General features: G+C 45.3%; 1 protein-coding gene across 3 annotated transcripts in view; it reads left to right on the top strand.

The window, feature by feature from the left end:
- PDE3A (phosphodiesterase 3A) overlaps positions 1 to 123 on the top strand; it is a 1,456,379-nt gene extending 1,456,256 nt beyond the window's left edge. For all 3 annotated transcript variants that reach the window (XM_078674052.1, XM_078674054.1, XM_078674053.1), the window contains one exon: positions 1 to 123. This exon is cut by the window's left edge and continues 2,819 nt beyond it. The gene's annotated coding sequence lies outside the window, so the exon portion shown is untranslated.
- Positions 124 to 288,358: the final 288,235 nt, after the last annotated feature.

Below are 288,358 nucleotides of genomic sequence, written 5' to 3' on the forward strand. Positions count from 1 at the left end.
ACTACCCCATTTATGCTTGCACTATTTTGAGACCTATTGTGGCACCCGGGTGGGTCATACACGTTTGCACATGTTGTATCAGGAAGACTAATAAAAACGTATTCCGGTTTATGAGAAATCTCATACGATCTATTAGTATTACTTCTTAAAGTTAATTTAAAAGTGATACTCTTGCCTAACCCTCTTGCCTACAGATGATGGCTTCATCTTCCAACTCACAGATGTGTAAGAGCGATTTAAGGGAAATACAGTAAGACCAGACAGCTGCCTCTTTTTTATCGTCATTGAACGTGAAAGCAACAATGTGCCTGAAGGTGAAATCTGAAAGATGGTCCTTGTGTTCGGTTCTGCTGCACTTCAAATCAATATTACTTTCTGATGAGGATTTGTCATTTTCTGTCCTGTAACTGTCGGGAATATCATTACACTTCTACACAATCTAAAGCATTTGTAGGTGAAGTAACGCAAACTCAGGTCTGTTGAAATGAAGATGCACTAAGTGACTCCGCAAAGAATTCTGAATATTTTTGTTGTCAATTTTAGGCTATTGAAGCAGCCCGTCTTCTTTTAAATTGTAACACAGTATGAATGATGTGCAGAATCATGTGTAAATCATTAAACAAAACCAGCTTCCGGCATTAAACCAGCTATTACTGTTGCATTCCAAAGTTGCTATCATAACACCATAAACCACTCCTGTTATACTGACGCATGACTACTATACTGCTTGAGTTTAACTTGCGTCCTATTTGTTGTTTTATTGTATTCTACGACATGATAAATACACCCTCATGCTCTGTTTTACTATGGAACAATGCAGAAATATTTAATGAAAAATTAGGATATATATCTGTTCTAGTTAATGTGTAGTAGAAGATGCAGCATGTAACTATCTTACATTCCAGACTGTCATCTATTTGTTTTTAAAAATTTTTTATTGAAGCTTGAAAAAGAAACATCAACATATTGGTAAATCAAAAACTGTGGCTATAAATTATACATACATCGAAAAAAGAAAAGGGGGAAGAAAAGCCAATTTTAAGAAAGGCAAAGAGGGAAACATAAGGAAAGCAATCTTTAAACTATAAACTACAGAAAAACAAGAGAATTGCATAGCCCATCAAGAGCCATTCTGCTAAGCACCAAGCCACTCCTCCAACAGGGCCCAGATTTTCCTGCCCTGTTACCCGCCTCCTTTTGCCCCACATCTGGAAAACTGCTGACTCTAAATTATGAAGAGCCATAATCCTTGCTCTCCAATTTACAAAAGTGGGGGCCTCCGGACTAATCCATTCCGATGTTATACAGAGTTGTACTAGGGACATAGAGATACAGAGAAGGGCAGATGCATTTCTTGATCTCTCCAATGCACAATTGCTTTCACACCAAAAAATAACAAGCTCGGGGGAGAGAACAGCTGGAATTTTCAATCTAGAATTGATAAACAGTTCTACCTCCTGAAGAAATGTGGTAAGAGTAGGGCATTCAAAAAACATGTGTACATCGTTAGCCGCTACCAAGCCACACCTTGGACAACAATGACCCCCGCTCCCTCCCCATTTAAAGATTTTGGCCGGTGTGTAGTAGGGATCAAACAGTGCCATATAACATTGAGAACGTAAGCTCCCTGATATTAAAACACTGCTTGATAGTTCCAAAGCCTGGGAAATATCCAGCCCTACCTTACCCAGCTTTATCTCCCATTTAGCATTCTGAGTAGAAAGGTCATCCGGAAGGCCTTAGAGTGAATGCTGATACAATATACCTATTCTTGATTGCTTCAAAATCAATTCCATAAATAAATTCTTGCAAAATAAACTAGATTTTTGCACCTTCAACTTATCCACAAAGCTTCGAATTTGTAGATATTAAATAATTCGTGAGTATTAAAAAAAAACGTATCCTTTAGAAATGCAAAAGTAGCCAGAGACCCATCCGACCCTAAGTCCCCCAAAGACATTACTCCCTTCGTCATCCACTTGAATGTGACATGATCCTGAAATATCTGAGGTAAGAGTCTAGCTGCGTCCAAAGGGGTGTAGTAATTAAGATTAGGAATCGATCATTTGCGCCGGACCTTACGCCAAACTGTAAACATTGCTATAACCACCTTGAACTTCGTTTTCTTGTAGTAACTAGGTTCCAAAACCCGTAATAAAATCCCCTTGGCATCCTCCCCCAGCCCAATTTCAAAAATGGAAGGACTACAGTGAGCTGGCAGCAATGCTCCAGCCCCAAATAGTGGTGTAGAGAGATGCTGAAGAAAATCTGACCACCAGTACTGATCCAAATTAGGAACGGACCAACCTCCTCGATCACGCGATAAATTCATCCATTTGGCCGCTCTACGGGGTTGATGATATCCCCAAAGGAATCTCTTACAGCATCTCTCAGCGTAGGCAAGACTAGCTTGGGAGAACTCCAGCGGAATGGTTCTGAATAGATACAAGAACTTCGGCAAAACCAACATTTTCAAAACATTCCCCCTGCCATATAAAGATAGATGCAAATTGTCTAGTCTAGTCAGAGTAGAATTAACAGATTTGATAACGGGTAAGATATTCAAATCAGGGATCTTTTCAATTTCAGCTGTAATTTTAACCCTAAGATACAATGCACTCTGAACAACTGGAGCATCAGAGGGGCCCATAGCTGCTGATTGAATAACCTGGGTTTTAGTAACGTTAAGCTTATATCCGGACACCCGGCCATATTGCTCTGCTAGATTCCTAATAGCTATGAAAGCTGATGCTACATTACTAGTCAGAACTATAATATCATCGGCCTAAGCCAGTGCCTTATATTCTGACATACTAACCCTAACTGAAGTATATCCAATGATTTCTGGGCAGTTGGAGCAAGGAGCGAAGCACGAGGAGGAAGGCGCGGCGGCAGGCAGAGGCAGAGAACCCCCCTAGGCTGCCACAAAGAATAACGGTGCCGAGTATGGTATCGAGCATCGAGCTATTGGTCCCTGTATGACAGGCAACAAGGCTGGAGTTGAAAGCCTGTGATTTAGCAGGCATGCAGCGCGGGGGGCAAGCTAAAAGACTTGTACCTGAGATAGCTTGTGCCTAAGACAGTTGAAGGAATTCTTTGGCACAGGTGTTATTACTAACTGATAAACGTGGAGATGGAAGTATTGAAAGCGGATTGAACAATACCGGTCAGTTCAGCCTGTCCACGCACAGCAGAGGTAAGTGAACCTATAATTGTGTCATTTTTGGAAATAACTAATCTATCTTAAAAATCTTAACCAAAACCTGGTACTATTTTATGAGAAATAAAAATTAGATACCGCAATTACGCTTACAAGTAGTGTGGGGTTGGAGCAAACAGACGGTAGTAATTTACCCCGGTGGAAAGGGAACTATATACAATACAGGCTAAGTAAACAAGCATTTCTACCCAAAGTTGGAAGCTAAAGACACGGTATGATGGCACCAAAAAAGCTTAAGAACCTTAAAGGTCAGTAAGAGCCGGATAGTACTACTAAGAAAATTGTGCCTGAAAACGAGTCCCGGGGAGAGAGTATGGAATCACCTACAGGCGTGACAAAAAGGTCTTCTAAAAGAAATAAAGACACAAGTGAAGGCACCCAAGGTGGACTAAAGGGAGGCGCACAAGTATCCAAATCAATCAAAGACTTTGTTGGAAAACATTTTAAAAAACTGCAAACCCCAGTGAAAACCCCAGAATTGAATAAAGACCTGAACAAAGAGCTATCGCTTGAACAAATGGATCAGGAGGACTGTGTAATCAGCTCAGATGTATCCTTTAGTAACCAACTGAATCAAAGCCCTATTGAGGTCACCCCAGAACCAAGACTATCCTCCTCACCCCGGATCTTCTCCCTGACAGGCGGCATTGATATGACCTGTGAAGAGATGAACGTAACCAACTCAAGAAGAGAACAGAGAAGTGACCCGGAGCAGTTTAGAATGTCCATGACCGTAAAGAGCACGAAGCAACATGAAACTCAAGGAGCAATATTTATAGAAAATTCGGCACCTAACAATACCTTGGGTATAGACATATCTGCGACTGCTTCAGCATCAATGCTAGATATAATGCTAATGCTACAAAAAACCTTGCAAGGGTTGTTGGAAGTGACGATGTTAAACAATAGTATATTAAAAACCCATGAAACCCAATGTCAGAAGATTGTAGGGGAATTGCAAGGAATCAGGGGGCTGATGCTTACGATAGTGAGGCCGGCTCAGACCCAGGACCCCCCACAGCAGGTAGAGGAGAGGGGTTGTGAGCAGTTGATTGACCATCAGGAAGTCTATATATCAAGATGCCCGATGCTGGTAAATAGATGGAAGGACCTATTGTGTTATAGGCGATATAATGTACGAAGAGTAAAGAAAAGATCAGCACGCTTAAAAAAGAAGTCAAGGGCAACGGGGAAAAGGCTGGAAGGAATCTCAGATACTGTGAAGAAAGGGAGTAAAGAATCAGTATCCCCCCAAGAAGAGAGAATTCTAGTGGGAAATAGGAGGTCAATGAGGATCCCCAAAAATAGTACAAGGGTGGGGGAGGTAGCAACGGCTAAAAAAAAGGAGGAAATAAAACTAGCACCAATAAATAAAGGAGAGGTCAAGATGATTAATTCATGGAAATTACCACACTGGCAAATTAATATGAATAGAATAGCAGATAGGGGAGAGGCTTCAGTAAAAAGAGGGAGGGAATGGAATGGGAAGGAGGGGAAACAGCCTGGTATTATTCCTATAAAGGACGTGGATAATCTGTGGCTATATTTTGAACCTGTCAAAATAGAGAAAGGGAGAAAAAAAGGCTGGAAGGTTACACCCCTAACCGTTCCCAACTTGTATATTCCTTCTCTAAATGCCCTACTCTGAGGGGGTTGGGAACAAAGGATATAAAACAAGTAGGTTTTTGTAATAATAATGATGGGAGAGAACTTACTTTGGTACTATTGTACTCAAGTCTGGTAAAAACAGCAATTGTGAGGGCGGAAAATGAGATAGCAAAGGTAGGGATAAGGTTGGTACTGACTACTGAATTAGAGGCGAGGAACCAGCAGGACAGAGCCTTTCTAGCTTGTCACTCAGGCCTGGGAAGAAAACAGATAAGTCTAATCCTAGGCGAGGGAAGGGTAGGTGAAAATATGAGAATGGTAGTTGAGAACCATGAGGCAGGTAAACCGTGGGGTGAGTGGTCTTTTAATGATAGCTGGTCAGGTGCCCAATATGGGCACAATTCCGTTGATGACCGTACCAGTGATGTCGATTAGGGAGGAGGGGTGTCGCATAGCATGAACCTGTTATCTTGGAATGTAAATGGGCTAGGAGGGGAGGCAAAAGTAGAAAGTATAAAAACCCTAGCCCGAAGTGCCAAAATAGTAGGTTTGCAGGAAACGTGGCTATGCGAGAATACCCCCCGTATTTGAAGGCTTTGTACAACTACATAGGCCAGCAAGAAGGAAAAGGTTTGGCTGTCCAGCTGGGGGCATTATGACTCTTGTCTCGACCAAGAAAGCAAAAAGGGCAATGATTGTTTATACGACTTGTAAATGGTTATTGGTCATTGATGTATCCATGCTGGGCTCGGTAGGGGCGTATGATCATATGATAATAATAAATGTTTACATTCAATGGGGATCAAATAAAGAATATGAGATAGAAATGAGACGTTTTGAAAATGACCTAGATACATTGTGTGAAAAGTTTGAAAATTATATGATAATTGAAATGGGTGATTTTAACCATAGATTGAACCCCTCGAGATATGACCATTGGGTTGAAGACCTCTTGAGCTCAAATAATATACCCCCTGCTGTGTTTCCAAATTGTACTACCTCTAAACTAGACGCAATGTTGGGCAAAATTTTGGGGCTAAAAGGATTGTTTTGCTTAAATGGCAGATGGGAAACAGACTGCCCTGCAAGGCAGACCTTTAAGATAGGTTCCCAACTTTGCCCGATTGATTATATATCATCCATGCGTGGAACTTTGATCCTATCAATGGGTTTCAGATAATTGCTTGTGATGGTAGTGATCACAACATTTTGCAATTTGCATTAGCAAGGGGACTTCAAAGCTCTAGAGAATTGGTTCTCCCTCAACAAGTAGAGTACCCTAAATGGCTGACAACAAGATTAACTGAGCAATATATTGGAAAGCTAGCTAGATTCCAACAGAAAGTGGATCTGGAAGATGCTAGGGCTAAAAAAGTGCCTTGGTTCGAGGGAAAGATAAAAGAAATGGCGCAGTGCCTCAAAGTAGATATAAAAAGTAAGGACCCATGCATAACTGCTAAACAATCAATACAAGCCAAACAGCGAGTTGGTTTAATGGGGAGTGTTTAACCAGGAAAAGAGAAATAAGAAGGGAAGAAAATAGCCTGAGGAAAAAATATGATCCAATAAGACAGCAAAATGTAAGTAATATGAGGAAGGAGTATAAAATGGTAGTTAGAAATCTGAAGAGAGAATTTAAAGAGAAATGCTGGGTTAACTTGCTGGAAATTATTGAATCTAAAAACTTGCGAAAGGTTTGGAATTTGATAAAGGTAGCAGCAGGTCAGGCTAACGGGGCTATGCCCTGTGTAGTAGAGGAAGCAGCATGGGAAGAATACCTAGGTGAGTTATACGGAACATATGCTGAAGAAGCATGTGAGGAGATCTGTCCCTGGATGGAGGTGGTGGTAGACCTAAAACCCTTATTTACTACAGAAAAGGTCAATAAAATCATAAGAAGTCTAAACCTAACCTGTGCTGCAGGTCCAGATAACCTACCAGCAATTATCATAAAATCCCAGCAAGATTGGTGGGCGGACTTTTTTTACTGTATGTTTTTGGCAATATTGGAGTCAGGTAAGATCCCCAAAAAGTGGAGAGGAGCAGTAATCAGACCAATCCACAAGAAGGGAGACAGAAAAGCACCAAAAAACTATAGACTTATTAACTTGCTGGATATTGGGGAAAAGGTATTTTCCAAAATAATCCTGGGCAGTCTAAAAGACTGGGTGGAACAGTGGACGATTGTGCCAGTAGAACAAGGAGGGTTTAAGAAGGGGCATTCCACGATCGATCACTGCTCCGCACTGTGGGCCGTGGCGCGGAAGTCGGTGGAAAAGCAGGGGAAGTTATGCTGCTGCTTCGTAGACTTCCGCGCGGCATTCGACCTAGTAGATAGGAGATGCCTGTGGGAGGCCTTAAGAAAACTTAATGTCCCAGAGGGGCGCCTGAAAATTATCCAGGAGCTACACAAACAAAATTGGGCGCAAGTTATTAAAGACACAGATGGAGCCCTGACACCAAAAATATTGATTAAGAATGGTTTAAGGCAGGGATGCGTATTAGCCCCCTTACTGTTTGCAATATATATAGCTGATCTCCCAGCCACCTTAGAAGTGAATAGAAGCGCCAGCCCTAAAATGCATGGGAAACAATTGTCCTGTTTGCTGTACGCCGACGATTTGGTAATCTTTGACCAAACGGAGATTGGATTGCAAAGGAAGTTATCTGTCTTCAATGAATACCGCTTATCTAAACTCCTGACTGTAAATATGGAGAAAACTAAAATCCTATGTTTTGGGAAGAAAACTCAGAATTTTAACTGGTATCTGGGTTCCAGTAAATTAGAAATTGTGAATGAATACAGATACCTCGGTATCTGGTTCGAAAAGTCTTTGAAATGGGATATCCATCTGGCAGCCCAGAGTGCCAAAGCCCATACATCAGGATGCGGGCTAAGGATATTTAGCCAAATCTATGGGGATAGGTCACATAGGGGCATATTATCAAGGGGGTTTATCTCTGCTTTTTTGGCTTTAAAAGCCAAGAAAGCGGAGATAAAATTATCTCCCTATTACCAAGCTGTCGCTAACACCAGTTAGCGACAGCTAATAGGAGATAGCGACCATCTTGGGCCCCGCTTTGCATGCCAGTGATATTTATCACTAATGACATGCAAAGTGGGCGTGCCAAGATGTTAGCGACTGGAAACAGTCGCTAACATCGCTATCTCCTATTACCAACTTTTGGAGATATTCGCGCTAAGCGCAAATATCTCCAAAAGCTAACACCTGCCCTGAGCAGTTCTTAGCCATGTTATCCAATCGGGGGTGGATAACATGGCTAAGAGCATTTGCTCGATAATGCATGAATATCGCTGACTTTTCAGCGATATTCATGCATTGCGGCCGTTTTTTATCGCATTTGCGATAAACCTTGCTAATAGCAAGGTTTATCTGCGATAAAAATCGCCGATTTGCGGCGATAATATTTGTCTCTAAACAAGTTAGAGACAAAAATTATCTCTATTGGTTGGTAATATGCCCCATAGTCCTTTACTGAACGCCTATAAGGCAATGATACCCCCACAAGTGCAGTATGGGGCCGAAGTCTTGTATTTGAGTGGGAAGAACAATTGGGACATTGAGGAGGGGAAATGTCTCAAACCATTGATGTCACTGCCTAGCTCCTCTATGATCCAGGCAATCCGATTGGAGTTGGGAGTGACATCATGGAACATACAGATACAAGTGGCTCTTTTAAGATTTTGGAAAAGATTGGGATCGGAGGAAGTTACAAAAGTATCACAATGGTGCAAAGAGGAGATTTTGCACAGCGATTTAAAATGGGCCAAGGTGATTAGAATGAAATTGTGCGCAATGTGTAAAAGCCTAAAAGTAAAATTTGACCAGGTGACACTGTCGGTTGAAGCCTCAAATGGGGAGCTTAAAACAGCAGGAAGAGAAGTATCCAGGCAAAATGACATGATATACCTGAGAAAGAAAGTATCAGTCACTTATATGATGAATAGTTGGGAGAATGATATGTGGTACCCCTATTTGGATACACTACCTAATGCTGGACTAAGAGCTGAAGTGCTCAGATGGAGCATAGGGGTTAACCATTGGGCATCTCATGGAAATAGAAAAGCAGAATTGGTACAACCTGACGGTAAATGTTGCTGTGGATTAGGTATTAAGTGTGACAATTTACATATTTTACTAGACTGCCAAAAATTTGTGTCACAGCGGAAATTGTTTTTATGACCTATGTTTTTAAAATATGGTATATTAGAGCGCCCGCTAGCAATTAATCTACTTACTGACATGCCAAATCTTGACATCGCAATCGCCATGGCAAAATATATGAAGGTGGTTAAAAGGTCTCTGCTGGAACCAAATATGATTGGATAGAAATTGGCATGGAAATATAGTGGGACACGCTCAAAGTAAATTGTGTTTAGGTGGAAATACTTTCCTTACGTTAGTGTGACTGTTGCTCGTTGCAATTTTAGGAGTATTGTTATATGACATTTTTAAGCTGTGGGAGGGAGGTAGTAACTGTCTGTGAAGGTAACGCCTTTTTAAAGTATCAGCGAAATTGTTTTGTATATGTCTTATACTATTTATTGTAATATGTAGCATGTTGTTTAGAGACCAATGGTCTAATACACATACTTTTACTACTGCTATTAAAATGATCATAGTTTGATGCCAGGTAGCTCGTATATGGCCAAGCTGAGCCCTTCTAAAAGTAGCCAGCATATCATCCCGAATCTCTGAACGAAACAGGCTATAAAATTCCAGAGGAAGGGAGTCAGGGCCAGATGCTTTCCCATTAGCTAATGAGTTAATTGCCAACTCGATCTCATCCCAGTCTATAGAGCAGAAAGAACTTTGCTCTGCTGAGCAGTGACTTGCAGCGTGTTGAGGTCCTGTAGGAAAGCCTCAGCCTCATATTCTAAACTGGAGTCTCTGAATTCCTCTGTATATAAAGTACTGTAAAACTGCCGGGAAAACCTCCATAATTCCCTCCGATGTATCCTGAATGTTCCCCTGAGATACCTGAATTCTAGTAACACGATTAGCCAATCCTTTCTGCTGGAGTCTCTTAGCCAAGACCCTCCCCGACTTTTCCCCAAACTCAAACACCATAGAGCGAAATTGCAGATACTTAGTGGCTAGGTCTTGCCCAAAGAACTCCAACAAAGAGGCCCTAACCCTGGCCACCTGTAACTGCCCTTGATTTGTATCTTGACCCTCCTTGATTGCACACGTAAGTTCAGCCTCTACCACCCCCAATTCCAAAATCCTCCTATCTATCTCACCCTGTATGGCCCTTTGCCGAGAGTACGAAAAGCTCTTTGTTTCCCCCTGAACTGCTGCTTTTAACGTATCCCACACAGTGACACAGGAGGCAGTCCCTCTGTTAATATTTAGGAATTCTTCAATCCAATTACTCATATGGTCTATATATGATTGTTCTAAAAGGAGTTTTCTCTCAAATGTCCAAGTTCTTGGGACTCTTGCTGTATGGGAGAAAGTACATTCTATAATCAAAGGCTTGTGATCCGATAAGATCCTAGGAAGGACTGAGATAGTTGTAGAGTCTACCAGTTGTTCAGACATAAGACAATAGTCTAACCGAACCATCTTATTGTGAGGGGCCGAGAAGTAAGTGTAACCATCCAGATGTTTGTTATGGTGAAACCAAAGATCTGTAAGGTAATGTTCTTGGGCCAAGGCTTAAAGAGATCTGAAGACTCTGGGCTTTTTACCAACATAATTCTGCCCCCCCACTAAGTCGAAATCTGCAGACAGATTGATGTTAAAATCACCACATACACAGACAGGCCGAGGCCAGAGAGCCAATTCAACATTCAAATAATGCAGCACTGCCGGATCATCCAGATTTGAAGAATAAACTGTGCACATAATTAGGGTTTTGCCATATATCTGCAGTTCACTAATTGCCCATATCCCCGCGAAGCCCTGATCCATGTTTTAATAGAACTGCTACCCCTCTAATCCTAGAGGTCTGACGAGAACAACCGATTAGATCGTACCCCGGAATTTTCAGGTAATCCCAGTCGTTCCAGGATACATGCTTTTCCTGCAAACAGAGTACCTCTAAGCGTAATGTCTGAATAACTCTTGAAAACAATGCCCTTTTTTACCATCGTTCAATCCACAAATATTCCAAGAACCTATGCGTATTCTACCTTGGGCCATCGATTCTGAAAGAAAAACCCCCCAACCATAGAAGACCTAGTCTAACTCGTGCAGACTGAGCAAAAACCATCAGAGCAACATTAAGCCTTCCAAAAATTGACAGTATATTGCTATTAGCATTGTTCACCAATATCTCATAATTAAAATATGTGTTCAAGCTATTTTTGATCTTTTCCCCCAACCCGCAACGCACCCAACCCCCTCCCACCACCAACCCCCAAACCACCCTCCTGAACTATAGCCACCCTGAACCTACCCCCTGACGTTCACCACCCACCCACCACCCCCTACATTGGGCATCAAGACCTAGGTCCCTGTGATGGAAAAGTTGTCCCAAAAAATATACTCCCTGGTGACCTCACCATCATATTCATTCGGGAGGGTATGATCCGAAAGCAAAGAGGAAAAATCATAAGAAAAGAACCGGCAAAAAAAACCATAAATCACAGACCTCTAAACTCCCCCAAGCCGTAACCCTACCTCCTAGTACTTGAATCTCCTGAAAAAAAACTGAAATCCCCAAAAGGAGAGAGAAAGAAGAGGGAAAACCAAACTTAATCACGGTCATAGTGCCTATTATGACTTTAGAGAGTTCAAAAATTACTTGGCCTGAATTTCAGAAGTAAAAAAATTTGGTCTGGCCATGAGCAATGATTTTCAGTTTAGATGGAAAAAGTAAATAAGCTTGAGCCCCTTTTGATTGAAACAGTGCTATTAGCTGACGGAGCTTCCACCTCCGCTCGACAGTAGCTGGGCACATATCAGGTATAACAAAAAACTGACAACCCTTTCCAGTCCGTTTCTTGTCCGGCCGTGCCAAGTCATAAATCCTCTTTCTGGCCAAAAAGTTATTAAAACATATAAGAATAGCACGTGGCTTGTTATCTGTTTTGCCTGACCCTTTTCCTAAGTTGAATGGGAAACGATGGGCCCGCTGGACCTCCAGCTCCCAGTCCCACTGTTTGACCTCTGGGAATGCTTCCGTAAATAGATCAACAATGAACTTTCTGGCATCCGACACCTCAAGTTCCTCCGGGAATCCTAAAAGTCTTAGGTTATTGCGACGTGCTCTATTTTCAAGGTCCGTGAGCTTCCATATAATGTCCTCCCTTTGGGGTTTTAATTGACTCAGTAGAAACCCTCTCTTCCACCACCCCTATTCTTGAGGCGATGTCTGAACAGGTCTTGGCCACTCTCCGGATAGAATTCTGTACCCGACGGCATGCCCCTTGCGTGCGAACACTTTCTTGCCAGGTCTTCTTGCGATGGGCCATGATGGTCTGATAAATTTCTGCAAGAGTCATTTCCCCTGAAGGAGAAGGAATTGTGCCATACTCATCCCCTACACTAGGCACAGTAGCAATGTTACTCTCCAGCCCAGGTTGATGAGAAAATAAATAGTCCCAAGTCAGTGATCCAGCATCATGACCAGAATACATAGCTCCTTGATCTTTAACTGCTTTTCGAACTATACGGGGGCCAGAGTATGGAGTCAGTGCATCACTAGTACGCCCGTCCCCCTTTTCACTATTGTCATCAATCCAATCATTATCCTCGCCAAAGTCCTCCTCAGAAGAACCTGTGTGGTCCGAAAGGGAGTAGTACCTATCACTCCCTGCCACATCCTCATTAGAGTCTGACTCCGGCTTCTGTACATTTTCAAAGTTAGATATATCCAAACTCGCAGCCGAGATTAGCCCCTTCCATGCTCATGACGAGCTCAGCTCGTCATGCACCACAGTGCTCCTGTGCTCATGACGAGCTGAGCTCGTCATGACCACACCTGTTTTTATTGCTGTCCAGCACAGCAGGAGAATCTCCCTAGCAGCGATGCGGTTAACTCCTTTGGCGGTGGTGGCATTGACGGCAGTAATACGGGACCTGAATCAATAGGTATTGATGGGATCACTGCGGTACCCCCTGCGATCTGAGATTGGACTACAGATCCCAGAATCCCATTGGTTTGTATCGTGTTAACCATATTTTCATTAGAGATTATATTTGGCCCTCCTGAATATGGCACTGCAATACTATCAGACAAAGCCTCCCCCTCAATTGCTGGAAATGTCATAGTACAAATAGATAGAACCCCCAAGTCCATTGTTCCTGTAACTAGTGCAGATTTTGGTGCCACTACTGGTACTGAGGTACTTACAGATTTGGGGGATGCGTCTGCTGGAGCCACTTGAGTTTTCTTAGTTTTAACGATCTGCTTGGCCTTATCCGGTGGTTTATTAAACATAGTTGGCACAGTTCTTTTAGATCGTACCACCGCCGCATCCGCTGGGGTCGTATCAGGAGATGCAGATCCTGTGAGAGAGCACTGATCCATCGTGGTTGCTCTCGCGTTTACCTTCGCATTCTGCGATGTTACAGGTGCTGACGCTGCCCTCGCCTGCTCCATCTCAGCAACCGCGGGTTTCACCGGGCCTCCCGCACGGACAAGCGAGGCACGGCCACTGGACGCGGGTTCAACGGCTTTCCCCTTTGGCGGCATCTTGTTGACCAGTGAGACGTGCGGGCGAAGCGAGGATATGCTGTAGCACAAGCAAAAGCCGGGCGATGAAGGCAACCCAGCCCGCCGCGACAGGATCCAGGGGACAACTCGCCCCGAACTGCAGAAGAACGCCAGAGCATCCCAAATCTCAGGGGTAAGTAAATGGAGGTTAAAGTCACAGGGATGATTCAGGGGGTCATAGGAAAAAGCAAAGATTCACTGCATGATGGTGTGCCAAACTGGGAGAGAGTGCCTTAGGCTGCTTGCTCGGCCGAGAGTCCAGCCTCCATCTTGCCCCAGAGTCCAGCCGCCATCTTGCCCCCCCAGACTGTCATCTAAATCGAAATATGGCGTAGGACACCCTTTTTCCATATTAAAGAAAGGCCATGGAAATGCTAGGCAACCTATGGAATTTGAACTCAGCATATATATGTACATACACAGTATGTCTTCAGTTTAGACAAGGAATATATTTGAAATCCTGTCTCTGAACAGAGTGCCTAGCCCAGGGGTCTCCAACCTTTTGGGTAATAAGAGCTACATATTATAAGTGTTGTAATAGTGACCACATCAGACAAGATACCATAGTGCCACCATATGCATGGTTACTAGACAAGGCTGTCAGCAGTAAGGTAAGAACAGGCTTTGTCAATTTGAAATGCCTCTAAAAAATCCACAGCTGCAATGGCCTTGGCACAAAAATAAGTCTTCCTACATGATTTATCTATCGAAAATTCACATTAAATACATATTTGAAATGTAGCCCTTTATCTCAAAACATCAGCTTATGAGTTCTGAGAATACACACATTTTTTATTTGAATACACAATTCTGGCATACGTATAATAATTCAACCAACCAAAAGCTTCTAATTTAATAGGCTGGATGCACACAGGCATGCTACTTACAGGTAGTGGAGAGTTACCAGTAGCTCACAAGCTACTAGTTGGAGAAGCCTGGTCTAGTGGCAGTACTATTATGTTGCATTTTCCACTATTTCAGCCCAATGCATCTGGAAAGGCATATAGATACGGACCAGCTTTCTCCCAATGATATCAGAATAATATCATGTTTACTTTCACAACTATGCCAAATAATCACCAGTGAGCAGTCTGTGAAGTGGATGGGGCTGCATTTAAAGGTTAGTTATAGGGGAAGCTGTAGTAAAGTCTTGTTTGTACCTTTCACTCCAAGACACAAACGGTGCTTGAATCTGGGGGGCAAAGATGGCTCCACACTGCTGACTCCCGGTGTTATTTCCTTACTATGAATTACAGCTTCTGATCCCTGCAGGAAGGGACATGTCATGTTGGAGATTCAACTCTTTCTGCTCAGGTGATCCGCAGCATAGAGATTTGAAAACATGCTATCCAATACTCTAAGACTTAGCAGCAACCAGTCCTGTAGAGAGTTTGTAGCTGCTAATACCTTTGATTTTATGGCATGACACGGAGGCCAATATTATGTAAATCTCCTTTATTGCGTAGCTCACAGCAGCAACAATGAACTATCTAGAACTTGAATAAACATTAAAAATATAGAGGATATAGTCCATGAACACACAGTAGACTTCCTTCTTTGTTGCTGCTGCTCACAAGATAAGTACTCTGTTGGACTCTCTGCATTGTGCTTCCCTGTGCCCTTGTGTGTGGGTTATTTTGGACTTGGGGAGGTTACTTATCGAGTGCGTGTCCACCCTCTTCCTCCCCACCCTTTAGCAGCAGTGTTATTATTATTGAACATCTCTAACTATTTACGAGTTATTGTCTTTTAATATCTGTGTTGGACTTTATAGCCTCAAGGGCCCCTTTCGTTGTGTCCTTTGCTTGCTTATACCCTGTCCTTTAGCCGGATCGATTCAGGTGCCTCTCGCGTGCTTACATGCTGTCCTTTAGCCTCTCGCCCCTCCCTCAAGCTTTTTTTTTCTCTTTTCCCTTCTGGAGCGGTTCACGTTCGGTTTTATTTCCAGATGCGGCTTCCGCCCGCATCTAAACTTACTCGCATGTCCCCCTCGGCCATTTCAGGCAGATTGCAATCCTATGCGAGATCGCATGGGACCGGCGTCTTTTCAACACCGGCCCCGTGCTTCAGGATCACACGCGTCTCCATGGCAGCACTGCGGCGGCCTCTCTCCCACCCAGGGCTACATTGCCATGGGGACCGGGGCTCACTCGAGGACGAGGAACTGAGCTTCCCTGTACGTGCGAGGTCTTTCCTGTTAAAAAATTGCAGTTTTGAGCTGACTTACCCCCCTTTTCTTCCGCTGCCAACCTCTCACGCTGCCAGGCCTCTTCTAACCTCTCACGACCTTCGATACCGGCAAGCAAATAAATTAAAAACAAACAAAAAAAGGAGGAGAACGCAAACAATGAGGAAGGACTATATTAACAGGATACACCAAACAAAATCGAAAAAAGACTACACAAGGATAATTCAACTGGTTAAAGGACAACATGAATTAGAGGAAAGATGCTTGCTAACCCACTTGTTGTCATGACTACATAGCATCCATTTTGTTGTCAACATTCCTACACTGTCAGTTTGTTGCCATTACTAAGTATCCCTTTAGACCTCAACTTGTCGCTATGTCCTCTAACCCTTCTCCCTCTTCTATTGAGTATAAATTGGAGGGCATTATCAACAAAACTATAGATAAGGTAATGGGATCACAGGATGACACCATTAACAAAAAATTGGAAACCCTGGCAAAATCAGGCTGGCCACCTATGAGGACCCAAGGGGATCCTACTGAGGCTTCGACGAGCCAGAGAAAAAGACAAACTACCCCCAATCCTTCCAAAAATCCTAAAAAGTGCAGAAGCTCTAAGCCCATGTTTTTGGATTCACGCTCTGGCGGTGACAATGCTGGTGCCTCGGGCACACTGGATGGGCAGCTAAGAGGCCCTAGCCTTCCTATCCCCATTGATAGCGACGATGAGGTCGAAGACGAAATTGACCTGTCTTGCTCCTCAGAGTTTAACTCCGATGAAGAGGAAGGCGGAATTAAAGAATTATCTGGTGAGGCATCAGGGGCCTCAGGGTCAAAGATGGGAATACTTGACCCCTTCGGGGAACATATGTTTGACCCGCTCCTCATCAAACATCCGCTCACCCCTGAGTTGACCCCGTCCCAACATATTGGCGAGTATTATTCCTTTCGGCTCCGTAAAGAAATGCCAAAGGAGGTCAGGGCCCGCCTCAGGTCTGAATGCCCCCGCCCCTCCCTCCCCGACAAAATAGCCATGACCCCTGAATTGGACAGCAAGATAGTGGCTTTTATTGCCAAGACGGGGAAAGACCCGAGGAGGGGGCTTGACAAAGGACTCAAGTCCTGCCAGGACAGACTCCTGGATATGACAGGCCCGTTGACAAAAATGTTTGAGTTGGCTGAAGGAGCTTATGTATCTGATTCTCCCATCGACCCGAAGGAACTGCGACAGTGGGCTCAAAGGGCTATATGCCTCCTGGGCAACGCAAACACTGCTCTTTCCAACGAAAGACGCAAGAGCGTGCTTCTCAAGATTGACCCCAAACTAGCTGAACTATCCAATAAAGAAGGCGGTGCATCCTCACAGGGCCTCCTCTTCGGAGATGAATTTATCAGGGATATGGCCAAATATGTGGGAGTTTTTAACTCTATCCTGAAATCACAGAAGGATATAAAGAGGGTTTTCAACAACAGACTTTTTTCGCGGGCCGGGAGGATGCGGGGTCGATTCCCCGGCCGTGGAAATGGCTCAACAAGACCCTTTGGAGGACTGGGAGGAAGGTCCTTTCAGTCCGGTTATGGCTTTCAGTTCTTTCCCCAAAGACAACGATCCAGAGGAAGAGGTTCCAGAGGTGAAAGGAAGACAAGAGCCTTCTCTTCCGGTAAGAACTCCCAAAGACCCTTGAGATACCCCTATAAAGGTGGGCGGGAGACTAGCCCTTTTCTCTGGGAATTGGACCATGGTGAGTCAGGACCCTTGGGTGCTAGACACCGTGAGGGGATACAAAATAGAGTTTGTGGACTTCCCTGTCCAGGAGAGATTCCCCAAAGAAATACGCTTCTCCCAAAAAGACTCAGCTTTAGTATCCCAAGAAGTAAAATACCTCTTTTCCAAGGGTGCAATCCGGGAGGGAGATTAGATTGGGTTCGTGAGCAACGTCTTTCTGGTAGAGAAGAAAGACAAAAAAATGAGACCGGTCATAAATCTCAAAGACCTGAACCAGTGGGTGGTCTTCCACCATTTCAAAATGGAGAGAATCCATCTACTCCGAGATGTATTGAGAAAAGGCGACTGGCTTACTCGCCTAGATCTCAAAGACGCATATTTGACAATCCCGATCTGGCCCACTCACCAGAAATTTCTCCAAGTCTTCTGGGAGGGCAAACTTTGGCAGTTTTGCAGCCTTCCCTTCGGTCTTTCTTCGGCCCCTTGGTGAATCTTCGTCCCATAGCAGGATGGCTGAGGAACAAAGGGGTCAGACTGTTTCTTTATCTCAACGACATCTTGATAATGGCCGAATCCAAAGAGATTGCTTCTCAACACACTGCTCTTGCGATAAATCTTCTGGAACACCTAGGGTTTGTAATAAACACGAAGAAATCCTCTACGTCTCCAACCCAGGTCACTCAGTTCTTGGGCTTTTCGGTGGATACACTCCAAGCGGGACTGAAACTTCCAGGGGACGAGGTCAGAAAACTCAGGAAAGAGTTGAGGAAAGCGCTGAAGATCCGCTTCTTTCTTCTGAGGGCCTTGGCAAGGATACTGGGTCTACTGTCCTCAACTATCCAGGCAATTTATTCGGGTCCCCTACACTATCGGGCGCTTCAGAGGCTCAAGGCCAAAGCCCTCAGAATAAATCCTTCTTATTCTCAAATGGTTTGCTTGGACGCGGACTCCAGGAAAGAGATAATATGGTGGTTGAAGAATGCAGAAGCCTGGAATGGCAGGGCAATCTTCGGGGAAGAACCAGACCTGGTCATACATTCGGATGCGAGCCTGGAGGGATGGGGCGCGATCTACGGCAATTCCTCAACCGGGGGACTCTTGACCCCACAGGAGTAGGACCTGCATATCAACTGCCTGGAACTTCTGGCGGGATCCTTTGCTATCCAGAGTTTTACCAAAGATCTGATGAAATGCTCAGTCATGCTTCGCATGGACAACGTTTCAGCTGTCAGATACGTGAACAAAATGGGCGGGCCTCACTCCAAGGGCCTCTCGGACCTGGCCAAGAACTTTTGGGCCTACTGCCTCAACAAGGGCATCTCAGTCGTTGCCGAACATATTCTGGGTTTGAGCAATGGGGTAGCAGGTTGGTTCTCCAGGAACTTTGTAGATTCGAGCAACTGGAGACTACACAGGAATATTTTTCTTGCGATCCAATCTCACTGGGGCCCCTTCGGAATAGACCTTTTTGCGGACCGTCTCAATACTCAACTATCCAAGTTTTTCAGCTGGAGGCCGGACCCTCTGGCCTTGGGAATAGACGCCTTTTTGCAGAACTGGCTTGGTCTGAAGCCTTATGGATTCCCACCCTTTGCAATGCTTCCACGCCTCCTCGTTCAAGTCCGGAAGAACAAAGAATCCGTAGTGGTTCCCCATCCTGCTGGAAATGAGTGTGGATTTTCCAATCCCCATCCCCACTTACGAGGAGTTACTGACAGGACCTCACGGAGAGTGCCACCCTCTTCTTCATCAGGGCTTCCTGTGTCTGATGGCCTGGAAGATTTCAGGAGACAGTGGCAGATCCCAGGACTTTCGGAAAGCGCTTTCAGGCTCATGTCAGAATCATGGGCCCCTGGAACCAGAAAAGCCTATAGATTGGCTTGGCGTAAATGGGTTTGCTGGTGCCTTCAACGGGGTTACGATCCCGTTTCAGCTGATATAGTTCAAGTTCTGGATTTTTTAACAGAAATCTTTGCATCGGGTCTGGCTTATCGGACCGTTAACGTTTATAGATCAGCTATTGCTGCAGGTCACTGTCTGCTAGATGGTTCCTCGGTAGGCCAGAATCTTTTGACCAAAGAACTTATGAGAAGTATGCGCGTTTTGAATCCTCCTCTACCAAAATACTCTGCTCTCTGGGACGTGAGAGATGTCCTCAGACTACTTTCCTCTTGGGGCGAGAACTCTTCTCTCTCTTTAAAGAAGTTATCTTTTAACCCCTTCAACGCTCATGACGAGCCCAGCTCGTCATGGAGTTTCCATTGATTTCAATGGAAATTACATGGAAGCAGCGCAAGTAGCTTAGCATCCAAGTGGTTAAATTAACTGTTTTACTGTGCCTTGTTTCCTTCAGACGTACTTCAGACGTTAAGGCCTTAGACGTCTCTAATAGAGCTTTTCAACCTGAGGGAGTTTGCTTTTTTATTAAAAGACGGACTAAAACTATATCAACCTCTGTTTTCTATCCCTTTTTCGCTCAAAATGAGATCTTGTGTGTGGTACGGTGCCTGTTGGAATACGAGAGAAGGACCTTAGGTCTGAGGGGTTCTGTAGATCAATTAATCATCTCCCACAGGTTCCCTCATAAAGCGGTTTCCTCTCCCACCTTGGCTAGATGGGTTAAAGATGTCATGAAGGAAGCTGGGATTGATATTTCAATTTTCGGGGCTCACTCCCTTAGAGGTGCTTCAGCTTCAAAAGCTTTTATTTTGGGTGGCGGCCTTCAGGATATCCTTAGGCTGCAGATTGGTCGAATGAATGTATCTTCAAAAGATGTTATTTTAAACCTGTGTCAAATGTTATGTTATGTTATGTTACTTTGGTTTATATAGCGCCAGCTCACCAACAGGTCTCAAGGCGCTCCAGACCAAAGAAAACACACTTTATTCTTACTCACAGAATACTCAAGAACAGATTATAGGTTAGCCTGTGTGTCCAAAAGCCTCCCTAAACAGGATCGTTTTCAGCTGTTTTCTGAAGCAAAGGAGATTCGACTCCTTGCGTAAGGACACTGGTAGCTTGTTCCATAACAGTGGGGTAAGTATGGAGAAGGATCTACCGCCTTTTGTGGCTAAGTTAAAGCGGGGACAAGTCATGAGTAAGGCATCAGATGATCTTAAGGTTCATTTCGGGTTGTAGGGCATTAGACAATCCTTAATATAGCCAGGGGCTTGCCCATGAATTGCCTTGTGTGCGATACACAGGCTCTTGAATTCTACCCTCTGCGTCACAGGAAGCCAGTGGAGCTTGGACAATAAGGGGGAAGCATGTGATCTTCTCGGAAGTTTAAAAATTAGGCGTGCAGCGTCATTCAAAACGACCTGCAGTCTATGGATCAAGTTCTTTGGTAGACCTAAATACAGGACATTGCCATAGTCCAGTCTTGATAGTATGGTGGCCGAAACCACTGTCCGAAGCATAGATTCAGGTAAAAGAGGGACTAGTCTACGCAATTGCCTAATTAGGCCAGTGCAGGTACCCACAACAGCAGAAATCTGGGTAACCATCGATAAGTCCTTATCAATCTTTATACCCAGACTTTTCACATTTGGCTTTGGCGTTGGGGTAGGCCCAAGTTCCTTTGGCCAAAACAGATCTCCCCAGGGTGAAGTGCCGGTTGACACCACCAAAACCTCCGTTTTCTCGGGGTTGATTTTCAGCAGATTGTCACTCATCCAGCTGACTGTATACCTAAGTACCTCCTGTATATGTAGTTGAGCTGCTTTAGAGTTCTCAATGCTAAAGAGTAGTTGGGTGTCATCTGCGTAGTTAAACACCCGACAACCCATCTGTACCAAGGATTCAATAAGGGGTTGCAGGTAAAGATTAAAAAGTAACGGGGATAATGCGGATCCCTGCGGAACCCCACAGTTCATACTGCCCAACTCAGAAGTCGCCTCTCCCAATTGAATCCTCTGCTGCCTCCCTGTCAAAAAGGACTCTAGCCATTTATAGGCTGTGTCCTTTATTCCAAAATTCGCCAGTCTATCCAGGAGCAGATCATGGCTGACAGTGTCGAATGCCGCTGATAGATCTAAAAGTATCAGGGCACTCGGTTTCCTACTGTCAGCCATGTCCCTGAGCTCATCCAACACCGAGAGCATCACCAACTCGTTGCTGTGGTGTGCCCGAAAGCCTGCTTGGCGTTCCTGGAGAAGATTGTGTGATTCTAGGAAGGCGGACATTGATTGTAACACATGCTGCTCAAGAATTTTGGACATAAACGGCAGCTGAGAGATTGGTCGATAATTTTTCAAATTTGTTTTTTTCAGCTCCAGGTTTTTTCAGCAAGGGTCGTACCCGGGCTTCTTTAAGCTTCATTGGGAGATAGCCCGTTTGTAATGAGCTATTTAAAAAGGAGACAGTATGGTCTGACATCAAGGCTAGTGCTCCTCGGAAAATAGTCGGAGGACATGGATCTGCCGGTGAGCCTGATTTTATAGAGGACATAAGATGTTCAAGCCTCGTGACGTCCAACTCTGGAAAAGTTGAAATAGTACAATCCTGCGGTACTTCGATCAACTGCGGTGCGTAAAGGCCACTCACCGTGTTGCTCTTGATCTCAGAGAGGATAGTCTCAACTTTTTCTAAAAAGTAATGTTGGAACGTATTACACTCAATCTTTGTAACCGCATTCATTGGTTTCTTTGTCAAATCTGACAAAATACTAAAGGTTTCTTTCTGCACATTATGTGCCCGCTTAATGCGGATATCAAAGTATTCAGCTTTTGCCCCCAATAGACTTTTCTTATATTCTTTTGAGAGGGTTTTATATTGTTCCCCATCAGGTTCCTCCTTGGATTTCCTCCATCTCCTTTCCAAACTACGAAGCTTTTTTTTAACTTCTCTCAGAGGGGGGGTATACCAAGGTGCCCCCTTCCCCAGACCCTTTGCTCGTTGTAGTTTCTCTGGGGCTATCTGATCAATTGCCTGGGAGATGGTCTGAGTTAAACCCATATAGTCCTCATCTAAGTTTCCACTGAGCGGAACAAGGTGTTGTGGGATAGTGTCCAACAATGCTTGTGAGTTAACATTCCTCCATTGGCGTGCTCGCTTCAGTTTTGGAGCTTGACAAGGGGGTTTCCCACTAATGGGGATAGTACAGTAAATGAAGAAATGATCTGACCAAACACACGCTAAAACGCTGTCTATGGTAACCTCAGGGTCTGAGGTCCAGATCAGGTCGAGCGTATGTCCTTTAATATGGGTAGGACATTCCACCAACTGTGTCAGGCCAATTGAGGACATAACTTCATCCAATTGTCGAGATACTGATACTTTAGGGGATTTTTCCCAATGAAGGTTAAAATCACCTGTAACTACCACTTTTTGGTATCTTGAGCAGATGTCGGATATTATGGGACAAAAGAGATCATTAAAGGCAGGCGAGGAGTTAGGGGGACGATAGATGGTAAGGATCACCCAGCAAGAGTTTTCAAAAGTAAACTTGACAAATGTCAAATGTCATTGATAATGTTTTGAACACACTTTGAACTTGCATAATATTGGCCTCTGTGTCATGCCATAAAATGTAGATTTTTCACAGCCTGCTGGGCAGAAAATCTGGATTTTATTAAAGACACGGAGGCTAAGATTATCCCAACACTTTTGCTCCCACCCTGGGAATGTATATTACCTTTTGCTCTTCTTCTTTTTCAGATTAATTTCTTCAAAGAAGTTTCGTTTGAATTCACTATGGTTTTGCGTTGGATTCAGAGTCCTCTAAGTTATTTCTGAAGTTATCTTGTTCGCTTATAAAGAAGGAAGTCTACTGTGTGTTCATGGACTATATCCTCTATATTGGAATGTTTATTCAAGTTCTAGATCTTTCATGGTTGCTGCTGTGAGCTACGCAATAAAGGAGATTTGCATAATCTTAGCCTTTGTGTCTTTAATAAAATCCAGATTTTCTGCCCAGCAGGCTGTGAAAAATCAAAATTTGTGTTGTTACATCATTTCTGACGACTCAACTTGAGTGGTGCAGATACCTTCAAACCCTGTGATAATAGAACCCTATAGTCTGGAGGTATAGAATTCTCATTCCTGTCCAATGATTCCTGTTGTTCAGCAGACTAAGTGAATGTCAGTACCCCAATGCCAAACATTCACAGGACAGGGCTCATCTTATTGCTCCCGCAATGATGGAGTGATTTGTACTACATGTTTTCATCACTGATTAAACTACTTACACTATAGATATTCCATTGATTTGGTTGAGAAGTTAGAAAAGGCTGTCGGGCTACATGGAGGTACTGTCATTGGTTGTATGATAGAGGCATGCATGGCTAAACCACGTGTGCCTCTACCACGCAGCTTCTTACCACGCATTCCTATTCTATGCTTTCTGTTACCACTTAATTTTGTGGTAAAGACATAAATGGTAAAGGGGTATGCCTGGCTAAGGTTGTGACGCCCCTCCCCTGCACTAAGCTACAAATTTCCCACCTGCCCTGTCTTGAGGTCCAAATACCCAACCCCTTCCCAACCCCCACATTGTCCATAACCCTTAACAAACACTACCCGGCCCCCTCCCACCCCTTACATTTTTCCTAAAACGATCCCAACCCCTTTCACTGCCCCTGAGCCTAAAACCCAAACCCATATTTAAAAAAACTACCCCTACCCTCTCCAGCCCTGAAAACTACCCGGACTACCCATTCCCGTCTCCCTGCCCTGAGGTTTAAACAAACACTACCCCAACCCCCTCCCATCCCACACTGTCCCTAAAACTACCCCAACCCCTTCCACTGCCTTTAGGCCTAATAATCTAACCCATAATTAAAACAAGCATTAGAAATGCAATAGGTCTCGGATTTATTTGAGTTAGAGCTAATGGCATTGTAAATGGCAATGTCTTTTAGCCATGTGTTATGGAGTGTATGCATGTGGTGTGTAGTGGAATTATGTGGGTTGGATTGGAATTGTTAGTTGTGGAATTGTGTGGCGTGAAATTGTGTGGTGTGGATTGTATTTGTGTAGTGAAATGATGTGGCATGGTGGAATGTTGTGGGTAGTAATTATGTGGTATTGAGTTTACTGGAATTGTGTGGAGTGGGATTGTGTGTTATTGAGTATAATTATGTGTAATGGTATTTTGTGTTGTGGAATGGTATGTGGTGGAGTTTAATTATGTGGTGTGCTGTAGAATTTTGTGGCATGATGTGGAGTTCTGTAGTGTGGATTAGATGTATGTGGTGTGTTGTGTTATTTAGTTGAATTATGTGGATTGATGTCAAATTATGTGGAGTGTTTGTGCGTGTGGTTGTGTGTATGTGTGTGATTGTGCGGTTGTGTGTGTGTGGTTCTGTGTGTGGTTGTGTGGTTGTGTGTGTGGTTGTGTGGTTGTGCATGTGGCTGTGCGTGTGGTTGTGTGTGTTTGGTTAGGTGTGGTTGTGGGTATTTATGTGTGTGTGGTAAACAGTTGTTTATTATTGAATGTGCATTGAAAAAGACTACACCTCACTCAAGCCATTCTTATAGCTTCAGGGGCTGGGAACAGTCTGAATTGTCACACTTGGCAGCGCTGGCAGAGGCCATGGGTGGTGCAAGCTGCAGTGGCCTCATAACTAGGTCTCTGGCACTTATTTATTTACAAATTAAGCACTGAGCTAAGTATTATCTATCCTGTAATATGATTATCAGGAGAACTGCCTCCAGCCTGAAATTAATACTCCAGTACCAAAAGCGAGCCCCCTGTTGCACACTATAGAAATATTAAATCCCGTGCAGCGATAGCTGGGCCAGCAGGTTTGAAAAGTAAACACTGGTATCTATTCTCTGCAAGACCCCCATGTGGAAGATGGCTCTTGGTTCTAAGAAGTGTAAACCTACCAGAGTGCGTGGCAGCCAGATGGGGCTATCTGCCCTGCAGGATCTGCATTTTGCAAGAGATGGAAAAAAGAACAGGCACGCACGGGCCAGGCAGGAGACAGATATCACCCTGACCTACTCGTTTATTATTGATTGACTCGGGAGATGACTGAGGCCACTTCAGAGCGCACACATGGGTCTTCCAAATCTGGGACACAGTTTTAGGGAAAGAGACTTGTTGGCGAAACAATGCAAGAGGAAATCAAAAAAGAGAAGGGGGTGAGAGAAAGAAGAGAGAATGAGCGTACAGTAGCCACTAGATAAGGGCATTTGTCCAGCTACTAAGAAATAACTCCAATTTCTTATTTAACCGGAAAGTAAACCGACTGGAGACTCTTCCTTTACATGCACTGTCTCAACAAAGCAAAAAATAGCTATAACAATGGTCCAGGGTGGCCCTAAAGGGTGCTGTGATTACAGACACTAGGGACCTGACCACGTGAAAGTGTATCCTTAAAAATATATTTTTACATCAGCCCGATAGCTGCCCTTTTATCCTTATTTTCTTAATTGTATGTCAGGTGATGCAAAAAGCGACTCACAATCCACTGTTATGCAGTCTCTGCTCCATCCACACAGGAGCTTGGTACAAAACGCCCACTTTACATTACTCCCTACGTTTGTTTTCATTCGATGTATAGGGAGATACAATTACTTAACTAGAATCACACATGGCTGCGGTTCAAGTGGCGGCGCCGGAATTGCAGCTTGGTCGCCGAGCTCCGAAGACAGTTATTCAGCCACAAAACCACACCTCCCCTGCACTCCTTGTTCTAGAGTGTTAATTCAGTGGATAAAAAAACCTTAGATGGAGGGGGGGGGGATCTGAGAGTGTCACTTCTTAAACTTTCGGCTTCAACTGGACATACATTTAACCGACTGCCGGGCAAACAGTGCAAAATTGCTACTATAACAGATGCTTTTCCCATTATGTTTTTTCTCATTGTCTAAAATCATTTGTCTCCCCCCACCACCTAAATTTGAAGATTAAAATACAGTCTGTGCCACAAGGACAAAGAAAGTGGAAATTAAAAACTTTTGAAAAACTTTTCTGCTTACCTCGCATTGCTGCGGGAGGTCGAGTCCACGTGGAGCGCGCGAGGAGGGAGGTGCGGCCGGGGTTGCTGCTGTGCTCTGAAACCTCTGAAACCGGAATACACGGAGGCCGCCCCGGAAGTCAGGCACGGTCGCCTGTGACGGGGGCGGGGCCACGTCCAGACCGGAAGAGGAGGCAGGCGGAGTCGATGCGTCTCGCGGCCCGGGGCTCCTGTGAGCGGTGTGGAGACCCGGGGCCGCGCTAGCAGGAGGTTGGGCGCCGCGTGCTGAGAGAAGAGTCCCCGACATTGCCCAGGTAAGTTTCAGAAGGCTGGGGGGGCTTGGTGCACTTGTGTGTGTGTGTGTGCGTGTATGCTCGTGTGTGTATGCGACGGCGACGGTGACGGCGGGGGATGGGGGAGGGGGGGCCTCGGTGCACTTGTGTGTGTGCGCGCGTATGTGTCAGGGGGGGTGTGTCTCTGTATGTATGTATGTATGTGCGTGCGTGCATGAGTGCTTGTGTGTGTATGCGCATGCGTGTGTGGTGCTTGCGCTTCCCAGGAGACAGCGCCTGGCCACAGCGCGCGTTCCCGTTTCAAATCGGCTCCAGGGATGCGCGCGCCCCAAACTGTCTCCTGGGGAGCACACTCCCTAACATAAGATCTCGGCGGAGACGCGCTTCCGCGCGTCTTTAGCCGAGACTTAAAAACTACCCCTACCCTCCCCAGTTCTGAAAACTACCCTAACCGTCCCATATCCCTTAAAACCACCTTAGACCCCCAGCCCTAAAAACTACCCCAAACCTCCTCCAGCTCTGAAAACTATCCCGAAAACCACCTACCCTGAAGTGTACCCTGGCCCTCCAGCCCAGAAAATGACCCAAACCTCAAGCCCGGAAAACCACCCATGACTCCCCAGCCCAGAAAACCACCCTGACCCCCCAGCCCAGACAATTACCCCCGACCCCCCAGCCCACAAAACTACCCGATCCCCGTCCCCAGAAAACTACCATGACCCTACACAGTCCAGCCCCACTTACCTCATCGCAGCTCTCTTCCTGGTGAGACCTTCCTGCTTTTGTCCCTGCAGCAGCCAGAAGCTAGAACTAGGTGCACTTGTAGATGTCTCAAGAAGAATTGGCGAAACAGCAAAACACTGAAAAACCGGACCAACTAAAAGTAAATATGGGCGAAATTTGCGAATTCGCGTTCTGCGAATTTGCGCGAAATCAAATTCGCAATCCGCAAAATCCGCGAATTCATGCGAATTTGCGGATTTTTGTTTTTTTGCGTGTTCGCGGGGCTTTTTGCGTGTTCGCGGGCTGCTTGTATGGCGAAGTTATCCATGCGGTCGTGTATGGGCACAGCACCCTCTGGTTCACCACTGCTACCCTCTGGTTCATCACTGCCACCCTCTGGTTCACCACTGCCACCCTCTGGTTCACCCGTGCCACCCTCTGGTTCACCCCTGCCACCCTCTGGTTCACCACTGCCACCCTCTGGTTCAGCACTGCCACTCTCCGGTTCACCCCTGCCACCCTCTGGTTCAGCACTGTCACCCTCTGGTTCACCACTGCCACCCTCTGGTTCACGACTGCCACCCTCTGGTTCATCACAGCACCTCTGGCTCACCACTGCCACCCTCTGGTTAACCACTGTCACCCTCGGGTTCACCACTTCCACCCTCTGGTTCACCACTGCCACACTCTGGTTCACCCCTGCCACCCTCTGGTTCACCACTGCCACCCTCTGGTTCATCACAGCACCCTCTGGTTCACCCCTGCCACCCTCTGGTTCACCACTGCCACCCTCTGGTTCACGACTGCCAGCCTCTGGTTCATCACAGCACCTCTGGTTCACCACTGCCACCCTCTGGTTCACCACTGCCACCCTCTGGTTAACCACTGTCACCCTCTGGTTCAGCACTGCCACCCTCTGGTTCACCACTGCTACTCTCTGGTTCACCACTGCCACCCTCTGGTTCACCCATGCCACCCTCTGGTTCACCACTGCCACCCTCTGGTTCACCCCTGCCACCCTCTGGTTCAGCACTGCCACCCTCTGGTTCAGCACTGTCACCCTCTGGTTCACCACTGCCACCCTCTACCAAGACCTTTTGTGACGCAGCGGCAGCACAAAAGACGCGCCATGGTGCTGGGTATTAACAACGTGACTCATCTGAGAGATGCGTCACGTTGTAAAGCCCTGCGCCATCAGGAGGCGTTCCGGCGCAGGGGAGGGCGTTCTTCCGCAGGAACGCCTCCTAAAAGGGGCTGAGTGAAATCTACAAGATTTCACTCAGTCACTTTTAGGCCAATGCTGCATCAAAACCCTGCGCCTGCTTGAAGCAGGTGCAAGGCTTGATGCAGCATTGGGGAAATAGGGCCCCCCAGAGCATTGCTGGAGCTGCGTCGCAAGTGTGACGCAGCTCCAGCAATGCGCTGCTTTTTCGGTACAGATGCGTGACGCAACTGTGCCGTTTTTGCCACATGGTGCGCCGCATTGTAAATGTAAATCCCTGGGGATGCGCCAGCTATTGTAAATCTGCCCCTATACATTTAGCCAACGAGGGAGCACTTACTGATTAGACAGTAGAAAGTTCTCCAGTTGAGTAGAGGTATTGCACAAAAAGGTGGCATCTTCGTGGACAAACACGCAGGGCGGGATTCATTCTGCCCCCTGTTAGACTCGTTTTGTGCCCTTCTGCCCTCTGTTAGATTCGTTTTTCCCATGTTTTTCTGCCCTTCTGCCCCTGTTAGGCTCGTTTTTTGTGCCCTTCTGCCCTCTGTTAGACTCATTTCTCCCTTGTTTTTCTGCCCTTCTGCCCTCTGTTAGACTCGTTTTTTGTGCCCTTCTGCCCTCTGTTATTCCCTTGTTTTTGTACCCTTCTGCCCTCTGTTAGACTCGTTTTTTGTGCCCTTCTGCCCTCTGTTAGACTCATTTTTCCCTTGTTTTTCTGCCCTTCTGTCCTCTGTTAGACTGGTTTTTTGTGCCCTTCTGCCCTCTGTTAGACTCGTTTTTCCCTTGTTTTTCTGCCCTTCTGCCCTTTGTTAGACTGCTTTTTGTGCCTTTCTGCACTCTGCATCACCACATCATCGCTCAGCGCTACCCCAGCATCACTCAGCACCACCACATTATCACTTAGCACCACCACAGCACCACTCAGCACCACCACAGTGTCACTCAGCACCACCACAGCATCACTCAGCACCACCACAGCACCACTCAGCACCACCACAGCATCACTCAGCACTACCACAGCACCACTCAGCACCACCACAGCACCACTCAGCGCCACCACAGCATCACTCAGCGCCACCACAGCATCACTCAGCGCCAGCACATTATCACTCAGCACCACCACAGCACCACCACAGCATCACTCACCACCACCTGCAGCATCACCACAGCACCAATCAGCACCACCACAGCATCACTCAGCACCACCACAGCATCACTCAGCACCACCACATTATCACTCAGCACCACGACAGCACCACTCAGCACCACCACAGCATCACTCAGCACCACCACAGCATCACTCAGCACCACCACAGCACCTCTCAGCACCACCCCAGCATCACTCAGAACCATCCCAGTATCACTCAGCACCACCACAGCACCACTCAGCATCATCACAGCACCACTCAGGACCACCACAGCACCACTCAGCGCCACTCCAGCATCAATCTGCGCAACCATTCAACAACAACTGGTTCAAATATGTTCTCTCAGTGTTTCAAACTTTATTACAAATGTCACAAAAAGATGTTAATATTTCACTTCTGTTCTTGGATTTTCGTCACAATAAAATACACTGAACATAATCTTCACAAAAGTTATTTACAAGGTTTAAGCTATTGCCATTATAAATTAAAATCACTTTTATTTAAGTATTAATTATTTAAACAAATTAAAAGCCATTGTAATTTGTAATATCAATTAACCCTGGGCGTAGTACGCGTAGTCGCGCTACGCGAAGACGTTCTCGCACTACGCGAGCTTCGCGAGCGTGCGTAGTAGCTTGCTGGACCCGTTCGTTTTTCTTGCTCGGGAGCGCGTTGTGCGTGTTCGGGGCGCTGTCTGCGTGTACGGGGGATTGTAGCGTATGACCTTACCCATGTGGTGGGCTATGGGCACGGGCATCTTGTTTTTTCAATTGTCCCGCCCGCTCGCGTCCCCTATTTCCTCTTCCGGGTCGCGTATAACGTGTTCGCGCGGTGCACGTCTTATTCGGGAACACAACTACTTGTTCACGCTGACAAAGTGCATGTTCGCGTGAAATCGCGCGCGAACTTACCCACATGGTCGCGATGGGCGCGGCCATCTTGTTTTTCACACTCTATGCTATGGTTCTGGGCCTAGTTTTCTATCCACCTTATATCTGTGCAATCTTTACCTATTTTCACGGTTTTTCTTACTTTTTTTTTTACTTATCATCTATCTCTCTCTGTCCCTAAGTTTATATTTTGCATTTTATTTCTACTTTTCCACCTTTTTTTAAACTTTTCTACTGTTTTATTTTACTTCTTTATTTAAGCACCTACTTCTTCCCCCTAACTTTTTTTCCTTTTGTTCTAACTTTTCTTTTCCACCTCCACCTCCACCCCAGTACCATGGCAAAGGGGAGCAGCAGAACCGGCTCGAAGGGCAAGGCGCCTGCGCCCAAGAGCCGGCTGCCTTGCGGCAGAATGAGACCTGCAGGGGTGCATGCCCGGAATCTTTTCGGGGAGGCGGAGGTGGCCGCCCTGGTTTTTTTCATCCAGCGCCACCTCCCCTTGACCTTGGCAGCAGGCGGCAGGCCAGGCTCCGGTTACCTCCCAGAGGAGTGCACCGCCAGTGGGCGAAGCTGCGCCGGGCAGTCTACCGTCGCTCGGATATCCGGCGCACCCACCAGCAGCTGGCCCACCGGTGGGCAGACATTCTGGACAGGGAGCAGGACCTGTTGGACCTGATAGGTGTCGAGGTCGTGGGGCTTGGTGAGTAGCTAGTAATATTAATATTTTAATATATAATATAGTACTATAAGTATTGTGTATATTTCTTGGACGAATAAGTAACACGATTACTGGTGCGCTTAGTTACATTGCAGATCAATTCCGTCTCAAAATCTGTTATTGTATGACACAGGTGCTGCTCGCCACTTCTCTTACTGGTTTGTAACTTTGCGCTAGCTTGGGCTGGTGATTATTGATGTTAGAGTTTTTAGAGAACTGAAGTTAGTTAATGCTATTGCTGGAGTCTAGTCCTTCCTTACATTGTCCTTTAGTGAAATAGTGGTGGATGGATAGTATTAGTTCATATTTTTTTAACGGTCTGCATGACGCCTCCTCTGTCACTGAATGCTTAGTTCTTATTTACCCCACCCCTCCATAGAACCGGTTTGAAGTTTGTTTACTGAGTGGTAGGCTTAGCAGCAATAGCATGGTCAGGTGAGTCAGTAGCAGTTCATATGACGCAAGCAACCAACAATTCCGTGTATGCACAAATGTATGCATGTGTCCTCCGTCTCATCTATGCATGTTTGCGGGCAAAAATAAAATGGAAATGCCGACTTACTGAACAATTGGCCCGTCTGGATTCTGGAATAGGTGTTGTAGGTCAGGTGGTACTGGCTTCGTTAGTATATTCTGCAATCAGAATGTATATGGAACATTTGATTAGTGTTCTATAAGTAGATGGTCTGTGAATCCTGCAAGCCAGTAGTCATTTATACTTCGAAGTCAATTTTATTGGAATTGTTGTTTCCTAAAATGTTTGAGAGGATTTTTGAATGATGTCTTTGTTTCACAGCACATAATGTTTCTCTTTCTTTATTATTTCTTACATGATCAGCACCACCTAGGGGCAAGAAGACGGGGTCTGAGTTGGCAGGACAACCACAAGAAGAGCGCTCCTCTACCGAGGATCCTGCTGCTGGCCCCAGTAAGTCCTACAGTGCTTATATTATTAACAATTATATTTCCCTACCTTTTTAACGCACCTCATTTTTTCCAACCTATTAAGCCTCCTTCCTAATTCAATGTTAGCAAAACCTTCTTTGGTCTTACATTTGTTTTCCAAATTTTGGGTATCCAATGCCATCCCTGACTTTCAGTTCCTTCAAACTGCCTCTGCCCTATGACTCTCTGTGCTACTACTATTAGACTGTGTGTAGCTAAGCTTGCCCTGTTGGCCACTCTTCAGTTAAGGTATTCTTTTGAATAAAGCTGTGATAGAATAGCTGTAGCCACTGGGTCCACTCCTGTCTTTTGTGTTGTCCTCTGTAATCTCCAGTCTTTGTCAATTCCCACCAACAAAATGCACAACCAGATGTTTGCCTACTAATTTTTGTTCAGTTAGTATACTACTACTACTGTTGTGGTTATTATTCTCTGCACATACACATACAGAACTATGCACAATAAAATAGGATGTTGATGTTGGAGATAGGGAGGTTGGACCTTACACCTTACACCCTAGTCACAGAACTCAGTCAGAAGAACCCACAATCCAATGACCATCTACCTACCTAAGTGTCTCGGTCATAGTCATTTGTCCCACTCCCGACCCCCACACGAAGATAGTTAGATACATATACCCAATGATTTTATTACACAACCCAGAACAGAAGAACACCCTTTTGCTCACTCACTCGTTTCAGTCCACAACACCCCAGACACTCAAAATATACCACAGAGTCTATGTGCAAGTTCAAAAACTTTATTTTTTTAATAACAAGCTTTGTATTGTTGTAACTTGTAAGTATTTCCATGAAAAGCATCCTGCTCCACCATGCAAAATGAAGAAGATTAAATACTATACATTTTGTACATCTAGTGCACGATAGAGAAATGTGTGAATTGTGGGAGACCCCTCACCGTTGAAAGTATACTGGTTACACATGCATCTTTCGAAAGCTCTGCAAATCCCTTGTTTCGTAGAAGGCAATCTTCTCATCTGCCTATGAGAAAAATGTTGCACGTTAGACAGTGAATACACCTATGCCCGTTTTTAGCAGTCATGGCAAAAAGTGCAACATTATGGATAAGCAAAAGGAACTAACAACAATACTGGTTTGTCAACCTCTTTAGTTGTATGCAACACTCATGTGGCCTCAAAGTGGTCTTTCTTACTGTGCAACAAGCAGCGAGGTAACATGGGCAAAGCAGTAGACCCGGATCTAAAATGGTTATATGGCTCAGGCTAACTTTCTAAAGACTAGAGTAGGAGTAGAGATTAGATGACCCTAGGGACCATCGAATAAATTAAAACTAAACTCTGTCTAATGTGACTATTGTACACTAGGGCGTAATTTTGACTAGTTACAACAACGATTTATGTTGTACGTAACTGTTTTTTCAATCTTCCTTCCTGGTGAAAAAAGTACAACTAGTAAAATAGGGGGAGGTGCGCAGGCATCTAAAAAGGTGTACTTGCTTTTATAGGTGCACAATCACTACCAACCACCAGTGCCGAAGGGGCCACCGGCGATGCGATTGCCATCCAGGAGGGGACAGGGGCTGCGGCACCTGCAGGAGCATCAGTGGAGGAGGAAACTTCAGCAGTGGGCGGTGGTAAGTTATATTCATTACTTATTTGCATTACTAGGTGGAAGGGGAACATTTCCCTCACTGTGCTATGAGACTTATCAAGAAAGTATGAATTTAAAGTTGTACTCGACAATATACAATGGTTGAAGAAGACACCCTTTGTAGCATTACCAGTGTGAGTTGAGTAAACAAGGCCTCTTCCATCAGACTCCAACTCAGCTGTGAAAGTTATGGAGAAGACTAAAAGTCAGATCAGATGACCTTGAGGGATGTGTTGAACAAAAAGGGAAAGAAGTGAACTAGGGTGGAAGGAGGAAGGACTAAAGAGATGTAATATTAAGACTAACTACCATAGAAGGATACTTTGGAAGGTTCATGCACGTGGCTGATATGAATCCGATGCATGGGTTGTTGAAGGATGGGTAGAACTGGAAGGTGAAAGAAAATGCAGGCTTGGTTGGGCAAAACAATATGGGTGCATGGATGTAGTGGATAGCAAGAATCATGAACGGAGTTTGTGTCAATGAAACCCAAGGCAAGGAAGGAGTGGACGCATGGGTGGTTGCTGGTGAAAGTGAAACCAGCTAAGCCGATAATAAAGGATGATAGACATTTACTTTTAATGGGTGGATGCCCCCTAAATGTATTGTATTCATCATAGGTGGAGACTGTCACTGGAAGCAGAGTCTTACTTTGAAAATATAAAAGGAGATACAAAAAAGACTGGTGTTCTTCAGTGTACTCAAGGCCACCCAATACTAGGGCAAGTATAATGCCGGAAAAAACTTCAACAAATGCTACAGGCAGGGGAAGCAGGAGGATAGATTAGATAGATACTAAAAGTTGACACCAATTGTATGTACTGCGCTTGGTAGTGCTACTATGCCACAATGTACTGTTGAATTAATTTTGAAGAGTTTCAGTTACAATTCTGTTTCTTTTTATATAGATACTCATACTCCTTCCAAAAAACCATCACGGAAGGAGTTGGCAGCCAGGGCCCGGCAAAGGAAACTGCAGGCCATTGTGGAGGAGTACCGCAAGCTGGTGGCTGAGGCCGAGGAGGAGGAGGAAGAGGCGGCGGCAGCAGCTGCTGCCTCTTCCAATGCGTCTAGCCCCAGCACGGCCCCACCTGCAGGAGTACGGCGCCGCGGCCAGGCAGCCGCTCACCGCCGGCAATTAACATCTGCCACCCCCACACAGCATGGATGTAAATGTAGGTGCTGTGCATTTCGGCAACAACTTCTCCTCCAGGTGGCCAAGCTGGAGGACCAATTAGAGGAGCGCGTCAAGATTATAGGGACAAACACCTCAAAGCCCGCCAATTGTAATGGACCGTTGATTTGCCCCTTTTTTAATACTTTTGTTGGTGGGGGGAATTGGGTGTTGGGGTTATTTTTGTGGGACATTCTTTGGACTTGTACATTGGTTGGGGTTAGGGGGGGATAGGGGTGGGATAGGAGGACTAGGAGGATATTTTTTTACATCAATAAATGTTATTTATTTTCAAATTACACATATGATGTTGTTTTGTGGTGGTGTTACTGTTGTACGTCACAAGGTTTACTCTAGATGCAGGGCAGCGGCCAGTGTTTGATTGAAATACTTTATTATTGACCACATGTGTAACATGCAAACAGATAGATGCGGTACCCCTCACTCAGTTATATTTGTCCTATTAGTACTACCAGCCTCTCCTCCATTATACCTCCCAGCAAACTTCTCTTCTTACCTGTGATTGATGATGATTAAGTTTGGCACCGCAAGGGCTGCATGGTTTCCCAAGACAACGGAGAATATGCCGTGGTTGTGTGATGGTATTAGTAGACTAGACACTGGCACTAGCATTGGCAAACAAAAACAAAGAGACAGTCATTTGCCTGAGAGAGAATGTGGGAGAAGTAGAAAATTACAGTACATAATACTGACAAAAAAATACAAACAATATTGCAACTGCTAAACAAACTCAAAGAAATCAATGGTGTCGGGGACTGTGCCAAGTACAAGAAGATAACTGTAGTTGCGTTGGAGTCATTAAAACACAATACCAATCGTAAATTTAAATGCTCTAAAATTAAATTCAAACAATGCCAGCAATGATTTACATGTATTCGTTGGGTCACTTTGGGAAATTAATTGCCTTGTACACTAGTACATAAAGTGAACTTGGGTAGGCAAGCAGAAGAAGATCCTCACCCTGCCTCATTGACATTTGATTTCATTAGTGTTGCTTTCACCACATCTGCCCCAGCAAGCGTGTGATCAATTGTTGGTGTAGATTTAATGTAGTAACATCACACCTCAATATAAAACCACACAGCCCGGGGGAAGAGGGTTAGGGTTTGATGAATGGATGGGAACAGGGGTTTGGGGAAAGGTTTGACACAGAAAAACAGTACGCATGGAGACAACAAAAGCAAAACAATGAAGACGATGATTGCTGATCCACTACTACCCAATAAATGTAAAGTCAAGTAAGAAAAACGAAATGGATGCATGATGAAGGTTTATTATTAACTTGATGGTTAATAATAAGTGGTAATTACTTAACTACTAATACACAATTCAAAGGAAGTATTTCTTATATATGATATTATGAATATTACTTTTGCCTAGGCTGTATGCCCTCTGAGAAACCGTAATACCTGATGTAGCGGGCTGAAAGTTAGCAAAGAAAATTAAGAGATAGTTTAAGTGAACAATCAATTACCAAACACAAGCGTAAAATAAATGAAGAGGAAAAAGGAATCAAAGAAAAATATGAAAATGATACTAAAGTTAATGTATTATCCAGGGCCAAATGTGTAGTTGTATCTCGTCATTCATTTTTGTCCTCCCTTCCATGGACACTGTGACTGAATATCATTCTTGGGCGCCTCTGGCTGGATGATGAGGAGGATTGGTAAGGTAAGTGTGAGTTGTTGCTCCACGTATAATAGCGCTGGGTAAAAGGCCGGCCTGTAAGTGTTGATGAAAGAAGAAATGGGGTATTACAAAATAAGTTAACTGAATTAAAACATAAAAATCAATTACAGTATAGTGCAAAAAAGACAAGACTCGTGAGCGAGAAGATTTTCAGACTGAGGCTGCTTGGATTCATTGATTAACTCTACTCTTCTAGTTGCACAGCAGTCATCGAAAAGAACAACAAGATAGGAGCCAGCACAGAACAGTTACAGGGCCACACCACAACACTGGGCCGTGAGTCTGTGGCCCAAACTCCATTTACCTACATTTTTCACAGTTTCAGACAAAAGGCATATACATCAACCTAGCATTTTCCAAAACAAGTGATTAACTCAATGCGCCAATGTCAGTCAATCTTACCACTATTCTATTCCACCACTGCACACACATGTAGTCTAGGTCTGCTGTGGTTCTTGTTGATTGGTTGTGTGTTTACCTTGTATTCCACTTCCTGAACATATTCCGTCAATCATCTCAGATCAAACTGACTGACAGCGTGCAAAGATGGTATGGTGGTCATCATCATCATCCGGTGTGGCACGTGTACGTGTTCTCCAACAGACCACCAACAGCAACTCAGTCTGTAGTGAGTGACTACGATTAAGTCCAGACTGCACCTGCAGTAGTAGGAGTACAATTGGATACATATTATTAAACAACATGAAAACATTGACCATCACTTGAGACACAAGTACTTTGTTATTATATGAAACTACTAGTATAGTTCTACTTCATGCACATTTGCTCTGAGTCAGTAAGCATCCAATGCAATGTATGGCATCATTCATTTCATATACCTGTCTTTCTCTTCTTTGTGGCTGTCAGATCACAGATGCAGCAGAACCTTCTGAAAGTGATGACAAGTTTACTTTAATTTTGGAGCCCTGCTCAAGTTCTGACATTGAAGAGTTGTGTATGCCTGCAGACAGAGGTGTAGCCTTAAGACAGTGATGCATTTCAGATTGGAAACAAAAAAGAAGATGGCTATAGTCACGTACTTTTCACTTGTTATGGAGGGACTGTTAGAGGCTACATTATTGCACTATTGTCGATCTCCATCCAATGTATGGCAAGATGGAAATGTATTTAGGGTGAGTCAGGAAGATGGAGCAGGACTCTGATGAGTGGAGTGCACAGTAAATGCTCAGATGTGCAACTCCAATAGGTAATTAAAATAGAAAGGAAGATGGTGCTGGTTTTGAAGTTTGAGCCAGAAAGACAGATACACACAAATAAGGAAGGGAGAAATAAAGGAAGGGAGAATGTAACAATTTAAAAGCCTAGTTGTCAGGGAAGAGGAGCTCGTCCTCAAACCCTGGTGGTTCTTCTGACAGAAGTAGGTCATGTAACCCACTAGTTATGTCTTCCGACTCACTCTCCTCTTCCAGCTCTGATTCACGTATTTTGTAGTCTGGTGGTATGAAGTGCTGATTCATTTTGATCATGGTTAACCTCTCCACGCTTTTGGGCGAGAGACTGGTCCTTTTCACAGTCACAATGGCACCAGCAGCACTGAAAACACGCTCAGAAGAGACGCTTGCAACAGGCAAGCTAGATACTTTATCGGCAGCCTGCTGAGCACTGGCCATTTCTTTCTTGTCCTATACCAATACACCAATGGGCTTTGCTCCATGAACACCTACGTTGTGTCATCCAGATAGGACTGGACCAACCGCTCAATGTTCATTGGTGCTTGGGTTTGCTCGTCCTCTTTTTGCTTTGGGACAGCAACGGACTTACCCATCCCTTTCTGTAGAAACCAAGCAGCTATTTTTTTGCTTGTGTCTGATTAATCAGATCCAGTTGGTGCGGTTGTTGTTATTGGTTGTGTTGGTGACTGCTGGGAAGCAAACGCACTGCTCGCATGCTGTGAAGAAGAACTTGACTCTGTAGGATGCTCAGTAGTACTTGCACTGTCCTGGGCTGGCACTGGCAGGCCTCTAATTGAGAGCCGTTCGTTTTCTAAATCAGTGGCTTCCTCGGCTATTACAGTTTTGTACTTGGCAACATCCCCTTCTGAAAAAGGAATTACTGTATTACTGTTCACAAATAATTTGTACCGTGGATCCAAAATTGTGGCAGTAATGTAATGTTGATGTGACACAATCTTATTTTTAATCCTTGTATTCTCAGATAAGCGGCCGGCTAAGGACTTCGCCAAATTACATGCTTCAAGTTTTCCTTCAACACCTTCGTATGTTTCAGACAACTCCTTCAGCTCTTGCTCAAGCATGTACAACAATGGGATAGCTTGGCCCATAGTACAGTCCTCCCTGCTGACTGCACGTGTGAAGACCTCAAAAGGAAGTCGCATCTCTGTCAGGCATTTAATGAGATCCCATTGCGACATCTCAACTGTCATGGCTTTAATAACAGTTGGATCCCCTGATCTTTTTGACATTGTCATGACATAAGCATTAAGTGGTATGTACTACTCAAACAGCCGATCAAGCATGTAATAAGTAGAGTTCCCACGTGTTGGTACCTCCTGGATGAGTGCTTTGACTGGCATTTTATACTCACGTTGAATGACCCATAGCTGCTTCCGGGCTTTAAAAGAATGATTGAAATGCGTGCAGATTCTTCTGCAAATGGTCAATAAGTTGCTGATTTTGCTTTCATTTTTCAGAAAGTCTTGAACCACAATGTTAAAGCAGTGTGCCAAACACGGAACCCTGAAATAGCGAACATCTTCCATGGCCTTAACTACATTACTGCCATTGTCGGTGGCAACAAAACCAATGTTAAGGCCTCTTGGTCGCAGCCATTCAAAGACCTTGCTGTTGAACTCATCCAAAATGTTTGCAGCAGTATGCGATTTCTCCATAGCAAACATGGCTACAGTAGCATGTCTGCGAGTATCATTAAAAATCTCAGTAGTGTCAATGCCTGCAGATATCTTGTCTCTAACACCTGAAAAAGAGATCCAGTGTGCAGTGATGCACATGTAATCAGTGGCTTGGCAACTGGTCCACATGTCTGTTGTCAGGTGGATACTATGCACAGCACTCTGCTGCAAGGCTTTTCCAAGCAATTCCAGTACGTCGTGGTGCAGTGCTGGAACAGCAACTCTGGCAAAATAGTAGCGGCTGGGAACATTTCATTTTGGGCAAAGGGTTGTCACAAATTCCAGGAAACCCACCCCTTCAACAAAAGAAAAAGGGAGAAGGTCCATAGCTAACATTTTAGCAAGCTTAGCATTGTACAAACGTGCTATTGGGTGGTTGCGCTCATACTTTCCCTCCTGCCTAAACATGCTAACAATGGTACGCTGCTTGGTATTTCTTTCAGTTATGCCCGATGCAGTACTTCGCGTCGCAGACTTCGCACCCGTACTCCTTGGCGTCTCCGGGTTACTCTTACTCTGGTGCCACTGAGATGTTACTGATCCAGAGGATGTGGAATCTACCACGGCAGTGCTGGGGAGTCGGACAGGGGTACTTAGTGTACCACTACCAGATAGAATGTCTCCCTCTTCTTCCTGTTCGACCCGTGGACCTTCTACTGCTTCCCCACCAACATTAATGGTTCCTGCTTTTATGAGACGTAGGTGGTCCTCCCACTTGATTGCGTGGTGTTTTTTCATATGAGTCATTTGGCCTCCGGTACCATAGTTTGTACCAAGCTTACCACGACTAACAGAGGAATGACAAATGGAGCATATAGCAATGTTCTCCTCATTTGCGCTAACTGTAAAGAAGTCCCACACTGGGGAGCTTAACTTTTGTCTCCTGCTAGAGGTGCCACTTCCAATGCCGGATGAACTAGAGGTTATGTGTTGAATTTCACTATGTGGCTGCGCAGTAGTACCACTACCTACTTCTGCTGAGGTGGAACTTGTGCTGGATGTAGGACGCTGCCGGCTCTGTGCAAATGTAAAAATGGAAGCTGGAGGTAGTTTTGGTGTGGCCTGTGTTTCTGGTATGCGTGCTACATCCCTAGTCGCAGCCATTCTCGCTAGGGTTAAAATGTTGGTCTCCATGTCCTCAGGGCCAGGAGTAATGCTTGTGATGACTGGGTCTGACTCGTCATCACCATCATTATCCGGCTGTTCAACATCGCACTCCATAAGTGGTAGGCTTCCTGGAACCTTCCTTTTCTCTAGCCTGGTCTTCTTGGGATGTCTCTCCCTCTCATGCTCAGATTGTTGTGGCTCCCAATTGAGATCAAGATCATCAGAAGGGATGCTTGGCGAAGAACTCGATGGACTAACCCTCCTTTTCCTTGGTGGGGATTTGGAAAACAATAGATCTCCTGCATGAGGTGCCTCTTCTTGCTCTGCATCAAGCTCAATTTCCTGAACTGCCCCGACTTCGGGATGAACAACAACTACTATTGCCGGTGGTGGTTCTTGAACAACAACTATTGGAGGCGGTGGTTGTGGTTGTTGTTTTCGTTGAACATCTACTATTGCGGGCGGTGGTTGTGGAACAACTACTATTGCAGGCGGTGGTTGTGGTTGTTCTTTTCGTTGAGCATCTACTATTACGGGCGGTGGTTGTTGAACAACTACTATTGCGGGCGGTGGTTCAGGTTGAACATCTACTATTGCTGGCGGTGGTTGTTGTTCACCACTTTTCTGCTGTGTTCCCTCTTGCGTGGAATGTGTACTACTTTGAGATAGCAATAAGTTCAGGTCAGGCTCAGTATCACTGCTTGCCACCATTAGGCTGGCTAACTCTTCCCCACTCATCTGCTTGGGCCTGGGTTGGTGGCTTGGGCCCACTGATGCGGAGGTGCTGGCCCCAGCTTGGACCCCAGTCACTGCTGCTGCAGGCGTACTTTTTTTTCCCAAAAAAGTTTTTCGGGTCAACACCAGACTTAAGTGTCACTTCCTTCTTCTGTTCTTCCTTCTTCTTCTCAGCAACTTTCTTGGTCTTTGGAGGACCTGGTACCTGCTTTCTTTGGGCCCATCTTCTTCAGATGTCAGCAGCAGGTTAGTCACACCACACGTGACGTAGTACAGAAGGACGTCTGTCTGGCAGTAGAACAGGCGATGAATGATGACAGACACCTCCTCTTCAGTCTTTTGTGCACCTACAAGCAAAGAAGGCAGAACAACATCAGTCGAATGTGGATTTTTGTTAGCTTTAATTTTAATTACTACTAGAAGTATTAGTACACTCAGTAAGAGTAAGAATAGCAAAGAACTAAAATGCAAATGTAGTGGAAGTGGAACTTATTTATCCATAATTTGTGCATCATTTCGGATGGATGCAGCATCAGTGACCTGCAGCAGATAGCAATGGGGATGTGAACAGTAGTAAGCCAACAGGAACAATGACAAGACACAGGCCAATTTGTCAAAAACAAAACAGCACACTACTACTACCACCACAGCTCCACGTGGGCACTCTCATCACAGGTACATGAGTAAAGGCCAGAAAACAATAAACTCAAGCAGGCCTATATCCCTCCCTATATGGCCAGAAAAAGGAGGATGCCTGTTACACATCACAGCTTAATGCAAAAAAGAAAATCTCCATGGCTAAAAGGTTTGAAAGTTACACAACAACACAAACAACAAAGGCATTTAGAGTTTACACCCAAACAGTTAACTACACCCCAAACACCACATTTGAAAATTCAATGCATTGCCACCCATGCCCTAAATGATGTTAAATTCAACAGACAAAATGGGAACCGCTACATCAAGCAACCCCGCTGACTACCTCTGGGACTCTAGGCCTACTAGCAGAAAAAATCACAAGTTTGTAGGCCTGCGGCAAAAAAACTAAAGCACGATGGAAGGTCACACAAAATGGCCGCCCCACATGGCCTGGCCACCCCCAAAAACATGAAAAGAAAGGGAAGACAGACAATACATGCCTATGGCAAAAGGACAATGCTTGGCTTGACAAAATGGCCGCCAAGCCGCCCACATGGTCAGGCCACCCTCAAACAACAAAGTACATAGAGGACAGAAACAGTAAGTGGTCCATGCTCCAAAAACTACAAGCAAATGACAACCTGAGGAGTTTCTTTTAGCAAAATGAACAGCATCTACATTTTCGGGAAGGTTTTAGGCAACTCAAGAGATATTGCTCGCGAGAATGCAAATTCGGCGTGTTCGGCAGCGCGAACTGTACAAAACATCGTTATCGCGTTCCCGAGCACGCACATTGAGCGTGCGAAGAAGACAAAAACTGTAAGGTCGCGTTGTAGCACTGTGCAAAGTTCAGTAAAAGGTTAAAAAAATTAGCTTCAACTTTTGCACCTGCTGTTTGTAACCCTGTAAGTGCTTGGCTGAAAATTCGTCCCCGCTGATTCACGGATTTTACAGCGATTTCGCGAGATTCGCGAATCGCGTAATCGCGAAAAATCCTCAAATTCCGTGAGCGGAACGAATTTTCAGCCCATGCTTAACTAAAAGAACGCCATGACTGAATACCACCAACTCATCAGGTCAATCAAACAAACCTTCATCCAGAACAAGATCTCAACCAATGCTGGCACCTCGAAGGAACTCTTCAGCATCATCCAAGAATTCACCAAACCCCCTAGCGAGGCCTCAGACATCAACTCTTTCCAGGACCTCTGCAACAAGCTCAGCTCGTACTTCCACGTGAAAATCGAGGCCCGCTACAACAACTTCAACAAGCGAACTCCAGACTATGAAGCCACTCCCCCCTCCAACACCACCAACTGAGCTGCCATCTCTACCTGGACCCTAGCCACCACCAAAGACACCGAATCGACCATGAAGGGCATCCACCCAGGAGCACCCACAGACACCTGCCCTCCACACATCTTCCACAAAGCCGCAGCGGCCATCGCACCAGAACTGTGAGATACCATCAACACCGCCTTCATAACTGGCACCTTCCCCAATGAATGGAAATGTGCGGAAGTCAAGACCCTGCTCAAGAAACCCTCGGCAGACCACTCAGACCTCAACAACTCCTGACCCATCTCCCTACTGCCTTTCATCGCCAAAGTCACCGAGAAGACCGTCAACGCCCAACTAATGAAATTCATCTAAGAGAACGCTATCCTCAACCCCTCCCAATCTGGTTTCCGAAGCAACCACAGTACTGAGACCGCCCTCCTTGCACCCTCAAACGACATCCGATCCCTCCCCGACCAAGGCCACACTGCTGCCTTGATCCTACTTAATCTCTTTGCTGCCTTCAACACCATTTCCCATCGCACACTCGCCGCCAGACTCTCCCACGCCGGCATATGGGGAACCACCCTCGAATGGCTCCACTCCTTCATCACTGTCAGGACCTAAAGAATCAGACTGCCCCCCCTTCCTCTTTGAACTCACAGAAATCAACTGCTGAGTGCCTCAGGGATCATCACTCAGCCCTACGCTCCTCAACATCTACATGGCCCGCTAATCACCATCGTCAGACAGCACAGACTCAACATTGTCTCCTACGTCCATGACACCCAACTCATCCTTTTCCTCACCAAGGTCCCCGTCACCACCAGGCTCAGCTTTCAGGAAGGAATGAAGGACGTCGGAACCTGGATGAGCAACAGCTGCCTGAAACTCAACTGGGAGAAGACAGAGGTCCTCTTCCTCTGACCTGCCCCCACCGCCTGGGACACTACCTGGTGGCCCACTGCCCTTGGGAGCGCATCCAGCCCCACCGACCATGCCCAGAACCTCGGCATCGTACTCAACTCCTCCCTCTCCATGACACGACAAGTCAACGCCATCGCCTCCATAATGCTTCAACACCCTCCGCATCCTTCACAAGACTTTCAAATGGATCTCCCCGAATCAAGAAAAACCATCACACACGCACTCATAACCAGCAGACTAGACTCAACAAGTCGCTTCTCCGCAAACTTCAGAACATTCAGAACACCGCAGTCAGACTCGCTTCCGGCGTCCCTTGACAGGAACTCATCACCCAACACATGCCAGACCTCCACTGGCTCCCCATTGAGAAGAGACTAACCTTCAAGGTACTTACCCATGCCTACAAATGCCTCCACAACATTGGACTCCAATACCTCAGTGAAAGAATCTCCTTCCGCACACTAAAAAGAAACCTCCGATCCGCCAACCTCGTCCTCGCTGAAACCCCGCACATCCTCAGAGCCAGAACGGGCAGAAGGGCCTACATAGCGGCCAAGACCTGGAATGAGTTCCTGATCGACATCAGATGCGCCCCCTCTCTGAACATCTTCAGGAAGATGCTCAAAACTTGGCTTTTCAACTGAACAGATCTGCTCACCCCACTGTGCCTTGAGACCTCACAGGTGAGTAGCGCGCTTACAATTCCCTGATTGATTGATTGATTGGCCGCGCATTGTCTTAAGGCATGCATGGTTATGCTTGCAATGTCCAAACACGCGTGGCTGAGGCGGCAGTGTTCCGACTGGTTCCCACTGCCATTACCCCAGGAGTAACACCTTAGGATTATTGGTTCTCAAGAGTTAACCTCGGGGCGTTGACCCTGTAGGTCACAAACTGGTCTTGCTTTGTACATGTGTGGGATTGTACAACAAAATGTCTGTTGACCACCATTCTGGATTGCCTCAAGACTGCAGTCTTGCAATTCTTGTTAGAGGTTGCCTTGGAAACATTTGCAAGGCACCAATCTCCTACTAACATTAAGAACAAGGACATAGCCAGATTAAATAAGGCTAAGTCCAGATTTTAAACAATCAAATCTGCTATACGTATAAAACAGGAACAAAATTAATAGTAATGGCAAAGATTGTGACAAAAATAAGCAAGCTAAATACTTTACAATACAGCTTCCTCTCAGTACGTCTCATTAATATGTGATGAACACAGCAATTGAGAATAGAGGAAAGGACTCTACAACATCTTGGATTGGGTACCTCGGACATCATCTAGTGTTAGATCACCATCTTGCAAATTGCTGTTTATAAGGATTGTTCCTGCCCCTTTTCAAGAACACACGGTGTTTGTTCGATAAATGAAGAAGACAAGTTTAGCATCTTGTACACCATGTGGAATTTTGAACTCCCGCAATCACTTTTCTCGCTATGAATAAAATCCACCAGAGTCACCAAGCACAAAAGTGTCAGAACAGATGACCCATGTGTCAGAGATGCTATGTCACCTCTGACGATACAGTTTTTTTTGTTTAATTTTTATTACAGATTGCACATCTTACATAGCTTGTTTATGCCTACAACCCTGGGGCCGGCAGCATCCAACATTTAAAAGACAAAGAAAAAATACCCAGCTTATATGCCGACAGCCTGGGGGATCGGCAGCAATACTTTAAAACAACTGCATAGGAACATGTGCAGCCTTGGTAAGAACGCATTCCTGTTCTCGTGCATTAGATTTGGAAATAAACAGTAGCAACTTATAAACTCCCCCCACCTGCCATAACAACACATCAGTAGAACTCGTTGCGAATTCCACATGACCCATGCACCACCCTCCATCAGAAATTTTCAACAGCTTACAGCCTAAAGCAGCTCTGCACATAACTTTTAACAGTGAGAAAAATTGAGAGAAGACCCCACAGGTTCCAGGGAACAGGGTACTAGTAGCACTGTAAGTCAAAAGGGCAATCCCTGGACACTATTGTCAAAAAGGCAAACTTTTGCCACAATTATTACAGCATTCACTCACCCCAAGCATTCAAAGTGTCAGCTAAATCACCGGTCACAAACTAGATCATAACGTTTACAGTCTATTTTATTAAAAATATATATGTTAAAAATTCAGTAAGAATTCTAATTGAATCTACTGAACACATCAATCAAAACACATCTCATGAGAAAATTTAAAAAAAACTTTAAAAAAACAGAAGAAAAACATGATACATTTTCATATGTAAAATATAAAGAAGAGACAATGCATATATATATCATATTAAAAAAGAAAAACACAATACATTTTTCAAGTCCACAAGAGTAGTTCTACAGTATATCGCAAATCAGACAAAACAAACAACATAACCCCTTTGAATTCAATAAAGCTCTTAATATTGCTACGGATTGATCGGTTCAAAAAAACCTTATAGGGATATTCGGGGTGCTCCTAGTATAGTACAATAAAAATATCTCAGGGGCCCCCTAGGTAAATTTGAATTCTATGCAAACAAGTGCGTCGATGCGTTTCGGTGTTGTAGCCCGTTGATATGATCACACCTTCCTCAGGACTGTTTTTTTATTGGGGTCTTCAAGAGCAAACGACCGTATCCTCTCTGTGTAGTAAAAGAGAATCAATAAGTGCATGTATGTAATTCCATGTCAGTACCCTGAATGGTACACCATTCTCTGGTCTCACATACGTTATCAATTTTTACAAGGACGTTTCTCAAATTACGACATCATATCTCTCTTGTTTCTTTCTAGTACGTGCCTGTATGTCGTTGCATATCAGGACTATAAACTGATATACTATCAATTTTCACAGAGACAAATATTAATTTACAACATATTTCTCATGTTTCTTTCTAGTAAGTGCCTGTATGCCGTTCCATATCAGCACTGTGTGTTAATATACTGTTCCCTGATGTCATGGGAATTACCTCTTTTCACCAGTGTGATTCTTAGTTTGCATACACATCTTTATCACATATCCATCATGATTCTCTTGTATATGTATTGTGATACATTTTATAAAATCACAGTGCTCACAAATTGTATCATCTCTCGTCCCTCCATTATGGTATAGTAAGTGACTAGTTTTACTACATAAAAAGATCCTGAAGTATATCTATGTCTACTGACCTCTAGAGTGTATTATATGGATTCCTTGCATTCACCCGATCTTTCACTGCTTCATACGTCGTATGCAAAAAATCCTGGTGTGTGGGAGGTTTAAAATTAGGTCTAAACAATAGCTCCAGTTTCATATTTAAAGATTGGGGTATAAGCAGGTAGATAAATATAACCTCTGTTTATCGGCCAAAAAAGACTGAATATTCAGTTCTTTTGTTGCTTAGCTTTTAATAGCTATTGATTTGATACTCCAGTTGGTACAATTCAAAGTTGTTTCATGTGGGTTCCTATTTGAGATAAAAGAGGAGTGGATTTTATTTCTTATTTCTGTTGTTACTACTATCTCTTTGAAGTCTGTCCCATTCTTCCACCCTTACCTTAAAATATTAAATAATCCTCGTTCCCCGTGGTTGGACTGTCTTTCCGGACCGCCTCTCGCGTCCTGGTACAGACTTACTAAACACGATGGTTTCTGCAGTGGGAAAACAATATATGTGCCACCATTTGTAATATATATATTATGTTCACTGTTGAACTGTAACTCTCTATTTGCCCTTCTATATTGTCTTTAACTTGTTATGATTTCCCGTGTCTGGTCCGTGGCATTTAATTACGAAGCGAGAATAACTCTTCTTCGCCGTAACAGAGAGCTTATCTGTGCCTCTGGCGGGTTCTGTTCACCGCCCTGTTTCCGCCGCTTTTTTAAAAAAAAAAGAACCCGAACCTGGCATAAGGCGGAGATACTAGCATTGGTTCACCCTTCCATTCTTTTAAGCCGTAACCTTCCGCTCGGGTGTCCCAATCTGTGTATTGCGGAGGTGTATAATTAACCTCTCTCTGTCAAAGTGTGGCAGAGACCCTCCCGGGGGACAGAGTAACCCCCTAACTAGATCAATTGCCGTTCTCCCGCTTACCTCTTTTACATCGGTTCTTTACTTCCACGGGTACGTCTCGTCTATCTTCATCTATTTAGTGAGGGCATGTCCTTCATCTATTTATATTGCTCTTGCCTAATTCCTTACAGCTGAAGTGTTCGACTGTGGCTATCCGCTCGCGCGTGCGCAGAGGGCACTGTTTTTCCTCTGTAACGCGGTGGCCATTTAACACTATGTTTCCCCTCATTACCCCTCACTTTTGAGGAGGATAGTAGTCATATTAAGGCTTGATAATTATGCCGCAGGCCATGCTGCGACCGCGGCTTGTCCCCGGCACCTATCCCTGCTTATTCAGATATTAAAGTTTATAAAAATATTTAAAGGAACATGATCAGTTCCAGTGGCATCAAAGTGGATATGATAATTTACCTCCTGAATCGTACTTCCCCACTCATCTATAGTTTGGTTATCTAATATTATTGATAGCGGTTCTCCAACCACCTCCATTAACTTTAGGAACTCCTTCCTCTATTTTGGCTGTTTTCGGATAAGGTCGGAGTAATGGTAGCTAATATGTGGCTTTATCATTACAAAATTCTTGGGCAGTGCCTCTGCGGTTTACAATGTTGTATAGTGTACGGGGCCCCATCTGCTCATGTACATACATGGACAGGGTATCAGTAGGTATATTGACACTTGCCTCGGGCCTCTCATATGTATCTATATACCGTTACATTATCCCTTATTGGAGATTTTTTTATGGATGCTGAAACCCTCTTTTCCATAGAAGATTATGGGGACTACTCTTTGTTTACATGTAAATCAGCGAATCATGGGCTTCCTTAAATGAGGGCATCCCAGTCTTCCCTTGTGTTAAGCCCATTTTTGATTGTATTGAATTTTACCATAAACCATTGTTCTTGCTGTTTACGTCTCTTTACACTATTACCCATTCTCGTCTGTTCCTTAATCTTTTCTAGAATTACCCACTTTATGTCTGACTCACTGTGTTGTTTCTCTTGCCAATGATTTACTAGAGGTGCATTTTCTTTCTTCAGTCTGATAGCAGATTTATGCGCGCCTATTCTCACCCTAAGTTCCCTACCTGTTTCCCCTATGTACCCTAGGCCACAGGGGCACAGGATCGGGTACACCAGGTTTTTACACCTACAATTATTGAGGGTGGTAATCCTGTGTGTTGCTGAATTGAGACAGACCTCTTTTGTGGCTAGGCATAGATTACAGACGCTGCATGATCCACATTTGTGGTTCCCTATTGCTTTATCTCCTGTTAGGGTCATTTGCGTTTCCACTACATCTTCTCTATATGTGTGGACTAAAGTGGAGCGCAAGTTCTTATTTTTTCTGTATGCATATAGGGGTCGGGGGAGCTTACTTTCTGTTCCTTCATTTAGGATTTTCCAATTGTGGTTTATCACGTTCTTAACCTGATTCAACAGTAGAGCTGGAAAGGGCGTGCGTGGCTCGTATTGGTAACTAGTCAAGTTTGTATAGGGCTATGCAGGACCAGCTAACAAGAGGAGTGAACATAGAAATCTTGGCCTTCTAAGTTCAGTGGCAGAGACATGAATCAGGCACTTGGAATGCATATTTGGCTGATTTGCGTGAGGTTACTCGGTGGGAATGAAGAACCTTAATTGTCCAATTAGAAGCAGCGTCCCTTATGCAACACTTGCACCAACACTTGAGCACCCTGACTCGAAATCACGTTTGCCCCTCTTTCATGTTTGCAGTTTATTTTTATTTTATCGTCTTCGTTTTATCGTGTATAGGTTTTCACCTCAGTAATAGTGTGAAGGTGTTCAGGCAAGCTTGTGCAAGAGTCAGACAGATTTGAAAACATGGCATGCATTTAAAAAAGGTTTTAAATTAGAAATCTCCGGAGTGCCAGAACAGGCTGCAGCCATCCTCAGAGACCCGGCAGCCTGTGGAGGCTTAACAGACTGTTAAGCTTGTACCCCTGCTTTATGTGCTGTCTTTTTCATGTGTGAGTGTGTGGGAAGTCTGCAGGACTGTTATCTCGTGTGGCGCATATTATGAAATCACCGGCCAACTTCTCTAACATTCTAATAGCCTCTGGTCTTTGTTCCTGTATGGACTTTTCTCCACCGTCAATTTTACGCCCCGTCTATTTCAAATGTCACCAGCCGCCACTGGCTGTCGCGCGATCCCGCTTCACCCCGCTCCAGTATTGCAACGGGGCTGGACAATTATTCACCTTCTTGAAATCACCGGGGTAAGGTTGATTTAAATCCCCAGTGCCATCCTGCCTCTTCATTCTGGTGCGGGGCACTTCGACACCCTGCTCAATGGCCTCCGCCGAGGTTCACCCCTCGTCCTCCCCACAGTTAACTGCACTGCCGTCCTCACTACAGCCGTCTAGGAGACCCACTCTCCGCTGGAGCCATACACCTAGCGCTTGGGACATCCATGCGTGCAGCTCTGTCTCACCTCACCAGCCGTCCGCATTCCGACTTTGGTGTATGGCGTCCCGGTGGTGATGTTCACGCGAGGTCGTGGCTTCACCCAGCGGCCTCGTGGGCAGGCCATAGTCTTTCGCCGGTCGTCTTCCCGATGTTCGGTCTGCCTCAGTTGCAAAAAGCCCACATACTGTGTCGCCGGCTTGCTGATTAGTTATTCTTCTTAGGGTGGAACACCGTCCCGCGTGGTATGAACGGATTACAAACGGATTAATTTACTCGGCCGGTGGAGCCGCTCTAAAGTGCGGCCATCTCGCTGCACAGCGAAGCCACGCCCCCTTCTGATGATACACAGTTGAGAGAATGTGCAAAGCTTGTTTTTGCTCTGAGCCCAGTGGATCCCAGGTAAGCACCTGGTATTGGCCTACATTCAGATTTCAGTATGGATGTAACACTATAAATCCTTCCGGATGTTCCAGGTACATCATGTGTACTTTTGAAAGCAACAGCAAACTAGTAAAGTGGCCTGAATTTAATATTTGCAAATGTGCTCATTAGAAAGATTACCCTCCCACTGGATCAAGAGTTAAGACCAACCTCAAAATTTCAAGGACGCACACATTTCTTGAACCTCATGTTCAGGTTGTCCTTGTTACATAACTGGTAGAGTTTCCGCTGGAAGTCAATGAAAAGGATTGAAAACACATGGTTTCAGGTCAGGTGAATCTAAACCGAAGTGCATCTTCCAGTTTTAAGACTATATTTTGAAGCCCACTGGATTAATCTGGTGAACTACCAGGAAGGGTCATAAAATAATGTCAGAATTTAACAGGCAATGTATGAACTGGGAGAAAATGAGAACATGAGAAGAAAGTCAAACAGTCTATGTAAAAAAGGAAACAGGATTTTCTTTTTGATATATCAACAAATTACTTCAACTTCATTTTAAAATGATGTCAGCGTTCTGAAACAAGGTGTCTCTGCTTCTAAAGTAATGTAAAGGATCAATAGCTTCTGGAACCAAACAATTAATACCATGGAAAAACTCTTGAATGAAACCCTTCTATACAAAAAGAAAAGTAAATCTTTAGTAGCATTAGGAGTTGAACTATTGCAAGACCATCTTGAAATTGGTAGATTGGGCCAGTTGCTTTTAATGGCATCGCAGTAGCATTGTAAATGTTGCCCAATTCTTTGCTCATTCTCTGTGTTTGCCCATTGGACCGGTGGTGATAACTGAAGATAAAGCTTGTTCAGCTCTGTCTAACAGAGATGAGAGAATGAGGAGAATGATGATGTTAGAAAAAATTCAGTGAGAAATCATTGAATCATTTCTTGAGCAGTTAGTGATTTAAACAAAAGAGAACAACAGGCCATCTTTAACCCCTTCCACGCTCATGACGAGTTGGGCTCGTCATGAGGTAGCCTCCTCGCACGCTCATGACGAGCCCAGCTCGTCATATAACATGCGTTTTTAAAAAACTCAGCGTGGGAGCGGAATACCGCCCGCACGCATGCGGTTAAAAAAGTGTGTCCTGTGACCAATATTACATAGTACCCTTCTGAAGGTAGATGATCTGGAATGTATGACATTACAACGCATGCTTTTACATCGCATGCCTTTACAACGCGGTTTTTACAACGCTTAGTGCTTTTGGGCGCTGGACAGTGAATTGTTTAATTTACTATTCCAACTCCAGTCCCCGTGGATAGTAGGGAAGGTGTTGGATAGTACATTAAACCTATTCCCTATCCTAGAGCGCCCCCCAGTGCAATGCGTTGTGATGGTTTGCGTTGTAAAAGTTGCGTCGTAAAGGCACTGCGTGGTAAAAGTTGCGTTGTAAAGGATGTTTACCGATGATCTGCTATAAAATCTGTAGAAATGATATGCGAAAATTCAGGAGCTACTGTTAAATGCTGCAAATATCCAAAAGGCTTAGAGTGCAAAGCTTTATGCTCAACACAAATATAGCAAGAAAGAATATATCTCTGGATCTAAATCTAAAGGGCCTTATTTATGAAGGCCTTGCGCCGCCGATGCGTCACTTTTAACATGGGAAAAAGTGACGCACCGGTGGCGCAAGGCTTTCATAAATGAGGCCCAAAGTGTCTAATCTTCTTTTTGACCAATATTAGCTGAATCATGGCACATCCCCCATAACATCGAATTTTAAATCCTGAAAAGCAGCTCTCTGAAGTGCACAAGTATCCCTTTCAACCGAGTCCTGACAGCCATGCTATCTGTAGGAGTAATCAGTTCTTTTTGTGGGGCACATCACAGCCTATTCAAGTGAAAGTCTATCCCCTCCCTTCCATCCTGCACATGCAAGGCCATCAGAATATAGATGTATGTCGATGGGTACTCAGACACCTATCCTTTTTGTGTTGTGACTGTCTAGCGGAATGCACAAAGTATAGCTGTTACCCACCCCAGTCATGTTTTGGAGACAGGCACACAGAGCAGTAAGTGCAAAAAAGTGTCCACTTTCTAAAAGTCGCATTTCTAAAACAGTAATGTTAAATCCAACTTCACCAGTAATGAGAATTTATCATTACTATTCCAAACATATGAAACATGCAAAAGCTACTCCTCCCTGATCAGGAATTACAGCTTAAAGTGTATTAAGGAATTCCCAATTCTAGCCTATGAGAGGAGTAGGCCTCACAGTAGTGAATAATGAAATAGGCAGTTTGTCACTACCAGGACATGTAAACCATACATTTAATGTCCTATCTTTTACTTACATAGCACCCTGCCCCTAGCATTAATTAGGGTCTACCTTAGGGATGGCTTATGTTTAGTAAAAGGGGAATCTGATACTTGGCATGTAGGTTTAAAATGGCAAGTTTAAGTGGCAGTAATTTGCACACACAAGCACTTTAGTAGCCGGCCTGAGACAGGTTTGAAATGCTACTTATGTGAGTGGCACATTTAGTGCTGGGTGCCCATTAGTAGCATTTGAAGTACAGGCCATTGGTGTATGGTATATAACTTTATAAGAGACTTACCAGTACATCAGATATGCCAATCAGGTATGCACCAATGTCAGCATGTTTACGGGAGAAGCACACGCACTTTAGCACTGGTTAGCAGTGGTTAAGAGCTCAGAATCCAATGGCCAACAAAAAGAATCAGTAAAACGTGGAAGCAAAAGGTAAAACATTTTGGGAAAGACCCCCCTAAGGATGACAGGTCTATAAACAATGCATTAAAAATCATGAAGACAGGGTTAAACAAAGCACACTATCCTGCTGCAAAACAATCACTAAAATATTGTTGTGCCGTCAATCGTGATCCGAGACAGACAGGGGACCACATAATCATTTTGTCCTCCTTGGTTTTTAAGTCAGCTTTCATTATGAGGAGAGGTTTGAGTCCTTATTCTTTTCTTTCTTTTGTATGCAGCAAGATGATACGTGCCTTGGAATTCAAGATTGGAAAAAAAGACTCATGCTTCATGGACTAACTTCAAGGTGCCCTTTAGAAAAGACAAAGGATATCAATCTTTGTGATGTCAATCAAGTACCTATAATAAATACAAGATATATACAATCATAATCTTTCTTGAAGCACAAAAAGCAAAAGTGCTAAAGGCACAGTTAACCCTTTTTAAAATAAATTCTCATGTAAATTTGCATTTAGATTCTTCTTTTCTTTCCAAGTTAGGGAATAAATATGCATCAAAGGAACAATAGCATCTGTTTCTGTGGATATGGTATTATCATATTCCCTCTAAAGACCAAGGGGCAGATTTAATACTTCTGGCGCATCTCTGCTAATCAGCAGGGATGCGCCAGAAGAGTTACGATGCATCTGCCCACTAGAGCGCCACCACTGATACGCCACATTTACAATGTGGCGCACCGTGGCGCACGGATAGGCAGATGCGTGTCGCATCCCCGTCGGAAAGGCGGTGTACAGCTCCAGCAAGGCTCGGGGGTGCTCTATCCCTAACATGCTGCATAAATCCTTACGCCTGCTTCAAGCAGACGCAGGGTTTTGATGCAGCAAGGCCTTAAAAGTGACTGAGTGAAATCTTGTAGATTTCACTCAGCCACTTTTAGGAGGCGTTCCTGCCCCGGAACGCCCTCCCCTGGCTGTGCACCGCCGCTGCGTCACAAAAGTGACGCAACGGCGGCGTAAAAGACGCGCAAGCTTCTTGTAAATCTGCCCCCAAATGAACAAACAACAGGCTTAACAAAAAAATGATACTAGGAAAGGTTAGACATTATTAAATTCAAGGTACACTCTCTAACCTCAGGAGTCTGTGATTAATAACTTTTAGAAGAATAACAATGGTTATGACAAAATCTTGAAGTCTGTGTTATTGTTCAAATGGGCATGTTGCTATATGGCTTATTATTATGAATTCTTAGATCAACCAGATGAAAGAACTCCGCCAGTCAGAATAAATACCTCTTGACTTTCTCCTTCCTCTTTACCTCTCTTGTAATCTATTTCAATCAATTATGCTCAATCAGTACATTCACAAAAAAATAGGAGACTCTAATCAAATCAATTCATCCTTTTTTTTAAAAAAAGTTTGAGTTTATTGAAAACAGCAAGATAAAAACAAGTTATCAATAATAAACATAAGTCACCATATGAAACAAAATAAGAAGAATAAAGTTCCTTATATTCAAGAAAATGTGACAATAGAAAACTAAATACAAAATACAGTAAAATATAAATTCTACGCTGTAAGTAATTCTACAATGAAATAATGAGAAAAGGAAGGAGAGCAGGGGAAAGAAAAAAACAATAACCAACTTGCTATAATAAATAGAGAAACTGTTAACAACTTCTAAGTAAAACGGTAGACGTTTATAGAAAGAGAAGATATACATCATATGCATATTACAAAGATTGCATAATAATATTAAGGTAAATTAGGTGTAATGCAAGGCTGTTTCTTTACCTTATCCAAGACAATACTAATTTTTATTAATAAATATAGCACAATATGATAAGTATGAAGTTAATGTAAGCCATAAAAGGTCTCTTTTTTATAGCTAAGGATATAGGTCAGACATAGTTAGTGTCTAGTTTATGGTGAAAGCATATGGCATTCCACTAAACCCTAAAGGTAACATTTTTCGCTTGTTTCCCATTTGACATAATTAAATGAAATGCAATAGCCAACAGTACATCTATTATCTTATAACCTAGGTTTAAGTGAGCCCATTGTGGAGATAACCTATCCGAAAATATGTTAAGTAAGGAAAAAGAATATCAGTTTTAAAATCTTATTAATTTGATTCCAGACCAGTTTCCAAAAATGTTGAATAGCAGGACATTCAAATAGCGTATGCTTTAAATCTGCTGAGAAGCAAGCATAGGACCAGCAGGATGAGTTTATGTCCAAAGAAAAGGATTTTAAGCTTAAAGGAGACAATAACAAAGGATTATAAACAAAATAAAGGGTCTCCGCAGTTGTCACAGCTCATGTAGTTTTACAAAGTTTAAGCCAAATTTGATCCCATAATGTAGTAGGCCCATTTTCCCATTTCAGTTTAGTCATTGATTTAACTCTATCTGAAATCTTTTGAAGAGATTTATAAATAGAATAAGCTGTAAGAGTATTATTAAGTAATAGATTGGGAGGGAGAGAACATGGGGAGGGCAGAGGGATGTGTACTGATTGAGGGAGGTACATAAATGGTCATATTGTGACCTGAAAGTAGATAGGAGAAAGAACTTTGGGGTCGATAAGGATGGCGGTCGGAAAACCATTCCGACCGCTGTGGTAGCGGAAATTAACGGTACGCATGTACCACGGGAATACCGACAGTCAGATTAGGATGAATCGCCAGAAAAATCCAACGCAGCGGACGGATTCCACAACAGTCTGCCGGGACCGTCCGGAGCAGGTGAAAATCTGTCCGCGGCAGTCGGATTTGATGCGGAATGACCCAAAACCACCGCACGGCCAGCGGATTGACCGCACGTGAAATTAGGATACGATTGCGGTGACAGCGGAACAAACAGTTGTTTCCAACCGCCGCGATCGCAACCATTGATGAATTGGAGAGCCGGCCGAAGGGCTGTTGTATTCCGACTGCCGCCGTCTTTCCAGTAGAGTAATGGCGGTCGAAAGCAACCACACAACAAGGCTACCAAGTGTTGCCATTAATTTGTCTCAGCCTCAAAAAACACCTAACACACCCCAATGACACATCTCAATGGCAACTAAAAATCCAAATCCCAGCTCAACCCACACAACACACCTGACATGAATGCTCCATTATGACCCACCCACATAGCTAAGTATAAAACCAGGCCCTTCCCTGACCAGACTCCTTTGCACAACTCCACAATTGAAGGGCCCAACCCCACAACACAAATGAGAGGCACATCGGTATATATCACAACATCACAATCACACACCATACACATCACCACCACCACCATAAGCAGCTGCACTTTTCCCACATTTGCACATCACACAGAATGTCACAGAAGAAAATGCTCAAATTCACTGACAACTTGTCAGTGATGGTAGATGAGGTAATCAGAGTAGAACCACATTTGTTGGGAAGCATGGTCCAACAGACACCACTAGCCACTAAAATTAAAATGTGGGGAAGGATAGTCAACAAAGTCAATGCAGTAGGGACCACCCCACGCACCCAGAAGGAGATCAGGTGGAGGTGGCATGATATCAAGACCAGGGTGAAAGAGCGTGCCAACAAGAACTATGAGCTATGAGAACTACAAGCGCCCTGAGACCTCTTTTGGTGAATTGCTGCGCTATACAAAAGCTTTTGACATTGACATTGACATTGAGCTGACTAACATTCACCGAATGGGATGAGAAGGTGCTTTCCATACTGCATCAAGAGAGTCTCACAGGACTAGTCGGGGGAGTGGAGGCTGGTAAATAACAGCAAATGTCTCTCATTACACTACCATGCACTGTCTTGCACAACTACAAAGCTACACTTCCTAGACATAAATACACTTACGTACTATACACTCTTCCCAACACATGTCTCACATATCTACCATTTCCTTCCTCTGATTTATCTCAAAGGTAGCTAGCAATATTTCCATTAGGGTATGTGTACAGGTAGCCAGCACTACAATTCCCATCAGGCCCTCTTGTCCCACAGCTGAGCAGGATGGAGCACTCCCCCATCCAAGAGCTATGTGGCAGCCATTTCATTGATCTCCTTCACCTTACAGGTATATAGCCTTCTCATGTTCACTTGCATCACGGCTGAGCAGGATTGAACACTCCCCCACCCAAGAGCCATATTCACAGGGAGGGAGCCTTCTCAACAGGGAGGGGTGTGTGTGTACAGGCAGCCAGCACTCTAACTCCCACCAGGCACCCTTGCCCCACTGCTGAGCAGTATGGAACATTTCCCCACCCAAAAGCCATGTGTAACCTATTGCCTTCCTCTGCTCCACTTCCCAGTGAGGTAGCCTTCTCAACAGTGAGTGGTGGGTGTGTGTACAGGCAGCGAGTGCTACAACTCCCACCAGGCCCCCTTGCCCCACAGCTGAGCAGGATGGAACACTCCCCACAACCATGTGACATACATTGCATTGCTCTCTCCAAACTTACAGGTAGGTAGCCATCTTAACAGGGAGGGGTGTTTGTGGGTGGGAAGCCAGCACTACAACTCCCACCGGTCTCTCTTGTCCCACAGCTGAGCAGGAAAAAGTACTCCCCCAACCATGTGGCAGCCATTTTGTGCACTCCTCAAACTAACCGGTAGGTAGTCATCTTAACAGGGAGGGGTGTTTGTGGGTAGGAAGCCAGCAGTACAACTCCCACCAGGCCCTCGTGTCCCAAAGCTGAGCAGGATGGAACATTCCCCCCACCCAAGAGCCATGTGTAACCTATTGCCTTGCTCTGCTCCACTTCACAGTGAGATAGCCTTCTCAACAGGACGGGGTGTGTGTGTACAGGCAGCCAGCACTACAACTCCCACCAGGCCCACGTGTCCCACATCTGAGCAGAATGGAACATTCTCCACACCCACAGCCATGTGACATACATTGCATTGCTCTCTTCAAACTTACAGGTAGGTAGCCACAGGGAGGGGTGTTTGTGGGTGGGAAGCCAGCACTACAACTCCCACCAAGCCCTCTAGTCGCACAGCTGAGCAGGAAGGAACACTCCCCCACCCACAACCATGTGGCAGCCATTTCATTGCACTCCTCAAACTAACAGGTAGGTAGCCATCTTACCAGGGAGGGGTGTTTGTGGGTGGGAAGCCAGCACTACAACTTCCACCAGGCCCTCTTGTCCCACAGCTGAGCAGGATGGAACACTCCCCCACCCACAACCATGTGGCAGCCATAGCATTGCTGTCTTCAAATTTACAGGTAGGTAGCCATCTTAACAGGGAGGGGTGTTTGTAGCTAGGAAACCAGCACTACAACTCATACCAGGCCCTCTTCTCCCTCAGCTGAGCAGGCTGGAGCACTCCCTCCACCCATGAGCCATGTGACAGTGATTTAATTGATCTCCTTCACCTCACCTTACAGGAAGGTATCCTTCTCATGCTCACTTGCATCACCTCTGAACAGGATGGAATACTCCACCTACCCAAGAGCCATGTGTAACCTGTTCTCTCTCACTGCTCCACTTCACAAGCAGGTAGCCTTCTCAATAGGGAGGGGTGTGTGTGTGTGTGTGTGTGTGTGTGTGTACAGGCACCAGCACTCCAACTCCCACCAGGCACCCTTGCCCCACAGCTGAGCAGGATGGAACAATCTCCCCACCCAAGAGCCATGTGTAACCTATTGCTTTCCTCTGCTCTACTTCACAGGGAGGTAACCTTCTCAACAGGGAGGGGGGAGTGTGTGTACAGGCAGCCAGCACTTCTTCTCCCACCAGGCACCCTTGCCCCACAGCTGACCAGCATGGAACATTCCCCCCACTCAAAAGCTGTGTGTAATCTATTGCCTTCCTCTACTCCACTTTACAGGGAGGTAGCCTTCTCAACAGGGAGGGTTGTGTGTGTGTACAGACAGCCAGCATTGCAACTCCCACCAGGCCCCCTTGTCCCACAGCTGAGCAGGATGGAACACCCCCCACACCCACAACCATGTGACAGACATTGCATTGCTCTCTTCAAACTTACAGGTAGGTAGCCATCTTAACAGAGAGGGGTGTTTGTGGGTGGGAAGCCAGCACTGCAACTCCCACCAGGCCCTTTTGTCCCACAGGAAGGAGCACTCCCCCCACCCACAACCATGTGGCAGCAATTTCCCTCAGCTGTGTCACAGAACATGTAGGTAGACAGTGCATGCACCCTGCCATTCCTCTCAAAAAGCATGGAGCCATATGACCACACCAGCCCTCACATATCCTCCAACTTGACATAGATCCAAAAGCCACTTCCAGTGTGCAGATATCTAAGCATACGTAACAATCTCTAAAAACAAACTTTGACTCACAGAGCACACATTAACAACACAATGAGCACACTGTATGTATAAAGATCAACTATCAAAATGAGTTCAGGAATTTACACAGTGAAAAAGGCACATTATGTAGTCAGTCCCCTATTACAGTAGGTTGATTAGCCATCTCACACATTGACATGTTTACAAATTTGAGAGTCCATAGCACAACAGATCTGTGGACAGGCACACAAATATCATATGTGACATGTGAGGGAGTACATGCCAATGCATGTAATCCTGTGCACTGACATGGCATGTGTAGTCATCAGTGAGTTCAATGACACACTAGCATAGAATTAAACAATCTGGTGGCATGTTTCATTGTATGTGTCTCCTGTTTAATGATGAGAGCTGGCCCTTGCCATTGCTACTGCATGATGTGTCCATAGGAGCCATAAGCGTGCACCGCCAACGCAATCACGGTTATTTGAACCAATTGAAATGCCACACAGTTAGAACGCAGGCTTGTGCCTGCGGGTATTGGCTGATCCACTAAAAAGCGTACATTGGGCCTAGAACTAGGATATTCAAATTGAATGCATATTTTTTCTTCTCAAACTCTGGTTGATTTTGCATTGCTGCAATAAATAATTGCTTTTGTGGTTGGTAAGAGTACAGATTAAGCAGCTCAAATGTTCATGGTCCAATCTGATGAAACAATTGTGGAGATAAATGTCATGCAACACACAAATCACTGTATTGTGTACTGGATTGTTACAAATAGCATGGTCTTGGAGTTGGAAAACTTGTACAAAATTCTGACACTGGTAAATAAAGTTAAAAAAATAAATGCTAATTCGCGGTAGCGACTGCCTGGGCCCCGCGGTGTGACACAGACAGTGCCCACCCCCTTTCAGCCAATGGGAACCGCGATCTTGGTAGTGAATTACATATTTGAGACCTGCGGTAGACGTGCTCCGCTACCGCAGGCCCGGTCTTTGGGTACAATTGAAAGATGCACGATTTTGGTAGCGACTGCCTGGGCCCCGCGGTGTAACACCGCCAATGCGCATGCCAAATTCTGCCAATGGGAACCGCAATCACGGTAGTGAATTACACATTTGAAACCCACGGTAGGCATGCCCTGCTACCATGGGCCCGGTCATTGGGTGCAATTGAAAGATGTATGATTGCGGTAGCGACCTCCTTGGCCCCGCGGTGTGACACCGCCAATGCCCATGCCCTTTCAGCCAATGGGAACCGCAATCGCTGTAGTGAATTACACATTTGAAAATCGCCGTAGGCGTGCTCCACCACCGCGGTCACGGTCATTGGTTACATTTCAAAAAAGCTGACCTGGAACACCAATTGCAGCAGCTGAGTACCACTGAAACAATCCCAGGGGGCAATCTATGTCTGTGAGAGAGCCACACATTTCCACTACATCCAGACACTGCTGCCTGCCATTCTTCATCCCCAACTGCTGCTGTTCCCGTCTCCTGGATCCAGTGATGGTGAGAACTGAGAACATCAGGGCCCGTCCCTTCACCACAGATGAGCTGGAGGTCCTGGTGGACGAGGTGATTTCACAGTGTGGGAGGCTATATGGTGCTCTAGATGTACTGGTATGTATTTCAGAGTGAAAGTTTGAGAGTACATAGAGTGCTCACATTATGTTTCTCTGCAGTAGTATGTGCCTGTGAGTGCAAGTTAATGTGCATGCATCCTCATTTATCATATACCATGCTCCATACATGACCTAGTAAATATTGCACTTGGGGAGGATGGCAACCTTCTTCAGCAAAAAAAGAATACAAACGTTAGTCTGAGACTGGGTAATGTAAATGTGTGATACACTGCCTGGCATGCTGACTTCATGTCAATGGGGTGTATAGCTTTATTTCCACAGATCCATGGCTGCATTGAAGGATGGGAGGGACGTGCAGTGTTTTACAGCCATACAGTAATACTGCTGGTTTGGACAGTCAAAGTCAGAAAAAACATTGCCTGTGCTATGTGATGTCATAGTCCATGAGGTTTTCACATGCTCATTTGTGACATTTCAAATATATTTTGTCCAGAGGATACTGAAGAATGTGTGTACATTTTTCATATTGCCACCATTGATATGTGTGCATTATGCACAAGATTGAAATGCCTGAGTGTAACACTCTTGGTGATATTTCACCTATGACACATCAGATAAATATAATTTGCAGATATCATCCTTCCATTGTTTTCATTATGTGTTCCTTCTTGCATGTGTAGGCACTGTTTGCCCTCTCATATTGTACATGCATAAGAATTTTCTGATGGAGCACTCTGAAACTCGATGTGAGTCACCCTGGCATGCACAGAAGCTGCCCAATTTTAAAAGGAGCCATCAGGAAATGGACTGAGTGACACACATGTGTTGTCCACAACCCTATTTCTCAATGAGCTATCTTAGGCTGAGGATTGCACAAGACAGGCCTACACCTTGTGAGAAGAGCGTGATAATGAAAATCATGATCCTAAATGTGTCCTCCATGACACAGGTAGCCATTCACTGGCTAAGGACATTGAGGGATGTGTAGTGTTGGAAACAGTGAGTCTGCCACGACACATCATTTCCCATGTATTGTATGTACTGCTCACTCACATACTGCATCACAGATGAAAGCCTTCTTCGCATTGCTTTCTGTTCTGGCACCCTGCATGTGTATGAAATGGCCAGGTACTGTGTCCATCATCATACATGTATACATTTCTATGAGAGTATTTGATGCAAATGTACTAGGTGTCATGCTCTATGGCCTCTGCTCTACATGTATGTATTGGTGTGCTTTATGTTTTCATGCTCCTGTACTGACACACAGTAGTTCATGAAACAGTATCACTGAAACTTCCTCTTCTTGTCTCCTATGCCTGCAGCTTAAAGTCCACCAGCGTAAGGCCATGTGGATTGCACGCAAGGTGCGGGATCTGGTGGTCTCCAACCAATGGCACACACACTATCACAGGAGGTGGGATGGCATCTGCCGCCTGAGCAAAAACGTGGCAGAGATGATGCTGGGGATGCTCCCTGGGTCTGGATGGTTGGCGCGCAGGAGCATGACACCACTAACGGCCTGCATCTTGGCAGTGACACAGCCAGAGCTGGATGGACGTTTTAGGGCCCATCAGCAGCAAGTTGGGAGTGAGTATTCTGTGAAGGGTGACTTTGGGTGTGAGTGACTGCATGTATCCCAACCCTGAGCCAATACGGAGCTTAGTGATATTTCTAGTGTGATGCAATGACTTGTAAGTGGCCTCTGTGTTGGGTGCAGCTGTCATTCATTTTTGCTACATGTACTTTCTCATGTGCTTAATACAATGGCCCTTGACATTGCAAGATGAGATGTGGCCTTCTGACATCTGCTGCATTATGGGTGTCATACAATCAGCAGGCAGTGAACAGCAGTGTGCATCATCTTTCGCGCCAGCTGTGTGTGGGTCAGGCTGCTCTCCTGAATGCCTTCCAGGATCATAACAAGAAGTTGGCACAGGTAGTTGCCTTCATGAAGGGCATTCATTCTGACGTGGGTGGTGTAGGAAGGAGGAATCTGACTGCATGGTTACCCCTACTTTTTTCCTGGTGTTTTTTTGCTGGTTTTTGACTAGTCTGACTGGGATCCTGCTAATAAGGACCCCAGTTTATCTGCCTTCTCCCTAAATTGATTGCATGTACTTTAGGTACAATCCAGATTGGATACTGGGGTACCCTTATCAGTCCCTAGTAAATGGTATACTATGTACCCCGGGCATAGGTTCCCCAGAGGCCTCCCAGGGGCTGCAACATGTATTATGCCACTCCTGAGAGACCATTCATACTGACACCACAGGTATGCTACTGCAGTCTGTGTAAGGTGGTGCATGCACCCCTTACTTAGATATAGGTTCACTATATCTATCCTATATCACTGCACATATAAACCTATCAGTCGCCCCTATGGCAGGCCTTATCAGTCCTGAAGGCAGGGTGCTGGGTTTTATGTGAGAGGGTGCCCATGCATGAGCAGGGCCTCTCTGCAGCCGTCGGAACCTATTCTCCAGGTTTTTTTGTGATGCAGCCAACCATATATATTTAAGTCATTATAACCTTGTGGTAAATGCTAACTTTAAAACAGCTGCTTGAAAACATGTTGTGTTTGGTGTCAAACACCTTGGAATCATACCTCCCCATCAGTAATTGGTGGGGGAGGTATGATTCCACCCTCCTAAAGGGACATATGCGATACACCGGTACACCCGGTACAAACTTTCTCGACCTGGGCATCACAAAATGGATTCTGCCAGCCACAGACATGAGTCTGCCCTCCTGCTGCTCAGCCTAGCTCAAGAAGGGGAAGGCTTGACAATAGGCTTCCTGTCACAGGGAGGTGTGACCATCTCCCAGACAGGCTTTAGTGTATTGGGGCTGGGTGGGTGCACTCTGAGAGTGCTTTGAAGTCTGCAATGGGGGCACATTTGGTGTCCCTGTGCATAGTCCAGCTATGTTCTCCCTCTCTGGTGTGAAACTGGACTAAGGACATGGGTGTAGCCATCCCTCTGTCCTGACCCTCCCATAGATGGGACCCCAGAGTTTGTCCCACCCCTTCCTTGGCTATAAAGTAGGAACCCCTGACTACAGGACTTTAGATTTTACCTGGACTAGACTCTGCTACAGAAACCAAGTACTTTGGTCATCTACACTACCCTGGATGACTGAAGAATCTCCCTTGGAGTAAAGGAGTTACTCCCCTGCAAGGCAGGTACCTTAAACGCATCTGACCGGTTTGCATCTCCCAAGCGCCTGAGGACCCCGAAGATTTTGGCAATAGAGGAGGTGGGTTCCCAAAGTCTCTGAGGGTGTTCTGTGCTCTCAGCAATTCAGGATCCCTCGTGGGGGGCTGTTCAACCCAAACCCATGTGCAGTGAGTACTTTTGCAGCAGCATATGCTTTTTGGAAATCCCTGAGGCTGTGCTTTGGGATACTTGTAGTCCTGACCCCGAGCAGTGTTTTCACTGCAGATTTCCAGCATACACTCCATGAGTGTTCTGTGGGCTGGTATTTCGTGATTCAGATTGAGGTCCCTTTGCAATCCCTGGTCCATTGGCCTGTGGGTCCCTGTGAAAGTAACTTTGACTTTCAGTAGGCTTTCCCGGTTGCACCCGATGTGCCCTGACTTTCCATTGCTTGGAGAGTCCCCAGGACCTTGCTGGTCCTCACCGAAGCTTATTTCCTCTGACCTCATGGGTGCAGTTTACAAGGCTTGTTGGTGTTCTCTCCAGACACTGACCCCCCAGCACTTGACATCCTTCATGAGACAGCTCACCTCCAGACTTGGGTCATCATTGACATCTCCTGGTCCCCGTGGCTGCAGAGTCAAGCATCGCATCATCTCACCTGACGTACCAGACATCGGTGAGCATTCGTCTACTGAGTCCCTGGTCACCCTGAAGTGACCCAGACTCTGTCCCCTCTGCCTTCCGGTTCTTCTCACCTTGAATCCAGGCTTGGATTCCACCGGACACTTTTCATCTTCCCAGCAGCAGCACTTTCCTCATCATGCCATTGAAAACGACGAAGGTTTCCGACATCACTTGACACCTATGCACCCGGCTTCCTGGAGCCCACTCTGCATTGTGCTATTTACTGTTGTTCTAGTGATTTAATATTGTGTGCTTTGTGCTCTAATCTCGTAAAGAAGTTAGTAGAGAGTGTTTAGTATAATATAGTATAATATAGTATAGTAAGATATTTTATATATCTCTTGTGTGGTTCTCCTTTCATTTGGTCATTCAGGAGGGTCTGATCTGGTAAAACAAGCTACTTTACATTCCTTCAAAACTTAGCCTGAAGGCTGCTCTCCATAGCTACCACTAGGATAGCTTTCAATAAAGATTGCCTTTAACCTAATCATCAGTATGGGTTATTTGGACTGGTACAAGCTGCCCACTTTAATTAGTGGTCAGCATATACTAGGCCGACTTTTCACAGGTGGGCTACACAGAACTGTCCAGTCTTTGTCCTCCACTGTGACGACAGCAATTCAGCTGTCACAGACTCCCAGTCCAGCACCAGTCCCTTTTAATACCTCCCTGCCAGTGGCACCACCTGACGAGAGTGCCCACATGCCACAGCCATCAGGTGCCAAGTCCTCCACATGCAGTACACAACAGCAGCACTCCAAATGGCCCAGAGCACAGACGCCATCACCAAAACCAAAAACTGACACACAGGAGTGCAAAGGCACAAGGCCTTCACTGACACTCTGGAGCATCAGGCCAAGAAGCAGGCTTCAACCTCACATTCCTCCAAATCACCCCCATCCAAGGGCACTCCCATCCCCACACCTGTTCCTAAAGATAAACAAACAGTTTCCCTGTCTGCTGTGATCCTGGTGCCTGCAAAGAGTCAACACAAAAACCTTTCTAAGGCAGATTTACCCTCAACTCCCACCCACATGCCTGTGAAGCTGGGACAGGAGAGCAAAGTGGGGGGGTTTATCTGGACAACAGGGGATGAAGGGTAAAAGGCAAGGAAACCCCAAGCCTACCACCCGATCCAGCAAATCCCCACAGGGAGAACCATCTGCACCTGATACACGTTTGGTGGAGAGTGAGGCTGTTGTGCCCACCCCACTTCTCAGTCCTGCCAAGACAACTGTTGGGTATCGAATCCCCAGGAAGTTGAGACCCAGCCCTCAACATTCCCCCTCACACACTGTGTCTCACTGCAGCATGTCTCCGCCTCCCTGTGCCGCCACGCCACCTGGTCCAAGCAGCCCACAGTCTCCCACTGCCACTGATGCCTCTACCGCAGCTGGTCCTCTCTCTCCCAGGTCCAGTCCTCCAACTGGCCCGACAATCAGCCACCTCACAGTTCAACTGACAGCCAAATCTAAGGCAAAGTCCCCCTCCCCCTCCCAACCCCATCTCTCCCACAGCGATGCCTGGACATTTGTATTCCCTGAGCTGGGGCGATTCCCATGGCAGTAGACGGTGTTACCCATTCGCTGTGCTGCTTCTCATGCACACATGTGCACACCGGAACTATGAACTGGCCAATGGCCTTGCTGTTTGTCACTTTGGGTGCCCATTCCCTGTGCAGTTTCTCATGCACACATGTACATACTTTGAATTTGTACTGGCCAATGGCCTTGCTGTTTGTCACTTTGGATGCCCATTCCCTCTGGAGTTTCTCATGCACACATGTACATACTTTGAACTTGTTCTGGCCAATGGCCTTGCTGTTTGTCACTTTGGATGCCCATTCTTTCTTTCTTTATTTCTTTATTTCGGCATATTTTGCCATAAAAGATTTGGACAGAAAACATTTCATTTAAAACAATCCAAAATCCATTTTACACACAATAATAAGGATAATAATTAACATATTTAAAATTAATGTATTACAAATCATAAAATATTACAAGGTGGCTGTCTAATTCAACCAGCTCAGTCAGTTCTTAAAATACATGCAAACACCCCATAGCTTTACAATTTTAAGCCTTTTTTCCTACTAACAAAATAGATGGAGTGGAGGTATCTGCTGGCACTGAATACAATGATCTGTGATGTATCGGATTTGATTATTCTAAGTGCCGTCATACATGTCCTAATTCCTAAAAGATTACACAAGGGTTTGATCCACTTTCTTCTGGCCAGAGTATATGCTGAGCAGAAGAAAAGGATATGCATGTCATCCTCTTTGTAATTGCCCTCACACAATGTACATAAATCTCCTGCAGTTGGAGTATCATTAGCGTTTTCCTAGACCAGCGTGCAAGAGCTGAATTAGTCAAAAGGTTGCCATATCTGAATTTCATAAAAAGGGTTTTTGCAAGTGGGGGCTCAATTTCATCAAGAAAACTCTCAAATAGGGGTGCATCCTTAAAGGTTAAGAAGGTGCTAACCAGTGACCCATCATTATTGCTGTTAAATACTTGGTTGTTTATAAAGCCCCAGAAAGCCTTTTTTACCACATTTTTGCAATTCGGCTGCAACCTTTCATGGCTTTTCCAAAATTGAGGAAGACCTATTTTAGTAAACCATATTCTGATGTGTTTTAGCCAAACGTTGGAACTTGATACGTTTAAGCACAGTAACTCTTTTAGCCCATTCCTATAATCAAGCTGCCGTACGATAGTATAATGATCGGTCCTCTTAAAGTCCAAGTCTAATTGGAGAGGAACCAACGGCGTACCTTTCGGGGCCCTTACAATGCTACGCATGAATTTATTGTCCAAAATGTCAAAAGCATCCTTTGACATTGGCCCCCAAATTTCGGTGCCGTAAAGGGCTGCTGGTTGTACTTTGTGTTTAAAAAGCTCAACAGCTGGTGATACCGCTTTACTAGTACTTGAATTATGCTTAAGGAGAATGGGTTTTGTACTCTGTGCAAATATTACCTTGCTTTTTTCAATCTGTGGGTTCCACGTAATTTAGTGTCAAGCGAGACCCCCAGATAGGAAAACGATTCAACCAATTCCAACCCATAGCTATTTAAAAATAAGGATCCTTTATCAGATTTAATAGGATTTAGAGTCATGCATTTTGGTTTATTTGCATTAATTTCTAACCCTTTCTTGTTACAATAGTCACCGAATGAATGGAATAGTGCCTGGAGACCTTTCTTGGTCTGCGAAATAAGAATGGTGTCATCCGCAAAGAGTACCGCAGGCACCCTCTCTCCATTCAATTTCGGTGAGTCATTCGAGCAGCCATCTAAATATTCAGGAATGTCGTTCACAAAGAGCGAAAATAGGGTCGGGCCAAGACGCAGCCTTGGCGGACGCAAGGCTCAATTGGTATGTTCTTAGTAAGTTCACCATTCGGGCCCCACCTTACTTTCGCAAAGTTCCTGGCATGCAACTCGACTATCTGAGTTAGCAAACAATCAGGTAGTCCAGCATTATGAAGGGACCTCCAAAGCAGTTCTCGCGGTACTAAATCGAATACCGCTTTAAGGTCTACAAAGGCGACATACAAATGGCCCTTTTTAATGTGAACGTATTTCCAGTAAAGGCAGCAGAACCTAAAGACCTGATCGATGGTACTCACTTTGCTCCTAAACCCGGCCTGGAACTTTGTAAGGACCATCTTGTCTTTTAGCCACTCGTTTACACGGGTTAAAATATGCCTTGAATAGATTTTCTGGAGAATATCCATTAGGCTGATAGGTCGATAGTTCGAGGGGTTCGACCTGTCGCCTTTTTTAAAAATTAAGACCATCTCGGCTCCATGCCAGCTATTGGGGAAATCTTTGCTACGTGACAGCGTGTTGCATAAACAATTTATATAGGGTGCCCATATCTTTGTGTCGTGTTTATAAAGATCCCCAGGTATTTTATCTAACCCTGGCGCCTTACCACTCTTCACAGAGTTTATTGCTGCCTCTGTTTCTTCAGTTGTGAAGTCCAGGGGGTCAGTAGGGGCTGTATGCCAATGTGCTTCAGCGTTAATCTCACTGGGATTCCCATCATATTTTTTATATAAGGTTGAAAAATGGTTGACCCACATCGCCTCATCGAGATAGGCGTCCTTAACAACCCTCCCTACATGGTTCCCATTCACGACTAGCCGCCAAAACCCTATTATATCCTTTGTTTTTGCAGCTTCTAACATGTCAGCCCAGCTGCCCTCCTCCCACAGCATCTTTGATGCAGCCTGTACTCTCTTGTAATCTTCCCTGGCAATTCTGACATCTGCTGGTGTTTTGGTTTTAATCGCCAACAGAAGTTTCCCCTTGGATACCCTGCAAAGCTTGTCATGCCAGGGTTTGCTGTGTGACATATTGCTCAGATGTTGGTGGCTCTTTTTTGGCATTTTTGTCGCTAATACTTTTAATGCCTTAAAAAACTCGTTATGGAGAGCAATAAACTGTTCAGGGGTATTGGACTCGGGGGGGGGGAGCCTATGAAGGCTTCAAAATGCCCAGCAGGCTGTGAATATATTGCTGCAAGGATGTCACCGTGCACTAATATATGAGACCACTTCAATGTGCGCCTGTTATTACTAACCAGGATCTCCTCCCTGGGACTATAAAACTCTTGTGATTTTGCAGTCCCATCCTCTAAAATAAAACATTCTTTTATCAATAGATCCAGAGGGTAGTGATCACTCTCTGTCCTATCCTTCACCTCAAGGTCTACCATGTGGTGCCAAATGGACAACGAGATAATTATAAAGTCTAAATTACTTTTACTGTTGTTCCTGAAGAAGGTCATTTTTTTTTAGGCTTCCAACGGGAGGCGACCATTACAGGCCCTAAGACCATGTTCCGCAGTCAATTTTACTAATTGTACTGCCAGAGTTGAACAATTTACAGACGCGGTGTTCTCCAGCGGAGGAATATTGTTTACTTGATCTTCCTCCTCACAGATCCCGCTCAACCCTTTAACTGGTTCGAAGTTACAGTTTAGGTCACCAGCTATGATAGTCGCTTCCTTGCCAGCTAATCTACCCAAGAAGCAATCTAACTTTGTTAGGGTAAGCGATTCCTTAGATGTAGATGCGGGTCTGTTATAAACATTAATTAAGTAGAGTACTTTCCCTGCAACATTAGTGATTTTTAGAGCTAGTAAGTCTAAAGAACCAGTGTCCATAACTTCGACCTGGATCCTCAGTGTTACTTTAACCCAAGTGATAAGGCAACCTGATGGCCTACCCCTTGTCGATGGCACTGCTCCGAACCCATAGGTTTTAAAGCCCATCCTATGGGGTACATCAACCGCCCATGTTTCTTGTAGTAGGCAAAAATCGCTAAAGTCAATATACTCTGCCCAGTCTGGGCCCCTCAAATTTTTGGCTACACCAGCTATATTCCAAGATATTAATCTCAGGGTTGCCTCGCTGCGACTTTTTGCTGGTGCTATTTCTATATTTAGTCGCCTTGGGTTAGGGGCGGTCGCTCCTGTTGTGTACACCGTCTGTAAATTCTCTGCAATAAGCAATGTGTCTTGCTCACCATGTATATTATCTATGTGTGTGCAGTGAGTCCCATTTTTTACAATAATATTGGGGTCATTTCTCCCTCCCTGCTTATTCCCTTCAGCCATCACCTTTTTTCCTCTTCTAAGAGACATTCCCTGGAATTATACACAGGCATAGGAGTACATATGCAGGGTGGACCAATGGAGCCAATTTTACAACCCATTGTAGGCCTCAGTCAATCCACTGCTTCCAAACAGCTGAATCTGTTATGTGTTGGGACACCTGTCCATCGTCTTTGGTCACCCTGTCTCTCGCCACTGGACCCACCCTGAGCGTAATGATTGACCAGAGTCCACCTCCCTCCCCCATCGATGCGCATATTTGGCGGATAAAAGAAGGAGAGTGGTCTGGTATCAATCTCAAGGGGTCCATTAAAGGAGTTCCACGCACAGATATGATTCACAGTACGTGGGTCTTCAAATGTTACGATAACGCAATCACCTGCAATAGATTTGTATGTGGGGCCTATCCATGGTGTCCTGCGAACCATTAGGATTTTGCTCTTAGCGTGATCGGGTATAGGTCTTTTTTCATTTAGCCAGTAAGAAACTTTGTTTTTGAGTGACCAGAAGGTTTCCTTATGATTATTATTTACTTCAGGAACCCCCGTCAACACTACAACAAAGGGACTAGCATCCGGTGGTAAATTAATATATCCTCCCCTCACTTTTTCCCCCTTCTGGATCCCCTTTTGGTTCTGCTGGTCTCGCTTAGTAGCATTTGTACCCTGGTGTGAGGTTCCTTGGTCTGTTTGGACAGTGGCTACATGATTCAAAGTCCCTTGGCCTGTTTGGACAGTGGTTACGTGATTCAAGGTCGTTACTTTTGGGTTGTTAGCACTCTTACCCTTTGCCGGGGATTTAGGTTTGGTGACATGTGGGGCCAACGTGGCCAATGGGGTCTGGGCAGCACCAGCGGTCTGGGCAGGACCGGCGGTGCGATTAGGCGTTGGTCCCGCTATGCTAAGACTTGTTAAGGCTATAATACTTTTTTCCATCTCGAGTAACTGGTTTTCTATAGATATCAATCCTGTTTCAAGAGGGGTTAAAAGTTTTTTTAAGATATCACCTATTTTCTTCAATAGGATGTCATTCCCACCTTCCACATTCCTAGTTCCAATACCTCCCAAATTACCCAACTTTGCCGAATTTTGCGGGCTCTCAGATATGTCTAAGTTTACAACATTTTGGGCCTCTTTGTCCCTACTTAATGAGTTAAGAGAAGCCAAACCAGTCCTATTTCCCTCATTAATCACCATACCCCTTGACACCTGTTCTTTTACTATTTTAGATTTTTTCCTAGCATAGGCGGAGGCATTGGGGCATTTCCTTTTTGGTATTGCGCCTTCCTGTCTCCCAGACAATTGCCTCAAGCTAGTGTCATCAACCTGAACATCTGTCTCGTTTGGTTTGGCTAAAGTGCCACCCTTCACGGCTTGCCCATCAAGACTTATGTTATCTGTAATGGATTGCATGGTTGCTTGTGGCGAGGTTGGTGTTGTGGTATGTGGAACCGGAATGTTATGTATCTCGGCATGCGTGACAAGTGAAACAGAACTAATCACACGTTCGGGGGTTCTAGCCGATGCTATGTGACCCAAGGAAGACTTTTTCGACATTGCAATGTCCTGGGACAATCTTCTTGCAGCTGCTAAATCCAGCGATACTTTATGTTCCATTAATTGAATGCCGATGACTATTATAGAATTCGATCTAGTAATGACATCGTCAAGGGTGCCTGTGAGCAATTTCCCCCCTTTGGCAGTCCTGCTTCCGCTTTCCCTAGTGGCCATCTTTTGTTGTCCTTTCTATATTATAAAAGACACACTACAAACAATGCTTATATGTAATGTAGTACAAGGTATAAGACACAAAATATGAAAATAAAAACCAAGGGGGGTAGCCCGGTCCGGTCAGGAACAGGCTAGAACGGGCCCGCCCTTGGCCTGGGCTTCGTCCCGCGGGCGTCCCGCGGTGGCGTAATGGGCGTATCTAAAATAGCGAGGAAGGGAGGAGTTAAGGGAAGAGGCACCAGGTGCGCGTGGTGGTGGAAGCGCACTGACCTGTGGTCCTCGCAGTCCCGCACCCCCGAGCAGCAATTCCAAGGGCAGCGGCAACGACAGCAGTCCCAAAGTCCCAAAGTCTGAAGAAAGGAAGTTCGGTTCCCAAACAGCGGTAAACTCGACTACGAGCGGCCCATTCCCTGTGCAGTTTCTCCTGCATACATGTGCACACCGGAACTATTGACAGGCCGATGGCCTTGCTGTTTGTCACTTTGGATGCCCATTCCCTGTGCAGTTTCTCATGCACACATGTACATACTTTGAATTTGTACTGGCCAATGGCCTTGCTGTTTTGTACATTCGTTGCCTATCTGGGTCTTTTGTGTTAAAGACAATTACTCCTGTTGTCTGCTTTGTCAATGTCCTTGCGAAATAAAATGTTTTATGTATGGGTATGGTTGCATGTGACACATGCTCTGTATGCCACTTTAACATTGCCAATTGCTTGTTATACTTTTTCTGAGTTTGCCAGAGGTGACAGGCACTTTTGTTCTTTTTGACTCTGAGGCTTGAGGGTGCAATGATGGTTGTTTGTGATGATCTACTGTTATCCTAATCATTCTATGGTCAGGTTTGCAAAATTGTACACATGTCATGTTAGGATACAATACCACAACAGAGGTGAATTCTATCCACAGGATTACTTGCGGGGGGCTAGAGTCCATCATATCTGTGTGATCTTTCTTGATGTGTGAACAGCAGTGTTGATGTGAGGTCATCTTGTGTAGGCCTGTCTTCATAATCACATGGGTACATTTGAATATGTGATCTTGATTAGTCATACAGTGTGAATGGGCTGTCATTGTCAGTAGTGTTGATGTGTGTGTGCCCCTGCAATGACAAGTACACGGTGCAGAGTAGAAATATTGCCGCAAAAATATCGTGGGACAGAAATATCGCCGCAAAAATATCGTGGGGAAGAAATATCAACAAAAAAATATAGTTGACAAGAATATCACCTTACAGGTAAGTAATATCGATTACATAAATATCTTTGTAATAAATATAGTTTACAAAAATATAGTTTACAATAATATCGATTTATTAATAATTTTATGTATTTTAGTGTTTTTAATGAGAATTGTTTGTCATTTTATTATATGTTTTAGAGTTTTACTAGTTATTTATTTATTTTAAGTTTAAATCTGCATTTTTAGTTCCGTAGCAAGGTGTGGGTTTTTTAGGGGAATAGGGTGGGAAGTATTTGAATAAAAAAAAATTATTGAATAATTAATGTGTTAATTGATTAATTAATAATAGTTTATTAATTAGTTGTTAATTAATTTCAATTAGTCAATTAATAAATAATTAGGTTAATTGCTTAATTAATTTTAGGTGTGTGTTGTGGTGTTTATATGTGTAAATTGTGTGAGGGGTGGTAAGTGATTTTTTTATTGATTAATTATTAAATACTTTAAAATGTATTACCCTTAATTAATAAGCAATTATCAATTGTAATTGTGTAATTAATTTTAGGTGTGTGTTTTGGTGTTAATATGTCTGAATGGTGTGAAGGGTGGTAATTAATTATGTTTTTAATGGATAAATTAATAAATAATAATAAATTAATTTTCATTCATTCATTAGCAATTATTTAATGTAATTGTGCAATTAATTGTATGTGTGTGTTGTGGATTTTATAGTGTTAAATGATGGGTAATTAATTTGTTATTATCTATGTTAATAATAATTTATTCAAATGTATATATTATTTATGTTAATATTGGAAATTAAATTTAATAAAAATGCGGATGGTTTTGTTTTTTTATTGTTTTGGGATCCAGCGCTCTCCCTACTGTTGCACTCACTGGCGTGGGAATAGTAATTTTTACCCCTCCGCTATCCAGCGCTTTCCCTACTGTTGCACTCATTGGAGTGGGCATAGTAATTTTTACCCCTCCGCTATTCAGCGCTTTCCCTACTGTTGCACTCATTGGAGTGGGAATAGTAATTTTTACCCCTACGCTATCCAGCACTTTCCCTACTGTTGCACTCACTGGAGTGGGAATAGTAATGTTTACAACTTCGCTATCCAACGTTTGTACTACTAATGTTTTTATTTTGTTATTAAATATATGTATTATTTTCTTTAAATAGTTTAATGTGTTAATTAAATATAGAATATTTCATTTTAAATTATTTATATATGTTTATTTTATTTTTATATAATTAAAAAAGTTTATAAATTAAAGATAATAGTTAATAAAATGTATTTAAGCAAATATATGTATATGTACACTTTTTTGTGTTTATATTTATAATTAATTAGTTTAAATATATATTACATGAAATGTATTTTGTTAATATTATTAATAATATTTAATTAAATTATTTTGATGTATGTTATTTTTTAAAGTCGATATTTTTTACATCTATATTTTTTACATCTATATTTTTGAGTCGCTATTACTGTACTTACCTGTTTAAGTATAGGGATTCGATATTTTTGTAATCGATATTTGTACATCGATATTTTTTTCATCTCTATTTTTGTAATTTATATTTTAACATGGAACCTAAGTACACACATGTATGATCCAGGTGATGAGTGCCTGTTTGTTTAAATTGTCAGCCATGTGCTTCAGATTGTGGGCACATGTAGGAGTTGTAGGTTGGGCACTGTGCAGTGTGTTGGTATATCCTACTTGTTGTCGCTGCAAGTAGTGAGTATGCAGAGTGTGTGACTGCTAAGTCTGTGTTGTGTTTTGTTGATCAGCCATGTGTCTTGTTTCTGTTTGTGCTCACTGTGTAGACCTGATCAGCCACACTGACATTATTTTTGAGTTTTCTCATGCATTGCTGTCACTTGATCCATTTTTGGCTCCAGTATGGTATGTGGTATGTGGAGTCATACCATCCCCTAAATGTGCTTCTGATGCGTACACATTGTGAGTTACTCCTCTGTGTGTTTGTGGACTGTACACTCCGCACCTGTCCACTACTGAAGTACATACCACTTCAATCTCATGTCCTCCACCCCATGCTTTGCCAGTGTGTGAGCATCCCCACCACTTCATAGTGTGACATTATGCTGTGTGAAGATGATCTGTACACAGGACCAATGGGCCACTCAGGACAGTTTCACAATTAGTTTTAGGATATATCCTCTACTGATTTGCAGTCATGGTTGCTCATGTGGAGTGCATGTGTTTGAGCATCACAGTCCTCTAGTCATGTTGTTTGCATCTGGGTTTCCATGAGATGTGCATCTGTAGGTAAAGGCTAAGGTGTATGTGTGTTTGCTGAGGTACTGCTATCCTTCCTGAGTGTGAAGTTATGTTAGTGCTGTGATAATTTGTGTTGTGGGAGTTCATGGTGTGGTACTCAGATATGTGTGCTACTACTTTTGTAGTTGTGCACACACTGTTTGGTGTCCATGCATTGCAGTCAGTGTATGTTGCCTTGTTCTTGGTTGGTGTGCATCCCCCTGATGTCCAGCTGAGTTAGTTATACATGTCCCCTATGGTGCCCGGATTGTATGGTAGGCCGACGATACACAGCTTCTTTTCACATGTGATGAGAAAGCTGACTTTAATGGAGAGAGCATTAAGAGCTGTTTAGGGGCCGTCTTCTCTTGGTTCCAACTGAATCATCTTAAATGTAACTCGGACAAATCTGAGGTTCTCTTTTTTGGCTGCCCCCGGACCGCTGTTGGAAGTCTTGGTGGCCGGCGGCTATGTTTCCTCCTCCGCCGCCACTTCTGTGGCATAGAATCTAGGAGTAAAAATGGACAATGGACTTACTTTTAAATCGCAGATCTTGGGTTTAGTGGGGCAGTGTTTTGGCATTCTAAAAATGCTCAGGAAATTTCTCCCACTTCTGTCCCTTGCCCACAGGAGGACCACGGTCCAGGCCCTGATAGGTTCACGGTTGGATTATGCCAACCTGTTATTTCCGGGCCTTCCAGAATATCTTCTTTCACGCCTTCAAACGGTTCAATATTGCAGCTTTTTTTAAATCTCTCCATTGGCTGCCTGTACACAAACGCATTTCCTTTAAGACCCTAACCATGGCATTTAAGGCCCTTCATGGTACAGGCACCCGCTATCTTAGGAAAAGAATAGACTTTTATCTACCCTCTAGAACGCTACGTTCTGCATTGCTAGCTCTGGCCACGGTTCCGGCAATTAGGCGAGCCCGTATAGGGGGCCGCTCGTTCAAACGTTGGGCACCCCAACTCTGGAACAAACTGCCTTTGTCTCTGCGGAAGATAGATAGCCTTCTTGCCTTTAGGAAAGAACTTAAAACATGGCTGTTTGGACAATAATCTCATCAGGTCTTCCTGCCCCGTGTCCGCTAGGTCTGATAGCGCCAGGACACTCTGCTTGAGTAGCTGAGTGCTTTATAAAACCCCTTGTAACATAACATGGATTGGTATGTGCCTCTGTTGTGCTGTTCTTGTGGATGTATGCAGTGTTTGACCTGTGTTGGCTCTTTCTGCTGAAAGGTGCAATGTGTGTGTAGTTCTATTTCCATGACATTTTGGGGCCGATTCCGATCCTGGAAATAAACCGTCCGTATGATTCGTATCCGGAGCCCTCTCTGTACGAATCGTACCCGTCCGTCCGAGTCGCGTAGTACGATCCGTATTTCGTGAATCCGTCTGAATCGTCGCGATCCGTACGTATTGCAAGGCTGACACCGTGAACCGTATGACTCGCACACATGCCATACGACCCGATGAGTATGATCTGGACCAGGGTATGAGGACGCGATCCGTATGGTCCACGTCAGTTAAGGGCGATTTGTACGGAATAGCACACAATCACATACACACCGTACGGTGCGTACACCCCATAATTGCAGGGGTATGCACCGTACCCCTGCGATCATGGGGTGTACGCACTGTACCCCGGGATTGCAGGGTGTACGCACTGTACACCCAGCGAACATGGGGTACAGTGCATACACCCCATGATTGCAGGGGTATGCACCGTACCCCTGCTATCATGGGGTGTACGCACCGTACCCGGGGGGCGTCCCATACCTGTTTCGAGTTGAACTCTTCTTCTCTGGATGTTTTAGGCTCCCGTAGAAAAAGGATTGTACGGTGCGTACCCCACACGAATCGTACTTGCCGGGTCAGGAAAATTGGGCGCGAACCATACGGATGTCGCGTACAGCGGATTCCGAGGGAGATTCGTTCAGGGATTTTATTCGTACGGTCTCTGTACGATTCGTACAGAGTCAAGCTCCTGGTACGAATCATACTTCATCGTACGTACGAGGTGCGTTGCAGGGTACGATTCGTATGGGAAAAACGCTCCATACAGCTATTCGGAGCGGTTTTTCCAGAATCGGAAGCAACCCCTTTGTGTGAGTAGTTTGTGCATTGTGATACATTCATATGTGTGTTGCATGTGTAGTGTGCATTTCCTGTGTGTATGTCACATGCAGCAATGTGAATTCATGTTCATTAACTTTCTTTGAGTGCACACTAGTGGTTTGTCCTCTTATTGTGGGTCTGTCACTTGTCAGGATTGTGCATGTGCATGCTTGTTGTACACTATGAAACAAAGTTCACTTGATGACTGGTTTGGTGTGTGTGTGTGTTAGCTGATTCGTTCCCTTCATCCCAGTTATTGTTGAGGATGGTTTTTTTGAGGAGGCAATTCTTGTTTGTGTTGGGGTTTGGTGTCTGTGCATTTGTCCAGGGTGACAATGTGTATTCCTGTTCTGTCTAGGGTCAAATCGCCTTTCCACTGTTTGGCTGCACATAGCTAGGCTTTTTGGACTTCTGCGGATATTGTTTGTGAGATTTGTGTTTGGCTATTTCTTTGTGTCAGCATTGGTTCAGGCATCACTGAGTGTGAGTCTGACATTTGTAGATGCACCACAGTGAGTGTGATTGGTTGTCAGGGAACTCACAGGACATCATTTGCACCATTATGTGTGTTTCACACAGGTGTTGAGTGTTGCAGGTGTGAGGTGGGTAGGTGAAGGGCATGTGTGAAGGTCCTACTTGTGTTTGAGAGTCAGGGAGTGTGGCAATGAGCAATGTATGTTGTGCTGATGACATACACATGTAAAGTAAGTTGACACAGATCTGTGGCTGGTCACTGTATGACTTCTGACACTTCTTATCATTCCTGTGCCAATGCATGGCTTACCTTGATGTGTCCCTGAGCTGTTTCATAGATGTCACTTTGGTTTAATATCGCTCACTGTGCCACCCATGTCTGATTTGAGGGCCTAAGGGTAGTGTGATATGTTCCTCCTCTTGTATGTGATGTACACATGCTATGTGGCTTGCTCCATGGCTTTCCAGCCCTGTCCACTTCACTTTTGTCTAGCCCATTGTTTGTCCTCCATTGCTGCTGACCTATGTTATGAGTATGTGACAGAGTGTCAGCGTGGGATCTTTCTGAGGGACTTGCCTGGCAGTGTGAACAGTTCAGTGGATGTTCATGTGCAGTGTGAGTCTTCATTTTGTAATTATACTCAGTTAGATTCACATGAGTAGAAGGTAGGTGTGAGGAGGAGGGTTGTCCAGACCCTGAGCTTCTGTGTAGAGTGTTCCTCTTTACCACCACCTTCCCAGTCAATCGCCCTTGTCCTTTGATGTGTGAGGTGCGAGGTCTGGCTATACCTGGCTGATTAATTTTATAGGGAGGATACAGGAAGGGCACACAGCATGTGCCCAAATAGTTGTGTGATGCATACTGTAGGAAGGGTGAGGGTGGAGCCCAGTGAATCTGGGCGGACTGCCCATGCCTGGCGCAGGCCCTGCCTACTACATTGTGTGCAGGTTTTCCCCCGTCTTCACTGCTGCAGTGACTTTTCTGGGAGATTGCAGTGATTTTGCGGTTAATGGGTGATCCGGATGGGGAGATATGGGTTTCTATCAGGTAGGACATGTGTGAGTACACTGGGGGATATGTTCCTGTCCCCACCAGAGTGTCTGATGTGGACAGGAACAGTATGTCAGCACAAGAGCTGTGTGTTGTGGTTGTATACGGAGTTGTGTTTTTGCATACCTACGGCGTTGTCCGCGGCGATGTCTTATTTGCTTGTAGTGGATGAGGTACAGCAGCGGAAAGGCTTGAAGAGGTGGATCCATAGCAGTCAGGACCGCGTGGAGTGGACCGGGAGTTGAGTTTTGCTCTCCGCAGTAGTGCTTCTACCGTCTCCGGCTGGTTGGCAGTGTTTCTCCATTGGCTCCTTCCGCTGCGGTTGCGGATGGAAAATTCTGGCGGTTCACGTAACTCTGTAGTGGCCGAAAAATGGTCTATGTTTGCTCATCATAATATGGAGGACGCAAGGCCCGCCGATGGAGTGCGGCAAAGGACATTTTCCGCCAGCACCTCCTCCACAGCATGTGCCTCCGTCCACCATCCTAATGAGCCCCTTTTTTTGACGGGCAGAAAAAGGCAATACTTGGTCATTAGTAAAAAGTTAGGATGTCCAACTCAAGCCTCTGTCTCGCCAAGATTTCCAATAGATAGAACAATTCCTAATTCATAGTAATTTATAATGCCAAATGGGTTGTTGCTGATATGTAATAGACGATGAGTATGAGGATAGAAAAAGAGGTGTTAAGTATGGGAGATAACAAGAGAGCGTGATTGAGAAAGTGTTGTTTGAAAGCAAGGATTACTCAAAAGGGGCAATTAAATATTTCTCTAGTTGCAACCACAAAGGGTGATGTGCAGATGTATCTGAAGAGAGCCAACTGGCAGCTTTTTGTAAGGAAAAAAGGAAAAAACATACTGATATTAATTTTAATATGGGAATTCAAGGCCTCAATACGTTTTATAGTTTTTTAATTAGGACAAAGCTATACAGGGTGACATGCCCCTGTAAATGCTAAAATAGGAATCCTAGCAATTATATATAATATTAGGGGAGTAAGCATAATTTTAATAGAATCAATCCTGAAAGAAAAAGCGGATGCCATCAAGCAAAATTATCATTTAGTGTCTTAGTAATGCAATCAAAATGTAATTACAAAGTTTCTTTGATCGTTTGTGAGAACCATAAAGTAATTGGAGGTTTGTCAGGCAAATCCCTTGTGTTCAAAAAGTTGCTTATTACATAGGACAGTTAAAGGTAGAACTTCACATTGATCAGTGTTGAGTCGATTAGCGGACACCTGGAAGACCGGGGACGTCTGCATAAACTGACATCTCAATTAGTTCAGACCCAATTTGAAAACTTGACATGTGCGTATCTTGGTGGATTCTGGTTACACAGGGTTCAAGTGCGATAATAAATAAAAGAGGTGATAATGGACAACCTTGGTGTACACCTCAGAGCAAAGCATCTGAGAGCAAGCCATTAACAGAAAATGCAGCCTTAGGGCCTTTGTATAACAAAGACACTAAAGTAACTAGTTGGGGCAGAAAGCCAATCCATTTCAATGCCTGAAACATAAAGTCTCAACCAGTCCTATCAAAAGCTTTCTCTGCGTTCAGAGCGATGGCAGCAAGAGGGTGGTCTAGTGTGGCGGCTTTGCTTAAAATATTGAAAAAGACTCTAGTAGTATCAGAGGTCAACGACCCTTAATGAAACCAGATAGCTCAGGGCCTATGCGGTCGGGTAGGATAAAATCAATATATAATGGCAAAATCTTTGCAAAATTTCAATAATCTGCATTTACAAAAGAAACGGGATGATAATACTAACATTGTGAAAGGTCTTTATTTTCCTTGGATATTAGGCAAATCATAGCATCCTGGAAGGATCCTTGAGAAGCACATTTAGTTATGAATGAGTTAAATAAACCTAAATAGATGGAAAGAGAAGACTTGCACAGTGGTTAGAAACCAATAGTAAAACCATTTGGTCCATGAGCTTTACCCCTACGTAATTTTGAGACTGTGTGGGTGATTTCTGTAAGTGAAATACCTGTCTCTAATGAAACAAAATCAATATGGCGAGAAGGAGGGTAAGTAATAGATTGGAAATAATTAGTCAAGTCTGATTGTAGTGGTGGTGTTTCCGGAGATTAGAGGTTTGTATAGAAGTTAAAAAAATTCATGTAAAATATCAGTTTCCTTGAAAAGAGTAGTTCCTTTATTGTTTTGTAAGGATTTAATTCTGGTTCTGTCTCTCCTGAATTTTAAATATTTTGCAAGCAATTTCCCCATTTGATTTTGCCCTCCATATTAAAGTGCACTTCTCTTCAACTGGTAAGAAAGCAGCATTTGTAATTTATATGTTAAAGGTGAACTTGGCAATCAATAAGGCGTAAGGCGTATTCATTAGTCGGTATACTCTAATTTTATCAAGTAATTGGTTTAATAGGGTTTCCATAGATTTCTTTTGTGAAAAAAAGTATTATAGATCCTCTTGCTACATCCTTAAAGGAATCCCAACCATTGCAAAGGGGGCATCACATATGTTGTTAATCAGAAAAAAATCTCAAGCAACAGCTTTGAAATGGGATAGGAATTTGGTAGCGAATTATTAAAGCGCCATCTACCTGTGTGAGGTGGAAAGGGGATAAGGTCATGGTCTGTGTACCTTAGTGCATGGTCAAATATTAATATAAAACCTATATCAGATTGAAGTACATGTTGGGCCAGTGACTTCCTTAGTAAATGATAATCTATATGAGATTGTGAATGGTGAGTGGTCACATAGAAGGTGTATTTACAGAGGTATGGGTGGCATAATTTTCGAATATCAACTAAAGCCTTAGAGGGCTAATTTGAATTGTGAATGCATTTTAGTATGAACAAACTTCACCGCTGAATTTCTATCCAATTTAGAATAATACATTTGATTACAGTCACCTTGAAATATAATATAATCATCACCATGTAAAAGCAGTTTATCAGAAATGGTGGTCCAAAAAGTATTATCCACTGAAACAGGACCATATAAATTAAAAATAGTTAAATGTTTATTATCAAATGTGAGTTTAACAACAACTTATCGACCTTCAGAGTCAGACTTTTGATGGATAACTGTAACATGTAACTTTGAATGGCAAATAATCAGCACTTCATTCTTTTGCCCCAAGCAGGGTAAGCAAACACAGTGCCTACCCAGCATCTTTATAATTTAAAAGCCTCTATATCAGAAAGATGAGATTCTTGTAGTAAGGCTATCTTTGTTTTGAGTTTGGCTAAATGAGATAACAGTCACTGTCATTTAATAGGGTTACTTAACCCTTTAATATTCCAAGCAGTTACGCTGAATTAAATACAATGAGAAATAATGCACAGTGAATATGTCTAAAGAAATGAAGTTAACAAAGAAATTGGACAAATATTGTAGCAAATAAGAAGGTAGCTTACGGAGGTGAGGGAGAAGGAGAGTAACGGTAGGTCAGGAGATAGAGAAGAGGAAAGACTAAAATATAAACACTGCAGGAAAAATCAGGAAAGAACTAGTGAAGCAGAAAACAAAAAGAGAACACAAGTAATACAAATGACAACTGAAAAACATACCTGCAAATCACAGAACCAAAGGGAGGGTAGCAACACCGGAAGTCGAGAGTGACAACATCCGAACTCCACAGGGCATCAGGATAGCCATGATTTGGATGGAAACATCACACATAGCGGGATCTTAAGGTAAAACAATGCAAAGGCATATACATGTATAATAAAAAGAAACATTATGGAATTAGACTATATTATAATAAGAAAAAAACATAGTAATAATTTAGTCCTAAAAGAAATCAAAAATCTAATATTAACCAGAGAGTATTAAAAAGCAACAAAATAACATTCAAGTAACTTTTGAAATGTCCATATAGCCTCCTCCATACAATTATAGAAATCATTTAGGTGCAGCAGGCTCCTCATAAGTAGTAGTTGTTTTTTCCTTGTATGTTACTTAAACAAACATGGATGGATTAGGCCAAATCTAGCGTTTATTGCTCTCAACTGGGGCACATGTCCAATAATTGTTTCCGGCGATCTGTATTAGCTTTTGCTACATCCTGAGAGAAAAACAGTACTTGACCGGTTCAGATAATTGGCTTTTTTGTTTTAACAGTAGACATAACCTGTAAATAGGTCAGAATATTGCAAGAAAACCAAAATAACACCTCCTGGTTTTGTAGAAACTATAAGACCAAGCCTTTTCTCCCTTTGTATTCTAAAAGAAGTGTTTGTAGACATATCAAGAAATTTTGGTAAAAACGTTTGAAAATAATTTGTCAGATCAGAACCTACAATGTTTTCCAGAAGTATATAAATGTGCAAATTGTCCCTGCTGTTTCGATTTTCAAGTTCTTGTATGTGTTTTTTCCAGATGGGAGATAAATTGAAGTTGTAAGCTGCAGACTCTCAGTTTTTTGTTCTACTATGGAAATGTATGTCTTAAGAGTAGCCCATTTCTCATGTAAGTGTTGCAGCGTCTTGGTAGTTTCTTCCATGAAGGGTTTCAAAGAGAGAATTTCTTGAAGACTGACCTTCATAGAGGCTGGAGTAGATTCCACTAGAGATAGAAGATCCATTTTAGGTTTTTTATTTGGTCCTGTCAACATTTTATTTAACGAAGAAGGTTTCAGAATGGCACCTGAATAAGCTTCAACTTTCTGAGAGATGGTCTCATCTATATGCTTATGAGTAGAATCCAAATCAAACTGAATATCGTTGGTAGAGGCACCAGAAAATTTTAGGTTTTTGATTTTCCACCACATATGAAAAAAGAACCAAAGAAAAAATTGAGGTTTTTATAGTAAATTGAAAGGTTTTGAGAAATAAGCAGAGCAACTGAAATTAGGCATGAATACGCAATACATTGGGACCAATGGCAATTAAACTTCATGCAAGTAGAACAAGTTGCTCATGAAAAACATGTCAATGGGCCCAAGGTCTGAAGAAAACAACAAAAAACTCAACAAGTTGGTCAGGAGACATGAAGAACAATTAGAGAAATTCACACCGGAAATTCAAAGTCATAAGAGTCCACAGGCCAGCAAATCATAACACAATAGAAGCACTATGATGAGGAAACAAATTGGTGCAGAGAAGGAACTTCAAAAGCAGTTGCCAAGCCTTCTTTCAGGAATAAAAACAAGATAAACAATATTGCAGGTTGTAGGGGCCAGACTGACAAGGCATTGTAGAAAAAAAGAAAATGACACAAAGTTATTGATTTTTAGTGAAGTACCGCAAGCTCCACAGACAGCAGTACTTGTGCGGAAATGCAACCACCACCGAGAAAATGGCGGATTCGACCATTCACTGTGAGGCAATTATTCCCTAGGACCTCCTGCGGCAGAAAGTATGGACCACAGAAAGGAACTCAGACGACTAACCAAATCTTCCGAAAGAGACACATGGTTGTCTCCTCCTGTAGATGAGTGTCGGAGCAGTCCCGAAAAAGATGAAGGCTGCAGTTTCTACATCCTTTCCTCCTTGCTGAATAAAACAACACTTATTCACTGGTGAACTCCAAATCAAGACACTCAAATATATCCTTAAATTACGATAGGGAGATAATAGGACTGTAAACAAGCATATGAGTCGGCTCCTAACAGAGTTGGGCAAACCTATGCAGATCTAGTAAGGGAAATAATCAGGTAACAAACCTTTGCTTGATCTTGCCTAAGCTGTGCACAATGAAACTCAAAATACACTATAGGCGAGTCCAAATATTCTGCTTAATTTAATCATAGCCCACAAAAATGAGGGGCACTAGAAGGAGCTACTGGAATATCTGTAGAACGTAACATTGAGTTCTGTCTAAGCACTGAATTCTCACGGCACAATTGTTGTAAGTCCTGTACTAGGTCCTAAGTAGTATATCCAGTGTTACACAACTTAAGCCAATGGTGGCGCAATCTGTCAAGGAGTGAAGACTGAGAAGGCCTCTTAAGTACCCTTTTTGACTGCACAAGGAAAAGGTGACTCTTCCCAGTGATCCCAGTGCTGCCCTGCTCATAATAATAAATGTGAAAGGTATTCAGTGTCTATTTAAGAATATCAAAGCTAGGAGAAAAACCCCACAAAGTTGAAATGACTCCTTTGACAATCTTGTAATTCTTGACTGAATATGAAAATACCACTGGAGAAATAAGCAAGCCATCAAACTACTGGCATCAGGAAGGAGAAAGGAGCCCCCTTGTACCAGGAGTAAAATTCAAAAGGAAAATGGTCCAATTCTCTGTAAGCAAAAATAAGGGACAAACATAGGGGTCGATTCCGATTCGGTAAAAAGCGCTTCGAATCGTCGTACGGAGCATTTTTTCCCCGTACGAATCGTACCTGTAAACGTCCCGTACGTACGACGAAGTACGATTCGTACCAGGAGCCGTACTCCGTACGAGTCGTACAAGACACCGTACAACTCTAATCTCCGTACGATTCTCCCTCGGAACCCGCTGTACGTGACATCTGTACGGTTCGCGGCTGGTTTTTACGACCCAGCAAGTACGATACGTGTCGGGTACGCACCGTACGACCCTTTTATCTACGTGAGCTGAAAACAGCCGTAAAAGAAGAGTTCGCCTTGAAACAGGTACGGAACGCCCCCCCGGGTACGGTGCGTACCCCCCATGATCGCAGGGGTACACACCGTATCCCTGCGATCATGGGGTGTACGAACCATACCCCCATTGTTCGATCGGTGTACGAGCCGTACCCCCATTGTACGATCGGTGTACGAGCCGTACCCCCATTGTACGATGGGTGTACGAGCCGTACCTCATGTACGATCGGTGTACGAGCAGTACCCCCATTGTACGATGGGTGTACGAGCCATACACCCATTATACGATCGGTGTACGAGCCGTACCCCCATTGTACGATCGGTGTACGAGCCGTACCCCCATTGTACGATCGGCGTACGAGCCGTACCCCATTGTACGATGGGTGTACGAGCCATACCCCCAATGTACGATCAGTGTACGAGCCATACCCCCATTGTACGATCGGTGTACGAGCCGTATCCCCATTGTACCATCAGTGTACGAGCCGTACCCCCATTGTACGATCGGTGTACGAGCCGTACCCCCATTGTACGATCGGTGTACGAGCCGTACCCCATGTACGATCGGTGTACGAGCCGTACCCCCATTGTACGATGGGTGTACGAGCCGTACCCCCATTGTACGATCGGTGTACGAGCCGTACCCCCATTGTATGATGGGTGTGCGGCTCGTACACCGATGTCGTACGGCATGTGTACGAGTCGTACGGTATGTGTACGAGTCGTACGGTTCACGGTTTCAGCCTTGCAATACGTACGGATCTCGACGATTCGGATGGATTCACGGAATACGGATCGTACGTCGCGACTCGGACGGACGGGTACAATTCGTACGGAGAGGGCTCCGGATACAAATCGTACGGACGTTTTTTTTCCCGAATCGGAATCGACCCCAAAGTAGCAACGGTGAAAGATCAGAACAAAACACATTGAAACACACTTTCCTTTAACACACTCTCCTTCATTTATGCTTCAAATAGAAACTGACATCAAAGGAAAAGACTGTACTGCATCCTGGCTTGGGAATCCTAGATATCCTCCACTGAGCAGCCCACCATCTTGGAAATGGCTACCTATTGATTTTCTTTTTTGCCCCTTTCCAAGAATTATTGGAGTTCGTTTGAGAGTTAAGATGAAGACCATGTTTAACATCCTGCAAGGAACTCCTAAGTCCTGCCATTACCCTTCACGCTCAATCAGACTAGTGAAACAAAAAAACCTGAGTGAAAACAGAAGTACCCGGAATGACCCAGGCAACGAAGATGGGCAATTACAGCATACAGACTTCGGCATCTGATGAAGTACTGATCGAGATCATGTAGAACGCTTTTCTACCTACATTTAGAAGACTGGAAAAGGTATGCAGCAATGTAACATACTCCTGCAGACCAGTACATTAGTTTTCCAACGTCGGATTCGTAGGTACAATTTTTAGAATAAAATAAAAGGATAACATTTTCATCATTATTCATTTTTTGGTCGTTTTAGTTGTTTTAGCAACAACACGTTTTGTTCTGTAGAATTGCTTGAAGGCCTGAGTTGTAGAAAACATGAAGTACCACTGCTAACAAGTAAATGGCTTTTGTCTCAAAGCTCTGCACCTTTAATATTAGCTGCACGTTTCAGGTATCCAAAGAAAGTAAGTCAAGGGAGGGTAGTGAGGAGTATCCATAGCAATAGAGTCTTCCAAAGTGGGTTGTAGATGGTCTTCCTGATCTGATAAAGTGAGCCCGGAGTTAAGGTGAATTGTGTTCCTTCATAGAAGTAGCTCATATTACGGCAAGCTGATTGCATTTTGCTATTAAAATATAGGTCCCATCTACTGACAGCCGTTTAGTTCTAAGTGAAGAAGAAAAAATCACAAAAGCCTTTACATTTTTCAAACCCATACTTTTTTTTTCTTTTTTAAGTGCTCTGTATCACGAGTCCTCTGTTTTCATTACTTTGGCACATGTGGATGGGATCAGAGTTTGATGACTAATAGAGCAATCGGTCTGTGATTTCCACAACCTCCTTACTCCTCCCGTACTATTTGCATTGGTTGAAGATTGTGTGACCCTGGCTCCGAAGTAGGGCACTTCTCAGCCATCAGTAAATTATTACACTACCAAGGGGATGATAGATAAGATGGTGCCACTCTCCAATTCTGCTTAACAGAAGTGCAGTGCTTAGCTGGAAATATGTCCTGCAAAGTCCACCTGGATGCCAGGCAAACGGAGCCAGGCACAGTCAACTGGCACATTATGTCTATTTAGAGGATCACAAATGGGGCATCAAACCCTCAAAATCCACAGCAGCACAAGCATGCTCATAGTAATGTAATTCTGATGATCATTCTAGAAGCGAAAGGCCCACCCACTGTAAAATGTTACGACTGACAGCTCTGGATAAATCTAGGGCTCATTCATATTTGCAGATTTCAATCCAGTTCGAGAAGAATATCGCGCATTCAGAACTTCAGCGTTTCAGGATAAAACTCTGCGGCACAGTTGAAGATGTCCTGCACGATGTTTGTATAAGGTTACAGACAATGCCATGCCAGCACCAAGATGCAGGTCCACAGAGTACCATGGCATAAGTCATCTTAAACAGGCTGATGCCTTCATGATTTGTGTGCCACTGCCGAGAGGTGAGGCACAGGCACAAATGCCTTTCAATTTATCAGTCCAGAGTCCACAAGAAGAGCACAGTCTCATCAAAGAAAGTTCTTCAGGGGTCTACAATGGCTGAAGCCAGAAAAGACATCTGGCATGATTTCTGAAAATGTTTACTTAAGGTTGTCTCTTTTGTGCTAATACCTCTCATGGTGGTTTCTCAGCGCGACACTCCGGGAATCACAAGACCTGTTTTTCATAACCATGTCTCAACAGCCAGTACGCGAGGGAACACTCTCAAGTTGTCTGCTTTAGGACTAGGGCTTATTTTTTAATAGAAGTATCGCTAGCTGCTTTTACTATACCCAATTAAACAAAGAACTGTTGAGAACACCTACAAAACAGTACTCTGTCAAGGGAACCTTTGCAACAGCTGCTTTTAAATGTATCCCCAACATAATATCAACGTGTGTACTACACATATATAATGAATTTACCTCAGAAAACGTTTTGCTACATCTGTCAATAAACCTTTCTGCTGCAGTCGAAAGAACTGGCAGAATGATAAATATTGTAGTGTTGGGTGTATTGTAGTGTCCCTACGTTTCCTACCACATTATACATGCATAGACTCCTGAGGGTTACATCTAGTGAACCTTTCTGATAAAGGCTAGGTAAGCCTCAAATGTAGCAACTTAGGGGCCGATTACAATGGAGGGAAGTCTGCCACCGCCGGGCCGGCGATGAGGACCGCCGGCCCTGTGGTGGCAGACCGCCCGCCATCGACCTGAATATTCTCACCCCCAAATTAGGATGACAGTGGGAATGCTACCGTGGTGGAAGGACAGACTGTCCGCCGTGGTCCCGCAAGGCGGTCCTTTTCCGCCCGCCTTGCGGGACACAGTACAGTGGGGCTATGGCGGCGGTGCCGTGCAGGCACCGCCGTGGGCATTACGATACCTGTCTTTTTCGGCAGAGAAAAAAGACAGGCGGAGAATGCCTTTGAGGGCCTGCAATCGTAATCGGCCCCATTGATCTCAAGTCAGGTGCAGGTACAAACAAAGGGGCAGAGAACGATGGCGGGCAGACAAAGTACGCCCACCATTGCAGCTGCAAATGGACCGCACGCCAGCGGGCGCATCCTGTATTTTAACATTGTGGCGGGTGGCAGCACCCGCCACAATGTTGAAATTCATGTTGTGCTTTTTTATGTATAACGTGACAGGCACCGTGCGGTGCCTGCCACCTTATACATGTAAATGCAGGGGGTACCATGGGTACCCCCCACATGCAGCACCCACACTTCACCCCCCGGGGGGCCCACAACGGGGACCGAAGGTATTCTCCGCATGTCATTTTGCTGCGGGATCTCTGCCAAAAAAGACAGGCATCGTAATGCCCACGGCGGTGCCTGCACGGCACTGCTGCCGTAGCCCCACTGTACTGTGTCCCGCAAGGCGGGTGGAAAAGGACCGCCTTGCTGGACCATGGTGGACGGTCTTTCCGTCCGCCACTGTACCATTCCCATTCCCATCGCCGTCCTAATTTGGTGGTGTGAATATTCAGGTCGGTGGCCGGCGGTCCGACACAACCGGGCCGGGGGTCCTCACCGCCGGCCCAGCGGTGGCGGACTTCCCGCCATCGTAATCGGCCCCAGAGCGGGAAGTTAACATCAATTGAATGTGCCTGAGTCCTCAGAGAGCTCCTCCCTCTTATGCAAACCAGGCCATCCTGTGTGGAACCTCACTGTCTGACAAAGCTTCACGGCTAAGCATCTCAAGCCAGGAAAGAGTACTTCCCGGATCAGACTGGCCCAGGGTAATCAGGCGGTGCCGAGAGGCTGTTCTGTCAGGTCCCTGTGTGGGACGTTTTTTTGGCTGCTTGTGGGTCTTTTTATAGCCTGCTGGGCCGTTTTCATGGTGATTTCCCTGATATCAAAATAATCATAGCCTGCAGCAAGCAGAAATACATGCAGTCTTCTATACTTTGTAAAACACTGATACAGCGTATCTTCATAAGTTCAAACTACCCCAATTTGCAAACATGGACTGCTTTTTTAGCATAATTCACTAGCAGATCCATTTTTATTCTGGTGCCCAGGCCTATTTTCTGTGTCAGTACGACCTTGAGCACATCCAGCTTGCCTTGGTATTTACCCTCTTCCCCTTATACATTGGAAATTAAATGAAAATGAATTTGCAGAGCTCACTATACCCGAAGGTCTCAAGGCACTGAGGGAAGGCATTCTGTTGTATTCTAGATGCGCCCTTAGAGATAACAGATGTACTGAGTGGAGAAGAGCCAAGTTTTTAGATGTTTTTTAAAAATGGGCAGATAATTGGTTTCCAAAGTATGAGCAGGCAAGGTGTTCCATAGTTTGACAGCAGCCACTGAGTTGGACCTGCCTCCCCATCTTGCTTTATGAAATCTGGGAATGATCACTTTCTCCCGGGGAGGAAGTTCTGAGAGGCTTGCAAGGCATGTACTACCAGAGAAAAAGTATTGAGTTGGCTGGGTCCTTTCTGATGCAGGGCTACGAAAACCATGCAGAGAACCATGAAGGCAGTCTTCTTTCTGAGAGTGAGCCAGTGGAGAGAGAGTCTGGGGATGTTGAGTATAAGGCAGGCTTCCACATTCTGAATGATTTGATGCCTTGATGTTGAGATGCAGTGAGTTCCAATAGCTTAGTCACAAGGTAAAACGTGTGATGGCAACTGATTGTTTTAGGTCCAAGGGAATACATGGGAAGATCTTTCTCAGGGTTCTAATGATGAGGAGCCAGGGGTCCAGCTGACCTGGGTCTCAAAACTCAAAGTATCACCAAAGATGACACCTAGCTTTCTGCCTGACTTGACCAGAATGGAAAGGAGGGCACAGTCCTTTGCCCACCAGATGATGGACCAGATGGGCTCTTGAGTGCTAAGCACCAAGACCTCAGTCTTATCTAAATTCAGTTTTAAGGGACTGTCCTTCATCCATCCACTGATGTTGGACATGCATAGATTGAACTTCTCAGCACCAGATGGCAGGTCGTTAGAGATAGACACTATGATATTGGTGTCATCTACGTAAGACAGTACATTGAATCCAAAAGATTACACCAGTTCAGCCAGAGGGGCCTCATTTATACGTTACAGATGGTCAGGCTCAAGGGTGAACACTGCGGCACTCCACAGTGAAGACTGAAGGCTTCCGGACTGAAACCCTTACAGCTTACAATTTGTGGTTAGAAAAGAATAGAGGGGCCTAAGGGTGGCCCCACAGACACAGTCTTGCTGCAGGGGTTGGACCATTCGTACAGGCGACACTGTGTCAAATGATGCAGACAAATCAAGCATTAACAAAATGGCTGTCCTATCCTGGTTGACTTGGTGAAGGGCACTGTCTGCAGCCACCGTGAGGGCATATTCTGAATTTTGGCAGCTCATGAAGAAATTCTGCGAATGGCCCAGGATGGCTGGAACTGGTAGCAGGGATATAGGGCCACATGTATCACCCTATTTTGCATTCTCAAATGACGTGAATCGCTAAACTTGACTGTTTGTGAATGCAACATAGCCTTTCAAGATGTACGAAAGGCTTTGGCAGTGCATTTTAGGTAATCACAATTTTCTGCAATTACCTAAAATTGCGACTACAAATAGGAAATCACAATTTGCGATTCTCTAAGCACATGTACCAAGCATTTTTTAAATGCAAACTGTGCATTTAGGAAATGTTATTTCCATTGAGTCCAAGTCGATGGTAACCACGTGCAATTTATAAAAAAATGCACAAAAAAATGCATTTTTCAAAGTGCCATGTAGTGCACACATGCCCTAATGGCATGTGGGCACTTTACATCTGCACATTTATTTTTGGGGTGCTTCAGGGGAGCCTTAGGCCTTTGGTTTTGCATAACCTAATTTGTGATTACCGATTAGGTGATGCAAAACCATTTGTGCCTTTGGGCCCATAGGAACAAATGGAGTAGTATTACCTAATAGCGATGACCTATTTGCGATTGAGACTCTGTAGGAATCGCTATTAGGTAATCAATATTTTCTTAAATAGCATTTTGGATTCCTTAAATAGCAATTACATAAAATTCGTCATTTAGGGAATGCTAAATTGATTTTTGATACATGTGGCCCATAGGGTGGAGTTTCTTCAGATCTTCAGGATCCTCATTGGGTTTTTTAAGGAAAGGAGTTGCGATTGATTTTTTTCCAGGAGGAATGGATGATTCCTGATTGCAGAGTTAGAGTGAAAACATTCTGCAAGAAGTCAGTGACTTCGGCCAATTGGAGGGTACTGGGAGACCAGGGATCCGATGGAGATCCAGAGTTAATGGTAAGCAGTAGGTCCTTGGTTTGCTGCAGGGAGATGGGTGGAAATTTAGAGAGGTGATTGGGCTGAGAGTCTGAGGTAGCAATTTCGGTAAGTGACTCATGCTCTATAGGCAGATAGAAGCCTGAGTAATTATTCAAAATCTTTTCCTGGAAATAAGGTGCTAGCCTGTCACAAACATCTTGAGATGACTTCAGAGCACCCTTGGAGGGAGAGTGGACAATGATTTTGAACAGTAGCTTAGAGGAGTTTGTGGCAGCTACATTTTCTCAGTGAAGAATGAAGCTTTGGTCATTTTGGTGGCTTGTTTGCAAGGCGCTAAGAGGACCTTATGTTTCTCCTTTTCACTTAGGCATGGATTAGCCTTCCATTTCCTCTCTTGTCTATGGCAGACTTGTCGTAGGCCGTTAAATTCACTGTAGAACCGGGCACAGATGCTTTACATCTGATAATCTTTCTAACCTTAAGGGGGATGATGAAGTCGGGAGAAGCAATGACCCAGGCTTGGAAGCCTTCAGCATATTAGACAATTAGGAGTCATTGGGTCTGGCCCTGGTGGGATTGAGCACCTGTTCTAGGCTCTCAGTAGTGATCTTACTCAGATTTGTGCTCATTATAGGTTCAGGGGTGTCCTTAGTTGCACTAGGCGTAGGACTTGGGGGACAGATAGTAAATGTGATTGCAGAGGGCCCATATTCAATTGGCAATTAATTGTGATTGGTAAATATGTTGTCAAGGTTATGTCTGGCAGTGTGGATAGGGTAGAGTACCTGCAGGGAGAAACCTAAATTGGACATCAGTTCTAGAAGGGAGATTGTTTCCTTACATAAAGAGTCACTTGATTGTGCCCCAGGAATGAGTCTCGCAGCAGTTCTCTGTAAAATCGTCTCTTATACTTTGACGATGGCATATTAGGAGTCCAGAGAAGGTGTCCTTAGAAGAGAGTTTGAGCCTGAAATGGTATACCTACCATTACTCATAGCCAGAGACTCTAGGGTGTTGCAAAGCACATTAAGTGCCATAATGGCCAGTCTGCCTCCCCAACGGCCATGGCGTTTTAGTCTGGAAATAGTGCAAACTGATGGCATTGCATCCATCAATTCGGGACCAGAGTCCTCTTTGGCCCATGCTTTTGTTATAAATAGGCAATCCAGGGACAATGAAAGAATCAGGTAGTGAGGTTCATATTATGCTTGATGAGGGACTGGGTATTGAGGAGGGCGCTGGAGAGATGTTTCAAATTGCCAGCGCTTATTCTTGCAGCTTCATATGCATTCTCACACACTGTCAGCAATGGTGGACAGCCAGGAGCAAACCGAATGTTTAAATGGAAATCAGAGTCGGGGCAGTCTCTGACTGCACTATCATATAAGTTAAGCTTAGCCTGACATGCACCCTCAGGGCCCATAGACCATTGGGTCATAAGTTGGGCCTGGGAATAGCGACTTAAAGTGCTTATGCTGTGTACACTCTCACAATTGTCCGCATCCTGGTGACATCCAGGCAGATTACACTAACTGTATTTCTTCGCTCCTTCTTTCACCTCCCGGTACTGTGCATTTTCTTGTGAGAATTATTGGAAAGGCAAAAATCTATCATTGCATAAATAAAATATAATTATGTTTACTAAAAAATTCCCCAAAAATTAAAATATGTACATAGGGAAGCTTATAGTGCCAAGCTCCCATGATAGAAAACACTCCAAAACAAGACGTGGGGACATTGAACTATCAGCAAGATAATTGAACCAGTTTGGCAATGACTGTTACTGGGGATATTGGGCCCTGACCAGGGTACAAACAAGTTTTTCCTCACATTTCTGTGAGGGAAAGTTCCAGAACCTGCTGGAGTTCGCAAAATTCCTACCTCCCAGCATTCTTCTCACACATCTCCTGATAAAAATGGTACCATACTTTTGTAATGGCGACTAGCTTCCACAATATAAAATACCCTATAACGAGATGTGAAACATTCCATTTCACCCATCAAAATCAACTTTTATTTCTTTACGATTTGGGTATCCGCGAAATGTGAACCCTGACTTTGCCACCAACCGGGGAAACCAAGCAAAGCCAGACATTTCTGAAAACTGGACACGCAGTGGAGTCCAGGGTGGTGTGTCATGCATGGATCCCATGATAACAATGACAACAAGAAAACATTACTCATGAGGGAGAATTTTTGGATTTACCATCTTAATACATTAAAGCCCAATGGGATGAACGAAAGGACTGAATTTGCTTGTTATTTGTAAATAACTGTATATATTCACACCTGATACGTTATCACACAGCTATTCACTATGCATATCGTGATATTGTCACTACATCCATGATAGAGGACAGGATTTGCTCGTTCATGTGTAAATTATTGATTATATCCACAATGGATCACTGACATAATATCGACGGACAGAATATCGACTAGCGAAAATATCGATGACAAAATATCGACAGACAGAATATCGAGTTTGTATCTACAAACAGGTAAGTACAAAAATATTGAGTACAAAATATCGTTTACAAAAATATAGTTTTTAAAAATATAGACTTTATTAAAAACAGTGTTAAATTAAATTAAAATTAAAAATTAATTACTAAAATATACTTAAAAATACTTAAATTAACTTATAATAATTAAATAATTAATGAAAGTTATAAAAAACATTTTTTACAATCATATTTGTTAAAACATATATATATATAGTAACATAATATAATTAAATATTATCCAATAATATTACCGTACGATAGCAGAAGTGTAAAAAATACTATTCCCACTCCAGAGAGTGCAACAGTAGGGAAAGCGTTGGATAGCGTAGGGGTAAAAATTACTATTCGCACTCCAGTGAGTGCAACAGTAGGGAAAGCGTTGGATAGCGTAGAGGTAAAAATTACTATTTCCACTCCAGTGAGTGCAACAGTAGGGAAAGCGTTGGATAGCGTAGAGGTAAAAATTACTATTCCCACTCCAGTGGGTGCCACAGTGGGGAAAGCGTTTGATAGCGTAGGGGTAAAAATTACTATTCTCACTCCAGTGAGTGCAACAGTTGGGGAAAGCGTTGGATAGCATAGAGGTAAAAATTACTATTCGAACTCCAAAGAGTGCAACAGTGGGGAAAGCGTTGGATAGCGTAGGGGTAAAAATTACTATTCCCACTCCAAATAGTGCAACAGTAGGGAAAGCGTTGGATAGTGTAGGGGTTAAAATTACTATTCCCACTCCAGTGGGTGCAACAGTAGGGAAAGCGTTGGATAGCGTAGGGGTAAAAATTACTATTCCCACTCCAGTGGGTGCAACAGTAGGGAAAACGTTTGATAGCGTAGGGGTAAAAATTACTATTCCAACTCCAAAGAGTGCAACAGTAGGGAAAGCGTTGGATAGCGTAGGGGTAAAAATTACTATTCCCACTCCAGTGGGTGCAACAGTAGGGAAAGCGTTGGATAGCGTAGGGGTTAAAATTACTATTCACACTCCAAAGAGTGCAACAGTAGGGAAAGCGTTGGATAGCGAAGGGATAAACATTACTATTCCCACTCCAGTGAGTGCAACAGTAGGGAAAATGTTGGATAGCGTAGGGGTAAAAATTACTATTCCCACTCCAGTGGGTGCAACAGTAGGGAAAGCGTTGGATAGCGTAGGGGTTAAAATTACTATTCGCACTCCAAAGAGTGCAACAGTAGGGAAAGCGTTGGATAGCGTAAGGGTAAACATTACTATTCCCACTCCAGTGAGTGCAACAGTAGGGAAAATGTTGGATAGCGTAGGGGTAAAAAGTACTATTCCCACTCCAGTGGGTGCAACAGTAGGTAAAGCGTTGGATAGCGTAGGGGTAAAAATTACTTTTCCAACTCCAAAGAGTGCAACAGTAGGGAAAGCGTTGGATAGCGTAGGGGTAAAAATTACTATTCCCACTCCAAATAGTGCAACAGTAGGGAAAGCGTTGGATAGCATAGGGGTTAAAATTACTATTCCCACTCCAAAAAGTGCAACAGTAGGGAAAGCCTTGGATAGCGTAGGGGTAAAAATTTCTATTCCCACTCCAGTGAGTGCAACAGTAGGGAAAGCGTTGGATAGCGTAGGGGTAAAAATTACTATTCCCACTCCAGTGGGTGCAACAGTAGGGAAAACGTTTGATAGCGTAGGGGTAAAAATTACTATTCCAACTCCAAAGAGTGCAACAGTAGGGAAAGCGTTGGATAGCGTAGGGGTAAAAATTACTATTCCCACTCCAGTGGGAGCAACAGTAGGGAAAACGTTTGATAGCGTAGGGGTAAAAATTACTATTCCAACTCCAAAGAGTGCAATAGTAGGGAAAGCGTTGGATAGCGTAGGGGTAAAAATTACTATTCCCACTCCAGTGGGTGCAACAGTAGGGAAAGTGTTGGATAGCGTAGGGGTTAAAAGTACTATTCGCACTCCAAAGAGTGCAACAGTAGGGAAAGCGTTGGATAGCGTAGGGGTAAACATTACTATTCCCACTCCAGTGAGTGCAACAGTAGGGAAAATGTTGGATAGCGTAGGGTTAAAAATTACTATTCCCACTCCAGTGGGTGCAACAGTAGGTAAAGCGTTGGATAGCGTAGGGGTAAAAATTACTTTTCCAACTCCAAAGAGTGCAACAGTAGGGAAAGCGTTGGATAGCGTAGGGGTAAAAATTACTATTCCCACTCCAAATAGTGCAACAGTAGGGAAAGCGTTGGATAGCATAGGGGTTAAAATTACTATTCCCACTCCAAAAAGTGCAACAGTAGGGAAAGCCTTGGATAGCGTAGGGGTAAAAATTTCTATTCCCACTCCAGTGAGTGCAACAGTAGGGAAAGCGTTGGATAGCGTAGAGGTAAAAATTACTATTCCCACTCCAGTGGGTGCAACAGTGAGGAAAGCGTTGGATAGCGTAGGGGTAAAAATTACTATTCCCACTCCAGTGAGTGCAACAGTAGGGAAAGCGTTGGATAGCGTAGAGGTAAAAATGACTATTCCCACTCCAGTGGGTGCAACAGTGGGGAAAGCGTCGGATAGCGTAGGGGTATAAATTACTGTTCCCACTCCAGTGAGTGCAACAGTAGGGAAAGCGTTGGATAGCGTAGGGGTAAAAATTACTATTCTCACTCCAGAGAGTGCAACAGTAGGGAAATTAAATACTTCATATATTATTTCAATAAATATAAATTAATATCTATAAAAAAATAATTAAAAGTAATTACCAATTTAATATAATATATTAATTAATCAATTAAAATTACAAATTAAAATTAATTATTACAATGATTTACTTATTAATAGAAAATAATTACAAAATAACAATTAATAATTTAACATTTAAAATTTAATTAACAACATAATTCAAATTAAATACAATTAAATAAATGTATTTATTTAATTAATTATGAATACATTACTTCCCACCCTATTCCCCTATAAACCCACAGCCCACTACAGAAAATAAATTAGTAAAATTAACATAATTAGCAATTAATCAATTAAATAAAATTAATTGGCAATTCAAATTTAATTAATTACCCATAAAAAATTAATTAACAAATAATTCTAAAAAAATACCAATAAATATTTTTACATATTTAATTAATTATAAATAAATTACTTCACACCCAATTCACCTATAAACCCACAACCCGCTACAGAAAATAAATTAGTAAAATTAACATAATTAGCAATTAATCAATTATTAAAATTAATTGGCAATTAAAATTTAATTATTTACCAAATATAAATTAATAAACAAATAATTAAAAATGAATACCAATAAATACATTTACAAATTTAATTAATTATAATTAAATTACTTCCCACCCTATTCCCCTATAAACCCACAACCCGCTACAGAATTAAATTACGCAAAAATTAAAAAAACAAAATTCATTAATTAAAATAAATTATAACATAAAGAAACACTTTTCACACATATAATAACATAAAAAAAACTATAAAAAATTCGATATTATTAAAAATTCGATAATTTTAATAACCTATATTATATACTTCGATATTTTAACTGTCTATATTTTTAACATTCGATATTACATTACTTACCTTAAAAACGATATTTTTGATGTCTATATTCTGTCCATTCGATATTTTGTCCATTCTATATTTTAAACTCGATATTATGTCCATTCGATATTTTGTAGTTGATATTTTGACTGTTTACCATCCACACTTGGGGGTCCATTATGATGTCGGGCGGATTGCCTCCGCCAGGCTGGCGGTAGCCACCGCCGGCCTGGCGGAGGCAATCCGCCCGACATCCATTGCCCAATTCCCCCCGCCAGATTAGGATGGCGGGGGGGGACCGCTGCGGTGCAAAACACAGCCCGCGTGTTTTCCGCCCCGGTTGCCTTGCGGCCGGGGCGGAATGTGTTACATATGGTGGCGGTGTCTGTTAGACACAGCCAACCATATTATAATGAGCATTTTGTCAGGCCTTTCCGTGGCGGCAATGCCGCCACGGAAAGGCAGGCGGTCTTTGGTTTGGGGACCCCCTGCGGGCCCCCCTGGTGATGGCCGAGGGGATTGGTGCAATGGGGGGGTACCTGTGGTACCCCCCCGCATTTGCATACACCAAGCAGCAGGCACCGCGGGGTGCCTGCCGCTTCGTGTATGCAAATGCATGCATTTGATTGTTAGATTGTGGCGGGCGGTGCAGTGAGCACCGCCCACCACAATGTTAAAATGAGGATTGCGCCCGCCACTGTGGCGGGCGCATCCTAATGCACATTTCGGGACCCCCGCCCTCGAGGCGGGCGGTCCCGTTTCCCGATAGGGTGGCGGGCGGGCAAAGCCCGCCCGCCATCCTAATGGCCCCCTTGGTGTCTCATAGCTACCTAATAGTTACCTGTATGTGGGACATAGCATTATCACCCATGTTTTAGCCATCACTTCCTTTGACGAGTTTCATAAGCTATTCGATAGCTTGTCACACCACGCGTCTGACTAATGTGCACCTTATGGGTCATTTCACCTTTTTATCACATAAATCTTTGTCATTGTTAATGTACACTCACGTGTGTCTCGATGTCTCCGCATGAGTCATTTTCTTTTATGTGGTTTATTTACACTCATGCGCGTCAATATGTCAGATTGCCAACTTAGAACTGTATTGTACAAGCACTCGCGCAACGACATTTCCGCTGTTAAATACGCCCCCTACGTCACATGCTGATTCGACAGCCGACCCGGAGCCGCCAGCCAGCCACTAGGATTGTAGAATCATCAGTTCTAGTATAGGTAAGCGCATAAAATCACTTTTTCGGATGGCGCAGTTTAGCTTCTCAGCTGCATGCAACACGTAACAGCTGTTCAATGCAGCAAGGTTTCCACAACACTGCGTTTACCTTATTGCTATATTGTTTGATCCGGACTCATGGTTATGAGTTCGATTTCACCCAGAGGCACCTCGTATCACACTCCGAACACACGGATACTTTGAAGCACTTTTTCCCAATGGGCACTATCTGAGTGAAGTTACACCATCGCGTCACGTTTACTGTATTTTTGTTACTCTGGACACCAGTTCACGTTTTCAATTTTAACGATGAGTCATTCACAAGCACTCGTTCGAAAATAATTGCACAGAGAACACCAACCCCCCTTGAATTTACGCCACATGCAGCATGTATGGGTGATGGTGGTTTATTGAGTGGCAATTCCCTATCAGTTATTGTGGTTGTTTAATTTTTTTTATAGATATTCCCCTGACGAAGGCCCAGTGCCGAAATGCATAGGGATGGAATCTATACGTAACAACAATGATGATGTATGATGGAATACTTCAACATGTTCATTTGAAGCGATAACAGAAGACCAATATTAAGAATTCATGTTTTGAAAACTAAAAATATTCAAATCAACATTTGTTTCTGAGTATCTTTTGTTTAGCTTCGCTGTTTTTAACAGCACCTAACCACTAGTGCCCAGAAAGACACTTCCACAGTGGCGGAGGTGCTACCTGGATAGACATTCCATTTCACCCATCAAAATCAACCTTTATTATTTTACGATTTGGGTATCCGCAAAATGTGAACCCTGACTTTGCCACCAACCGGGGAAACCTAGCAATGCCAGACATTTCTGAAAACTAGACACGCAGTGGAGTCCAGGGTGGTGTGTCATGCATGGATCCCATGATGTTTTCTTAAACACAGAGCCCTTCAAACCTCAAACTAAAGCTAAAATATTCACATTTTCCACACATTTATGGTGAGATAAAGTTATATATTGACAAATTATGTACCATCCACCTTTTCCATACTTGTTTTGATGGAAAAATTACCCAACTAATGTGGCTGGGCCTAGCACCTGTAACAAAAACACATCAAACGAGGGACTATGCAAAAATCATTCTGGCTCAGCATGGTACCTGGTTTGATTTGTTCCTGTTGTGGGGTCTAGGCTGAGCCTCACAGGATAGGCCCTTCTGGTTGCTTCTAAATGCATCAACCATCTTGGAGTGATAGATTACTGATAAAATATGTAATACACATTTAAAGAGGGTCACCTGTGCATGTTATTGTACGGGTGGCCATCTTTGTATGGTTTTTGCCACACTTCCCATTGGTTTGTGGCTCCAAGTTGGCCAATGCATTCTTTGCAATACATCAACCATCATGGTATGGTACATAATTAATAAAGTATGGGCAAAACCAACGTAACGTGTCTGTCTGCACATTCACAAGCATTAGTAAAGCCAGTAGCACTGCAGTCAGGTATTAAAGATCACATTTATAGGCTTTGCCAGTGCTAGTTTATGTATGTGTTCAGTTTTGTATAATGCTGATCGGACCCATTGGGGCAACTCTGGGTTCACTGATGGAATATCGATGTTAAAAATATTGCTGTTCAAAATATCGCAAAAAAACATAGACTACGAAAATATCGACTCCCATACCTACACAGCTAAGTCCAAAAATATGGAATACAAAATATTTATGTAAATAATATAGATATAAAAAACATCAATTTAAATATATACATATATACAGTAGAAATAATATATATTACATCTATTAAATATTCATCTTAATTTGATTAAAATAAATTACATTTAATATACATTCTGACAAAATATTACAAATAAACGTAATAAAAAAATAAACACAAAAATAATTTATACTTATATTTACTTTAAAATATTTAATAAACTTCTTTAATTTATTTTAGAACTAAAATTCTATAAAAATTAAATATATAAATAATTTAAAATATAAAAAAATTCTAGAATAAATTAAAACATTAAACTATGAAAAAATATTGAAACTTAAATTATCAAATACAATTAGTGCAACAGTAGGAAAAGTGTTGGATAGCAGAGGGGCAAAAATTACTATTTCCACTCCTAAGAGTGCAGCAGTAGGGAAATTGTTGGATAGCGTATGGGTAGAAATTAGTATTCTGACTACTGAATGCAACAGTAGGATAAGTGTTGGATAACGGAGAGGTAAAAATGACTATTCTCACTCCAGTGAGTGTAACAGTAGGGAAAGTGTTCGATAGCGGAGGGGTAAACATTACTATTCCAACTCCAGTGAGTGCAATTAGAAGGGAAAGTGTTGGATAGTGGAGGGGTACAATTTACTGTTCCCACACCAGTGAGTGCAACAGTAGGGAAATAGCAGGATAGCAGAGAGATAAAAATTACTATTCCCACTCCAGTGAGTGCAACAGTATGGAAAGTGCTGGATAGCGGAGGGGTCAAAATTACGAATCCCACTTTAGTGAGTGCAACAGTAGGGAAAGTGTTGGATAGCGGAGGGGTAAAAAGTACTATTCCCACTCCAGTGAGTGCAACAGTAGGAAAAGTGCTAGATAGCGGAGGCGTAAAAATTACTATTCCAACTCCAGTGAGTGAAACAGTAGGAAAAGTGTTGGATAGTGGGGGGTAACATTTACTATTCCCACTCTAAGGAGAGCAACAGTAGGGAAAGTGTTGGATAGCAGATTGGGAAAAATTACTATTTCCACTCCAAAGAGTGCAGCAGTAGAGAAAATGTTGGATAGCGTAAAGGTAGAAATTAGTATTATGACCACTGAATGCAACAGTAGGGAAATTGCTCTATAGCGGAGGGGTACAAATTACTATTCCAACTCCAGTGAGTGCAGCAGTAGGGAAAGTGTTGAATGGCAGAGGGGTACACTTTACTGTTTCCACTCCAGTGAGAGCAACAGTAGGGAAAGTGTGGAATAGCAGAGAGGTAAAAATTACTATTCCAACTCCAGTGAGTGCAACAGTAGGGAAAGAGTTGGATAGCAGAGGGGCAAAAATCACTATTCCCAATGCAAAGAGTGCAACAGTAGGGAAAATGTTGGATAGCGAAGAGGTAAAAATTAGTATTCCCACTCCACTGAATGCAACAGTAGGATATGCGTTGGATAGCGGAGGGGTAATGTTATTCCTACTCCAGTGAGTGCAACAATAGGGACATTGTTGGATAGTATAGAGGTAAACATTACTATTCCAACTCCAGTGAGTGCAACAGTAGGGAAAGTGCCGGATAGCAGTGAGATAAAAATTACCATTCCCACTCCAAGGAGTACAACAGTAGGGAAATTGTTGGATAGCAGAGAGGTTAAAATTACTATTCCAACTCCCTTGAGTGCAACAGTAGAGAAAATGCTGGATAGCTGAGGGGTAACAATTACTATTCCCCCTCCAGTGAATGACACGGTAGGGAAAGTGTTGGATAGTGGAGGGAAACAAAATGCAATTCCCAATCAAACACCTAAAAAACATATAATATATGTATATATATTAAAATGTTTAAAAATAATAACATGTATTAAACAAAATTTAAAATATATATATTAAACATATAAAAAGAACACATATTTTAATACCAATAACATATGACAAAAAACTGCAAATATTATAAAAAATATAATAATACATACATTTACAAAAAAATTATTCTTTCAAACTAGAAAATATTTACAAACAAAAACACTTAATTAAAACATACATGTATTTATATAACACCACACCACTAACAAAACACTTTCACATTTTTTATTAAATGTATTTCCATAATTCACATGATTGATAATGAATTAAAAAAGTATTATTAATAAAAATAAAAATAAACATCAATTGACTTTAACTCTATATTATCCACAACACACACCTAAATTAAACTATAAAATAATAAAACACAATTAAACATTGTTTTAAAATAAAAACTATTACTAGTAACAACTAATAATTAAATAATGAAAGTGTATTTAATACCCACCCTTCACCCAAAAAAATAAATATTTACCCCAAATAAATATCAAATATTTATATTAATTAGCAACTATATATAATTAATTAAACACAAATTACTTCCCACCCTTTACTCCTATAAACACCACAACACACACCTAAAATTAATAAAACAATGACCATGATTCATTGCCAATTAATTTATTAAAATTAACAACCGATTATTAATTCATCAGTTAAAAACAAAATTGCTTCCCACCCTTTACACCTATAGAAACCACAACACACTCCTAATATTAATTGCACAATTACCAAAATTAATTATGAATAAGTTAATTTAAATTAATCAACATCCAATTATTAATTCATAAATTAAAAATAAATTCCTTCGCACCCTTTACGCCTATAAACACCACAACACACACCTAAAAGTAATTACCAAATTAACAACCAATTAATTCATTCAAATTCATTAACAACCAATCATTAATTCATGAATTAAAAATAAACTACTTCTCACCCTTTACACCTATACACACCACAACACACACCTACAATTAATTACATAGCTTTGGTAGGACTTCCACGTTTCCATCCTATTGCCGATACCATTCAAAAACTGCATTGGCTCCCCCGTGGCAGAGCGGATCCAATTTAAGACTCTTTGTCTCTTTTTTTTAAAAAAATTTTTAATTTTTTTTTATTGAAAACCTTTATTGATGCAAGCAAATCAGTACAGGCGCAGGCCTACAACCACCGGGGCCGGCCGCAAACTCAGGAGAGAGAGACAGGAGCAGTGCCAACGGTTGCGGTTCAAGGATTAATCACATTTTAGTCATAATACGTGGTTGTAGCACAAGGATACGAGAGGTTCATTTTATAATATTGAAAAAGAAGCGGAGGCGATATCATCAGAGGCATCATACTACACAATATACAAAAAAAGACGGGAGGGGCGTATCCCTCCAAGCAATCGGGAATCAATGGCGAGCAATAAAGTCAAAACCACACTATGCCCGCCGAAGGCAGGCCAGGAGTAAAGGTCAAACAATGGCGAGCAAGTTAGCAAGAACATCATATGGAAAACCCACCTGTCCAAGACAAAAAAATAGAAACAAACGCAGATGCCGACAGAAAAGAGATAAAAGAGGGAAATACAGCCAACCCCACGAAAAAGGAAGAGAAAAAGGGACCATAGAACAAAACAAACTAAAATAACAAAACCCCCCCAACACCCACCTCCCTACATCACCGTAATGGCTATGGCCTACCCCACTAACAGCGTGCCTGTCGCCCCAGAATACCCTAAAGAAAGGAAATAAAGATAAAAAAGAGAGGAAAACAATAAAGAAAAGTCTGAGGAGAAGGGCCGGCGATTCAGTTACCCAGTCCCTCCCACCCCCGCATACTAAAATCGTATAAACCGAAGCCATAGAAGGTACAAATATCAGCAAGCACTTAAAACGCAATCAATTACAGTCCCAAGAGACGTGTCCGTGAATCACCATGAACCAGCAAGAAGCCCTTCCAAGTCCCAAACGAGGTCACCCCTGGCTACTTCTGTTAATAGTAGAAATGTTATACAGCCTTGCAGTCGGGAACCGACTCGATTCAAAAGAGACAATCGTCCCAAGCAAATCAGGTAGCGCCGCCGCCCAACATCGTTCCAGCCACCGAGAAACAATTGATGAGGTAGGGCAGAGGCCAGAATGCAGGAATACACAGAGCAACAACAGTTCCAAATCCAAAAACAGGTCCGTCAAGCACGGAAAGGAAAGCAGGGGACGCGGGAAGCATCGCAGCACGGCCCGGGCCCCATGCGCCATGGATCGTTGGAGCTTCTCCACCTGCTGGTCAAATAGGGGGGGGCCTGATGAGACAACCACCTGCGGAACAGGTGTAACGACAACTAGTTCAGGAACCACATCCATTCTCGCCGCCAAGACAGCAGACTCAGCCGGGGAGCATGGCATCGCGGCAGAAGGAGACTCATCGGCACCGACTCGGGGGTAAACCACTACACTACAAAATGGCGGGTCAGCAATGGCGATGATCCGTCCCTCCAAGTCCCGGGATCTCCGGAGCAGAGCAGTCCGCAGGGTTATCAATGCCGCCAGCACGTGGCTACGCGAAAGCGTTTCTCCATGTAGTCCAATTCCAGGGGTCCCAAATTCAGCGGTTTTTCCGGCCCCGGGAGGGGTGCAGTCCAAGACGCCATCCGCCATTGCAGCTATTTTGTTCTCCGTCACTTCCCTTCCACCTCCGAGTCCGGTCCGACCATCCGATTCAACAGGTCTCACGGCTGAAAGTCGACAGGCGGCGCTTGGTGCAGAAAGGAGAGTCAACAAAAGGCCGGGTGTGGCCCCCGCATCTCGTCGGGGGCCAGACGCCGGCTCCCGGGCAGGATTATTAACAAGGCCGGGCATCACACCCAGGGGGAACCGGGCGACATGGCCTCTCTCCGGCTCGGCGATATCTCGGGTTCACGGGGCAACCCACTATTAGGAGTGGGTTGACACCAACTCTCCCGGCTCGCGGCTCTCAGGCTCCCACTGACCGGCTTCTCATCCAAACCGGGGCCGCCAACACTACGAACACTGCCGGGCGAGCTCTGCAATCGAGGCCCCGGCGTCAGCGCCGCGAAGGCCGGCAAGGAGACGGGGACAGATCTTCGAATCTACTGCACGGTGGAGCCCCAGAAATAGCTGGTAAGTGATCACTTCTCTTCAATAACGTAGATCGACAAGCCTCGCTCAGGATTATCGTCAGGATAGGCGTGCGGGGAGGAAGGGCCCTCGGAGCCAAGCGTTCATGCGACTGTTCCGATCGCCATCTTGGCTCCTCCCCCTGTCTCTTTTTTAAGATCCTGAAACTCGCTACACCTTAGATGCTCTGTACTCTGTTGACCCCTTACGTTCCTCTGCGAGCACTGCGCTCTCTAGGGCAGTACCTGGTAGCGGTTCTCCGGGTGAAGCGCTCCCGGACGGGTGGTCGCTCCTTCCGCTATCTCGCAGCTAAACTGTCGAACTCATTGCCGGTCCAAATACGAGGCTTGGAGGACTTGCTTTAGGAAGGCCATCAAAACCCACCTCTTTCCTTTAAAGTAGACTTCTGGCAGCTGTTATGTTGAGTTATGTTGAGCTTTCCCGCCTCGGTAGTTAGTTCTTCTTACTGTTGAAAGCGTCGGGACGCCCCTTGGCTGGGGCAGCTGAGCGCTATATAAAACCCTATAACATAACATAACATAACATAATTTCCATAATTAATGACCAATTAATTAATTAAAATTAATAACCAACCAATTATTAATTACTTGATAATAAATTACTTTACACATTTGACAGGATAACATCACAATTAAACAAATATTAATAAACAAAAATAATTTATAATTAAAAAACTTCCCGCCCTATTCCCCTATAATGCCACAACCCACTACAGAATTAAAAGCGCAACATGCAAATTAAAAAAAATAATAATTACTAAAAATTTAACCCATATATTAAATACACAAATAATTCTGATACAAAGACATTCATCACATACATATAAAATATATTCTAAAATAAATAAAAATAGTAAAAAACAATATTTTTAACAATTATATTTTTGCAAACAATATTAAACACTTCGATATTTTTAAAATCGAAATTACTTACCTTAAGTCGATATTCTTGACCACGATATTCTTGCTGTTGATATTTCTGACCCACGATATTAATGACTCGATATTTGTGCAACTCGATATTTTTTTACTCGATATTCTGACTGCACCCAACACAGCACTTCACATAGGTGTTACAACAACAATAGCAACAGGGTAGACAACATAAGGAGTATGTAAATAATACACTATCAGACAGAGACAGTAGTAAGGGCAATTTGAGGAGAAGTCATTCATACAGCATAGTAGTCCAACAGCAATCAAAGTATAATTGTTTTTAAGGTGAGTTTAAATTTTCCGCCCTGGGACAAGTAATTTTAGGTAGGAAAAACATCTGTTATAAAATGAAATGATGCTGAACAAGAAGGACCTTTAGGTCGCTTTTGAAGTGCCCAAGAGGAATTAGTTCTGATGGCAGGCAGAATGACTTTCCACATTTTGGGAGTGAATTCCTTCAGGGTTTTGGTTATTATCATTTCAAGAGATGCAAGTCATGGAGAGTCTGTGGTTTGGAAGGTGAAGATACCTCCTGAGATAATTAGTTTGTGTGTCTGGTATATGGCATAAACCACTCATGAATTATGCAGGCAAGGGTTTAATACTCCTGACTTCAATGGGGAACCAGGTAAAAGTGCCCTGAATAGGAGGAATGTGATTGGATTTACTAGTGCCAGTGACTAAGGGCCAGATGTAGGTAAATTTTATTTACCGACCTCTTAAATACCGAGTCATACCGACTCGGTATTTCAGAGGTCGGAAAATAAAAATACCGAGATGTAGGTAATTGCAGATGTGCAATTACCGAATCGGAAACAGTCGGTAATTTCCGATGCGGTTAATACCGACCAGTTAATGCCCATGCATTCCTATGGGCTTTGAAGCCCATAGGATTGATTGGGCATTTACCGGTCGGTATTTACCGCATCGGGAAATACCGACTGTCACAAGGGTGCAGGGGGTGTCACTTTGACACCCACTGGCACCCCCAAAAGAGGCTCGGGTGCCATGTGGCAGGCATACCTGCCCTAAGGGCAGGTCTGCCTGTCATATGGCATAGGTGTGCATGCACACATGTGCATGCACACCAGAATCGGTATTTTACCATCAAGTATTATTTGATGGTAAAATACCGATTTTGTACTGCTTGTGGGACTCAGAAGAGTCCCACCTACATACCAATTTACCGGTATCCATAATGTTACCGACTCGGTATTTTACATACTCGGTAAATGTACCTATCGGTAAATTTACCGAGTCTGTAAATTACAGGGACCTACATGTCAAATTGCTTTTACCGGGTGGTAACGGCCGAATTCGGCCGTTACCACCCGGTAAAAGCCTACCTACATCTGGCCCTAGGTGAGCTGTGGAGCTGAGGGCTACCTTTAGAGTCACTAGGTGTATTTTGGGAATGTCAGCTAGGAGCTAGGCCTCTGTACACATGCTTAGGTTCATGTGATGCCAGGGTCAAAAGAGAAGTGGGGATAAAAGATATACATGCAATTGGGCACTTAAGGCAGAGGATTCCATCACCAGACTGGAAGCATTTCTGACTTCGGAAGGACAGTGGTAAACTCCCACCATGTTGGCAATCAGAGGAAGCACGGCAGCAAAGGGCAGGAGAAAGCCCGCCAACGGGGGGAAAAAGAGTGTGTGGGCACTTAGTGACAAGAACATGCAAATACAGCCCAATTACAATGGTAGTGGCGTAGCTCCATGAAGGGACAAAAGGTGACTGGTACAAGCGTATCCACTATACGGTCACCATAAGGATACTGATACCTACCCACCCACTCCAAGTCTCATGGGCAATGCAGCAGCAGCAGAATGACGGGGTATGGCAGATTGTTCTCATGGTCCTGATGTTAAAAGGTAAAGGAAAACAGCATGGGGCATTGCTCCTGAGATGCCTTGCAGCAGGGATGTTTACAAATTACTCCGGCCAAATGTATGACATTACTTAGCATGCTATTACTTAGCATGCCTTTTCTACGAAGTTTTTACTTTGCAAATGCCTTTACTTAGCAGTATTTTATTACGCATACCATTACTTCACAAAATGAATTAAAAGCATTAAATTTTCTTTACTTAGCAGTACAATACTTCGCAGGATTTTACTACGGATAAAGATTCTTTTTTTATTTTTTTCCCTTCACACCAACACTACCCTCCACGCCCCCTACACTTCCCAAAACCCTAAAACACTACCCTACACTACACATACACTACATCACTACCCTAAACCCTAAAACACTTCCCCTACACTACACATACACTAAAACACTACCCTAAACCCTAAAACACTTCCCCTATGTTACACATACACTACAACACTACCCTAAACCCTAAAACACTACCCCCTACACTACACATACACTACAACTCTACCCTAAACCCTAAAACACTACCCCTACACTACACATACACTACAACACAACCCTAAACCCTAAAACAATCCCCTACACTACACATACACTACAACACTACCTTAAACCCTAAAACACTACCCCCTACACTACACATACACTACAACACTACCCTAAACCCTAAAACACTATCCTACACTACACATACACTACAACACTACCCTAAACCCTAAAACACTACCCCCTACACTACACATACACTACATCACTACCCTAAACCCTAAAACACTACCCTACACTACACATACACTTTAACTCTACCCTAAACCCTAAAACACTACACCTACACTACAACACTACCCGAAACCCTAAAACACTACCCTACACTACACATACACTACAACACTACCCTAAAACACTACCCCCTACACTGCACATACACTACAACACTACCCTAAACCGTAAAACACTACCCCCTACACTACACATACACTACAAAACTACCCTAAAACACTACCCTACACAACACATACACTCCAATACTACCCTAAACCCTAAAACACCACCCCCTACACTACACATACACTACTAAACTACCCTAAACCCTAAAACACTACCCTACACTACACATACACTACAACACTACCCTAAACCCTAAACCACTAACCTACACTACACATACACTACCCTAAACCCTAAAACCCTACCCACTACACTACACATATACTACACTACCCTAAACCCTAAAACACTACCCTACACAACACATACACTCCAATACTACCCTAAACCCTAAAACACCACCCCCTACACTACACATACACTACTAAACTACCCTAAACCCTAAAACACTACCCTACACTACACATACACTACAACACTACCCTAAACCCTAAACCACTAACCTACACTACACATACACTACCCTAAACCCTAAAACCGTACCCACTACACTACACATATACTACACTACCCTAAACCCTAAAACACTACCCTACACTACACATAAACTACAACACTACCCTAAACCCTAAAACACTACCCCCTACACTACACATACACTACTACACTACCCTAACTACACTGCCCCACTTACCTCTCTCTGCCCGTAGTCCCTCTCTTCACCTTCAACCATGGATCCACTCTTCTCCTGCGAAGTAACGGCATATGCCAAGTAAAGGCATATGCAAAATAAAGGCATGCTAAGTAAAAGCATGCGAAGTAAAAGACAATGCTAAGTAAAAGATGCTAAGTAAAAGAAGTGCGAAGTAAAAGATGCGAAGTAATGGTTGTTTACCCTCAGGCCAAGTGGTTTGGGAGGCTGTATGGCAGGGACTCTCAGCCGGGTAGGAGTTACAAGGCGTTAACAACAAATATCCTCACTCTAAAGTAGGGGTGGGTGGAATTTGCGTAGTCACGCTGGGCAAAACTCCACAAAATGGTACAAAATCTCTGCGAGCGCGCAAAAGTTCCGCGAACAGGTGAAATTGCTTGTTCCGCCCGTTCGCGATGCTTTTTTCCTGTTTGCGAATGCTGTTTGTGTGCTCGGGGAGAAATATCTCATGAACATGTATTTTGAAAGCGCAAACAAGCAAAAAATTCCACCAAGCCACGGATCGTGGAATTTTTGCCAATTACATGTTCTCTGTGGAAAGCAAAATTACCCAAATTCCGCGAGTTCCGCGAGCAGAATGGAATTTACCAACCAGGCCTACTCTACAGGTAAAAGGGCGTAATGGCCCCGGATAAGGTCCTTGGGATGCCTCACTGCAGAGATGCACCATTACCCGGACAGGGTCCTTGGAATGTCTCTCGGCAGGAACACCTGAAGGCAAAAGAAGTGTAAGAAGTGGTCATCGCCAGGCGTCATTGCACCTGCGACCCAGGGATGGCCTCATGGCCACGAATGCTGCATATCCGGTAGCAAGGGAAGCCACAGAAATTGCAAACCACTGTACCAAGTAGCAGCAGATGGAGAGTTGTCAACATGATCAAAGTCATTTATGACTGTTTGAATGAGACATGACAAAGTGATCGATTGGAATGTTACTATGCAATAAAGTTGAATGGATACATATAGCAATTGGGAAATAATCCACTTATTACAGTGCAAGAAAATCATGCTGTGCATGCTAATGACTGTATATATCCTGATGACCATTGTACCAGCGTTTATGCTAATACACTGTGTCCGTTATGCCACCACAACCGATCTTGTCTCTTGGTATCCTTTAGTTTAAGGGTAGAGTATAATGGGAGGGCCTCTGGCAATTGCCTGCGTAGCTGGGGGGAGGGATTACACCTTTATAGCATGCAAGGGACATTCCTGCTCTAACATGTGACATGAAACTAAAGATTATAAGTTAAAAAGTCAGGTTTTTAGAAATTGCCTATGGTAAAGAAGATTTTGAGGCACATGCATCAAAGTTACAATTTGCGAATACCTAATAGAAATTATTAAGGAATCACGATTTGGTAATCGCAAATGCCTATGCATGTAGGAATTGCCCAACATTTTTCGATTCCTTAACATCAGCTAATAGCGATTTGGAAATTGTGAATTGCTAATAGCTAATGTGACTCCATTCATTCCTATGGGCCTACCTGCCCATAGGAATAAATGGCATTGCATTCTGCATTGCATGGCAGAGACATTTCAGAGACTAAGGGACTTATTTACAAGCCCCTTGCACCACCGGTGCATCCCTCTTTGTGATGCACCAGGCGGCACATTTTTCTGCTCTATATTTACAAGGACAGGAAAAGCCACCCTGTGGTCTCTAAGATCCAATAATGCTATGGAATTAACTCTTCAACCAGAAATAATCTCTTATATGCTAAATGCAGAACCTGGCAATCTGCATGAAGCCTTACAAAATTCAATTAGTCACAGGATTGATCTTGCCAGAAATAATGTTCAGTGACTAGAGAGAATACCAGGCTCAGGGCTCAGCAAGTAATTTTTTTATTGCACAGTTACTGAAAACCATCTGCAAAGTAGCAAAATAATTTAAGAATCAAATATTAAAAATAATTTATTTAAGATGATAACCAATTTCATTTCATGGAGTATACGATTAAAGTTAAAAACTAAAAAAGCAAATAATTGTGTATTAAGCATTATGATGAAAGTGTGCCTTAATATTGTCCACAGCGAGTCTATTTTTTTCGTGTTTGTTGAAATCTTATTCTTTAACAAGTCTGGAATGCACTTCCTCCATACATCTACCGATTCTAGTCAAGTCGGTCGGTAAAATGCAGGAAAATAGAACCGCGGCTGCTCCTTTCACTGTCCGGGCACCTTTACATAGCCATATTGGCATTATTAGCTTCATGCGAGACTGTAACAGGCCGGGACAGCAGCACATCAAATGCAGTTATGATTCTGTTTTAAAGTTGCAGATTCTACCGCTGATTTTGTGATTAAGGGATTTCCACCCCGGTTTTAATTCTTTCCGGTCCGACCATCCGATTCAACAGGTCTCACGGCTGAAAGTCGACAGGCGGCGCTTGGTGCAGAAAGGAGAGTCAACAAAAGGCCGGGTGTGCTCCCCGCATCTCGTCGGGGGCCAGACGCCGGCTCCCGGGCGGGATTATTAACAAGGCCGGGCATCACACCCAGGGGGAACCGGGCGACATGGCCTCTCTCCGGCTCGGCGATATCTCGGGTTCACGGGGCAACCCACTATTAGGAGTGGGTTGACACCAACTCTCCCGGCTCGCGGCTCTCAGGCTCCCACTGACCGGCTTCTCATCCAAACCGGGGCCGCCAACACTACGAACACTGCCGGGCGAGCTCTGCAATCGAGGCCCCGGCGTCAGCGCCGCGAAGGCCGGCAAGGAGACGGGGACAGATCTTCGAATCTACTGCACGGTGGAGCCCCAGAAATAGCTGGTAAGTGATCGCTTCTCTTCAATAACGTAGATCGACAAGCCTCGCTCAGGATTATCGTCAGGATAGGCGTGCGGGGAGGAAGGGCCCTCGGAGCCAAGCGTTCATGCGACTGTTCCGATCGCCATCTTGGCTCCTCCCCCTGTCTCTTTTTTAAGATCCTGAAACTCGCTACACCTTAGATGCTCTGTACTCTGTTGACCCCTTACGTTCCTCTGCGAGCACTGCGCTCTCTAGGGCAGTACCTGGTAGCTGTTCTCCGGGTGAAGCGCTCCCGGACGGGTGGTCGCTCCTTCCGCTATCTCGCAGCTAAACTGTCGAACTCATTGCCGGTCCAAATACGAGGCTTGGAGGACTTGCTTTAGGAAGGCCATCAAAACCCACCTCTTTCCTTTAAAGTAGACTTCTGGCAGCTGTTATGTTGAGTTATGTTGAGCTTTCTCGCCTCGGTAGTTAGTTCTTCTTACTGTTGAAAGCGTCGGGACGCCCCTTGGCTGGGGCAGCTGAGCGCTATATAAAACCCTATAACATAACATAACAAAACATAATTTCCATAATTAATGACCAATTAATTAATTAAAATTAATAACCAACCAATTATTAATTACTTGATAATAAATTACTTTACACATTTGACAGGATAACATCACAATTAAACAAATATTAATAAACAAAAATAATTTATAATTAAAAAACTTCCCGCCCTATTCCCCTATAATGCCACAACCCACTACAGAATTAAAAGCGCAACATGCAAATTAAAAAAAATAATAATTACTAAAAATGTAACCCATATATTAAATACACAAATAATTCTGATACAAAGACATTCATCACATACATATAAAATATATTCTAAAATAAATAAAAATAGTAAAAAACAATATTTTTAACAATTATATTTTTGCAAACAATATTAAACACTTCGATATTTTTAAAATCGAAATTACTTACCTTAAGTCGATATTCTTGACCACGATATTCTTGCTGTCGATATTTCTGACCCACGATATTAATGACTCGATATTTGTGCAACTCGATATTTTTTTACTCGATATTCTGACTGCACCCAACACAGCACTTCACATAGGTGTTACAACAACAATAGCAACAGTGTAGACAACATAAGGAGTATGTAAATAATACACTATCAGACAGAGACAGTAGTAAGGGCAATTTGAGGAGAAGTCATTCATACAGCATAGTAGTCCAACAGCAATCAAAGTATAATTGTTTTTAAGGTGAGTTTAAATTTTCCGCCCTGGGACAAGTAATTTTAGGTAGGAAAAACATCTGTTATAAAATGAAATGATGCTGAACAAGAAGGACCTTTAGGTCGCTTTTGAAGTGCCCAAGAGGAATTAGTTCTGATGGCAGGCAGAATGACTTTCCACATTTTGGGAGTGAATTCCTTCAGGGTTTTGGTTATTATCATTTCAAGAGATGCAAGTCATGGAGAGTCTGTGGTTTGGAAGGTGAAGATACCTCCTGAGATAATTAGTTTGTGTGTCTGGTATATGGCATAAACCACTCATGAATTATGCAGGCAAGGGTTTAATACTCCTGACTTCAATGGGGAACCAGGTAAAAGTGCCCTGAATAGGAGGAATGTGATTGGATTTACTAGTGCCAGTGACTAGGTGAGCTGTGGAGCTGAGGGCTACCTTTAGAGTCACTAGGTGTATTTTGGGAATGTCAGCTAGGAGCTAGGCCTCTGTACACATGCTTAGGTTCATGTGATGCCAGGGTCAAAAGAGAAGTGGGGATAAAAGATATACATGCAATTGGGCACTTAAGGCAGAGGATTCCATCACCAGACCGGAAGCATTTCTGACTTCGGAAGGACAGTGGTAAACTCCCACCATGTTGGCAATCAGAGGAAGCACGGCAGCAAAGGGCAGGAGAAAGCCCGCCAACGGGGGGAAAGAGAGTGTGTGGGCACTTAGTGACAAAAACATGCAAATACAGCCCAATTACAATGGTAGTGGCGTAGCTCCATGAAGGGACAAAAGGTGACTGGTACAAGCGTATCCACTATACGGTCACCATAAGGATACTGATACCTACCCACCCACTCCAAGTCTCATGGGCAATGCAGCAGCAGCAGAATGACGGGGTATGGCAGATTGTTCTCATGGTCCTGATGTTAAAAGGTAAAGGAAAACAGCATGGGGCATTGCTCCTGAGATGCCTTGCAGCAGGGATGTTTACAAATTACTCCGGCCAAATGTATGACATTACTTAGCATGCTATTACTTAGCATGCCTTTTCTACGAAGTTTTTACTTTGCAAATGCCTTTACTTAGCAGTATTTTATTACGCATACCATTACTTCACAAAATGAATTAAAAGCATTACATTTTCTTTACTTAGCAGTACAATACTTCGCAGGATTTTACTACGGATAAAGATTCTTTTTTTATTTTTTTCCCTTCACACCAACACTACCCTCCACGCCCCCTACACTTCCCAAAACCCTAAAACACTACCCTACACTACACATACACTACATCACTACCCTAAACCCTAAAACACTTCCCCTACACTACACATACACTAAAACACTACCCTAAACCCTAAAACACTTCCCCTATGTTACACATACACTACAACACTACCCTAAACCCTAAAACACTACCCCCTACACTACACATACACTACAACTCTACCCTAAACCCTAAAACACTACCCCTACACTACACATACACTACAACACAACCCTAAACCCTAAAACAATCCCCTACACTACACATACACTACAACACTACCTTAAACCCTAAAACACTACCCCCTACACTACACATACACTACAACACTACCCTAAACCCTAAAACACTATCCTACACTACACATACACTACAACACTACCCTAAACCCTAAAACACTACCCCCTACACTACACATACACTACATCACTACCCTAAACCCTAAAACACTACCCTACACTACACATACACTTTAACTCTACCCTAAACCCTAAAACACTACACCTACACTACAACACTACCCGAAACCCTAAAACACTACCCTACACTACACATACACTACAACACTATCCTAAAACACTACCCCCTACACTGCACATACACTACAACACTACCCTAAACCCTAAAACACTACCCCCTACACTACACATACACTACAAAACTACCCTAAAACACTACCCTACACAACACATACACTCCAATACTACCCTAAACCCTAAAACACCACCCCCTACACTACACATACACTACTAAACTACCCTAAACCCTAAAACACTACCCTACACTACACATACACTACAACACTACCCTAAACCCTAAACCACTAACCTACACTACACATACACTACCCTAAACCCTAAAACCCTACCCACTACACTACACATATACTACACTACCCTAAACCCTAAAACACTACCCTACACAACACATACACTCCAATACTACCCTAAACCCTAAAACACCACCCCCTACACTACACATACACTACTAAACTACCCTAAACCCTAAAACACTACCCTACACTACACATACACTACAACACTACCCTAAACCCTAAACCACTAACCTACACTACACATACACTACCCTAAACCCTAAAACCCTACCCACTACACTACACATATACTACACTACCCTAAACCCTAAAACACTACCCTACACTACACATAAACTACAACACTACCCTAAACCCTAAAACACTACCCCGTACACTACACATACACTACTACACTACCCTAACTACACTGCCCCACTTACCTCTCTCTGCCCGTAGTCCCTCTCTTCACCTTCAACCATGGATCCACTCTTCTCCTGCGAAGTAATGGCATATGCCAAGTAAAGGCATATGCAAAATAAAGGCATGCTAAGTAAAAGCATGCGAAGTAAAAGACAATGCTAAGTAAAAGATGCTAAGTAAAAGAAGTGCGAAGTAAAAGATGCGAAGTAATGGTTGTTTACCCTCAGGCCAAGTGGTTTGGGAGGCTGTATGGCAGGGACTCTCAGCCGGGTAGGAGTTACAAGGCGTTAACAACAAATATCCTCACTCTAAAGTAGGGGTGGGTGGAATTTGCGTAGTCACGCTGGGCAAAACTCCACAAAATGGTACAAAATCTCTGCGAGCGCGCAAAAGTTCCGCGAACAGGTGAAATTGCTTGTTCCGCCCGTTGGCGATGCTTTTTTCCTGTTTGCGAATGCTGTTTGTGTGCTCGGGTAGAAATATCTCATGAACATGTATTTTGAAAGCGCAAACAAGCAAAAAATTCCACCAAGCCACGGATCGTGGAATTTTTGCCAATTACATGTTCTCTGTGGAAAGCAAAATTACCCAAATTCCGCGAGTTCCGCGAGCAGAATGGAATTTACCAACCAGGCCTACTCTACAGGTAAAAGGGCGTAATGGCCCCGGATAAGGTCCTTGGGATGCCTCACTGCAGAGATGCACCATTACCCGGACAGGGTCCTTGGAATGTCTCTCGGCAGGAACACCTGAAGGCAAAAGAAGTGTAAGAAGTGGTCATCGCCAGGCGTCATTGCACCTGCGACCCAGGGATGGCCTCATGGCCACGAATGCTGCATATCCGGTAGCAAGGGAAGCCACAGAAATTGCAAACCACTGTACCAAGTAGCAGCAGATCATTTATGACTGTTTGAATGAGACATGACAAAGTGATCGATTGGAATGTTACTATGCAATAAAGTTGAATGGATACATATAGCAATTGGGAAATAATCCACTTATTACAGTGCAAGAAAATCATGCTGTGCATGCTAATGACTGTATATATCCTGATGACCATTGTACCAGCTTTTATGCTAATACACTCTGTCCGTTATGCCACCACAACCGATCTTGTCTCTTGGTATCCTTTAGTTTAAGGGTAGAGAATAATGGGAGGGCCTCTGGCAATTGCCTGCGTAGCTGGGGGGAGGGATTACACCTTTATAGCATGCAAGGGACATTCCTGCTCTAACATGTGACATGAAACTAAAGATTATAAGTTAAAAAGTCAGGTTTTTAGAAATTGCCTAAGGTAAAGAAGATTTTGAGGCACATGCATCAAAGTTACAATTTGCGAATACCTAATAGAAATTATTAAGGAATCACGATTTGGTAATCGCAAATGCCTATGCATGTAGGAATTGCCCAACATTTTTCGATTCCTTAACATCAGCTAATAGCGATTCGGAAATTGTGAATTGCTAATAGCTAATGTGACTCCATTCATTCCTATGGGCCTACCTGCCCATAGGAATAAATGGCATTGCATTCTGCATTGCATGGCAGAGACATTTCAGAGAGTAAGGGACTTATTTACAAGCCCCTTGCACCACCGGTGCATCCCTCTTTGTGATGCACCAGGCGGCACATTTTTCTGCTCTATATTTACAAGGACAGGAAAAGCCACCCTGTGGTCTCTAAGATCCAATAATGCTATGGAATAAACTCTTCAACCAGAAATAATCTCTTATATGCTAAATGCAGAACCTGGCAATCTGCATGAAGCCTTACAAAATTCAATTAGTCACAGGATTGATCTTGCCAGAAATAATGTTCAGTGACTAGAGAGAATACCAGGCTCAGGGCTCAGCAAGTAATTTTTTTATTGCACAGTTACTGAAAACCATCTGCAAAGTAGCAAAATAATTTAAGAATCAAATATTAAAAATAATTTATTTAAGATGATAACCAATTTCATTTCATGGAGTATACGATTAAAGTTAAAAACTAAAAAAGCAAATAATTGTGTATTAAACATTATGATGAAAGTGTGCCTTAATATTGTCCACAGCGAGTCTATTTTTTTCGTGTTTGTTGAAATCTTATTCTTTAACAAGTCTGGAATGCACTTCCTCCATACATCTACCGATTCTAGTCAAGTCGGTCGGTAGAATGCAGGAAAATAGAACCGCGGCTGCTCCTTTCACTGTCCGGGCACCTTTACATAGCCATATTGGCATTATTAGCTTCATGCGAGACTGTAACAGGCTGGGACAGCAGCACATCAAATGCAGTTATGATTCTGTTTTAAAGTTGCAGATTCTACCGCTGATTTTGTGATTAAGGGATTTCCACCCCGGTTTTAATTCTTTAATTGGGAAGGGCACTAGTCTGGCCCACTAAATGTTTTTTAGGGCCTTTCTCCCCAACGCTTGGAGAAGGTAAGGCTGGGATTTGTTCTCTGTATATGTAGAGATCAGCCCAATTTGACTGCCTCGGGTTTCAAATTGTACTAAATCAGTTATTCTTGACAATTGATAGCATTGTTTGTTGATTGCATTTTAGATTGCCGGGTAGTTTATGTCCTCTTGGCCCCAATTCTGTGTTGCCAGATCTAAAATTTCTATTGCTTCCTGCATATTGATCTGCCATGGGTTATGTGGCCCTCCGTAGATGGATTTTAGCATACTCTTCAGGTTTCCATCCGGAGCTTTGAGTACTTGATAATAATATTTTGCATGCAAACCTAAGCATTCGTTGCTCTGTTGCACCTGGTCAAACTCCAGGCGCATCCAGCTATTGCGGGTGTATTTTGGAAGTTTAAATATGCGTTTGTATGCCCGGCATTGCCCTTTTTCCATCATTGTGTTCATTTTGTCTGGAAATGACTGCTGTGCGTACCCTGCAATTGCCCTTATTTTAGATTGTTATACCTTTCTAATTGGGGTGGTCGTTGGGCTTTGCATTTTCTCATGTAATTTGCATAGAGTGTAGATTGTAGGCTCTACTTTAGATTTTATTTTGTGTAAGTGCAAAGTTGCTTTACTCATGTCACTCAGCCAGCACCCGAGATAGTTGTAAGACTTCGAAACAGCTATTATCTCTTTACCCACATGCCATTTGAGGAGTGTTTTTTAATGCAACGCCCAAAGATCAGTATTTTGGTCTTTTCTGGGTTAATTGTTAATTCATTGATCTGGTTGTAGGCATTTAAAGCATCTAATCCCCTTTGTAGTCCTGTTTTTGTATGATCCATCACCACTAGATCGTCCGCATATTGTAAGATTTGGAGTTTATTGGCTCCACTTTTGGGGTCTAAAAGTTTGGCGTTATGGAGGTCTGCGGTAAATAAGTTGAAAAGAGTACTTGCAAGTATGCATCCCTGTTTCAGGCCTCGATTTGTATGACACTTTTTTGTTGTGATGTTGTTTGCTAATTTAACTTTGATCCAAGTATTGCTATGTAACGAGATAATGGCGTTGACGACGCCTGATGGAATTTGCCAGTTGGGCAATTAGGACCAGAGCTTACATTGTGATACCCCACCGAAGGCTGCTGAGTAGTCTACAAAACGGGCAAAGACTGTTTTTTTTGTTTTTTGCGTTGGCTTTATGGCTTAAATATGATATGGCCATGATGTTATCAATTGTCGAACAACCTTGGCGGAACCCCGTTTGATAGGGGAGAAGGATTTCATTTTCTACGACCCATCTGTTTAATCCTGTCACAAGGGTGCTTGCATAGGCTTTCCCTTCGATGTGCAGACGGGTGATTAATCGGTAGTTTTTTGGTTCTGTGTTGTCACCTTTCTTTTATAGGGTTATAAAATTGACCCATGCCACTAGTCTAACACCCTGTCGTGTAGCCTGCATTCGGTGAATAGATTGGATAGGATTCTCCCCCAGTATGTTGGATCTTCCCTAAACATGGCACCCGGGAGGCCATTGGGCCCTGGTGCCCCAGCTTTCCTTATCTATTTTAACTACTTTTTCAACAGCTGTGACATCTTGATCTTTGCTCATGGCTTCCGTAGTAGGTTCCACTACATTGTTTATTTATTTATGTTAGCATTCATAAAGCGCATGGTTATGCCAACTGGTGTGTCCCCACGCTGAGCAGACTCGCTAAATGGGAGCAACTTTAGGCACTTCACATTGAGTTTACCAACTAATGAATTTTTGCGATTCTCCTATACTTTAGTACGCAGAGGAGAATAACCAAGTTTTTAGCTTCTTCCTAAACTGACCTTCACATGATTCCATTCCTATAGTTTCTGGGAGCCCGTTCCAGTACTTTGCCGGCAGATAGCTGAAGGACCGTGCCCCCATTCTTGCGCTCTGAACTCTCGGAATTTTCACTAGCAACCTTCCTTTGGATCGCAGATTGCAGCCGGGGATATATTGAGAGATTATGAGGTGCAGGTAACGGGTGTGAGAAGTTAGCCTGGCATATGATGTCCACTAGTTCTAGTGGGCACCTTGCACCAGTCTAATCGACCCTTATTGATGGTGATTGTAAAGTCCACCTTATAGAAACCTATCCTAGTGGTAGCATGGACGAGCCGTCATCAGGCTAAGACTTCAGAGAGCGTATTAAGCAAGTTGTTTTACCAATTATAATCCATTGAGTACCAAATGAAAGGACACCACACAAGGTATATATCAAATATATATGTATTTATTCTAAACACAACCCCTCTGCCCTCTTTATGAGGTCAGAGGTAAAAATACAATACAAGTCACTGAGTTAATATACAATAAGTTGCACAGTATACGTTATGCCTCAGGGGCCTCACAAACCATATATTCAAATAGTGGTCTAAGAACCGCAAGAGAATTAGAAAGCAGACTTGGGGCCTGTGGAATCGCTGGGGCTACTCTAAACAACCAAAGGTTAGGAAGTAGGAGGCCCACGGGAGACGCGTGCAGTGTCTAAACACAGACGCGGGTTACCATTGACTTTCTATGGCGATCGTAAAAGTTACAAATATACAATTTAAGGACACTTCCGGATGGACTACGATGGAACCCCTTAAAACTAGGACACTTCGAGAGTCAAGACCCACGGGAGCACCGGAGTACTCGTTTTACCTCACCCAAGGAAGCCAGGTGCATAGGTGTCTTTTCGTGTCGGGTTTCATCGTTTTCAATGGAGAGCTGCAAAGAAGTGCTGCAGGCGACCAGAGGAAAAGTCTCCGGGTGGATCCAAGGGTGGATTGAAGATCTGAAGAGCCTGAAAGCAGAAGGGATCAGAGTCTGGGTCACTTGCCAGTGACCAGATAAGAACCAGGAAGGAACCAGGCGATGTCGGGTGATTTCAGGTGAAGAAGTGAAGTTTGTCTCTTCAGCCAAGAGGACCAGGAGGTGTCAATGAAAACCAGGAGCTGGATTCGAACTGTCCCACAAAGGATCTAGTTGACTGCGGTGTCGATGTCCAGACTGGACCCAACAAGCCTTGGCAAACCTAACCCACGCAAGATGTCAAGAATGGTTTTGGTGCTGACCAGCAAGGTCTGTGGCGCTTCTCCTTTGTAGGGAGGCTGGAGCAAGCCTAGAGCAACCAGGAAAGTAAGTTAGATTCAATATGGAGTCTTCAGGGGGCTTACTAGCCAATGGACTAGGAACCAGGAAGAAGCATCAAGCTGAAATGCAAGAGCGGGCCCCACGGGACACTCGTGGAGTGTGGAGGCCTGTGCTTTGGTGCAAATGGTGCTCGGGTTGGGGTGTCTTGTACCCCAATTCACAAATTACTGAGGCTTCAGGAAAGGAGTGCAGGTAGCAAAATGCAGGATGTCCAGGAGTTCCGTTCCCACGTCTCTCGTGTCCGCCATGTGTCTAGGCTTTGCTGTGGGTGTGGGTCGGGATCAGAGATGTCTGGAAGTCTGTGTCCTGTGTTGCAGATTCTTTGGGATCCAGCAGGATCCTTGAAAATGCAGACTGGCAAAGTTGCTGTTGGTGCCTGTTTGAACAGGGTGGTCACTCCTCGACCACAAGGGAGATGTCTTCCATCTTCCAGTCGAAATGGAATATCGAAGGTCCAGGATTTCTGTATCAAAGTTTCATCCAGGGTAATCTGAAGTCCTAGGGACACAGCTCCTGTACTTATACTAAGGTAGTGGGCTGGACTACCTGGAAGGTCCCTCCTATGGGTGGACCTGGGGCAGGGGGTGGTTACATCCCCTTCCCTTTGTCCAGTTTCGTGCCAGAGCTGGGGCTGAGTGCTTCAGCAACTGGTTTGAACCGGGCTATGCATGGAGCACCTTGTATACCCCAGGCCTTGTCTGGAAAGCATTCATTGAATGCAGACCTCCCTGCCCCAATACACTAAAGCTTGTCTGGGGAGGTGCTGGCACCTCCCTGGACAGGAAACCTATTGTCCAGGCATCCCCAGCCGGACTTTCGTCCAGCAACAGGAGGTCAGACTCGTGTCTGTGGCAGCAGCATCCATTTTGTGGTTCTGAGGTTCTGTTTAACTTTAACCGGTAAACCAGTAACTACATGTCTTCTCCCTCTAGAAGGGTGGAATGCTACCCCCGCCGCCAGGACTGGCAGAGGGGTAGTATTCCAAAGTGTTTGACACAAATCTATGACATAATATCGAAAGACACAATATCGTAGTACAAAAATATCGACACAAATATATCCGACATCAATAATATCGACATCCTATACATAACTAAAAACATAAAAAAATATCGGACATATTGGGGTCGATTCCGATTCGGGAAAAACCGCTCCGAATAGCGGTTCGGAGCGTTTTTCCCGTACGAATCGTACCCTGCAATGTCCCCCGTACGTATGACGAAGTACGATTCGTACCAGGAGCCGTACTCCGTACGAGTCGTAAAAGACACCGTACGACTCTAATCTCTGTACGATTCTCCCTCGGAACCCGCTGTACGCGACATCTGTACGGTTCGCGGCTGGTTTTTACGTCCCAGCAAGTACGATACGTGTCGGGTACGCACCGTACGACCCTTTTTCTACGGGAGCTGAAAACAGCCATAAAAGTAGAGTTCGCGCCGAAACAGGTACGGAACGGCCCCCCGGGTATGGTGCGTACCCCCCCATGATCGCAGGGGTATGCACCGTACCCCTGTGATCATGCAGTGTACGAGCCGTACACCCATTGTACGATCGGTGTACGAGCCGTACCCCCATCGTACGATCGGTGTACGAGCCGTACCCCATTATACGATCGGTGTACGAGCCGTACCCCATTGTACGATCGGTGTACAAGCCGTACCCCATGTACGATGGGGGTACGGCTCGTACACCGATCGTACAATGGGGGTACGGCTCGTACAACAATCGTACATGGGGTACGGCTCGTACACCGATCGTACATGGGGTACGGCTCGTACACCGATCGTACAATGGGGGTACGGCTCGTACAATGGGGTACGGCTCGTACACCGATCGTACAATGGGGGTACGGCTCGTACACCGATCGTACATGGGGTACGGCTCGTACACCAATCGTACATGGGGTATGGCTCGTACACCGATCGTACAATGGGGGTACGGCTCATACACCGATCGTACAATGGGGTATGGCTCGTACACCGATCGTACAATGGGAGTACGGCTCGTACATCATTCGTACAATGGGGGTATGGCTCATACACCCCATGATCGCAAGGGCACGGTGCATACCCCTGCGATCATGGGGTGTACGGACCGTACGTGTGTATGTGTTTGTGTGCTTTTCCGTACGACTCGCCCTTACCTGACGTGGACCGTAAAAATCGCGTCCTCATACCCCGGTCCAGATCGTACTCGTCGGGTCGTACGGCATGTGTACGAGTCGTACGGTATGTGTACGAGTCGTACGGTTCACGGTTTCAGCCTTGCAATACGTACGGATCACGACGATTTGGACAGATTCATGGAATACGGATCGTACTTCGCGACTCGGATGGTCGGGTACGATTCGTACGGAGAGGGCTCCGGATACAAATCGTACGGACGTTTTTTTCCCCGAATCGGAATCGACCCCTAAATATCGAGCTACATAAACATTGATATCACGAATTCGACAACATATATATCGCAATATTTAATTATCGACTACTAAAAAATATAAACACTAAGTAAAAAATATCGAGAGTAAAATTATCGACAACAATAATATCGTAATTTTAGAAATATCGAAAATATTTATTAATATTCTCTAACACTTTTTAACATTTAAAAATACAATTCACACTAAAATACACATCTCATTACAAACTATAAATATAATTACATTTCACAATTAAACTATAATAAATTCGATAGAAATTTAAATAAAAGTATTTCAACACATTATATAAAATTATCTCTGCAAAACATTAATTAGCGTTTGCCTTATATGGAAAATAAATACACAAACTGTTTTTCAAAAATACAAACAAACCAATAAAAACACTGCTAACATAAATTAACCAATAGCAAACTAATTACTAACTCCAAACCACTATATAAACAATTAAATCTACAAACAAACTACCTGACAAAAAAAAGACAGGAGAAAATACTGTGGATACATTCTATTGTATATTATCTCCTACCACTACAGAATACTCTACTAATAAAGAACAGAGAACAACACTGAGAAAGCCAAGATACAACTAACAAAGTAAGCATGTCCATAGATTTTTATAACATTAAATAAGTTGAAAATAAAACCTAGAGCAGAAAACGTAACTGCTACCTAAACGATTTATCTAAACATTTAACAGAAATAAATGTGTTTTTTTACAGATTTAAGAAAAAAAAGAAAATACAGGCCACAACTGAAGATTAGATGCATTCGACTACACCTACAAGAACATCAAAACTCAACATAAAAAACAGTTAATAAAAAGTAAGTAAATAAAATGATGTCACTTAAACTAACTGCTACATTGCTAAAAATTACAAACATGATTTAATAACTAATGCATATCATATTCCCACTCCAGTCTACATTAATTTGGGGTAGGTGCTGGACACTAATTAAATATAATTTACTATTCCCACTCCAGTCTACATTAATTTGGGGTTGGTGCTGGACACTAATTAAATATAATTTACTATTCCCACTCCAGTTTACATTATTTTGGGGTAGGTGCTGGACACTAATTAAATATAATTTAAAATTCCCACTTCCCACTCCAGTCTACATTAATTTGGGGCAGGTGCTGGACACTAATTACATATAAATTCCTATTCCCACTCAAATCTACATTAATTTGGGGTAGCTGCTGGACACTAATTAAATATAATTTACTATTCCCACTCCAGTCTACATTGATTTGGGGTAGGTGCTGGACACAAATTAAATATAATTTACTATTCCCACTCCAGTCTACATTAATTTGGGGTAGGTGCTGGACACTAATTAAATATAATTTAAAATTCCCACTTCCCACTCCAGTCTACATTAATTTGGGGCAGGTGCTGGACACTAATTACATATAAATTCCTATTCCCACTCAAATCTACATTAATTTGGGGTAGCTGCTGGACACTAATTAAATATAATTTACTATTCCCACTCCAGTCTACATTGATTTGGGGTAGGTGCTGGACACAAATTAAATATAATTTACTATTCCCACTCCAGTCTACATTATTTTGGGGTAGGTGCTGGACACTAATTAAATATAATTTAATATTCCCACTTCCCACTCCAGTCTACATTAATTTGGGGTAGGTGCTGGACACTAATTAAATATAATTTAATATTCCCACTCCAGTCTAGATTAATTTGGGGTAGATGCTGGACACTAATTAAATATAATTTACTATTCCCACTCCAGTCTACATTAATTTGGGGTAGGTGCTGGACACTAATTACATATACATTACTATTCCCACTCCAGTCTACATTAATTTGTGGTAGGTGCTGGACACTAATTAAATATAATTTACTATTCGCACTCCAGTCTACATTAATTTGGGGTAGGTGCTGGACACTAATTAAATATAATTTACTATTCCCAACCCAGTCTACATTAATTTTGTGTAGGTGCTGGATACTAATTACATATAATTTACTATTCCCACTCGAATCTACATTAATTTGGGGTAGGTGCTGGACACTAATTAAATATAATATACTATTCCCACTCCAGTCTACATTAATTTGTGGTAGGTGCTGGGCACTAATTAAATATAATTTACTATTCCCACTCCAGTCTACATTAATTTGGGGTAGGTGCTGGACACTAATTAAATATAATTTACTATTCCCACTCCAGTCTACATTAATTTGGGGTAGGTGCTGGACACTAATTAAATATAATTTAATATTCCCACTCCAGTCTACATTAATTTGGGGTAGGTGCTGGACACTAATTACATATAAATTACTATTCCCACTAAAATCTAAATTAATTTGGGGTAGGTGCTGGACACTAATTAAATATAATTTACTATTCCCACTCCAGTCTACATTAATTTGGGGTAGGTGCTGGACACTAATTACATATAATTTAATATTCCCACTCCAGTCTACATTAATTTGGGGTAGGTGCTGGACACTAATTAAATATAATGTACTATTCCCACTCCAGTCTACATTAATTTGGGGTAGGTGCTGGACACTAATTACATATAAATTACTATTCCCACTCCAGTCTACATTAATTTGTGGTAGGTGCTGGACACTAATTAAATATAATTTACTATTCCCACTCCAGTCTACATTAATTTGGGGTAGGTGCTGGACACTAATTAAATATAATTTACTATTCCCACTCCAGTCTACATTAATTTTTTGTAGGTGCTGGACACTAATTACATATAATTTACTATTCCCACTCCAATCTACATTAATTTGGGGTAGGTGCTTGACACTAATTAAATATAATTTACTATTCCCACTCCAGTCTACATTAATTTGTGGTAGGTGCTGGACACTAATTAAATATAATTTACTATTCCCACTCCAGTCTACATTAATTTGGGGTAGGTGCTGGACACTAATTAAATATAATTTAATATTCCCACTCCAGTCTACATTAATTTGGGGTAGGTGCTGGACACTAATTACATATAAATTACTATTCCCACTCCAGTCTACATTAATTTTTGGTAGGTGCTGGACACTAATTACATATAATTTACTATTCCCACTCCAGTCTACATTAATTTGGGGTAGGTGCTGGAGACTAATTAAATATAATTTGCTATTCCCACTCCAGTCTACATTAATTTGGGGTAGGTGCTGGACACTAATTACATATAAATTACTATTCCCACTCCAGTCTACATTAATTTGTGGTAGGTGCTGGACACTAATTAAATATAATTTACTATTCCCACTCCAGTCTACATTAATTTGGGGTAGGTGCTGGACACTAATTAAATATAATTTACTATTCCCACTCCAGTCTACATTAATTTTTTGTAGGTGCTGGACACTAATTACATATAATTTACTATTCCCACTCCAATCTACATTAATTTGGGGTAGGTGCTTGACACTAATTAAATATAATTTACTATTCCCACTCCAGTCTACATTAATTTGGGGTAGGTGCTGGACACTAATTAAATATAATTTAATATTCCCACTCCAGTCTACATTAATTTGGGGTAGGTGCTGGACACTAATTACATATAAATTACTATTCCCACTCCAGTCTACATTAATTTTTGGTAGGTGCTGGACACTAATTACATATAATTTACTATTCCCACTCCAGTCTACATTAATTTGGGGTAGGTGCTGGAGACTAATTAAATATAATTTGCTATTCCCACTCCAGTCTACATTAATTTGGGGTAGGTGCTGGACACTAATTACATATAATTTACTATTCCCACTCCAGTCTACATTAATTTGGGGTAGGTGCTGGAGACTAATTAAATATAATTTACTATTCCCACTCCAGTCTACATTAATTTGGGGTAGTGCTGGACACTAATTAAATATAATTTACTATTCCCACTCCAATCTACATTAATTTGTGGTAGGTGCTGGACACTAATTACATATAAATTACTAGTCCCACTCCAGTCTACATTAATTTGGGGTAGGTGCTGGACACTAAGGTCTCGATTTCGATCCGGTAAAATATTCCGCCGTACGACTCGCATCCGTATCCGATCCCATAAGAATGGGAACTTTACGTCCGACCTGCGAATTCTGATCCGTTCCCGTCGATTTCCGTACGAATATCAGCGTACCGTCCAAATCACAGTCGATAATCCGTACGAACATGCATCGGGAATCCTACCGAACGATTCGTAACCAGCCCGTAAAAACACACAAGTACGATCCTGTACGAGAAGCCTGACAGCGAATCGTACGGAACAAAGTTATCGCACTTGAATAATGAATCGTACGGCAATATGCGGCTCGCATCTAGCAGCGTCAACACATACCACACGCGTACCCTTCGCTCACGCCTAGTACGACACGCACACCCCCCAACAAGCCTTCGCGAACACCCTCACCCGCCAACGGCCCGTACCAGTCAATCGCACGCCCAAGTACGACATGCACACCCCCCCAACAAGCCTACGCGAACACCGCCACCCGCCAACGGCCCGTACCAGTCAATCGCATGCCCAAGTACGACACGCACACCCCCCTACGTGAACACCCTCCCGCCAACGGCCCGTACCAGTCAATCGCACGCCCAAATACGACATGCACACCCCCCTACGCGAACACCCCCACCCGCCAACGGCCGTACCAGTCAATCGCACGCCCAAGTACGACACGCACACCCCCCTACGCGAACACCCCCACCCGCCAACGGCCCGTACCAGTCAACCGCACGCACAAGTACGACATGCACACCCCCCTACGCGAACACCCCCACCCGCCAACAGCCCGTACCAGTCAATCTCACGCCCAAGTACGACACGCACACCCCCCTACGCGAACACCCCCACCCGCCAACGGCCCGTACCAGTCAATCGCATGCACAAGTACGACACGGACACCCCCCTACGCGAACACTCCCACCCACCAACGGCCCGTACCAGTCAATCGCACGCCCAAGTACGACACGCACACCCCCTACGCGAACACCCCCACCCGCCAACGGCCCGTACCAGTCAATCGCACGCACAAGTACGACACGCACACACCCCCAACAAGCCTACGCGAACACCCCCACCCGCCAATGGCCCGTTCCAGTCAATCGCACGCCCAAGTACGACACGCCCACCCCCCAACAAGCCTACGTGAACACCCCCACCCGCCAACGGCCCGTACCAGTCAATCGCACGCCCAAGTACGACACGCACACCCCCCTACGCGAACACCCCCACCCGCCAACGGCCCATACCAGTCAATCGCACGCCCAAGTACGACACGCACACCCCCCTACGCGAACACCCCCACCCGCCAACGGCCCGTACCAGTCAATCGCACGCCCAAGTACGACACGCCCACCCCCCAACAAGCCTACGTGAACACCCCCACCCGCCAACGGCCCGTACCAGTCAATCGCACGCCCAAGTACGACACGCACACCCCCCTACGCGAACACCCCCACCCGCCAACGGCCCATACCAGTCAATCGCACGCCCAAGTACGACACGCACACCCCCCTACGCGAACACCCCCACCCGCCAACGGCCCGTACCAGTCAATCGCACGCCCAAGTACGACATGCACACATAACGCCAACACCCAAACCAGCACAAGGACTTTGCAAACAAGTGGCACAACAACACTGAACATGTCTCCTGTGTACACACCATACAGATTCAATGTCCTGGTCACAGCCAAACAGAGGTCAACACTAACACCCACCCCATATAACACACACACAACCAATTCAAATTAAGCCACACCCACTATTTGACCAATAAAAGGGTCCACACATACAACCCATCATCCTTTGCAACATACCCATTCTTGCAAAGAAACAGAGAGCACACCAACTATTGCAGCCACATACCTTCACACATACACCCTATCATATCTACACCCACACCACCCCCTTCACTACCACACACCCTCATCCATACACACCATCACCCCCTCAGTCACATACACCCCACACCATGACCACACCCAAGAATCCAAAGTTCACTAACCCGGAGATGGAGATACTTACAGATGAAGTCATCAGAGTCGAGCCACAGCTGTTTGGCGCATTGGTCAGACAGACCAGCATGGCAGAAAAAACACGCCTGTGGGAGAGGATCATAGAACGGGTCAATGCTGTTGCACCCATCCGGCGCACCAAGAGGGAATGCCAGGCTAGGTGGTATGATCTGCGGAGGATGGTCAAGAAGAAAATGGACCAGGACTACGCCTCTGCACACCACACTGGAGGTGGTGGTCCCCGCAGACCTCCTGTATACCAGCCCTGGGAGGAGAAAGTCATGGCCCTGCTGCCACCGGTGGGAGTACATGGAATAGAATGAGCCGTTGAGTCTGATGAGTGTACAAAAAATACATGTTACATGGGTGAACTTACAACAGTGCCCAGCAGCATGGGGTGGGTGGCCATGAGTCCTAGCACGACACAACTAAAAGTGGTTTGTTGCAAGTGGGACCCACAAAGGGTGGAAGGTGGAGGGTAGGAGGCTGCTCTCATCCCATATGCCCCAGGGCCTCACCCAGGCACCATGCCCAATGTACAGGGATAGGGAAATATCACACAAGAAAGTAGACCACAGCTCGTAAACAATATCATGTTGTGGACACACCTTCCAGAGATACAATATTCAGTGACACAGTAAGGCAGTGTAGCAAGTGAGCAAGCACAAACAACCTGCCTCCAACCCTGTCTCCCCCTCCCTCTGTCGCCCTCCCTCCCTCTGTCACCCTCTCCCTCTGTCGCCCTCCCTCCCTTTGTCACCCTCTCCCTCTGTTGCCCCCTCCCTCTGTCTCCCCCTCCCTCTGTCGCCCTCCCTCCCTCTGTCACCCTCTCCCTCTGTTGCCCTCTCCCTCTGTTGCCCTCTCCCTCTGTCGCCCTCCCTCCCTCTGTTGCCCTCCCTCCCTCTGTCGCCCTCACTCCCTCTGTTACCCTCCCTCCCTCTGTCACCGTCTCCCTCTGTTGCCCTCTCCCTCTGTTGCCCTCTCCCTCTGTCGCCCTCTCCCTCTGTTGCCCTCTCCCTCTGTCGCCCTACCTCCCTCTGTCGCCCTCCCTCCCTCTGTCGCCCTCTCCCTCTGTTGCCCTCTCCCTCTATCGCCCTCCCTCCCTCTGTCGCCCTCCCTCCCTCTGTCGCCCTCCCTCCCTCTGTCGCCCTCTCCCTCTGTCGTCCTCCCTCCCTCTGTCGCCCTCCCTCCCTCTGTCGCCCTCCCTCCCTCTGTCGCCCTCCCTCCCTCTGTCACCCTCTCCCTCTGTTGCCCTCTCCCTCTGTTGCCCTCTCCCTCTGTCGCCCTCCCTCCCTCTGTTGCCCTCCCTCCCTCTGTCCCCCTCCCTCCCTCTGTTGCCCTCCCTCCCTCTGTCGCCCTCCCTCCCTCTGTCACCCTCTCCCTCTGTTGCCCTCTCCCTCTGTTGCCCTCTCCCTTTGTTGACCTCTCCCTCTGTTGCCCTCTCCCTCTGTCGCCCTCCCTCCCTCTGTCGCCCTCCCTCCCTCTGTCGCCCTCTCCCTCTGTCGCCCTCTCCCTCTGTCGCCCTCTCCCAATGTCACCCTCTCCCACTGTCACCCTCTCCCTCTGTCGCCCTCCCTCCCTCTGTCGCCCTCCCTCCATCTGTCACCCTCCCTCCCTCTGTCACCCTCTCCCTCTGTCGCCCTCCCTCCCACTGTCACCTCACCGCATCTCCCTGGGCACACACACAGTTGCACCCAAGCACTGCACAGGCCTTACAAACACCATAGAGCAGAATGTTTAGGGATGTCTCCTAATTACCAGCAGTCATCCACTAAGTGCCTGCAACACACACACCATTTCCAGCCAACACTGTACTGTGTCAGGACACACATATCGGAAACCTCTGTATTTCACAATGGCCACATGTGTAGGCAGCACAAGTCCCTCCTGTGATCACAGCAAACACAAACACCAGGACAAGGTCACACACCCTGTGCATGAACACAAAACCACAATTATGCCAGCATGCTACATCAGGGGGCAGCCAAATCATGAACGATGGACGCTTGCAAATCACACACAAACTACTACCATGGCCTATCCTACACCCGCCTTACAGAAACTCATCCCCTGGGGACAAGCTTTGGAGTGCAACACAGTCCCAATTGTCATGTACCATAACAAAACACTCACTCATATGAAAACTCATACTACTCATACATGCACATAGCAGATGCTCAAGTCCATTGTGCCGCTCAAACATGCACATGCCCCATCTCATGAACGTTGTGGATGCACTGAAGTACCAACATGGACATGGGTATTGACAAGGTAATGCGTCTTACAGAAGTGCCAAGTTCAAAAGCCATGATCTATAAGTGTGTGTACAGGTCCAGGGGTGTTGGCATTGTTTGGCCATCACGGTACAGCAAAAGACATCCAAAGTAGTAGATTTCATGCAAATTAATGATGCTCTGTCTCTTACATCAACATGCTGTATCTAAACTCTGTGCATGCTTGATGCAGACATAAGGATTAACACCGTATCCTGGATGTTGCGTGAACATGACTAATGCCTTACACGTGTTGTGCCGCCAATACAAGACACAGCAATGGCTGTGTCAGTCATTGTCAAGAGAATGAAAGAATGAAAATACCCCAGAGTACATGTCAATTTACTACCACTACATACACAACAGAACAATGTCAACAATGTAAAGCTTGTGGAACTGTGATGCTCATAATGGATAACTAAACAAGATGTCACTTGATAGTGCCTTAACAGTGTCTGTCTCTCCCACACACAGGGGAACGTGTGCCCCCCCCTGCCCCAACCAGGGGGGAGAAGGATCCCAGTCCCAGGCTCAGCAGGACACAGACCCCACCGACAGCGACGCCACTCAATGCACTGTGGATGACCCCAACCAACCTGGCTCCTCTGGATCCCAAACGCCTGCAGCAACTGTACCAGCTACATCTCAGCCAACCACCGGACCCATTCCCACCACATCCCAGCAGACAGGTCACAGCCCTGCCCATGATCCACAAGAGAGCCAGTCTGAAAATGAGGGACACCCTTTGTCGGGCGCCCCTGAGGTTGCTGACGACCTCCACCCTGGCAGCACTCGGGGGGCCCGTCGATTGGATGTGCCCACAAGCGCAGGCCGTGTACGTGTGGGTCAGGGTGGTGGGAGTGGCGGAAGGCGGAGGCGAGATTCTGGCCAGTCAGCTGCAGCACCCGGTATGCCTGAACTCACTAACATCCTGGAGGCATACCGGTGGGACACCAGGGAGATAGACCAGCTTGCGGAGGCCCTCAACCAGGTGAAAGAACAGCAGGCAGAGCAAATAGCCAGGCAAGACCTACATTATGGACGGGTGGAGGCAAGTCTGGCTCAGCTCTTGACGGTGCATCGGGAAATGAGCCAATCGCTACGTCAGATAGCTGCCAACATGCAGCACCCTCCCTGTGTCACAAGGCCAGCAACATCACGTCAAAGTGTGACAACAGCCACAGGGAGGGAGGAGGAGGAGGAGGAACTCTCTGACGTAGCATCCCATGCATCGTCCAGGCCTGCACCTGAGGGTCCCCCAAGGAAGGTGGGTCGTCCACGGCTAAGACGTTGAGGGGCAGTGGGCCATGCACATCTCCCAGGACACTGGACCTGGCATATTGCCCCTGGGTGCAACAGCATCCCCTATGAGAATCTCCCACATGGACATGCTAGTCACAGTCTGCCCAATGATGCCAAGCACTGTGGCCTGGACTCTTTTGACTGAAACTGTAAGGCATCTCATCTCCGGCAGTGAACTTTGGATTCCACCCCTTTCTGTACAGCACCTATTCACGTTTCCTGCACAAGATCTCCCAATAAATATACTAATCCTCATACGCATGTGGTGAGTTATCTTTGAACCACAGCATAAATTGATATGTGTGTGCAAATGTATCAAATGCAAGGGTGTCCAACAAACAGCAGCCAACCACACACTTGGATCAGAATCTGAGTGTGGACACACATTGGGCCCAAAATCCTAACAACTAGATACATGGATGGAAAGACACACCTGTGTGGGATAGTAAATGCTGGAGGGGGGTTTGGAGCCCAAAACTGCTATCACAGGCAGGCCAGGGAGAGTCACTTTGAGGTGTACAGATCAGTGTGACAAAAGTAGTTATCCACGTAGGGAGTACCTACAACTGTGTCCTCCGGTATGTGAACTATCTTCTGCATGATGCAGTACTGTGGATGTGATGAATGGCGCACAGGACAAGGGTGGCAGGACAGACTGTGGGCAATGGGCTGTAGCACTCTACACAAGCACACATGAATAGGTGACCTACCCCAATGTAGCTACAAGTACTATACTACTGTAATGGGAGCAACGCATACAGAACAACTACCCACATCTGACACCATCATACCTACACCAGAACGGGGAAATCACACCACACCCAAGAGACGTGGTCATAGTTTGTGTCCCCTGTGGCTACTTGACTGACAGTGACAGCTATGTTTTTGCTGCTGTGGCATTGACAAGGTAACACTGTACAATATTGTGCCTATGGAAGGTGTGTGTGTGCTGTACACGGCACATGACCTGGTGGTACATAGACCCAATGTCATGTGAATCTGCCATAGTCGTGCCAGTATGTGTTGCACACACAGCCATAGCAGCTGCAATGGCTGAGTTAGAAGCATTGTGATAGCAGGAGGGTGAATGTCTGGGGTTGTCTGTGTGTAGGGTGGCAGGAGCATGGTCTATAAATGGATGGAAGGAGGGTCATCCTGTAGGTCTCTGTGTCCCTGGATAATGTGCGCTGCATGGTGGCTGTATATGCAGCAGCAGCAATGAGTGAAGACATGCTGGCAGGAGGGGTGTGACAACTTGCAAAACAAGCACATACCACAAGGGCATTTTCAAGCCACAAAGTGACATGTGTATGTGAAGGCAGGAGTGTCTGCCTCACTCAGGGTCACTGCAAATAAAATGGCACAGTAATCACCAAAGATCACAGCCACTGGATCAGGGCCCTTACGGACAAGTGGGGCACAAGACACACAGCGTCAGCAGGTGTAGACTACAGCTAGTGTGTTCAAAGCCAAACAGCAACTACAAAGCCATCTACCTCACACACAACATAGTATTCTAGCCTCCCCCACACCATGCGTGTGGTCACTTTACAGGTAAACACATAACAAGCATAAGCTAACTTCATGCTAAATAGTATACATGCACATTAGAAGGACATGTGCGTTGACATCAAGGCGACACAATAATCTGTAGAAGTCAGACGTCATGCATAACATGATTATTTACATTGTGAGCCCATAGAGCATTATGAAACATACATGAGCATTGGCAAGAACTCCAAATAACACTATTAATGATGTCACCTGTAATGCAGCAGTACTATTGGCTACAAGCCTGTCAAGGACTGGCCGTACCTTTCTTCATCAGAGTGGTGTGATGCTCAAAGGGTTCCACCTCCAAATAGCCCCTTGGTCTGAGTACAAACGACATACACAAAAGGGTGATCAGGCGAGGGAAGGAGAGGATGGGAACTGCGGGGAGGGAGACCTGAAACAGAGGTAAATAACCATTAGGAGTACATTCTCATGTCACTGACACTTCAAAAACATCATTAGCTACACTGTACCAGTCACACCTGTAAAGTTTACTGACTGTATACAATTTTAGATGAGTAATCATGGTATCACATGAGATCCGATGCTATGACACAGACACATAAAACCTAGGACAGTCTGTCATCGATTCGAGTCATGTGTAACGCTCTCAAGTGAGCTACCATGCAATGAGATCTATGTTGTTACAAATCATTCACTGGCTCAGATGAGGTTGACCTTACAAACAAATGGAAACATATGGACATGCTACTTACGCTAATTGTAATGTCTGCATGTGATTATGGGTACCCCAACTTGACTTGACCCACAACAGCTGTAAGTATCACATATGATGACGAAGCTAAAGATCTACATGCAATGAAGGCACTCAGTAGCCAGTCTTTTGATCTGTCAAGTTTGCATTACTATGCTAAACATGATATGCAGGTTTAAAATATATAAAGTGCAAGTGATGTTGATCCAAGCCACATAATGAGACCCTAGCATTGCCCAGTAATGCTGCACGGGACTAGAGATTCATGGGAATGACTGCACTCCACTGGTGCTACACAATAAATCAAATATGCATCACCCAAACATTGTCATTTCTCATGCTAAACATTCATGGCATCATGTGAATCAAAACAGAACTGCTACTCACTGTGAGGGCTGGTGTAGCTGTATTTTCGAGCTGCACTGCGGTAACGACATGACAGTGATATACTGCAACAAGGGGCAATGCATCCATGTAAACAGAATGACAGGACAGTTATCTCAACATGTGGAACATAGACTGTGCCACACCTACACCACATGGTTTGATGGTAATCAAACGGAACTGGCCCAGAAGCTGGAGGAGAGGATCCTGACACATTCTAATGCACACAGTGAGGCTGCAATCCCCCACAGAGTCCGTGGTTGTGACCTCTGACACAATGTAAAGCCATGGTATATGCAATGTTGCAGTGTCAATGTCTACACACATAGATGCATTCACCAGAGTCTCTAACTACAACAGATGACAGTCAGATGGGGTGACTATCCTGTCATGGGAGTGGGCATACATGTAATAAGTAACATTTTGTAGTTGCATGTATGCATGGTCTCACTACATGCACATGAACATGTACCACACGTTTCAAAACATACCAACGCTAAACAGCCTCATATGAGTCCTTACCCAAATTGACTTCTCCACATGTCCATGCATGCTCCGTTGATTTGGCTGACGTTGCAATCATGATGAGCAATAGCAGGATGACCACGATGACCCCAACGGACAACAGGCAGGGCGAGCTGTGGATGAGAGTGGCACACAAGGGGTCAAGTTCTGTTTCATGTCATTTTGACAATGTCCTGTTTATTATCCAGATGCTGTAGTACACCTGTACATTCAAAATGCACACATAGCACGTATGTGTGTTGTATTACATCTGCACCTGTGTGACACTGCACAACAAACATCCAAGTGAGCTTGCATACAGTCTGTTGCATACACAGCATGCTACCCATGCAACTCTATAGTAGATGTTTCAGATTACAGCTGCTATGACTCACCATCATGAAAAGAAGTTGCGGATGAGGTGACTCCGGATATCATCTTCACCCTCCTCATCGCTGGCATCCTGGGCAAGGCCTTCATCCTCAACGGGCGGATGTTCCAGCTCATCAGGATCAAGGTAGAGTGGCACGGCCTTCTCCACTGCATGTTGTGTAGCATGCAGCACACGGTGAATATGTCACACACCTTGCGTGGGCTGTATTGGAGGGCTCCGCCTGTCTTGTCCAGGCACCTGAACCGGCTCTTCAGGAGTCCAAAAGTTCGCTCGATCACCCGCCTGGTCTTCCTATGAGCATTGGTGTACCGCTGGTCTGCAGCTGTCCTGGGGTTGCGTAGTGGAGTCATTAACCACGGCATGTTTGGATATCCAGCGTCTCCTGCAAATTGACATCATGGAAATGAGTGTGTAATATGATGCAGATCATGAAGTTGTGACATACTGACATATATAGCTGACAGGGAATACTCACCAACAAGACATGCCCGGTGGTTGTGTAGCTGCAGCATCATCTGTGGTACCCCGCTACGCCTCATGATGAAAGCATCGTGGCACGATCCTGGAAAACGTGCACAAACATGTGAGATAATCATGTTGGCAAGACACACCACCAGGGCATTTATCGAGTGGTAGTGTTTCCTGTTGCGATACGCTTGCTCCTGAGCCTGTGGTGGCACCAGAGTAACATGTGTACCATCAATTGCACCAATTACATGTGGCATGCGGCCCAGGGCATAGAATTCCCCCTTGACATCTGTCAACTCTTCTGGAGTAGGGAATGTAATGAATTCATCCGGGTGCAGCAACATAGCTGCCAATACATCACCCAATACCCGGCTAAACATTGTCTGAGACATCCCTCCCACATCAGCTATGGTGAATTGGAACGTACCTGTGGCAAAGAAATGGAGGGCTGCCATCACCTTTACCTTGGGTGTCAGCGCAGTTGGATACCTGTGGCGTGGTTGTAGGTGAGCCTCCAGCCTGTTCGTCAGGTCCTTGATCATCTGTCTGTTGAATCGATATCGACGGATGCAATTCCGCTCCCTCATGGCTTCCAAGTCAGGCAACGGCCTTTCCAGAGGGGGTGCCCTGCAATACACAATTTATCAAATATGTCTTCAACTGTCTGACTATGATAATAACAATGTACATGGCACAAGCAACACTGCTTCAAATTATCTTGACAATTTTGAGTGTGGCGTGGGATACACACTGATGTAACATGTGCCAGCTCCCAGCCACTCCTCCGTAAAAAGTAAAAGACCTGTGGTGTGTGGAATGGATATGACATGCATACAAATGATCTGATGGAAAGGTCTTAGTGAGCATTCACAGTGTATCATGTCAGTGACACACGTCATGTGAATGTCAGTAGCAGCTTGTCTGCACATCCAGACAGCTGACAGCAATACACACACACACACACCACATGTGCAATCATTTGCACAGTTCTGCCTTAGTAATCTTGCGGTGTTTACTTTCCCTAACTATTACATGACCAGCATCATACATCATAAATCTTAGATTTGTGACAAATGGTCTGTGCTGCCATCACACATATGAGTGGGTAATTAACACACGGGGCATGGTGTGTGTACATTAGAAACCAGGTCATCACGCCAAGGACACAACATAGATGCTCCTACAGCACATGTACTGAACTGTATGGACTAGTTACTTACGTTTTGTAACAAGATATCAGTAAGGAACAATAGTTAGTCGCATAATCCCGACTTTGAATACATGACAAGCTTTTGACAAATTTGCCTCCCTGGATGCCATCGATCTGCCCAGTGAGTCGGGGCTATCCAGGCCACACCGGAAAAAAGACAGTGTGGGTGATTGGCATCCTACAAGGGCGTGGCCAAGTACCTACAACGCACACTCTGCCAGCAGTTACACAACCATGTCCCTCAGAGAGTGTGGGTAGCAGACAAAGAGGCATGTGATGTAGGAAGAGCCCACTCACAGACTCAGGGAGGATGAAGACATGTTTCCGTAGTGCTCATACCTCTTGGATGCCCTCTACAGTGGAGCTAACGGGAATGTGGTCTGTGATTTGGGGGCCTGGATGCCCATGCTCTCTGGGTTGGGGTGGGAGGACAGGGAACATGGTCAGTCCGGGGAGGGGTGTGGGCGTCTGACAACGTGCCTATCTACAGCCAAACATGCAGCGTGCCTGTACATGCTGGCCAATATAGATACAGTACATTCCTGAAGATAGGCCTGCAGAGGCACAGCGGAGCATGAGTGGAGTTGAAGGACCTCAGTGAGGAGGTTGGTCCTCACGGCAGCAACGGGGAGATGAAGGGGCAAGGCTCCGGCCACCCACGTAAACACTACACTGTACATTGCCCGCTCATCCAAAAACACGTTTGGAGTAGAGACATCACCAGTGTCAGGCTAGGTGTCCAGACCACTCGCATCCCCCAGTCCACCTGTCCTGTCATCTTGGGACTGACACTCACGTGCCACTGGGTCTTCATGACCCTCCCAATACCCATTAACACCCATTGGAATGAGCTGTGGCAGGCTCATTGAAGTTTTACTCCCCATGCAGCATTAATAGCGGTGTTCAGCCGCACAGTCTCCACGCTGTAGCCGTACAGTGTGTGGTATTGGGGACAGCACCACCCAAGAATGGCACCAAGGCTGACACCTGGGGGACTGTTGCCAGTGAGGTTGTGAGGTGAACCAGCGAGGACCAGGGTGACCATTCACATCCTGTCTGTCCCAGCGGTTCCGGGACGTATGGGCTGCCTGCGTCAGGGACAAAGCGAGTGATGGCGTCAGGGGCAATTCACCAGAGGCGCTCGTGCCCCCAGACGGGTCCGCTGGGCCAGGAGCCGACGCGTAGGCCGTTGTTGGGTTGAGGGACATCATGGACAAGAGGAAGTGCACTGACTACTCCTGCTTCACATGCAGGGCAGGGCCCGGAGGTCATGGTGCAGGCTACACCGGCGGCTAATCTGACAGAGCCGCATGGCCGGTGTCACCCGGATCACATGCAGCATTGCACGTGCATTGTGGGGATTTGGAAGTGCGATGACATATCTTTGACTTATTTGGGATACGTGACGACTCGGCCCTGGAGGACTGATGTGTAATTCAGGGGCTCTGATGTCTCAACACCCACGCCCAGGCACTCTTCCTACGTCCAGACCATGAGCTATAGTGGTTCAGGGCCAACTGCTGGAGTCTGAGCAGCTTGTGGGTCCAATCACACCTGGATTCATAGGTGTGTTCCAGGCAGTCGGAGCAGCTCTTGTTGTTGTGCTTGACGTGAAAACAGTGGAGACACCAACGGTGAGGGTCAGTCACCAACATGAGTCGTTGGCATTCCTAACAGGCTTTGAAACGGACATCCATATTGACACCGTCCAGAGTCAGACAATCCAAGTGAAATGGTCAGAAGTGAACGTACTATAATTTTGGTTGAAAAATGACTACGCTTACACTCATACGGGACCAGCGCTTGTGTTGTGAAAAGAATTTCCTGACGTGTGCACGCAGAGGTGACGTCTGAGTACTCAGACAACGTCATCACGGCACACACAACGCCAACAACACATGCTGAGCCGCAGGCCATGCCTACCGACACACAAGTGTAGTGCTGAGCGGTAATTGCCATATCCAGGATGACACTTGGGGATATTCAAAGGTGAGTAATATGATACTGACCTGTAAATTTCATATGCTAACATCATGCACAATGTCGCACATGGCACACACATGACGTGGTCACACAGGGTCATGCTGTGCGGCTGTTACACCTCTGTGACAGTGGGCATGTTGCTGTCATCATGTGGCAGCTCCCTGTACTGAATGGTGTGGCATTCCAGTGTTGATGTGCATCACAATATGTTGCAGACTTTACTCCGGTGTGAAGTGTTGAATGCATGTGATGCACATGTGAAATATGGTTGATGACATGTCTCGCCAGCTCTTCACACATCAACTGAGTCACAAGGTCACAGTCCCTGTGCTTCTTCTATGTCTGCCACACCTTGGGCATGCTGATGTATGGATGCCATGCTGATGTATGCATCCACATCCTAGACATGAGTGTAGACTACATCCCTGCTATGTGATTTCCTGGAGTCACTCTACCAATGGTGACATGAGGTAGGACAAGGACGCAGCCTACACAATCGTACACTTGAGCATGTCTGAAGCACTGTTTCCCTATTGCATTTCAGCCATACGCGAGCCAAGCATACCCCAATGGTACGTGCGTGTGTACGCCTCGTTTCCCTATTGCATTTCAGCCATAAGCGAGCCAAACGTACCCCAATGGTACGTGCGTGTGTACGCCTCGTTTCCCTATTGCATTTCAGCCATACGCGAGCCAAGCGTACCCCAATGGTACGTGCGTGTGTAGGCCTTGTTACCCAATTGCATTTCAGCCATACGCGAGTCAAGCGTACCCCAATGGTACGTGCGTGTGTAGGCCTCGTTACCCTATTGCATTTCAGCCATACGCGAGCCAAGCGTACCCCAATGGTACGTGCGTGTGTACGCCTCGTTTCCCTATTGCATTTCAGCCATACGTGAGCCAAGCGTACCCCAATGGTACGTGCGTGTGTAGGCCTCGTTACCCTATTGCATTTCAGCCATACGCGAGCCAAGCGTACCCCAATGGTACATGCGTGTGTACGCCTCGTTTCCCTATTGCATTTCAGCCATACGCGAGCCAAGCGTACCCCAATGGTACGTGCGTGTGTAGGCCTCGTTACCCTATTGCATTTCAGCTATACGCGAGCCAAGCGTACCCCAATGGTACGTGCGTGTGTAGGCCTCGTTACCCTATTGCATTTCAGCCATACGCGAGCCAAGCGTACCCCAATGGTACGTGCGTGTGTACGCCTTGTTTCCCTATTGCATTTCAGCCATAAGCGAGCCAAGCGTACCCCAATGGTACGTGCGTGTGTAGGCCTTGTTACCCTATTGCATTTCAGCCATACGTGAGCCAAGCGTACCCCAATGGTACGTGCGTGTGTACGCCTCGTTACCCTATTGCATTTCAGCCATACGCGAGCCAAGCGTACCCCAATGGTACGTGCGTGTGTACGCCTCGTTACCCTATTGCATTTAAGCCATACGCGAGCCAAGCGTACCCCAATGGTACGTGCGTGTGTACGCCTCGTTTCCCTATTGCATTTCAGCCATACGCGAGCCAAGCGTACCCCAGTGGTACGTGAGTGTGTACGCCTCATAACACCATTGGATGGGTTGCATACGCAACAGCAATGTCACCGTACTTGTGTGGGTATTTGAATAAATACATAGCCAACATATAGGGGAACAGTGTACTGATCAAAATGCAACCAGGTTGTCATGGATACAGAGTTTTTTGAGCCTCCTACAGGTGATCTAGGAAATTCAGTTGGGCAAAAGTATACAATGTTGCAAATGTTGTTGTTCAGCTCAGGCTCAGTTTTCAAACCATGCATATGTGTGTCATGGCCTTATGTGTGATGTGATTGGATGGAACATAGGATGCTAACTATGGTGGCCTATCACACACTACTCCTTGGACTCACAGACCCTCTGCAGCACAGATATAAGGCAGCATGTGGCTGTGGGAGGGCACTTGCCTGCACAACATTGGTGTGGTAACCACAGCTGCTGTCTCTGAATCCTCTGGACCCTGATTTGCTGAGCATGGAGAGGGCACCTGCATTCACTGATGCTGAGAATAAGGCCCTGCTGGATGCCCTCCTGCCAAACTACAGCAAGCTATATGGGAGACCAGGGGATCAGGTGAGTGATGTGTGCAATACCTTGGAGTGTGCACCTGTTGTGTGTGTGGCATAATGGCCACTGTGTATGTATGGTGTATAGATGCAATGTTGTTGGGAGTGAATACCAGGGTGTACAGTGTTGTGTCAAGAGGGTTATTTCTTGTAGTGGGGTGTGTGACAGCGTGTCACGGGCTGCAGTGCACCCAGATATAGCATACATTGCTCTGTGAGTGCCATGCTCTAAGAGTGTTTAGCGCACGACTTGTCATCTGTAGCCTTTCAATGGCATGTACTGCAGCTGTGTTTGCTCACAGGCCACATACTCCTGGACAATGATGCAAATGTGTGGAGCCTACGATGCCCTGTTGTCATCAAGTATTTTGTGCACATATGTGTGTCTTTTGAACATGGACCAGGTGTACTGATGCTCTTTTTCTTTACATTTGTGATAGGTATCTACCTATGAGAAGGGTGAAATCTGGCTGGACATCGCCAGGGCTGTCAGCAGTGAGGGGGGCCTCGCAGGAGGCTCAGAAACATCAAGAAGAGGTGGCAGGACATCCGGTGCTGGACCCGCCGCATCGCCAGAGTCCAGCTGCATCTGGAAGCTCCACGCCGGCATGGTGGCACCCGCCACCTCACCCCCCACATGCTCCGGGTCCTGGAAGTGGTGTTCCCAGACCTCCATAGGCAGTTGCAGGAGGGACAGCAGCAAGTAGGGGGTAGGTACATGTCTGTTTGTTGTCATGTATGTCACATGCTCCCTGCAGTGCTCCAAGGCATGGTAACACTCCCATAGTTTGAGTGGTGTGGTCAGACAGGCACTCCATGCATTGGCATTAAAATGTCCCAGTTTCTGCAGCTGCTTCTTTACAATTTGTGACGTACTCCACATTTGCCCTGCGCTTTGGCTGATGTTTGTTTTTCACATGTACTCCTATGGTTCAATGTCTCAGTATGCATCTTCCTTTGCACATCATCATGTTGGAGGTGGGTCTGTGACACCTGTTGGTACATTACATGTAGCACCACATGTTCACTGTGTCTGCCATTCTTCTTATTTTGGCACTGATCTTGAGTCTCAACATGTGTTTTCTGCACGAGTCTGCCTCAGTGGCCTTGGTCCATGGTACTCTTTCGAATTGTCATGTGTTGGATACAGGTGCACAATGTACATGTGCAATATTTTTGGCTTATGCATACTCACACTGGGCAGTGCGTGTGTGCATATTCGCCAAATACGTAGAATGTTGTTTCTAACTAATAATGATGGTCAGCCACACAATGAGGCTTTGGGTGTCAACAGGTGTGATGCCAGTGTGAGGTGATGTTACACTTGATTCATGTCCCAGGATGGCATCACATTTCAGTTCAGGCAGGACTTTTCCCATGTGGCACAAGGTGTAAGCAATTCAAACATGTCCAGGTCTGGGTTTGGGTGGCAGGGTGGGAAAAAGAGCTGGGATGCATAATCAGCTGTCCTGTTGTCAGGCAGTGGATCATCATTGTGTCTCTCATACTAGTTTTTGCCTTGCCTGTTGCTTGTATCCTACTATACATTGAGCGTTGTGTCTCTCACAATTGGCCACAACTAGACTTTGCATTGTGCAGAGTTCTGTGTCATGTGACTCATGATGCATGCCATGTTTAGAAATGAGGCAAAATGTATTGTAGCTTATATGTCTGATGTGTACAGGTGACTGATATGTTTTTGTTGTTCTCCTTGCCCACAGCAGCATCATCTGAATCTGGAGGAGACACAGGCGCGGACCAGGCAGAGGGACCCAGCGACAGTGCCACCTGCTATGAGGAGTCAGAGGGAGGCAGTGGCACGGAGTGTGAGGAGAGTCTGAAGGCCGGACGACATGTGACTGACACATCTTACCATGCCGACAACTCCGAGTCAGACTCTCAGGAGGAGGGGGAATATGCAGCTATGGTCACATCTTCTTCTTTGGCTGCCCTCCCCTCCTCCAGTACCATCTCCACCCTCCCAGTCGTTAGTGTCCCTAGGGTCCGTGCTAGACCCCGTGTCTCCTTTGTTCCCGGCACCGCAGCCCCTGCCCCTGTGTCCCCTGCTGCCCTCAGTGCTGAGACTGTGGACCTACTCCGGCAGATTGCAGTAGGTCAGACATCCATGCTGACTGTCCTCCATGGACATACACAACTGCTTACACAGGTGGTGTCGTTCATGGAGGGCATGTCATCGGCCATGTCTGATCTACGTCGGAGTGTGGCTGCCATGGAGTCAACACTGACAGCAGCTCTGTACACCCAGCAGCATCTGTTCCCCCCCATCCTTCAGACCCATCCACCTCTGCCTCTCACATACCTACACAGCATACACGCACACGCCACAGGTCAGACACACCCAGCGCACACACACAGCATAAGAAGCTCAAAGCTCCACGCACCCATTCTCAAGGGGAAGTAGGCATACCCACAGGGAGAGGGGAGACACCTCACACACGCATCCACACACCCAGTAGAACTGACTTACAGCCCTGTACCTCCACCCCCAATGTGTCCCCGGGTTCAGGTGGTAGTTTTTCGGCACTGGCTGAGGTGTGCAGCCAGGTATTTGAAGCTACTTTTGGCGATGCCCCTACCAGTGTGGATGAATCCACTACACCTGCACCCACTCCACCTGTCCTTCCCTCTCCTGTCCATGCGGTGCCGGAGGATTCCACAGATGGTGCCCCCGTAGTTTCCACAGCTGATTAAACGCCATGTGCAGGCAAGTTTGTGTGTGAGCACACCCATGGAGGCACAGACTGTTGCAGAGACATCTTTGGACTGGCCATTGGCCTTTAATGAGTGAGGACTCTTATTTGCTTTTCGATTTTGAACCAGCTGAATAAAGCTATTATTTTCCTTTTCTGAACTTTAGTTTGTGTGAAAATGTCTGTGACTGCTGTGTGCCTGGGAGGTGGTGTGATGTTAAAATATAGGTATGTTGACATGTGTCAATCTCCTGGTGGTAATGTGGTTAAGAATGGTAGGTTTTTGTTGTAAAAACTGGCCACTGTTGGGCAGTGGGGGGTGTTATACACACACACTCTGATGCTGGACACTGGTGGGCAGTGGTGGGCACTGGTGGGGGTGTTGTCCACACACACACTCTGTTGCTGGGCACTGGTGGGCAGTGGTGGGGGTCTCAGCCACACACACACTCTGATGCTGGGCACTGGTGGGGGTCTCCGCCACACACACACTCTGATGCTGGGCACTGGTGGACACTGGTGGGGGTGTTGTCCACACACACACTCTGATGCTGGGCACTGGTGGGCAGTGGTGGGGATCTCAGCCACACACACACTCTGATGATGGGCACTGGTTGGCACTGGTGGGCAGTGGTGGGGGTCTCAGCCACACACACACTCTGATGCTGGGCACTGGTGGGCACTGGTGGGGGTGTTGTCCACACACACACTCTGATGCTGGGCACTGGTGGGCACTGGTGGGCAGTGGTGGGGGTGTTGTCCACACACACACTGATGCTGGGCACTGGTGGGCAGTGGTAGGGGTGTTGTCCACACACACACTCTGATGCTGGGCACTGGTGGGCAGTGGTGGGCACTGGTGAGCACTGGTGGGGGTGTTGTCCACACACACACTCTGATGCTGGGCACTGGTGGACAATGGTGGGCAGCGGTGGGGGTCTCAGCCACACACACACTCTGATGCTGGGCACTGGTGGGGGTGTTGTCCACACACACACTCTGATGCTGGGCACTGGTGGGCACTGATTGGGCACTGGTGGGGGTGTTGTCCACACACACACTCTGATGCTGGGCACTGGTGGGCAGTGGTGGGGGTCTCAGCCACACACACACTCTGATGCTGGGCACTGGTGGGCAGTGGTGGGGGTCTCAGCCACACACACACTCTGATGCTGGGCACTGGTGGGCACTGGTGGGGGTGTTGTCCACACACACACTCTGATGCTGGGCACTGGTGGGCAGTGGTGGGGGTGTTGCCCACACATACACTGATGCTGGGCACTGGTGGGCAGGGGTGGGCACTGGTGGGGGTGTTGTCCACACACACACTCTGATGCTGCGCACAGGTGGGCACTGGTGGGCAGTGGTGGGGGTCTCAGCCACACACACACTCTGATGCTGGGCACTGGTGGGCACTGGTGGGGGTGTTGTCCACACACACACTCTGATGCTGGGCACTGGTGGGGGTCTCAGCCACACACACAATCTGATGCTGGGGACTGGTGGACACTGGTGGGCACTGGTGGGGGTGTTGTCCACACACACACTCTGATGCTGGGCACTGGTGGGCACTGGTGGGGGTCTCCGCCACACACACACTCTGATGCTGGGCACTGGTGGACACTGGTGGGCACTGGTGGGGGTGTTGTCCACACACACACTCTGATGCTGGGCACTGGTGGGCAGTGGTGGGGGTCTCAGCCACACACACACTCTGATGATGGGCACTGGTTGGCACTAGTGGGCAGTGGTGGGGGTCTCAGCCACACACACACTCTGATGCTGGGCACTGGTGGGCACTGGTGGGGTGTTGTCCACACACACACTCTGATGCTGGGCACTGGTGGGCACTGGTGGGCAGTGGTGGGGGTGTTGTCCACACACACACTGATGCTGGGCACTGGTGGGCAGTGGTGGGCACTGGTGGGGGTGTTGTCCACACACACACTCTGATGCTGGGCACTGGTGGGCAGTGGTGGGCACTGGTGAGCACTGGTGGGGGTGTTGTCCACACTCACACTCTGATGCTGGGCACTGGTGGGCACTGGTGGGCAGCGGTGGGAGTCTCAGCCACACACACACTCTGATGCTGGGCACTGGTGGGGGTGTTGTCCACACACACACTCTGATGCTGGGCACTGGTGGGCACTGGTGGGGGTCTCAGCCACACACACACTCTGATGCTGGGCACTGGTGGACACTGGTGGGCACTGGTGGGGGTGTTGTCCACACACACACTCTGATGCTGGGCACTGGTGGGCAGTGGTGGGGGTCTCAGCCACACACACACTCTGATGCTGGGCACTGGTGGGCAGTGGTGGGGGTCTCAGCCACACACACACTCTGATGCTGGGCACTGGTGGGGGTGTTGTCCACACACACACTCTGATGCTGGGCACTGGTGGGCAGTGGTGGGGGTGTTGTCCACACACACACTGATGCTGGGCACTGGTAGGCACTGGTGGGGGTGTTGTCCACACACACACTCTGATGCTGGGCACAGGTGGGCACTGGTGGGCAGTGGTGGGGGTCTCAGCCACACACACACTCTGATGCTGGGCACTGGTGGGCACTGGTGGGGGTGTTGTCCACACACACACTCTGATGCTGGGCACTGGTGGGCACTGGTGGGGGTCTCAGCCACACACACAATCTGATGCTGGGGACTGGTGGACACTGGTGGGCACTGGTGGGGGTGTTGTCCACACACACACTCTGATGCTGGGCACTGGTGGGTAGTGGTGGGGGTCTCAGTCGCACACACACTCTGATGCTTGGCACTGGTGGGCACTGGTGGGCAGTGCTGGGGGTGTTGTCCACACACACACTGATGCTGGGCACTGGTGGGCAGTGGTGGGCACTGGTAGGGGTGTTGTCCACACACACACTCTGATGCTGGGCACTGGTGGGCAGTGGTGGGCAGTGGTGGGCACTGGTGGGGGTGTTGTCAAGTCAAAGTCAAAAAAGTTTTTATTTGTATAGGTACTCAACAGAGGACCACAAATTTACATTTACAACAAAAGGAAAAAAGAAACATTTTAAGAAGTAATTGCACATTTTAATCAATACAATGTTAAAAAAGATTTAAGAAATTTATAAAAATTATAGCAAACAAATTCATTTGGAGGCTGTTTACATAAATCCATTAGTTCGTTCACTCGGGTAATTCTACAAGATCGATAAATCGGAGCGAGGAATCTTTTCCGTGCAGTAGTTACCCTCAAATTGGGGCACACGTACAACAGGTGCTCTAAGGTTTGGTCTCCCCCCTCACACAGGGGACAAATCGAGGATCCCCCTGGCTGCCATTTTACTGTATAAGTTAGTATGGGTAAGGTGCCCAGTCTTAGCAAGGTAATTGTCCTCCTTGGACCATGTGTCAATGAAAACCCAATATATGGTTGTTTTTGTTTATATTCCAGGGAGTCTACAAAAGATTTGTATGTTGACAATTTTTTACAATGTTGGTAGTCTAGTTCGTAGCTTAGCTTCGGAGTGAAGCATTTTAAGAAAAGTTTCATTTGGGCATATGTCCAGCCTTTTAGCATTTCCAGGGTGATCTCTGCCATTTGAAAAATATTTTTCATATTTTTAAAAAAACGTTTGATTTTTATATGCACCCTCAAACATTTCTTGACTCAGCAGATATCTTAATGTGCCCTCTTTTGCATGGAGAAGATTGTAGCTCCACCTAATTACATTTGCTACCGCCGTGGCATAGGAGCTCGTGATCGAAAATTCTATACGTAATGCTTGGACTGGTGTAGACTCAGAGACTTTCATTATCCTTTTTAAAATTTTCCCCTCCTTACGATCCATATAGGACCATTGTGTCATTGGAATGTATTCTGTTGCATATGACAAAACGGGAGGAATTTTTGTTTTATATATTTTTATTAAAGAGGAGAAATGCCGGTTCCCAGTTGTCTGATATAGCCTTAAGAGGGCCTCAGTATGCACCTCTGACTTCCTCATTAGATTTTCTATATGACTTTGATTCGTGATATTTTTTGAGAGAATCCTGCCTAAGTATGGATATTCGCTTACTGTTTCTATCTTCTCTCCACCTATACTCCATCTATATTTAACAATAGATTTCTTCCTTGAAAAAACCACAATTTTTGTTTTGTTTAAATTGGGGACTAAAAAGTTAGTTTTTGAATAATCGTGAAGAATGTCCAAGGATTGTTGCAGACCATAGGGAGTTAGATCAAACATCACGATGTCATCGGCGTAGAGTAGCACTTGTATATTTTGTTTAGCAATTTTAGGGGACAGATTTGAGCCTTTAAGCAGTTGCTTAGGTAAGTCGCTGAGGTATAAGGAAAATAATAGTGGGGCCAAGAGACACCCTTGCTTTAGGCCATTAGATGTTTTTATCCTTTCTGTTAATCCCTGTTCGCCTTCCATTTGGACCTGGCACCAGGTATCGGTGTGGAGGTTCACTATAGTTCGGAGTAGTAAATCTGGAATGCCAAGTTCCTTGAGTTTATACCATAGAGTAGGGCGATCTACTCGATCAAACGCCGTTGAATAATCTACGAACACTGCGTATACCGCCTGGGATTTACCAGTTACGTATTTATCTATTATTGTTTGTATTATAGCAATGTTGTCCGTTACTGAATGTTTTGGCCTGAAGCCAGCTTGAAACATGGGAATTTTGTTCAATGAAAAAGTCCATTCTTTTAATCTTTGTAATACCTCTGCTGCGAATATTTTTCCAGCAGCATCCATTAAGGCGATTTGGCGATAGTTTCCTGCGGTTGTCCTGCTTCCCTTTTTATGTATTGGGATGATGGTACTTCCCTGCCAAGATATAGGTATTTGACCAGTGTTAAAAATGTGGTTGAATAGATTTGTTAACAACTTACTCCATTCCATTGGATTTGCCTGGTAGATCTTTATTGGGATCTGGTCTGGACCAGAAGCTCCTGTTTTCCTTGCCTTTCTTATGTTCCATTCCACTGAGATAGCTGTAACTCTGTATATATAAGGGTCAGCGTCTCCGCTGCCTTGTTCTGTGCTTTTCCCCTCAAAGTTAATCGGGTTTGCTTTATATAAGTCTGTTAGATAAGTTTCCCAGTCCTTTGGAGTAACAGGTATTGCTTGTAACTTTTTTTTTGTGCCAGTTAGTTTAGCTACAAGAGACCAGTATTTCCGGGAATTCATATCTTTTGCCGCTTCTTGAATATCCACCCAGTTACGATCTTGATTTTCTTTTTTTCTTTTTTGCTTTTTTCTTCTGAGTTTATTTTTTAGTTTATTTATTTCTTTCTTAATTGACATAGAGTGGTTCAGATATTGGGCACGTACTAATCTGTTCAATTTTTTCTTGATTATAGATGATTGGGTATTTTGCGTGTTATTTTTGTTGCGGCTATTGTTCCCATAATTCACACCTTTAGGGGCACATTGCAGTTTGTCCAATAGTAGATTTTTTAGCTTATTGATAATGAGCTCGAAATTTTCTATTGGATCATCCAAAATAATTTCTGATAGGAGATCTTTCTGTTCAATCAGCGTCGATATTCTGTCCAATACTTTCGAGCTCCAGAAAATTCTTCTTTGGGCACTATTGACCACAACAGAGCTTCTATGAAATATTAGCTGCCTGCTGGTAGCTGTTTGAGTCCTCCATTCAGTGTTTAGAATTAACAGAGCATGGTCGCTCTCTTGGCTTAACTGAATTTTTAGGTGGGTAACACTCTCCTTTATATTCATATTACAGATAATATAGTCAATAATGGATGAGTTTCCATTGCCCTGTCTGGTATTTGCTGCCGGAATGTCTCCTTCTATATTTCCGTTCAGAATTACACCTCTTATGGAAGGGAGTGTCGATAATAATAGTTTCCCTCTTTTATCAGATTTTGCACCCTTTGGAAATTGCGGGACTAAGGACTTAGCAAATTCGTCATCATAAAGTTGCATCCATTTTCTAATTTCTGCATTTGAAATTTTGCCATTTAAATCACCTGCTATTATATATGAAATGCATAATTGATCTTCAATAATTTGAGTGATGAATTCCATAATTACTAAAAAGATATTATCGTAGTTCTTGCCCGGAGGGGCATATACGTTGAATAGCAGAAATGAATGTCTTGTTGCTTCATCATGTGTTTTTAGAAGGATTTTTAGGCATTGCAGGTTTTGTGATTTGGTCTGGATGATTTCCTGGGCCCACATATAATCCTCCTTCAATAATATGGCCAGGCCACCCTTTGCATGGCCACGAGTGGATGCTGTGGCGGGGATATCATATACGTAATAATTATTTTGCGAAAATGATTGTGTTTCCCAGGTTTCCTGTAGCATTAAGAGGTCCGGGTGGTTACTTATAGCTTCCGTTAGTTTAATCTTAGTTATCCCCGCTATATTCCATGATATAATTTTGAGACCATTGCTAAACAGGTTGTCCCGAACGTGATGTACATTTATTACTGTTCAAATTCTCAGATACCCATGACCAAGATCTGATGCTTTCTCTATATTCCTTTCCCTTTAAATCTTGTTGCCATACTAACCTTTCACCATTTTCCAGTTTTACCTTCAAAATGTCTTTCCCAGAGTACTTAATTCCTGAATGCGTTACTTGGGACACATCAGTTTCTCCCAGAGGATTTTTGGAGTGCGAGTTAGAAATTTTCCATATTTGATCGTCATATCTAGGGGGAAATCTGTTGTCTTTGAGATCCCTTCTTAGATAGACGTCGTATCCATGTTTGTGTAGTGTTTCCTTTTCACTGATTATAATTCCAGGTATAACGTTTGACCAGAAGGTTACTGTAGCTATTTTGTTGTTATCTTTTTGTGGAAAAATTACTAGGTCGATCTCATTGCTATTCATGGATTTCAAGGGTTTGATATGGTGAAGGAGATTGATAATTCTTCTTCTGTTTAATGGTGCTAAGTCCGTTGGAAAGAGTTCTTCAAGTTGAAGTGTTCTGGAGTATGATGTTCCTGCTCCATGTTGGTTTTCTCCTTTGTTCGCACTTTCGATCGTGCTTTGGAGTTGTAATGCTTCAGGGACATTATGCGAGACAAAATCCTTTGCAGCCGGATCTAATGGTTTCAATTTCTCTTCTCTTTTTTTGAACTAGTTTCCATATTAACCATAGCCCCAGGCTTAGATGGTTCAATTTCTAGTGCTTCTTGATTATTTTTAGCAGTTATAAACTTTTGGAATTTCAGCTTGCGATTATTTTTCCTATGTATGCGTCTTATTGGTTTCTTCCTCTTTCTTTTTCCTTCTACTCGGTCAATATTTATAGATTTATTTGTTTGTTCTCCTTTTTCGTTTTCAGATATTTTATTAGAAGTAACTTTTTGGCTATTTTCATCCAAGTCTTCATCCTTCGGTGTATCCGATGTCTTTACCTTTGCGAAAATTGGATAATGTTTGTCTTTAATAGGTTTTTCTTTGAAAAGTCTTTTCAGGGAGAATATCGGTGTTTCGTTTTGTCGTATTAGCTTCTCCTTTTTTTGTTTTGGGATTACTGATGTTTGTGTACCACGATCATATTTTTCTAGGTCTTTTACACAGTTTTTGTGACTTGTGTAATTCCTTTGATCATTATCATTGAACTTCATTGGGTTTTCCCCCAGTTCAGGGGGTTCTTTCCGTTTCTTTTTTTCCTCAACCAAATGCTTAAGGATTCCGATTTGTACATCCAGCGTTTGGTCTGAGTTTTCTAGTATATTCCCTAGAAAGGAAAGAACCGACTCAAGTATGTCATGTAGGGAAAACAAGGCTTTTGACATAGGTGTAACTATGTTAGCTGTGTAATTGGTTTTTATAAGAAAAGGGTCTACCGATGATTCAAGTGTTTGAGGATTCGTTAGATTTTTTTGCAAAGGGGAACTATTAGTTATTTTTGTCTCATATTGGTTTTGTGTTATCTTAGAGTTATTTGCACAAAGTTCTTCCAGATGACAGGTATTTCCTGGGCATTTTTTTGGTGTTGAAGATGTTAGCTGATTTTCCTCATGACCCTGGATTTGTAAATTTTTCGAATTATTGAAGGACTTTTGCAATTTGTCAAAAACAATGTCACTTAAGCTCACTTTTGGATCTGGCCCAAGTTTAGATAGCACACATACTTCTGACCCTGTAACCAGTAGTGAGTTTGGTATTTCTTCTTCCAAAAGTAATTTTTTATCAATTTCGTCTTTAGATGTCAAAGAAGAGAAATATTCAGTAATGGCCGGGGTCCGTGTAATGCGACCTTGTTTTATTGATTTGTCTGTTGATTTGCGAACAGCGTCCTCCGTACCCATACGTTTCATAAAGATAGTCCTAGATCGTAATTTTTTTATACCCATTTCTTTTGCTACCACGATTTCTGTTAGTATTTAATTACTTCAAGTCGCTCGTTGTTTTAGAGTGAGTATTTAGCACTAGTGGGGGAACAAGTAAGATGAGGATTTGGCTTACCAGGAGCAGATGGTTAGTAAGGTGGCCCGTCCCGTCCTAGTTCGTCCTCGGACGGCCTCAGACGGCCCGCCCTTTGCCCGGGCTTATCCCCGCGCTTGTTCCCGCGCGCGTCCCGCGTAGCGGTAAGCAAGATGGTATTCGTACGTTTCGTTGGGGGCGTGTCCGTGGGCGGTTCGCCTGGGGGAAGAGGAACCAGCTGATCCCTGCTAGGAATCCTGGTCCTCGCAGTCCCCCAGGCTAGGTGCGCTCTCAGTGCACACCCTGGCCTCTACCCTTTAGACTCTAGCTGGGAGCGACAGGCAGAGCGTGCGGAGTGCAGCTCACGCTCACACCAGCGAGTCAAGGGGAGGCAGCACCACGAAGCGATGTTAGTTGAGCGTCAGCTCCCTTCAAGCAGCACAGGTCAAAATTAATGAGGAGGAGTTCCAGTACCAGCAAAGCAGAGTACCGCACCAGTTCCAAGCTCCGGTGAGTGGCGCCCGCGAAGCGGGTGTCACGAAGCTATATTCAGCTCGTTGGGGGCGTGTCCGTGGGCGGTTCGCCTGGGGGAAGAGGAACCAGCTGATCCCTGCTAGGAATCCTGGTCCTCGCAGTCCCCCAGGCTAGGTGCGCTCTCAGTGCACACCCTGGCCTCTACCCTTTAGACTCTAGCTGGGAGCGACAGGCAGAGCGTGCGGAGTGCAGCTCACGCTCACACCAGCGAGTCAAGGGGAGGCAGCACCACGAAGCGATGTTAGTTGAGCGTCAGCTCCCTTCAAGCAGCACAGGTCAAAATGAATGAGGAGGAGTTCCAGTAACAGCAAAGCAGAGTACCGCACCAGTTCCAAGCTCCGGTGAGTGGCGCCCGCGAAGCGGGTGTCACGAAGCTATATTCAGCTCGTTGGGGGCGTGTCCGTGGGCGGTTCGCCTGGGGGAAGAGGAACCAGCTGATCCCTGCTAGGAATCCTGGTCCTCGCAGTCCCCCAGGCTAGGTGCGCTCTCAGTGCACACCCTGGCCTCTACCCTTTAGACTCTAGCTGGGAGCGACAGGCAGAGCGTGCGGAGTGCAGCTCACGCTCACACCAGCGAGTCAAGGGGAGGCAGCACCACGAAGCGATGTTAGTTGAGCATCAGCTCCCTTCAAGCAGCACAGGTCAAAATGAATGAGGAGGAGTTCCAGTAACAGCAAAGCAGAGTACCGCACCAGTTCCAAGCTCCGGTGAGTGGCGCCCGCGAAGCGGGTGTCACGAAGCTATATTCAGCTCGTTGGGGGCGTGTCCGTGGGCGGTTCGCCTGGGGGAAGAGGAACCAGCTGATCCCTGCTAGGAATCCTGGTCCTCGCAGTCCCCCAGGCTAGGTGCGCTCTCAGTGCACACCCGGGCCTCTACCCTTTAGACTCTAGCTGGGAGCGACAGGCAGAGCGTGCGGAGTGCAGCTCACGCTCACACCAGCGAGTCAAGGGGAGGCAGCACCACGAAGCGATGTTAGTTGAGCGTCAGCTCCCTTCAAGCAGCACAGGTCAAAATGAATGAGGAGGAGTTCCAGTAACAGCAAAGCAGAGTACCGCACCAGTTCCAAGCTCCGGTGAGTGGGGGTGTTGTCCACACACACACTCTGATGGTGGGCACTGGTGGGCAGTGGTGGGGGTCTCAGCCACACACACACTCTGATGCTGGGCACTGGTGGGCACTGGTGGGCACTGGTGGGGGTGTTGTCCACACACACACTCTGATGCTGGGCACTGGTGGGTACTGGTGGGCAGTGGTGGGGGTCTCAGCCACACACACACTCTGATGCTGGGCACTGGTGGGCACTGGTGGGGGTGTTGTCCACACACACACTCTGATGCTGGGCACTGGTGGGCAGTGGTGGGGTCTCAGCCACACACACACTCTGATGGTGGGCACTGGTGGACGCTGGTGGGTACTGGTGGGGGTGTTGTCCACACACACACTCTGATGCTGGGCGCTAGTGGGCAGTGGTGGGGGTCTCAGCCACACACACACTCTGATGATGGGCACTGGTGGGCACTGGTGGGCAGTGGTGGGGGTCTCAGCCACACACACACTCTGATGCTGGGCACTGGTGGACACTGGTGGGCACTGGTGGGGGTGTTGTCCACACACACACTCTGATGCTGGGCACTGGTGGGCACTGGTGGGGGTGTTGTCCACACACACACTCTGATGCTGGGTACTGGTGGGCACTGGTGGGCACTGGTGGGGGTCTCAGCCACACACACACTGTGATGCTGGGCACAGATGGGCAGTGGTGGGCAGTGGTGGGGGTTTTGTCCACACACTCTGATGCTGGGCACTGGTGGGCACTGGTGGGCACTGGTGGGGGTGTTGTCCACACACACACTCTGATGCTGGGCACTGGTGGGTACTGGTGGGCAGTGGTGGGGGTCTCAGCCACACACACACTCTGATGCTGGGCACTGGTGGGCACTGGTGGGGGTGTTGTCCACACACACACTCTGATGCTGGGCACTGGTGGGCAGTGGTGGGGTCTCAGCCACACACACACTCTGATGGTGGGCACTGGTGGACACTGGTGGGTACTGGTGGGGGTGTTGTCCACACACACACTCTGATGCTGGGCGCTGGTGGGCAGTGGTGGGGGTCTCAGCCACACACACACTCTGATGATGGGCACTGGTGGGCACTGGTGGGCAGTGGTGGGGGTCTCAGCCACACACACACTCTGATGCTGGGCACTGGTGGACACTGGTGGGCACTGGTGGGGGTGTTGTCCACACACACACTCTGATGCTGGGCACTGGTGGGCACTGGTGGGGGTGTTGTCCACACACACACTCTGATGCTGGGTACTGGTGGGCACTGGTGGGCACTGGTGGGGGTCTCAGCCACACACACACTGTGATGCTGGGCACAGATGGGCAGTGGTGGGCAGTGGTGGGGGTTTTGTCCACACACACTCTGATGCTGGGCACTGGTGGGCACTGGTGGGGGTGTTGTCCACACACACACTCTGATGCTGGGCACTGCTGGGCACTGGTGGGCACTGGTGGGCAGTGGTGGGCACTGGTGGGCAGTGGTGGGGTCTCAGCCACACACACACTCTGATGCTGGGCAATGCTGGGCACTGGTGGGCACTGGTGGGCAGTGGTGGGGGTGTTGTATACACACTCACTCTGATACTTACACTTACAATGACATAGCAGACGTATGTCCCACACGTCTATTGCACTGGTGTTGTGCGGTGACGTACCGTACCCCGAGGTCGTTGACGTACCGTACCCCAGCTGGATGGCGTACATGCTGCACGTATTACACTGGTAAAGTGCAGTGACGTACTTCGATGACGTAGGTGCGGCACGTCTCCGTATTGCACTGGTGTTGTGCGGTGACGTACCGTACCCCGAGGTCGTTGACGTATCGTACCCCAGCTGGATGGTGTACATGCTGCACGTATTACACTGGTGAAGTGCGGTGACGAACTTCGATGACGTAGGTGCGGTACGTCTCTGTATTGCACTAGTGTTGTGCGGTGACTTACCGTACCCCGAGGTCGTTGACGTACCGTACCCCAGCTGGATGGTGTACATGCTGCACGTATTACACTGGTGAAGTGCGGTGACGTACTTCGATGACGTAGGTGCTGTACGTCTCCGTATTGCACTGGTGTTGTGCGGTGACGTACCGTTCCCCGAGGTCGTTGACGTACCGTACCCCAGCTGGATGGCGTACATGCTGCACGTATTACACTGGTGAAGTGCGGTGACGTACTTCGATGACGTAGGTGCGGTAGGTCTCCGTATTGCACTGGTGTTGTGCGGTGACGTACCGTACCTCGAGGTCGTTGTCGTACCGTACCCCAGCTGGATGGCGTACATGCCGCACGTATTACACTGGTGAAGTGCGGTGACGTACTTCGATGACGTAGGTGCGGCACGTCTCAGTATTACACTGGTGAAGTGCGGGAGTGTGTGGACCAACGTACCCAGACATTACAGTCGTGCAATGGAGATGTGCACGTGTGGCAACACGTACAGGTATGTTGGACTTCGTTGTACTCACCTTCTGCGCCGTCGTCGGTTTCTAAGTACGAGGTGGTGGCCGTACAGGATAGGGATGAGACGGACGATGGCGTTCATGTCCTGCTTGTCGCGTACCGGAGTGCGGTTCGTGCCGGAGTGTGGTTTTACGGTAGCTTTGAGCTCTCGTAGAAAAAGAGCCGTACGGAGTGTGTTCTACACGGATCGTACTTCCTGGTTCGGGAGACGCGCTCTTTTTACGTTCGGACGTTGCGTCGAGCGTCAGCCGACTGCAATTCGTATGGACTTTCGATTCGTACGGCGTTTTTTACGAGCCGTACGGAGTGACGCTTTAGATTGTGATCGTACTTGCTGATTCATACGGGGACGCCTACGGGTACGACTCGTATGGGGAAAAACGCTCCGAACCGCAATTCGGAGCACTTTTTCCCGGATCGGAATCGGCCCCCAATTAAATATAATTTACTATTCCCACTCCAGTCTACATCAATTTGTGGGAGGTGCTGGACACTAATTACATATAAATTGCTATTCCCACTCAAGTCTACATTAATTTGGGGTAGGTGCCTATAATATATGTTTTTCCCTAAAATAAAAACAACCCTTAAACACTTTATACACTACTACTGTATCCTATTTAATATTTTTAATTATTACATTTTAAATTTACATTTTAATTTTTTTAAATTGTTCAAAATGTTATTCATTATAGATTTTGTACAAACTAACTCACTCCTTATCCTCTATGAACAAGACAACTCCATCATAATTTAAAAAAAATATTAAATACATTTTACAAATAATATTTTAAATATTTTTTAATTTTAAAAATTCTTCATGAAATAAAAAAATAAAAAATTATTTACATGTTTGTTCAATTTGTGTAAATTATTTTCAAATTTGATTTAAATTTAAAATTTTGAAAAAATATTTTTGTAATTTTTTTAATTTAAAATTTAATATAATAACATTTTAAAAATTACAAAATGTATTCAAATTACTATATTTTTAAAAAATGATTTTCATTTTTTAAAATTTTTAAAAATGAAATATCATTTTTTAAAAGACTCCCCACCCTTATCCCCTAAAAACCCAACATCACGCTCCTAAAATATTTACTAAATTTGTACATTTAATTATATAACATTTTTACAATATTATTGGTTTTTACATGTTTTTTAAAAATTTACATTTTTAAGTATTTACATTTTTAAAACACTCCCCACCCTTATCCCCTATAAACCCAACATCCCACCCCTAACATTATATATGATTTTTTAAAATAACATAAAAAATATAATTATATATACACATAACTATTACAAAATTTGAAATAAAATTATAATTTTTAACAAAAAACAACACATATTACTAAAAACTACACATTATCGATATTTTAACACATTATCTATATTTTAACACAACGATATTTTGTCTTAAATATTTTTACTTACGATATTTAAACACACATACTAATTTCGATATTTTTGATGTCGATATTTGGAATTTCGATATATTTGACCATCAATATTTAAAAATCGATATTATGTCACATCGATATTTAAAATTCGATATTATGTCTAGTTACCGTTTGACACATTACACAACATGTTTTGATAAAGCCAAACCAAAGTTAGCATTAACCGCGAGGATAATAATGCACTTAAGAGTATATGGTATGGCTATATCATAGAACAGCTATAAGGAGATGGGTCCGAAAGCTGCAGAGGGGCTCATCTCATGCTAGAGCACCCTGTCACATAAAACCAAGCACTCTGCCTCCAGGATTGTTAAGGCCTGCCATAGGAGTGACGTATAGGTGTATATGTGTCTATATGTATATTACCTACTGGCGGTCGCCAGTAGGTATATATAGTTAGGATTTTTTCTCTATGGGATTTTTGAAAATTCTATGTCTAATAACTTTGGCGTTTGTGGACGGAATTGGCTGAAATTTTCAGGACAATGGCACATTTTGTTTCTGAGCAGCCCCTGAAAATTTTGGGGGGGTTCGTCAAGGGGGGGCCGAGAAAAAAGGGGGGTCCCAAAACGCGTTTTTCCCATGTTAATTTCCATAGGGCGGTTGGCCTCACTTTTAGCCCGAACGGCTGAATGGATTTGCACGAAACTTGTCAAAATTGTAGGGACTGGTAGCCTGATGTGCCTTTTGTAGGTCTCAATATATGTGCTCCAGTGGATTTTGAGAAATTAACGTTTAAAAAAAGATATATATCTGTAACAGCGGACCGGGCAGCGTCCCAGGACGCGTACTTTTCGCGCAACGGAGCTTTGTGAAGCGAAGCTGATTGGTTCTCCGGCGTCTGTCAACATTCCAAACAGTCCGTAGCGGCCGCCATCTTGTCTCTCGGTAGGATCGAGAGACAAGAGGAGGCCAAAGCGAAGGGGCAAATGACCATAAGGGGGAATAGTAGATCCTCGCTGACCCCCTACGTTTGATGTGGAGGTTTTAAAAGGGCCCCGCGGGGCAAAAAAAAAAAAAAAAATAATAATCGAACGGCTGAATGGATTTGCACGAAACTTGGCAAAATTGTAGGGACTGGTAGCCCGATGTGCCTTTGCTTGGTCTCAATATATGTGCTCCAGTGGATTTTGAGAAATTAACGTTCAAAAAAAGATATATATCTGTAACAGCGCTCCGCTTCGCGTACTTTTCGCGTTACGGAGGTTTGCGAAGCTGATTGGTTTTTCGGCGTCTGTAAACATTCCAAACAGTCCGTAGCGGCCGCCATCTTGTCTCTCGGTAGGATCGAGAGACAAGAGGAGGCCAAAGCGAAGGGGCAAATGACCATAAGGGGGCATAGTAGATCGTCCCTGACCCCCTAGGTTTGATGTGGAGGCTTTGAAAGGGTCTCGCAGGGCAAAAAAAAAATATACCGTTTTTTTAGTTTTTTTGCGTGGAGTGCGCCCGGTTCGCGAACCGGGAAGCGTTCTGGGGAGCGTACTTTCTTGAAAATTAGTGAAAAAAGTTAGAGTAAAATAATAATTGTGAGTGATCAGATGTAGGGTAGCTCTGAGAAGAGCTTTTGGGTTTATGGTACATTTAGGTACTTATAAGTAGGTACCAATGCACAGTCTTAAATTCAGAGTGAAAACTCTGTTGCCCTCATCTGAGAAGTGAACTCCATCTCCTCTGTAGATATCTTGCATGTAGTAACGCAAGTTATTGTTGTACAGGGAGCCCATTCCATGGTCTCTCATGTAAGCTGAAACAGATTTGTTTACATGCTTCCTCGATTTCTCAATTTGTGGACAAAATTGGTTCGACCACCTCCATTTCTGTCTTTGGCATATATTTGAATATACCAAGGCAGTCTGAGGAAAAAGTGCCATCAATTGCTCAAAGGTGTCCTTTAAAAGCATTTCCAGACCTACCCCAGTCAAAGTGCCCAAATCATTACCTCCACAGTGCACAATTAACAGGTCAGGTTTTGGCAAATGCATAAAGGTTTTCACCAATGGTATCAATTGGTGACATTTTAATCCTCTGTGGCCAAACCACTTAATTTCCACATCTTGTAAATTGAGGTTAGGTAAATTCCTGTTTTCAGCGTACCTTTGAGCCCAATAGATGTAACTATGTCCAACAATCCAGACAGAAAACATGGTGAGAGAAGGTTCTGCTGCAGTCAGATGAAGTGTGGCAATGAAATGGCAGGTGAAAAAATGAGAGTGTAAAATGAAAAAAACTGAGGAGTTTCTGTGTTAATGAAGCAGTAAGAGTGATTGGTGGATTTTGATTGCTGAAAACAGAAAGTTAGTGTGCATGGATGAGTTCGTTGAAAGATGTATTTTGAGTGGCGAAGAAAAAATCATTAAATGAAAGAAGGCTCTGGATATGCAGGTGCACTGAGAGTTCAGAGTTTAATTGCAACATTGTTGTGTGAGAGGTCTTGCAAGAGGTGGTTGCTATGCAGAAAAAGCAGAGAGGGGGCAGAGGGGGGAAGGGTTTTGCTTTGAAAAAAAGTGAGGGAAGAGTTTTGATTGGGTGACATGAGAGATATGTGTGAGGAATTACAGCATTTCTGTGCTTTTGATAGCTGCAGACTCTGGAGTGCATACCTTTTGCTCTGCTGAAGACAAATTGGTGTGTTTCTGAGACTGTTTTGAAACTCAAAGTATTTGCTAAGGTGAGAAAAGATTTCTTTAATTTAGATAGAAAATAGTGTGCTTTAAGGAGAAAATTATGAAGAAAGTTGTGTTTTTCAAATGTTGCTTTGTCTCAAGTGTTTCACAAATAGATTTTGTTTCTTTGAGAAATTGTAATTGGAGAAAATGTGAAGTATTAGTACTGACAGGGCTTTTATGTGCATAGGAGCTGTGGAGTGTTTTCAAATTATGACATGTAAATCGTTTTTGAGAAAAAGCAATGGTTTTAATATTGATGAGAAGGACATAATGGTGTCTGCTTCTTTATAAGGTAATTGAGAGTCTCTGATGTTATTTTTCCCATTTCAATGTAAGAAGTTTGTCTGTGGAGCAAATTGCTTGTAAATATGCTCCCACCTGTGCATGGCAAATTTAGATTTTGAATGTTTCCGTTACATAGGCATGTTAAAGGTGACTGAAACATGCTGCAAAGGCAATCAAAAAATGCTTTTATGTGTCTTAAGGACATTTTAAGTCATTTCCCCATGTGCAGTGTTTTCAAATTATGAGTTGAAAATCGTTTTTGAGGTAAAGGAATGTTTTCAAAATTTATGTGCGCCATATGACCCCAAATTTCTTTTTCAGGGGTGCAGCAGGGTGTTCTTGAGACACCCCTGCACCGTCGGAAAAATTCGTAATTTGCGATGAGGTAATTGCTAATCGCAAATTGCACCTTCATTCCTATGGGCCTCCTGCTGCATGGAAATGAATGGGTAATTTGTAATTAGCAAATAGGTCATCGCAAACTAGGAATGGTAAAGAATCGCTATTTATTCCTTAAAGTTCGCTATTTAGGAAATGCAAAAAACTTTGATGATACATATGGCGGTTTATCTGTAACAAGATAAGAAGCATAGGGATAGATTTATGATGACTGGCGCATCACCAGGGATGTGTTAGTCATTCTGTGCCGCTGTTCCGTCACCTATGGTGTGCTGCATTTACAATGCGGCGCATCATGGGGCAAAAACAGCACAGATGCGTGACGTATTTGTGCCGTAAAGTTGGCGCATTGCTGGAGTTGTATCGCAAGTGTGATGAAGCTCCAGTAAGGTTGAGGGGTGCCCCTGTCGCAGGGTTTCTGTTCTGACACAGAACTGTGGACAGAGGATTGGAACCTCGGCGAATTAGGGTGTCCCAAAACTCACCTTAGTAATCAAAACCCCTTAGCAAGCTAGGTACAGTGTCACATTGGATATAACAAACTCTCAATGTTTAGACAATCCAGAATATGAACTTATAGTACCTCAGGATACGTGGAACTCATGAACAGACAGTCGGTCGTTATTTATTTCTTAGAAACGAGAACATGGAGTTAAGAAGAACACATGTGTATTTGAAATGTTTATTTACTAATGCCGTCTTCTCAGGCGTAGTATCTTAGATTATACAAGTACACATATTATCAGTAGCAAAATTACCAGCATAGTCAATAGTACATAAAAAGCGAATGGTGACAGTATGTTAACATGCTGTAAATGAATAAGAGTTAGCAACACTTATAAGCAGCCGCGGGCCGTGGAGGGAGTTACGGTGGGGCAGGGAGGCGGGGAGGGGGAGGGGCAGGGTGGAGAGGGCTCCACCCTGCCCCTCCCCCTCCCCGCATCCCTGCCCCACCGTAACTCCCTCCACGGCCCGCGGCTGCTTATATCTCACCCTCCCTAATACACATAATATATTATTTGCTAAGAAGGTCTCTTTGTGTTGGTTTAGGGCGTGCCGATACTTTAGTGTCTTAGATTTGAAGGAATCACATCAGCATAGAAAAGATAATCCATATGCCGTGCTTAATATCGCCAACGGCATTGTGCCATAATATTCTAGCATGCGATTGCGGAACAGTGTCAGCAGCTGCAGGGCGGGAGCTTGCACAGGAGGGACATCCATATTTAAAAATGTAAAAAAGCACAAGAGCGTCCGCTGGTAATGCAAGTAAAAATGGGAATCCACGAAGCAGAGTGGAAAAAATAGAATGTAAGAAAGCAGGGATGACTCCAAAGATTTTCTCAAATGAAGTCACGAGACCACTGGTAACAACTTTAAAAAAGTGCGCCAGGCCCTTTGTGGAGGACGCTTTAGAGATAGTCCGAACCATCTTGCTGAAATGGAAAGGCGAATCTGTATTTAAAAGGGTCTGCACCTCTGTACGGGTGTTCGCTGTGTGAAGCACGAAAGTTTCACGGGCCGAACTCAAGGCCACCTCTCTCTGAGACAAAATAGCTCTTATTCTTGCCATGCCGTTGAAATGTGCTCCCAAGGTTGGTATTTGTGGCCAGATTGAAAACTCCCTATGTTCATGTGTGGGAGGAAATAGAACATTTCTGCAGCAAATAACCCGTTCATTTACTGTTACGATAAAATGAATACTTTTAATTAACCCAGAACAATCTTCATTATTGAGCATCAAATAACTACCATTTTCCAAGAACTTGAACGTGGGGATGATAGCAGGAACTGGTGTGCCTTGCAACACGCAAGCCATATTTGGTCGGTGTTTGTTGCATGAACCGTGTAACTGTATGTGCCTACACATTAGTGAATGATCTGGCGTCTCAGTGCATTCCTCTCCATTCAGATAAAGTTCTTGATCATCTTTGAAAATCTGTATGTGTATGGAAGCGACCAGACTTCATGAAGAAAACCACTACCTAAAGGTTAATAACGACCTATTGGTATATATTTCATACAATTTGAAAACTTATATAAAGCAAAAGGCAGCGTTATTAAACCGTGGATAAGGCACGTTGCCAAAGCAGTCAACCTTTTGGATTTATACTGGAAATGTTAAAGGAAGAATTACGGAGTAGGGCCTGTAAATCTTTAATGGACAACGAGTAAAATTACTCCAACCATCATATTCCTCTAACTCCGGGATAGTAGGGGTGTTTAATTTTTTAGAAGTAGCCAATCCAAAGCATTTGGTCTGGGAAATTGTTTCATTCACAAACAACATATGATTTGGGATGAGACATGCACGGTGGAAAGCCTCAGTGCCTTGTACCTGCCAGGTTCGTGAACCCCAAACTGATGTAGATCCTGGATATTTTTACTCTGTGTTACGTTAGCATGGTCTCATTACTGGTTTAAACGCCATTTTTCCTTTTTTGTAACTTCTGCACACGACACTTAGTTGTTGCTTTAGCTTTCAGCCTACCTGCGTCAAGATCTATGCCTGCTTCAAGCAGGCGCAGGGTTTTGATGTAGCTTTGTCCTATCTGATTGTAAATGCGGCACACCGTGGGTGGCAGAGCAGCGGTGCACGTTAACTGGTGCATCCCTGGGGATGTGCTAGTTAATATAAATCTGCCCCTTTACATTTAATTATGTGCAGGGGACACAGAGTAGGTGAGGTTTATCCAAGGTTAAGAAGAGATGAGTCCTGTTCAGTGAAAAATTGGAGATAGGCTTCAGTATATTATATACTTAAGTAGTGTGTTAAGTTTTTGATGACTGTTATTAATTTACTGTTGGGTAATAGTGGTTAATAACATTTTTTATTATATTTTACCACAGATTCAACTGCAGATTATTTCAAGATTTTAGGATGCCTAGCAAAGAAAGAGTAAGAAAGGCTGCAAAACGTCAAAGACAGCAGGACCATGGAATAATGCAGCAGTCCTCTAACAAAAAGATTTGTCAAGTCACCAAGAAAGCACCGGGTAAGAGTCGAAAAACAGTCATAAGAAATATGTGTAGTAAAAAAAATATTACTACAGAAAATGTTTCAGTCCAGAAAAGGAGAAAGAATTCAAATGGTAAGGAAAGGCCAATGAGAAATGTTACTGCTAGAGTAAGAGATAACTCTATGCATGAAAGTAGAAGGAAACAACAGTTTAGGGATATTCGTAAACAAATGTTCTGCAACAGGATAATTGGGAATTTGTTAAAAAATATTAAGAAAGGTCAGCAGAAAGTGGTTTTTTATAAGAGAAAAAAAATAGTTGAGAAAGTTATTGATCAGGCATTTTAAATTAAACGTAAGTTATTTATTTTGACAATCAATAGAATTAGGAAGCTAAACAAGGTAATTTATGATTTCAAAAGAAATAGTAGATGGAAGAGAATAGTTAATCGTAGTAATTTTTGTGAAGTTTTTTCTGGAGAATGGATGCATAGTTCAAGCTCTGAGGCATTTTTTAATGAGGAGAGTTATTTCCAGGATAATGATTTGGTGCATGCAGTTGACACCAGTGGTCGAGCTTATGAAGTGAAAGATGGTTGTCCAGTTGAAAAAGAAAAACTTGTGAGAACAGAGATAGAAGAGGTGTTAGGTAATGAGGTTTTAGGGAGACGTCCTAAGGGTCCTGTGTACACCTGGAAGTGTAGTAGTATTTGCAGTGTACAACAGGATTCCATCAATTTGCTTTGTGATTTTATACGGTCATTTAGTAAGAAAAGTTTGAAGCAGAAAATGAAGTTGTTGCAAGAATTAGATCCTTGCAGAGTGAGAGAAGTGATAGGTTTGCATGGTCATTCACTGGCTTGTCTTTCCAGGAGAGTATGCCAGAGTGTTTTTCATCATTTCAGGATGCTAGCAGTGCATCATAATAAAGTGAGGAAATTAGTTAGAATGTTGTATTATGCTAAGAGTCCAGCAATTATGCTTAAACAATTATGCGCTGCTCTTTTGCATGGTTCTGAAATAGATGTGAAGAATATATGTGAAGAAATTGAGTTTTGTTACTTTGGAAGTAAAGAGGAGAATGTTGAAATTGACCAAGAAGAAGAGAGTAATGTGGAAGATAGTGTACAGGTTTCCAGTACAGATAATTTCCAGAGGGAAATTGCGACGTTTGAGGTGAAATCAAGTGAGAGGCCAAATTTCACTTGTGTGTGTTGTCGACGCACTTATTATAAGAATCAGACTACGTTAGTGGATTTATATGGAAAAAGTGAAAGGGAAAATAATAGTGAATGGAAGGATTTTACAACATACTTGATGGTAGAAAATTGTTTTGATTTGGGATTGGATCAACGTGTGTGTACTTATTGTTGTAACAAATTAAATCAAAACCAGATGCCTGCTAGAGCAGTTCATAATAATCTGGAATTGGTTGAGATTCCTTCTGAATTGAAGGATTTAAATACTTATGAATCTATTTTGATTCAAAGTATCCATCCCTTTCAGGCTATTGTAAGAATGGAGCCAAAGACAGGGAAATTGCCTCCATCACATTTACAGAGAGGATTAAAGGGAAGAGTTGTTTATTTGCCTCTAGATTTGAAGAAAAACATTAACACAATTGGAGTAGAAAAAGTGGAAGAGGAACCTCTTGTTATCTTAGTTAATGGGGTTCCGACAAAGAATAAGAAAATATGGCAAGATTTAGTAGATGTTAGGAAAGTCAAAAGGGCAACATTGTATTTGAAAAAATATAATAAATACTATAAAAATGTATATGTTGCAGAAGAGGAAGTAGGTGAGGAAGAGGATAGCGATTTGTGTGCTGGTCAAATTGAGAAAGTAGAACCCTGTACTAGTGAAGAAATATATGAACATTATAGTGTTCATCCTTTGCATTCCAAGGAAGTCATGGGGAATGCTATTGAGTTGTTTCAAATGAAACAAGCGAAAGGGAGTCCCATTAGTGTTTGGGAGGAAAGTTTGGAAGCTCGGTGTTTCCCACAGCTTTTTCCAACAGGTCAGGGAGGAAGATATGATGAGCGACCTCATCAAATTCCTGCTTCTGAATACCGGACTTTGCGATTGTATGCAGGAGATCCTAGGTTTCGACAATGCATTCCTTATTTGTTTCATCTCCTGTTTGAAAGCGATCTGTCTGGACTGTCATATGCAGTGAACCACATCTTGAAAAGTGGTATACACATGCAAAACATCTCGGCAAGTGACTTTATGGATAAAGTCAATGTCCAAGACAGTATTTTGGATTCTCACCTGATTAATCTCATGGCGTGTCAGCGTGGTACTAATGAGTACTGGTACAGTCGTCATGGTGATTTAAAATGTATGCTGAGGAACTTAGGAACTCCCACATGGTTCCTCACTTTGAGCTGTGCTGAGTATGGCTGGGAAGACTTACTTGAATTTCTACGAGAGGCAAATGCTAACGTAGAAAACATCGAATTCAAGACACCCGGAGAACTGTGCTCTTTGGATCCAGTCAATGTATGTAGGTACTTCAATCATAGATTTGAAGGTATGATGTCTTTCATCATGAATAAGAAGAATCCACCTCTTGGAGAGGTGTTGGATTTCTTCTGGAGAAAGGAGTACCAAGCAAGAGGTGCTCCTCATATACATATGTTGCTCTGGATCAAGGATGCACCTAAATTTGGAACGGATGCAGAAGACTCAGTGATGAGTTTCATAGAACAGTATTCTACGTGTGCTGTTCCAAACGCAAAGGAGAAAAAAAGCCTAAGAGAAAAAGTTCTACGCTTCCAAAGCCATCGATGTGGAAAGTACTGTCGTCGTAAATTCCGGAACAAAGACAAGTTCTACACCAAATGTCGTTTCGGCTTTCCACGACCGGTGATTTCTAAAGGAAGAGTGAACAGTTTGATGTCTTCGCTGCGACATAATGTGATGAAGAAATCACCTAAAAACACATACAATTTGAAGAGGAACGAAGAGTCTAAGTACATCAACGACTACAACCCGGTGATTTTGTCCATGTGGAATGCTAACATGGATATACAGTTTGTGGCTGATAACTGTATGGCTGTGGCTCGGTATGTGACATCTTACATCACCAAAAAAGAGAAGACAGAATTGAAGGATATGTGGGAGGACATTTCCCATGAAAAGAGCCTCAGCAAGAAGTTGTACAGTTTCAGTCTGAAGATGTTGTCGCATCGAGAAATCGGAGCTTACGAATGTTCTGACCGGTTGTCTTCAGCAAGTCTCTATGCCAAGTCCAGGAGTATCGTTTGGGCGAGTGTTGGTCTTGCTGCAACGCGTAATCGAGTTCTGAAACCTGTGCGGGAAATTGAGTATTTGGCGGAAAAGGAGCCAAACAGTACCGACATTTTGAAGAGCAACATGTTGGATACATATTATCCAAATCGAAGCAGTCATCTCGAGAATGTTTGTCTGTATGAGGTTCTGCAACATTACATATTCAAGAGGAACATCAAAGAAGATACTGAGAAAGGAGTGTATGCTGTAATAGGAAGTGAGGGATGTCTGGTCAAGCAAAGAAAATGCCACTTGATAAACCATCGTAAATTGAGTGGCGAATCTCCTGAAAAAAAGGAGTTTTTCTATTTAGCACTTTTGCAACTTTTTAAGCCTTGGCGTGCAGAAGAGGAACTGCTTGGAGATTTCCTTTGTTATGAAGACTCATTCAATGCTGCCAAGGAGACCATAGAATGTCCTGCTTTTCCTAAATATGTAGAAATGTTGAATGTGGAAATTGAGCAGGAAGCAACGATTGCAGCCGAGATTGCCAGAGACAGTTCTCAGGACAGTCAGAGTTCTGCTTCATTGAGTCAGGATCCACTAGGAGGACCTCTTTTCGAAAATGAAGCTGCCACTGCTATGAATGAAGTGGAAAGAGCCATGGCACATGCTCAGGAGGATGCGGTTAACTTAGAAGAGTTGGAAAGACAACTCAACGTTGAGCAGAGGAAAATATATGACGAACTTACCATGCAAATTGATCATGGATTACGTCATGACAAGAAAGAGTGCTCATGTACGTCGTTGAAGCCTGTCCGACTGTACGTGAGTGGAGAAGCGGGAACTGGAAAAAGTTTCCTTATTAAAGCAATTTCGTGTTATTTGCAGGAAAGGACAGAGTCATCGCTGTCTTGTGTTGTCACCGCTCCAACTGGACTGGCAGCACATAACATTAAAGGGATTACTTTACATCATTTACTGATGCTGCCAGTGGAGCATGACAACAAATTAGAATATCACAAGCTATCTGGAGATGCTTGTTTTGAAGTTTCAAGAGTCTTGAGGAAAATGAAACTTCTTATCATTGATGAAGTAAGCATGGTTTCCAATGTCATGCTTGCCTTTGTGCATTTGAGAATGCAAGAAGTTCTCAAAACAGAGTATGATGTGTTATTTGGTGGCAAACACATCATTGTTTTCGGAGATCTTCTGCAGCTGACACCAGTGAAAGGGCAACCTGTGTTCAAAATGCTCACGCATGAAGATACCAGGAAGTGCTTAGGGAGCATTGGCAACGTCAATATATGGTTAAACTTCAATTATGCTGAACTGCATGAAAATATGCGTCAGGCAAAGGATGAAGTTTACAAGACTATTCTACAAGATGTTAGAATTGGAAAAGTGACCGAGCATGGGAAAGAAGCTTTACATGCACGATTACTGACAAATTTATATCCAGACGAAGATGTTGTGCCTGAGAATATTTTTCAGAAACTTACTGAGAAAAAATCTGGAATATGTTTGATGCCAACTCTTGCAGAATGTGCCAAATTCAACAACAAAATGTTGCATTTAGAAAAGCAAGAGATTGTGAAACTGGAAGCTATTGACAGAGTAGAGCATATGGGATCAACAATTATTTTGTCTGAGAATCTGAAAACAAAATTGGATTCATTAGAGAAGAGTATATCTAAAACTGCGGGTTTTGAAAAGACTCTGAATGTGTGCTTGAACTGCCGTATAATTTTAAGAAGGAATTTACATGTTGAAAGAGGTCTGGTAAATGGATCAATGGGTAATGTTGTTGATTTTGTGAAATACAGAAATAGAGATGGAATTGAATTTTTAAAAATTAAATTTGATGGCATTGAGGAAGTACAGCTAATTGCTCGTTGTTCTGCTAGATTTTTGCTTGTAAAAGACTTATATGTTCGTCGTAAGCAGTTTCCTGTTTGCTTGGCATATGCGGTGACAATCCATAAATCGCAAGGTTTAAGTGTAGACTGTGCATTGGTGAATATTGGCAGTTCTGTGTTCAAGGAGGGTATGGCATATGTGGCATTGTCACGAGTTAGGACTTTATCGGGATTGTACTTGATTGAGTGTGATGTCACAAACATTTGTGCGGATCTAGATTGTGTTAAGGAATACAATAGGTTGAGAAGAGAGTATGCGCCACATTTGCCTCAGTATCCTTTGTTTGAGAAACGTGTGGTAGGCCGGAAACGAAGAAATGTGACCAATACTGGGGAGGTTGTAGCAAAAAGACGAAAAGTCGATGAACCTGAAATTATAAGCAGAAACAAAAAGGATTCTGTTGAAGATGTTGTTGGTTTTCAATTTGAAAACAGTTCTGGTGTCAACTGCTATGCTAATGTAGTGGTTAATGTTTTGTTTTCTCTAGAAAATGTAAAAGAAGAGATTGTGGTCAATTCTGATCAAAGATTTTGCAGTTTGTTAAATTCTGTGTTAGAGAAATGTAGCACTGATAGAACAAACATAGAAAGTGTGTCTGAAATTCGAAATCTGTTAGACAGATGTTCAGGCCAAACACAATTCTCTCAAAATAGTCAGCAAGATTGTCAGGAGTTTTTAATGTATATGCTTGATGTATTGCATGATGAAGGTGTAGATGTAGATCACCTGTTTGGGCTTTCTTATCAATGGCAGCATGACTGCGAGAACTGTAGGGTATCAAGTACTACTAGTGTAGACTCAGAAAGATTTATATATTTAACTTTGCCAGACAGTAAATCAGTCTCTTTTAATAAGCTAGTAAAAGCAGCTGATCACAACATGGAGTGTAGCCAATGTAAATCTGAAATGATGTCCACATTATTTATACGAACATATGGCCAGTATGTCATTTTAATGTTCCAACGATGTAGGCCTGATGGAACAAAATTGACAACTTTAATTAAAAATTTTGTGGCTTCACAGTTGTCAATATCAGGAAGGACTTTTGTAACTGTAGCAATTATATATCATGATGGTCCTTCAATAACATCAGGACATTATACAGCTTATTTAAAGTGTAGAAATGGCTGGTCATTCTGCAATGATTCTGTTTTAATTTTCACAAAAAAATTGCCGTATGACCTTAAAAACTCTTACCTGGTGTTTTTAAAACCAAAATTTTAGGGAAAGAATCTCGGGATGTGCTCTGAGGAATTTCAAGAAGTTCTCATGGCTCCTACACGATTTGGCCTTGAGGATAAGTGTAGTACAGAGACATAACTTCTTACCATAACACTGGACGTTATGGAGAAATACGTGCACTTTGAATGAGTTCAGAAAAACTGTTTCCTTTTATAAGCTAATTGAAGCAGCCAATCAAAACATGGAGTAGAGGGAATGTAAGTCTGCAATGCTGTCTACTGTTTTACATTGCTTTGTGATTAAAAGTGATGTAGAGAATTAAATAATTGTACTAGTCATAAAGGTAGTGTAAGTCTGCTTCATAGTAAGCAGTATCAGTGTGATAGGAAATGTAGAACATGATTGAGCAAGAAGGGGAAGATATTACTAGTCCAGGATTGTGTAAATGATCTTCAACATTTTAATTCTGAAAGTTGCGGAAATGCGAAAAGACGGGATTGGCTAACAAGAAATCCAAGAGTTATACATGGCTCTGACAAGATTTGGCCTTGTGGAAACTTGTGGTAGAGAGCAAGAAGTCATTTATTGTATGTAACATGTTTTTGAAAACGATGGAGGTTTTCTTTCAGAGAGTGGCGGGTTGAAAGTAATAACAGCACAACAGAGTGTAAGCTGTTCATAGGACATCCTTGGCCGTCATGGAAAGTAAGTTAACTTTAAGGAGTTCTGAATTCTGATTTGTAATGTTGTATGGGTTTTTTAAACACAATCATTTTGATTGTGTTTTTTTTTCCCCGCTGTTATATGATGAATACCTTCAAGTCACTGTTTTAGTGAAATTTGATACATTCTTAGAACAGCAAAAATAAACCATTTAACATGTATAATTAATTCTGTTCTGTTTGCATTTATGATGTACATGTAGAACTGTGTAGGAGGCATGGAGAAGGTGAGGCTTCTGTAAGTGTCAAAGTTGTTGCATACAGTGCTCATATTCTACGTAGTCTTTTATATTTCATTACTTTCACTGTTTCTGACTGATCTAAAAATTTTTTTTTAAAAAGAACAGTAAGTATAAGGGAAGGAAACAGACAGTTATGTTAAAAGAAACACAGCTATAGGGAATAAACTAGGGATACTGTTACCCGCAATCCTCTGCTGATGATGTCACTGAGCATGTCATGAATGATGTAATATGTGACATCATCAGCAGTGGATTACGCGTTCGCGTACCGGGGAGCGAACTGGGAAGCGAACTAAGAGAAATAGAGGTTGGCACAGTTGCAAATATTGTACCAATTTTTTAATAATGGGGAGGTAGTTCTGAAAAGAACTTTTTTTTAAATTGTTTTTGTTGTTTTATATTTTTTTTATTATTTTTCTGAACATTTTTTTACTTTTTTTGAATTTTTCTGAACAGTTTTATATTTTTTTTGTTTTTTTTTCGGAGGGGGCAACGAAAACGATTCATTGTAAAGGGCTCAACAGGAGCAAGAAAACAAAAAAAAAGAATTTATTGTTTGGGGAGTTTCGGACAAACATGAGCATGATTGTCAATAGCTCTGTTGATCAGAGTGATGCTACTTTCTCCGTAGCAAATGAATCCACTGCAATGTACGCAGACTTGTTTTACTTCACGAAATCTCGTTTGTATATTTGGCACCATCTCCCTGCCCTCTGGTCCCGTTACTTCCGGTACAACAGATCTTCTGGCCATAATAGGGAGATTATCTAGGTCGTCCTGTTCCTCTTCTTCCTCTTCTTGCTGAATTATAACTTTAGCAGGTGGTCCACTCTTCCTTGGATGTGGTGGAGGTGGTGGGGAAGCACCAGCTGAAGCTAGTAAAGAAGCCATTGCTCACTGGTAACAAAGGGTCTTTCTCTCACAATGATGAAAGTCAGAGTGAGGAAAGAAGGAGGGATTTTCACCATTTGGGAAAAAAAATAGTTCTCAACCAATGAAAAGTGTTCATTTTAGATCATATGACCTAGTCTTACATTATTAGGAAACCGAAAGTGAAATGAACCAATGAAAAGTGTTATTACCAAGTCACATGACCTGCTGTGTTTACGTTACGCGCTTTGCAGGGCCTCCCGGTTTGCTTCCAGAAACCTGTGCTTTGCGACTCGGTAAGCGTACGAGTTCGCTAACGTAGCACGTCATATGACGTATCACGCGACAACGGGAAACGTCATGCGGACGGGAGGCGTCACGATGTTGTTTTCTAACGCGGCAGTTGCGGTAAAGAAACGTTTACCGGCTCGCGGTCTATTTCGCGGCATCAAGGTCAGCTAACGGGAAGCTTCCCGATTCGCGAAGCGGGAACGAAGAAAAAAATATATTAAAAAAAAAAGTTATTAATAAACATATAAAATATATTTTTGGATTTAAAGAAGAATACATTTTACAGCTACAGATATTAGCTGTTAAAAAACCATAGGTTATAGACCATATATAGTTAGGAATTAGCATTTACAAAACCTTGAAAATTCACTGAAAAAACCATAGGTTATAGACCATATATAGTTAGGAATTAGCATTTACAAAACCTTATTTCACTCACACAAAACCATTGAAATTCCATATATAGTTAGTTGCACTAACTATATATTGCGCACCCGCAATCCACTGCTGATGATGTCACATATTACATCATTCATGACATGGTCAGTGACATCACTGATGACATCACTGATGACATCTCAAATGACATCACTGATGACATCACTGATGACATCTCAAATGACATCACTGATGACATCATGACACACCAATACCAGTTACTACATACGCACTCACTGATTCCTACGTCTACACACACATTCACTCATTCACCCATACAATCACTCATACATACAGTCATTCATTATTACAACACTATCATATGCACTCATACACCTATGCAGACAGTCACACACTGCCACTCATCCATGGAGTTACTAACACACCAAGTCAGTCCTGTAAAGAATCAATCACACTTCCATTTCTTCATCTATACAGTTAAACACAGAACACCATACTTCAGTGACATCACTGATGAGATCACTAATGACATCTGAAATGACATCACTGATGACATCTCAAATGACATCACTGATGACATCATGACACACCAATACCAGTTACTACATACGCACTCACTGATTCGTACGTCTACACACACATTCACTCATTCACCCATACAATTACTCATACATACAGTCAGTTATTATTAGAACACTATGATATGCACTCATACACCTAGTCAGTCCTGTGAAGAATCAATCACACTTCGATTTCCTCATCTATAGTTAAACACAGAACACCATACTTTTCACACATATACTAACACATACTTACTCTCTTATACAATCACTGATACAAGTACACATTGATATGCACAGCGTCACACACCTCCCAGCCAGCCACACACACACTCAGTCTTCCATCCATCCAGTCATTCTTCAATATGTAAAACGTATTTAAACTTTACAAAAACACACAGACACTAGATGATGTCATCAGTGATGTCATCAGTGATGTCACTGACCATGTCATGAATGATGTAATATGTGACATCATCAGCAGTGGATTGCGGGTGCGCGATATATAGTTAGTGCAACTAACTATATATGGAATTTTAATGGTTTTGTGTGAGTAAAATAAGGTTTTGTAAATGCTAATTCCTAACTATATATGGTCTATAACCTATGGTTTTTTCAGTGAATATAGATATAGGTATACTATATCTAAGTAAGGGGTAATTACACCACCTTACCCAGGCTATGTGAAGAGACCTGTGGTGTCAGTTTTGAAGGCAAACCAGGGGTGGCACAATACATGCTGCAGCCCCTGGTAGGCCTAAGGTGCTACTATGCCCTGGGCACCTAAGGTACACTATACAGGGGTTCACAAGGGTGACCCAGTAACCAATCTGGTATGTACCTAAAGTACATGGTATCAATTTAGAGAGTAAACTGCTGGGCCTACAGCCACACTAAAGTCGAAAAACCAGAGATTCACAGCAGAAAGTGGGGTAATCATAGGAAGCAGACCCTACTCACCTACAACGGGTCCTTTTTTTGCAAGTATTTTATGGCAATAGCACATAGACTTAAAGAGGACCCTTTCTTCCACCGGCAGTCAGTGCAACTCTTTGAGAGCTTTCCTTGTGGAAGCTCTTCCAGGGAGATTCAATATAAGCAGTGCAGCTGCATTTTGCACCACCTGTAATTTGACTAGCCCCCTTTTAGGAGCTCCCGAATACAGTACATTACCATAGTCCAATTGTGATGTTACCAAGGCATGCACTATAGTTTTCCTTGCATTAGGTGGTAAAAGTTCCAAAATTCTCCTCAGAGTTTTTAGGATTGCAAAACATTTTCCGACTAATTTCCAAATTTGAGCCTCAAAGGACAATTTAGGATCAAACAAGACTCCCAAATTTTTTACTTTCGATTTAGGCGTAGAGACTTGTCCCAAAGTTTCTGGCCACCATGCAGAGGACCATATGTTCTCTGCATTGCCCACTATCATTACCTCTGTTTTATTACTGTTCAATTTCAGGCAATGAAGGGACATCCATTCTGCTACCTCTTCTAGGCACCTGATGAAATTAGGTGCTTTCAGTTTATTGTTTCCAAATAGTGTCACAATTAACTGAGTATCATCAGCGTAAGATACGATAGTGACTTGTTTTTTTCCCACTAATTCTGCCAGTGGTCCCACATATAGGTTAAATAGCGTGAGACTCAATCAATCAGTGGACTAATGCATTCACTCCAGGAATCTATGCTTGACATAAGGGTCCCTTAAATTCTTATCCTTGCAGGTCCAAGGAGCCTTTTATCCTCTCGAGGTTGATAAAATGAGTACTATTGAGTTAGGTAACAAGAAAACATCTGTTATTTCAGCGCCAAGAGCCTCAAGGGTGTACGCTACTGATCCAGCGCCCCTATAGAAAATATGTCATAAGCAACACTACCCAACTTCACTATACTCACCATTAATCATATATCATTCACAAGGCCCATAAACTAACATGACATATTTTGAGCAACTGAATCATGTGGCCTAATTAATAGAACCTATTCACAAATTATAAACACACTTATATACAACTGCAGTATAATGATTTCACCAATGGCTATGTAAAACTTTGCATTTAATTAAGCCACTTAGGCTAATGGATCTGCTGATGATAACATGACTCTGAAATAACAAGTCCAGCTTGTCTTCTCAAAAATCTTGTTTATTAACCATTTATTCAAGGAAAGTGCATTTTATTAGAATCTTTTTATTCACGCATCATTAGTTGAGGATTAGCAAAAAGAATTGACAGTTTCAAGCAAAATCAATTAGCATATTTCAAAGAAGAATAAACAGTTTCCCATCACCTAAGCCCTAACGTCCCTATCTAAAATTCACTTCACCTGAAAGAATAAAGTAAAGTAATTTAGCCCTATTGATCCTTACGTGCTCCAAGAAAGTCCATCAGCACGTCACGGTGTCAGGAGAAGATGAGCAGCAAGCGCACCCTCCCTCCCAGGGGAACAGTTTTTATACCTTTCTAACTAACTAAAGTATCCACATCGTATATTTTTTCTGTCAAACCAAACATCTCATTGGTTAAGCCACGACAGGCCACTGTTAGGTCACACGCTCATGACCAAGTCCGAGGATTCATCTAACCCTTATTGTTCTTAGTCTCACCATCCTCTTTGCTTCCTCAAAACGATACTTTTGACGGGGAAACTTTTACTTCCTAATCTTGGCAGGCCTAACAGCATCCGTCCTGTCCTTGGAAATGTCACCAAGAACACATTCGACTCGACTAGAATTTCTTCTGCATAAACAATTGTCAGCTCAGCAAAACATTCTGCGCATGGGTGACAACTTCACTCTGGTCAAATCTCGAAGGCTGCAGTGCTGGCAGCCATCTTCTTTAGGCCCACTCTCAAAACTAATATATAAACAGCCACAAAAAATCGATTAATGTGAGAAATAAAGTTTGTTCTGTTACCCACCCACCTTTGCTAATTATTAACCCATTAATCTATGTTACCTAGCAGATGCAGATGAAGCAACGAACAGATTTGTGCACATTTAAGACAGAAAAACAAAACATGGGCACACAGAAATAAGCACATGCATTTATAAAACGGCCGCATTTAATTCTGACAGAGTCGATAGACAAAATTATTTATTATTTTTTTCACAAACGTGCATTTGCAACAAAAAGCACATATATGAGCACATATATTAGTATCCCGCGTGTAATGATTTTCAATTTTTACTCTAGGTTGATTAATAAATCTCACTGCACACTTTGTTAATATTATTATTCATTATGGAAGTTTTACTTTGCGAGTTGAAACAAATTTATTTTCAAATCTCGCTCCATCAACTCCCTCATCTGGTGATTTCAAAATCACCAAACCACACCCAAAAAAGTGGCAAAAGTTTATCTTATAGATGAACATGATTTGATTCCGCTGTGTTAGTATTTCTAAAGACTTGTCTCTGCTGTTTGTCTGCAACTCTCATATTGAGTTCTACGAAACTCTTCCAGTTCTATCTTTCTTTCCTGTTCTTTCCTGATCTTGTAAATTATCTTCTTTTCCTTCAAGTATCTCTTTCTCTTGTGTAACATGCAACTGATCTTCAACAATAGTATCACAAAAACTATAACTAACAAAGGTGTCAGTATCTTGCCAAGAATTGAACCACCAATCTCCTGAAACCAGGTTTTGATTGCTGCAAATCTTTTGGATAAACGTTCTGAGAAATCATCTTCTTCCAAGGGTACAATTTCTGATTGCAACTCTGTGATATTTTTGATATACATCTCAATATTCCTACTCTCATCTGGAATATAGGTGCAGCAGTGTTGGACATGTAAAATGCCACAAACTCCTCCCTCTTTTGCTAGCAGAATGTCAAGGGCAAGACGATTCTGCATCACCATGGACCGTATAGCAATAACCTCAGTATCCACTAATTGGAAACCACTAGCTGTGTCAGTTGACAATCTGTCAACAATGGTAGACAATTTTATGATTCTACCTGCATTCAGGGTTATACCCACAAAAGGTATTACTGCTTCAAAGATGTCTCCCAAAATTTCTGAGAAACTTTCTCTTTTGAACCTATTTACATGATTGCTGATTTCAAATGAACCGTCTGCATTTCTGTCAACATGAAATATCTTTGGAAAAACAAGACCAACAAAACACGTCCAATACCAGTGATCAGGGAGGTTATAGTAGGCTTTGTCTCCACAAACAAAATAAATTCCAGGAAAAATTGGGTCTTTGCCACCCTTGAATCCCCAACCCCCCATGATTTGATAAGTGTCCTCACAATGGCTTGCTCCAACAAAATAATTGTCAAATAACGTATTATCTCTCCTAATAAAAATGTTTCCACTAATTGGTTTATCTATGTGTATTGCAACATTTTCAAATGATTTACCATTAAGCTTTTCATCCTCCAACTGCCAGAATTTGGATTTGGTCTGCTTGACCATCTCATTTCTTTTATAAATTGCTCTTCTCTCCTCAACTAGATTCAGGAAATACTTTTCCTCAGTTCTCAATTTGCATGTCAAATTATTTCTAAAAGCATACTCATAGGAGAGTTCATTTGTCACAATAAAGAATTCCCTCATCTGTTTGGCTTGTTTGTGCTTGTTCAAGCTTTTCTCAATTTTCAGATTTGCAAAAATGTCATCATAATTAGAGTAATAATACTCTAAACGACCAGTCTGATAAAATAAGCTAGCTATTACACTACAGGTTATGCCATAAGTAAGAGGAAGCATATTGTATGTCACTCCCTCCTCTGAAACAGAAGCAGGCAACTTCACACAGATGTAACAGTCTTTTACTTCCATAACCTTTACATACTCAGCCAAAAGCCTTGAAAAAGTATTGCTAGAAAAATCACCAACAGATCTATATTGGTGAATCTCTGGTCTGTGATCAATAATTCTGTTAATTTTGCTTGTTGCACTATGTTTGTCTTGATTAACTGAAGCTTTGCTTGTCATATTGACCTTAAACTTTTCCTTGTCAAATCCAAAAGGGAAAATGACAGCTAAAACTAACCAAAGCAAAATTATTGGAATCACACAAATTGAGGACATCTTACAACATCTCTTGAGAATAGAACACCTTGAACTGTTATTAACAAAAACATAAGGCAAAGAATACAAAAACTAAAAATTAAAAAAATGTCAACAATTTTTAATACCCCCCCTTTTTAATTTTTTAATTTGTATTTATTTATGTATTTATGTAAAACAAAACCCACCTTCTAACAACTTTTCTTGGACCTTGCGTCACAATTTGTTTTCCAACTAGCAAAGTTTCTTCGACCTTGTGTCACCTAACACAATTTCTTACGCCTTACGCTAAAAACAAGAACCCTAAATTTTAACAGAAAAATATTTCAATCATTGTCACTATTGTCTTCAATCTCTTCCTGACTACTGCTATTGACTTCTACTACAGGTGGAATAATGATATAAGTCCACTCAGGGGATTTATATTTTTGATTCGGCTTTACAACTCTCTTTGCCCTACTACTAATGACTTCTATTTTCTTTCCTGCCTCACTTTTCTTTTCAGGATCTTTTTGACTTGAAATCTCATTGACTTGCTCCTTTGATTTCTTTATCAATCTGAATTTCAGACCTTCATTTTCACTTGGCCAGTTATCACCTTTTCTTGGTAATTTTCTCTTTGGCTCAGTCACATTACACTCTGTTCTCCAAGCTCTTTTTCTGAAGTTTCTTATCTGAGATTCTCCATCACTGTCTTCAGTTTCGCTATCAGAAATTTGGATTCTTGACTCAGGTACTTCTTTACTCGGCCATTTCACTCCGTTAGGAACTCAATCTTTATAACTGGTACTCGGTAATTCTTCTTCTTCTTCTTCAATCACCTTCAACTTCCCAGTTTCAGATTTTCTGTTCCTGCTTTCAGAGCTTCTTTTCTGCTTTTCAATACTCTCCTGGTTTTGAATCACAACTTGATTAGACTCCTCTTCTGCTTCTTTTTCAAGCAGATCTTCATCATTTTCAGAGTCTACAATCACGATTTCCAAATCTTTTTCACTCAATTTTTCATTCACAGTTGAATTTTCCAGATGTCGACCTGCCTGTCGATCTTCAGGATCTGGATGTCTCTCAGGTTCTTCTTCAGAATCTGAATCAGCTGTGGTGTCACTTTCTTCATCAGAGTTTTCAGGTGTAGGCACACGAATTGTATGGCTTGCATGGATCCACCTCTTCAGACCCTTGCACTTCACTGCATTTGTTGTAACCAGAATAACTTGCCTTGCTTTCTGCCACCTGGGTACCAGACAGTTTCTTCTTCGATGAATTTTTGTCCTCACCCAGTCACCTGGTAACAGATCATGTGCTTGCTCTTTTTCTCTTGTTTGCACTTTAGTTCACACCTGATTGGACACAGAAGTCACGACGTCAGATAAGTTCCTGCAGTACTCCAAAATGACGCTATCATTAATAGTCATCAATTTTCCTACTGGTATAAATGCCTGTCTCATGACTCTGCCCATAAGAATATCGTGTGGGCTTAAACCTGTCTTTTTATCAGGTGTACTTCTCAGAGACATCAAAACAAGTGGAAGTGCATCTGTCCACTTTATACCTGTAGCTAGACACATTTTTGCAAGTCTGTTCTTAATTGTTCCGTTTATTTGCTCAACAACACCTGATGCTTCTGGTCTGAATGCACAATGTAATTTCTGCTCTATGTGTAAAGCTTCAGAAATCAATTGTAACAATCTGTTTTCAAAATGTCTTCCACAATCACTTTTCAGAGTCACCGGGAACCCGTACCTAGGTATAATTTCTCTTAGAAGTAATTTTGCAACAGTAATTGCATCATTATGGCGAGTAGGAAACGCTTCAACCCATCTTGAAAACAAACAGACTATTACAAGGACATAACGTAATTTGTTATGTGGTGGCATTTCAATAAAATCCATTTGCAATCTGGTGAATGGACCACCCTCCCGTCCTATGGTTCCCATTCCCACAACTGTTTTTCTGATTGGATTCATTTGCTGGCAAGTCAGACACCTTTGACAAAGAGATTCTGCAATAGTTCTGAATTTTGTATTGAACCAGGTTTCTCTAAAAAGCCTAACCATAGAATCTCTTCCTATATGTCCCAGACCATGATACATCCTGGCCATGTCAGCAATCATGCTATTTGGTAAAACTACTCTGCCATCTTTGTAAATCCAAATTCCACCCTCATCTCGCTGTCTACATTCTGCTCTCAACCATGTGTTTTTCTCCTCATCATCAGCTTCATCTTGTAAATCTTTTAATCCCTGCCATGTTTCAACTACTGATGTTAACATTAGTGAATTCAGAACATGTTCATCATTTTTCTCCCGATTAATTGCAAAATTGTTTTTAGCGCAATACCTAGGAACTTCATCCGCATAGCCATTTCCTTTTGTAATAAATCTTCTCCCTTTTTGTGTGCTGCACATTTCACAACAGCAATCTTTTCTGGTAATTGAATGCCATCATTCAATCTTTTAATTAATTTTGCATTTCTGATGGATGAACCTGCAGAGGTCAAATAACCTCTTTGAGACCAGAGCTGTCCATAATCATGCACAACTCCGTATCCGTATTGGCTGTCAGTTATTATGGTGATTTTTAAATGTATTGCTCTCTCACATGCACGAATCAAAGCAATCAATTCTGCTACTTGAGCTGAACTAATTCCTTCAAGACATGATGCTTCAACAACATCAGCAACTGTACAGACAGAATATGCTGCCCTCAAAAAGCCCTCCTCTGTTCTTAGACAAGAACCATCAACGAAGTAAACAAAATCTGATTCAGGCAAAGGAACATCTTTAATGTCCTGCCTTGGCTTGGTGCAATATTCCAAAACATCCAAGCACTCATGGTCAATGTCATTCTCATTTCTGATTTCTGTTACACCACCATCAGGCAATAATGTGGAAGGATTTAAATTCACACATATTGCTATCGAAACGTTATCTGATCCCTTTTTCGTACTTAGTAAGTCTGTTACTTGTTAGGTGCTGCGTCTTGCTTATAGTAAGAAGAATTTCAACTGAATGGGGCACATAGACTTTTAAAGGAAATCCCATTACAATTCCCTCACTTTGCTCAAGGCTCACACTTGTTGCAGCTACTGCTTTCAAGCAACCTGGTAATGCTTTCGCAACTGGATCAAGCACTGCTGAATCAATCAATCAATCAATCATGACACTGGTATATCGCGTTACTCACCCGGAAGGTGCTTGGGGTCCGCTACTGCTCGAACAGCCAGGTCTTCGGTTGCTTCCTGAAGGAGAGGTGGTCCTGGGTCAGCCGAAGGTGGATGGGGAGGGAGTTCCATGTCTTGGCCGCCAGGTAGGATGCGTGGTACGATGGCGAGGGCGAGGCTGGCAGACCGTAGCTGGCGGGTGGGTGTGTGGAAGGTCAGGCGGTCGTTGAGGTACTTGGGGCCCAGGTCGTGGAGAGACTTGTGTGCGTGGGTGAGGAGCCGGAACGTGATCCTCTTGCTGACGGGGAGCCAGTGCAGGACCCTCAGGTGGCCGGAGATGTGGTTGCGTCAGGGGATGTCCAGGATGAGTCGGGCGGAGGCGTTCTGGATGTGTTGGAGTCTTTTCTGTAGCTTGGCTGTGGTTCCAGCATAGAGGGTGTTTCCATAGTCCAGTCGGCTGGTGACGAGGGCCTGGGTGACTGTCTTCCTGGTTTCGGTCGGGATCCATCGGAAGATCTTGCGGAGCATGCGGAGGGTGTGAAAGCATGAAGAGGAGACGGCGTTGACTTGTCTGGTCATCGATAGGGAGGAGTCCAGGATGAAGCCCAGGTTGTGTGCGTGGTCTGTAGGCTTGGGTGCGGTGCCCAGGGCTGGGGGCCACCAGGAGTCGTCCCAGGCGGAGGGTGATGGTCCCAGGATGAGGACTTCCGTCTTGTCTGAGTTCAGTTTCAGGCGGCTGTTCTTCATCCACTCGGCGACGTCGTTCATCCCTTCGTGGAGGCTGGTTCTGGCGGTGTCGGGGTCTCTGGTGAGGGAGAGGATCAGCTGGGTGTCGTCAGCGTAGATGATATTGAGGTTGTGTTGGCGTGCGATGGTGGCAAGAGGTCTCATGTAGACGTTGAAGAGGGTGGGGCTGAGTGATGATCCTTGCGGTACGCCGCAGATGACTTCAGTGGCCTCGGATCGAACCGGGGGGAAGGAGGACTCTCTGTGTTCTTCCGGCGAGGAACGAGATGATCCACTTCAGTGCTTTCCTTTGGATGCCGGTTTTGCTGAGGCGTTGGACTAGGGTGCGGTGGCAGACCGTGTCGAACGCTGCGGAGAGGTCAAGGAGGATGAGTGCTGCTGTTTCCCTGTTGTCGAGCAGGGCTCGGATGTCGTCGGTGGTTGCGATGAGGGCGGTCTAGGTGCTGTGGTTGGCTCTGAAACCGGACTGCGAGGGGTCGAGGGATCCATTAGTCTTGAGGAAGGCGGCAAGTTGTCTGTTGGCGATCTTCTCCATGACTTTGGCAGGAAAGGGGAGGAGCGAGATGAGGCGGAAGTTTTTGAGGTCGGTGGGGTCCGCTGTTGGTTTCTTCAGTAGGGCGCTGAGCTCGGCGTGCTTCCAGCTCTCCGGGAAGGTGGCGGTGTCGAAGGAGGTGTTGATGACGTCTCGGAGTTGGGGTGCGATGGTAGAGTCGGCCTTGTTGAAGATGTGGTGGGGGCAGGGGTCAGTCGGGGATCCGGAGTGGATGGTGTTCATCGCGTGGGCTGTGTCTTCGGTGGTCACCGTGGTCCAGGTGCGGAGGGTGGCGGTGGGGTGCGTTAGTTCGACGGTTGGGTGCGTGGAAGGGGCGCCGAAGCTGTTGTGGATGTTGGTGATCTAGCGGTGGAAGAATGAGGCGAGGGAGTCGCAGAGATCTTGTGAAGGGGTGATGTCGATGTTGCCGGTGCTGGGGTTGGAGAACTCCTTGACGATGCTGAAGAGTTCCTTGCTGTCGTGGGCGTTGTTGTCCAGTCGGTCCTTAAGTGATTTCTTCTTGGTGGTGCGGATAAGCTGGTGGTGCTTGCAGGTCGCGAGTTTGAGGGCGGTCATGTTGTCAGTGGTCCGGTCGAGGAGCCAGGCTTTCTCGAGGGTGCGGCAGGCCTTCTTGGATTCCTTGAGTTCGTCGGTGAACCAGGGGGCCTTCTTGCTTCTGGGTTTGCTGGGAGCGTTCTTCAGTGGTGTGAGGTTGTCGGCGCAGGCGGTCAGCCACTGCGTGAAGTTGCGGGCCGCTTCGTTGGGGTCCGGTGTGCTGGCCGGTGGGTTTTGGCTGAGGGAGGTGGTGAGCTGGTTGGCGGTGATCTTGCTCCAGCTTCTGTGAGGAGCCTGTTGCGGGTGGTGGTGGGTTGTGGTTCTTCTGAAGCTGAAGTGGACGCAGCTGTGGTCGGTCCGGTGAAGTTCGGTGGAGTGGCTGAAGGCGATGTGCTTGCTGGATGAGAAGACGGGATCAAGTGTGTGGCCGGCGTAGTGGGTGGGGGTGTTGACCAGTTGCTTGAGTCCGAGGGTGGCGAGGTTGTTCAGCAGGGTGATGGTGTTGCGCTCCTTGCTGTTCTCCAGATGGAAGTTGAGGTCTCCCAGGAGGATGTAGTTGGCGGATGGGAGGGCGTGTGGGCTGATGAAGTCCGTGATGTCTTCGCTGAATTGTGCGTGTGGTCCCGGGGGTCTGTAGATGAGGGTGCCTCTGAGAGTCGTCTTTGGGTTGGTGTGAATCTGGAAGTGGAGGTGTTCGGCGATGGTGAAGGTGTCGTCAGCTTCGGTCCTGATGCGGATGGTGTTCTTGTGGACGACGGCGATTCCTCCTCCGGTCTGTTTGACGCGGTCCCTTCTGATGATTTTGTATCCATCTGGGATGGCGATGGGGATGTCGGGGGCTGAGGAGGCGTTCATCCATGTTTCGGTGAGGAAGGCGATGTCTGGTGAGGTTGTGTCGAGCAGGTTCCAGAGTTTGACGGCGTGTCTGTGGACGGAGCGGGTGTTGAGCAGGATGCACTTGAGGTCGCTGCTGGCTTGGCGGGTGTGGTGCCTGTTTGGAGGCAGGTGAACTTGCAGGTTGTGCAGGTGAAGGGTCCATGGAAATGTTTCGGGGCGGCCGTGCAGCAGGTGGGCCTCCGACCGGTATTGAGTGCGTTGAGGGCGGCGGCGGCGTAGGTTTGTCGGGTCGTCTTGCGTCGGTGGGGGCCAGGGGTCCTGGCACTGGGCACGGTCCAGGCGCGGACGGGCGCAGACCGGCTTGCCTTTGGCACGCCTTCGGCGCACAATCGGCGCGCCCGCTGTGCGTGCACGCGGTCGCCATTTATGGCGAAGTGGGAGGGAGAGAGGAGCAGCTGGGAAGCGGGAGCGGGGAGGGCACAAAACAAAAAGGGGACGTGTCCGCTTGGACGGCGGCGGGAAGCGGGGAGCGGAGCAGGCAGGCACAGGGGGACTGGGTAACAGGAAACAAAACCTAATACAGCAACGTGCAAGGGGAAAACAGGGACAACAGTAGCGAGGCAAATAACAGCAAATAGGAAGAAAAAGATTATTCAGGCACACGCAAACACGCAAATACGGCGGAGGGGGGCAGGGATCACGAGGCAGGCACAACGAGGCTGCGGGCAGCAGCGAGGCGGGGGCACACACACACCTGGTGGCCGTGCGGCGCGTGGGTGTCCTGCGAACAGGTCACACTCACCTGCGTCGCGCGGTCGCCATTTATGGCAAAGTGGGAGGGAGGGAGGAGCAGCTGGGAGGCGGGAGCGTGGAGGGCACAAATGAAAAAGGGGGCATGTCTGCTTGGACGGCGGCGGGAAGCGGGGAGCGGGGCGGGCAGGCACAGGGGGACTGGGTAACAGGAAACAAAACCTAATACAGCAACGTGCAAGGGGAAAACAGGGACAACAGTAGAGAGGCAAATAACAGCAAATAGGAAGAAAAACATTATTCAGGCACACGCAAACACGCAAATACGGCGGAGGGGGCAGGGATCACGAGGCAGGCACAACGAGGCTGCGGGCAGCAGCGAGGCGGGGGCACACACACAGCTGGTGGCCGTGCTGCGCGGGGGTGTCCTGCGAACAGGTCACACTCACCTGCGTCGCGCGGTCGCCATTTATGGCCAAGTGGAAGGGAGGGAGGAACAGCTGGGAGGCGGGAGCGGGGAGGGCACAAAACAAAAAGGGGGCGTGTCCACTTGGACGGCGGCGGGAAGCGGGGAGCGGGGCGGGCAGGCACAGGGGTCTGGGTAACAGGAAACAAAAGCTAATACAGCAACGTGCAAGGGGAAAACAGGGACAACAGTAGAGAGGCAAATAACAGCAAATAGGAAGAAAAAGATTATTCAGGCACACGCAAACACGCAAATACGGCGGAGGGGGGCAGGGATCATGAGGCAGGCACAACGAGGCTGCGGGTAGCAGCGAGGCGGGGGCACACACACAGCTGGTGGCCGTGCGGCGCGGGGGTGTCCTGCGAACAGGTGCTGAGAAGTATGCTATTGGTTTTCTCAGTTTTCCGTGTCTCTAAATTAACACAGACAATGCACAACCTTCTCTTTCACTGCAATACAGCTCAAAATCCTTTTCATGGTCTGGCATACCTAAAGCAGGTGCTTCACATAAGCTTCTTTTTAATTTTTCAAAAGCTTCCATCTCAATTTCTGTCAGAACAATTGGATCTTTTATATCTGATTTTGTTAATCTCTGTAATGGTTTTGCAATTACTGAAAATCCACTAATCCATTGACGACAATAGCCAACCATTCCTAGAAACATTCTGACCTGTCTCTGTGTTTTTGGAGGTTGCATTCCCTGAATCATTTTAATTCTCTCTATTGTTACTTGTCTCATTCCTTTTGAAATTCTGTGACCAAGATACTTTACCTCTTGTTTGCAAAACTGTAATTTTGCAGGTGACACTTTATGTCCCTCATATGCCAGATGATTCAAAAGAGTAATTGTATCTGTAACACAGTTATCTCGTGTTTTTGCTGCAACGAGTAAGTCATCAATATATTGGACTAATGTTGACCTTCCAGGTAAATTTAGATTCCCAATGATTTTTTTAACAACTGATTAAAGATAGATGGACTCTCTGTATACCCTTGAGGAATACGACACCATGCTAATGTGCGACTTTGGAACCGGAACGCAAAAATTTGCTGGCTGTCTGGGTGCAATGGAACAGTAAAGAACGCATTGCAAAGATCAATGACTGTATACCATTCTGCATCATGCGGAATCTGGTAAAGGATCACTGCTGGGTTTGGAACAACTGGGCAACAAGGAACAACTATCTGGTTAACCTTTCTCAGGTCTTGAACAATTCTGTACGTTCCGTTTGGCTTTTTAATCCCCATGATCGGTGAATTACAAGGACTGCTCTCGATTTCTTTTAAAACGCCTTGCTTTATGAATTTTTCAATTACAGGAATGACACCTTTAATTGTTTCTGCTTTCATCTTGTATTGTGGAATGTTTGGAAAATCTATTCCCTGCTTTACTGTAACTTTAACTGGATCAACATTTTTCATCAAGCCCATCTCACTTCCTGATAAATCCCAAATTTCAGCTTTAACTGTCTTTTTCAATTCTTCTGGAAGATTATATTTGTCAAATACAGGAAATAATTTGCTTTCCTCTGCTTCAACCATTAACATTGTTAATCTGTAAAGCCCATCTTCCTCTAGTGTTTGAAGCACAATACCCTCCGGTGAGCAATATATTTTGCAATTCATCTTGCAAAGGATGTCCTCCCTAGCAAGTTCACAGGACTGCTGTTACAAACTACAAATCTGTGTTTATCTTTGAACTTGCCAATCTCAATTTTTACAGGCTCCATCAAACTTGTTTTAATCTGCTGATTTGCTACACCAACTACTTGGATCGATTCACCAGAGAGAGGGAGGTTTTCTATTTCCACTGATCTAACAGTAGAACGGGTAGCACCAGTGTCCACAAGAAAAGTGATTTCTACATCATTCACTTTGCCATTTGCAAATGGACCTGACTGGTCAACCTCAAGAGTGGCTCCAAGCACACACTTTTCCCCCTCTCTCAGGCACCGTCATAAACAATCCTCAGAGTCACTTCCACCATTTTCTGTCATCAAAAATTGTCGAGAAACATTTGGCACATTCGCTCTTTGTGTTCTTATTACCTGATCAACTCCGCTGAATCCTGTTTCCGTATTATATCTCTGACCATTCACACAATTTGGTAAGGGTGGTTGTGGAATCTGATTTGCTAACTGTCGCTGTAGCTGTTGCTGAAGATTCAGCTCGTTTAACTGTCGCTGTAGCTGTTGCTGCAGATTTGCATCATTCTGCATCTGTGGATTTAATGATTGATTTTTAAAATTTCTGGGTGGATTTTTACACTCTCGCCTCCAGTGTCCAATTTCTCCACAATTAAAACAAGGCAATTTTTGCTTCAGTTCTTTAATATTAACATTAAATTTTGGTTTGCTAAAATTACCCTTAAATTTTCCTTGACCCTGATTCTGATTGAAATTTACATTTTTATTCTCCAAATTTGCAATCTGCTGTTCAGCTACCTTCACCTGTGCCCACATTGCCTTCTCCTTTAATTTCTTCTGTCTGGCATCTATCTCATCACTGCAGTATTTTGCCTTTCTTAATATGTTATCAACTGAGAGTGCTTGCCATCCGACAATACCATTCCTGATCATATCACCAATTTCAGGTCTCAGGCCATAGACAAATCTGTATATAAAGTGGCTCATGTCCTTTTCACTTAAATTTTCATAGCCACTGTACTGTTTAAAAACCAACAGCAGTCTTTCATAGAACGAATGAACTGATTCTTTCGCCACCTGATTTGTTCTGTCGATTTTAACCCAATCTACTTCTTTAGGGGCAATTTTTCCTTTCAACCAATAAATTACTTTGTCATACAGTCCCATGACTTCTGATGATGGAGCACCTGTCACTATATCTCGAGTTGGTCCTACTTTTGGCCAACTTACAGCAATTTTACACTCTGTCCAAAGATCTGATGGAACAACAATGTCATAGAATCCATCAAGATCAATCCACAGAACTTTCGACACTTTTATAAATCTGTCCACCTGTCGATACCATTCTACAGGCTTTTCTCTCAGCCGAGGAAAATCATTTGTGAACAACAGAATGTCTTGTCTAGACCAGGGAACATGCACATAACCACCACCTGCAATTTCTCTAATTGGGTATCGATTAGCCAGCCTCTCTCTTTTTTCTTCCTCTCTTTTCTTAGTCCACTTCACTCTCCATTTGCTCAAGTCACCCAATTTCCTAATGTACACAATCAAATCTTTTAAATGCACAATTCTTCCCATAGTATTAAAATTCTCAATGTCTTTTTCAGTGAAATCCAATCTGTAATGTTTTCCCAAATTTATTTGCTTGCTCAAATCAATCTCTAATTCTGCAGCTAATTCTTCTAATTGATCATATTTATATTTCGTTTTCCACTGAACACTTTTGCAAATGAATAACAATTCATCATCTTGATAATGCTTCAAACTGTCAGGACCAATTGTGCCAATGATTAATTTCTCCAAATCTGCTTTAAGTTTTGCAACATCAAGCTTTGATGCTGAATCTGTTTTCTCAACACTCTTTTCCGGAGACTCAGGGGCATATTACCAAGCAATAGCGATAATTATCACTATTGCTTGGTAAGAGATAAAAATTTACCGCTGTGCTGCGGCCATTTTTATCGCAGATAAACCTTGGTATTACCTATTCTACCTTGGTAATACCTATTCTAATCTTTCAGGAGTTTCTATATTATTCGGGTAAAATCTGGGTGATTCCTCATTAAGTGGAGGTGCACTCGGTGTGGTTCCTGTAGAAACCATTGGGGTAGACCATGAACAAGCTGGTTTTAAAGGAGTCTGTTTTTTATTCGTAAGATATATTTCTTCCAATACTGAATCTTCTAAATCATTTTCTTCAATATTATTTCTCTTTTGGGTATTCTTTTGACCTGGTATTTCAGTAATCATTACTCTCACTGGATAGAGACCATCACACATGTCTCCCTGTCTCCACCGACGCATTCTATCCTCATGGGTTTCTCTTTTAAAATTTGATTTTGGAGGTCTTATCATACCATTTGCTTCCCGATGAAGTTGAAACATCTCATCCTCCCATTCAACTAAAGCCTCAAATTGTGTTGGTCTAGGCTTCGGCACGAGAGCCATAATTTTTTTTCTTACATTTTTCAAAATTCTCATATTAAATGAGCCTTCCTCCGGCCAGGCCAAAACACCATCATCCTTAGTATAATGCATCCAAACATCAAACCAAAGACAAGTATGATAACCATATTCACCTTCCATATAGGCTGCAGGTGTTTTATACTTATGAAGTAATTTTCCACCTCGTGTTTCAATTTTCTTGTCAGGTGAAATAACATTTTTAAATTTCTGAAGCCATGTAAGCTTTATCTCCTCTTTTTTATAATAATAACTCATGTTTTAATCAAATTCGCTTAATTTAAAATGATCGTAAATGTTTCCTGGTTGTTCCGCTAAACCAACCAATCCGTGCGCGAAACACACCAACAAGCCAATCAGGTTAAGCTACGTCACCACCTTGCTCAACCAATAGAATTGCTGTTTTCAGAAAGAGCCAATCAGCTAACAGCTCGTCAGAGTCACGTGAGCCAATCAGTGCGCTAGCTGTGACGTATGACAGCCAATCACAGCGCGGACCCTGTGACGTACCCAGCCGCTGCAGATTCTCGCCTCTCACTCCAAGCGCTCACCCCTCCTTCACAAAAACTTTTCACAGCGCCATTTTAAGAACACTTTTTCAATAGATTTCAATTAATAACAACATAAAACAAACCATTTGTTTGTTTCGCTAAAATAAAGTGATAGTTTTTACAGACATTCAAGTATTCTTTTGCGTTGAATAGACGACGTTCTCAGGACACCCCCGCGCCGCACGGCCACCAGCTGTTGTGTGTGCACCTCGCCTAGCTGCTGCCCGCAGCCTTGTAGAGCCTGCCTCGCCGATCCCGCCCCTCCACCGTATTTGCGTGTACTGTTGAATCGTTTTGTTTCCCTGTTGTTTTTCCTGCATTTTGTTAATCTTTTTGTTTCCCTTTTGTTTTTCTTGCATTTTGTTATTCTCAGTGCTGTTGTATTGTCTTTCAGCCCCCCCTCTGCCTGCCCACCCCGCTCCCTGCTTCCCGCCGCCGTGCTAGCGGCCACGCCCCCTTTTCGTTCTGTGCCCTCCCCGCTCCCGCCTCCCAGCTGCTCCTCCCTCCCTCCCACTTGGCCATAAATGGCGACCGCGCGGCGCAGGTAAGTGTGACCTGTTCTCAGGACACCCCCGCTCCGCACGGCCACCAGCTGTTGTGTGTGCACCTCGCCTCGCTGCTGCCCGCAGCCTCGTAGAGCCTGCCTCGCCGATCCCGCCCCTCCGCCGTAATTGCGTGTACTGTTGAATCTTTTTGTTTCCCTGTTGTTTTCCTGCATTTTGTTAATCTTTTTGTTTCCCTTTTGTTTTTCTTGCATTTTGTTATTCTCAGTGCTGTTGTATTGTCTTTCAGCCCCCCTGTGCCTGCCCGCCCCGCTCCCTGCTTCCCGCTGCCGTGCTAGCGGCCACGCCCCCTTTTCGTTCTGTGCCCTCACCGCTCCCGCCTCCCAGCTGCTCCTCCCTCCCTCCCACTTTGCCATAAATGGCGACCGGGCGGACGCGCAGCGGGCGCGCCGATTGTGCGCCGAAGGCGCGCCAAAGGCAAGCCCGTCTGCGCCCGTCCGCGCCTGGACCGCGCCCAGCGCCAGGACCCCTGGTCCCCTGCGATGCAAGACCAACCAACGAACCTACGACGCCGCCACCCTCAACGCACTCAATGCCGGCCGGAACCCTGCCTGCTGCCTTGCCGCCCCAAGACGCACCCACGGACCCTTCTCCTGCCAAGCCTGCCGATTCACCTGCTTCCGGACCTGCTCCACCCCCGCCAAATCGAGCACCAGCAGTAACCACCTGAAGTGCATCCTGCTGAACACCCTCTCCGTCCACAGGCACGCCGTGCAACTCTGGGACCTGCTCGACGCAACAGCACCGGACGTCGCGTTCCTCACCGAAACCTGGATGAATGCCTCCTCAACGCCCGACATCGCCATAGCCATCCCGGACGGATACAAGATCACCCGGAAGGACCGCATCAACAAGACGGGAGGAGGCATTGCCATCGTACACAAGAACACCATCCGCATCTCGACCAACTCCGACGACACCTTCACCACCGCCGAACACCTGCACTTCCAGATACACACTGACCCCAAGACCACCCTCCTAGGCACCCTCATCTACAGACCCCCGGGACCACGCGCACAATTCAGCGAAGACATCGCAGACTTCGTCAGCCTGCCCTCCGCCGACTACATCCTCCTAGGGGACCTCAACTTCCACCTGGAGAACAACGACAGAAACACCACCGCCCTGCTGGACAACCTCGCCAACCTCGGACTCAAGCAACTGGTGAACACTCCCACCCACTACGCCGGCCACACGCTTGACCCCGTCTACTCATCCAGCAGGCACATCTCCTTCAGCCACGCCACCGGACTCCACTGGACCGACCACAGCTGCGTCCACTTCAGCTTCAGAAAAACTGCGACCCACCACCACCCGTAACAGGTTCCCCGCCGGAGCTGGAGCAAGATCACCGCCGAGCAGCTCACCGCCTCCCTCAGCCAGAACCCCCCCACCAACACAACGGACCCCAACGAAGCAGCCAGCAACCTCACCAAGTGGCTGACCGCCTGCGCCAACAACATCACACCACTAAAGAACCCCCCCAGCAGACCCGCCAGCAAGAAAACCCCTTGGTTCACTGGCATCGTCAAAGAGTTCTCCAACCCCAGCACCGGAAACAACGACATCACCCCCTCGCAAGACCTCTGCAACTCACTCGCCGCGTTCTTCCACCGCAAGATCGCCGACATACACAACAGCTTCAACGCACAGACAACACACCCTATCACCGAACCAACGCCCGCCACCACCACCCTCTGCAACTGGACCCCGATCAGCACCGAAGACACCACCCGCACGATGAACTCCATCCACTCCGGATCACCAACCGACCCCTGCCCACACCACGTCTTCAACAAAGCCGACGCCATCATCGCACCCCATCTCCGGAACATAATCAACTCCTCCTTCCACACCGCCACCTTCCCGGAAAGCTGGAAGCACGCCGAGCTGACCGCCCTCCTGAAGAAACCAACGGCGGACCCCACCGTCCTCAAGAACTACCGTCCCATCTCGCTCCTTCCCTTTCCGGCCAAAGTCATCGAGAAGACCGTCAACAGACAGCTTGCCGCCTTCCTCGAGACGAACGGATCCCTCGACCCCTCGCAGTCCGGGTTCAGGGCCAACCACAGCACCGAGACCGCCCTAATCGCAGCCACCGACGACATCAGAACCCTGATCGACAACGGGGAAACAGCGGCCCTCATCCTCCTGGACCTCTCTGCGGCGTTCGACACCGTCTGCCACCACACCCTAGTGAAGCGCCTCAGCAACATTGGGATCCGAGAGAAAGCACTGGAGTGGATCATCTCGTTCCTTGCCGGAAGATCCCAGAGAGTCCGCCTCCCCCCGTTCAGATCAGAGGCCACCAAAGTCATCTGCGGCGTACCACAAGGATCTTCCCTCAGCCCAACCCTCTTCAACGTCTACATGAGCCCCCTCGCAGCCATCGCACGCCAACACAACCTCAACATCATCTCCTACGCCGACGACACCCAGCTGATCCTCTCCCTAACCAACGACCCCACCACCACCTGAGCCAACCTACATGAAGGGATGAAAGACGTCGCCGACTGGATGAGGAACAGCCGCCTCAAACTGAACTCAGACAAAACGGAAGTCCTCATCCTGGGATCATCACCCTCCGCCTGGGACGACTCCTGGTGGCCCCCGGCCCTGGGCACCGCTCCCAAGCCAACAGACCACGCACGCAACCTGGGCTTCATCCTGGACTCCTCCCTGTCGATGACCAGACAAGTCAACGCCGTCTCATCTTCATGCTTCAACACCCTGCGCATGCTCCGCAAGATCTTCCGATGGATCCCCACTGAAACCAGGAAGACCGTCACCCAGGCACTCGTCACCAGCCGCCTGGACTACGGGAACACCCTCTACGCCGCAACCACAGCCAAACTTCAAAAAAGACTCCAGCGCATCCAGAACGCCTCCGCACGACTCATCCTGGACATCCCACGACACAGCCACATCACCGGATACCTGAGAGACCTGCACTGGCTCCCCATCAGCAAGAGGATCACGTTCAGACTCCTTACCCATGCACACAAGGCTCTCCACGACCTGGGCCCCAAGTACCTCAACGCCCGCATGACCTTCTACACGCCCACCCGCCAGCTACGATCGACCAGCCACGCCCTCGCCACCATACCACGCATCCGCAAAGCCACCGCCGGAGGAAGATCCTTCTCCTACCTGGCAGCCAAGACCTGGAACACCCTCCCCACCCACCTTCGGCGAACCCAGGACCATCTCTCCATCAGAAGGCAGCTCAAGACCTGGCTGTTCGAGCAGTAGCGGTCCCCCTCCCCCAGCGCCTTGAGACCCCCCGGGTGAGTAGCGCGCTTTATAAATGCCGTGATTGATTGATTGACGCTACTCTCACAGAATATTCAATCATTGATAAAGTATGACTACTTTACCCTTCTGACAAGTAATAGTGATCTTGTTTCCCTCTGTATGCACATAAAGTAGCAATACAAAGTTTGACTCGAACGGAATTATATAATCATTTACGCACTTCCAAACGGAAAGTCTCCCTAACCATACATACATGTAATCTTGGTAGGACTTTAACCAACCATAGAAATCCACATTTGTCAGTAAAATAGACGACGCTACCTTACCCTTCACACAAGCTCAGATTAAATTCAACTACTCTTTTCGCAGTGAGTTTTAAAACAGGCTCCAAGTCCCTATACTCGAAAGCTACGATTTCATAGACAATCCTCACTATACATTCTACCTAGCACACCTAAAATCCCTAAATTCCTGTTGTACGACCCCAACACTAGTGATAACAATACCACTATTTTGAAACAGAACAAATGCACTGTGCAACTTCACTTTGTCACACCACTCATATGCCGGCACAACTAGGATTTTTCACACTGCAGGAAAAAACCTTTCGACTACATATAACAAGTGAACAAACTCAACATACGTTAAACATCGATCCTATGTAATTACCATGTAGCATGTCAGTTACCATAGCAACCGTAACTCTGCTACCACAGAATTGATCCAGCGCTCCTATAGAAAATATGTCATAAGCAACACTACCCAACTTCACTATACTCACCATTAATCATATATCATTCACAAGGCCCATAAACTAACATGACATATTTTGAGCAACTGAATCATGTGGCCTAATTAATAGAACCTATTCACAAATTATAAACACATTTATATACAACTGCAGTATAATGATTTCACCAATGGCTATGTAAAACTTTGCATTTAATTAAGCCACTTAGGCTAATGAATCTGCTGACGATAACATGACTCTGAAATAACAAGTCCAGCTTGTCTTCTCAAAAATCTTTTTTATTAACCATTTATTCAAGGAAAGTGCATTTTATTAGAATCTTTTTATTCAAGCATCATTATTTGAGGATTAGCAAAAAGAATTGACAGTTTCAAGCAAAATCAATTAGCATATTTCAAAGAAGAATAAACAGTTTCCCATCACCTAAGCCCCAACGTCCCTATCTAAAACTCACTTCACCTGAAAGAATAAAGTAAAGTCATTTAGCCCTATTGATCCTTACGTGCTCCAAGAAAGTCCATCAGCACGTCACGGTGTCAGGAGAAGATGAGCAGCAAGTGCATCCTCCCTCCCAGGGGAACAGTTTTTATACCTTTCTAACTAACTAAAGTATCCACATCGTATATTTTTTCTGTCAAACCAAACATCTCATTGGTTAAGCCACGACGGTCCACTGTGAGGTCACACGCTCATGACCAAGTCCGAGGCTTCATCTTTGCCCTTATTGTTCTTAGTCTCACCATCCTCTTTGCTTCCTCAAAACGATACTTTTGACGGGGAAACTTTTACTTCCTAATCTTGGCAGGCCTAACAGCATCCGTCCTGTCCTTGGAAATGTCACCAAGAACACATTCGACTCAACTAGAATTTCTTCTGCATAAACTTTGTCAGCTCAGCAAAACATTCTGCGCATGGGTGACAACTTCACTCTGGTCAAATCTCGAAGGCTGCAGTGCTGGCAGCCATCTTCTTTAGGCCCACTCTCAAAACTAATATATAAATAAACACAAAACATAGATTAATGTGAGAAATAAAGTTTGTTCTGTTACCCACCCAATTTTGCTAATTATTAACCCATTAATCTATGTTACCTAGCAGAAGCAGATGAAGCAACAAACAGATTTGTGCACATTTAAGACAGAAAAACAAAACATGAGCACACAGAAATAGGCACATGCAATTATAAAACGGCCGCATTTTATTCTGACAGAGTCGATAGACAAAATTTAATTATTATTGTTTTCACAAACGTGCATTTGCAACAAAAAGCACATATATGAGCACATATATTAGTATCCCACGTGTAATGATTTGCAATTTTTACTCTAGGTTGATTAATAAATCTCACTGCACACTTTGTTAATATTATTATTCATTATGGAAGTTTAACTTTGCAAGTTGAAACAAATTTATTTCCAAATCTCGCTCCATCACTACAAATACACCTTATGTTATTCTCACCCTATTGGTACGGACCCAATATGACTCTCCTGCAAACAGTATGAAACAGAACCAAATACCAGGTAACCATGCCGCTTTGACTCCAGTCAACAAGTACCCCAAAACCACAGAGGGTCCCTAGATTTTAAAATTGCTATGAGACCATACTCATGTTATTCAAGCACTATACAAATGCACATAACATACCATGAGCAGTTGTCATCATTGTATGCTTAACTCGTTGAGACATCTTGTCACCAATACATGACCACAACATGGTGCAATAGAAGGACATGGGTCACTCTTTCATTTGTAGTATGAATTCATAACGGGGGCACTGACTTTGAGTGACACATTGTCGAAGGGGTCCCATGTGTGCCTCCTTCTCACCCACCTTGGAACAAGGGTTCTTCCAATGACTACATTGGGACTATCCTCTTAGCAAACATACCCTTCCCTCCAAAAAGCGAGATGTTGTGTCTGCTTGGTTTACGCCATCACTGGGGAGTCCGCAGTATCCTCCCTGCTCCATTTCCCAGTCAGGCCCTCGATGGACGAAAGACAGCCTTCAGTCACAAAACAGTGAGGTCAACACTTTCGGTTGGCAATGGCACCTCGAGCAGTAAGAGGCCTGTCAGCTCTGTAGGCCGCACCTTCACGTTGAGGAAGAAATCCTTACATTGTGAGGTGCTGGGCACAAGCCACTGTGCTGAGAGGCGAATCTTTCAGATGCTGCTCCGAAGCTGCACTTCCTCTGCATCACTCTGTCATGCTGGGCGAGCCCAGCTTTCGGCATATTTACACACTCCAGCCTTGATGGAGGGATTAATCTCACGCCCCACTACTGACGCGTGTAATTTTGTGCATTTCAGCACGCTGGAGGAGGCCCTTGTCACAACAATGCTTCCGCAAATCTCTCTAGATACACTTCACAGTCTAGTGTGACAGGATTGCACACTTCATGAGTGACAAAGATGCCCACACTTTCCTTTCTTTGTTTACTACACCTGTCACGTGACCCCCAAGCCTTATGGGAGCAGCAAGCATTGTGCCCTGCCCCTGCATCTTGTATCATGCATTATTTATTATATGGGAGCTCCAGGCTTAACAGCTGAGGAAGGCTATTATGCATGACTTTGTGTTCCAGTGCGGTAATGCGGACCATCACACTGAAATGAATTAGTCTAACGCGTGATGTGTGATACTTGGCATGGCTGCAGAGCTGCACCCTACAGGATGGCACTCCTGTCCTCCAGCCCTACAGTGTCCCTGAGGGGCTTCTGGTCAGTGCAGGCTGAGCAGCAACGGGATGTTTTAATTTCAAATTCCTGTCACAACAAAGAATTGCTTCTGCAGCCAGCAGAATTAATAAATTAAACAACCTCCATGGCCTCCTCAACAGTACTCCCCTCCCCTGGTTGAGAGGGTTCCTTGATGACTGTACAAGTCATGGTGAGACTGAGAGCGGGTACATATGTCTAAAGGTATAGGGCACAGCTTGGAAATCGTGCCACTCCATGACCGCTCACCCTTACTACAATCTACAGCTGCAGCTGGTCCAGGTTTGCCCCCAGTGAATCACAACACTGTCAGACCACCTGTCTGCAGCGAGTGACCCCCCGAGACTCCAATTACAGAGACCAGACTGAGCAGCAGGAATGATTTACCCAACACTCAGTGAATCCGTGGGTAAGTTTAAGATAACGCAGTGATTATTCATGATTCTGCTACAGAGAGATCAGAGTTCTCTTGTGAAACTTTTGACTCCTTGGCAGCTATGTGAAAAGCACACATCGGGCTTTTGGGCTTGCTGCAGCCAAACCTCCTAAAAGTTATACACAGCAGTAGTTGGCTGGCAGATTGTGATCTGTGCATGGAGATAGGCTAAGGCCGCTGCCAGTCTTTGCTGCATGCAGCTGACTATACATATAATGAGGGTGTTGTCCTCGTATGTAGGGTTGGATACAGGGAATGGCAGAAGTTTCTCCATGCAGACAAACCCTTTGGCTGAAAGCTGTGCCCAGGGCCGGCCCCAGATCGGTGCCACCACACTGGTCACTGACTTGGGGTAAAGGCGTCTTTTTTTGCAAGTATATTAAACATTTTAAAGCACCTGCGTGTTCCTAGCCTCCAGCAATTTTCAGGCGTCAATTAAAATGTATAGATAACTCCAGTGATTAATCGTCTTCCTGGAAAGAGACCGGAGGTTTGTCTAGTGGAAGTTTTGACTCATCCAAAGGTCACTCAGTGGGTTAAAATGCCTGCTGCTAAGAATATGTACTATGCAGATAACAAAGTTCATGTAATGTAAATAGGTCACTGGGTTACTGCTTCTGTAAGGGAGCTCATTTTGTTACTTGTGGTTTGTAAGTCAAAATCCTAATGTAGAGCATTGAGCTATTAACTGTCATCAAACAGCTGAGTGTTAACTGCAAGTATTATGTTAGAGCAATATGTTTTATTCCCAGTCTTTCATTATCCTAATCTTACAAAAGGGTTCATTTGGTTAAAAAAAAACAATTCTTGTTTTTAAAGAGAACCTCTACCAATCGTGTTACATTTTAACTTCTGAATTTGTACTTTTCCAGAATAAAAACTCTTAAACTATATTGCCTACTAGTATTGATGACATGTTACTCCTACACTACACCTTGTAGTCCTGTCTGATGTAACACTTCCAATACACTGATTTAACACACCTATGATTGTCTCTGAGCAATGTGTGTATTATATAAAGTGCTCTGACACCTTACACCGGTATGAGTGGTGCAATAAACCTAAATGAATCAGAGAGACAGTGGTTCTGGGGACTTGAGGGCCGCTATTAAAGGGCGCCAACAAACATTATCGCACAGGGTGCCACCATTGTTAAAGGCGTCCCTGGCTGTGCCTAGTTGAAGTTGGCTGCCCAAAGTCCAAAAACACGGTGTGTAAAGCACACGTCGTTCTTTTGGACTTGCTGCATTTCTTTTAGGTAACATGTAAGTTAGAAATCTCTCTGCTTAGCCTAGTGTGCTGCCTGGCTGGTATTTTGTTGCTTTTCTGTTTGTGCATCCAGATATATAATACAACAAGTAACATTACACCTACAGCAGTAAAATCTTATGATGGTACCACAATTGGAGTCTTGTGCTTTTGTAAACCCGAAGTGTACTTGCCTGTGTACCCAATTCATGTCATGGCGTGTGTATCTAAATTGCAAACCTGCCTTAAGACCCTTAACATGGCGCTGTACGTGTGGAAATGCACAGTCTTTTCAATTGTTTAAGCATACGTTTCGAGTGATATTTGGAACTGCACCCACACACGCTGTCTGGTTCCTCGCGCACATAGCCATGGCAGCAGCACACAGAGACCCTACACTGCCACACACAGAGGAAAGAAATTAGAGGGAACATTTGTCTCAGGTACCTTGAGAGTAGCTGTAAGGCCAGCCATGCCTGTTGACTGTCTGCTAAGCAACGATTTGGAGACCTCCCCTTGTGCGGAGGTGAAGAGGAGGTCTCATTTAGAGATGTTGGGTCAGCCTGAGTGGGCGTGTGTGACCACTCGGTCAATGGCAGCCGACAAGAGCATTCAAGAGGACCTGGAGCCTAAAAGAGTAGCCCAGGTGCCTGCCAGAAAGAGAAGAGGCAGGGGGGTGTGGGAAGCTGGCCCGAACTACCCACGGTCCAGGAGGGGGACCTGCCTGAGCTAACCCATTAGCAGCAGGAAGGAGGCCCCACCCGGGAGGAATTCTGCCAGGTGCCCTTCTCTTGTTGAGCAAACCAGGCAGCAGGTGATCAGTCTGGATCACATTGGATATACTGGGAGAATGGTGTCCTGTATAGCAAGCCTAAGGTTGCTGAGCCTGGGTCAGCCCATGTGCTGGTGGTACCCCAGCGCTCCATAGCCTTCCTACTAGGTCTGGCTCATTATGTGCCTTTGGCAGGGCATTGGGGGCAAGACAAGACAGTTGAAAGGTTTGTCACCCACTTTTACTGGCCCCAAATGCTAAAGGACTCTGATACTCATTGTAGGTCTTGCCAGGCATGTGGCAAGAGTGGGAGGAAGTGTAAGGCTCCTCTCCAACATTTCCCTGTGGTCAGCACCCCATTTGAGAGGCTGGATATTGACATTGTGGGGCCTCTGGATCCCAAAACAGCCATGGGCTACAGGTTCATCCTGGTCTTGGTGGACCTTGTCACCCGGTACCTGGAAGCCATCCCTCTCCGGACTGTGACGGGCCCCGTGGTGGGTTGTGCGATGATGGGGGTGTTGTGCCGCATGGGGTTCCCCAGAGAGGTGGTGTCCGACTGGTACCAATTTAATATCCAAGTATATGAAGCCACTGTGGCAGGAGTGCAGTGTAACCTACAAGTTCACAACTCCTTACCACCCCCATGGTAATGGGCTGCTTTCAGGTTCAACTAGACCCTGACGTACATGATTATGGGCCTTGGTGAGCTCATGAAGCATAATTTGGATGTCATCTTGCCATGCCTATTGTTTGATTACAGGGAGGTACCACAAAAGTCCTGAGGGTTTACTACTTTGAACTCTTGTATAGGCACCCTGTGAGAGGACCAGTAAACCTCCCAGGATGTATATATTTATATAGTGGCCTTTAGAAACCTGACTAGGCACTTCAGACAACTCGCTCAGGTGAATCTGGAAGCCAGCTAGGAGGAGATGAAACGTTGGCATGATCAGAATGTCACTCTGATCGAGTTTCAGCCTGGACAGAAAGTTTGGGTCATACCACCAGATGTAGCTACTGTGCATTGAAGGTAACCTGTGATAAGAAAATTAACTACTGCCATATGTTTCACAACAGATGGGCTACATGTGCGATTAGTGTTTTGATGAAGGAGATCCGGCTCCAACTGATGACACACATCCTCTATTGGTTGCCTATTGTTATGTTATGTTATGTAAACTTATAACGCGCACAGCTGCTCCAGCAAAGGAGCGTCCTGGCGCTTGACAAGGTAGGCAACACAACACAACAAGAAAGCAACAGACTGAAAAAAAGAGCCAACAGGCTTAACAGAATAGAAAGGTCTTGACGGCCCTACGAAATAAGAGGAGATCATCCAGAGCACGTATTTTTAAAGGCAGAGAGTTCCACAAGACTGCAGCCCGAACTCGAAATGAACGTCCTCCAGCTCGGCTAAACTTAAACCGAGGGACCACTGAAAGATCATGGCCTAGGGATCTTAAAGAACGGGCAGGGACATAGGGAGACAAAAGATTCATGAGAATCGGGGCAGAGGAGCCCTTAAGGATTTTGTAAGACAAGCAGAGCACTTTAAATTGAATCCTCTGCTTGACCGACAGCCAGTGAAGGGAACGCAGAGTATTGGCCACGGAACAGAACCTAGGCAAGCCCACCACCGCTCTGGCTGCCGCGTTCTGAACACGTTGCAGACGAGTGATTTCGGCCTGATTAACTCCCACCAGGAGGGAGCTGGCGTAGTCAAGCCGAGAAACCACCGTCGCCTGCAACACGAGCTGCCTAGTCGAGGCATCAAAAAATTTCAAACAAAACTTCTTGATGACATCCCTTTCATCCATAGTATGAATGGGAATGGCAGATACCCTGGAGGCTGTTGTCTCCTCCCTCTCCCAGGGTATGTTATGTTATGTTATGTTATGTTATTCTCTCTTTTATAGCACACGAATCACCGGGGGGCATCTCGGCGCTTTACTCTAGGTCACCTCATTGGTGGAGTTATCGGTGAGCAGGAGCTTGTTTAAAACAAAAATGCTTTTAGGTGTTTCCGAAAGTTTAGATATGAAGGGATTTCTCGTAGCGGTTGAGGGAGGCTGTTCCAGTATTTAGGGGCGATGTACGAGAATGCCATGCCTCCTGATCGCTGTCGTCTGATGCGGGGCACCTGAAGTAGCTGCAATGAACCAGATCTTAACAGGCGAGATGGAGTGTATCTTACTAGTTTGTCCTGAAGATACAGAGGGCCTTGACCCTGAAGCGCGCCGAAAGTGAGGCAGCAGATCTTGAAAAATGCCCTTTGTTTGATCGGCAGCCAGTGCAGCTGACGTAGCAGTGGTCGAGATGGGTGCCTGCCAGCATGTTCAGGACCAGCCTTGCTGCCTTGTTCTGAATGACCTGCAGTTTTTGCAGGGCTGTGGCTCCCACATCAGCCAGCAGAGCATTGCCATAATCTATACGGCTCATGACTAAGGCTTGGGTTATGGTTCTCCGATGTTCCGTGGGGTAAAAGGCAGGATCTTTCGCAGTAGCCTCAGTCTGTAGTAACATGCCCCTGATATTGCGGCCACCTGGTCACGCATGGACAGGGACTGATTACGTTTTATGCCCAGATTGTTTACACATGGCTTTGGCATAGGAGGGGGGCCCAGTTGTAACGGCCACCACTCATTTGTCCAGACCGCTTCAGCCTTCCCAAAAAGCATGACTTCCGTCTTGCTGGGGTTAAGTTGTAAACAATTGGAAGAAATCCACTTGGAGATTGCCAAGATCCCTTTAGCAAAGCGGATTCTGTCAGCTTCTGGATGTTGGCCGATGTTAAAAAGCAGCTGGGTGACATCGGCGTACGATATTATTTCAAACCCCAGGGCTTCTACCACCTTAGCCAACGGAGCCATATAGATATTAAAGAGCGTGGGGCTAAGGCAGGAGCCCTGGGGGATGCCCTTATCCAATGAAGTTCTTTTAGATTGTGGGGGCCCAATATGATCGTTTGAAAACGATCAGCTAAAAAATTCTGAAGCCATTTGAAGGCCAGCCCCTGAATGCCGCAGGCGCTTAGCCTCTCCGCGAGCCTAGAATGAGAGATGGTATCAAAGGCCACGGAGAGGTCAAGCAAAATCAGGATGGCTGAACCACCTCAGTCCATGTTATTTCTCAAGGAGTCAGTCACAGAAAGGAGGGCCGTCTCTGTGCTAAATCCTCGGCGGAAGCCTGACTGTGAGGAATCCAAGATGTTATTTAATTCCAGGTATCTATTCAGTTGGCTATTAATCAGGCCTTCCAGTATTTTACCCAACAGAGGGATCAGGGAGATGGGGCGGTAATTAGCCAGTTCAGCCGGGTCGGCCGTGGGTGTCTTCAGAATAGGGCATACAAAAGCCTCCTTCCACGAGGCAGGGATCACCCCCTTGCTAATGGAAAGGTTGGTTAAAAAATTTCTGTACTGTAGGGGCTAGTATGTGGGATAGGAGTGACATGATTTTAGGTGGGCATAGATCCATTGGGGACCCTGATTTGGCAGAGGTTAGCGCCCTTTGGGTCTCTGCTAAAGTGATAAAGTCGAAGTATTTAAGAGAACAGCTAGGGCTAACAGGGTCGTCCTCAAAATTGACTAGAGCAGGGGGGCTAGCCTGGATATCCGTGGGAAAGTTTGCATAGATCTTTCAATCTTTTCATGAAAGAACTCGGCCAGTGAGTCACATAGATCCTTCGTCTCGATGGCGGGTAATTTGCATACCGTGGGTTCTACAAAATCTTTCACTATATCGAAAAGGGCCTTCGCCGAATTTTTGGACTGTTCAATTTGGTTAGCAATGGACGCGCACCGAGCCGCCTTAAGATTCCGATGATATGTGGCGAGTGCGACTTTATATTGGTGTTTTGTTTGCTCTGTTTATTGTGTCTCCATTGCCTTTCAAATTTTTTGCATGCCGACTTTTCCTGTCTCAATTCTGAGGTGAACCATTTAGCCGACATTCGGCTGGGAGTGGTACTAGGTTTTTGTTTCAGAGGGATAATGGTGTCCAGTGCCTCCTTCATCCCCTTGTTAAATTCTGACAGTCTATTCTCTACATCCAGGTCTTCTGATCCCTCTGCTAACCGATAGGCCATCTCGAAGGATGAGGGGTGAGTTTGTCTCATTGCCTATATGCCTTGGGGCCCATGGCATTAGTCAAGCCAGAGGGGACCTGGATTGGCAGGGGGGAAGTGAACTTAATCATCAGGTGGTCCGACCATACCAAAGGCTGCGGATGGTCACATCTAAAATCCTTGATCTTAGTGAAAACTAGGTCGAGAGTGTGGCCTCCCTTATGCGTGGAAACAAAGATTCTTTGATAAAGGCCCATGTGTTCCATGTCTGAGAACAGTTTATTAACCTCTGAGAGGGAGGTTTGTTCCCCATGATAGTTAAAATCCCCAAGTACTATAAACTTAGTTGTTGCCAGGGCATATGTGGCTATCAGATCTGTGAGTGTGTCCGAGAAAGCATTTTTTGGGCCAGGTGGTCTATAGACTAATGCGCCCGTCCAACACTCTGAGGCTGTGAAGTTTACTTTAAAAATGCCAATTTCAATCAGCTCATCCTGATGTGAGTGAGCCCATGATATATTAAGGTGTTGTTTATAGGCAATGGTTATGCCCCCTCCTGTTTTACCCTTCCTGTCAAGATGCATAAATTTATCATTTTCCGGGATCGCAATCTTGACAAATGGGAGGTTGGTGTCATTCAGCCACGTTTCAGTCATAAAACAGATCTCAGGGGAATGGGAATTTAACATGTCCCAAATTTCAAACTGGTGTTTGGGAAGGGATCTGACGTTACATAGCATATAGGTATGCTGCTCCTTCTTGAATGATCTGGGAATGTGATTAGGTTTAAAAGGGTTTGACGTAACGTCGCTTTGAAAGGAACAGCAGCAGCATGCTACTGGGCCTTCTAGCTGCATCGGGAACTTGATGGAGCAGTTTGGCAGAACCCCCTCAGACAAGAAAGCATTCCTACGGATTTGTTGGAGTGCCGCGGAGGAATAGACAAGCTGGTTTGATCCTGTTACACCTGTAGGGGCTCGGAGAGAGGGCCTCGTCCTTAGCCCCGTCCTGCCGGTATCTATATGTGAAGTGAAACTTTTTTTTAACATTGGTCACAGGGTCAGAGTAACGTATATGAAGTGTTAGCCAAATGTCATGTGACAAGACATAACTGGTCCAGAAAGCATTACACATGATCCACATAATAATTGTCTACTGTCCAACATACATCTATTATCCCCATTGTATTTTCACATGTGTTTGTAATGGAAATGTGCACATTATACATCCGAAAATTTATCAGGAGCACCTTAATATTGTAAATTTTGAATTGTTCTTACAAAATACCATCACCTGCAGTGTTCAGTGCACCGTGATAATGTAGCGTTTATGCACATCAATGCACTACACAGACATTTCTGTAAAGGAAGCATTATATATCTAAACATGTTACAACACATTTGTAGTGGTGGTGATGTTGTGGTGAGCCTTAGCTATGCCTACCAGTGCTAGGGGTTCGCCCTTCTCTACACAAAGTCCTTAGACCAATAGGAAGAAGTTGGCATGGAAACTGCAATACAAAACAAAGTACTTTATTAACCTCAAGAGGTGGAACTACATTCACACAACACCCTTCGGTAGTGTATGAAGTAGCACATGAACAGTAGGAACATGGACCTTTTATATCCACACAGGGGCTCAAAAGAAGGCAGTATAAGAACAGAAAGAAGGTTTTAGGCACATATAAGGTTATACAGAAAATGCACAATCAACAAGTGGGAGGAGCTAGCAGTTGCTAATTCTAGTAAGCACATCCTGACAGTTACAGACTAATGACAGCTGCATAGACAGCTGCAAGCTCAACTGAGCATGTGCAAAGCAGAAGAGGCTAAATATAACGTGTCACTAGGCAGAATTCAAGAGTAGACAACAGAAAGGTAGGACAGAGCTCATTGTGAGCACGTGGTAGCACATTGCATACAAAATGGCTGCCAAATCCAAGATGGCTTCAGATAGATGCTAACCCTGATTGTTGCCAATTTACAACAGACAACCCTTTTAGCATTTGCTGAAGTCAATCATTCATTTGGGGTAATCTAAATATGCATCATATATATTAATTTGCATCATGTCAGTAATTTCTTTATTCAGCATTTGTTGGGTTTTTATTTCTGCAACATTTCACTTAGCAGGTGTACAAGCAGTAATGCACATAAAGCAAAGCATGGGACCACATTGTATACATACACAGCATGTAAATAGTATCACCAGCACTATACATAGGATAGTCAGTAGCTTCCAGCCCCAAGTGACAAATAGTGTCCAGAACTAGCTCGAGAAAGTCCATGTACCTGTCTCTGGGTGAATCTATGCAGAAATGTTATGTAGTTTGGATATCGCATCAAATACTGAAGGTGAGTGATCCGAAATGTAAACACAACAGCTGCTGCCGATGATGGGACATGCGCCACCTCGATCAGCTAGAACCACGTCAAGAATCATACGATTTTGTGTGCTACAATCCTTGCAACTTGCAGCTCTTCTGTAATGTTCCAAAGTGCCATAGCTGTCTGATTAATAACAGATTCCACAACATGAGTCAATCGCCTTATCTTTCTACTGTTGAATGCAGCACCCACAAAGAAAAACAAACCCAAATTAAAGTCGACATATTGTTGCAAAGTGGTGTCAGTCTGATCAACCTCATCTGTACTTATTGTTCTTTTGTATCTGTTCTTAGAGATATAAATATGTAGTTTATAATCACGGTGATACGATGGAGGTGCCAGGAACACAGGGGGTAACAGAAAGGATACATAACATACTCCGGATCATCTAATTGGGAGTTGGTAATATCCCTTATTACCACATACAAAATATGTATTATGTGACAATGTGAAACTACTATTATTGGCACCTTCAATAGTTAATGTCACAGTACACTCACTCCTTCCCACTGGAATTTTCCCAACACTTCCTATACATAAATCTGCTTTAGCTCTGGTCATAGAAATTACAAATGATCCAGTGTTCTTTATAGTTCTTGTGTTTGTGAAAACATATGGTACAGAAATATTGTCCGGTCGATACTCTTCCCATTCCCATTTAGTTCCTTTAGCTTGAGGGTCACCATATTAATCAGGGTAACAAACTTTATTAAGATGATAGTTAATCCTTCCAACTGCCGCTTTCTTTAAGCAATCAGAAGCGCAAACTAAGCTTGACAAGAACCATTGTGCGAGAAAGAAAGAGGAATAAAAGGTGTTCCCCCTTTCTTTTGGTGAGCAGGTATCATCCCACACACCCAACAATTGGTGGTATTTGTGGCATTATGCGTGTGATGCAACATCTGAATAAATGTGTTATTTAGGTAGGATTGTCAATGCTTCTGCTCATGGTAGGGAAGCGTAAAGGAATGATGCTCAACTGGTACAGAAGTAGTGACAATCAGCAATTGTCGAGCAGGAGCCACTTTCTCTACGAACCAAGTTATTACTGCTATAGCCACCATAGCAACAACAAAAACTACAGTACAAATGATCTTTTTGTTATTCATTTTAGCAACAGCAACAGTTGATCTCTCTGCAGATATGATTTGTTTGTTGTTGAAGGCAATCGGTGGAGCTCTAAAGACCTGGGCAGTCATTGATTTCTTCACCAAGGGTCATGACGGGTGTCTCTACGCAGGGCTGATCCCCCCCTTGCCACATCGGCGCTCCGTTTCACCACCAAGGCAGGCGACACTCGTTTACAGTGAGTGCTATGGACCAAATTCTTTCTGTTCGTCACTCGAACCACTGTCCTCATCCCTAGAAGCACCTGCTCCAGTCCTCGTCACCTCGGTTCCAAGCTGTTTGATCTCTCAAAGGCCTTGATCATCACATGGTCTTTAGGTCAGAGTTCGTTGGCTTCACCTGTAGATCTGTCAGGAAGAGCTTCTCGAACCTGTTGATGATTAGAGATCAAACTATCAGTCAACTGTGCCAAATAATCATTCATCAGAACACATGGTACATCATGTATGGGGCGTGGCTTAGGAACTCCCCAAATATTCATTGGTCTTCCAAATAACACTTCATATGGAGTAAGCCCAGATCGTGAATGTGGCACTGATCCTATGGACAACAATACCAAGGGTAGTGCATCTGGCCATTTCGAGGACGTGGAAGCAAGTATTTCCGCGAACTTGAATTTCAACATAGCGTTATACCTCTCCACCAATCCTGATGATTGTGGGTGGAAAACTGCATGGATATTCTGTTTGATCCCTAATCCTTCCAGGACATACTCAACAACTTGCCCAATAAAATGAGGTCCGTTGTCACTCCATAAAAGTTTGCAAACTAGGTAAAAACTCTTGTAAAAGCACCTTTGCTGTATTAAGAGCTGTATTATCCCTTGTAGGGTACGCCTCTATCCATTTACTGAAGGCACATACCACCACTAGAACATACTTCAAGTTATTGCAATGTTCAAGTTGGATGTAATTCATTTGCAAAACTTCAAAAGGTGCAGTTGGTGTAGCAAACCCTCCTGTAGGAGTTTGTGTCCCTTTTCCAGGATTGTACAGCCAACAGATCATACAGAATTGTACTATCCTTTTAGCTGTACCCGCAATCTCTGGATGCTCCCAAACTTGCGTAAGCAATTTCGTTATCGCTAGAGCTCCAACATGTGCCGGCCCATGGGCCATTTGAACCATAGGCTGTAAATAAGCAGCAGACAATTTCCACTTATTCATCTCTTTGTTGCGCCAACAGCACTCATCGTCTAACATTCCTTCTTTAGACCATTGCTCAAGTTCTTCCAAAGAGTCAGATCTCTGTATATCTAATACTTCTTCTCTAGCATCATGCCAACGCTCAACTTGTGATTTCACTACGTACATGGATGTAGTACTTCGTTGCATCGCAGTCTTACGAGCTACGCGGTCTGCAAAGGCGTTACCTTGTCCTGCCTTATCAATGACTTTCTTGTGTGCGCTACACTTAATAATAGCTATTTTCTTCGGATATGTCAGTGCAGTCAAAAGATTATGCACTAATTCTCCGTGCATTATCTGCATTCTGTGGGATGTAAGAAAGCCTCTTTCCTTCCAGAGTAGGCCAAAATCATGAGCCACTCCAAAAGCATAGCGGCTATCTGTATAGATGTTCAAACACAAATCAGTGCTAAGTTCACATGCTCGTGTCAAAGCTATTAACTCAACTGCTTGAGCTGACTTTTGTTGTATATGAGCTGTCTCCACTACTGTCTCAAGTGTCGTAATTGCATATGCTGCTTAAGTCGTGCCATCTGGTAACTTCAAACAGGACCCATCAACCCACAGTTCCCCATCTACATCTGAAAGAGGCGTATCTTGCAAATCGACGCAACCCCTCGTCTGCTCCGCACTAAGGAAGATACAATCGTGACAGACCTGTGACTGAGTCTGAGTCGCTGGATATGGCAACAAAGTAGCTGGGTTCAGTGTCGCACATCTCTTCAGTGTAATGTGAGGGGCCAAAAATATCAATTTGTATCCTGTCAAGCGAGCACTAGTTAAGTGTTGGGTTTTGGTCTAAATAAAAAGGGCATCGACCGCATGGGGTAGTAGCACCAACAGTTTATGTGACAAAACTATCCCCTCACTCTGACGTATGGACACAGCTATTGCTGCAACTTAACGGAAGCACCCAGGCAATGCACGAGCAACAGGGTCAAGAACCGCTGAAAAATATGCACTGGGACGCTGCTTGTCACAGTGCGTCTGTACTAAAATTGACAATGCACACCGATCTTTCTCGTGTACATAGAGTGTAAAAGCCTTCGTGTAATCTGGAGTGCCTAACACTGGTGCAGATTAAATAGCTTGTTGTAGCTGACGAAAAGCATCCTGGCATTCATCTGTCCATAGAAGGGGCAGTGGAGTGTCTTTAGTCAAAAGCGCTAGCAAGGGTTCAACAATGTGCGAAAAACCTAATATCCATTGCCTGCAAAACAAGGTCAAACCAATGATTGCACGGACATCTTTCTGAGTAGAAGGTACTGATGTGTCGAAAAATTGCTTGTATGTGATCTGGTGTAAGTGCACGCCCCTCCTTAAACAGAAGGTGACCTAAGTAGGTAACCTTCAGTCTACAATATTGCAATTTCTTCTGTGACACTTTATGGTGGTGTGTAGCAATAAAAGAAAGCAAAGACAAAGTACATTTTTCACACTGCCCAGATGTATCAGCTGCCAAGATGTCATCGACATATTGTATGAGAGCCACTCCTTCAAGCAAAGTAAAAGAATCAAGGTGTTGTTTCAGTGCTTGAATGTAAATGCTCGGACTCTCAGTGTACCCTTGAGGAATTCTACAAAATCGGTACGGTCTATTATTCAAAGTAAAACCGAACAAATATCGGCTATCAGGATGAATAGGAAACGAGAAGAAAGCATTCTTCAGATCTATTACAGAAAATGTAGTTGCTGTTGGAGGAACTAAGGGAAGCAGTGTCGGTATGTCAGATGCCACAGGGTATTGGGGTACTACAATCTTGTTGACTTCTTGTAAATCAATAATAAATCTGTAAATCCTAGTGTCAGTGTCTTTTTTCAAAATGGGAAGAATAGGACTGTTGCAAACATTATAAGGAACTTCTTCCACAACCGCCACCTTAATCAAATCATGGACAATACGTATAAGTGCTTCTTCGCCTTCTTGAGATATTTTATATTGAGGCAATCGTGGCAATAAAGCGCCCTCCTTGACACTAATATGTACTGGTGGAATAACCATTTGCCCTACATCGGTATCTGAAGTAGCCCACAAAGTACTAGGGAGTGAAGCTAATGCAATGTCCTCTTTAACAATATAGGATCTCTCAATCACGGGGTAGTTGTCATTCAAAATGACACGTACTCCTTCCGGAGAACATCGTATCGTAGCCCTGAAATATTTGAGCATATCAAGACCCACAATATTGTCTGGTGTGTTTGGAGAAAGCAAAAATGGACATGGAGCAGTAAACTTATCAACATGAAATGCCTGTGGTTGTGATAGTGAGATAAGGGAAGGTGTTCCATCAAAACCTATTGATGTAATAGTTAAGCCAGACAGGGGAGCCCTTGTTACCAAGTGTTTAGATAAGGTGGTACGAGTAGCTCCTGTATCAACCAGAAACCGATCATTAGAACCCAAAACATGTGCTGTAACATAGGGACCCTTCTGATCTACTGGAACTTCAACTGATTCCTTACCCCATCCTAGGCAATCCTATGCATATACTGAATCCTTGAAATCAGACGGCATATAATCGGACATTTGATATTGATTTTGTCTGTTAAAAGTGTTAAACCCATCCTGTCCACGCATATTAGAATCAAACCTAGCACAATCATCCGTGCTCCCTCTAGGCCCTGGATATCCTGAACCATTTTGCGTTTGTCCCCGTCCACGTGGATACTGCTGATCACGTAGTGCCCGGCAATCAGAAGCCCAATGTCCAATGTGCAGTACGCACACTGGTCGACAGACAAATTCAAATGAGTATAAGAAGGTAAGGAGGAACCATAAGATCCATGTATGCCTCTATCATTGCCTCTAGAAGGCGGACCATAAGCCTGAGCCAACATAACCTTCGTTTTCAACTCTTTAGTCTTTTTATCCTCACTGCCCTTTGCTTCTAACTCCTGTCGTTCGTAATACTAAGCCATAGTTAAAAGGGAAACCAGAAAAGAGGTAGTCCGTCAAATCTCTTTGGCCTTTAGGTGACTAGCTATCCTAGCAACAGGTTGGCGACATATTTATCGACAAACAGATGCCTGCCCGTGTCATCTGTCAATGACTGGCCACTGACATGGTTTCTGTGCGGGTTCCCTTTCTTCATCCATTTGTTCTAAATCTTTCCATTTCGCACCAAAAGCTGTAGATCATTAACTTTACGAACAGTTCTCCACATATCAAGGGGTAATAGAATCCGAAAAACAGGTCAATATCAGGCAGAGTCATAGTACAAGAGCTAATAGCACCCTCAACTTCCTCATAAAAGGCTGCTGGATTCTTTCGCGAATCAGGTAATGCAGTTTTAAGAGCCATGACATCCGCTCTATTACAAGGAGTGTAAACCCAATTATAAACAAAATAACCCTTTAGTAGAATCCTTATCATCACTAGTTCCCATGCCTCTAGGAGGAACATACAAAGGTGCGGCTTCCCGCATAGGTTTTGCATGAACTATCATAGTCTTATCTGTTCCGAAGATAGAAGCTTGTGCCACACAGATCTGAGATGTTTGTGCAGCTGCTGCTGCCTTTTTTTCATCTCGCAAACGGACTGCATCAGAACGCAGTTTAACCAAACGTCTGATTGTGTCAGCCACCTGAGAGAAGACAAAAAGACCATCACGCATTCGTTTACAGCCATTTGCTACATCAGCGGGCTCCAATTCTTCAGAATGTCACCTAAACCGCTCAATGACCTCTGCAGCAAATACCTCGGAAAAATATATTTGCTCCCTTTCCTGCCAATCTTTCATGTCATCTAAAAGTTCAGAAGCAGGTGCAACACTACGAACGGCTTCACGAACAGCAGATCTAATTTCGGATGCACGCTCAGCAGACAACATAGAACAAGTTACCCGTGCTTTCTCTTGCTCTGTAGAAGATTCTTCATCTGACTCATGAGGAGCAGAAGGCAGAGTGTACGGAGGAGGAGAACGGTCTAACAAAAGAGAATCATCTTGGGTTTATTAAGGATAGGATAGAGAGGTCTACGAACACCATATTGGCCATTTACCCGTAAATGACGCTCCCTATCTTCTCTCTCTTTAATTTCTTTATTTTTCATTTCTAAGGCTTTCGCAATGAATGCTCTTACGCTGTTCCTTTTCAATCAATGCTTGCTCACGTTTCATTCGTTCACGTACTTCTTTCTCCCACATTCATACACAGTCAAACATGTGGTGCCTTTCGCTTAAACATTTTTTGTTCCACATACTGAATCATTTGCCAATCAAATGACCCATTCATAGGCCAATGCAACTCTGGATCCTTACGAGTATATTTATTCCATAACGTGCTGTACATTATAGAAGAAATACCATATTTAATATACATATCCCTATTAGCTGTCCCTTCCAGGGGAGCCGGGTCTGCTTCATCAATTCCAAAACTGGTACCATTACAAAAGCAACACATTCTACGAAGTGTGCTAGAAATAGGCATGCCAAAAATAGTGCAGAATATGCAGTATTATATCCAAAGTAACACTTAAAGTACTCTTGTACGTTGTGCAGTTCAAATCAATTCAAAACAGAGAAAATTCTTCTCATTACCTGCCTATATAAATTGCAATTTATACATATCAACTACTCACATATCCCAAATTGGCCAATACAAGTTCCAAAAGCCACAGCAATCATTGCAAAATGACCTTACCAATCCCAGGCATCCAGATTCCAACCGCCAAGTTCTTGAATCGACCAAATGGTCACTGTATGGCGAATCAACAGAAGAGATCTCAGTCGAGGACCGGCACCACCTGGATGGTCATATCAGAAAGAGAGGAAAAACTCGGTGGTTTGCCAAGACACGGGTCTCCTTGGGCAATGATCGTCCGTAGCGAGATTCCAATCCTTCATTTCGACCACTCCTTCGGGCATCCGAGTCGCCGATGAGCCCCGTGTTGGGCGCCAATTTGTCGCCTCAGCTAGGCCTACCAATGCTAGGGATTCGCCCTTCGGTATAAGAACAGAAAGAATGTTTTAGGTACATATAAGGTCCTACAGAAAATGCACAATCAACAAGTGGGAGGAGCTAGCAGTTGCTAATTCTAGTAAACACATCCTGACAGTTACAGACTAATGACAGCTGCACAGACAGCTGCAAGCTCAACTGAGCATGTGCAAAGCAGAAGAGGCTAAATATAACTTGTCACTAGGCAGAATACAAGAGTAGACGACAGAAAGGTAGGACAGAGCACATGGTAAGCACGTGGTAGCACATAGCATACAAAATGGCTGCCAAATGCAAGATGGCTTCAGCTAGATGCTAACCCCGATTGTTGCCAATTTACAACAGATACGCACTTACCAGTCACCAATAGTGTACTTCCAACTGCTGAAATGGTGGATGCCTGACCTTCCATATTGGACACTAAGAACCTACCGCCGGTGGGCTGTTTCATCCTTGGCGGACACAGCCATAGGCTAACGTTGCTTATTGTTATAGTGGCAGCCCAATGGATGTGTCCATCTATGCTGATGACTACGTACGTGGTGTACATCAATGCAGTTTTTCGAAAAAAAACAAATTTGCCTCCTGACACTGCTGCTTTCAGCACCTACTCCACTTTAGATGTTGTTTGTCACCTCTTAGTGCCATGCCAAGCATATGTTCAGTGCCCATGCCTTCTGTCCAGAGGAGCTGGAGAAACTAGTTGAAGAGATCCTTCCCCTATATGGCCAGCTCTATGGCTCATACGATGAACAGGTAACTATCACACATACATAGTTTACTATGTTGAGCTCCATCCATTCCATTCTCACAGTCTACAATGTGCCTCTGAGTCCCAGAGTGAAGTCAGATTACTATTGTGACATTTTGTGGTCCCTACATAGGACAATCATGTAATGGATTGTGTAGCACTGTACTTTGTATACTTATCATTACCATTGTGATGTGTGTTAAGCCCTACATCCAACTTGTTTTGCATGCACATATCTCTGCATGTAAATATTTCATGGAACTTATGATATATTTGATAATCAGATCATGGTAAATGTGCAGAGATATGTATAGCTTTTACAGCATGAGCTGTTTATGTATACAGTAAGAAACAGTTGAGGATGATGTTAGCTATGTTAGCTATGTGTACTACCCCACATATCACTCAGATCAGATCACGGCTCTTTGAACTTTTATATGGGAGTTAGCTGTACCTCACAGTGCCACACAACCTCAAGCCAATGTATTGGGTGGCCAAAAAATGCTGTTTTATGTATTTAAGTGGCGGAAATGTGATGTTCATGTGGAATCAGTATGCTCAACCTGCAGAGAGCAAGGCCTGACAATGAGTTGTGCGTAGTCTGGGCTGTGGCCCAAGCTGGGGCAGAGTTACTGTGGCAACACAACTGATGTACAGATTATTCTTCCTGTAGACTTGCAGATCCTTGTATGTTCAGAGAATGAGTTTTCTGAACCAATAGTAGTCTTAATTGCTTTCACATTAACTAAATTTGGAATGGTGACTGAGGTAACCCTCAGACTTTTTTTCATTGACCTGCATTGTCAATGTGTAACATTTACTAATGGCAGGCTTCCATAAGTCACACTTGCACTGTACAGGCCTATTGTACATGTGACACATTAACAGTGTAGATAGTTGGTTACTTCTGAAGAGTTTTTGATATGTGAATTACCAGTTTTGTTACATTAAACCAATCAAACAAGAAATACATTGGTATGTGAATGTAATCGCTGTAACAGTAAACAGGGGATGTGCACAGTTCCTCAGAATCCAGATAAAGGAGGTTTCTTAGTGCTCCAGTTTGGGGAGAGAAATGCAATAGGAGCAAGTGCCCTCACACACCCCAAATTGTGTCATGCTTCATCATAGGGCTAGCTCCTCATCAGGATGGCGCAGCAATGCCCAATGGGCACCATCAAGGGGGCCGTAGATCTTTTGATAGCTGTATGATGAAGTGGGGGCATGTGTGTTTGTTTGTAGTGTGTGTAAAGTGGGTTCAACAAGAGTGAGTTAAAATAGGTCTAGTGATTTTCAATATCAGATAACTTTATTGATTGAGCTCACTAACCTAATTAAAAGCAGTGGTGCTCATTCAGGGTGCAATGGTCCTACTAAGGAAAGAAAGTGTTTTTTTTTTTTAAAAATGGTCAACATGTTTCTTGCCTGTGTTTTTCCAATCGAATCAACTGGTGATTCTTCAGGACCCAAAAAAACAGACTACACTACAGAATGACTAGATTCAATAATCTATGCATTGTGGTACAGTAATCAGTCATTCATATGTTCACAAACATAGTTATACCTTGAACTGAATCACAGTCTAGAACACAAAGGGACAAACAATAAAACATGCATATATATACAAATTTCCAATTCTTCATGTGAAATCACGTGGCATGCGCACAATTATTATTTTCTAACTGCATGCCCCAACTGGTACATAATTCATGCATAATTTGCCACCAATGAAAATATCGTGCAGTGGGTTATTGTATGGCAACAACATAAATCAACTGAAGCATTAGTGGTGTGGTGTGGCTCACTGGTTAGAGGCAGCAGACCCGGAAGCAGAGAACGGCCCGGGACCAGGGTTCAATTCCCGATGCGGCAGGGTCGTGGACCAGGGTCAGCGGACTCGACAATTCTCGCCTCGGCGCCTACTCTAACCAGGGATCACACTCGGCAACTCTGGGCATTAAGCTTGCCTCATCTCTACAACGGCCCCCACAGACGCCGGGGATGCCTGGTTTCACCTTGGAGATACCCAGAAGGGACCAGCTCACAGGGAAAGCCAGGACGGGTTCCCCAGCGGTCTCCAGCGCCGGGACGCTTACGGGCAGCCGTGCGCTTTACAAATCCAACACATTTACATTACATCACTGCAGTACGTATTAATGAACAACGACATACTTTTTTGTGTGCAAAACAGTCACTCACCCTAAGTTGGATAAGCTATTGCCCCGTGAGGTTAATACAGGGAGAAACGCCTATTACCGTCCAGCATACAGATGGAAGAAGGAGAGAGGACTCACTATAACCACAGTCGTCCTACCTTTCACCCAGTTTGGGAATCACTAAATCTGGGAGGATCTTAAGTATGTGTCTTAAAGCGGTATGAGTAACGTATCTCTAGTGGGCAGGTAGTTGTTTTTTTGCAATTTACACATAAGTAAACTAAATAAATATGGGAAGAGGTCCTGCAGAAATGTTATAATTGTCTACAGCGGCGGTGCGTCCATTGGGGCGTTCGGGTGTTGCCTCACCAACAAATGCGCACCGCCATCTGAAACTTCACCGGCCGCACCAGATTTAGCTTATAGGGGAGAAAGGGGGTGGGGCTGTATCTGATCGGGTTGTTGTGAGCGTGCGTGCTCACAGCTGCTCAGCAGTGCTACTGGCGCTGGCGCGCATGTTTGCTTTGGGCTGGTTATTTTTCTGACCAGCCCGAACATGCGCAGTAGCCTCCCCCTTGGGAGACCGAGGGTTGCCTCATGCCGCAGCCTCCGGTCTCCGAATGGGGCAGGGAGTTACGCTGCTCCACAGCCAATCCTGGCGCTGATAAGTAACGGAGACCACTTAATCGTTATGTATTAAGGGGCGGTAAATGCTATATAAATCCAATTAAATGTAATTTGGTGCGATAATTAAACAAACCCTTTGTTTCGTGTTCACTTTGCTCTATTTACTTTCTTATCAGGGTGTGTATTACTAAAAAGACCAACTGCCCGAAGCTGGTGCAAAATTACCCAGCACCGGGGCAAAAGTGTTCAGCACTAGAGCAATTTATGTTTTTTGGCCCCAGATGGTGCATTCTCTTCCACTGGCCCTGGCATTTGCAGCACAAGCCAGGAGACAGGCCCTTTCAATCATCAAGGTTCGTTTAAAGAGAGAATTAGAAAGGTAAATGAAGCAGCCTTTTAAATCCTTCCTTTGGACGCCCTTCATTATCTAAATGAGCCACTCAGTTAACACACGTTTTACCAAATAGGATTTACATACATCAAAGCATCTGGGAAGCCCAGTAGGGACTAACTAAGTCTGACAACATTTTCCAAGCTGCAATAAAAGCACTTTGTATCTCGCGCTAATTATAGGCGTAAGTAGCTCATGTCATTCCAAATGGAACTGTCACATTACCCTGAAAAGGCTCTCAGTTTGCAGATTGTGTGATGTACGCAACACAGGACTGCCGTATTGGCTGTGAAAGCACTTACCCGCACTCTGAGCCTTGTCTTGCTGTTTTTTTTAGTATTAGTTGGCTGCTCATGCTATGTTGAGTTTGCAGTCAAGTAATTCATCCCAAGAGCCCGCCTAATTATTCTTCAAATGACAGAGTTTAGGGACATCAGAAGAAATGATGCTGAAGGGTAAGTGTCTTACGGAGGTCACCGGAGACATCTTTATGACGAAATATGTACAATTTGAATATCGTTTACAAGCATGCCTACCATATGCTTTATTTCACACTTTTATCTTTTCTTTGTAGCTAAGTAAAACCATCTAATGTGTGACACCTTCAAGTTGGTTCGGCGGTTTAGATAACAGGATGTTGCATTCTCGGATTAGTAGTTTTGCTTTAAAAATCGTGCAGTTTTTTTTTTATTTTTGTATTTATTTCATGCGATTTTCTATTACGAGTAACTAGGAGATTCAAGTAAGCTGACCTCAATAAACATCCTAAAGAATACAAAAAAGTGATGGATGGAATTCTTGAATTCATCAGGTGATTACACAGGCTGCATTCCAATTCGTTGTTTTTGTGAACACCATGTCACCTTAATTTGGACCAGCTATACGCAAACCAGTCTTCACCCTGCTCCAAACAGAGCAGTCCAGCATGGACGGCCAAGCCAGTTCATACATAAAGACAATTTTTTCGGGGGTCGGGGGGTTTGTTCGGGTACGCACGCACGCGCGCTACGCCTCACTTTCTTTCAAATGTCACCAGCCGCCACTGATTGTCTATTAGGGTAGTATTCATCCATATGGATTCAGCGTGTCAACTGGTTAATATTTAAAGTAGGTGAAATCAAGTAGCCCAGTCTCAGACCACTAAGGTGATGTCATGGTGTTCTTTCTTGCGGTCGATATCTGGCTAACGGTATTGTCAATCATGATAGGAGACCACAAAAGGGTTTGAGGTCATGGTTTTGCCTGTGCCCAGATTCCCATTGTGCATTATTTCTTCAAATTCACCCACTGATAACCCTTTGGGAAAACTTTCAATTAAAACCAATGGGTGCCAGGAGAAATTGAATTGTCTTTTTATGAGTAATGTTATATCAGGTATCCCCATACTATGTATTAATTTTCTTTGCTACACCTCATGCCGGGTAGTATGATTATCTGTTCAATTCCACTCTCAGGATGTCATCATTCATTCCCTCCCTATGTGTGGATAAACAAAAAATCTATTGTTCTTCTTTTCTGAATAGGGCTTCCTGCCACATGAGGGGATATGTTTCGAGGATCATCCATTTCGGGTCATCTGGGTTTTGGCCAACTGTGAGAAAATGTGTGGTTATTTTTGCGTTGAATTTTTTACATGTTATATTTCTTCGATGCTCTGTGATTCAAACCCTAACTGCTCTTGTCGTCATTCCTATATATTTCATCTGATACAGGCAGATAATCATGTAAATGCAATTACGTGAATTGCAGTTTGTGTGATTTTTTTGTGTCCACAGTAGAGTGTAGTTTCGCTGAATGACCTTAGTGTCCTCAGTAGAAGGACATACATTACAGTGTCCAGATTGGTAAAGTCCCATAATTGTAGGTAGATTTGTTACCGTTAACAAACCCACTGCCCGATATTTAGATTGGGGCCAAGTTGTGCACGCGTTATGCACCACTCACTGCATGCAGTTATGAAATAATATTTGTAAACGTGCCACGTGATTCCAATTAAAGAATTGGGAATTTGTATCTATATACATGTTTTTTTGTGTAAGGTTATTCCCGTTGTGTACCAGACTGTGATCCACGTCAAGGTATAATTATTTTTTTTACCTGATGACTGACAGATTACTGTAGCAAAAGCTAAATGCGTCTCTACGGCTATGTACGGCGCTGGTGTTTGGCGCTATGTTGACCCTCCAGTCCTGCCAAGCGTCACGCAACAGGTGTGACGCTCACGCATTTCAGTGCGGTGATCCGCATCACCGCACTGAAATGCATTGTCACACATTTTGCCACCTGCTGGCAGGCAAGCCACCAGCGACGCTTGTCACTGTGTCCGGGCTCTTTCTGCTGCTCCGAGAGAGGTGCGCCTGCTCCCGTTGTTCCTAAATAGTTAACCAGAGACTGCTGCTCTCAGCTCTGTGGCTGACAGCGCTACAAATGTATCTCTCGACTGCACTCTGCCAGGAGCTGCCTGTTGCCCTGGAAACAAGAATGCGGCAAATTATGTGGCGCCAGCGCGGCTCATGAATCATCTCACACGTTGCTGCCCTCTCAGTCCGATTGCATGTGCGAAATCTCCGACCGTGTCTCACAAGGGGGCAGGGGTTAAATCTGTAGAGTGCCGTCTGCGTCAAGTCCGGGAGGAACAGGAAGTAAAGCGGCGGGGGAAATTGGGCGCTCACCAGGATGACCAGAAAAGGGAGAAATGGACTCTCTCCCAGGTGCAGAGGAGGATCGTCGGCGCCCCCTGTGTAGTGTTCAGCAGCATCTGCCTGGATGAAGACAGGCACTGGCAGAGTGGCAGAGTGCTGCACATCGTGGCTGGGCAGCAGCAGGTCACTCATGTTGTGACCTAATGTCCTGTAATAGGAAGGAAGTGAAGTCGGTCAGAAGCGGCGGGAGATTCGACTGGAGTTGTGCTGTCCGCGCCCCTCCCAGCATCCGCAGCATAAACAGTTTAAAACTCTTAGAGTGTGCTCCGTCCGACTTGCGCATATGATCCCGGACGGCAGCTCTCTTAGTTAATCATGGCCGCGCATGAGGGAGGCCTCGGGGAGAGCTGCCTGCACTAGTGCTGTGCAGCACGACATCTGCTGCAGTATCCGCGATATAAACTGTTTAAAACTATGGATAAACTGTTAAAAACTCTGGCATTAACAGTTTAAAACTCTGAGTGCGCTCTGTAGCGTGCTTGGTTAGGCTAGCGCTAGATTAGTGGCCGCGCTACGCTAAGAATAACAGGAGCCGAATTATTAGTTAATGCGTGGCTCCGACTGACTGCCTCGGCCACACCCCTTTATTTTTATATCCCCCGCGTATGACGTCGGACGTCAACGCAGGGACGCTACGGCGGCGCGAGACGGCATCAGCGCTGCCTCACGCCTTCAAACATTACATTCCTTTTAACCTTTATTAAGATAATGAACTTCAGAAAAACGATATGCATTTAACTATGGATCTGTTACCAGTCTGTCAGTGTTCCAGAGGGGACATCACTCCACCAGGTAGTCAGCCAGCTGAGAAGAGGGCGCCGGATTCCGCCTTAGTCCATACCTGGATTGTCCTCCTCTGTGTAGAGTCACTCGGGGTGTCCCCGGGGTTGTGGCGTTGTTTCGTCCGGCCAGAGAGAGCGGGCTGGACTCCCTGCTCATTGGGGTCGCCGGAGGTCAGTGACTGTCTGGATCTCCCAGGCCTTCTTCTTCCGAGACATACGGGTCATTTTCTGGCTCTTCCTCCTGTTGTGAGCTCGGGCTGGATGGCGCTTGGCTGAGGGATGTATCTTGGTATGCTCTCTTGAAGAACGAGACGTCTCTCGTCACCGTTTCAGCTCCTCTCTGGGCGGTCACCATGGTGCCGGTCCGGCGGGTGACAGTCCACGGTTGATGCTCAAATGGGAGTCGGAACTTGCTCCCCGGGTACCGGTCTCTGACATAGACTTGGTCGCTCAGGTGGATTGGGGATTCTCGAGCTCCGTGGCGTCTGCTGGCTTGTTCATTGGAGCGGGCTCGGTTCTCCAGTGTCTTTTCCTGTCTGGCCTGCTGGGGGACCCACCTGGGGTGGCTCGGAAGAGTGTCTTGGATTATCCTGCCCATGGTTGATGCACTCGGTGCTGCTTCCATTGTAGCGTGTGGGGTCATACGGTATTCTCGGAGGAAATTGTAAATGGCCTTCTCTAGGGGTGATCCGTCGGCGAGGGCTATGTGGATGGTCTTGTTGAGTGTGCGCATGAACCTCTCTACCTCCCCATTGGCTTGGGGCCAGCGCGGGGTTATCTTCCTGTGGTGGATACCCCAGCTCCTTAGATACTCGGCAAACTCCTGGCTTTGGAAGGGTGGTCCGTTGTCAGTCTTTACCACCACAAAGATGCCATGAGTGGCAATGGTCTTCTCAAATTTGGCTATGACCTCTGTGGCCGTTTAGCTGCCAACTATTTCGACTTCCGGATATTTGGTGAAGTCATCGATTATCACAAGTGTGTATCGCCCATCCAGGAGGTGCCCAAAGTCTGTGCTCACCTGTTCCCACGGCTTCTGAGGGTTGTCTTCGGTCGCCACTGGGTGGGGCCGATCTGGTTGTCCTGCGGCTTGGCACCAGTTGCAGGTCTTGACGGTTTGTTCGACCATGGGGTCCATGCCGGGGAACCAAACCTTGGCCCTCAGTCTGCTTTTCGTTTTCACCATTCCTTGGTGACCTCTGTGTGCTAGAGTTACCGCCTGGTGGGTTAGGCTGGTCGGCAGGACTAGACGGGGACCTCGTAGAAGGCATCCTTGGCTGTCAAGGGACAGTTCTTCTCTGATCCTCAGGAGGGATTCTAGGGTTGCTTTGGCTTGAGGTGTCCTTTTGTTTAGAGTGTCTTGGATGGGGCGCCAGTTGCCCGACCGGAGAGCGTCGGCTGCCATCTGTAGGCATTCGTCTGCCTGCGTTGCTTCTACAATGGAATCAAGGCTCATGGGCAGCGGCCGGGATCTTTCAGTCACGAGTCTGACATATTCTTCCGTGTCCTCTGCCTCCTCCTTCTCCTTAGATGTGGCCTCTCGGGGGTGCCTTGACAAGTAGTCCGCAAGGTTTGTCGATCCCGGCTTGTACTCCAAGCGGTAGTCGTAACCCTGTAGCTGAAGGATCCACTTTTCTATTCTCGGAGGTGGCTTTGATGCTGATCCTTGGAACAGGGGTAACAGAGGTTTGTGGTCCGAGGTCACGGTGAAGGGGTGGCCGTACACATAGACGTGAAAGTGTCGACAGGCCCAGTGAATGGCTATGGCTTCTTTCTCGATCTGTGAATACCTCTGTTCGGTATCAGTCAATGAGCGGCTGGCATAGGCGATGGGTGCCCACTCTCCGTTGTTTTGAAGCTGCGTCCGCACTGCCTCTAGGCCAAATGGACTGGCATCCACTGCTACGTTGATGGGCTTTGATGGATCAAAGTATGAGAGGGTGGTGTCCGCGGAAAGGGCTGCCTTTGTGTCGTGGAACGCTTTCTCTTGTTCTGGGCCCCATTGCCACGTGGTGGCTGATTTAGTTAATTCTCGGAGCGGTTTGGTAAGGTTGGAGAGGTCGGGGATGAAGCGACCACAGAAGTTCACCATGCCTAAGAAACTCCTGGCCTCCGAGATGTTGGTTGGGGCCGGGGCTGCCTGTACATCTTTCACCTTGTCGGGGTCTGGTGCTACTCCCTGATCTGAGAATGTGTACCCGAAGAAACTGATTTTGTTCTGCAGGAATTGGCATTTTTCTCGGTGTAGGGTTAAGCTGGACTCTTTGATCCTTTGGAGGACGCCTCGGAGTCGTTGGTTGTGCTCCTCTATGGACGTCGCATAGATGAGTAGGTCATCGCTCACGTTGAGGACTCCTGGGAGCCCACTCAGGACCTCGTGGATGGTGTTCTGGAACACTTCTGCGGCGCTCGAGATCCTGAAGTTGAGGCGTCGATATCGCCTTAGCCCTACGTGCGTGGAGAAGGTGGTGATGTACCTCGAGTCGGGGTGGAGCGGTAGCTGGTGATATCCCGATCGAAGATCTACTTTGGAGAACCATTTGGCACCATTGAGTTCCCCTAGGATGTCGTCGATCGTGGGGGTCAGATGTCGTTCCCTCTTCACCGCTGCGTTCGGGAGGCGCATGTCCACGCAAATGTGGACTTGCCCAGGCTGCTTTGGTTTCCGGGCCACCACTATTGGGGATACCCAGAGGGTGGGTCCACTGACCTTCTCTATGATTCCTTGCCTTTCTAGTGTTTCGAGTTCCTCTTCGACCTTCTTCCTTAGATGAAATGCAAAGTGTCGGTGCCGTAGTGCAACAGGCTGGACTGACGGGTCGATGTGGAGAGATACTTCTTTTCCTTTTAGGCATCCGATACCCTTGAACACCTCTTCAAACTCCTCTAAGATGGTGTCTAGTTCTTCTTCCAGAACTGCCATGGCATAGGAAATCAGTTTGAGGTCTTCTGCCGATTGGCCACTCAGCAGCATGCCACTACCTTCTCTGGTGACGTAGATCGTTGTGTGCACTTTCTCCTCTTGATGTTGTATTTCTGTTCGGAAACACCTGATCAGTGGAATGGGCGTCTTCTGGCCGTATGCGAATACCCGGATCTTGGCTGCTCGCAGGGGGGATTTGTTTGCAATTGGTTATACACGTTCGCTGCCATTAGCTCGATGGACGCCCCTGTGTCTATGGTCGGTCTCACCTCTTGCTGGTTGATTTTAATGCGGCATTTCGGAAGGCGGTGTTTCTGTCTCATTGGCTGGTTGATGGCGAACACGTAGTGAATTGGATAATCTTCAGTGTCGTCATCCATGTCTTCACTGTCTCTTTCTTCTCTCACTGCATGCGCGGCCTCCTTCTTGGCCTTCGTGGATCTGCATACTGCCGCGAAGTGGTTCATCCACCCATATGCACTGCATTTCTTCCCTCTTGCTGGGCAGTCCTGCATGCGGTGAGGCTGGCCCCCGCAGTATCCACACTCTTTCTTCTTGTCTGGTTGCTTCCTTCCCCCTGTTTGTCTTCCTTTTGGCCGTGCCACGTTCACCTTTTCTGCCGTGTTCACTTGTTCTGTCTTAACAGGCCGATGGAGGGCTGATTCCATGTGGGAGGCTCTCGCCTGAGACAGTTCCTTGGAGCGGCCGAGTTTGAGTATGTCGGCAAGAGGTTTGTCATCTTCTTGGAGGATTGCAACCCGGAGCTTCGTCGAGAAGCAGCCTTGGATGATCTGTCCACGGATCTCTACCTGTTCATCCCGAAACCTACACGAGCTGGCTAGTTCTTTTAGCCTGCCGTGGAATGCGTCCAACGATTCGTCGGCTTCTTGTTTTGCTTGGCGGAAGATGAATAGCTCATAATCTTTGCTTGCCATGGGCTCAAAGTAGGCATTAAGCGCCGTGAGGAGTGTTTGATATGTTTTCGGGGTGGCCTCCGTGAGAGTCTTGTAAATACAATTGATGTCTTTCCCTCCTAAGTGTAGCAGTAGAGCTCTGCGCCGTTCCCTGGAGATGCTTGCGCCCTCAAAGTAGATTTGAAGACGGTCTGTCCAATCTCTCCAGCGAGGGGCAAGGGATGATGGGGCACCGTCAACCGCAAAAGGTTCCAGGGCGGGAATAGACGCCATTTTGGCACGTGCGCGATGTGCTGTGGCGAGTCCTCGACGTTCTGGTGAGGTGGCACTGGAATGGGACTGCCGGCAGTCTTGCCTGTGCAATACCTGTGTGGTACCTCGCTGCTCTGGGCTCTCTCACTCGATCTGGCTCCAGGCGCTGCGTTAGCGGTGCGTGGAAGGTTCCTGGGGAGGCGGTAGACACGGGGCGGAGGCGCGATGGGATGACCTTGCCCCCTTCGCCATCACATCTGACGCACCCGCTTTTCGGGCGGTATATTTTCTCCTTTCCTCCCTAGTGCCGTGAACCTGATGAGTGAGGCCTCCAACCACGTGGCCCAGGCCGTGCACTTTGCTTCCTTGACGCAGTCCACCAAGGAATGTCCGCCACATGCAGGTGGGGGTTTGGGTTCAGAGTGACCCTCGTCGCCATTGTAGCGTGCTTGGTTAGGCTAGCGCTAGATTAGTAGCCGCGCTACGCTAAGAATAACAGGAGCCGAATTATTAGTTAATGCGTGGCTCCGACTGACTGCCTCGGCCACACCCCTTTATTTTTATATCCCCCGTGTATGACGTCAGACGTCAACGCAGGGACGCTACGGCGGCGCGAGACGGCAGCGGCGCGAGACGGCAGCGGCGCTGCCTCGCGCCTTCAAACATTACACGCTCCTGCCTGCTCATACTACCCGGCTTTGGATCCCGGACGGCAGCTCTCTCAGTTTAATCATGGCCGTGCATGAGGGAAGCATCGGGAGAGCTGCCTGCAATGCTGTGCGGCCGTGACACATGCGGCTCACCATAGCGGCTGTTCAACTCGCGCTCAGAGAGAGTGAGACAATAGTGCCAACTGCCAGAGTATTGTGAGACCACTACAGAACAAGTAAGTATATTGGCCAGTCAGCCTGCCTGCTGCCACTGACTTTAGTGGTGGTGTTATTCTTCATGTCACAGAGCGAGTCTCACACACAGTGCACTGCAGCTAGTCCGTGAATTAGCTCTGGTAGCGGGGCACCGCTGCAAGCCTTTATTAAGTTGCTAACATTAATACTTGCTGGCTGAGGGCTCAGGCTGCGGTATCGCCGGGCATCCGCATCGGACGATAGACCCTGTGTGCCCTGCTGCACAGCAACCACTGCAAGATCTGATCCTTTGATTTATTTCAGACAGAAATCTGCAGGCACAGCTGCTCTGTCTCGTCATCCTTCTTAGGTTTATAATGTTGGGCACAGTCGGTCATTGAAGGCACTAGTAGCCTGGCGTGACTCACTCTGTCTGTAATTAATTTATTTCAGTTTATGGACAGAATTAAAATTCAATGAGTCAGTGTCAGCGATATAGTCTGTAGCTAAATCAGTCAGATAACCTAACTAATTAATTGTGTACTTGAGCTGAGAGTTCGTTACGTGGTCACATTATACATATAATTTACATAGTGCTTAATTTATAAATGGTGCAAGTATTTGTGCTTAATGTATATATGGTGCAAGTATTTGTGCTTAATGTATATATGGTGCAAGTATTTGTACATAATATATCTGAGAGGGTTTATTTTCAGTGACTTACTGTGGTGTTTTGCCAGGGCTCTCTGCTCTCTCTCATTGGATGGGGGATCGTCACGACTCGCGTCATCCCCTAGTGGCCCCTCATCATGCTCTCTCGAGAGGGAGCACTAGTGTTAGTGCTTTTCCATTTCTGGTGCTCTGCAGCAGTTTCAAGAACTAATTGGAGTTTTTTGTTGCCCAAATGGCTGTAATTTCTGATATTTAGAAGTTTCCCTCCTCTTCATTGCATGATTTTTGCCTGCGAGAAAGTGTCACTCATAGTCGTTGTAATGTCACTCATAATTTCACTGAAATTATGAAAATGTCACACATGGCAATCTGAAACCTTGGCAGCTATCCCTCAGCTTTTGCAGCAAGCCGAGAATGCCTTTTTTTTAGATACATGTTGGCAGTCCCAAGTAGTACATCTACTGACATATGTCATTCTGAACTAGGGATACATATATCCGACCGTCTAAAAATACAACCCATTCTACTGTGGCACAAGATATGGTCCACAACAAACACCAGTTTTAATGAGGATATTTTAAACGATAGCTTAAAATTACTTCATGCATCTAGTATTCCTTGGTTCAAATATGTTAAAAATGTCATGAAAGACCTTGGGCACTCTGAATATTTTGAGGACTCAGGCAGAATAACTACAATTTCGGTAAAAAAACTGAAAATTAATTGTTTGATGCATCTGGAGGCAAACAGATTCTCAACCGAAATTTTAAAGCCAACATTACAAGAGAATCAAAAGCTGTTAACCACTTATAGTATACAGCTGTATCTTAAAATGGTTACTGGCAGTTATGATAGGATGATGTTGACCCGTTTCCGATTGGGCAACTTCCATAGGTTAATCAGTTTTACAATCATGAACGACTGGTCTAGCATCGTGAGTATATGCCCATCTGATGACAAGTCTTTGCAATCAACAATGCATGTTCTTTTATTTTGTAAATGTTTCTCTCTCCCACAAAATAGGTGGATATTACCGATTTTAAGGCTAATAGGTCTCAGACAATGTCATCCTGCCTTTTTAATATTACACATTTTAGAGAATTAAGTTTTTACAAGATCTATAGCCTTATGCTTGTAATCAGTGTAATCAGATATAGGCAAAGTATTGGTGTATGAATCTGTTTATGTACAGTATGGCTTTGCAATTTGTTACTGTCAGTACTTTTTAATGTTTATCTTTTTAATGCTGCACTGCTCATAATATCATGTGATATATTGTGCTTTTATGATTTTTTTTGTTCAAAAATAGAAAAAAGCTCTTTTTAATTGAATTGAATAACATTACGGTAGTATAAATGCATAGGTTATGGGCTCTAGTCATTCTGTAGTTTACTCTGTTTCTGTTAGGTCCTGAAGAATTAGCACTTGATCCATTTTCTCCACATTTTTTTAAAAAACACTTTCTTTGCTTATTATCATCATTGTACCCTGTTTGAGCACCACATCTTTTAATTAGGTTAGTGAGCTCTATTAATAAATGTATCTGATACTGAACATCACTATACCTATTTCAACTCAATTATTTTAGCACCACTTTACACACACTACAAATAAACCCCCCCACTTCTTCATAAGGCTATCAAAATATCTCTGGCAATGATCACCCTTGTGGGTGCCCATCGGGCATTGCAGCGCTGGACTAAAGAAGAGCTAGCCGAATGATGAAGCATGATACCCTTTGGGGTGTGTAAGGCACTTGCTCATATTGGAGGTGTCTTTCTGAACTGGAACACTAAGACACCTCCTTCATCAGGATTCATAAGAACTGCACACACACCCTGTTTACAGATAGTTTACTAATATTCGGAGCACGTGTGCTGGGCCTATAAAGAGATCTCCTAGGTCCTCCTGTTATAGAATCCCTGTAACAGTGGCACATGTGGCAAAAGCTGTGTTCTGTGATGGCAGTACAAACAACACAAACTCAATCAGATGTAGTATGACATCCGATTGAGTAGTCCACTTGACCACACATCCCCAGAGAGGACGCTCTGAGTGACACACATGCCACCTTTTTCATTGTGACATATGTTACTAGCCTGAATGGAGCGTATGCATCAAGTCAATGTCCCTGACTGTAAAGGTGGCTGTACAGTCATGCACAAGTAGTTTACCCATCAGAAGGTCACAATGGTTTTATGTGTTTCATAGTAGCTCACACCACAGTACATGTAGGATGGCCTTGGGCAACATGATGTTAGTGGTCTGGATCAGTCAGTGCTGGTGACTACAAAAGTGTTTATTTATGTCTTTGTTATGCTCAGCATGTTTTAATTACACATGTAGTGTGTTAAGTATTGATTACTGCTTATGCATAGGTTAATACAAAATGTGTGCTAACCAAACAGATCTACAAAAACTTGCAGTTATAATCTGTTTATTCATCAATTGTATCCACACATGTCAATGCCCATCAAAAGCGTCCACTGCAGGAAATGGTGGGAGGACCTGAGGCACTGGACCTGGAAGATAACAGAGGTCCAGCAGGGGATGTCCTCCCAACGTGGGTAGGACCCTGACTCCCCCAATGGTCCGCATACTGGCAGTGGCCAACCTGAAACCTGATGGGCGAAGTGTGGCTCACCGGTTAGAGGCAGCAGACCCAGAAACAGAGGTCGGCCCGGGACCAGGGTTCAATTCCCGACGCGGCAGGGTACGGAACCAATGTCAGCGGGTTCGATAAAATCTCTCGCCTCGGTGCCTCTCTAACCATAGGTCCCACGCTGCAACTCTGGGCAATAGCTTGCTTAATCTCCACAACGGCCCCCTCGCTGCTGGGGATGCCTGGCTTCACCTTGGGGATGCCCAACAGGGACCATCTCACAGGGAAAGCCAGGACGGGTTCCCCAGCGGCACACAGCGCCAAGAAACCATTCGGTGAACGCGCGCTCTACAAATTCAGAATAACATAACATAACATAACATAACATGGGCAGTTGAGGGCCAATGGCGGCTACAAGGGGTGCGTTCTGGCCAGAGTTATACATATTACATTGCCAACTTTGTATCTTACAGGCATGCCTTTCCTCATCAATATTGAGAGTGGCCCATGTGCAATGGCCAAGGAGAGTTATTGTTTGTGTAGGTCTGTTAGTAGGTGCATGCTGATGTGCTTTGCCTATTGTCTTTATGACCAGGAACACAGCAAAGTACAGTCCATTACCAATGTACTGTCTTGAGCTGACACAAGTCTGTGTAAAGTGATTATTCAGCTCATGCTGCTTGTACCAAACAGGCCATTTGTCTTCATTGTGTAAGGAGTGACACTCCCACACTACTGTATCTCATGTGACGGTGGCCCTCTTACATGTTTGTTTGGTTCGAATTGAGACACAGACGACGAAATGCGTTAAGAATTCAGGGAGGATCTCACAGTAGGCTACCACGCCCGATATTGCTTGCATAAGAGCTCTAGTGTTTATATCTGGGAGAATTCCGCTGGGAATTACAAGGCCTGAAGTGCCTGCCGAGTCTATGTTTTCATCGTCTTTTCTAATCTACTAATCCGATGAGAAGAATTCCGGCCTCTTAGTTTATCGTTGGGACATTCATTCGTCCAGCACACTATGCCACAATAACAGACCCAGATACTCTTCGGCCATAAATAGACCAGGATATCGTTTTCTGGACATCTGTACCCTATCGTGTTGTGGTCTGGGAGATACCAGCTTCCAACTTGTGTACTCCTTTGGATGTGATTAGAACATTTTGATGATACTGTTAGTTCTGTTACAAACTCAGGATTGAGCCCCCAGTTCATTATGTATTTAGTTGTATTTTAAAAATTTGATAAACAACTTTAAAAGGACAATTTATGTCTTCAAGAAACGGAATTTCTGCGCCCTGACGAAGGAACCGAGGACATCTATCCTTTTCCGAAACGCGCGTCGGCGCGTTACTTGTGTTGTGCTGTTGTTTTGTATATATATTCTGTTTATGTGATTTTTTCTTTTTTCTTTATTGTTAGGTATTGTCCCTAATGTTTCATTGTTAGTGAAGTGTACTTGAGATTTTCGGATGAGTGTTTGGTTGTTTGAGGTGATGAGATGTATGACTGATTTTGTCTTTTTATAATTCTTTTTGGGGGCTACTGTACATAGTATGTTAACAATTTTTGTAAAGATTGTATATATAGAATGACTATGATGATCAATCGATTTTTATGTCATAAAAAATGTTTGTGAATAATAAAAAAAGAGAACATGTTTACATAATTTGTTTCAGTCTGGGACAATGTTAATATAAAAGTTAATTAAAGAGATTTTTTAAGATTTTGTGAATGTATACTTGGGAGAGGTATTGTTCTTGTTCTTTCGGCCCTCTTACATGTGACACAGAATACAGTACACTTTGGATGCTGTATTGTTGATTGCTGAGCAATTCTTCCACTTGGTAAGTGGGGAATCTATAGTAACATGAGAAAGCAAACATCACTGGTGCCATCAATATTAGTAAGTACATGTTGGCATGCGTACCTTTCCCTGTTATAGTATCATCTGCACTACTCTTTCATACATGAGCTACCTGTCTTCATAGGTTAATATCTGATTCCTTGATAAATATAGGTGTAAACCAATCTGTATTTGAAATATTTATTTGTGATGGGTATAGATTTCATGTGTTACCACAGACAGGAGTGAATAGACATTGGTGGGTGGGTCACACATATCCTACGCCATTATTCGAAATCAGTCAGTCAATTATCTTTATTCGATTATTAAAAATCATAAAAGAACGAGCAATGATACATAACAACATTTCATTTCATCAATACACATTTTTTTGTTTAAAAAACCCTAAAATCACATTATACAGAATAAATTATGCATTAGTATTAAAAAGAGTAAAAATCAATACAGTATAAAAAGTAAACATTAACCTGGGACAAGGTGCTTAATTTTAGAACGATGCTTATTTGTGCGAGCACCTGCAACCAGAAAGCTAGCAACATGAAATGCTACTTTTGGGTTCGGAAGAAGTTGCAGGAACAACAAAGCTGGTTTTACCTGTGTAAAACCCAAATTGCACAGTATTGGCAGCAAATATTTTTTCCTATTATCTTGGTAAGAAAGTAAAATGAGTCGTGTCCTGGATTGAAAAATTATCGCAATCACATGGTTCAGCATTTTCAGGTCTAGACCACTTTTTAAAATTACCCAGAATGTGATGGATCAAATCCAGGCGGAATCTTGTTAAGAGGAAACGGTGGAATGGTTTATTTACCAGTAAAAGGTATGGTTCCGTTCCTGGGTCTGTTATTAGCATACAATGTTTCCTGACCGTTGGTTTAATTAGATCTATAGCTTCCCTCTCCGAGATATAAAAATTTGTCAGGAGATTTTTAACTACTTTTAAGTCTTCCTGACTTATCAGATGAGGAGAAGAGAAAAGTTCAGGTCGGCCGACTAATGTCAACTGAGTCTGAACATATTTTAGCCATGGAATATTGCGCGCTCTATCCAGGGCTAAACAATCTTTAAGGATTGAGTGGTTTAAAGTAAGCTCCTGGTTTAACCAGACTTTCAGCCATCCGATAACTGGGGCTAATTTCAGAAGGTCGGTAATATAACCCAATCCAAGCTCTGAGTGTATAATGTATGTAGAAGTTGATTGGGGGACAGAAAGCAGAGTTCGTAGAAATTTATTTTCTACTTTCTGAATTTTGTCAAACTCGTGATTTGTGTACCCCCAAATGACAGAGCCATATTGAGCAGCCGACAAACATTTCGCTTTATAAACCTTTATAATGCTTTCCATGGGACGGGCTCCAAGTTTTCTGGCGAAACCAAGCAACCCAGCAGCCACTCTTGCTACAGCGTTGCTTTTAGCCAGAAGCTGAGGGCCCCACGTACCCTTTTCATCGAAAATTACTCCTAAATAGGGAAAGGACGGAACTCTCCTGACTTCCTTCCCAGCGCAGAAAAAGGATTTGGTTTTTCTTTTTCTGCCTGCAGCTCCTGCTATCATCACATGAGATTTTTCTATGTTAGTTTTCATGTCCAAGGAGGACATGAAATCCCCAAATGATGAAAGGAGTTTGTTTAATGCCACTCCAGAGCGTGCTAAGAGGACGGCATCGTCCGCGTACAAGAGGACAGGTATCTTTATCTCTCCTGCACGTGGGATGTCAATGTGGGAATCTACCAGAACTGCCTCAAGGTCATTTATGTAGAGAGTAAAGAGGAGGGGGGCGAGGATACACCCCTGTCTGACCCCCCTCTCTGACTTAAAGTGACAGGTACATCTTCCTTCACTAGTCACCCTGACCGAGGTTTTGAGATCTCTGTGTAGTTCCGCTAGGTACCTTACCAGGGGGGCATCAATGCCCATGGACAGAAGGACCCTCCACAGCTTAGCCCTGTTGACCAGGTCAAAAGCTGAGGAGAGGTCCATAAAGGCCATGTACAGTGAGCCCCCCTTAGCAGTAACATATTTATTTATGATCAGTTCTAGATTTAAACACTGATCTAGAGTTCCTCTTTTGGCTCTAAAGCCATATTGTGCATTTGACATGGCACCCTTCCCTTCTAAAAGCTGGTTCAGTCTTCCTAAAAGGACTCTCCCTAGAATTTTTACACTAGAATCAATAAGGGAGATTGGCCTGTAACAGGCCGGATCTGTCCTTTGTCCCTTTTTAAAAATCGGTATTATAGTAGACTTAGACCAGCTGGTAGGAAAAATAAAATTTCTTGTAGCGTTAAAAATATTAGTGAGAATTTTAGAGCTTAATTCGGGGGCACTCTTAAAGAAATCTGCGGGAACCCCGTCGGGGCCCGGTGCCTTTTTCGAATGTGTGTCACTGATGGCTTTTTTTACCTCATCAATGCTGAAAGGTGGGATAATAGCTGCTACTTGTGTAAACTGTGTTTCACAGCCTAAAGTATTATCAGGGCAGCTATAGATGTTACTGAAATGTGTAACCCACTGTTCATCGGGTATGGTGCAATCTGCTCTCTTCTTCTCTACACCCACGAAAAAAGGGTGGTTAATTATCGCCCAAAATCTAGAGCTATCCCTCTGTATGTCGGGCGATAATAAATCGTTCCATGCCTCATTTTTGATTTCGGATTTCCTCATCCTGATAGCACTATTATATTTTTTTCTAAGTGATGCTATCAGTTCTTTTTCTCTTGGTTTGTTTTTTAGAGCTTTTAGGAGGATCGAATGAGCCTTGGAACAATTTGAATCAAACCACTTTGGGCCCCTATTTGTATTTGGCCTATTTTTTACAGTCAGGTCTAAATTGACCTGGTGGCAAATGACACTAAAAGCTTCTAACAGAGTGGTAGCAGAGTAATTATTATTATCCAGACAGATTGCAACCTCCTTCTCTACTTTAGCCAGAGAATCCTGTATGAAGGTAATTGGGGTTACTTGGTCCCATTTCAGTCTGCGATTCTGATCTCCCAGCACTAGGTCAGTTACACATAGAGCTTCAAATTTTCTTTTTTCTAAAACTCCCTGAGATACTATCTCTAAAATTAGTGGGTTATGATCACTAAAAACTGAGATTTCTACCTTGTAGTTAGTTACTTCAGGCAATATACCGGACGATAAAAAGATATAGTCCACAATTGTACCGGAATTATTACCCACATATGTTGGTAGCTTCAGACATGTGTTGCTGCTGTGAAATTCATAAAGATTAAAAGTTGCTAAGAGTGATTCCAGGGCCTCTCCACGTGGTGAGTGTTCAAAGTGCGGGATAGAGAGGTAGGGGGGAAAATCCTCATATTCCACGCGGCAGTCCATATTACATGGGTGGATATTACAGTCTCCCATGAGAATTACATCAAAACCATGAACACTGTTCTCACTGTGGGTGGACAAGAAATCCTCTAAGGCTACCAAATGCTCATTCAAGATTTGTTTGACAGGAGAATTATAACAATTTACAAACAATATAGGCTGTGAGTTTTGTAAAGTTAATTCAACCGCTAAGATATTTGTTGAGTTTGTTTTAACCTGTCTTGGTTTCCCTTTTAAATCTAAGGAAATATATATGGCCAGGCCCCCCTTTGCCCTTCCAGAGCTGCTAGGTACTGCAGGTACGAAGAAATGAGAGAAGCCGTCTAAGACAAGTTTATCCGACCTCTCCCAGGTTTCTTGGAAGGCAAGAACGTCGCTGGATCTGACCGCCTCCAACCAGTTCTTGTCGTCGAATTTAGATCTGATTCCAGCGACATTCCAACTCAGAATTTTGCAGGCACTGACAGCTATAGGTTTAGGTTCTAAATGCCCAGGGGCATGCAAGAGGCTCTCATTGTTTATATCTTTTCTAGGAGAGAGTCAATCATTCTGATCCATAGAGGACAATGGGGCATAGCGATTGAATAATTGAAGGGGTTCTACGAAAACATTTTGCTGTGGTAGAAGGGGGCAATGAACCATAGCATTATGTCTTGAGTCTTGCACCCTTCTAGAATTAAAATCCCACGATCTATCCCACCCTGGTGCAGGAGTCCTTGGATGAGTGACATTTTGTTGCTCCCCATAAAAGAACTTCAGAGTCAGGGGAACGACAGTACCTTGTCTACGTTGTGGAGGGAATAAGTTGGCAAGTATGTTAGGTAATGCATCTTGATTTGTAAGGCTCACTGTCACACAGTCCCCTTTAAATTTTTTCGGCCGATTACCCAGCCAGGGGACCCTGGTTGCTGACTGAATTACGTTTGCCAATTGTTGTTTTCCCCCTGGGGCAAACCGCATATTACTTGTTAGCCAATGCAGAGCCTTACTTGTAAGGGAGGTAGAGCTTTCTACTGTTCCCCCTTCCAAGGGAGGAACATTTGCTAACACAAGAACCACTGGTGTAGCCTCAACTAAAAATTGTAGGGGGTCCGTGGGGTAGGCAGTTACTGGGGGTAAACTTACTGGGGGACTAATGTCTGTTGGGATGTTGATTAGGAGAGAGCCCTCAGTAGTAGTGGCTGATGATGTTGAAGGTTGGGGCAATAAATCTTCAACAGGCAATTGAGTCCCTGCACCATCTTTCACAGTCTCAGTAACCACATTATCCCCTGTATTATTACCAAGATTAGTAATTATGGCGGTAATGTTTTCTACCCCTCCTGCAATCGTAGTGTGGAGACCACCTAATCTTTTGATCTCCGCTTGCAGTTTATCAATCTTAGAAATCAGAGGCTTTACAATGGTGTTAATTTTTAACTCAAATAAGTTAGCAATCCTTTCATAGAGTGTGTCCTCCAAAGTATAATTTGGTATGTCCTCCACTAAATTAACTTGCTTTTTCTTTGGGGTAATATCCTTCTTCTTTCTTATCCCTGGCCGTAGTCCGCCCTGCTTAGGAAGATTCTTAGTGCATAATCGTCTTGGCCTTATAGTACGCCCTTTAGGTGTCTGATCATCAGATGTAACTCGAACATGTCTCTCCTGGCCAGAGTCATTATCAGAGTCACTTTCGGCATGTGCATTATTAGCCTCAGAGACTAGGGGTACGATATCAAGTGCATTTTGTAATCCTTGAAAGATGGGGCCACTGATTATGCTGTCCTGATTGGTTTCCTGCAAAATAGTGTCATCAATCAGGATAGATGCAGTCGGGGACAGACAACGGAGGTCTAGAGATTGGCTTAGCCCAAGAGAAGTTCTCCTCTGCGTGTTGATTTTCTTCACAGTCTGAACAAGGTAGTTGTCAAGAGTATTTTGTGGGGTTTCATTAGGTTTCGTAGCCATATTTAGAATTTACTCACAGTCAAGTTTTTAAATAATAGAGAAACTGGAAGATAGCTCAATAAAATTTGAATCTTACTTGCATGTGTGTCCGGCAGCGTTTCTGGGCCTGCCCCTGCCTCCTCGTGCCAATGAGGGCCGTAGAGGGCCCGCCCTTTGCCCGGGCTTAGCCCCGGGCGTCCCGCTCGCGTCCCACGAAGCTGGTCCTGCGGCGCTTTTGTGCGCCTCCCTGGCGCCCTCGTGGTGTCACAACGCGCGCCGCCGCGTAGGCTGCCGGGATTCGTAGTCCCGGAGCGGCGGCGCGTCCAAACTGCAGGGAAGGTGACTCTCGGCGGTGGCGGCATGGACTGTGATACCTGGCAAGCTGCGGCGTTTTGCGGCGTGTTGCAGGTAAGATTTACGGTTTCCCCCTGCTCCGCCGGTCCTGCGGCGCTTTTGTGCGCCGCCCTGGCGCCCTCGCGGTGTCACAACGCGCGCCGCCGCGTAGGCTGCCGGGATTCGTAGTCCCGGAGCGGCGGCGCGTCCAAACTGCAGGGAAGGTGACTCTCGGCGGTGGCGGCGTGGACTGTGATGCCTGGCAAGCTGCGGCGTGTTGCGGCGTGTTGCAGGTAAGATTTACCGTTTCCCCCTGCTCCGCCGGTCCTGCGGCGCTTTTGTGCGCCTCCCTGGTGCCCTCGCGGTGTCACAACACGCGCCGCCGTGTAGGCTGCCGGGATTCGTAGTCCCGGAGCGGCGGCGCGTCCAAACTGCAGGGAAGGTGACTCTCGGCGGTGGCGGCGTGGACTGTGATGCCTGGCAAGCTGCGGTGTGTTGCGGCGTGTTGCAGGTAAGATTTACCGTTTCCCCCTGCTCCGCCGGTCCTGCGGCGCTTTTGTGCGCCTCCCTGGCGCCCTCGCGGTGTCACAACGCGCGCCGCCGCGTAGGCTGCCGGGATTCGTAGTCCCGGAGCGGCGGCGCGTCCAAACTGCAGGGAAGGTGACTCTCGGCGGTGGCGGCGTGGACTGTGATGCCTGGCAAGCTGCGGCGTGTTGCGGCGTGTTGCAGGTAAGATTTACCGTTTCCCCCTGCTCCGCCGGTCCTGCGGCGCTTTTGTGCGCCTCCCTGGCGCCCTCGCGGTGTCACAACGCGCGCCGCCGCGTAGGCTGCCGGGATTCGTAGTCCCGGAGCGGCGGCGCGTCCAAACTGCAGGGAAGGTGACTCTCGGCGGTGGTGGCGTGGACTGTGATGCCTGGCAAGCTGCGGCGTGTTGCGGCGTGTTGCAGGTAAGATTTACCGTTTCCCCCTGCTCCGCCGGTCCTGCGGCGCTTTTGTGCGCCTCCCTGGCGCCCTCGCTGTGTCACAACGCGCGCCGCCGCGTAGGCTGCCGGGATTCGTAGTCCCGGAGCGGCGGCGCGTCCAAACTGCAGGGAAGGTGACTCTCGGCGGTGGCGGCGTGGACTGTGATGCCTGGCAAGCTGCGGCGTGTTGCGGCGTGTTGCAGGTAAGATTTACCGTTTATTCGAAATCATTGGTCAGGTCCAATTGATGAAGCAATAAGTGACCTGACAATGTGAATTTCCATGCCACTGATGCGGGAGTATTCAATTATGTGAACTGCAGCTGTTCATTTTTCAAGCTTCATTCACTGACTAATGACATGCAGCAGGGAGTAATATGCGAAAATGTAGGGATCATATGTTTGTGTCTACATGCAGTAATATAATGGAATTTGTGTTTGCAATGTGATGTGCCGTCCCATTAGGACTCAAGTTAAAATTAGGGGAGATGGTGTAACTTAAGGGCTAGGGCAGCCGACTTTGAAGCTGGGGAACCAGGTTCCAGACTAGGCCCAAACATCCTGTGATTGCGGGCTAATCACTCAATCTTCCCCAGTCTAAAAATGAGTGTGTCTCTATAATGGGACTGGAACTCATGTAAAGCACTCTGATACATTTGGGTCAAGTTTGCACTATATAAAACTGTACAAAAAGAACACAAAAAAACACCTTTTAATGCATTGGAGATTCCATGAGCCTCAACAACCTTCAATTGTTTTTTTGTCTTTGAGGTATGCAATGTAAGAATGGCGTTCTCACCAGTATCAAGCTGGATTAGGAATGTCCCTACGCCTAGTTGATGCATTATGCTGTGGATATTGGTAGACAAATCTTCCTGAAAGTGGACATATGAAGAAGTTTCTATTAGGAAGTCTCAACAGTATACAATGAGCATTTCATGTTACCTTCTTGCTGCATAGCTGTAATAGTAGACCATCAAGTCATCATGATGTGGTATTAGGTAGAAGACCATTTGCTAATTGCAAGGCCTTGCATGGAATCTGTAGGAATTCATTTGTCATTGCCATCTTATTTCATGACATCAGGGCACTAAGGTATACTAAAGAGCCAATCTATTCAAGGTGATCAGGTATCCTACTAGATACACAAGGATGTGGTACAGACAATTTCACTCATACACTTGGAGCTGTCTGTGGTAATGACTCCACTGTGTGCAACTGTTTGCAGGTCATGTAGCAAGCATGCATGTGTTCATGCTAATGCTGAAGCCACTATAGTGGACCTGGTAGCTGGAGTCTTCTTGCACTTTAGTAATGTTCTGTGGTCAAAGCTGTTGGACAAGTATATTCTGGCACATGCAATACACCTATTTAAATTTTTCATTTCAGCATCATCCCAGGCAAACAGAGTAGACAGGGTCAACATTGTTGGGGAAGCAGCTAGCTATAGTGGTATAGTGGCTCCGATAGTGACATGACAGACACAGCCAGTAGCCCAGAGGGTGAGGGAGTGCCATGGATGACACAGACTCAATGTCATCAATTTCAAAGTCAGCCTCCAGAGGACACTCCCTAGTGGTAGCAGAACACAAAAACCCTATGCTTGTCCACCACCCCGTGCCATCTCCACCTTCCCTGTTTCTCCCCACCCAGTTTGCCGGGTCTGCTACCCTAAGGGGGGAGCCAACTCCTTCACTCTAGACACCTCAGGTCCCTTCACCTGTAACCCCGGCTGCTCTGATTGAGGAGACTATTGACCTCCTGAGAAACATCACTGTAGGGCAGACAGCACAACTGAATGCCATCCAGGGGTAAGGCAGCCATGTGCCACAGATGGCGGCCAACCTAGAAGGAATCCACAGAGCTATGTCGGGCCTACAGAGATCTGGACTCCTCCCTCATGGCAGCCTCCCACCCATCCCAAACTTTTACCCTACCTTCTGCCTTTTCCTCATCCAAATTACCTATTCTTATGCCTGCCCCAAGCATACTCTCACATACTCACACACACACTTCAACAGCCCTAAGCAGCACATGCAAATAGAAACACCACAAAGCAGATAAGCATGCAACCACTCACCAGACATTCACCTCCCGTACCACCACCACGCAGCAGCATACCAACAGACACCACACCCACAAACCAATCCCCAACACTCAGCAATCCACAGGACACCACATCTGCACCCAACCAATCATCCAATACCCCCAGTATTCCCCCAGATAGCACACCCACAGAGCCATCCCCAAAATCCAGCATTTCCCGACACTGCACCCATACCCACAGACCCATCCATCCTCCCTGAGATTTCACCAAACATTAAACCTGCACCACCAGACGCATCCACCCCAGAATATCCCAGATACCACACCTGCACCCACAAATCATTTAACCACCACCAGCATTCCCTAGATACTGCACCTGCACCACCAGACCCATTCACGGCACCCAAAGTTCCCAGTACATCCACATCAAATGGCAGCAAAAAAATGAAAATGTCAACACTCACCCACACAACAGGCAGCTACAAAACACAAACAAGATACATCAGAGACACAGACACCTGTACCAACCATATCCCCCACACCTTACACTTTCACTCCCTCTACAGCTCAACCACTTCTCCCTCCTGAACATTTTCCCTGTGAAAACCTGTTATTTGCCCTTGCCCTTCCCCTATCAAGTCCGACCCCACCACAAAGCCAAAAGAACCTCTTCTAAACCCCAACCCATCTGTTCCACATCACATTCCACCCCTGAGAAAACTGATCCCTAACCACTAAACCCAGGTGTACCCCTGAGAAGAAGACCAAAACCCCTTCCCAAAACCAAAGATACCCCTCCCAAAGTCAGGACCACCCCTCCCAAAACAAAATACACCCCTCCCAATACAGACCCCACCTATCCTAAGTGACATCATTGAGGTGTGTGGACTGCCCTGAAGAACCGGAATAACCCACTTACAGGGTCTCGGCGGCGGGGGAACCGCCCAAATCTTCCATACCATTCATGTTCCTGGGCAGAAATGCAGGCCTGCAAAAATGGACTTTGTTGTGCTGATAGAATTTTCCTCGAACATCAGAAAAAATGACCAGGTGGGTCCCGTGAAAGTGTTTGCCACGAGATGGCAATGCAAAAACCAATGGTATCCTGTAAAAAATGATTGTCGATCGAAAAATACTTTTCCTCAGCCCACTAGAGGACCCTTCCTTTGGAGGATCCCCTGAAAGTGTCATAAAAGGCAGGTTTAGTGTCACAGCAGTGGGCTAGACCACACAATGTGTCAATGGACTAGTCAACAGATAACAGACACCAGCGGGTTCCTAAAACTCACCTCGCTTGCTTGTCTTTTGCAAAGTCAATAGTAGAATCATACAGAACAGACACAAGCGGGTTTTTAAAAATTCACTCCTCACGTCCACCGGGCCTGACCTCCGTACTCGTGGAGTCCCTATTCGGGCGCTGTTTGAAGAACCAGAATAACCCACTTACAGGGTCTCGGCGGCGGGGGAACCACCCAATTCTTCCATACCCTTCATATGTAGTAAAAGGAGACACAGGAGCCTTCGTCTGCAGGAGGAACCCAAATTTATTTCAATAGCCCGGGCTATGGAACAGAGTACCAAGCTAGTCAAAGACAAGACAGAGGAGGCTGCTACTTAAATCCAAAGCTAACAAGCCTTTTTATACATTTCTTATTCCAGCCTTTTGGCTGCCAGACCATTGTTCAATCAGGGCAGTGTTTGTTGTTGATTAGCCGGATGCAGGTGGTGTTTGCAGTTAGTGACCTGGTCAAGGCAAGGTACACAGTCAAATGTTAGTTCTGCTTTGATCGGGGCTTGGTTCCTTCAGGTTTCTTTGTCCAGTTGTCTTGATCAAAGCCCCGGCTTTACGAGCCATTCTCCGATTGTCTGGATGAAAGTTCAGCAGTCAGACCATTGTCCAGATATCCTGATCATGGAGTCAAGGATGTTTTATCAGGCTGGGAGCAGGAGAGGAAAAATGAATCATTCACTCGGGGTGAGGCCATGTGGCTTTCTCATGAACTGCAGAAAACAGGGGGTGGGGTGGGTGACAGTTCCTGGGCAGAACTGCAGGCCTGCAAAAATGGATTTTTGTCGTGCTGATAGAATTTTCCTCGTACATCAGAAAAAACAACCAGGTGGGTCCTGTGAAAGTGTTTGCCACGAGATGGCAATGCAAAAACCAATGGAGTGCTGTAAAAAATGATTGTCGATCGAAAAATACTTTTCCTCAGACCCTCCTTTTGCCATAGAGTGGCAAATACTTTAGGAAATGTCAATGTTCATAAGGCCATCTGTTTCTTGCTGGATCATCACCATCATATTGGTGTTGTGAATGTTTGATGGTGGAGGCTTGATGGTCTGCACACACTTTGTACAGAGCACTGGCAGGCACTGAAAACACAAACAGCAGGAGACCAGGACAGCTACTCCTAAGGCAAGGAAGATGAGGACCCTCCAACCCCACTGGGAAAGAAGGCCCCAGATCCAGCTGGTGAGGGACCAGTTGCCTTCATCCAGATGTACTTCAGAAGAGAGACGATGCAGACGTTGGATAGCATCGTACACTGTAGGTGCGTTGTCCGGGATATACACGCAGCAGCTGGAGCCGATCAATTTACATACACCACTACGATCAGCAAGGATGACGTCTAGGACCATTCTGTTCTGGAGCGTAATGAGGTGGTCCGCCCGCAGCTCTGCGGTGATGTTGAAGAGGGCACCAGCTATTACTGTAATGGTGGCCTCAAGGACCCTGGTCAGTCCTCGTATAGCTCGACTGTTTGCCATGGGGCCCCAGAATGGAAGCATACCTTTAAAGAAGTCCCCAGCTTCCTGGCCCGTTGTATCTTTGGCTGATATGACACCCCTACGTGAGCGGCGCAGGGCACCCTTTATTGTCAGATGGTAACCTCCATGGGTGGAATATGTTGGTGGCAGGAGGAAGGCCAGATAGCAGGTACCAGACCAGTTACGGGGGAGCCAAGTGTAGGCGGCAGTTCCACAGATAAAATAGGTGTTGGGGGATGCCACCAGCTTCGGAGGAGATGTGGAGTTTAGTGTTTTAGTGATGTCACATATACTGGTGCCAACTTTCTTAGTCCCTAGGCCATGGATGCAGACACGGCCTTGCACATTTATGACATTCAGAGTGTCTCTTTCATTAGGCAGTATCTTTCTGTTGCGGAACCTGGAAAATGTTTGTCGAGTGGTGGAGTTGAATACTACCATCTCACCGAGTTTATCTGGTGGTAGTAGCAATGTGGAAGAGCTGGTCGGGCAAAAAGGAGCACTGGTATTGCCAGATCTGTTCCGCCAGAAGTCATCACAGAAAGGACAGGATGGGCAGTACCATTGACAGTTTAGGCCTCCTGCATCAACATCCACCACGGAAGACAAGACCCAGAGATGGAAAATGGATAAGGAAAGAATGGGACAGGATGGAATGAGGCCTCAGTTCGCACACCCAGCAGTTGGAAGTGTTCATGATCAGTTGGTGATGATGCAACATTTAGATGAAGGTGTTGTTGAAAAATTCTGCACGGCGGGGTAATTCGTGGGCTGGTAGTGTATAGTACTGATGCTCTGCAGGACTCAGGGTAGGAGTCGGTGATGTAACAGGATGGAAGATCAGTAAGAGCCAACCAAGGATAGATTGGAGAAGGGAGACAAACAGCGTCACCATGGTGACCATGATGCATCTACTATGTCATAGTCCGGCATCTTGTTTCTGGATAAGGCTGTTTGGGAAGGCGGCCATTGTGCTAAGCAAGGGACCCCTTGTGACTGTCTGTGATTGGTGGTTGTTTCATTGGATGCAGGGGCCGAGGACCCTTATGGTTTACCTCAGTCTTGCAAACAGCACTACTCCCAGCCTGGGAGGATCACAGCCCTACAGCCTATTGGCACTTGGCGAAGTCAAGGGCAAGCCTTCCCTTTGGAGCGTAAGTTATATCTGTCGGAAGCAGGGACAGTATGGTCGGGAAACAATTGTTCTTGATGCTGAGCAGTGTTAAGGGAGGGTTCCACCCATCCTCTTAGTATGTTGTCACTCTCCGCTTCAGTGGATGTAGAATGCAGTCTGGTATCGCTGAATGGGACAAAGGTTGGAACTGTCTCTGTCTCTAAGTCTCCCAGTCTTTCCCTCGGCCACTGATCATAGGGGAGAGGCAGAGCGACACGCCAACAGTGGGTAGAGTGTACCCAGTTCTTTCAACCATCCACTTTCACAGCGGTGCGGGTGGCTAACAGCACTTGACGGGGTTGTGTCCAGCGGGGCTCGAGGCTCTTGGTCCGCTGGAAGTTCCTCACCAGGACCCAGTCGCCAGGTTGGATGACGTGTCCTGGGCCATCGCTTTTGTCGGGTATGGCCTTGTGCACCTGGTGATAAAGAGTACGAAAGGTGTTAGTTAGAGTGTACAGGTAATCAGTCAATACAGGGTATTCAACATCGGACAGTTTCTTAGGTCGAGGGACACCCCAGACATTGGCAGGCCTCCCGAACACAATTTCATGGGGGGATAATCCTATCCTGGTTTGGGCCGTTGTTCTTGTGGACAGTAGGGCCAAGGGCAGAGCATCAACCCAAGTGACACCTGTCTCAGCTACTATTTTGGCCATTTTGGTTTTTAGGATGTCATTTTATACCTCCACTAGACCTGCTGACTGGGGGTGGTTGGCGATGTGAAATTTTTGTTTTATGCCTAATGCTGTACAGACATAATCAATGATTTGAGCTGTAAAGTGTGTCCCAAAGTGTGGGAGGTTCTCCTTGAGTAGCACTTTGGCGGTAGTGATAGCAGTGCAGTCTTTGACGGGGTAGGCTTCCACCCATCGACTGAATGCACAGACCACTACCAAGACATATTTTAAGTTAATACACCTGTCCATCTGGATGTAGTCCATTTGGAGGACTTCAAACGGGAAGGTAGGAGGAGATAATCCTCCCTTGGGAGTAACGGTGCCTTTTCCTGGGTTGTACATTAGGCAAATCATACATGTTTTAACCAGCTTTTCAGCATATGCTGGTATTTTGGAGTTGCACCATGTAGGTTCCAACAGTTTGCAAATTCCTTTTGCGCTAATGTGGGCAGGACCATGGGCCATTGTAACTACTGCCAGCACGTGACTGTCAGGCAACATCCATTGTTTTTCCATAGTCGTACGGACCCAGCAACCATCACTTCCCTCCTTTGCTAAGTGATCTTCCTACACTCTTAGTTCTTCAGGAGTAGTATGGGACTGAATGTCAAGCACACTCTGTACTGTATTTTCAACCATGCCCCCTTCTGCCACCTATCTAACTGGACCCCCTACATACATTCTTTCCCTTTTCTTAAGCGCTGTTTTTCTGGCCGTCTGGTCAGCCAGAGCATTGCCTTTCCTGGCATCATCTGTCACCTTCTTATGGGCTTTACATTTTATAATGGCCATCTTTCTGGGGAGTGTCAGAGAGTCTAATAGTCGGTGAATTAGGGGGCCATGTTGGATCTTGGTCCCATGGGAAGGAAGGAAATTCCTTTCTTTCCACAACCTTCCGAAGTTGTGGGCCACCCTGAAGGCATACTGACTGTCTGTGTAGATATTTACTGTTATACCCTTGCTTAACTCACAAGCTCTAGTGAGGGCCACTAGTTCTGCTGCCTGAGCAGAGCACTGTGGAATCTGAGCTGTTTCTACTACCTTTCCCAATGTCGTGAGTGCGTAGGCAGCTGAGGCGTTACCATCTGGCCTTCTGAGACATGATCCGTCCACATACAGTGTACCTTCTGGTTCTGCTATCGGGGTATCCTGTAAGTCAACCCGTTCCTTGGTCTCGTCCTCTGTCCTTAATATGCAATCATGTGGGTCTAAGCGGGCATCCTGAGTGTTCAGTGGAAGTAATGTGGCGGGGTTTAGTACAGTGCATCTTTTGATGTTAATATGGCTCGCAAAGAATGTCAGTTCATACCCTGTAAGTTGTGCGCTAGTGAGGTACTGTATCTTGGTGTTGTTAAGGAGGGTATCTACAGAATGGGGGACCATCAGAGTCAGAGGGGAGTTCATGACGATTCCCGCACTCTGACGGACCATGAGGGCGGCCGCAGCTGTCGCCCGTAGGCATCCTGGGAGAGCCCTCGCAACAGGATCTAAGGTGGCTGAAAAATAGGCGCATGGCCGTTGGTGACCTCCAAACATCTGGGTCAGGACTGCGCATCCATAGCCATCTGTCTCATGTACAAAAAGAAAAAATTGTTTGCTATAGTCAGGGGTACCGAGGACTGGAGCAGTGCACAGGGCCCTCTTCAAATCTTCGAAGGAGTGCACATGCTCTGTAGCCCATGGAAAGGAACTGTCTGATATGTCCTTGGTGGTGAGGGCAAGAAGGGGTTTGACCATGGCCGAAAAATTGGAAATCCACTGTCTACAGTATGAGGTTAGGCCTATGAAAGCTTGTACCTGCTTTTGAGTCCATGGGGCCGTCCTAGCATTAATGACGGCTACACGATCAGTGGTGAGTTGCCTTCCCTCCTTTGAGAGGAGATGACCTAAATAGGTCACGTTCTCTTGACAAAACTGAAGCTTTTCTAAAGAGACTTTGTGTTTATGGAGGGCAAGGTGGCGTAACAGACAGAGAGTAGCTACTTTACATGTTGGGGCAGAATTTGCAGCAATGAGGAGGTCATCTACATATTGTAATAGTGTGGATTGTCAGGAAGTTCCAAGGAATCTAGTTGGCTTTTTAGGGCTTGGCTGTAGATACTGGGGCTCTCGGTGAAACCTTGAGGGGTGCGGCCTTAATACAAAAACTCCGTCCACCAAGGGAGAAACCAAAAAAATGTCTGCTGTCAGGATGTATAGGTACGCAGAAAAAGGCATTTTTTAGGTCAATGACAGAGAAATGTGTGGCGTCAGAGGGAACCATCGTTAAGAGAGCAGTGATGTCGGGGACAACAGGATATTGGGATAATGTTATTTTGTTAAGGGCTCTCAGGTCAACCACAAATCTGTATATTTTAGGGGAGAGAGCATCTCCATTAGTCTTTTTAAGAACAGGAATTATGGGACTGTTACAGATATTGCCACGTGTCTCCTCCACTACGCACTTGTCCATCAATTCAGATATTATTGTCAACAGGGCCATTTCTCCTTACGCGGGCAGTCGATACTGCCTAAGGCGGGGGAGAAGTGCACCTAGCTGGATGCGTACCACATGAGGGGGTATGTTGAGACACCCTACATCAGTGTTTGATGATGCCCAGAGGGAGGAAGGTAAAGACTGCAACTCTGGTCGGAGGGGACCGGACAGATACATGTAGGATGCTGCAGTCGGAGATATTGTTAGGGATACACCTTGGGGACTCCATGATATGGTCGCATACAGGGCTTTCAGTAAATCCAAACCTAGCAAGTTCTCACTGCAACCTGTAGTAAGGACCAAGGGAGCGTCAATATGTGCAGGGCCAATATCGAGAGGGAGGGGTTCAGAGACAGGACTGGCCACGGGCGTATCTGCAAAACCCACGGAGACATTCATATTGCCAGAAAGGGGTGCCTCCGGGACTGACAGACGTGCAATAGAAGACCTGGTGGCCCCAGTATCCAAAAGAAAATTCTTATCATTCCCCACAACTGACATTTGAACATACGGGCCCCTTTGATCCACTGGAATTTGCACTCTGGTAATACCCCTTTCCTGGCTGTCCTATGCTTGGTAGGATCCTGTCTCATCTACTTCGTCATAATCATCATTGTAATAAGTGCCTGTTGCTTCGGACCCATCAAACCTATTGGCCAGGCGTGGCCGGACGGGAGCATCATCCCTGGGCCTACGTTCTTTATCTTGTGGATGGGGCGGGCCATGGTCCCAATTCGGCCTCGCTTCCTTGGGAGCGCGAGGCCGAGTCTTCCCTGTTCTTATGTTTTCAGCTAATATGGGACACTCATCTATCCAATGGCCATACCCTTTACAATAAGCACACTGATCTGTTTGGAGGGCTCCCGTACCTTGAGGGCTGGAGGGGGTAGACTGGCGAGCCCTTGGAGGGGGTTGGGGTTGCGGTCTAAAATTCCCACGGGCATTGGGACCTCGGGGAGGATAAGCTTGCTGCAAAAGTGCCTTAGTCTTAAGATCCCTAACCTTCTTACTTTCCTTATCTTTATCTTCGTGCTCCCTATTCTCGTGATATTGTGCCATAGCCAAGATACCAGTCATAGTTTGGGCAGACCATGTACTTTCAACCTTCTTAAGCCTGGCAGAGATCTCAGGAAGTAAATTACTGACAAATTTATCGACAAATACTGGGCCAGAACCTAGGGTCCGGGGATCCAAACCACTATGCCCCTTGTATTCGGTCTCAAACCGGGTAAAGAAGTCAGCCACATTTTCATCTTTTCACTGTCTACGGGCGTTTATTTTATCCCAGTTAATGACAGTTTACGGTAAAAGTGTTTTCATAAACGTCATTATTTTACCGGGCAAAGTCAGGATGGCAGCTTCTGGTTTAGTCCCTCCTACCCTTGCTTCTTCCATAGCCTCTAGGTCAGCCCATTTACCTCCTGAAGCCACTTCATGATCAGTATGCCGAATCTTGTCCCAAATTTCAATGGGTACAACAGCACCAAAAAGTAAATCTATATCCTCAAGAACCAGAGTACCTGCAGATTCAATCTGGCCTAATTCTCTGTAAACGGCAGCCGGATTCTTCCGGGGATCTGGTAACTGTCTTTTTAACTGCATTACTTCTGACCTTTTCCAAGGAACATGAACCCAAAGCCTGCCCCAGTGTGCTTCAACAGCACCTCTGCCACTATTTTGGGCATCGGTAAGTGCACTAACAAAGACAGGGGCCGCTTCTCTCATTGGCATAGCTGTTTCTAAAGGGGCATTTGAAAAGGCAGTCATGTCACGGTAAGCCACTAAAACGGATATAGCACCAAACATCCCCTCTCTCTGAACATCGCCTCTTTTTATTTGTGACCTAAGGTCCATCAATCCGGTGGGTATCTGCACAGACATATTCTCAAATTTTTGCATGACCAAAGTACACATGTATTCAGCCCAGGTGGTTTGTTCCATAATTGTCCATTGTGAAAAGGTGGACCATATTTCTTTAAAGGAATAAATATTCTTGTTATTCACCCAACATTCACACTGTTGCCTTTGTAGCTCTTTCTCTTGAAGGGACGAAAAGCTGACTGCTGAGCGCAAGGAGGCCAATCGGGGGGAATTCAATAATTTACATAAGTCTTGCTTAACTGTAGACCACGGGGAAGCAAGAAAAGGACAGGTAGGGGTAAAGCCGCTAGGCTTGGATGAATGCAGACTTGCTGTCATTCCCTCGGCGAGGACAGAGTTAATGTGTGTGGCCGTTGTCATGGGAAAGGTCGGAAGGGCTGGTGTGACAGGGGGAACAGTAGGAGGGGCAGTGGGGGCAGGAGCGAGTGGTGGTAGGGGGGCACGTGGGGTGTGAGGTGTCAGGGCAGGGTACATTGGGGCATATGCAGGAGGACTTTCTAGCATGGTATCAAACAAGGAATCACTTTCTTCTCCTCCCTCTATATGGACCTTACCTTTTTCCTCACGGGCTGGATAACATTTCTGTACTCGGCCCCATGCTCCATATCAGCTATTTCTACCGATTTTGTTATTCGATTTTGTGAATTTTCTCTGGCGTGGTCGGCCATTGACATACGTTCTTGTTTTCTTTCTTGCTCCTTCTGTTTTCTAGCTCTCTGTTCTATCTCTTTCCTCCAAAATCGGACAGAATCAAACATGGACGGGCATGTTTTTATTTTAATTAATTGTTCCCTTAAGTTGGCAAGGACTTGGGAGTCAAAGGAGCCATAAAGTGGCCACTGTAACTCCGCGTTACTTTTCTTGGTGTATTTCACCCAGAACGAGGAAATCATTATGGCAGAAGGGCCATATTTAATATACATGGTATGGCCAGGGGTCCCTTCTGGAGGGAGCGGGCAGGCTGCCTCCAGCTGGGAGTCCTGTGTACACATACAACAACATAATCTCTTGAACTTGCTACTGACCGGCATGCTTAAAAACAGATAACAGACACCAGCGGGTTCCTAAAACTCACCTCGCTTGCTTGTCTTTTGCAAAGTCAATAGTAGAATCATACAGAACAGACACGAGCGGGTTTTTTAAAATTCACTCATCACGTCCACCGGGCCTGACCTCCGTACTCGTGGAGTCCTTATTCGGGCGCTGTTTGAAGAACCGGAATAACCCACTTACAGGGTCTCGGCGGCGGGGAAACCCCCCAAGTCTTCCATACCCTTCATATGTAGTAAAAGGAGACACAGGAGCCTTCGCCTGCAGGAGGAACCCAGATTTATTTCAATAGCCCGGGCTATGGAACAGAGTCCCAAGCTAGTCAAAGACAAGACAGAGCTGGCTGCTACTTAAATCCAAAGCTAACAAGCCTTTTTATACATTTCTTATTCCAGCCTTTTGGCTGCCAGACCATTGTTCAATCAGGGCAGTGTTTGTTGTTGATTAGCCGGATGCAGGTGGTGTTTGCAGTTAGTGACCTGGTCAAGGCAAGGTACACAGTCAAATGTTAGTTCTGCTTTGATCGGGGCTTGGTTCCCTCAGGTTTCTTTGTCCAGTTGCCTTGATCAAAGCCCAGGCTTTACGAGCCATTCTCCGATTGTCTGGATGAAAGTTTAGCAGTCAGACCATTGTCCAGATATCCTGATCATGGTGTCAAGGATGTTTTATCAGGCTGGGAGCAGGAGAGGAAAAATGAATCATTCACTCGGGTGAGGGCCATGTGGCTTTCTGATGAACTGCAGAGAACAGGGGGTTGGGCGGGTGACAGTTCCTGGGCAGAAATGCAGGCCTGCAAAAATGGACTTTGTTGTGCTGATAGAATTTTCCTCGTACATCAGAAAAAACTACCAGGTGGGTCCCGTGAAAGTGTTTGCCACGAGATGGCAATGCAAAAACCAATGGTGTCCTGTAAAAAATGATTGTCGATCGAAAAATACTTTTCCTCAGCCCACTAGAGGACCCTTCCTTTGGAGGATCCCCTGAAAGTGTCATGAAAGGCAGGTTTAGTGTCACAGCAGTGGGCTAGACCACACAATGTGTCAATGGACTAGTCATTGGCATTTAGTTTGCTCCATGTGTTAATTTTGGAGAAATATAAAACTTTGCTTGTTTTAGAACACATTAGTCCTGCCATCATTTGTCTAACTATTTGATGGTATTGGATACTTTGGGATGTGTGACTACAGTTCTGTGTGTTTCACCCTGATTGATGGTCCATTCATTTGAAGTGGTACGTATGATCTGACCTTGGAGCTAGTGCTGGAGCCACACAGGAGAAGGGGAAATGTTCGATAGATAGATATGTTGGATGAATTCCAATTGGGGCTGACATTGCATTGGGTGGTATTTCATATGGTAAGTCGTTCAGGTTGGCTTGACCGATGTCAGCATCATTTAGCTTGCACTTCTCTCTGTGATCTACGTTTGATATGGGTTTGATGTCTGCAAATTGGATATTTGTTTATCCACAAATGGAGGGTGTTGAATTGTTATACCTTTGTAGACATTTTTATGGACATGTGTCCCTTTTCGTGTATACCTGACCCCACTTTATCAAAATGTATGACAAATGCTGTTACTGCTATGTTTGCTTTCATACCTCGCACTTACACACTCCCAATATACCATGATTTATTTCAACCCACAGGTCCTGTGCACATAGGAGGCATGTGAAAAATGGACTGTGGCCCAGGGTCCCAGCCTTTCAGGGGTACCCCTGGTAGAGGCAGACTTATTCTGCAGAGAGTCTTTACATTGTGACCTTTGAATGCTTCGCATGCTGATTATTTGGAATCCCATTTACCTGACATTACCTTTTAATGTGGGTGATGAGTGAGTGTCCTTTTTCCGTTTCATGATACAAACGTATCTTTGATATCGCAACAGGACCTAGCATGTCAGCAATGTGAGGGTGTCACTAAGATTAATAGGTGTAATATTGATGAGGAGGTGCTGCTGTGTGACACAATTTAACGCCCACATCACTATCCCTGATTCTGAGATATGAACACATGTGTACTTTTGTAGAATGTGCATGTGCAGTGTCAGTGACCTGGCCAAAGAGGGCATCATAGAGCTGCCATAGCATCATACATGCAGAACGTTTCCAAACAAGATTCCACAAAATATGTTTAGCCCAGGGAGCCCAAATGCTAGTTACGTCCATGGCAGGGCATCTATTTGCAGAGGAGTTAATAGGAATGAGTAAGATTGTAACTTACCATTGGTTGCCCCCACGACAGTTTCTGTTTTGGACTTCATCAAGCAGGAACAGCAGCTGCAGTACATGTAGGATTAGTGCAAATGCGGCACAGGACATGTCAAGTTGCGTGCAGGTGAAGTTTCAGCCTTATGCCCTATTTGTAACCAGATCAGACAGATGCCCTTGTACCAGAGATCAAGTGGCCATATCAAAAGAAGAACTGCAGCTGCCACAGTGTGGCAAATGTACTATATTGGACTCCTGTCTCAAGAAGGGGGCAAAAGCTATGTATTGACTATGGTGGATACTTATTCTAGCCACATTCTGAGTTTGCCTTGTAAGTCCGCAGACCAAAATCCACTTTGCAGGGGATAAATTACCTAATTAGACACTATGGGGTGCCTGATAAAATTCAGACAGACTGAGGGAGACATTTTCAGCGAAAGCTGTACTGGACTGGTCTCAAGAGCAGGGTATTCAAGGAGTGTCACACAGTAGTTATTACCCACAAGTAGCAAGAATGATTGAGAGATATAAGGGTTTGCTGAAGGCACAGATGACGAAGTATCAGCACATCAGATGTTAAGCGCATGGAGTAACAACTGGATAGTGCATTGTTTGAGTAAAACCAAAAGCCAGTAGGGCAGCAGATGCCATTTATCTGAATGACAGGACAGACAAGGGTAATCCTTGGGGTAGGATTGCCCCAAAATCCAGCTATCAAGGTAATATCAGTGTTGGTAGGAGTTATTGATCCAGATTACAGAGACATCAAAGTGATTCTGAATTAGAGAGACACTGCTGCGTCATGTCAAACACATGAAAGGATTGACCAACTGACCTGAGAGAGCACAAATCCCACAAATTGAGGGGAGATCTGGGCCCACAGATACGACCCAAAGAGGGGAGGGGAGGGAGATATGGGAGCATTAAAAATGTGTGGGTGTATCATATCATCCAAAAAGAAAGCAGAAATGTGCCGGTGCCTGGATGCAAATGGGTGAGCCTGCCAATGTGATGACTTGAAAGGTGACAGGACAACAAATGTGTCATACCTTTTTACTAATTGAACTACAATGGACGCCTGCGAGGGTTCCAACAATAAAATCTATCATGAACATGAAATGTTGCCCTTTTGCCATCTTTAAACTATCACTGTAGGCAGTATGAGTGCTGAAAGGAGGAGATTATTCTACAATGTATTATATAGCTGAGAGGTGCATGGCTAGCAACTCCGGCAACTATTATATAGTTAGATATAGGACTGGACAAGTTACAGATTAGAAGCCATAAGAGAGTATGCACAGATTGCATTTACTAAATTTGACACAGCTGCTAAGTAAACACGAGGCCCAGCTATTAGAATGACTATCGATGTCAAGCAACGAATGCCTACACTGCTCACGCCGGGCTGACGTCACGCACTGTGCGAAAATGAATAAGACGCCAAAAAGGCCTAAACATAAACATAATGACAATGATAGAGTACAGAAGCGGGCATCGGGATGCGAGCTACTGGTAGGTTGTTGACGAGCTACCAGTAGCTCGCGTTCAATCTGTTGGAGACCCCTGGTGTAGGCCTACAGCTTCTCATTTTCAGCAGCTAACAGAGCAACATTGTTATGACTTATTCCTCGGTTGGCACCAGGAGTCACAGAAAATCTTAATCTGGTGCTGCACCCTTTACTTTGGCAGCTCGTTAGTTTTGCTATGTTGACTATTCAAATATGCGGACTATAAGTACGCAGCAAACAGCTGTAAATTAGAGTGAAGATGCTTGATGCGATGTTTACCGGACTTTGTAGTAATCGGCCTGTGAATACAGTTAAATAACTTGGTTTTTGCATGCATTGACACTCATCGAAAGGGGTGGAGTGCACAGTCACATTGTGATGTGAAGGGGTTAACTAGGTTAAGCGGTGTTGATGAGTGAAAGTGCATGCATAAAAAAACCTTTTACCATGCTGAAATAGCAGAGAATCTCAGGATGATTGTTTATGCCATTTTCAATTGACACAAGTGCTGTGTTTACGTTATCAGAAGGAGGCATGTGGGCTGCGATAGACATGCCGTTGAGGAATCTGGGAGTAGCTGAGGGCCCTGAAAGGAGGACTGATTGGTATCAGGGAACGGAGGGTGCAAGATGCAACTGGTATGAGTCAGGAGGAGCGGAGCCTGGGTGAACGTAAACAGTGATGACACCACAAGAGCAACAGGAACGGAAAAGGAACACGATGTTGTGTAAGCCTGCTTTTACTGTATAAAAGAAGGGGGTGCAGATTAATTGGTGTAGCTCACTGATGGAGTTGCGCAGATCTGCCGTTGCCTACAGCTGCTGCCCCCGGTTACGCCATTCCCAGGGAGAGAGAGAGAGCTATTGGAGCAGGTTTACGGGTGATGTGGGAAGGTAAGTCCGAGGGGGCGATGGGTCAGATTCTACTGCTCTATCGTTATGTACCAGAGCATTATTATTGCAACTGTAATTAACTGTATTGTAATTGATTCATGTGTTTTAACCATCAAAGGGCTAGCATTGCACTGTACACACACATATATATATATAGAAGTGTGACTACTGTGCCACTGATAGTTGAAAGGCTACATCCTCCTATGCTACAGAATTTCTTCTGTCATTTTTGTTTACTGTATTGTGCTAGCAGTACATTACAAATATACAAGCAGCTATTCTGCTCGAGTATAATCGTCATTGCTAAGATATGAGGTTTGTGCTAATATTTCATTAAAGCTCAATTGTTTCCACTACCAGTGTGTTGCTCCTTACTGAGTGTTCTTATTGATTAGAACTTGATTTACATTGATTGAGTTCGTTGCCTACAGCCAGTCCATCACAACTATCATCAACTGAATTCTGCAGCTAGAGCTGCCATTCCAAGCTTTTCCAGGCCCCTGAAAAAATGTTTGCTGCACATTAAATAAATTCAGCAAGCTGACACTGATAAGTCTATTGTTTTTTAGGTCTCGCATAGCGATGCAGCGATGCTGCTCGCTAGTGAGGTCTATTGTCGCCGACTTAGCGACAATGCGATGCGGGACAGGATAGGTGCACGCACTTGAAAGACATCAGCTGTGAACGCGTACGGCGGCGTTAGCTGAAGCGGCAGAACAGGACATGTGCACTGCGCATGCACATGGCGCCCGGACAGCCCATGTGTACGCTCACGGCGTGCCTTTGAGATAGCCGATGTGCACCTGCAGCGTCTCTCAGTTCGGAGATGCTACTGGTAAGCAGAAGGGGGGATGCCGCGCCACATGGTCCACCGGGATGACTCTGGCTGTGGCCAGTGTACGGGTCGCTCCGGGACTCCCTAATTCTGTGCGTTCCTGGGGAGGGAGCAGGCGGCCTAAAGAGTGCAGGTCGCGGCACTTACTTCATTCCTTGGCCACTGCTCCGTCTCCTATCTGCACGTCACAGCCCCCGGGCCGCACCACTGCCTGAATCCAGGCCGCAGGACACGTGGGGAGAGATCCGGGAGATACCCATGGTGCCCCGGTCAGCTCCAGCAGGGCCTATATTCCTCGTTTATATGGGCCACCGAGCCCCCGCCAGACAGTCGCTTGTCTGCCCCACAGGACGGCACACCCTGTGTTGGGGTTAGGCCCAGTGCTTTAAATGGGAAAAAATAAGTGCAGGTACTCATTAACATGAGCTAGCAGTGTAGTAAGTGGGCGGGGCCAGTGGCGGGGCTAGGGGCAAGACATGATGATACTTAACGATTTGTATAACAGTTGCACCACACAACAAAACACATGGTAAATGTGTGTATATAAACAAAGCAGGTTAATATTACACAAAATGAAAGAGAAATGCGATAATATGTTAACATTTCCTTTTTTTGCAATAGTTACACCTTCTTAATGCCATACTGTTAAATGCTGTTGTTTGGCACAATACTATATATTTTTGAGCATGTGAGTAGGAAGAAACTGAAAATACCTCCACTACGAACCAACGTTCTTATGGCACCAAGCAAATGAAGCAAATCATCATGACCCTCCCCAGAAGATATTTCTTGTGTCTTCCATCGATCTATCCATTCATCCTACCTTTTACCTGATGATGTCCACCATTTACCCTTTACATTCTGTCGTCTATTCAGTTTTTCATCCATCATTCAGTTTTTCACCATTCTGTCTGTCCACCCTTCATATCCAAACTTATCCATCCATCTTTAAACCTATCCATTCATCCTTTCACTTATCCATCTCTTTATCCACCCTTTCACTCATCCATCAATCCTTTCCTCTATCCATCCACCCTTTCATTCCATCCACCCTTTCATTCCATCCACCCTTTCACTCAATCCCTCCTTTCATTCATCCATCATTCACCTTTTCATCCATCCCCCCTCACTTTCATTCACCCATCCAATCTTTGACTTATCCACCTATATCCACCCTTTTATTCAATCATCCACCCTCTTTCACCCATCCATTCACTCATCCATCCATCCATTCATACATCCACCCTTGCTTACTCATCTATCCACCCACTCACTCACTCACTCACCCACCAACCCTCCCTACTACAATATTTATGAACCTTTGTCACCGAGCAGACATGTACATACAAAGTGCCACCCATTTTTCTTACAAAAAACAAGCATACAAATGCAGGCAAATACACAAAAAAAGCAGACACACTAAAGACTCCGGTATGTTAAAAGCCATGTCATACTCTTCATCATGGATTTTTTAATTGCCACTACCAGGGGACTGCCATGATTCCTATGTTTGTGCAAATGCAGAGGATAGTATGAATGTGGTTGACAGCACAGGGCTTGAATGGACCCCGTAGCTGCCAAGGTTTCAGATTGCTATGTGTGACATTTTCAAATTTTCATTGTAATTGTGAGTGCCATTTCAACGACTATGAGTGACACTTTCTTTCTCGCTAGCAAAATGAAGCAAGTAAGACGAGGGAATCATATAAATATCAGAAAAAACATCCATTTGAGTATAGCTGCTAATGTTTCAGATTGCTTTTGTGTGACATTTTCATAGATTCAGTGGATTTACGAGAGTCAGGCAACAACTAGATGTGCAACATTTAGAGTGGCACTTTCTTGCGAGCATAATCATGGTATGAAGTCAATAGAAATAGACAAATATCAGAAATCACACTCATTTAAGCAACAAGGAAGTCAAACTCTGCAGTAGGTGCTTTTGAAGCTATTCAAATAAAAAAAAAAATCAGCACCCTCCACCCCAACCTCAGCTTCAGGTGTGGCCAAACCACATGTAACAAAGGGATCTCTGTGACAAAAGTAGCAACCCACTGAGCTATCCACATACAATCAAGTACAATACAATATGCTTTTTTTGAAGGAGGCATATTAACCCTCTACGCTACTTAATGGTCTGAGTGAAAAGTGCCAGTGGAGAAAACTCTGACCTCTCGCCAGCAGGAACAATAATCACCTGACTTAGCAAGTCTAACTATGCTGAGAAAATAAAGGGTGCTGCTTCGTAGTGTCACTGTCAAGCAGGGATGTTAAACGCTTGGCACTACTAATAAATCAGCAAAGCTGCTAGTTTAGAGAAAAGGTAGCACTGGGCTGGCGATGAGTGTGGGGCAGAAGTTAGGCTCGGGGCTGGGCACAGCAATAGCCCAACCTGTGGAGGGCAGGAGGAGGTGAGCAGGTGATCGAGTCTCGAACACCGGCTTCCTCCTTCAAGTCCATGTAGCAGGAGAATACCTGGGTGCTCTGGGGCCCGGCTGGCAGGCAGAACATGAAACACCCTGCCACAGCATGGGCGGCGACCACTGTGTGACAGAGCAAGATGGGAGCCAGGCACATCTAAAGGAGAGTGCTAGGAATGTGGGGAAACAATGGGCTGGCGGCGCTAGTTTTGAGCATATAAGAAAGCCTTCTATGCACAAACCGGGTAACTGAGGCATGTGGCGTTAGGAAGGTAGGTGCATCAGTGCAGAAAGCAGTTAGATTAGCGCTCCAGGGGCCACTTCGATCGCATCGTCTGGGCATTAACCCTCTGATCCAGAGACAGTACGGGAAGTGTGAGAATCCGCTCCTGATAATATGTTTATCTATGTATAAAGTGTTACCCTGCACGGAATTTTCCCTACCTGAAGTGCTGCGCTTTGAAAATCACAGCGCAAACTGTAAAACGAATCTCGACCCTGCTCTGTCCAGCACAGCGTGATGGCGAGCACCAGAAATTATTCAGATGAGCCCTGCTGAATAGCTCAGCAAGGGCTCAGATCAGGAGACAGAAGCGGCGCCTTTGCTCCCAGAGACACGTCCCACTCCTGCTCGCCACTGCGCCGGCACTCACAGCCACTAAGCCTACCTTTTCATGAGTACCAGTACTCTCCTCGGACAGTAGAGAAGTGCCGGTACTCAGAGCGATAAATTTAAGAAGTGCCAGTACTCAGTACCGGTGAGTACTGGCCCATTTAAAGCACTGGGTAGGCCTCGGGCCAGTGTGCCTCCTCACTATTCCTCCGGGTGCTACACTCAGGACTTCGGGACGGTCGCCTCTGGCTTTGGAGCCTCGGGCTCCTTCTCCATGTATTTTGCTAAACGGGGGAAGCTTTCGATGGTGCTATAAGCCAAATGAGGACGGTACTCCGGCAAGGCACGACTGCTCATGCCCCCATCATGGCCACGCCCCCAGCAGATTTGAAATCACAAAATTTGCGGCTCAAGCAGGTTCCGTGGAGCCGACGGGGAGGAGGGAAAGTGAAAGCCGAGATGCGCTCGCTGTACTCAGCCTCCGAGGAATGGGGCTTTGCGGGGGTGGCCGACCGGCGGGAGGCTCCCCCCCCCGGGGATTTTGGGGCCCCGGGAGGAAGGGTGGGGGGAAGGAATTGAAAGGGGACAGGAAGGGCTCGAAGCTGGTTGGGCTGGGCAGTGGGATTTGGTCCCGTTTGGGCTGGTGCCAATAAGAGCGGCCATTTTGGGTCACTGTGCACCATTTCATGGGACAGTGACCCAGCAGCCGGGGGGCAGGTTAATTGTTGTCGTATATTGCGGCCTTGGGCGGTTAGTCGTGGTCGTTTTCGGGTGTTTTAGCGGGTGTTTACTGTAGACTGTGGCGGGAGTAGTGGGGTAGAGTGAGTTGGAAGCGGCGGTGCGGGCGGCGCGTGAGAGACGGTACCTGGTCTGATGGCGGTGGCGATGGCGGATCCCCGCGTCCGTGAGGCGCTCCGCCTCTTGGGAGAAGCCGGCAGGACGGACCTGCTGAGGGGCGATGTGATGGTAAGGCGACCGCGGCGCACTGCTGATGGCGCCGCGGCGGCGGTGGTGGCTTGTGAGCCGCAGCGTTCGCGCGCAAGGCGGGAGGGGGAGGCGGGGACAAGGGGAGGAGCGGCGCAGGGAGGAGCGGAGCGTGGTGGCGGCCAGCGGGCGGTGGGGGCGCCGAAGCGGGGAGGGAGAGCGGGTAAGAGGCGCAGCGGCCGGGGGAAGGCCCCGCTTAAGTTCGTGGAAGGGGCGGGGGGGCGGGGGGAAAGAGCGAGAGGACGGCGGGGGGGTCCTTGAGGGGGACGGGCCCTGAGCAGGTTAAGAGGGCTGAGGGGGGGCCCCGAAGTCGGGAAGGAGTGCCAGGTTGGGGGGGGCACGGGGGCCAAGTGTAAGGTGTGCTAGGGGGGGGCACGGGGGAGGGGAGGATGCTGCGAGTGTGCCCACAGGCCAGGAGGGGGCGGGGGGAGGAGGAGGGTGGGGGCGGCAGGGGGCGCTGATGGGGAGGGGGGATTGGGGGGCAAGGGGGAGGAGTGGGGTTTTCACCACTGTTGATTGAGGAATCGGAGGAGGGGAGGGAGCAGGGGACGGGGCTGAGAGCGAGTTGGACTGGGGGTCGTCGACTGAGGAGGACATGGTGGGGCCTAGTAGGCCGGGGTCGCCGCGGGGAGGCGGGAGGGGTGCGGGGCGGGGAGGGGGAGTGGCGGGTGTAGGTGGGGGGCGGGGTGGGGGAGATGAGGTGCACAGGAGTTTCGGGGTGGAGGGGGGTTGGGGGAGGGGAGGGGGAGGGAGAGTCTCGTGAGTGGGGGCACGGGGAAGGGGGGGTAGATGGGGTTTACGGGGGTGGGGCGCGGGGGTGCGGGGCCTGTGGTGGTGCGGTGGTGGAGTGTGGGGCAGCATGGGAGGTGCGGGGGGCTGGGAGTGGGGAGAGGGGGGGTGGGGAGGGCGGCCAGCGTGGCGGGGAGGGCATTCGGCGGCGTGGGGGAGGGGTGCCCCAGGAGCTTGGGGGGGTGAAGGGGGTGCATTTGCCCCGGCATGCTGGACTTCCCCGCTTTTTTCTTGGCAGGAGCAGTTGTCGAGGGGCTCGGGTGAGCACCTTGCGGCTCCAACCCGCCGAGTGGATGGGCTGGCTCTGCCTAGTACGGGCGGTCGCGCTCCAACGAGGGACCATGTGCGTGCGGACGGCAGATGGCAGGGCCATGGGTCTCCAACGCCCCCCTCCCGATGGGTCGATCCGGCCGCCGGGGGACGGGGAAGGAGCAGCAATTTGGCAGGTTACTCTACTTACCAAACGGAGGACAGGAGAAGAGGGAATGTGGATTTGGGGACACTGATGATGGAGTGCAGGGACAAGGCAGGTCTGAGTAGGGTACACGCGGGAGGGGTATTGGTGGCAGGGGATGGCGAGATTGAGTCAGAGGAGGAGGGGGAGCTTCGGGAGGGGGAGGGGGAGGGGGTAGTGAGTAATGTTGTTGGCAGTGTTTTACAGGTACGTCCCGGCAGACGGTGCCGCGAGTGACGGCCCCCCCAGTGGATCTGGTTAGGCGGCGGGATCCGGTGCGGACGCCAGTCTTGACGCCAGGTAAGGCCAATGCAGGGTCGGGGAGTGGCTTGGGCGGGCCTCATGGAGGCCAGGCGGGAGGTGGAGATGGCGGTTGCCAGGTGTCAATGGGGACGGATGCTGGGGGAGGGGATCGGGTGAGGTTGGTGAAGGGTAGGTACGTGATGGATGCCGGGGTGTGTACGGAGGCGGCGGGTGAGGCGACATCGGGGTGCGCAGGTGCGGGAGTGGTGGCGAATTCCGGAGGGTCGGCGGGTGCTGCGGTGTTGGCAAGCGCGGGGACGGGCGAGGCGGCGACGTCCGGCGGGGCGGCGGCGTCCGGCGTCGGAGCGAAGGAGAGCTGTGAGGTGCCGGTCAGGAAGCTGCCGTACATGGGGGTGGCGAAGCCCTTGGGGGCGCATTTGTCGTTGGCCACCAGGGAGAAGGTCTGAAAAGGGGAGTATGTGGAGATTTTGAAGTAGCTCCACAGGGAGTTGATGGCAAAGGAGGGGTCGAAGGAGGAAGAGCAGGAGTTAGCCAGGCGGCCTAAGGTGCCGGTTACCATTGAGAATTGGTCGGCGGCTTTCCTGATCTATGCCAGTGTGTCCTGCGAAAAGTACCCCGACAGGGCGGTCGCACTGTTCAAGTACATGGACGTTGTGCGGCGGGCGCAGGTGACGTACGGGGGTAATGCGTGGTCGCATTACGACGAGGAGTTTCGGGCGCGCATGGCATCGGATCCGGAGGCAAAGTGGGGAGAGTTGGACACAGACTTATACCAACAGACGATGAGCGGGGCGAAATTTGGCCGCACCATCTACACGGCCAGTGGGCTGCCGCTGGCGCCCCCCCTTTTCGGCCTGCCCCACCCGTGGCGGGGTGGGGGGAGCCGGTAGCACTGCCAGCGTTGTGGCCTGCTGGGATTTCAACAGAGGCTCTTGTCTCAGGCAGGTGTGCCGTTTTAGGCACGAATGCTCTGCGTGCAGGAGACGCCACCCGGAGGCACGTTGTTGGGGGATTGGGGGAGGCCCCACACAGGGGCAGCACCCGTCCTACGTGCCCAGTAGAGGAAGGGGGGGCGGAAGGGGGGAGGGGGGAGTACCCTGGGAAAAGGCTCGTACTCCGGTTAGGTTGGACCGACTGGAACCTCTATTGGAGGTGTACCCGCGGGCGGACGATGCGGCCGTGCTGCGTCGGAGTTTCAGGGAGGGTTTCCGGTTGGGCTACGAGGGTCCGCGGATCGCTCGTTGGGCAGAAAACCTGAAGTCCGTGAACGCGCACAAGGGTATCGTCCGGGAGAAGCTTTTCAAGGAGGTGAAGGAAGGGAGGATGGTGGGGCCTTTTGAGGAGGCGCCATTGCCGGATTTGATCATTTCACCAATTGGGGTGGTCCCGAAAAACCAGGTCAATTCGGCAGATTCAGCATCTCTCATGGCCGGAGGGCGCGTCGGTGAACGACTTTATTTCAACGGAGTTGGCGTCGGTGTCGTACTCGTCCGTGGACGTCGCGAGGAGGTTGGTGATGACGGCGGGGGCACTCATGGCGAAATGCGATGTTAAATCGGCGTTCCGGTTGTTGCCGGTACACCCGGCGGATCATCAGTTGCTGGGGATCCAGTTTGACGGTCTCATATTTGTCGATAGGGCGCTGCCCATGGGGTGCTCCGTGTCGTGTGCCTTGTTTGAAAGATTCAGCTCCTTCTTGCAGTGGGTTTTTTCCTGGCGCACAGGCTCTGAGGCGATAACGCATTACCTGGATGACTTCTTCCCGGTGGGTCGGCCCGGTTCGACGGACTGCCAGCAACGACTGGACAGTTTTACCGACCTGATGGGGTACCTAGGGGTGCCTTTGGCGCCAGAGAAGATGCAAGGTCCCAGCACGGTGCTATCGTTCCTCGGGATAGAGCTCGACTCAGCGGCCATGGAAGCACGCCTGCCGGAGGAAAAACGGGTGGTGATGATGGATTTGGTGACGGGCATGTTGGCCAGGCGAAAGGTGACGGTGCGGGAGGTGCAGGTGTTGCTGGGGCATTTGAACTTCGCGTGCCGAGTGGTGCGAGCGGGGCGGACGTTTTGTCGGCGGTTGGGTTTGGCCTTGTCCGGGTTGATGCTGCCCCATCATCATGTGCGCCTATCGGCGGGCTCGAGGGAGGACCTGAGCATGTGGCTGGCATTTCTGGGGCGTTTCAATGGAGTGCCCATGGCGCCCCCGAAAGACTGGGAGTGGGATGTGACGATGTCATCGGACGCGGCGGGAGTCGGAGGTTTTGGACTCTACTGGGCAGGCAGGTGGTGCGCGGAGACATGGCCGGAGCAGTGGCAGGGGGGGGGGGGTAGGAGCATTGCTTTCCTGGAGTTGTTCCCGTTGGTGGTGGCTGTGACAGTGTGGGCGCAAGAGTTGGCACACAAGCGTGTTTTGTTCAGGGTGGACAATATGTCGGTGGTGCAGGTGGTGAATCGGCAGTCTGCTAGGGAGCCCCAAGTGCTGAAGTTGAGGCGCGTCTTCGTATTGAGGTGTTTGGAGCATGATATTTTGTTCCAGGCTCAACATGTGCCGGGAGTGGATAATGACATTGCGGAGGCTTTGTCTCGTTCCCAGTGGTGGAGGTTCCATGGGCTAGCCACGGAGGCAGCGGCGGTCAAGACACGGGTGCCGGAGGAGCTGTGGATGGTGGGAGAGCGCGGGTCGTTCAGTTGGTGAGGTCGTCCCTGGCAGCGTCCACGTGGAGGAGTTATGAGCAGGCTTGGATGGAGTTTCTACGTGGTGGAGCGGTAAGGCAGCCCGGCAAGTGGCGTCGTGAGGAACAGGTGGTGCAGTTCATGCTAGGGTTAATGGACAAAGGTCTGACGAGAGTGACGATAGTAGGAAAATTGGCAGGGGTGGCTCTCATGGGCAAGCTCTGGTGGGGTTATGCGCCTTCAGCGGGAGAATTGGGGGGGCGTCTTTTGGAGGGTTGGGAGAGGGAGAAAGGTGCTCGGGCGCGGCAGAGACGGCCCATTACGGAGGCGATGTTGGAGGGTTTGGTAGGCCGCTTGCCGGTGGTGTGCAGGGACCAGGCGGAGACGGTGTTGTATTCCACGTTGATGTCATGGATGTTCTTTGGAGCTTTCCGGGTGTCGGAGTTGGTGGGTTTGAAAGCACGGCCGGGTTTGACCTGGGAGGAGGTGGAGTTGCGCGGCCGGGAGGTTGCGGTAAGGCTTCGCCGGTCCAAGACTGATCAGCGTGGGGAGGGTACGTGGGTTCTCTTGGGTCCAGGGGGAACGGAGGCGGTGTGTCCGGCAGAATGGGGGAGAAGACTTGCGGCCGGTCGGTGCAGGACGGGACAGAGGTTTTTGGCAGGGGAGATGGGGGTCGGGTGACAGCTGCGCAGTTGCTGTGGGTCCTGCGGCACGCCCTATGGGATATGAGTGAGGACCCGAAGGAATTCGGGACACATTCGTTTCGCATTGGGGCGGCGACGGAGGCGGCTCGGAAGGGTTGGGGGAAGGAGGAGATTAAGAAGCTGGGGCGCTGGAAATCAGACTGCTATAAGACATACGTCAGGCTGCGGGGGGTAGTGTTGGAATAGACTTGCAGTTGGTGCGCGCTGCTCACATATGTGTCTTTACAGGTGCGGTGGCGGGGCCTGCTGCAGCAGCGGGGCCTGCTGCAGCAGCGATGAGCATATACGTGGTGGGCCATTCCTTTGTAAAGAGAGTGGAGAGGGCCGAATGGGAGAAACACAGGAATCTCAATTTGGAATTGGACGAGCAGTTGTTTAGGTGTCATTGGAGGAGTAAAGGGGGCATGCGTTGGCACGAGTTGGTGCCGGTTTTGAACAATGTTGTGCGGGGGGGGTCTGTCCGGATGTGGTAGTCATCCACTTGGGTGAGAATGATTTAGTGCAGTGTAAGGGGCTGGCACTGGTGAAACAAATGAAGAGGGATTTGCTGGAGATCAGGAGGCAGTGGGCGGGATGTTATGTCATTTGGTCGGAATTCATACCCAGGAGATGTTGGAGGGGGCGGAGAGACCTGGGGCAATTGACAAGACTCGGAGAAAAATTAACAGGGAGATGCGGGCCTTTTGTGAGAAGGAGGGAGTGGGCAGGATGGAGCACCCGGAGCTGAGATATGGGGCGGTCTACTTTTTTATTGAAGATGGAGTGCATTTATCGAGATATGGGATGGAGCTCTATATTGTACAGCTGAAAGAGGCAGTAGACCGGGCTGTAGGGGTGCACAGGTATCCAAAGGTGCAGGGGTCCTAGGGGGGGGTCGAAAGCCGTATGGGGGCTTTCGAGTGGCGCTTTTCCTAGTAAAACGGGGGAGGTAGGATAGGAGGAATGAGTTTTCCTGGCAGAGGGGGAGGGAGTGTACATATGGCAGGGGTTGAAACAGTTGAGGCAGGCGTTTGGGTATTTGGTACTAATGTTTATGTTGTTGGCGGGGAACTGTTTAGGGGTGGGGGTGAGGGGTTTTGGCAGGTATACGTATAGTTAGTTAGGCCTAGTTTTGTACGGCAAAGGCCAAGGATGTGGTATATTGTCAGGATGCACCTGTTTCTCAATAAAGCGGCCTTTATCACACCTTACATCTGTCTCCGGTCGGTTCTTCCCCTCCCCGTCTCCCGATGGGCCCCAAAGGAGATGTGCACGCGTACGGAGTGCACATCTCCTGTCCGTACGCGTCGAGCCTCCCAAGGAAAGCATATTTTGGCAAAATTCAGGCGAATTGTCCCTTGCCGAGGATGATGAATGACTCGGGTGCCCAGACAAGTCCCCCACTTCCACTTCACTTGTGCTTAACCACCGAACACTGTCAGTCACGCAAAGGTCCGCGGTTCAACCATGGAAGGCAAGAAGCAACCCCAGGAGCCAACGAAAATGCTGCTTTGTAATGAATTATTAAAAGCACCATTAGCAATGAGCGAACTGTCAAGTTGGTGCTACTGGTGAAAAGGAATGTTGAGTGGGTGCGGAAGTGTGGGTTCGTATTGGTGCGTGAGTGAGTGATGTGAACATATGTGTGTTTACATTGCTTTGGAAGGTTTGTAAATTGTATTACATAGCATGTGCGTGTGGAAGTGTGCGTGGCCTTGTATTGCGGAGATTATGTGTATGCATTGCTTTTATTAAATATAAGTTTGCTCTGTAGTACATCAGCCCTGTATTTTGGGAACCGTGCACCTCACTTTATGCCTGACAATAACAGAACAGCATCGTACATTTGAGGAAAACATAGTGGACTACAAAAACACTTTAAACTACCACGCCGCAGTTACAGAATTAATATTGCCAAGCAAGCAAAAGTCTATTACATCAATTCAAAGGAAGGCAAAAAAATATGTGTTTAGAAACGTTTCTGAAAGAGAGAAGATGAGGAAGAACCTTTATAGGCAGAGGCACAGAGTTTGTTGCAGCACCTGTGAACAACCAGGTGAGCCATGAATCTCCCTAGCTTCAGGTACAGCGACATCTTGCTCCTAAGATCTGGTTCTCAAACACAGAAGGGAGGTGATTGTTATGCATTGTATTGTAATTGCATTTATATTGTGCTTACTGATGCATATCAACAAGCTTGAGAATCCCGAGTTTTAAAGCCCTTAATAGCTTTCTCTGGCTTACATTCTTCCTACTACAGTACAAGTCATTTGGGAAAGCACATCCCCAGATTGTTTTTATGTCTCTCTCTCTGCTCTGCAAATGTTAGCATGTATGTTTGCTACCCCTGACGAGGTGTTAACATGCTTTACGGGAAGTATCATGCTCCTCAGACCCCAAAATTAGTAGTTATTTCAGGGCTTATAGTCGGCTTTTGAATTAGTCTTGTGCTAAAAAATAAACCATTAAATGCATTGACGCCAGTTTGTGGTAGATTAATAGTAAATTAATAGGAGTTAGGTGTGATCTGTAGTGGGGATTCTGTGAGTTCATGCAATTGATTTGTGGGGCTTTTAGGCTAGAGGGGTTCAGGTATTGTTAAGTTGTAGGTATTTGGGTTTAAAGAATTGGGAAAGTGGGATCTCTAAATTGAGGTGTAGGAGATTAAGGTGGACAATGATGCAATTTAGAGTACCATATACTCGGAGAGGAGGCATGCAAAAGAGAGGGTAATTTGTTAGAAAAGAGAGGGAACAATTGAAAGTTTAAAGTCAACAGCAACTTTTTAGGTCTCGCTACTGTGACTGCCCTCTAGTGAAGCTCCTGTTAGGTGACCACATAATATGGGCCGATCTACTCTCTGTCCACCCGTGGCCTGCCCAAAATGTCAGCTGCAGTACCAAGTTCTGAAATACTCCAGGCCTTATCGTCATAGATACAGAAAACAAGCATTTGTGATGCAGTAGGTCTCGCATTGACGTGAGTTTGAGGTATTGACTTTGCAAATAACAATGCATTTTATTTTTGTTTTCTTTTTAAAAACATAAATAAAAGGTATTGTTATTTACAGTGTCTCAAAGAGAGAGTTTCCCAGGTTGTACCAAAAGGGACCGGGTTACTATAATCATGAAAAATAGAGTTTTCCCTTTTGATTTTATTTACTACCCCTACAAAAGAGTTATGTGTATATTACAGTGAACCAAAGAAAAAAGAGAACATTAATGTACCTATATATAGCAACACGTAGTCTAAATTTAAATTCTTATATTTTTATTATTATTTTTTGTATTTTTATCAAAATATCAAGTAGATTTATAACACAATTTAAAAACCTTTCATGTTACATTGCATAGAACACATTTGTTTAAAATAAAACATAAACATTTAGGAAAATGGTGTATTTTACAATAATTTCTTTAGCTATGATAATAGAAGACCACAGAGATATTTTACATTTCCTTAATGCATATCACAATATAAAAACATTATAACATCATTTTTATAAAACTTAAAATTACTTTATCCTCTTGTCGACGCTTTTCGGTGTGTCATGTAGTTAAAAACACCTTCTTCAGGACCCAACAAATATAATAAACACAAAGTGCTCACTCCTATCAACACAATGAATAGAGAGTTTATCAGGTCATTCTAAAATTTTCTCTGTAGGAAATAGTAGACGTCTATAGATCCCTCATACCCAGTAGTGGTCATTAACTTTAATAACTTTCTACCGCTGCTTTTTCAATTAGGACAACGATCTTGGAAGATAGTGGTGTCCTATTTTGTTGCCCCCTGGAAAACCTGTATTCAAACTGAAATTCTTGTAAAAACGCAGCCTTGTAGTTGAATACCGGTTCAGCGTTTTCCTTTTTAGAATACACCTGCCTTTTCTCAGTTAGGACAAAGGTTTATTTCGTATCAGACGCTGAGCGTCTCTGCCATCGGGATTCAACTTTGGTAGGCAAAATTGAATCCTGATGGGTCTGAGTAAGGAGCCGTGTCCGGATGAGATCCTTCTGCCTGCAAGCCTGGAGCGCTCAGACTTGCAGGCAGAAGGATCTCATCCGGACACGGATCCTTACTCAGACCCAGCATTCTTTTTCATAAGGTCCTTTCTGTCATCATAGAACACTCTCCAACACAGGAGGTTGCGCAATACAATACAGACTATTTTCTGACTACGTTCCAAATGGCTAATCCTTGACGAATTACACGCATCTTCAACTACCGTTCGCCCTGAAGAAGCCCATCCTTTGGGCGAAACGCGTTGGCTGATTCTTCTGTGAATACCATAACACGACTGAAAATAAAAGAAGAATACCTACACAAGACTTACTTTTTAATTTGAACACATTTTTGTTGCCTCTCATTTACAAAAATGTTTTATCCATTACAAATCTGGCAAGGGCGAAAAGAGATCTTGAATAACAGCTGACAGGCAAAGTATAGGAATATTGTAGCTCTCAAGTTCAACACATACCATTCACGTATAGAAGCAAATTAATACACTAATATTTCTGCACCACTACTATTGCAGTCTGGAATCACTGGAAAAGTTCACCCCGAATGCCAGTCGCCCCTCCAAAAAGTGTGGCCATCTGAATGTAGGCTTTATGCATATGGCCTGGTCCTGTCTTGAAACACATTATTACTGGGTTGATATATTTGCAACGCTGCAGTCTATGATAGGCATTTCCCTTGAATTGGATCTGAGGCTGGTGTTGCTCACAGCCACAGCTGACATCCCCTCTACTGTAAGGAACTTTCTTGATATGGCTCTTCTGCTATTCAAAGGCAAGTCGTAATGTCCTAGATGTATAGACAGGTACAGAAAATTGCACACTGGATTCTGAACATGATGTACTGCAGAGACCAGTTAGAATTAGATGGTGAGGGGCTGCAAGCAAAATCATGAGCTATGGATTTTAGGGCCCTTTCCATTCGTATTTATAGCCACTGGACTCACCACCACACTTATGTCCAGCCCTGTGCTTTGTTTTCGTAGTCGTATCAACAATTCCACAGGCATAATTAAGCTATAATAGTCTTGTGAGCACCTGTACCTTTTCATATGTAATATGGAAACTAGTGTCACATTTGTGGATTAGCATGTTTACGGTCCCCTGTGGATCCCACTAACAAATTATATTTTATGACTACTTAACAAAAATAAAATATTAATAATACAGGATGCATGTGCTGGGCAAAAACAATCACAGTACAACCTTCCATCACATGGAGGGAAGGTATAGTAGGGGAAGGTTCCAGGTCATAGTGTGTGTGTATAGGACTGTTAATAGTAATTAAAACTTCTTTTATACAAAGCGAGGGTACTGTACAAGCATTTACAATGCAAGCTTTCCTTAGCTCACACATAGAATGTTAATAGTAAGGACAGCATTGTATGTTTATGTTGCAATAACTTAAAGATTAACTGGACATTGAGGGATAGAAAAAAAAATAATGACTCCCACGCCCCGGGAGAAAACTTCCAGGGAGTGGGGATCATTGGTTTTTAGTATTTCAAAAACACATTCCCACTTTTGAAAAAAATATTGCAGGTTGGGTGGATGGGCGTAACAACTGACAGTGGCCATCCACCAAACTTTTTTATATCTTTAAAGGAACCACGGTGATGGCCAGCGGTCATCTCTACATTTTATGGACAGTATTTCATTAGGATGATGGTGGGGCTAATGTCTATTACCAGCCTAATGGATGGAGTGTAGTCAGTCAAATTGTAAACCAGGCCCGTAGTCTCTTTTTTCGAGCTCAAAGTCTCAACCAAGCTAAAAAAACTCTCAGGAGGTGGAGGTGATTGATTTGCAACCACGTATTGCTCTGGTGATGCAATTAAACGAAATCCAGAGATGCCTGCTCCTAATGAAGAAGAGTATAAATACTCTGCCAGTGACCAGATACTGAGGTGTCAAATCCACTAACACTAAAAGAGATGAAGGATGTTGTAGGTCTCAAAAAGACTGAAAAACCCAGAAGTGCCCAAACTTAAGGGACACAATCAGATGGCAACCCCGTCTTGGTCTTGAGTTGGACACCCTGCAAGGGATGTTCAGACCGCTGCAAGCTGGAGTGTCTGCATGCAGGAATCCCAGCGTCTCGCGTCAGTGTGTCGGCATGGAAGTAGAGATCTCCTCTGACTATCTCAGCAAGATGTGATGTATATATACCTGAAGGTATACCCAGGGGTTCTACCTTGCTGTGCCACTGTCGGACTTAGGATGACATTGGTAATGAACATTGTACATAGTTATTATGCAGGAGATGGCAGTCCTGCTAAATTTCAGAGAATCCTGAATCCTCATCTATAATTTATGAGGCTATTGTTCAGGGAAAACCCACGCTCGGTAAGGAGTACTGTAACTAAGTGAAGGGTCAGTCCTGGTAGCTGTTATGTATGTAATGTAGGTATGAATATAGGTGAAAGGTTGTGATGTTACCTAGGCCTATATTGTGTTAGCTATATGGAATATAACAATTGTCTGTTAAGGCACCTTCAGTTCAAGAGAACAAGTAAACCGACTTTTTAAACCATGTATTGTCTTGAAGTGAGTATGGATATAGGAAGATTTTGCCAGGCTTATGCGATTTGCCAAATGATTGTGAAATTGCAAATTCATTGACTCATACTTTTGCATAATTTTTGTAAATATTGTAATCTTTACAAAATGGAATGAATTCAAAGTTTAACTCTTCTAAAAGATTGACATTTTTAATTGTCATTAGAAGTAGTGAAAAACTATTTACTGTTGGCCAGGGCAGTCAGTTGACTGATACTATTCAGTAGTTATTGTCTATCTTCTGCTTAGAGCAACATCTGTTTAAAGTTCCTCAATGAATCTGCCAGGCCCTTCCTTCTTCCATTCAAGGTCATAGTGTCCAGACCCTCATCTTTTACCCTTTCTAGGAGTCCCTGTTGTCTCACATTCTCCCCTGCCCAAATCTATACACCTAACACCTTTTCACTTTGTGAATCATGGGGATGGATGCAGCCATGATTTTCTGTAACAGAATGTCATGCTTTCTGAAAGTCCTGCAACTGAGGATCGTAATTGCTTGTTGGTCAGACTGACTTTACATCACCTTGACAAAGGCAGGAAAATGTACCCACAAAAAAACAAGACGATTCTTGCAGGGGACGTTTATAACTTTGCAAACCTCAACACTTTGTTTGATCTGGATTTACATAACTGGTCACCTGAAACTGCCAATGTCCACAAGAAACATGTGCATTCTTGTTAAAGTGCACCACAGCATCAGGTACCTTAAGACTTTGCTTTCGAGAAATATTTTTTCATCCCTGGTAGCTAGAGCTCTCCAAAGTATCTTTTCTACAGTTGGGTTCCAAAGGGAAGTCCTGTCTGATTATCTACCTGAAAGTTATATGAAGATGCCATCCCAAAGCAATAGACACCTACTACAAAAAGACTGGGATCCTTTATCACCTTTATGCTGATGACACCATACTCTATCTCAAACTGTCCTTTGCACTCAAAAAATCATTCCTCACCACTACCCTCAACTCTATCCAAGAACTGTAGATGTCTCATCACCTTAAATTGAATCCCTCTAAAACCTAATTCCTTCTTATCTCAACATTAACACTCTCTACCTCATGTTCAATCATGAATGGATAGTCTGAACATTTTTAAAGCAAACCTACCATAGTTGACAGTGCCAAATCCCCAGGAGCCATCTTGGATAAAATACTTAACATCCAATACCAAATTAACAGCCTTGGCCAAAAATGCACGCTTTCAATTGTGCCTTCTCTGGGGATCTGATGTTTCATTCCTGAACAAGAACTAAAAACTCTTTTTCAATCTTTGGTACTCTCCAGACTTGAATACTGTAATTCTCTCCTTGCATGCCAACCAAGACCCACCTCTCTCTTTTAAAATCCATACTTCACTTCGCGGTGCGCTTTGTCCACAGGGCCAAGAGTAACAACCAATATTTAGGACTGCCTTTATTACCCATAACGCCATTCACACTTCATCCCCTTTCTGCCTAGCTAACAAAATTAAAATGTCTCCTTAGCCACAGACCCTCACATAATGCTAAAAATCTACTGCCTGAACTTCCAACTTTCAAAAGGGAAAGACTTATGGTGCAATCCTTCTCAGATGATGCGACCTGAATTTGGGACCCACTACCCCAAATCTTCACAACACCACCTCCTTCCAGATCTTAAAAATGGACCTTAAACTCATCTCTTCCAAAGACACTTTTATCAATAATTCTTCTTACCTAGCTCCCAACCAAAAACTTGTCCTCACATCCTATGGCTTAACTCTGACTGTTACATGACACTCACGAGAGAAGTAGTACGACATTCCTCCTCAACTCTGTACATTTGTAATATATATTTATGTGAACCTAATGGTTCCAACTTTTCTCGATGTGTGATCATTAGTGCCTATCTAATTTATAAATATGTAACCCTCACCATGGGTTTCTGTAATAAATCTACGTATAGTCACATACTGCCATTTTACTCAGAATTTTCCTATGTAATGTACTTCACTCTATTGTAAAGTGATCTGACACTTGCGGGTAAAGTATGCGCTATATAAAAACACATAAAGAAATACATTGTATGGCTTCTCAGTTTGGGGACTGGTTCATCACCCAGCCCACTACCCACTCCCCTTTGTTATGTTTTTTCCCTCAGTTTACTTGATGCCTTTAATAGGAGAGTATGTGCCTAGCTCTTCATTCTTGTGTGTGTCTATGTATCTTGCTTCAGCAAAAGTTTCTGTCTCACAGCTCCTTGGCCTCCTGAGATATTCTGCTAGTTTCCAGGTTGTGTAAGAGTTTGTGAAAGCATCGTTCATCTTGGAGTATGTAAGTGGTTCAAAATGTCCTTTAGTTAATGGTGCTGATATTTCCCAATTCCTCTATTTAACTGTATGCTATGTTTATCCTTTCTGTGGAAACTCAGACTGAAGAGATTGTGTGCCTGAAGACCTTGTGACTGAACTGGCTCACAAAGATGACTAACTTCTGAGTTGCTCTCCTTTTCTCAATTGGCCTGTATTCTCTTGGGTCTCACAGGTTATTAAAAAATCCTTCTTTCTTTCATTTGCCTAGTTTTTCAGGCTCTCTATCTCTGTGCCTTCACTCTCTGGGGTGGGTGTACTCTGATAGGGTTCTAGAATTTCCTGAGGCAGCGCCTTGATACCTTCAGTTTAAGATAACTTTGTAAGTCTCTTTTCCATTTTTTTTACTTCATTCCTTTCACCTCTCTTTAAGATAGCTGTGGCCAGCACTTGCTGGACATCGGGTGGGAGAAATGGGGCTCTCAGGTAAACTGTATTTAGAGAAATTATCATTAAAACAATTGTGATTTTTAATGTCGTTGTAAAAAATATGCATGTGGAAAATGTCGTAGGCAATATTGTTTATAAGTGTTCATTTGCGCGTAATGTATTGTTGTGTGTTTAATTGTATTTGTTTGGTAATTTTTAGTTGTATTTTTAGTAAAATAATTTTTTTGTTATAAAATTGTTGAAATGGTAAATTGGAGTTGGATTAATGTATATGAATAATGTTTTTATAAATTAATCTAAGTGCAGCATATGGGAATTTTAGGGTATAAGGGTGGAGAGTTTTTTTCAAAAAAGTGTATATTGTAAAGTAGAATTTATGGTAAAAATGTTAATGATATGAAAATTAATATTTTATAATTTTATAATTGATTTTGTTAATGTAATGTTTTAACTTTTTAAATCTAATATTAAAAAATATATATTTGTGGTATTAAGTATAAAATATTTCTTAATTAGAAATCAAACAACTATGTAAGAAATGTACAAAATAGTAATACAAACTTGTTTAATATAGTAAAAAATTAGAAATTAGTATTTTATTTCAGTTTTAAATGGTATAACATTTCTGGAATACAAGCTGTTTTAGTATTACGAAATAAAATATAAATTAAATATTATAAATATATATTATTGGCATCAAGTTTTACCTATTTTGTTTACAAAAAGTGTAACTTAAAAAAAATCTTTGCATAATAACATTTCAGAATATATATTTCTTAAAGTACACATTATAGAAAATATCTTAATTTAGATATTCTAAAATGTAAATTTTTGGAAACTACCTCAAAGTGAACCAGTTTTATATGTATTTTGTTATATTTGTTCAATTTAAAAAATATAACTTTCCATGTTAAAATAAAAAATTGGTTTGAAATATAAGCTGTGAATTTAGTTAACTTTTTGTGGCTTAAAGTTTAGTAATGGTAGCATTCTAAATTAATCATTAATTTTAATCAATGTTTTGAAATATATTGACGATTAAATAAATAAATATATAGGTCTCTGATGTTGGATAGTGTGTTTTAATTTTAATATAAAATTGTATTTTATAGTTAAGAAAATGTGTTTGAGTATGCTGTATTTATTGTCTATATAAAATATAGTTATTTTGTATTTGTGTAATTTCAACGTTTTTCTATTGAAGTATATATAGCCAATTTTAGCTCTTTACTGTCTAACCCCTTCTTCAAGTAGCCTTACATTGGAGTGGGAATAGTTATTGCAAACCTTTTAGTGTCCAACACTACACCTTCCTCCAATATGGTTATGATGGAGTAGAAATAGTAAATGTCACTCCTTTACTGTCCAACAACTTCCCAAATATGGTTAGACTAGAGTGGGAATAGTAAATGCCACCCCTTTAGCAACCAAGATCTTCCCCAATGTGATTAGACTGGAGTGGGAATAGTAAAGGTTGCCCCTTTAGTGTCCAACACCTTCCCACATGTGGTTAGACTGGAGTGGGAATTGTAAATGTCACTCCTTTAGTATCCTAAACCTTCCTAAAGATGGTTAGACTGAAGTGGGATAAATAAACATTGCGGTTTTAGTGTCTAACTCTTTTTTTTTTAATGAGCTATGTTTGAGAATCAATATTTAATTTTATTGTTTTAGTGGGTTATTACAATGGTGGACAGAAAAGCCCTCTGACTGCGGTGCTTGTGGAAACAAACCGCCCACATGTACCGCGGTATTGCCACCGGTCAGATTAGGATGCAATGCACGTAAAGTCCAACCGTGGCGGATGGAACACACAAAAGACCATCCGTAACGGTTAAAAAAGCTGTAAATCCGACCTTATTGGATGTGGAAGGCTGTTCAATGGACTAAAAAGGCCACATCTTCTGCGGAATGACCGCACGGCTAATTACGATGAGATAGTGGAGCTGGTGTAACGATCATTGCTGTTCCGACCGCTGTGGTAACGCTCAGGCAAAATGAATGGCGGTCAGAACAAACTTCACTACAATGCTCAAAGTGTGCCTGTACTCTCTGCAGTCCTCAATCACATCAGACATGCATCAATTGTGCACCACAAATGTATACCTGAAATGAAAGCCATGGTCAACATGGAAGATACATTTGGTGGTCATCACTCATGTGGACACACCCACATACCACAGGATAAGACCAACCCCTTGCTGGACTAGCATCCTTTGCAAAGCAGGCGCTGAGACAGAGAGAGCTAGAAAGACAGGACATCATTTTGTCACACAGCACAACATCACACCCACTTAACTCCACACTCCACCACTTCTCATCCATACACCTGACACACCTCACACATCTTCACCACCACCTTGCACCCTGCACCTTTCATTCATTTGCACCATGCCCACTCAAAAAATGCTCAAATTCACAGATTTGAAAGTGCTGGTAGACGAGATATTTAGGGTACTCGTGGCGGCCCTCCAATTCCACCACTAACCTTCCATGAATGGGAAGAGAAGGTGCTTGCCATACTGCATCCAGAGAGTCTCATAGGAATCGAGGGGGGAGTGGAGGCTGGTAAGTACAAACAAAATGATCACATCCAACTGTAATGTACTGTTGTGCACAACAAGTGAACCTCAATTGCCAGACCAAACCAAACTTATGAAGAATGCATGCTTTCAATATGAATGTCTCACAAGGCTAGCATTTCCTTCTTCTGCTTCACCTCACAGGAAGGTAGTCAGCTCATGCATCTTGGCCTCCCTCCCAAACAGCATGGAAGACCTTGCCACCCTCGAGCCATGTGGCAGCCATCACCGTTGACAGTGCCTCCTGACAGGTAGTTAGCCATCTTACTGGGGAGGGGGCTGTTGAGACCTGACAGCAAGACTACCACTCCCACAAGGCCCTCTGTACTCCCTCTCAAACAGCATAGAGCTCCCTCCCCGACCCAAAGCCACGTGGCAGCCATCACAGTCGACAGTGCCTCCTAACAAGTAAGTAGCCATCTTACTGGGGAGGGGACTGTTGAGACCTCGCAGCAAGACCACTACTCCCACAAGGCCCTCTGTACTCCCTCCCAAACACCATGGAGCACCCTGATCAGCCCAGAGCCATGTGGCAGCCATCTCCCTCCTCTGCTTCACTTAACAGGAAGGTAGTCAGGTCATGCACCCTGGTCTCCCTTCCAAACAGCATGAAGCTATGTGACCACCACATCCTGCACTTGTTAGCCAATTAAGTAAAGCTCCATAAGTTGTAGCCAGTGCACACACAGCTAATACCATTTAGAGGTCACATGAATCACAGTGTCTTTAATGAAGTCACATGTAACTGCAGATCAAAACCCAAGAACTCAATGGCCAAAATCCAATATGCTAGTCCCATTGTCTCAAAGCATAAAGGCTCACATCAACACAACACATGCATAGAGACTCAGTCAAACATCACAAACCACAAGAGGTCAGTACAAACAGCACAACAGAAATCATGAAGTTACAGCATAGTAGACATCATAGAAAAGTCACAAATATCCTAGCATAAACTGAAGTGGACTAGTAACAAGTTGGTACCAGAGGAAATACAATATCTGTACATATGAAATTGTTGCTTCCGCCATGTCACATTGCTAACGAGCAATGTTTGTACCTCTTCATCATGTTCGACTGCTGACAAACTGTCACGAATGCCAAGTAATGCCAATGTCAAAAGTCAGGTCATCTCAAAAGAAATGTGCAAAACATGATCATCACAGTTGTGCTGTGTACTGAACATGCTGACAATCTAACCTCTATTCAACAGGTGTCTCGCTAGCAACAGCAGGCGATCGTGACATAATTGAGCCAAGCCAGCCTCCCCCCCACGGAAATTGAACTTGCGGATGCAGAGTCCCTGTTTTTTTGGACGAGGAGGACTGACATTGTCCCTCCGGTGTGCCCAGGCAAGCTCAGTCCCAGGACCTCACTGTCCCCGCCACCACGACTCCTACAACAACTGCAACAACAACGCTGACCCCTGTAACAATGACCTGTGTGGCAGCCACCTCCACCACAACCACCGCTGCCTCCAACACTGTCCCTGTGGCAGTTATTGCCCATACCACCAGACATCCTTGGGATGCTGGGGGCTGTGTGCAGCGCCGCACTGACAGGCAATGTGTCCGCATGGCAGGTGGGAGTTAAATTGGGGGACAGTCACAGGAGGACAATGAGACTGAGGCCCTGGCTACCATGGAAACTGTCCTTGGTGCATACCAGCAGAACCAGTGACAGAGGGGCCAGGTCCTTGTTAAAATGGGTGAATGCAGAGGTCTATGGGAACACTATTGGGTCAAATTGCTGAGTACATGGTCCAGCTTGTGTGTATTCTGAGGGACATGCATGCAGCTCAGATAGCTGCCCACAACCTCTGTGGCCAGCCGGAAGCTTTTCACAACACCTCAGCAGTGGCAACAGGGAATGGTGAGTGTTAGAAATGGGATCCCTGGCTGGCCAGGGCTTGCGCCAAAGTCAGTCAGAGACCACCACTCCTAAGTCAGGGCAAGGGAGTTACACGCCAAGATAACCCCTGCTCACCCTCTAGGTAACGTGGCGCGAGCAGCAAGGCTAAACTTGGAGGCGATGTGAGTTAAGTATTTGCGCACGCACCCCAGCAACAACACCCAGGCCCACCACAAAGGAAACTCCACACAAGGTTATATGTAAAAATAGCCTTTGTATTACACCAAAACACATTAGATAAAACACACACTTTACAATGTGCCAGAGGCACGGGCAGAATTTACAGGGGATATGTACAAGACAGGGCCACCTGGACCACTGTCAGGAATCAGCAATTTTAGAAGTAACACTTTTAGAAATAAAACTTAGAATGTAAAGTATAAAATCACTGTAGCACAAATTAGAACATAAAGTACACAACCAGTAATCACTGGTAACCAGGACCTCACTAGCACCACCTGCACTAGGAGAAAAACAACTCCTAAGTATCACAATACCTGTAGGGGTGTAAGAACATAACACATGATGCAATGCATAACATACATTCAGCGGTGTAAGGAAGGAAAACACATGATGCATCAACAATACATTCAGAGGTGTAAGAACAAGGCACATGACGCATAAAAACACATTCAGAGGTGCAGAAAATGAACAATTGCGCCAAACTCACATAAGTCACCACCTGTGACTGTCCTCTCTAGGGCTAGGACGCCCTGTGTCCCAAAGTCAGGGGGCCTAAACGTGGCAGCTGCCCACAAAGTGCTGGGCAGCTGTAAGTCTCCTTTGGGTTCCTGGAAGGAACAATAGCGCAAAAACGATGTGGGAGCCTAGCAGGCTCTGAAGAAATAAAATGTCCCCCTGAGCCCCTTTGGGCTCTTGCAAATGTGGCACCAACGTTGGAGTCCCACCTCTGGGGACTCGAAATTAATGAATGCCCCTTGAGCCTCTCTGGGCTCCTGCAACAAATGGGGCGCTGCTGAGCCTCTCCTAGGGCTCAAGAACACAACAATGGGGGCACTCAGGAGCCTCTCAGGCTCTAAAACAAATGTGGCGCCTGAGCCTCTCGGGGCTCTCCTAACCAATGGGGCCTCGAGCCTCCAGGCTTGTAAATATACGGCCCCCGGGGACCCTCGTGGGCTCGAAGGAAATGCCCTGAAGCGTTGGAGCGGCACTCTGCCAACTGGGGCCGCTCTGAGCACAAGGAGAAACTGCCCCCGGAGTTGGAGTCCCTCCCGGACTCTGCAAGGGAGAATGCCCCCGGAGTCAAGACTCCCACACTCACCGGGTCTCCTGCGGCGGGCGGCTGCTTCCCTGCTCCCGGGACACAGGAGAGCCCCCGCACCTCGGGGCTCTCCTTCTCAGTCGGGGACCGGCTTCCTCCTTCCTCTGTGGGCAGCGCGGGGCTCTCCTTCAGGCACCGAAGCCCCGCCTGCACCTGCAGCCACCACTTTGTTTCTCGCGCCGTGGCTCTTCCCTGGGAGGCGGGGTAGGCTCCCGCCCTCCTACTTCCGGTTCCGGTTGTCCCGGAGGCCCGCCCCCGGCCTGCCTGACTTCCTGGTCGCGGGCCGGGCGGCGATGATGGGTTTTCCCGGGCTGCGGCGGTGCTCTCGAGGTGGGCACTCCCTTGGGGCGGCAATGTCCCTGGCAGGGTGGGCACCTGCCAGGGGACTCTAAAATCGTCAATAAGCGGCAAATAAGCGGGGTGAGCTCCCACGCCGCAAATGGGCAAGACAGGGGGATCCCCACGCCGGGGAATCCCTCGAGGGCGGCAATTAAGCGGCCAAATGCCGGGTGGGCACCAGCAGAGAAATACAGCGCTCCCAAGTGCTGAAAGTCAAATAAAAGCGCTTCCAGGCACTAGGGCAGGAAATAAAGCACTTCTAAGCCCTAGGAGGCAATTCCAGCGCTAGAGGACAGCACAAGTCCAGAGCAAGTCCTTCAGCAAGGCAGAGGGGCAAGGCTGGGCCCAGAGCCAGCTCACTGGGTCTCCAGGCAGGGAGACAATCCAAGTGGCGGTCCTCTGGCCCAGCAGCAGCAGCAGCCCCCTCGGGATCCTGGAAGAGCGGGGGGTAGTAACCCCTGGCACATAGGAGCCATTCTCCACTCTTCCTGTCTGCAAGACAGGACTAGACTGCCACTGGTTCTCCAGCCTAGGGCCTACAACCTCAGGCGGACCAGGAGTCTCGGGGAAGGCTCTCCTCCCCCTTCCTCTTCTTCTAGGGTTCCTCCACCTCGGACGAGGGGTACACCTTGTATGCCATTCCAACCCAGGGCTTATCCACTCAGGTTGCACCGGGGTCAGAGGCGGGCTCTCCCACCCTCTGCACCCCCTTCCAGAGGTCTGCCCTATCCCAACTGGAGAGGTTCCTCTGGAAGAAGAACCGGTCAGAACACTGGGTACAGTCGTCCTACCCTTCAGGTCAGGCTGATCCTGAACCTGGCCTCCCAACCTCTGGTCTAAAACCTTTGGTGGAACAATTGCCTGGCACTCCAGGACTTCTGGGGATTCGCACGCCATCCCCCTGAGGCTGACACATGACACGATGTGTCGTGTGACTGTCTGTGTGGCGCAGATCTCCCGTCCCCTGTCCACCTGACAGTGCGCGAAGATCCCCCAGAACAGAAGTGGTGTCACCCTGGTCACTACACTGGAACCTAGCCCAACTGGATAGTCCCTGATCCCCTGGTTCTTCCACTGGGAAACTCATCCCCCATTCACTCCTCACTCTGGACTCCTGTACCCTCCCTACCGGAGCGGTACTACCAGACTCTAGAACCACAGGAGCTCGGTTTACAGATGCTCCAGGTCCTCTACTCACTAGGAGATCCTCCTCAAATGGACCAACAGGACAGGCTAGGTCCCCAACCTGGTGTTCCCTAAAGAAACCATCCAAGTCCTGAGGCGGGGCTTCGGGCGTCTGGGGACCCTCGGTCTCCCCCTCAGTCCTGCTCAACTGAGCCAGGCAGTAAGCCCCTACACCCTCCTCGCTATCCTGGGACCTAGCTGGGCTACACTGAGCCTCTTCCACCACGCTGGGCTGGAAGATCCCTGAACCACTACTTTTGGAGTCACTCACCAATAACTCTAGAGAACCTCTAGTCCTTTCCCAGCGGTCTGCTTCATCTGCAAGCTCACATGCGTCAGACAATCCACACCGCAACAGGTGTGTGCGCAACCCTGGTGAACAACAACTGAGCAGGTGCTCTTTGACAATCAGATCAAACAAGATGTCAAAATCATCTTCCATGTGAACCTTTACCCAATCAAACAGTGTCCCACAACATTCTTCCTCAAAATCTTCCCAAGACTGGTGAGACAGTTTCTTACTGTCCCTGAACTTCAACCTTAACTCCTCCTCTGGGGAAACAGGTACCAGACTGGGGGAACTGGGACTGGAATTTCCAACACTGAAATCTAAATAGCTGCCACCACTGGACCCAACCCGCCCTGGGGAGTCCAGAAAATTAAAACTGCGCGCAGGGGATAGTCTACCCTCCAGAGCTACTTTGCCTCTGGTGGAGGCCCTATCAGCCTCCTCTATCCTTTCCTGCGCTAAGACCCTCTCGGTCTCTAGCTGTTGCTTTCTAACCCCCAGCTGTGCCATAGCCTGGGCATGCTCCAACCTGAGCTTTTCTAAAGCCAGCTGGTGCTCCCTTTCTCTCCTCCTATCTTCCAGCTCCTCTGGGGACAGGAAAAGGGATGAGGCGCTGCCTCCTACGCTGGACCCAGCAAGGGAATCTATGGGGTCCTCACTATCTGCTGGCGTCCCTGTGCTATCATTTTCTTCCTCCTCCTCAGACTCTTCAGGGCTGTCCTCAGACCCACCACCCTCATGGTGTTAGACCCGGGCCCTCTCCTCACTGTGCTCACGCTCCCAGTCCTCCTTCTGCCATTGGATTAGGTTAGCCCTAAGTTGGGACTGGGTGTCTGACTCATTCACTGCAATGTATCTCTCTTCGCAAAACTCTCTCAGTTCATGCATAAACAGACCCCAGACATTAAAAGCAGACTCCATCTTGGCAGGATGCTCACAGACACGTGCAACACAGGGGACTTGTCAGAGCTGAAGCAAGAGTACAAAATTACAAAGGTATTCAGCAAGCTCTCTACCCCAGAGAACTCACACTCACTTGCTTAGTGCCACACACCATTCATCCACACACAACCCTCCCCTCGGACTGGTAAGGCAGTTTCTACCACTCCTGATTCCTCAACCTGACCACACGTGACACAGGTACCGACTCTGGGCGCTGGGCGGGGGACAAATAAACTGACACCATTGCACAATGATACCTTTAGGAGAAGAACATATGAAACTTCAACAAAAACAATCCCCTAAAATGTGGTCATCTAAAATGCAGAGTTTTGTAGTGCGGCCAGTTGCCACTGTGGTACAACGCGAACACAAATCCTTATCCCACCGCTGCCACCAATGTTAGAAATGGGATCCCTGGCTGGCCAGGGCTTGCGCCAAAGTCAGTCAGAGACCACCACTCCTAAGTCAGGGTAAGGGAGTTACACGTCAAGATAACCCCTGCTCACCCTCTAGGTAACGTGGCGCGAGCAGCAAGGCTAAACTTGGAGGCGATGTGAGTTAAGTATTTGCGCACGCACCCCAGCAACAACACCCAGGCCCACCACAAAGGAAACTCCACACAAGGTTATATGTAAAAATAGCCTTTGTATTACACCAAAACACATTAGATAAAACACACACTTTACAATGTGCCAGAGGCACGGGCAGAATTTACAGGGGATATGTACAAGACAGGGCCACCTGGACCACTGTCAGGAATCAGCAATTTTAGAAGTAACACTTTTAGAAATAGCACTTAGAATGTAAAATATAAAATCACTGTAGCACAAATTAGAACATAAAGTACACAACCAGTAATCACTGGTAACCAGGACCTCACTAGCACCACCTGCACTAGGAGAAAACCAACCACCTAAGTATCACAATACCTGTAGGGGTGTAAGAACATAACACATGATACAATGCATAACATCCATTCAGCGGTGTAAGGAAGGAAAACACATGATGCATCAACAATACATTCAGAGGTGTAAGAACAAGGCACATGACGCATAAAAACACATTCAGAGGTGCAGAAAATGAACAATTGCGCCAAACTCACATAAGTCACCACCTGTGACTGTCCCTAGGCCAACTGGCCTCTCTAGGGCTAGGACGCCCTGTGTCCCAAAGTCAGGGGGCCTAAACGTGGCAGCTGCCCACAAAGTGATGGGCAGCTGTAAGTCTCCTTTGGGTTCCTGGAAGGAACAATAGCGCAAAAACGATGTGGGAGCCTAGCAGGCTCTGAAGAAATAAAATGTCCCCCTGAGCCCCTTCGGGCTCTTGCACATGTGGCACCAACGTTGGAGTCCCCCCTGTGGGGACTCGAAATTAATGAATGCCCCTTGAGCCTCTCTGGGCTCCTGCAACAAATGGGGCGCTGCTGAGCCTCTCCTAGGGCTCAAGAACACAACAATGGGGGCACTCAGGAGCCTCTCAGGCTCTAAAACAAAGGTGGCGCCTGAGCCTCTCGGGGCTCTCCTAACCAATGGGGCCTCGAGCCTCGCAGGCTTGTAAATATACGGCCCCTCGTGGGCTCGAAGGAAATGCCATGAAGCGTTGGAGCGGCCCTCTGCCAACTGGGGAGAAACTGCCCCCAGAGTTGGAGTCCCTCCCGGACTCTGCAAAGGAGAATGCCCCCGCAGTCAAGACTCCCACACTCACCAGGTCTCCTGCGGCGGGCGGCTGCTTCCCTGCTCCCGGGAAACAGGAGAGCTCCCGCACCTCGGGGCTCTCCTTCTCAGTCGGGGACCGGCTTCCTCCTTCCTCTGTGGGCAGCGCAGGGCTCTCCTTCAGGCACCGAAGCCCCGCCTGCACCTGCAGCCACCACTCTGTTTCTCGCGCCGCGGCTCTTCCCTGGGAGGCGGGGTAGGCTCCCGCCCTCCTACTTCCGGTTCCGGTTGTCCCGGAGGCCCGCCCCGGGCCTGCCTGTCTTCCTGGTCGCGGGCTGGGCGACGATGATCGGTTTTCCTGGGCTGCGGCGGTGATCTCGAGGTGGGCACTCGCTTGGGGCGGCAATGTCCCTGGCAGGGTGGGCACCTGCCAGGGGACTCTAAAATCATCAATAAGCGGCAAATAAGCGGGGTGAGCTCCCGCGCCGCAAATGGGCAAGACAGGGGGATCCCCACGCCGAGGGCGGCAATTAAGCGTCCAAATGCCGGGTGGGCACCGGCAGAGAAAT

The sequence above is a fragment of the Lissotriton helveticus genome, chromosome 1_1, assembly GCF_964261635.1.
Source record: "Lissotriton helveticus chromosome 1_1, aLisHel1.1, whole genome shotgun sequence".
In the NCBI taxonomy this organism is placed as follows: domain Eukaryota; kingdom Metazoa; phylum Chordata; class Amphibia; order Caudata; family Salamandridae; genus Lissotriton; species Lissotriton helveticus.